This window comes from Mercenaria mercenaria, chromosome 8 (genome assembly GCF_021730395.1).
Source record: "Mercenaria mercenaria strain notata chromosome 8, MADL_Memer_1, whole genome shotgun sequence".
Lineage (NCBI taxonomy): Eukaryota > Metazoa > Mollusca > Bivalvia > Venerida > Veneridae > Mercenaria > Mercenaria mercenaria.
The window spans coordinates 8,465,316-8,702,833 of NC_069368.1; the positions used below are offsets into that span (position 1 = coordinate 8,465,316).

Sequence of the window (237,518 nt, forward strand, 5' to 3'; positions counted from 1 at the left end):
AATCTTGCCAGTTCCAGAAAGGAACCAAGATCTTATGGTGATACAAGTTGTGTGCAAGTTTGGTAAAAATCAAATCATAAATAAAGCTGCTATTGTGCAGACAAGGTCAAAATAGCGAATTTTGGTCCTTTCAGGGGCCATAATTCTGGAACCCATAATGGGATCTGGCCAGTTCAAGAAAGGAACCGAGATCTTATGGTGATACAAGCTGTGTGTGCAAGTTTGGTTAAAATAAAATCATAAATGAAACCACTATCGTGCAGACAAGAAATTGTTGACGGATGGACGCACGGATTGACGAAGGGTGATAACAAAAGCTTACCTTGTCACTATGTGACAGGTGAGCTAACAGAAGGTTTTTCTTTGATTTGACCTAGTGACCTACTCTGTGACCCCAGATGACCCATATTCAAACTCGACCTAGATTTCATCAAGGCAATCATTCTGACTTAATTTCATGAAAATCAACTGAAAAATACAGCCTCTATTGCATACACAAGGTTTTTCTTTGATTTGACCTAGTGACCTACTTTTTGACCCCAGATGACCCATTTTCGAACCCGACCTAAATTTCATCAAGCTAATCATTCTGACAAAATTTCATGAAGTTCAATTGAAAAATACAGCTTCTATCCATACACAAGGTTTTTCTTTGATTTGACCTACTTTCTGACCCATATTAGAACTCGACCTAGATTTCACCAAGGCAATCATTCTGACTTAATTTCATGAAGATCAATTAAAACAAGAGGGCCATGATGGCCCTATATCGCTCACCTGTTATCATTGCACTTGAGGACAAGAAGGTTCTCAGAAAAAATATCTAAGTCCAAAGGACGAAGAAATTTAACCAAAAAAAGAGAAAATTCTTAGGTATAGATATGTCAAAATACACCTAAAAATTGGAGGTACCATCCATGTTGTACCACAGAAAAGTGGTCTCTGTTTTTCCCTACGGCCAATAATAAAAAAGTTACTAAAATAAGCTATTTATAGTAACGTAAATGGGAAGTAATTAAAAAAAAATAAATATTGTAAGTGAACAAAAGAAGGATCTGCCAAATAAATCTGTTGACATAAATGAAATTTCAGATCAGTATCTTCAATAGATATGGAGATATACCCATTTTAATTTGAAATAAAGGGAGGTAATTTTATATAAAATCAGTCCATAGTTATCTACCCTGATTGTCTTAGTCCAACTAATAACAACTAGAACTGTCATAGGAGTGACTCATACCCCCACCATACGGTCTTGTCACAGAAGAATGGCAACCATAAGGAATCTTAAAAATACTTTTGAAGTACTTCATCCTGGGCTTCCACATATAAGTAATACTAGTATAATGCTAGTATAGTAATACTAGATCTAGTAAATATATTAAATCTCTAATATTAGAGATACACTAAAAGTGAATACAAAAAAGTGTCTTACCGACCCATGTTACCACGGAAAAATGTTTTTACCTTTTACGTAGGACTTATAATAAAAAAGTTAGAAAAATACCTAAAATATGAAAATCTAAAAATAGGATTTCTAAAAATAGACTAATTCCTGGAATTTAAGGGAAGAAACTCAGTACAAAGGTTAAAAAAAGGTTACTTCCCTTTGGCTCTAACCCCAAAGAAATGAGATATAGTGAAAGTACATCAAAATTAACATTAAATTCTAGGTAAAAGGGGACACAATTCAAGAAAAATAGTGTCAGAGTTATGCATCTTGTGTCACATGATGTGGGTGATGAGGTGGAACATCTATTTTAAGTCTGAATCAAATCCATTCAGTAGTAATTGAGATATAGTGAAAATACATCAAAATTAACCTTACATTCTAAGTAAAAAGGGGCATAATTCATGAAAAATTGGTGTCAGAGTTATGCACCTTGTGTCACATGATGTGGGTGATGAGGTGGAACATCTATTTTAAGTTTGAATCAAATCCATTTTGTAATAATTGAGATATAGTGAAAATACATCAAAATCAACCTTAAATTTAAAGTAAAAGGGGACATAATTCATAAAAAAAACTATGTCAGAGTTAAGCACCTTATGTCACATCATCTGGGTGATGAGGTGGAACAACTATTTTAAGTTTGAATCAAATCCATTTAGTAATAACTGAGATATAGTGAAAATACAACAAAATTAACCTTAAATTCTAGGTAAAAGGGGACATAATTCATGAAAACTTGGTGTCAAAGTTATGCACCTTGTGTCACATGATGTGGGTGATGAGGTGGAACATCTATTTTAAGTTTGAATCAAATCCATTCAGTAGTAACTGAGATAAAGTGAAAATACATCAAAATTAAGCTTAAATTCTAAGTAAAAGGGGACATAATTCATGAAAACTTGGTGTCAAGAGTTATGCACCTTGTGTCACATGATGTGGGTGATAAGGTGGAACATGTATTTTAAGTTTGAATCAAATCCATTTGGTAATAACTGAGTTAATAGATTTCAGGACGCGACGGGACGGGACACGACATGACAAAACTGACTCCTATATACCCCCCTCAAACATGTTTGGTGGGGGTACAATAATGAAATTTCAAATAAGTCCTATAAGTTCTTACTGATATAAATCCATTTTGATTACAATCAGGGGAGGTAATCAGATATAAAATAACTCTGGAACCTACGATTGGATCTGATTTGTCATGGAATCCAAGATTTATTGTTGTTGAAGATACTTTGGAAGTTTGTAACAAATAAAACCATAAATGGAGTCTCTATACGGCTGCAAAAGCCAAAATAGCGAATTTTGGACCTTTAAGGGGCCATAACTCTGGAACCCATGATGGAATCTGGCCAGTTGAAAAAAGGAAGCAAGATCTTGTGGTGATAAGTTTGGTTAAAATCAAACCATAAATGAAGCTGCTATTGTGCAGACAAGGTCAAAATAGCTAATTTTGGCCCTTTCAGGGGCCATAACTCTGGAACCCATTATGGGATCTGGCCGGTTCAAGAAAGGAATCGAGACCTTATGATGATACAAGTTTTGTTCAAGTTTGATTAAATTCAAATCATAAATGAAGCTGCTATTGTGCAGACAATGTCAAAATAGCTAATTCTGGCCCTTTCAGGGGCCATAACTCTGGAACCTATCAATGAATCTCGCCAGTTCAAGAAAGGAACCAAGATCTTATGGTGATACAAGTTGTGTGCAAGTTTGGTTAAAATCAAACCATAAATGAAGCTGCTATTGTGCAGACAAGGTCAAAATAGCTAATTTTGGCCCTTTCAGGGGCCATAACTCTGGAACCCATTATGGGATCTGGCCGGTTCAAGAAAGGAATCGAGACCTTATGATGATACAAGTTTTGTTCAAGTTTGATTAAATTCAAATCATAAATGAAGCTGCTATTGTGCAGACAAGGTCAAAATAGCTAATTCTGGCCCTTTCAGGGGCCATAACTCTGGAACCTATCAATGAATCTCGCCAGTTCAAGAAAGGAACCAAGATCTTATGGTGATACAAGTTGTGTGCAAGTTTGGTTAAAATCAAATCATAAATGAAGCTGCTATTGTGCAGACAAGGTCAAAATAGCTAATTCTGGCCCTTTCAGGGGCCATAACTCTGGAACCCATAATGGAATCTGGCCAGTTCAAGAAAGGAACCAAGATCTTATGGTGATACAAGTTGTGTGCCAGTTTGGTAAAAATCAAATCATAAGTAAAGCTGCTATTGTGCAGACAAGTTCAAAATAGCTAATTTTGGCCCTTTCAGGGGCCATAACTCTGGAACCCATAATGATATCTGGCCATATATATAGACTGTATGTATACAGTATAGTAACAAAAAACAAGAGGACCATGATGGTCCTTTATCGCTCACCTATCCCCACATGACCCAGTGTTGAACTGAGTATGACGTCATTATTTCTATTATTTGACACAGTGACCTAGTTTTTGAGCATATGTGACCTAGATATCATCAAGATAAAAAATTCTGACAAATTTTCATGAAGATCCATTGAAAAATATGACCTCTAGAGAGGTCACAAGGTTTTTCTATTATTTGACCTAATGACCTTGTTTTAGAAGGCACGTGACCCACTTTTAAATTTGACCTAGATCTCATCAAGGTGAACATTCTCACCAATTTTCATGAAGATCTCGTGAAAAATATGGACTCTAGAGAGGTCACAAGGTTTTTCTATTTTTCGACCTACTGACCTAGTTTTTGACCGCACATGACCCAGTTACGAACCTGAACTAGATATCATCAAGCTGAACATTCTCACCAATTTTCATGAAGATCCATTGAGAAATATGGCCTCTAGAGAGGTCAAAAGGTTTTTCTATATTTAGACCTACTGACCTAATTTTTGACCCCACGTGACCCAGTTTCGAACTTGACCTAGATATCATCAAATTGAACATTCTGACCAATATTCATGAAGATCTCATGAAAAATATGGCCTCTAGAGAGATCACAAGGTTTTTCTATTTTTAGATCTGCTGACCTAGTTTTTAACCCCACATGACCCAGTTTCAAACTGGACATAGATATCATCAAGGTTAACATTCTGACCAGTTTTCATGAAGATCCATTGAGAAATATGGCCTCTAGAGGTCACAAGGTTTTTCTATTTTTATTCTACTGACCTAGTTTTTGACCCCACATGACCCAGTTTCGAACTTGACCTAGATATCATCAAGGTGAACGTTCTGACCAATTTCCATGAAGATCCATTGAGAAATATGGCCTCTAGAGAGGTCACAAGGTTTTTCTATTTTTAGACCTACTGACCTAGTTTTTAACCCCACGTGACCCAGTTTCGAACTTGACCTAGATATCATCAAGGTGAACATTCTCACTAATACTCATGAAGATCTCATGAAAAATATGGCCTCTAGAGAGGTCACAAGGTTTTTCTATTTTTAGATCTACTGACCTAGTTTTTAACCCCACGTTACCCAGTTTCGAACTTGACCTAGATATCATCAAGGTGAACATTCTGACCAATTTTCATGAAGATCCATTGAGAAAAATGGCCTCTAGAGAGGTCAAAAGGTTTTTCTATTTTTAGACCTACTGACCTAGTTTTTGACCCCAAGTGACCCAGTTTCGAACTTGACCTAGATATCATCAAGGTGAACATTCTGACCAATATTCATGAAGATCTCATGAAAAATATGGCCTCTAGAGAGGTCACAAGGTTTTTCTATTTTTAGACCTACTGACCTAGTTTTTGACCCCACGTGACCAAGTTTCGAACTTGACCCAGATAACATCAAGGTGAACATTCTGACCAATTTTCATGAAGATCTCATGAAAAATATGGCCTCTAGAGAGGTCACAAGGTTTTTCTATTTTTAGATCTACTGACCTAGTTTTTGACCGCACGTGACCCAGTTTCGAACTTGGCCTAGATATCATCAAGATGAACATTCTGACCAACTTTCATAAAGATCCCATGAAAAATGTGACCTCTAGAGATGTCACAAGCAAAAGTTTACGCACGGACGGACGGACGACGGATACCGCGCGATCACAAAAGCTCACCTTGTCACTTCGTGACAGGTGAGCTGACAAAGTCCCATAACTATGCAGAATATTTATCTAAAAGAATGTAACATGCACCATGCACAACTAGGGTTGGTACTGATGACTTGTGTGAAGTTTCATTGAATTGTGTACAAGGGTTTGGTAGATTAGGCACACACAAGATTGCATATGCAGACTGTATGTACATAGTATGTTAACAAGAAACAAAGTCCCATAACTCTGCAATTTTTGTCGCTGAAAGAACCTAACATGCCCTGTGCACAACTACTGTTGTTACTGATCACTTGTGTGAAGTTTCATTAAATTGTGTCAAGGGGATGAGGAGAGATGGTGCGCACAAGATTGTGTCTATGTATAAAGTATAGTAACAAAAAAACAAAGTCCCATAACTCTGCAAAAATTTTTTCTAAAAGAACCTAACATGCCCATGCACAACTACTGTTGGTACTGATCACTTGTGTGAAGTTTCATTAAATTCTGTCAAGGGGATAAGGAGAGATGGTGCGCACAAGATTGCGTCTACGGACAGACAGACAGACGGACAGACAGCCTGAAACCAGTATACCCCCCCTTACAACTTTGTTGTCGGGGGGTACAATAAAATCATAAAGGAAACCACTATCGTGCAGACAAGAAATTGTTGACGCACAAAAATAGCAAATTCTGGCCCTTTAAGGGGCAATAACTCTAGAACCCATGATGGGATCTGGCCAGTTTTTGAAAGGAACCGAGATATCATGCAAATACAAGTTTTGTACAAGTTTGATCAAAATTGCTTGCAAAATGTGGTCTCCATCTTGTTCACAAGAAATTGTGGATGGACAGACGAAGTGTGATCACAAAAGCTCACCCTGTCACTATGTGACAGGTGAGCTAAAAATACAGCCTCTAACGCATACACAAGGTTTTCCTTTGATTTGACCGAGTGACCTAGATTTTGACTCCATATGACCCATATTCAAACTCAACCTACACTTCATCAAGGCAAACATTCTGACAAAATTTCATGAAGATCAATTGAAAAATACAACTTGTATTGCATACACAAGGTTTTTCTTTGATTTGACCTAGTGACCTAGTTTTTGATTTCAGATTACCCATATTCGACCTCGATCTAGACTTTATCAAGGCAATCATTCTGACCAAATTTCATAAAGATCAATTGAAAAATACAGCCTCTATCGCACACACAAGGTTTTACTTTGATCTGACCTAGTTTTTGACCCCCGATGACCCATTTTCGAATTTCGCCTAGATTTCATCAAGCTAATCATTCTGACAAAATTTCATGATGATCAGTTGAAAAATACAGCCTCTATCACATACACAAGCTAGATGTTGTCAGACAGACATCGAGCGATCACAAAAACTCACTGGAGCATTGCTCAGGTGAGCTAAAAAGGGATCTGCCAAGTAAAAAGAACACCGCAATGCAGAGCAACATACGAAACAGTCATATGACCTTTGACCCCTAAGTGACCTTGACCTTGAAGCAAGCCATCCAAAACATGCGCTCTGCATGGCGTCTCAATGTGGTGAACATCTGTGTCCTTTCTTTGAAATCCTTCAAGGGTTTCATTAGTTACAGAGCAGACACGAAATTGCTAACAGACAGACGGACAGCTGGGGTATAACATTAAAATCCTATAAAGATTAGACAGAAAATATAGTTGCTTGTAATTTTTCTAAGTGACCTGTTTTTTTTTTAATCCCTGATGACACAAGTTTGAACTTTATGCAGAAAATCAGTTTGCATTTCTATGATTGAACTTTTTCAAGGCAAATACATCAAAACTGTACCAAAATTGTGACGTTCAATACCAGTAGACTTGTTGAGCCAAAGCAATCACAACAGCTTAGGTAAGTTGATACTAAAATTCAAATCAAGCCCTTGTAAACTGTCTGGTGAACAAATTCTTATACCTCCATTTCCCACAACCTTTATGATGCATCAGCAACGTTACACAGTTTCTTATATTTAAGTAGTTTAAAATACTGCTCAGTACTAGTTACCTTCATTATCCTCTGCTATAATTTTTAAGGACGTAGTTTAAGATTTCAAGGTTCTTTTTGCAAATTTACTTAGAACAAGAGCTTGTAGAACGCAAAATGCCCCCCTTGATGCATTCAGTAATTAGACAAGGAACAGAAATTATTTGGTCAACATACAGTTCTACTGTTCAGTCAATGTGACCTTGACCTTTGACATACTGACCTCAAAATCAATAGGGGTCATCTGCTGGTCATGAACAACCTCCCAATCAACTTTCATGACCCTAGGTCTAAGCGTTCTTTAGTTATCATCCGGAAACCATTTAACTGTTCCGGGTCACTGTGAACTGGACCTACAGACTTCAAAATCAATAGGGGTCATCTGCTGGTCACTACCAACTTCCCCATCAACTTTCATGATCCTAGGCCCAGGTGTTCTTGAGCTATCATCCGGAAACTGTTTCACGTCACTGTAACCTTGACCTTTGACCTACTGATCTCAAAATCAATAGGGGTCATGTGCTGGTTATGACCAACCACCCTATCAACTTTCATGATCCTAGGCCCAAGCGTTCTTGAGTTATCATCCTGAAATGGACTGTTCTACATACAGACCGACCAACATCTGCAAAACAATACACGCCTTCTTCAAAGGGGGGCATAAAAATTGATGTTTTCTGTAACTTCTTTGTAGGTCTGCATCATGATCCAAATGGTTTGTGAATAAGCATGAATAGTTTAGAAAAATTTCGTCAACTTTGGGACATCTTTAAAGTGTCATAACCATCTATACAACAGAAGCTATCTTCTAATAGTAAATGATGAAACAAGACAAAACAGGTTTTTCTCTTTATTTTCCGGTATTTTAACAGAGCATAATTTAAGCTTTTGTTTCAGATTTTGAAGTGGAAGCAGTTCTACTGTTAGATCGGCTCCTTTTTCTTTCCTTTGCTTCTTTTAGTCTCAAAGCGAGCAATTTGGCGTACTCGGCAGCGTCTTCACGTTTCTTTGTGGAGCGTTTCCTCTTGAGAGCAAGGCGGTGACGTTTCCTCTGTAAAACAACTGGTGTGACAAGTCTCTGAATCTTGGGTGCCTTACTTCTGGCCTTCAGTTCTGAAACGGAACAAATTTAAAGATAGAAAGAACATCTGAATGTTTAATGAATAAGACAGACATGGACTTATCAATGACATTCAAAGGAAAGGAACACTCGGCCATATGATAACTCTAACAGGTCACCCTAATCACATACTTTTTCTACATTTCATCTGAAATGTGTTCTGAAGCCAGCTGTTTAATACCAGCAAGTGCCATATATGTGGGATCAATTTTTTTAAACCCTAGTTCCTGAGAATGCTTTCATTTTTGAGTCATTTACATCTATACTAAAAGTTGAATAGAAATCAATCTAATACTAAATACAAAAGCTTTAGCCGAATATTTACAAATAGAGAAATGGTCATTTGTTTGTTTGTTTTGGGTTTAACGCCGTTTTTCAACAGTATTTCAGTCATGTAACGGCGGGCAGTTAACCTAACCAGTGTTCCTGGATTCTGTACCAGTACAAACCTGTTCTCCGCAAGTAACTGCCAACTTCCCCACATGAATCAGAGGTGGAGGACGAATGATTTCAGACACAATGTCGTTTATCAAATCGTCACGGAGAACATACGCCCCGCCCGGGGATCGAACTCACGACCCCGCGATCCGTAGACCAACGCTCTACCTACTGAGCTAAGCGGGCGGACGAGAAATGGTCATAGTTCTGCCATTATAAAACTTGCCACATGAGGTAATCTCATGAACCCAAAAACGTGTGGAGAACTTGAAAACATTTGGTCAGCTATTTCCCAAGAAACATGCTTCAATGCAAAACTTTCTTGTTGTTTGTTCGGTTTAACGTCACAACAACAACAGTTACAAGTCATAAGGCAAAATTCCTACTTTTCATGTTGGAGGATTATTTCATCATAGGTGGGCAACTAGGTAGAACCACTGACGTTCTGTAATCAAACTGGACGACTTTCTCACATAAAGAATTCTACTGAACCCACTTCGGTGAGGTGCAAGTAGCCTAGAAGGTTTACTTGCCTCTGTGCATAACATTTGCGACATGGATGCCAACGAAAGAGTGACAACAAAAGCCCTATGTAAAAAATTCCAAGCTAAAACTCATTCAATGGAAAACTGTTGACATAAACTTGTATTGTGCCTTCACACAATGTTTAGCTGAAATCCAGCAATTAGTCTTAAAGGAGAAGTCCAGACAAACTTTTGTGACATATCTGTAGAGAGATACAATATAATGCAGAACAAATTAGAAATGTGTCACAGACACGGATGCCCCTGCAACATGAGAAAGGTCACAGGCATTGTACTGCTCACAAACTAAAAGGAGGACCCTTGGCCCTATTTATTTACCAAAAAAAAAAAAACTGTAGGAAAAACAGAACATTTAGTAATCTGTATATGTAGTGAAAATTGGCTTAGTTACACAAAAGACTGTGACCTTGACCTTTGAGCTAGTGAAATGGTTGTTGCACATGACAAATCGTCTACCCATGCTTATCATTTGTGTCAAATTATTTTGAAATCAGACCATCCATGTCAAAGTTATGGACTGGACAAGTAGACCACATTATCAGTATATATGTAGTGAAAATTAGCTAAGTTCAACCAAGGACTGACCTTGACCTTTGAGCTTGTGAAATGGTTGTTGCGCATGACACATCGTCTATCCATGCTTATCATTTGTGTCAAATTATTCTGAAATCGGACCATGTATGTCAAAGTTATGGCCCGGACATGAAGACCACTTATGTAGTGGAAATTGGCTCAACCAAGGACTGTGACCGTGACCTTTGAGCTAGTGAAGTCTATCCATGCTTATCATTTGTGTCAAATTATTCTGAAATCGGGCCATGCATGTCAGTCATTTTATGGTGGGGGCATAATTATAATCCACATACTATCTGTGGCTGGGAGTGGTCTTCTGACAACATATTGTCTAACATCATCTTCTTTGCCAAGATTAAACAGGCGGCGGATCTTGCTCGCTCTTTTAGGTCCGAGACGACGAGGAATAGTTTTGTCTGTAAGGCCTGGGATCTCTTGCTCTCCTGAAAATATTTATCATTTAATTTCTTAAAGTATAATTGTAAATACAAGTTTCATGTTAAGATGTTGCAACTTTTTTCCTGTATATTACAAAATTACTGTAAAAGCATATATATTTTCGCTGGGTCAAAATTTCGCGAATTTAAACTTCTGAGTATGTTCGCGAGGTTTATTATTCGCGAAATTGTAAACATGGTATCCTGCTTGAATCTGAATTATACTAATGGTGAATATTTACGCGAGGATTAATTTACAGGGCCTCGCTAATATAGCGAAAATTTCTGCTTTTGCAGTATATTGTAATAAACAATGTTGGCAAAAAGCCAGTCAATACTCTTATTGATTGGGTCTGCAGTCAATACTAGGACTGGGACGATTACTCGGTGAATCCGATCATTAATATGACTTATTATCACACTGTTTGCAAATGATAAAGTCCGTAGGTTCCTAATGAAGTCTGCTGCTGGAAGTACCTTGATACGGTCGTCAGGAAAGAAAACAGCATTTTCAATATATGGCAGCCGATTAACCGGTTTGATTCAATTTCATGCAAATGATTAACCGGTTTCAAAATCTTGAAATCGTCCCTGCCCTAGTCAATAGTGGTAAACAGGTCAATACTGTGGTCACTCAATACTGGCTTATTCAACACTTAGATTCACAGATTAGCACAGGCTGAATAATATAAAATTTTGTTCACTGAAAAGTAGAGTGGTCAACACTGGTCAATTCAATTTTGGTCCTAGGCAAGGTGTTCTGGTCAGGCTCCATTTTGGCCAATATTTAGACTGGTCAACTGCTTTTATCTTCTTCATCTATGTCTGTTTTGACTTCCTTTTCCCAACCGAAATAGCTTTGCAAAAAGCAGGACTTTTTTTAAAGTACTTAGACAATGTGACAAATCATGACCACCAAACCCTTTCATTGCAGGATGCATGCCCAGAACATAAATGGTGTTCTGTAAATATTAGTCATCATTTTATATTCGTACTTGGACCATTTCGTACTTTCCCCATTTTTTCTTAAAGATTTTGTTCCATTTTCGCTAAATTCAAGGTATTTGTTTGACCTGGAACAGACTTTTCTAAAATTCCCATGTTTTCTCCTCCATTTCCTGTTTCCGTTGGAACCCTGACGACAAATTTAGAAATAACAAACATGCCTTACCCTTCTTCACAATAGTGAGAGCAAGTACACTGAGGTTAGAGTCCACAATGCAGCCACGGACAGATTTCCTTTTTCTCTCTCCCTTCCTGCGAGGTCTGTAGCAAGAGTGACCCTTGCTCATGAGTAACTTGACACGACCATTGGTCAAAACACCCTGTTTCATCGGGAATCCTTGCTTGTCATTGCCACCGGTGATACGTAGAACATAACCCTGTTAAATTCAAAAACATCGTTTACACAAAATAATGTACATTTGCTTCTTACTCTACTTAAATCACATTTCTTACAAAGCCCTATCAACCTATTAACTACACGAGGTTCACAATGCCCCCCTCCCACCCCTCTGTCCCAAGTCACTCACCTGACTATGTAATGACAATCTGGATTGCGGAAGGCAGTAACTTTCATATCTAAAGTTTCATTCAAAAATTTGATTACTAATGTTAATCTTTTTCTACTATTTTGACCTAGTGACCTTAACTTCATGTCAAATGACCCAATTTTACAACTGTCATCCATTTCATCAAGACAAAGGTTGAAACAAGTTTGAGCCAAATTTTTACGCAGCAGACCGAAGAGGCTCGCATGCCCATTCGCGTGTCCATGACAGGGCTTTGGTGGGGTTCACAGGGGGCTTTGCCCCTGAAGCTTTTGGGCTTTAACGTATTTCAAATGCTTAGATTGCAGCAGAAAACACCATTATTGGATTTTCTAAGTCCAAAAAGAAGCATAATTTGGCCAAAATACATGTCAGAATTATGGGACTTGACCCAGTGAGGTTGGTAATTGACCTAGAAAAAGAAAAAATAAGTTTCAAAGCTATATGCCTTTAAATGACATCCATATGTACTTGCATGCAAAACTTAACCAAGGTGGGATGCCGACGCCAGGGTGAGTAGAATAGCTAGATAGGAAAATATGGACAAGTACAAAATAGCAATTGACAAAAACGGACAAGCAAGTCAAAATAAGATTTCGCCAACCCTTCAGGCCTGCTAACAGTAAAATGCAGAAACGGGTAAGGCTAAGAGGGATAACATCTATAAAGTCATCCCAACATGCCAAGTGAGTAAGGCTATGTTTCCAGTTACTCAATTTTCATTTCTGATATCTTTTGTGTATATCAACTTGTTGTTGATTAAATGTATTGTATTACCTTCCACTCATCTCCAAGGCAGTCAGCAGAAATTTCTGTAGCAATTCTTTTTTCATACAGGGGTCTCAGTCTTTTCTCATCGTCCACTTCAACCAATTTTTGACAGCCAGTAGCTGGGTAAGATATGTTGAGCTGTAAAATAAATAGCTCATTACTTATGGATCATGTAAACACCTTTGAGACCACCCCTCTGGTAAATTTTCATTTTGGAAATCATACCTGACAGAGCCGTAATATTCATAACATGTAGAATTCTTCAGAAGGGGTTAACGGGTTCCATTTGACCCGGGACCCCGGGTCCAGACCCGGGAGATTTTCAAAAGACGCTCAAAGGACCCAGCATGATACTTGCCTGTGCGTCCTTCGGGACCTGGAGGCATTTTCCTTTGATAATCCTTTCTCTTATCATTCATTTCCTTCAGTAAAACTATTTCCACGATAGACACGTGTATTCCAAAATAAACACTCGCGGTCATGCCCTCCTGCCTTTCATCTTCTGCTAAATCCCGCCCTTTCTCCTGTAGACATGCCTCGCTGATTTTTTTATCAGCAAGCTACGTCACGGTGAGTGCACATAGGTAAGAAGAATCAATGAAGTGTTGAAATTAATTGATAAAGAGTATTGATCCTGTGTACTGTCAAAAAAGGCGCCAATTATTAAATTATCGTAAGCAGCTGATTACCGAGCATGTGAAAAGTGCCCTGCAAGATTTTTTCATGCCAACTTTAAATTAGACCATTGTTTAGTGATCATACCGTAATTTCAACAAGAAACTTTACAAATTTTGATGAATTTTGAAAGCAAAAATAAGTTTAGAATGTCCGTTCACGAGTCTAATTACACCCGATGTCATATGCATATTTCCAAAATTCCTAAAAAAAACTGACTTTCAATGCAGTTTTTAATGATAAGTAGCATCATTATTTTAGGAACTATCTCTGATTTAGCTTAGTTGGCCAAGTAAACTGAGCAAAAACTACTTTCCGATGACATTCCAAAAGTGTACCAGTATCCGGATAGTACATTTTGGATACATTTTTATAGTGTTATAGCACTGTTCTGTTATTAAAAATTAAATGAAATATAGAAGAAAAACCTAATCAAAATAACATGAATTTTGATAAATATTAGTTTACAATATGAGACTATATGACCTGAAACTGACATTTTTATTATGCTGTAACATGATCTTGGGTTTATTGTTTTCTTAGGTAAAGATCTACTATTACTAAATAAAAACAAGAGGGCCATGAAGGCCCTGTATCGCTCACCTGACCTATTGACCTGAAGATCAACAAGATTAACATTCTGACCAAGTTTCATTAAGATATGGTCATAAATGTGGCCTCTAAAGTGTTAACTAGCTATTCCTTTGATTTGACCCCGTGACCTAGTTTTTGACCCGACATGATCCAGATTCGAACTTGACCTAAAGATCATCAAGATTAACATTCTGACTAAGTTTCATGAAGATACAGTCATAAATGTGGCCTCTAGAGTGTTAACAAGCTTTTCCTTTGATTTGATCCCGTGACCTAGTTTTTGACCCAACATGACCCAGATTCGAACTCGACCTAAAGATCATCAAGTTTAACATTCTGACTAAGTTTCATGAAGATACAGTCATAAATGTGGCCTCTAGAGAGTTAACAAGCTTTTCCTTTGATTTGACCCCGTGACCTAGTTTTTGACCCAACATGACCCAGATTTGAATCTGACCTAAAGATCATCAAGTTTAACATTCTGACTAAGTTTCATGAAGATATAGTCATAAATGTGGCCTCTAGAGTGTTACAAGCTTTTCCTTTGATTTAACCTAGTGACCTAGTCTTTGATCCCAGCTGACCCAGATTTAAACTTGACCTAAAGATCACCAAGATAAACATTCTGACCAAGTTTCATTAAGATACGGTCATAAATGTGGCCTCTACAGTGTTAATTAGCTTTTCCTTTGATTTGACCGGGTGACCTAGTTTTTGATCCTACATGACCCAGATTCAAAACTGACCTTAGGATCATCAAGTTTAACATTCTGACCAAGTTTCATGAAGATATAGTCATAAATGCGGCATCTACATTGTTAAAAAGCTTTTCCTTTGATTTGACCTGGTGACCTAGATTTTGACCCCAGATGACCCAATATCAAACTCGTCCAAGATTTTATTGAGGGTAACATTCTGACCAAGTTTCATTAAGATTGGGCCAAAATTCTGACCTCTAGAGTGTTAACAAGCTTTTCCTTTGATTTGACCTGGTGACCTAGTTTTTGACCCCAGATGACCCAATATCGAACTCGTCCAAGATTTTATCGAGGGTAACATTCTGACTAAGTTTCATAAAGATTGGGCCAAAAATGTGACCTCTAGAGTGTTAACAGTCAAATTGTTGACGACGGACGGACGGACGCCGGACGACGACGGACGCCGGACACAGGGTGATCACTAAAGCTCACCTTTGAGCACTTCGTGCTCAGGTGAGCTAAAAATATAGTCAATTATATGGACGTGTTGGGACAGGACTCCTGTATTTTGGAAAAGGACCCTTCAAAATTTGGGCCCAAGGGTCCTGGGACTCTTGGGTTTTCAGGTCTAGTGGAACCCCTGGGTTAAAAATACTTTCTGTAAAGGTTACCTTGTTCGGTAACATGTATTTTGTCTTACAACACACGTACTTCAATTGTCCACATTCTGTTTTGTAAAAAAATTGAAACTTCTTTTTCAAAAATATTTTTTCTCTAGATTTGTTTCCGTTGTGTGTCTAATATATTTACCTAGGTACTCCGGGAAATGAAAACTGATTAACTGATAGATATATTTTTTTAAATATTGCAGTTTTTGGTCAATTTGACAGCTCTACTTTCACTTTCATTTTTCAGCTTTTGTATTTTTTTTAAAATGTACATTGTAACACTTTCAACTCCCAGAGTACCCGGTGAAATATGTTAGACACAAAATAATCATAAAAGTAACAAGAGATCACAGAGTGATCTTGGCGCCCACCAAGTGCCATTTTTGAGTGTTCCAAATTTCAAGACTTACTGACTAGCTCAAGGTCAAATTTCATTTCCGTATACAACACTGTGCATGTGGTCCAAATTCGAAAGCTGTAGCTTGAGAAATGTAAAAGTAGGTCACTAGATCAATCTTAAGGTCAAAGTTTAATTCGGTACACAAAACTATGCAAGTGGTCCGAATTTGAAGGCTTAGCTTGAGAAATGTGTAAGTAGGTCACTAGGTCAAAATCAAGGGTCAAATTTCACTTCAGAACACAAATCTATGCATGTAGTCCAAATCTGAAGCCTGTACCTTCAAAAATGTGAAAGTAGGTCACTAGGTCAATGTCAAGGTCAAAGTTTGTTTCGGTACACAATCCTATGCAAGTGGTCTAAATTTGAGGCCTGTAGCTACAGAAATGTGAAAGTAGGTCACTAGGTCAATCTTAAGGTCAAAGTTCATTTCCGTACACAAAAATATGCATGTGGTCCAAATTTGAAGGCTGTAGCTTGAGAATGTGAAAGTAGGTCACTAGGTCAAAATCAAGGGTCAAGTTTTATTTCAGAATACAGAAACTATGCATGTGGTCCAAATTTGAAGCTTGTACCTTCAAAAATGTGAAAGTAGGTCACTAGGTCAATGTAAAGGTCAAAGTTTGTTTCGGTACATAAAACCATGCATGTGGTCCAAATTTGAAGGCTGTAGCTTGAGAAATGAGAAAGTAGGTCACTGGGTCAAAATCAAGGTCAAATTTAATTTCGGAACACAAAACTATGCATGTGGTCCAAATTTGAAGACTGTACCTTCAAAAATGTGAAAGTAGGTCACTAGGTCAAAATCAATGTCAAATTTCATTTTGAAACACGGAACTATGCATATGGTCCAAATTTGATACCTGTACCTTCAAAATGTGAAAGTAGGTCACTAGGTCAAAATCAAGGTCAAAGTTTTTTCAAGTGCACAAAACTATGCATGTGGTCCAAATTTGAAGGTTGTAGCTACAGAAATGTGAAAGTAGGTCACTAGGTCAAAATCAAGGTCAACTCATGTCAAGGTTCATCTTGCCACTCAAAAATATACATGTGGTCCAAATTTGAATGTTGTAGTTATTGACAAGAAGATTTTAAAAGCTTTTCCCTATATAAGTCTATATGAACCATGTGACCCACGGGGCGGGGCCATATTTGACCCTAGGGGGATAATTTGAACAAACTTGGTAGAGAACCACTAGATGATGCTACATTACAAGTATCAAAGCCCTAGGCTTTGTGGTTTGGACAAGAAGATTTTCAAAGTTTTTCCCTATATAAGTCTATGTAAACCATATGACCCCCAGGGTGGGGCCATATTTGACCCTAGGGGTATAATTTGAACGATCTTAGTTGAAGACCACTAGATGATGTCACATACAAAATATCAAAGCCCTAGGCCCTGTGGTTTTGGACAAGAGGTTTTTCAAAGTTTTTCCCTATATAAGTCTATATAAACCATGTGACCCCAGGGCGGGGCCATATTTGACCCCAGAGAAATAATTTGAATCATCTTGGTAGAGGACCACTAGATAATGCTTCATACCAAATATCAAAGCCCTAGGCTCTGTGGTTTTGGACAAGAAGGTTTTCAAAGTTTTTCCCTATATAAATCTATGTAAATTATAGAAATAAACAAAGGGCCATAACTCACTCATAAATTGTTGAACCAGTCTGATTTTCCGGGGGACACAACTAGGGTACCAATACATCATTCTGACAAAGTTTGGTCAAAATCCCCCCAGTAGTTTCTGAGGAGATGCGATAACGAGAAATTGTTAACGGACGGACGGACGGACGGACCACGGACGCAGAGTGATTTTAATAGCCCACCATCTGATGATGGTGGGCTAATGACAAAATACTTTTGAAAAAGAAGCTTGATATCTTCTACAAAATAGAACGTGAACAGTCGAAGTGATGTAGGACAAAATGTGCTGTTCAATAAAATATAACCCGTCTTGAAAATTTCTTCTACATATCCTGTTTTCTCATATTCTCGGGGGCCTAAGGGGTTGTTTTTATTCCCAGTAACAGATTAACCGTGTCATAAACAGCAATTGGGTGTTATTTTGTAGAAAATTCATTTGTCTTTCAGATGGAGACATAAAATGTTACTGAAATTATTCCATTTAATTATTTTGTTACTGTATTTGATACCACCTTCACCCGCAGAAATGGACCAAGAGTTTCTCGTATTCCCGTGGATTTAGATTTAACTTTTCATCACAAATAAGTTGTAGAATTTAAAACATTAAAATTACCATTGTGTTATAAAACAATATATTCTGTAGTAAATACATCAAGAAATATTACAATTAATTGTATAATCAATAATTTATGGCAAATTTGCTAACACCACCAGAAAAACAAGAAGCTGTGTTCAATAAACGCTTGATGCCCCCCGGTGGCATCCTTGTGGATACGAGGCAACCTAAGTCCAAAACGAAGTCAAGGTCAAACTGAGGTCAGGTGATGTTTGAAGATGAGGAATGGTCACAGATTACATCTGTATTAGTATCAAGTCATTCTAGCAAGGGGTATTAATGCTCGACAAAACGGTCCCATTTGGTTAACCAAGAAATGGCCCATATAAAGCAACCTAAGTCCAAAATGAGGTCAAGTTCAAGGTCAAACTGAGGTCAGGTGATGTCTGAAGATGAGGAATGTTCACAGGTTACATCTGCATTAGTATCAAGTCATTCTAGCAAGGGGTATTGATGCTAGATGAAACGGTCCCATTTGGTTAACCTCGTACGGACGGACAGGACTATCACTATATGCCTCCCGCATCAGTAGATGCCGGCGGCATAAAAATAAGGATTTTTTTGGAAAATTGAGTAAAATGCCGATAGTTTCGTCAATATGCATTCAAATCACTTGAAATTTTCAGTGTGTCCGTTTTGTACCATTCCTGTCTAGAAAATAACAAACATTAAATTATTTGACAACTTGAAGGCAAAAAACGAGAATATGAGAAACCTAGTCCAAATAATTGTACTCGAGAGTTGAATATCGTTATATTATTTTGACTTGTCGATATCCGCCTCCGAGTACAAACCAGAAAAGGTAAAGAATGTGGTAGCACTGTCCTCTTCTTTGCGTAAGTAACACCCAATGGAATCCGTTGGGCAGGAATTATGTTATAATAATGCAACGGATAAAAAAAAGAAATACATACATAGAAAGCCTGTAATTTTTCCTTTTCAATGATGTATATATTACCGAGATTTCTTGAGAAAAATTCAAACTATGGCAGTTAAAAAAAAGCCAAGGTTTAACACGAGTGTACTACATATTGGAAAATGGCCGATCATCGGTAAACGAAGCGTTTTCATTGGTCACGCCTCCGACCGCCATTACATGAAGACGATTGAAACGTTAGAGGTTTAATTTTTTTACAACAGAAATTCTTGATAAATATGTCCTGTTCTTATGTTTTTTATTTACTATTTATGATTTAAAACAACAGGTAAGCAGTTAGGGCTAAAGAAAAATCGTGACTACAGATAAATCGTAATTTCAATTGACCACAGTTTCCACCACAGTTTTGATTGTTTCTGGTTGAGACCTCTAGGTAGACAACGTAAAATATCAAAATGTAAAATCGGTCTGCCCGAGGTCTCATTATTTAGACTAATGAGAAACCCTGAGAATACGAGAAACAGGGATATTATGAACAGTTCGGTATATTGTATGATAAACCAAGGTATATGTGGCGTAAAAAACTAAAACAAAAATTCACCAGAGGGGTGGTTTCAGAAGACTTAACAAGAACCTTAACAAATCCCTATATCAAAGTTGTAATCTGACTCTGGTTAACAAATTACCCTGCATACCTAGGGTTGTATCAGGGTAAATCTCCAAAATAAACCCATACATCAAAGTTGTAATCTGAATTTTTAGATTATAAAATGGTTGTGTACGACACTGAGGTGTTAATTTTTCACATCATATGTACGGATAATTAGTTATTTGGCTTTAATTTGTACCTTCATGCTGATCCAAACGATCAGTTCGGCTTCAACCGGAAGAAAGACCGATGCCGGAAGTGAGTTTGTAAATCTCTACTTGTTATGCCAAATTAAATTATTGGAATATCTTTTATGTCTACATAACGTAAAATCAAACAAAAAATATTAAAATAAGAAACCACATAAAGTTTTACTTGACAGATTCCTGTTCTTAATATACTGAAAATCGTTATTGTTTTCATTGAGAATATATTGATCCGGGTTATTGAACGCGCGCAAAAATGCATCAAAACAAGTTGAAAAATTCAATGAATGTTTAAACAACTTCGATTATGGGAGAGGTAAGAAAGTCGTATTTGACAGTTGTCGAAAAGCATACTATTCAAAATGTACAAACATGTTTAAATATTTCAGAAACTTCCTTTTTATTGATACCTCGCGAAAACTCATTACTCATAGGTACTAGGTTTGACACCACTAAATAATTGCAGTGTCACTATTTCTTTTGGGGGCAAGGGACTGTAAATTTGAAAATTCCACAGATCTGCGCTGATAGCAGTGCGAAAAAAATCATTAAAAATCCAATTTTGAAACATTCCAGGGAAGTGTTGAGCAGATGTATTGCATATATACCACTTGCTGCTATTTTCGCTTTACATCTGGTCTCGAGGTATTTGATTTTTGTGAGAACAACAATGTGCAGCGCTCTTTACAGAAACAAACTTGACCTACTTTGAAAGCTGATTACGTTTCACACCCTATTTTTGTAAACTTAGGTCAATTATTTTTAAATGCCCCCGCCGATCATTTCATGAAGAAAAATCGGTAATGAATTGTGTGTTGTCCATATATTTGACGGAATTACCCTTCCACTGTGTTAATTTTACATTGCAATAATTTTTAATGTCTTATTCACAAAATTTATTTTGAAAATTTAGGGGTCCTATACATTTTACACTTTCACTGGTAGCGCTTTACCAAGTCGGATGCCGTACCGCGAAATTAGAATAATTCCCTTGGCGAAAGTGAAAGTCACATGCACCGGAAACATGATGGGTTTAAAAGTAAACAAGGACTAGAAAAATGATTTTCTGCTGGAAATAATACTGGAAAAGAAAAGGTTTACGAAGTTAATAGGAAATAATAGCAACATAATATTGTTTTTCTTTCCTTTATTCATTTATTCCCTTAGTACCGCGAAAATAGGTGCAAACAGGCTACTTAGCATAATTTCATCATGTGATGTTTTCAGCCTGCTGATTACGGTATCAAGTCAAAACGTCCCCTAGTCAAAACACCCCCCATTTTTGTCAAAACGTCCCCCATTCAGTTTAGAATCAGGTCAAAACACCCCCCTAATATTTTTTTTGTATTATTCTTATTTTTTTATAATTAATTCATATATTTTATTATCTTTTCAATTTGAAATTTATGGATTATGTACCGATAATACACAAAATTGATTTATTAGCACCTAAAATAATGCAGTCAACACCTATCAACTATATATGGTTGTGCTTTAATTGAGCTGTGGGCTTAATATTAATAGGTGTCATAAACTCATTAATCACCAGTAATAAGGTGTGAACATTTGTGAAGAGAAAATCTTTTCTTCTATACAATCAAAATTTGTATAGAATGAACAAAATGCTGATCAGAGTTATAACTTTATTTATAAAACATTAATAAAACATAAGAACAGTCACAACTGCATATTTACTAAGTAAAAATAACATCACACTATTCATTCACTGTTCTTCACCAAGAAGTCAAATTCACAATATCGTATATTATTATTATTATACAAGATTTGTTGAGTGCCCTTTTCATATGAAATATACGGTCCGGGCCAAGGGTGCTTTACAATTAAACATGTGACATATCACAGATATGTAGGAAAATCACAAAACATGGCATATGCAGTCATAAAACTGAAACTGAATAATTTGCTGTTCCAGTGTTCGTAGGTAACTCCAGTCTTAGTGAACCATTCTGGGATCGTAAGTCTCGTTTTGGTTGGTATACATTCAACATTTTCTTGATATATACTGGACCTTTGTTATGTAATGTTTTATAGGTAAGTGTTAGGTTTTTGAATTTGATTCTGTACTCTTCAGGTAGTCAGTGGAGATCTTTCAGGATAGGAGTAACATGGTCATAGCGGGACAATTTTGTGATGAGGCAGGCTGCTGTGTTTTGAACAAGCTGTAGTCTTTTAAGATTTGTTTTTGGTATTACATGCAGCAGCACATTACAATAGTCCATCGTGATGTTACTAGGGAGTTTACTAGACATTTTGTTGCGTCAGTTGTTAGATATTTTCTTATGAGACCAATTTGTCTGATCTGACCATAGCACGATCTGGATACCGAGTTTATGTGCTGTTCCATGTCTAATCTCATGTCAAGAATATCACAATATTAATTCAAAGTGTTCCAGCTACACAATATCAAGAAGTCCAATTCACGTTTATGCTAGTTAATGTTTTTAGCTCGACTATTCGAAGAATAGTCTAGCTATTCTACTCACCCTGGCGTCGGCGTCGGCGTCGGCGTCGGCGTCACACCTTGGTTAAGTTTTTGCATGCAAGTACATACAGCCATCAGTGAAAGGCATATAGCTTTGAAACTTATTTCTTCTTTTTCTAGGTCAATTACCAACCTCTCTGGGTCAAGTCCCATAACTCTGACATGTATTTTGAGCAAATTATGCCCCCTTTTGGACTTAGAAAATTTTGGTTAAAGTTTTACATGCAAGTTACTATCTCCAAAACTAATGCAGATATTGATTTGAAACTTCACATGTGTCTTCGGGGTTATAAAACTAGTTGATAGCAGCAAGTCCCATAACTCTGACTTTCATTTTGGCCAAATTATGCCCCCTTTTGGACTTAGAAAATTCTGGTTAAAGTTTTGCGTGCAAGTACATACAACTATTTCTAAAAGGCATATAGATTTAAAACTTATTTTTTCTTTTTCTAGATCAATTACCAACCTCACTGGGTCAAGTCCCATAACTCTGACATGTTATTTGAGCAAATTATGCCCCCTTTTAGACTTAGAAAATTTTGGTTAAAGTTTTACATGCAAGTTACTATCTCCAAAACTAATGCAGATATTGATTTGAAACTTCACATGTGTCTTCGGGGTTATAAAACTAGTTGATAGCAGCAAGTCCCATAACTCTGACTTTCATTTTGGCCAAATTATGCCCCCTTTTGGACTTAGAAAATTCTGGTTAAAGTTTTGCGTGCAAGTACATACAACTATTTCTAAAAGGCATATATATTTAGAACTTATTTTTTCTTTTTCTAGATCAATTACCAACCTCACTGGGTCAAGTCCCATAACTCTGACATGTTTTTTGAGCAAATTATGCCCCCTTTTAGACTTAGAAAATTTTGGTTAAAGTTTTACATGCAAGTTATTATCTCCAAAAATAATGCAGATATTGATTTGAAACTTCACATGTGTCTTCGGGTTATAAAACTAGTTGATAGGATCAAGTCCCATAACTCTGACTTTCATTTTGGCCAAATTATGCCCCCTTTTGGACTTAGAAAATTCTGGTTGAAGTTTTGCGTGCAAGTACATACAGCTATTACTAAAAGGCATATAGATTTGAAACTTATTTTTTCTTTTTCTAGATCAATTACTAACCTCACTGGATCAAGTCCCAAAACTCTGGCATGTATTTTGGGCAAATTATGCCCCCTTTTGGACTTTGAAAATTCTGGTTAAAGTTTTACATGCAAGTTACTATCTCCAAAACTAATGCAGATATTGAATTGAAACTTCTCATGTGCCTTCGGGGTTATAAAACTAGTTGATAGCAGCAAGTCCCATAACTGATATGCATTTTGGTCAAATTATTCCCCCTTTTGAACTTAAAACTCTTTTGATATTTAACTTTTTTGGGTAATATTTTCCTGCTTCTGGGTCAATATTTCGAATAGTCGAGCTTGGCTGTCTTACGGACAGCTCTTGTTATCACAATTATTCCTCATCCTGAACTGTAAAATTGTGGTGAGCCTTGGTTTGTAAATGGTGCTCATCTTTTTTAGCGAACTTGCAGACCTACCCCCTGTGCGGTAGCTGTAAAAGACATGAGAAACATTTATAGGAGATAGAAATCACAAATTGTGCATAAGTAACTGAAAAAAAAAATATAGTAAGAAAATGAAATGACTGAAAAGAATGTTAATACCTTTTTACACAAACTATAAATAATAATACCTTTTTACACAAAATGCCTTCGGTGACTTACTAGCATTTTAATTCTTGAAAAAGTGAAGATAATTACTTCAAATTTTAAGATTTGAAAGATAGAAGAAAGTTATTAATGAATATTTTGCTATCTTAATTTTGATTTTTGTCACTAATTATACAGGTTTCCTCATGGAACGGCCCATATTTCTTCATTATGTCATGATTTCTTTTTAATTCTGGTACTTGTAAATAAATATTTAACATTTATTTCTCATTTGTTTTTACTAATCAATTCAATTGAATATACAGAATCTGTTGATTGAATTAACACCTATTGTAATCTGTTCCTGTTATAACACATTATCTACTCTGATTGGATTAACTTGACAGTGCATTGATTACTTGTATCTTTGAATTTATTTGCTTTTCATCATGCGATTATGATCTGTATATTGTTTTATTTTTTCATTCTGACCACATTTTCAGTATTTTATAAAATAAAATAAAGATATTATTCAGTAATAAAAGGTAGTTAATCAGATTTTGGCAGAAAATTACATATTTGCCAAAAAAGTAGTTAGACAATTTGGAATATGATAAGTATTCCACAAAAGACATTTACTGAAGTCTAGTAATTCAAGAAATCAATAATAATAATAACATGAATATAACTTACCTGTGTCACAGGTTCTGTGTTGCCCGTTGCCACACGAGTCGCAGGCAATGGCATGTTGACGCGGTTTGACTTGTTCCTACACTTAATGTAAGGACACTTCATTTTTAATAGTTTAACTTTTTTCACAGTTGTGCAATATACTTTTAGATACCTGTTTACAAACAGCTTGTTTGATCCATTAACGCTTTGTCTTCATGCAGTTGTAACAATTTCATTTATAACATAACAACATTATAATTTCATTTAATTTTATTAATAAATAACAGAAACATCACTTTTACACAATATAAACATCAGATAATTTTACAACATATAACATTCTAAAACTAATGGTTTACAATATTCTAATCAAAATCTATGCATGTAAAACAATATAATGAACATTATAATGTAATAATGTTTACCAAATTAACTTGAATAATATGTATTTACATATATAATTTTTAAGGGGGGTGTTTTGACCTGGTAATTTTTGGAAGGGTGGTGTTTTGACCAGAAACGGGGGACGTTTTGACCAAAATGGGGGGTGTTTTGCCTAGGGGACGTTTTGACTTGGGGACGTTTTGACTAACATCCCTGATTACAATACAATACAATACAATACAAATTTTATTTATTGTCGGTATGGCACAATTAATCAACATTAGCTATGAATAGCTATTGACCGACTTATTCCACAGACTGACTTATTCCACGTTGTTTCTATTGTAAAAACATGTAAAATGCTGGTTACAGGACAATAAATTTTCAGGCACAAATGGCCCAAAATGCACACCTTGCGTGACCTGTACCTTATTATCTGCAAATGACTGACGTAAAACATAGGCATATTTTTAGCTCAACTATTCGAAGAATAGTCTAGCTATTCTACTCACCCTGGCGTCTGCGTCGGCGTCACACCTTGGTTAAGTTTTTGCATGCAAGAACATGCAGCCATCAATTAAAGGCATATAGCTTTGAAACTTATTTTTTCTTTTTCTAGGTCAATTACCAACCACTCTGGGTCAAGTCCCATAACTCTGACATGTATTTTGAGCAAATTATGCCCCCTTTTGGACTTAGAAAATTTTGGTTAGTTTTACATGCAAGTTATTATCTCCAAAACTAATGCAGATATTGATTTGAAACTTCACATGTGTCTTCAGGGTTATAAAACTAGTTGATAGCAGCAAGTCCTATAACTCTGACTTTCATTTTGGCCATATTATGCCCCCTTTTGGACTTAGAAAATTCTGGTTAAAGTTTTGCGTGCAAGTACATACAGCTATTTCTAAAAGGCATATAGATTTGAAACTTATTTTTTCTTTTTCTAGATCAATTACCAACCTCACTGGGTCAAGTCCCATAACTCTGACAGGTTTTTTGAGCAAATTATGCCCCCTTTTATACTTAGAAAATTTTGGTTAAAGTTTTACATGCAAGCTATTATCTCCAAAACTAATGCAGATATTGATTTGAAACTTCACATGTGTCTTTGGGGTTACAAAACTAGTTGATAGCAGCAAGTCCCATAACTCTGACCTTCATTTTGGCTAAATTATGTCCCCTTTTGGACTTAGAAAATTCTGGTTAAAGTTTTGCGTGCAAGTACATAACGCTATTACTAAAAGGCATATAGATTTGAAACTTATTTTTTCTTTTTCTAGATCAATTACCAACCTCACTGGGTCAAGTCCCATAACTCTGGCATGTATTTTGGGCAAATTATGCCCCCTTTTGGACTTTGAAAATTCTGGTTAAAGTTTTACATGCAAGTTTCTATCTTCAAAACTAATGCAGATATTGAATTGAAACTTCACATGTGCCTTCGGGGTTATAAAACTAGTTGATAGCAGCAAGTCCCATAACTGATAATTATGCATTTTGGTCAAATTAGTCCCCCTTTTGAACTTAAAACCCTTTTGATATTTAACCTTTTTGGGTAATATTTTCCTGCTTCTGGGACAATATTTCGAATAGTCGAGCTTGGCTCTTGTTAAACTTTAAAGCATGTGTCCAGACGAAAATTATGGTGGGGAGAAAAGAGTCTCATAACTTTTTCCGCAAAATTGAGCTGAATCTGGATGGATGGATGACCGTTTCCATTTCGTCTGACTTCCATTACCTCAAGTAAGGTTTTAGACCCGGCCGTTTACACGGAGCTAGGAAAATTGAAACAAGCATATATTTATTTTACACAATAATTTCTCGTATGCAGAAATAAACATAATAAATAATAGGGGTGGGCGATATACCGCGGTAGACCGGTTATTGCGATGTTTTCCCTGACGATACGATATTGCGATATGATTTTCGAATACCGGTTATTTTATAACATTAAGTAACACTAACGTAAATCAAGAAGATTCACAAAAAAATCCTTTTCTTGCCAGCACGATTCAACTTTGTTTTCATTTTTCTCCTTTCATTTCCGGTGCAGGTAGCAGACTGGTTTACAGCTATTTTACGGACCCAATTCCACATAATAAAACCAATAAGAAAATTTAGATAAATATAATTTCGTATTTGTCAGCGACTCATTAGTAATTTTTCTATCAACTAGAATTTATTATTCATACAACAGCTATACCATTTTCCTCGTTTATAATCGGTGATTTGAGCAACCTGTGTTATATGATTGTATCCGTAAACCGAATGTAGTGTCGCACAATAAACTAAATAATATTTTGACGCAGTCTACTTTCGCTTTTGAATATCCGGTAATCGGCGTCATAGCATTTTGGTTTTAAGCTTGCTCTTTGATCTGAAATTGTTTACTGGTATTTTTATTTATTGAGAGGGTCGAGCAAACACTCGTGTTGTTGATACTAGTCATTTTACTCATTTTTAATTGAATAAATTTGAAAAAAACAGTATGATTTGTCATGTTTTTGTTCATTAAATAACTGGTACAATATATCGCAGTATATTGCAATATTCACATACAATATTGCAATATATCGCAATACCAATTTTCGTGGCAATACTCACCCCTAATAAATAACCAGTTGAATATAAATGCCTTTAAACTACATCTGTCGATTTTATTTCGAAAAATTACCCAGGCCAAATACGTAACTCAGGCCCTCCTCTGGGTTTTTCATACTTGTCCCTTTTCGCCAAATTAAAAATGTTGGAGCCACTTTTGAGCCAAAGTTCTGAGCCACTTCTTTCTCTCAGTTGGCAGTCATAGTGTGCATAGGGAAATTAATAATTGTAATAGGAATAATAACAATTATGTGTATTGAATAATTGTAAAAGTAAATACAAAATAAAAAGTTCAGTTTCTAAATTTAAAGTAGAATATAACTTAAACTGTCATGAGATTTCTATAATCCATACTGTCTTTTATTTACATTATTTTCAAAACTTTCTAAACATTTAAAAGAAATTAGCAAGGATACCAATTGAGTCCATTGACATTGTGGTTTTGTTTTCACACCCATCGTTAAAATCTTGACAATTTTTAACTTATTATATTAATCTTGATTTAACTGAGGAATTAGAAAATTATCTAAAATATCAGCAAAAAGTAACAAACTTAATATGTATCTTTTGTACTAATTAAAAATTTGTCATACAACTGCATGTCACAAACATACATGTCGGTCTTTTTGTAAAAATCCAAACACGTTAAGTAAGCAGTAATTGTTGTTAATTTTGGTGAATCCTCGGCATACTTCAAATATACAAGTTGGCAGATGTTTTTATAACTGATTCATTATCAGTTCACACATATTTACGCAATTATCTTCTCAAAGTGTCACCCAATATAGCCGAAAACATCAATAGCCGAATTGACAAATACACGGCCTAGACTGTTTATCAATTTTATTTACAACCAGCGCCTAGGAAAACACGTGTATCTAGCACAAATTCTTGATCGCTTATATCATTACGGAAAAAAACATGAACGGCCCCAAAAACAGTGCGCGACACTCATTTTCGCCAAATTCTTAGAATTATCGCAATTGGCAATCGACAGCGGAGGCCCTGCGTAACTGGCCCCTGCCACTTTCATGTGGTGAAAAAATAATACTTTCACTACGTGTGAAAGTGTACTCAAAGTACTGTAAAATATTTATTCTTGAGCAAACTCACCTCAGGCATCAGTCTTTCTTCCAGTTTCGGATTAGTCCAAATAATTTGATGTTTTTGGACAGCATGATTGGAATGCCTTGCCTTCAGATGTTGTCAACTCGTCTGGGCCAGTGTTCAGTCAGGCTGTAAGCCAGATTGAGCACATCTCACCTTAAATACACCTGCCCTGTTTTTAACCTGTTTTTAACCGTTCTCCTTCTTGCTTTTTACCACTACTTTTTGCTCGTTTAACATTCTTGCTAGTTGACGCGCAAAGTCTAGGCAGGGAGACCAGGTCCCCAGTAGGGGATTGACTAAATAGAAGATAGAAAGATAGATGATAACTTTGACTGTCACTGTCTCCGTCATGTCCAAACTTATTCTGCATATTTCTGTTAGGAAATCTCCAATTAGAATCCGTTGGGAACGTTTTCTGGTACGTGTACAAAGTATTTGTAATGATTACATCTCTGATAATGAATTTATGTTAACATTAAAGCATAAACTTGCCTCGCTGACATTTTAAGAATGTATATATTTTGTGTTTTGTTTCTGCAATTTAGTGAAATCCGCAGTCTGTTGTTTATTGAAACCAGTGTCAGGGTAGATATCTCCTAGCACCTGTCACATCATATTTTCGAAGATTTAAGTCTCTTATATATGAATTTAAAATTATGGATTAAATTCAACCCATATGACATTTCTACATGAATATTAGTGTTTAATTTATTAAAGCAAGTAAGTCTGACCTGTATATTTTGACTTTTTTTAATTTTTATGCCCCCGAAGGGAGGCATATAGTTTTTGAACCGTCTGTCCGCAATTTTCGTCTCCAGTCCATATCTTTGTCATCGATGGATGGATTTTCAAATAACTTGGCATGAATGTGTACCACAGTAAAACTACGTGTCCCGCGCAAGACCCAGGTCCGTAGCTCAAAGGTCAAGGTCACACTTAGACATTAAAGGATAGTGTATTGATGGGCGTTTCCGGTCCATATCTTTGTCATCGATAGATGGATTTTCAAATAACTTGGCATGAATGTGTACCACAGTAAGACAACTTGCCGCGCGCAAGACCCAGGTCCGTAGCTCAAAGGTCAAGGTCACACTTAGACGTTAAAAGATAGTGCATTGATGGGCGTGTCCGGTCCGTATCTTTGTCATTGATGGATGGATTTTCAAATAAGTTGGCATGAATGTGTACCACAGTAAGACTACGTGTCGCGCTCAAGACCCAGGTCCGTAGCTCAAAGGTCAAGGTCACACTTAGACGTTAAAAGATAGTGCATTGATGGGCGTGTCCGCTCCATATCTTTGTCATCCATGGATGGATTTTCAAATAACTTGGCATGAATGTGTACCACAGTAAGACGACGTGTCGCACGCAAGACCCAGGTCCGTAGCTCAAAGGTCAAGGTCACACTTAGACGTTAAAGGTCATTTTTCATGATAGTGCATTGATGGGCGTGTCCGGTCCATATCTTTGTCATTCATGCATGGATTTTAAAATAACTACGCATGAATGTGTGACACAGTAAGACGACGTGTCGCGCGCAAGACCCAGTTCCGTAGGTCAAAAGTCCTAAACTCTAACATCGGCCATAACTACATATCGGGGGCATGTGTCATCCTATGGAGACAGCTCTTGTTTAAAATCTTCGTTTTCCTAACAGTAAAATGTAGATACGGGTAAGGCTAAGGGGATGACAACTATAAAATATCAGATCATAAAATAAGTCATCGCGATAAGCCAAATGAGTAAGGCTAGTTTCGGATCAGCATGAAGGTACAGCTTAAAGTACCTAACCCTTTCTTTCTTTTTCCATTAATGACTTCGGTTAAGACTGATCATTACGTCATGCAGGTGGCAATTTAAGCAGTCAGAAAAGTTGATAAAACAACTACCCAAATAATAGGATGTTTCAGGACAGCGTGATAACTTTTGACTGTCACTGTCCCGTCACGTCCAAACTTATTCTGCATATTTCTGTTAGGAAATCCCGAATAGAAATCCGTTGGGAACATTTTCTGGTACATGTACAAAGTATTTGCAATGATGACATCTCTGATATTGAATTTATGTTGACATTAAAGGATAAACTTACCTTGCTGACATTTTATGAATGTATATTATGAATGTATATTTTGTGTTTTGTTTCTGCAATTAGTGTTATCAGCAGTCTGATGTGTACTGAAACCGGTGTCAGGGTAGATATCTTCTCACACCTGTCACTTCATACTTTCGAAGATGTAAGTCTCTTATTTCAAATTATGAGTTATATTTAACTCATTTGAAGTTTTTACATGTATATTAATGTCTAATTTATGAGAGCAAGTAAGTCTGACCAGTATTATGACTTTTTTAGAGTTTTTAATGTCTTCATTTTCCTAACAGTAAAATGCAGATATGGGTAAGGCTTAGAGGGATGACAACTAAAAAATATCAGATCATAAAATAAGTCATCCCGATAAGCCAAATGAGTAAGGCTACCCATATATAATACAATATTTAAAAAGAAATAATTTTGAAGCCAAAATCGCTCTGACAGACAAATTACATGTTTAAAACGGGTAGCTGACATAACCTGCTAAAACTATGTACAAGGCTATATTACATTATATTGACATAATGGCCTTCTTAAAAAAGTCCACTGTGCTAATGGAGACAGTTGACTCAGACAGGCCATTCCAGACTGGTATTTACCTGTGTGGTGTGAGATTTAAAAAAAACCAGACCTGTTTATATCTACAGATTGCCTGTAGTTTTTATAAATTTTTATTTAAAAATATCAACTACGATTTACCAAAACAATACTATGGAAAATTGCCTTGGAGATCGGGAAATTGGCGAATTTGCAATCAAAGCGGCGCATAAAAATCCTAAGTTGCGAAATGGAAATCTCTACATATAATTTTGTTCTAAATCGTAACCTTTTAGGATTTTGACTGGTTCGGGTAATTCACCTTCGATTCAGGTCTGCGTTTAATGTAACTGTGTGAGATAACACATGTATTAAACATTTTGACACGTGGTTGCAGTTTGCATTCAATTAGCGGATTAATTATCGGGTGAGGAATAACCACTTACTGGTTTGATTTAATTACTACTGACTAAATGATTTTATTCCTTTAATTTTCAAGAAGTAAACAAATCGGCAAAACATTAAATTGCATTTTTTTAAAGTACTTTGAAATCGAAAGTAGATCGTCTGCTTTCATGTCAAACTGCAATTTTTCATGAAATGATTTTAATAAGAGGTAATGTCACCGTAAACTTTAATATCAGATACTGCCAAATGCTGCTAAACTGTCTTCGTATCATCACTATTTGTCAGCTGGAGATTGGGGTGATGTTTAGAAAAGTGAAAATTTCAGTGTATTTTGGTTTGATTAAGGGTGCGCCATTTTATACATTCCAGTATCAAAATATTCTGAAGTGAGGTCCATGTATTCAGTCAAGAAATACACAAGTTTTCATGCAATAAATTTGTCATTTTCTACATGAAACATAAGCACCGGACTCAGTTAGTTGTCTGGAATAGATGTTTTCAAAATCTTGATTGATTAAACAACGTTCTTACTACTTTAACCTTTATGTGCGCCAGAACCCATACCGTTTACCGGACCTCTATAAAGAAGGAAAAAAATCGCCGACTTGATACGAAGGTCTCTTTTGACTGGTAAATGACCCATAATTATTGATTTGAGGTCAGTACGCCAAAAGTCCAGTGCACAGTGATCAATAGTTTCTGTTCCTTGTGCAGTTACTGAAATCCATGGTGTGCCATTTTACTATTTATAAATAGTTTTGTGATATATCCAAAATTCATTTTTAGCTCTACTATTTGGAGAATAGGGGGGCTATTCTACTTGCCCCGGCGTCAGCGTCTGCGTGACCTTTCTTGGTTAAAGTTTCTTGGCAACCTTAGTTTTTCTGTCATATCTTTGTTACTATTGCTTATATCTTACTGTATCTTCACATAAACATTGTCCGGTATACAAACAATGTATGTTTAGGGGCTGAGCCCATTATACCTAAGGTCAAGGTCACCGGGGTGTTATACTTAAAGGTTATTTTTAAGGTTAAAATTTTTCGGCAACCTTTGCTTTTCTGTCATAGCTTTATTACTATTGCTTATATCTTACTGTAACTTTACATAAACATTGTCCAGTATACAAACAAAGTATGTGCATGGGTTGGGCCCATTATACCCAAGGTCAAGGTCACCAAGGTGTTATACTTGGAATTATTTTCATGTTGAATTTTTTTGAAAGCTTCGTTTATAGACATATATTTGGTACTTTAAAAGATAATGAGGTAATGTCACCATAAACTTCGTTTATAGACATATCTTTGGTACAATAAAAGATAATGACTTGAAATTAAAGATATTTCTTTATAATCATCATCTGTATGTGTGGTTACAAACCCAATAACTCTAATTGTATTTTTGACAGAATTATGCCCCTTTTGTAAAAGTTTTTTTGCAATCTTCGCTTTCTGGATATAACTTTAATGCAATATAAGATAAATAAAGACTTGAAACTTAAAATGTATCTTTATCATCATCATCTGCATGTGTGGTAACAATCCTCATAACTCTGATTTGTATTTTTGACCAAATTATGCCTCTTTCATACTTAAATTTTTTAACAAACTTTGTTTTCTGGACATAACTTTGGTACTATTATAAGATAATGACTTGAACTCAAAATATATTTCTACCATCATCATCTGCATACATGTGTGGTAACAATCCAAATAACTCTAATTTGTGTTCTTGACAGAATTATGCCCCTTGGTGTATCTTCCTTTTAAAGTAGAGGTCTCTTATTGAGACATATTCATTTTAATTTCAAATCGCCGTATAGTGGAGTGCGCTGTCTTACGGACAGCTCTTGTAATGTTTTTCAAGGGTTTGAACTACAATTTATGTTAAAAAGAAATAGCTTTTGATTCTTAAATGTTAAATGTATATGCAAGGTGTTTTGTCAGATTCTTTTCATTTTACTGTTAAAAGTGTTGAAGGTAAATGAAATGAAAAAGGACAATTTACACATAAATGGTTCAATAAAATGAGTTTCTGTAGTCTGGTGTAGTAAATTTCCTTTAAATGCCTATAGATGTACACAAGTGATTACCAACTCCTATATTGGGGACATTTTAACCTTAACCACACTTTTTTTTTTCAGCTTGACTGATGTTAAATTATATAACATTTCATCTTCTGTACAGTGAACTACGCTTCAGTTGATCAAGTAGTCCCTAAATATTGCTGTAATTTCGATCAAAGATTTTTTGATCAACTGTATCAGTCTTTTCCATCTGTTACAGACGGTGTCACATCACTGTTGTCATTGTCAGTAGTCAGTGATCAGTTTCTCTTGAAAGCTTTTTAAAAGTTTTTAGTCAATAAAAATAATGTATATTGTTAAACTGATATGACTGAAATACCACCATTCCCTTATCAATGCCTTCCCTACATAACAAGGAAATAAAAAAGAAAAAGGTAAGTACCACTACTATGGTACATTTGTAATGTTACAATTGTTAAAATTAATTTGTTCATCAGAAGTTGGATTTATAGTTTTAAATTAGTTTGATTACAAGTGGAATAAAAATGTATTTAGTAGCAGGGAAAAGGTTTCTTACTAAATGTTGCCCGTTGAAAAATTAAACAGCCAAAGGGGCCGTAATAAGGAAAGAATAGTACTGTTTTTATGCCTGTTTTCAAAGTTTTTCTCATTCTGACTGTAGGTCATTTGGTTTTCAATCAATAATTAGTAGAGAATGTTTTGTCTCACAATTGACAAAACTTCAGTTTACAGTATCATTGTATATAATGAACACTCTCACTTTCAATATTTCCTTTTATTCTGCTTAAGTTTATTCTTTGTCTTTGTACATCTGTTTAATATTTAATATATCGTATCGAAATTGCACTCGCTTTGTAAGAGGTTCTCTTTAATATTTATAACTGTGTACTTATTTTCAAAAATTCTTTTCTGACATTTTAACTTTCTTAAAAGCTAAAACTTATAATTTCAATTCAAAACTGAACTCCAAACTTAAACTTCCAACTCAGATCTCCAGAACTGAACGCTTACAATCCCAAAACTAAACTTTAAACTGAACTGATCTCTCACTGACTCACAGTACCTCTCTCGCTATAACTCATGTCACACCTCACTCATTCTTTCTTCATTCACACAGCCAATCAAAATGTACCAGTATAAATGTTTTACTTGTCAGTCATAATTATGTCTCCCACCACACAGTGGTGTGGGAGACACATTGATTTACTCCAGTCTGTGTGTGTGTCTGTCTGTCTGTCTGTCTGTCACAAACCTTGTCCGCACTCTAAGTGGAACATTTCTCATCCGATCTTCACCAAACTTTTACAAAATTTGTTTGACCATAAGACCTCAGCCAAGTTCGATATCTAGCCAAATCGGTCCAGGCTCCTCGGAATTATGGCCCTTGAATTACCGGAGTATGCTCAGGTCTTGGGAGCTGAAACGGCCAATATGCTATTAATCATTAGTAGTATAGGAGTCCCTTAGGGGCACTTTATGTGTGCTCTAAATGCAAGCTTCACTAAACTTGATCAAAATCTGTTTGACTATAAGACCTAGGCCAAGCTCGATACCTACTCAAATTGGCCCAGGCACTTTGGAATTATGGCCCTTGAATTACCGAAATATGCTCAGGTCTTGGGAGCTAAATCATTAGTAGTATAGGAGTCCCTTTGGGGCACTTTATGACGTGCGCTTTGAGTGCAAGCTTCACCAAACTTGAACAAAGTGTGTTTGACTATAAGACCTCTGCCAAGCACGATATCTAGCCAAATTGGCCCAGGCACTTTGGAATTATGGCCCTTGAATTACCGAAATGGCGTTTTTACTCTAGTCAACGGCGTTTTTGCTCTTGTCCACACTCTAAGTCCAACATTTCTCATCTAATCTTCACCAAATATGAACAAAATGTGTTTGACCATAAGACCTCGGATAAGTTGGATAATGAGCCAAATCGGTCCAGGCATTTTGGAGTACTGCCCCTTGAATTGTAGTGAGTAAACAGTATATAAAGACTGACTTGCTATTTAGATGATTAGGCAGTTGTGGGAGACATTCACTTTTCGCAAAAGCAGCTCTAGTTAATACCTACTTTGCAATGTGTCCTATGATTTGTATCTGGCCAGAGATCAAAGACAATTCATATGAAAGTGTTATCTTATTTAACAGTACCATACTAATCAGCATGATATGAGCCACGCCATAAGAAAACCAACGTAGTGCATTTGCAACCAGCATGGATCCAGACCAGCCTGCTCACCCGTGCAGTCAAGTCAGGATCCATGCTGTTCACTTTCAAAGCCTATTGCAATTAGAGAAACAGTTAGCGAACAGCATGGATCCTGACCAGACTGCGTGGATTCACAGGCTGGTCTGGATCCATGCTGGTCGCAAACGCACTATGTTGGTTTTCTCATGGCGTGGCTCATATAGACTTTCTAAAATGATTTGCATATAAACACATATAAACATAAGTTTGACTACCTGGACTCGAAGGTCTGCTAATTAGTAGTAACTAGAACATCAGAGGCAATATCATATTATATAAATAAAATAATGCTGGTAGACTGGTCTGCAATTACGTACATTCAAAATTGTAAAGATTACAGACGCAATTGAAAATTTCGTTTTAATAACTTGGTCACAATATGGCTAATTTTACAGTATCAATCTAAAAAAGCTTCCGTTATTCTTTTGAAATGTGTTTGGGGCAGATAAATCATTTTTGACATGACAGTTTTGATAGCATCAGTGCTACAGTGGGTATTCATTCTAGGATTACTAAATTATATCTGAAATCTTCTTTTTTTTTCAGAATAATGTGATGAGTCACTAGGACACAGTACTTGCTAAATGTGTACAAGAGAGCCACCATGGATGATATAGAAGAACCGGGTTTCTCTGAGAACACTCAGGGACAGTCGAGCTTCATAATAGTGCCGTCCCAGGAAGAGACACAGCAGGAATCTCAAGTTGACAAACAAATGATGAAAATTCTCAAGAATCTACCTGCTTTACAAGTTGGTTTTCAGTGTTTTTTCTGTTTCGCAGTTTTTTATATGTTATAATTTTGAGTTGACACAAATGTGTTTTTAGCTCACCAGGGCACAAAGTGCTCAAGGTGAGCTATTGTGACCGGTCATTGTCCGGCATGCGTCGTCCATCAACATTTGCCTTGTGATGTCTTTATGAAACTTGGTCAGAATGTTTAATAGTCTTGATGACCTCTAGGTCAAGTTCGAAACTTGGTCATGTGGGATCAAAAACTAAGTCTGTAGGCCAGATCAAAGGAAAAGCTTGTGAACACTCTATAGGCCATGTTGTGACTCAATCTTTATGAAACTTGGTCAGAATGTTTGTCTTGATGATCTCTAGTTACAGTTTTAATCTGGGACATGTGGGGTCAAAAACTAGGTCACATGGTCAACTCAAAAGAAAAGTTTGTAAACACCCTAAATGCAACAGTTGCAACTCAATCTATATGAAACTTGGTCAGAATGTTTGTCTTGATGATCTTAAGGTTAAATTCGAAACCGGGTCATTTGGGGTCATAAACTAGGTCAGTAGGCAATATCAACTCTGGTGAGCGATATAGGGCCATTATGGCCCTCATGTTAACTATATTTTTAGCTCACCAGAGAACAAAGTGCTCAAGGTAAGCTATTGTGACTGGTCATTGTCCGGCGGCATCCATCATGCGTCAACATTTGCCTTGTGAACACTCTAGAGGCCACATTTGTGGCCTAATCTTTATGAAACTTGGTCAGAATGTTAGTCATGATGATCTCTAGGCCAAGTTCGAAACTGGGTCATGTTCAGTCAAAAACTAGGTCAGTAGGCCAGATCAAAGGAACAGCTTGTGAACACTCTAGAGGCCACATTTGTGACCAAGTCTTAATGAAACTTGGTCAGAATGTTTGTCTTGATGATCTTTAGGTCAAGTTTCAAACTGGGTCATGTGGGATCAAAAAGCAGGTCAGTAGGCCAGATCAAGGAAAAACTTGTGAACACTCTAGAGGTCACATTTGTGACCCAATCTTAATGAAACTTGGTCAGAATGTTTGTCTTGATGATCTCTAGGTCAAGTTTGAAACTGGATCATGTGGGGTCAAAAACTAGGTCAGTAGGCCAGATCAAAGAAAAAGCTTGTGAACATTCTGGAGGCCACATTTGTGACCCAATCTTTATGAAACTTGGTCAGAATGTTTGTCTTGATGATCTCTAGGTCAAGTTTGAAACTGGATCATGTGGGGTCAAAAACTAGGTCAGTAGGCCAGATCAAAGAAAAAGCTTGTGAACATTCTGGAGGCCACATTTGTGACCCAATCTTTATGAAACTTGGTCAGAATGTTTGTCTTAATGATCTCTAGGTCAGGTTCAAAACTGGGTCATGTTGGGTCAAAAACTAGGTCAGTAGGCCAGATCAAGGAAAAACTTGTGAACACTTTAGAGGCCACATTTGTGACCCAATCTTAATGAAACTTGGTCAGAATGTTTGTCTTGATGATCTCTAGGTCAAGTTTGAAAATGGATCATGTGGGGTCAAAAACTAGGACAGTAGGCCAGATCAAAGAAAAAGCTTGTGAACATTCTGGAGGCCACATTTGTGACCCAATCTTTATGAAACTTGGTCAGAATGTTTGTCTTGATGATCTCTAGGTCAGGTTCAAAACTGGGTCATGTTTGATTAAAAACTAGGTCAGTAGGCCAGATCAAAGGAAAAGCTTGAGAACACTAGAGGCCACATTTGTGACAAAATCTGTATGAAACTTGGTCAAAATGTTTGTCTTGATAATATCTAGGTCAAGTTCAAAACTGGGTCATGTGGGGTCAGAAACTAGGTCAGTAGGCCAGATCAAAGGATAAGCTTGTGAACACTCTAGAGGCGACATTTGTGACCCAATCTGTATAAAACTTGGTCAGAATGTTTGTCTTGATGATTTCTTGGTCAAGTTCAAAACTGGGACATGTGGGGTCAAAAAGTAGGTCAGTAGGCCAGATCAAAGGAAAAGCTTGTGAACACTCTAGAAGCCAATGTTTTGACTCAGTCTTTATGAAATTTGGTCAGAATGTTTGTCTTGATGATTTCTAGGTCAGGTTCGAAACTTGGACATGTGGGGTCAAAAACTAGGTCAGTAGGCTAGATCAAAGGAAGAGCTTGTGAACACTCTAGAGGCCACATTTGTGACCAATCTGTATGAAACTTGGTCAGAATGTTTGTCTTGATGATTTCAAGGTCAAGTTCGAAACTGGGTCATGTTCAGTCAAAAACTAGGTCAGTAGGCCAGATCAAAGGAAAAGCTTGTGAACGCTCTAGATGCCACATTTGTGACCTAATCTTTATGAAATTTGGTCAGAATGTTTGTCTTGATGATCTTTAGGTCAGGTTCGAAACTGGGTCATGTGGGGTCAAAAACTAGGTCAGTAGGCCAGATCAAAGGAAAAGCTTGTGAACACTCTAGAGGCCGCATTTGTGACCCAGTCTTAATGAAACTTGGTCAGAATGTTTGTCTTGATGATCTCTAGGTCAAGTTTTAATATGGGTCTTTAAGGGTCAAAAACAAGGTCGCATGGTCAAATCAAAGGAAAAGTTTGTGAACACTCTAAAGGCTACAGTTGTGACTCAATCTTTATGAAACTTGGTCAGAATGTTTGTCTTGATAATCTCTAGGTTAAATTTGAAACTGGCTCATGTGGGGTAAAAAACTAGGTCAGTAGGCCAGATCAACTCTGGTGAGCGATATATAGGCCATCATGTCCCTCTTGTTTATTTAAAAGCTGCAAGGTTGGTACTGTTCAATAGTGTTGGGAACCAGTCAAAATTTCAATTTTCATTTAGGGGTATAGAAATTGACTGATTTTTGATTAACCATGATAAACCATGATAAGTTCAATATACATCTGTATAATAGATATGTTCAGAATTGGTCCAAAACTGCTGACATTTTAGACTTTGGACAAAATGGTACCGTATAAGCAAGAGTAGTAGACCAAACTTGTATAATGTAAGATTTAGTGTATTTTGGATAACCGTCAAGGAAGTCAGAATTTGTTAATCCCCCACCACGAGTGTTGGGGGGTTATAGGAATGGTCTCCGTCCGTCCTTCCGTAACATTTTGTGTCCGCTCTGTATCTCCTAAACCCCTTGAAGGATAATCATGAAACTTGGGTCAAATGGTCATCTCATCAAGACAATATGCAGAACCCATGAGTCAGCCATGTCGGCTCAAGCTCATGGTCACAACTCAAGGTCAAAGGTTTGAGCCTTCTATTTCGTGTCCGCTCTGTCTGTATTTCCTAAATCCTTTGAAGTATAATCATGAAACTTGGGTCAAATGATCATCTCATCAAGACGATGTGCAGAACCCATGAGTCTGCCATGTTGGCTTAAGGTCAAGGTCACAACTCAAGGTCAAAGGTTTGAGCCACTATCCATAACAGCGGCAGGGGATATAGCTGTCATTCAGACTGCCTTGTTGACGTTGAAAACTGGTTGACGAACTTGACTTGTCATTAACTTTTATATCAAAAATTTGTTAGCACAGTAATTGATTTACACACCACTACCTTTGGGTTTAAGTGTGATTTGTACATGTATTACTAGTTTATGAAATATTTTACCACTTCATTACATATTGTGAAATCTTTTAATTTCGTGGGCCGAAAATGTCATGGTTTCAACCTAAATAGCAATTTCCTGGGGAGGAACTGTGGATTCTACATTTTGTTGATTAAAAAGAAAAGGAATTATATACTTCCTTGGGGATTTAATTTCGTGGAATGACACTGCCACAAACTCCATGAAAGCTAGTCCCTCACAAAATGTTTATACAGTATGAATTAATGGAGACGTTCTTGATAATTTTATATACTCTGATTTTAGAACCCGGACAAAGGTGTCCTGTCAAGTGATACGTGCACAGATGAAGAGCATGAGAAAGGTAGGAAAAGAGAATAAAAGATACATTATTGTTTCATGCTTTTCAGTTTTCTGAGATATAACTCTATCCTAATAAAACTTCAGTGAGCTAATTGTGACGGAAATATCAGCAATATATATTTATCAACATTTTGTGCTGTCAGGAAGTGATATACATTTACCCTGCTAAATATCTGAAATGGACAGGTCTATCATTCAATTTGGGCAGTACCATTTGTTATTTGAAGGGGTGTTTGCTGAAAATTTACTGACAATAGTAAACAGTGCAGCAGACCAAGATCAGCTTGCACAAATGTGAAGGCTGATCTTGATCTGCACTGTTTGCAAAGGCAGAATCACTTGCCACCAAGGCTAAAGGGCAAAGGAATGTGGGCGAAACACTGTCATGCTTTTTCATTCTATCTTTTTAGCCTGCTAAGTAAGCTTAATTGTCAGAGCATAAGAATTCTAAGTAGAAAGAGATAGGTCCAAAGCCCAGCAAGGGTATTTGTATTCCCTGATGATTGACTGAAGACAAATTGTCTAAAAGTCATTTGCCCTCCATCTTTGATTCAGGTTCTGAAATTTGTCTTTTTTAGCTCACCTGTCACAAAGTGACAAGGTGAGCTTTTGTGATTGTGCGGTGTCCGTCCTCCGTCCGTGCGTCAGTGCGTCCGTAAACTTTTGCTTGTGACCACTCTAGAGGTCACATTTTTTGTGGGATCTTTATGAAAGTTGGTCAGAATGTTCATCTTGATGATATCTAGGTCAAGTTCGAAACTGGGTCACGTGCCATCAAAAACTAGGTCAGTAGGTCTAAAAATAGAAAAACCTTGTGACCTTTCTAGAGGCTATATATTTCACAAGATCATCATGAAAATTGGTCAGAATGTTCAACTTGATGATATCTAGGTCAAGTTTGAAACTGGGTCACGTGCCTTCAAAAACTAGGTCAGTAGGTTAAATAATAGAAAAACCTTCTGACCTCTCTAGAGGCCATATTTTTCATGGGATCTGTATGAAAGATGGTCTGAATGCTCATCTTGATGATATCTAGATCAAATTCAAAAGTGGGTCACGTGCCTTCAAAAACTAGGTCAGTAGGTCAAATAATAGAATAACCTTGTGACCTCTCTAGAGGCCATATTTTTCATGGGATCTGTATGAAAGTTGGTCTGAATGTACATCTTGATGATATCTAGGTCAAGTTCAAAACAGGGTCACGTGCAGTCAAAAACTAGGTCAGTAGGTTTAAAAATAGAAAAACCTTGTGACCTCTCTAGAGGCCATACTTGTGAATGGATCTCCATAAAAATTGGTCAGAATGTTCGTCTTGATGATATCTAGGTCAAGTTCGAAAGTGGGTCACATGCCATCAAAAAGTAGGTCAGTAGGTCAAATAATGAAAAAACGTTGTGACCTCTCTAGAGGCCATATTTTTCATGGGATCTGTATGAAAGTTGGTCTGAATGTTTATCTTGATGATATATAGGTCAAGTTTGAAACTGGGTCAACTGCGATCAAAAACTAGGTCAGTAGGTCTTGAAATAGAAAAACCTTGTGACCTGTCTAGAGGCCATACCCATGAACGGATCTTCATAAAAATTGGTCAGAATGTTTACCTTGATGATATCTAGGTCAAGTTTGAAACTGGGTCACGTGCCTTAAAAATTAGGTCAGTAGGTCAAATAATAAAAAAGCCTTGTGACCTCTCTAGAGGCCATACTTTTCATGGGATCTGTATGAAAGTTGGTCTGAATGTTCATCTTGGTGATATCTAGGGCAAGTTTGAAACTGGGTCAACTTCGGTCAAAAACTAGGTCAGTAGGTCTTAAATTAGAAAAATCTTTTGACCTCTCTAGAGGCCATATTTTTCAATGGATCTTCATGAAAATTGATCTGAATGTTCACCTTGATGATATCTAGATCAGTTTCGAAACTGGGTCATGTGCGGTCAAAAACTAGGCCAGTAGGTATAAAAATTGAAAAACGTTGTGACCTTTCTAGAGGCCATATTTTTCATGAGATCTTCATGAAAATTAGTGAGAATGTTCACCTTGATGATATCTAGATAAATTTCAAAACAGGGTCACGTACCTTCGAAAACTAGGCCAATAGGTCAAATAACAGAAAAACCTTGTGACCTCTCTAGAGACCATATTTTTCAATGGATCTTCATGAAAATTGGTCAGAATTTTTATCTTGATAATATCTAGGTCAAGTTCAAAACTGAGTCACATGAGCTCAAAAACTAGGTCACTATGTCAGATAATAGAAAAAACGACGTCATACTCAAAACTGGGTCATGTGGGAAGAGGTGAGCGATTCAGGACCATCATGGTCCTCTTGTTTTTCAAGAGGTAAATATGGTACTGGTAAAGAACCTTGGAACACTGTATAATTAGGTAAAGTGACTGTCATAATTATATAACTGAAATACTGTTAAGAAAATGCCCTACACCAAAAAAAACCCAAAAACATTTCTGTTTTATTTCAGGAAAGGTGTCGGTCCTAGTTTCAGACACAGACAGTGTTCACAAGACAGATGCTAATGTGGGTCCTTCAGACTGTATAAGGTAGGTAATGGACTTGTTACAGGAGGTTTGTAAATAGTCAAAACACCTTAAATGACTTGCTATACTGTGATATTGTAAAGTTTTGTTGGTGCAGAGTTTACGATTTCGGCAAAAACAGCAATTTCAAAAGGGCATGAAATCATAAAATTATATTCTATAAAAACTGAAGTAATTAAGTCAAATGTAAAAATGGCAAAGGAATCATAATTGAGCCGCGCCACGAGAAAAACCAACATAGTGCATTTGCAATCAGCATGGATCCAGACCAGCCTGCGCATCCGTGCAGTCCGGTCAGGATCCATACTGTTCGCTAACAGTTTCTCTAATTGCAATAGGGTTTGAAAGCGAACAGTATGGATCCTGACCAGACTGCGCAGATGCGCAGGCTGGTCTGGATCCATGCTGGTCGCAAATGCACTATGTTGGTTTTCTCATGGTGCAACTCATATATACATTTCGATGACCAGAAAAGAGTGAAAATTGCAAAACCAGACTGACTTGCCAATATCTCATTATTTTTGCTGAGGTGACACTATGCATTTTTGATCTCTGCCCATAATTGATTAGAATTTGCTAAAAGTTTTCTGATGAATTTTATGGCTTTGCCAATATGGGTAAATCTACAAACTTGAGAGTTCATAACTGTGCATAAATATTGAAAGTAATATTGAATCTGTACAGGTATTTAGTATGTGAAAATTGTCCTGTTCTGAAGTCTTTCACCTGAGATGCTCTTAAAATGAAAAAAAAAAAAAAAAGAATAAAATCCTAAAAATCCTACATAGACTTTCAGTGGTACAAGTGTGAAATTGCAACCTTTCCAAACTTTTGTTCTTTCAGTGATTCTGATTCAGAGGAAGATGTCACTGTTATACAGAAGAAGCTGTCAGGTATGAACATATGGTAGAATGAACGCCATACTTATTGAGAATAAATATATTTTTAGAAAAGTGTCGAAAAAAACTTAATTACACTATATATGTGAAAAAGTAAGGCCTAAAAAAATAGGAATGTGTTATGGGTGCCAGACCAACCCTTTATTTGTTAGATTTTAAACTGTTAATGGTTCATAAGGTCTTTGTTAATGATTACCTCCCTTTATGGATGTATGAATGTTTTATATATAAGCTGGTTTCTTTAGGACTAAGAAATGATGGCTCTGGGCCTTGTTCCTAGTTCCATAACTTGTACTTACAGTTATCCAATTATGCCCAGTTTTCAATGCTGTCATTAGATTTTAATTTTTTTTATTTAAGTCTCTTCAATGTAGATCACATATCATATGTACACATACAGAAAATATCATTAATAAGAAAATACATTGCCATTCAATCAATGAATTAAAAGATTAGAGACTATGCACAATGCAAAACAAATACAATTCATCCATTAGACTGGTCTTTTTCTTGTTGATGCAACCCTGACTTTACTGAAAGAAGATAAATTAAAAGAGAAAGTCTCTACTAGATATGTTACCTTTTTAGCTCACCAGTCACAAAGTGACAAGGTGAGTTTTTGTGATTGCGCGGCGTCCGGCGTCCATCTTGATGATATCTAGGTCAAGTTTGCAACTGGGTCACGTGCGGTCAAAAACTAGGTCAGTAGGTCTAAAAACAGAAAAACCTTGTGACCTCTCTAGAGGCCATATTTGTCAATGGATCTTCATGAAATTGGTCAGAATGTTCACCTGTATGATATCTAGGTCAAGAACGAAACTGGGTCAAGTGCGGTCAAAAACTAGGTCAGTAAGTCTAAAAATAGAAAAACCTTGTGACCTCTCTAGAGGCCATACTTTTCATGAGATCTTCATGAAAATTAGTGAGAATGTTCACCTTGATAATATCTAGGTCAAATTCGAAACTTGGTCATGTGCGGTCAAAAACTAGGTCAGTAGGTCTAGAAATAGAAAAACCTTGTGACCTAACTAGAGGCCATATTTTTCAATGAATCTTCATGAAAATTGGTCAGAATGTTCACCTTGATATCTAGGCCAAGTTCAAAACTGGGTCACATGCCTTCAAAAACTAGGTAATTAGGTCAAATAATAGAAAAAACTTGTGACCTCTCTAGAGGCCATATTTTTCAGAGGATCTTCATGAAAATTGGTCAGAATTTTTATCTTGATGATATCTAGGTCAAGTTCATGTGAGCTCAAAAACTAGGTCACTATGTCAAATAATAGAAAAAACGACGTCATACTCAAAACTGGGTCATGTGGGGACAGGTGAGCGATTCAGGACCATCAAGGTCCTCTTGTTTCTCTAATACCAGGGGAGAGAACTGATGATGATTCTCAACATGAAACAGGAAATGGCAAAAACCCGGGATCTGGCAGTGGAAGTAGTCAGAGCAATGTGTCAAGGTAAATGAAGAAGTTATTGTAAATGTGTATGTTAAAAAAAGCAAGATGTTAAGTTCAAAAACACAAAGACAATTTGTTGTGTATGCCACTTTGAACCAGTGTAATTGCATTTTTTCAAACTGCAAAGGACCTGACATCTGTTTGTCATAATAAAAAGAAGAAAAAAACGACTGCAAATCTGTGGGTTGAGCCCAGCTTGGGTGGTCAAATGAGAAAACCACCTAGCTGGCTTGTTGGAGGTCTGTGGTTCTATCAAGATGCTTTTCTGTTGATGAAATCTTTTTCATAAGGGCAACTGCCATAAAAGCTGAAATGTCATCGCATGCCCTGAACCATGTCTTTTAATTTAAACCTCAAATGAAAACAAAACACAGGTTTGTCAGATATACCAGCTACTTTAAGACATGTCCTTGTGTAAATGGAAAGCTAACAAACTTTTACAACTTGTTAAGACAAGAATGCATTTTGATTTCTTTTATTTTTCTTTAATTTCTGTTACCTGAAGTGTTGCTTGTTTTCAGCTTTCAGTCTCGAAGCCGGTCTAACCTTGGAAGTTATGATCAGTGTGAGGTGTACAAAACTCAGAGAGGTCATTTGAAAGTGGACAAATTCGACCTGTTCCCAGCATCCCAAGACATATTTGAAGAAACAGGTAAACTTTGAACAAGTGTTCCTTTCTTGATTCAGTTTTAAGGTGAACTGGAACCAAGGTTTCTGGGTTAGTTCTTGGTACATATGAATGGTCTATGGTTCATCCATCTCCCATTTTTTCTTATGAACCTTTTTATAGATATTTATCAACCTTGGTCAGAATCTTACTTACATATTACATCAGATTAGGGACTCTTGTTTACAAGTTAATAAGTTCTTGAAAACTTAAATAATTTATTATAATAAATTCTCAAAGCATCAACATATGAATAGCCACCCATTCTGTGTTTGCAATCACATCTCTTTATTATATGTTGGAAATGTATATCGAAGAAAATTAATTTGTTTTACGTGTAAAATCAAAATATCTGGGATAAACCTATCCATAAGTGAGTGCCAATTCTTACATCTTTAGTCATGCTTGGTAAATATATTGCATCAGATGTTCACTTCTATCTTTAGATCTTGCACTGAAACAAACAAACTGTCCTCAATATTGATGTAATGATTGCAGTTTTTAGCTCACCTGAGCCAAAGGCTCATGGTGAGCTATTGTGACCGCTCAATGTCCGCCGTGCGGTGTGCGTCATCCGTCGCGTGTCCGTCAATATCTAAAAAAATCTTCTTCTTGAAAACCACTGGGCAGAATTACACCAAACTTCACAGGAATGATCCTTGGGTGGCCCCCTTTCAAAATTGTTCAAAGAATTGAATTCCATGCAGAACTCTGGTTGCCATGGCAACCAAAAGGAAAAACTTTAAAAATCTTCTTGTCTAAAAGCAAAGGGCCTAGGGCTTTGATATCTGGTGTGTAGCATCATCTAGTGGTCCACTACTAAACTTGTTCAAATTATTCCCCTAGGGTCAAATATGGCCCCACCCCGGGGGTCACATGGTTTATAAAGACTTATATAGGGAAAACTTTGAAAATCTTCTTGTACAAAACTGCATGGCCTAGGGCTTTGATATTTGGTATGTAGCATCATCTGGTGGTCCTCTTCCAAAATTATTCAAATTAACCCCGTAGGGTCAAATATGGCCCCATCCGGGGGGTCACATGGTTTATATAGACTTATATAGGGAAAACTTTGAAAATCTTCTTGTACTAAACCACACAGCCTAGGGCTTTGATATTTGGTATGTAGCATCATCTAGTGGTCCTCTACCAAAATTGTTCAAATTATCCCTCTAGGGTCAAATATGGCCCCGCCCTGGGAGTCCCAAGTTTTACATAGTTATATATGAAAGAAAGTTTAAAAATCTTCTTGTCTGAAACCACAACACTTAGACCTCTGATATTTGGTTTGTAGCATTGTCTTATGGTCCTCAACCAAAATTCTTCAAATTGTACCCCTGGGGTGAAAAGAGGCCCTGCCCTGGGGGTCCTAAGTTTTATATAGACTTATATAGGAAAAAATTTGAAAACTCTTCTTGTCTGAAACCATACGACCTATGCTTTTGATATTTGTATGATGCATTGTCTAGTAGTCCTCTACCAAAATTGTTCAAATTATTCCCCTGGGGTTAAAAGAGGCCCTGCCCTGGGGTCACTTAGTTACTATGTGAGTTATATAGGAAAAAATACTTAAAAAATCATTTGATCCTATTTCCAAGACTGTTTAGTTATAATTACCTGATGACACCAAGTTATATGATGTCACTTGACTGTGACCTTGACCTACTGACCTACTTTCTTGTTTTTTAAGATACAGCCTTGAAATTTTGATGACATACACAGTTTTGCACACCAATCATAAAACTGAATTTCATTGACCATGAATGTGACCTACTGACCTTCTTAATATTTTATCATCAGTTTGATCTTTGAAACATGTAGCTCATATTACTCAGTTGAGCGATCCAGGGTCATCATGACCCTCTTGTTTAAGTTAATATGGTCACAGTGGTGCAAGTATATCATTCCTTTTCAAACCTTGCTTCTTTATTTAAAAAGAAATAGTACAGAATCCAGAGAATAGTCAAGCATTGCTGTCCTCCGACAGCTCTTGTTTTTCTTGCCATATAAAAAATGAACTGGCTTCATTCTGGCTCTGGCACATGCAGTTTATCTCTACACATATGCACACTAAACATAACTAGTTCTCTGAAGAAGTTCACATTAAAAAAGAAAGCAGCAACAAAAGAAAGCAAACACACACACACACACACACACACAAAAGATGTAGCTGTTAAATTCGAGGTATTGTCGTCACTTGATCGTCGGCATTGGTTAAATTTTTTAGTTAGGTCCTCCTTTTCTCAAAGGAACTAACACTTACACCCTTCTTATTCTGGGGCGTCAAAATAATTTTTATCTCAATCCTACAAAATAGGATTTCAGTTCAGGAAAATGACGTCCTTGATTTGGTTGATGAAACAGTAGGCTCCTAATTCACTGTCTTTGATATTTATAGGAGATCAACAAAGCCCGTCAACGCCATCCGAGCACCTTGGTAGTCTACATCTCTCACAGAAACCAATGTTAGTGCCAGAAAGTGTTGAAGAAACAATGTAAGTGAAGTAAACAATACTGCCTGTATATAATAGAGATAGACCCTAAAACTTTCAAGAACAGAAAGACATTAAATAAAATGTTGAAATTGATTTCTAAGTCCTTCAGATACTGTAAAATTGTATAATTTTGTGAGCATGAAATTTCGTGGTTTTGGTCAAAACAACAATTTTGTGGGGATATGTATTCATGGATTTCAACTTTTGAACATAAAATGAATGGGAATTTTACTTGTTCGTTGGGATTAAATTTCGTGGATTGACTCAACCACGAAATCCACGAAAATTAGTCCCCAACGAAAATTAATGATTTCACAGTAACCAGAAATGATTTTACAAATTTTAAATTTAAAAAAGCTTTGTATATATTAATAACTGTAGTTTTGATTTTAAAGTTATGATCCGCAAAGAATTACAATGCTTGCATTTGGCAAGAACTTGCAAGTAGAGATATCTGTTACCGTAGTTTACATCTTTTGCAATTACACAATTTGAGTGGAAAATTATAACTGATCTAGACTAAGTGTCATATTTTTATTTGGTTATATTTGTATGTGTTTGATTTACCCTTAAAAACTGCTTCTGGTATATTGTTGCCTTAACAAGCCAATAATAAAATGAAATAACACTTAATACTTTATGATATTGGTATGAAATACATCAGTGTTTCACCTGCGTAGAGACTGTGTACATGAATGTAATGTATGTTATACCGAAATAGAAATTACAATAGAATATGGCAATTTTTTTAAACTGTAAATTGAGGAATCTTGTAGATCTTATTAAGTAATAAACCTTGTTTATACTGTGAAATTACTAATATATGTTGCTGGGGTGGGGGGGGGAGCTAAATTTCATGGACTTCCTGTATCAGTCCATGAAATTAAATGACAACAAACAAGCAAAATAGCTTTTCTTTTATCTTTATAGTGGAAACCCATGAATTTATATCCCAGTAAAGTAGTTGTTTTGGTCAAAACCACGAAAGTTTATACCCATGTAATTAAGTTATTTCACAGTTATGGATATGAAGAGAGATAACTTGTACTGCAAAAACCTTAACTTTGGTAATGCTAACAATACAGTCATGTGGACCAGAAAGTAAAAAAAAAAACGTTATGTTTACATAGCAGCTTTAAAGTAGTTTTGGTTTTTAGCTAGGTTATTTCAGGCACTTGTGAGAAAATAATACACCTTGATACTTTCCCTACTTACTTCAGAAATGAGATTCCTCCATCACCTGGTGTGTATGGTTCCACTCCTATCATAATTCCAAGTTCACCTACACAGGAAACAGGGAACCAGAGTATACAGGAAGCTGGGGACCAGAACATAGAGAACTCAGATGAAGGAAACCAGACTGTGTTTGATATTAATGCTGCTGACACCTTGACTAGTCAACCCCAGGTCAGATACTTGCCCACAGTTTGGGTGATATTTTTCAACATGTTCATTTTCACCAAGTTTGGCATAGAATGTATATATGACACTGAAAAATGATAAAGTGAAAAAAAGTTAGATATTGGTAAAAATGCAAGAAGGCTGTTAATTTTTTGCATTGTTTAAAAAGCGTTGCAAAGGTTTACTACTTTCTGTTCAATACTAGTCACTTTCAGAGTACTCATTTTTTAATGACTTTTGAGAGGTATTATTTTTCATCTAAAATGTGAAGGTTAGTCCTTTTAAGCAATACAAAGTAATGAAACCAGTGTAGAAGTAGTATTGACAACAAGAGGTCTCTGTGGCCAAGTGGTTAAGGCAGCTGATTTGCCCCTTTAAAGCTTACCTATGTGGGTTCGAGCTTCACATGGGGCATAAAAGGTCTTACTCATCCAGCAGAAATGGGAAAGTCGCAGTTAGACCTAAAATTGTGTCAGTGTAACTTAAACCCCAACAAAAACAAAAATGAAACTAAAATAAAATCTTAACATTTACACTAACACATATCCTGTATTTATTTATTTATTTATTTATAACAGGATGACTGTCTACGGGATGGTTCAAGTGAAGGCAGTGGAAAAGATAAACAGACAGACACATCACAGGTAATTACTGCTTTATTAATAGGTAAGAAGAATATTGAGCATCCTAACATCAACATACAGTAAAATAGTGGATGCAGGTTTACCTCAGCACTACATTAATTTCGTTATATATTTTTGTCCATGCCTGCAGGTTTACCCCAGTGATGTATTCACTATGTATTTCAGGCAGTGGCTGCAGGTTTACCCCAGTAATGTATTCACTATATATTTCAGGCAATGGCTGCAGGTTTGTCGCCAGTAATGTATTACTTCACTATATATTTCAGGCTATGGCTGCAGGTTTGCCCAAAGTAATGTATTACTTCACTATATATATCAGGCTATGGCTGTAGGTTTGTCCCCAGTAATGTATTACTTCACTATATATTTCAGGCTATGGCTGCAGGTTTGTTGCCAGTAATGTATTACTTCACTATATATTTCAGGCAATGGCTGCAAGTTTCTCGCCAGTAATGTATTACTTCACTATATATTTCAGGCTATGGCTGCAGGTTTGCCCAAAGTAATGTATTACTTCACTATATATTTCAGGCAATGGCTGCAAGTTTCTCGCCAGTAATGTATTACTTCACTATATATTTCAGGCTATGGCTGCAGGTTTGCCCAAAGTAATGTATTACTTCACTATATATTAGGGATGGCAACGAATAGCAATTTTGGTATTCGAATATTCGGTCAGCCTTCCGAACGAATATTCGAATATTCGGTCATCAAATGATCACCAAATCAACTCAAAATCTTATGAATTTATCGTACCCTTAGCAGCGCTCTGCATTAGTTCTACTTTCGTTTACACCGGAAATAATTTAGACATTGACGAATTAAGACTGACTTATCGTTCTCATCGCTTGTTCATCTTTTTGAATATAAAATATTTGTTATTTGCCTCCATTTACATATAATCTATATAGGTTTTACTTATTTTTACATGTTTTTACAGAGATGTAGCCCTCCCGTAAGTAAGGTTCTCTCCACACATATTACACGTAGCCGACTTCTTATCGGATGATCGCGTGAAATACTTTAAAAAGACAGGCGGCATAGCTTGCATTTTGACAGCAGATTCACATAATACAGATAGATAGATAGATACCTTTTATTCCTCCATTATTGAAGAGCATAACATATTTACAGTATGACAACAACAAACATATAAACAAAGACAAAAATAAACAAGATAATATTAAGCATTTAAACACATACATGTAATAAATGAGTATTCTTAAATAACATGCTATTAAAATGCTTAGATAGCGAGATATCGTACATCAGGAAAAGAGTGTACGCTCAGCAATTACATTTCACTGTTAATGCAAATCTAAAGCTAAATTGGAAGAGAAGTCTTTATTATGAAATAGTGTTATCCATTATTAATGCTTATTACTGTGCGATTTCAATTCATTGATAAATAGAATATCAACAATTTTATAAGCAAAATTAAATTAATATATATCCTGGGTTGTACACAATGTATGAAAGAATGTGCCCGGTCTTGCGATTAAAATTGAAAGGAAAAAAAAAAAATATGCAAAACTCCGGAACAGAATCCAAATATAGGGACAAAACAGTTGTTTTATCAATCAGACCAAAATATAGATAGTCTAGGAATCAAAAACGAAAGTGCTAGACCACCGGCAATGTGGAGATTGATTCAATAAAAAAGTCTATATTCAATATTCATAATTAAACAGATCAGAATTGTTTCTTGGTCACGTGATAAACACATACAGTGTTTAAATAAAAAAGAGGCATATAACAAATTGTAGTCATAGTTTGCGAATGGAGAAACATGTTGTTCTATAATAACTGCACGACATGATAATCATAGATTATACGTTGTTGATATTTTACAAGTTGTACAGAACAATACAACCCACTGACAAACATTTTACAAATATCTTATACATGCATTAAGACTAACCACTAAAGACATTTGCAAACAGTCATAAATAGATAACAATATTGGCCGAGGTATACAACTGATATGTGAATTGAATAAAATGTAAAATGAACCGTATGTACCACATATGCGGAAGTGCCAAGCCGCCAAGAGAGGGTCGCATCAGACCATCTTCATGGCAGCACACTCTGTGTTGCGCAATGAGCAACACACGAGTGCCCCCTACCCCACGGCGGTGTCCACCGCAGGTGTAGGTTTCCCATGGTTGACAAAAGCAATTAAACAAATGACTTAAATGCAAAATATACATATTTCTTTTTTAAACATTATTGACAAAATGAACATGTAACTTCATAATTCGAACTTGGATCAGTAGAGCTTTTTGAAATTCAAAACATAAAATATATATTATATATATTATAGGCATGTATTATCTAGATGCGGAAACTATTTTCAGTCGTGAATATAACTCAGCCGACCAATGCGTTAATGCTCACAAAGTCGAAACTAAACGACTTTTATTTACCAAGTAAAACGAGTGTATACATAATAACATATTACGAGCGTAAAAGATATGACCTCACGAGATGCTGTAGACAACACAAATCTCGAGATTCACAAACTCCAAACTTTCCAAAATTCAATTCAAGTAACGTTACCTCTTATATTACATTAATGCCAATGAGACGGACGGCATAGCACTCAAGAGTATATTTTCGATTAAACGGGATGTAAAATTAAGACTGTGGGGGTGGGGGAGTCTTATAAAAGATATATTTTGCTTAACTTTACCCTCTGTATGATTATTGAGTAGATTGTACTATTTTTTCCACACGAAATGCATTTATTATCAAGAGGAATCCGTTTTACATAAAAATAATATTCATTACATTTGACTTGTTTACAACACTTTTCGGCATTTTTCTTTACTGAAATACATCTTGAATCGACTTTGATTGAAATCCGAGTCATTAGTTCAAGTGCTTTCTGATGATTTTTAATAATATGCGGTTCGCACCTACCAAAAACAAGGCGACTTGTAACAGATTTACATCAGTTGGGGACTAATAAAATTTCTAAAGGTAAGCAATTAGCGGTACTTACTACAGGGTGCGATGTCATCAACATAGCGATGTACAATATCGGCACGCTAATAATGAAATATACGAAGTGACACGTCTGACAGCGACGGAAGCCATTTTCGCGCGTATTTACCATGAAAGCGAATTTTGGTAAATTAGATAAACGAACATACTGGTTCTTGCATTTGGTTTTTATTTATTTATTATGATTTTATTTTTTTCCGAATATTCGAATAGTGTAACAGTATTCGAATATTCGTGTCATGAACGAATATTCGAATATTCGTTGCCATCCCTACTATATATTTCAGGCTATGGCTGTAGGTTTGTCCCCAGTAATGTATTACTTCACTATGTATTTCAGGCTATGGCTGCAGGTTTGTTGCCAGTAATGTATTACTTTACTATATATTTCAGACTATGGCTGCAGGTTTGCCCAAAGTAATGTATTACTTCACTATATATTTCAGGCTATGGCTGTGGGTTTGCCCCTCAGTAATGTATTATTTCACTATATATTTCAGGCAATGGCTGCAGGTTTGCCCCAGTAATGTATTACTTCACTATATATTTCAGGCTATGGCTGCAGGTTCGTTGCCAGTAATGTATTACTTTACTATATATTTCAAGCTATGGCTGCAGGTTTGTTGCCAATAATGCATTACTTCACTATATATTTAAGGCTATGGCTGCAGGTTTGTTGCCAGTAATGTATTACTTCATAATATATTTCAGGCAAAGGCTGCGGGTTTGCCCCCAGTAATGTATTACTTCAGTATATGTTTCAGGCAATGGTTGCAGGTTTGTCGCCAGTTATGTATTACTTCACTATATATTTCAGGCAATGACCGCAGGTTTATCCCAGTAACATAATACTTTACTATATATTCAGGCCATGGCAGCAGGTTTGCCCCATTAATGTATTGCTTCACAATATATTTCAGGCAATGGCTGCAGGTTTACCCCAGTAATGTATTACTTCACTATATTTTTCAGGCAATCGCAGCAGGTTTACCTGAGCATCCAGGAGAAGATGGAATGTCAGAATCTGTACGATTAAATCTCTCTGAAGGCACTCTGAATACTGAGAACAAGGTAGTACTTTCATGTACATTTATTGCTTCTGTATTTTTAGCTCGACTTTTCGAAGAAAAAGTAGAGCTATTGCACTCGCCCCGGCGTCGGCGTCGCCATTGGTTAAAGTTTTTGATAAAGTCAAATATCTCTATTACTATCAATGCTATTGACTTGAAACTTAAAATAGTTATTTACTATCAAAGTTTACACCAGGAGAAACAATCCCCATAACTCTGATTTGAATTTTGACAGAATTATGTCCCTTTTTAACTTAGAATTTTTGGTTAAAATTTTTGATAAAGTCAAATATCTCTGTTACTATTAAAGCTTTTGACTTGAAACTCAAAATAGTTATTTACAATCAAAGTCTGCATCAGGAGACACAATTCCCATAACTCTGATTTGAATTTTGACAGAGTTATGTCCCTTTTTAACTTGGATTTTTTTTACTGGCAAAGCTCTAATTCAGAGTCAAGCACAGAGAAAAGTCGAGCGTGCTGTCTTACGGACAGCTCTTGTTGTTATGACACCTACTTATGGGCTTGTTAAGTAAGGGGATGTATCTAATTATTAAAACTTTAACATGTCTTGACATGACAAGAAAGGAATTTTGCTAAAAATTGTAATTCCTAGAATTATTGTCCTTCCTTATTATGCCCCCCTTCAAAGAAGGAGGGGTATATTGTTTTGCAGATGTCGGTCGTCAGTCGGAATGTAGACCAATCCGTTTCCGGATGATAACTCAAGAACGCTTGGGCCTAGGATCATGAAAGTTAATAGGAAGGTTGGTCATCACCAGCAGATGACCCCTGTTAATTTTGAGGTCAGTATGTCAAAGGTCAAAGTCACAGTGACCCTGAACAGTTAAACGGTTTCCGGATGATAACTCAAGAACGCTTAGGCCTAGGGTCATGAAATTTGATAGGGAGGTTTGTCATGACCCGCAGATGACCCCTATTGATTTTGAGGTCAGTATGTCAAAGGTCAAGGTCACAGTGACCAGGAACAGTAAAATGGTTTTTGGGTAAAAAGTCAAGAACACTTGGGCCTAGTGTCAGGAAAATTGATAGAGAGGTTGGTCATGACCAGCAGATGACACCTTTTGATTTTGAGGTCATTAGGTCAAAGGTCAAGGTCACATTGGCCAGGAACAGTTTAACGGTTTCTGATTTTCTTGTCCAAAACCACAGGTCCTAGGCTTTGATATTTGGTATGTAACAAAATCTAGTTGTCCTTTACCAAGATTATTCAGATTATTTCCCTTGGGTCAAATATGGCCCCACCAAGGGGGTCATATGGTTTATATAGACTTATATAGGAAAAAAACTTTGAAAAACCTCTTGTCCAAAACCACAGGGCCTAGGGCTTTGATATTTTGTATATGACATCGCCTAGTGGTCCTCTACTAAGATTATTCAAATTATTACCCTAGGGTCAAATATGTCCCCACCCTGGGGGTAGAAAATCTTCTTGTCTAAACCACAAAGACTAGGGCTTTGATATTTGTAATGTAGCATCATCTAGTGGTTTTCTACCAAGTTTGTTCAAATTATCCCGCTTGGGTCAAATATGGCCCTGCCCAGGGGGTCACATGTTTCATATAGATTTATATAGGGAAAAACTTAGAATCTCCATGTCCATAAACTACATCATTCAAATTTGGACCACATGTATAGTTTTGAGTGGCAAGATGAACCTTGACATGAGTTGACCTTGATCTTGACCTAGTGACCTACTTTCACATTTCTGTAGCTACAGCCTTCAAATTTGGACCACATGCATAGGTTTGTGTACCGAAACAAACTTTATAATAGATTTCAGGGACGAGAATAAAAATGTTGTTTGATTGAAGGAAACACATTTAAACTGTTAATATTACAGGTTAGTCACAAGAAAAATCCTGAAACTCGGCAACAAAGACCAGAACGAGGTTTACGCCCTCTTCTATCGTCACAGAAACTGCAGGTTGCTGAGAGTTGCGGCAGTGAGAGGGAAGTTATTGTGATACCCAGTGGGTCTGGTTCCCTCATCTCACAGAAAGAAGGTTTGTACTTGTATTATAACATAGAAGAAATTGTATACTTTGAAATCATTTAATTTGTGGGCACAGAATTCCTTTGTTTTGCCAAAACTGCTGTTTTGTGTGGATGTCCTGACCTCTACAAAATCTAGATAACGTTATTGGCATAGAGAACCAGTTATCCAGTTTTAAGCTGAGATGACGATATGAACAGATGGATTTCAGCTTTTGAACATGAAATGAATGGAAGTTTTACTTATTTGTTGGGACTTACGTAAAACGATTAAAATATGTAATATTCTAATCAAATATAACAATAATTTTTACTTGGAATTTTCATGTCATAAAAATTGTTTTATCCATTTTTAAAAATATTCATTTTCAGCTGAAGAGTCTGATAATTTCTTGTTACGATTGACCCCATCAGAAACTAGTACTACCCAGGGTCAAAGGTCACAGATAGCAGCTGGGAGAGAAAGCCATCAGTTTTTGGATGAAGAGACCAGAAAAACAAAAAATTCTCAAAACAATTCAGCATTTGAAACGAAAAGAGAAGGGTCACAGGACTCAAGGTCACAAGACAGAGGTCACAGAAAAGAAGGGTCACAGAACTCAAGGTCGCAAGACAGAGGTCACAGAAAAGAAGGGTCACAGGACTCAAGGTCGCAAGACAGAGGTCACAGAAAAGAAGGGTCACAAGACTCAAGGTCACGAGATAGACTTCCAAGTTCAGGGAGTGGGTCAGGATCACAGAATAAGAAGAAATCAAAAATAGATAAACAGATTGAAAGTATGAATGACAACCCTTTGATAGAATGGAGAAATGAAAGTGATACTGGTAAATACATGTATATTGTAGTAATTATTTTAAAGACATTTTGTAGACTTTTTAGCTCACCCCGAGCATAAAGTTACTTCATTGCATAGGTTCCATAACTCTTTTTTGCGTTTTTACAAAATTATGCCACTTTTTGACATGTTTTGTATGTTAGCTGGTACCTCATTACCCACAAAGTTGAAAAGGTAAAGGTTAATTTTATTTACTTCCGCTTTGTGAAACAATGGGCATAAGCTCTGTAGAGCTTTTGAGTGACCCTATTTTAAAAACAGTTAAAACCAATTATACCTTACCCCCAGCACTTTACTGGCACCAATTTACAGCTGGGTGGGCTGAGGCAATCGTGATAGTGCCTTGCCCAAGAACACATCACAATGGTAGTAGCCAGGAATTGACCTGGATCCTTCTCCTCTGTAGGAAAGCGTCTTAGCCCTCATGACCAATTTGAATGGATTGAAACTTCACACACTTGTTCACTGTGATGATCTGACATGCACTGCACAGGTTTCATAACTCTTTTTTGCATGTATGTATATTATATTTTAGAAAGAAAACAGGAAATGAGTGTCAAGTCAACTAACAGGTTTTCAGGTATGTTACTCTCCTATGTTTGTTGATTTTTTTTCGCTTGTGATTTTTTGACATTTCAGACTCTGGATTCAATAATCATTAAATTATATTTATAAAAAGGGTGGTGGATTGGCATGCAAGGGCTCTAGCTCTAAACTGTAACCTTGTGTCAGCTGTGCCATTTCATTTGTGTATGCCTGGTTAGGTCAACCCATAAAGATTGCTGTAAAATACAATATTCCACTTTTCAATTTTTAGCTCGACTATTCAAAGAATAGTCTAGCTATTCTACTCACCCTGGCGTCGGCGTCGGCGTCACACCTTGGTTAAGTTTTTGCATGCAAGTATATACAGCTATCATTTAAAGGCATATAGCTTTGAAACTTATTTATTCTTTTTCTAGGTCAATTACCAACCTCACTAGGTCAAGTTCCATAACTCTAACATGTATTTTGAGCAAATTATGCCCCCTTTTGGACTGAGAAAATTCTGGTTAAGTTTTACATGCAAGTTACTATCTCCAAAACTAATGCAGATATTGAATTGAAACTTCACATGTGTCTTTGGGGTTATAAAACTAGTTGATAGAACCAAGTCCCATAACTCTGACCTTCATTTTGGCCAAATTATGCCCCCTTTTGTACTTAGAAAATTTTGGATAAAGTTTTGCGTGCAAGTACATACAGCTATTACTAAAAGGCATATTGATTTGAAACTTATTTTTTCTTTTTCTAGATCAATTACCTACATCACTGGGTCAAGTCCCATAACTCTGACATGTATTTTGGCCAAATTATGCCCCCTTTTGGACTTAGAAAATTCTGGTTAAAGTTTTGCGTGCAAGTACATACAGCTATTACTAAAAGGCATATTGATTTGAAACATATTTTTTCTTTTTCTAGATCAATTACCTACCTCACTGGGCCAAGTCCCATAACTCTGACATGTATTTTGAGCAAATTATGCCCCCTTTTGGACTTAGAAAATCCTGGTTAAAGTTTTACATGCAAGTTACTATCTCCAAAACTAATGCAGATATTAAATTGAAACTTCACATGTGTCTTCGGGGTTATAAAACTAGTTGATAGAATCAAGTCCCATAACTCTGACATGTATTTTGGGCAAATTATGCCCCCTTTTGGACTTAGAAAATCCTAGTTAAAGTTTTGCGTGCAAGTACATACAGCTATTACCAAAGGGCATATAGCTTTGAAACTTATTTATTCTTTTTCTAGGTCAGTTACCAACCTCACTGGGTCAAATTCCATAACTCTTAACATGTATTTTGAGCAAATTATGCCCCCTTTTGGACTTAGAAAATTCTGGTTAAAGTTTTACATGCAAGTTACTATCTCCAAAACTAATGCAGATATGGAATTGAAACTTAACATGTTTCTTCGGGGTTATTAAACTAGTTGATAGCATCAAGTCCCATAACTCTGATATGCATTTTGGTCAAATTATGTCCCGTTTCGAACTTAAAACTCTTTTGATATTTAACATTTTGGGTAATAATTTCCTGCTTCTGTGACAATATTTCGAATAGTCGAGCTTGGCTGTCTTAGGAACAGCTCTTGTTAGTTTACTTTCTTAACAATGCTGGTTTGATTCAAATTCTTGATTGGACAATTTATGATGTTTTTGGAACTTCATATTATTGTATAGCAGTTTTGTTCAATAAAATGGCGTCTTCCTTTTAAAAAGGATAAAATAGAATACATGCACCACAATTGTTTTCATGAAAATATACCTGAATATCCCTTTAATATGAGTAAAACGTAAGCTTCGAAACTATTATATGCACATTTCTGGGGTCACTTTAATGTAAATGATCTTCTTGCTGAGGTAAGTAGTAACTTGTAACACAGTTTTACTTTCAGAGTTAATGCTAGTTAATATTTATGCCGTTTAATTTCTTGAGTCACAGTATTATGAAATTAAAGCAAATATAAAAAGTCATTTCACATATTACACTGTCTACTTTATTTGATTAGTTTAATGTATGTGAACAGATGAGTTTCACCTGGCAGTACCTGGAGAAATGTCAGCTTCAGAGCCTCATGTTGCCATGGAAACTGAGAAACCGTTGTCACAAAGTGTGGATTCAAACACCCAACCACAAGCTGCTCAACAAAGGTAAAAATCTTTCTTAACCTTTACCCTGCTAAATTTCTAAAATGGACTGGTCCGTCATTCAATTTGGGCAGTTCCACTTATTATTCAAAGGGGTATTGACTGAATAGCGAATAGTGCAGGCAGATCTTGGTCTGCACTGGTAGCAAAGGCAGAATCACTTGCCGCCAGCAGGTTAAAGGTTAAAACATAGACTTTGAGGAAATTTAGTTTTCTTTACTCTAAGAGTTACGTTTTAGATCTATGAAGAAATATGCTGTGAGAACGTGTAATAATGCAGGCATGAAAATTTTGTTGTTTTGCCTAGAATAGCTAGTGGCTTTTTATGCCCCCAAAGGGAGGCATATAGTTTTTGAACCGTCTGTCGGGCCGTCGGTCTGTCAGTCTGTCCGCAATTTTCGTGTCCGGTCCATATCTTTGTCATCGATTGATGGATTTTCAAATAACTTGGCATGAATGTGTACCACAGTAAGACGACGTGTCGCGCGCAAGACCCAGGTCCGTAGCTCAAAGGTCAAGGTCACACTTAGACATTAAAGGATAGTGCATTGATGGGTGTGTCCGGTCTATATCTTTGTCATCGATAGATGGATTTTCAAATAACTTGGCATGAATGTGTACCACAGTAAGACGACGTGTCGCGCGCAAGACCCAGGTCCGTAGCTCAAAGGTCAAGGTCACACTTAGACATTAAAGGATAGTGCATTGATGGGCGTGTCCGGTCCATATCTTTGTCATCGATGGATGGATTTTCAAATAACTTGGCATGAATGTGTACCACAGTAAGACGACGTGTCGCGCGCAAGACCCAGGTCCATAGCTCAAAGGTCAAGGTCACACTTGGATATTAAAGGATAGTGCATTGATGGGCGTGTCCGGTCCATATCTTTGTCATCGATGGATGGATTTTCAAATAACTTGGCATGAATGTGTACCACAGTAAGACGACGTGTCGCGCGCAAGACCCAGGTCCGTAGCTCAAAGGTCAAGGTCACACTTAGACGTTAAAGGTCATTATTCATGATAGTGCATTGATGGGCGTGTCCAGTCCATATCTTTGTCATTCATGCATGGATTTTAAAATAACTACGCATGAATGTGTGACACAGTAAGACGATGTGTCGCTCGCAAGACCCAGCTCCTTAGGTCAAAGGTCCTAAACTCTAACATCGGCCATAGCTATTCATTCAAAGTGCCATCGGGGGCATGTGTCATCCTATGGAGACAGCTCTTGTTTCTTATACAAATTTTTGCATTACAGGTTTTAAATGAAGAGAATTAAATTTCATTTCACACCTTGGTTAAAGTTTTGCATGCAAGTACATATGGCTATCACTTAAAGGCATATAGCTTTGAAACTATTTTTTTCTTTTTCTAGGTCAATTACCAACCTCTGGGTCAAGTCCCATAACTCTGACATGTATTTTAAGCAAATTATCCCCCCTTCTGGACTTAGAAAATCCTGGTTAAAGTTTTACATGCAAGTTACTATCTCTGAAACTGATTCAGATATTGAATTGAAACTTCACGTGTCTTCGGGGTTATAAAACTAGTTGATAGCATAAAGTCCCATAACTTTGACCTGCATTTTGGCCAAATTATGCCCCCTTTTGAAGTTAAAACTTCTGGTTAAAGTTTTGCATGCAAGTTACTATCTCTAAAACTAATGCAGATACTGGATTGAAACTCTATAGATATTTTAACATTTAGGGTAATATTCTCCTGCTTCTGGGACAATAATTCGAATAGTCGAGCATTGGCTGTCTTATGGACAGCTCTTGTTGCATTGGGATTCAATTTCATTTACTGATGTAACCACAAAATCTACCAGAATTATTACTTACATATAATCATTATTTCACAGCCATTGGAAACCCGGAACCATATATAATGGAACTTTATCCTGATCCACATCGTTAGAAGAAAAAGGATTTTTTTTTGTTTGAATCTGGAATCATGTGTTTGTATATTTACTTCTGAATTGTGTTTATATTTATTTCTGAATTATATGGGAAATGTTTGAATGAAATCATACAAAAGCAACATTTTATCATCTGACAGAGGAACCACATCAGACAGTGGTGGACTGGTACCCATATCTTTAGGAGATGAGGAACCAGACAAGCTTTCTATTGGAATGATACAGTCAGAATCTGAACAAACAGAACCAGTCTTTAAGTTACAAAGTAAGTTGTATACTGTTTATATACAGTCAATATTTAACTGTGTTGGACTGGTACCAGTAACTAAAGGGTGATAAGGAACCAGACAAGCTTTTTATTTGAATGATACAGTCTAGTTGGAAATTTTTTCAAATTACTAGGTAAGTAGAGAACCAGTATTCGATAGTGTTGGACTGGTACCAGTCAAGAATCACACAAGCTTTTGGAATGACACTGTCTGATTAGTAAGTTTATCCTCCTGACCTAAAAATTGAAATAAAAACCAGTGTTAGAATGTTACTCTGCCATTGGTCAATTTACAAAATGGGCTTTGAATTAACCAATCAGATGCTGGAGTTCCTGGACTGGTCTCTAAACTGTTTATAACCTTTGACCCTGGTTTTCATTTAAGAAATGAAATTATTTTTTTCGGTGTTTATGCAAAATGAACGACAGAATAGGATCGGCAAATCCATGAATCGCGCTAGTGATTCATGTTTAATTTTCCGATCCTATTCTATCGTTCATTTTAGCATGAACACCGAAAAAAATAGTTTCATTTCTTATATTTACATTTTATTTCCTTTCCATTTGTAAACAAAATAATATTATAAATTGCACATACTTTGTGGCATTTAACATTAAAGTCAGCTTCCCGCCCATTCTGTTCACCAGACGGAACAACTGCGGCGTCATCTAAGGAACGTTCTCCCTGACTATACGCGGATGTCGTCAAAACAGCGGTCGGTTATCACTAAGCAGCGATGACGTAACTTTTGCACCTTTCATTTTGCTGTTCATACGAAAGAACATCAAAAATTTCAATGGAAAAGAATAGGATGAATGTAAATATAATTGTTTGAATGCAGGCTCACTTTGCAAATGTGACACTTGCTGTTAGCAGTTGCAAGCAGTTATATGAACAATTCTGTGGAGAATGAAAACTGAAAAATCAATTTGCTATTTTGTAGAAAAAAAATTGTCTGGTTTTAATTTTTAGCCAAAATTTTCTGTCATCTGCATCTGACTGTATTAACTTTCCAACACTGATTTAGACTTGAAAAATCCTTCATTTGTTGAAGGCATCCAGCTGACAGTTGGAAGGTTGGTGGTTCTATCCAGGTACCCACAGGTAAGCTGACAGTTGGAAGGTTGGTGGTTCTACCCAGGTACCCACAGGTGAGCTGACAGTTGGAAGGTTGGTGGTTCTACCCAGGTATCCACAGGTCCTTGAAATAATGTGCAAAGTCGCTTCAGGGGACTATCACATGCAAAGCTGAAAAGTCACGAAGTGACGTAAATAAAGTCTGTTTAATTTACCAACCACTTGTTTGTCATCACCTCTGGGTTAGGGGTATTGTAAGGCAAAAGTCTTCCAGTTGTTATATGAATTAAGTAAAAGTCTTAAATAAATCATACATGTATGTTGTTTTAGAACCCACTGTGGAGGATTTGAGCATCCTGGACGAGAGTGAAGAGGTCTTTCCGAGGAGAACTGGACGACAGAGAGGTCAGTCTAGGTTCATTCTTGAAGACAGGTAAGTGTTTCTTTCACCTAGTGAAATAATTAAATTTTGAGGGCATGAATTTTTGTGGTTTGGGCTGCAATGGGTATTTCGTGAGGATATGAATTTGTGGATTTTACAAAGTTTAAATATAAACAGAGAAGGAGTTCCATACATATCTGAGGATACAATTATGTAGCACAGCACGACTATGATAATAAGTCTCCTCTCTTATAATGATTTAACAGTACTTTCAGTGAATGTCTTCTCACATGCTGTATGTGACACTTGCCCATGCATGGATTTTAAAAAACAAAATGGTAACAAGAAATTTATGATACAGAATATATTCTGATATTTTTTGTGACACACTCTCAAAAGGGGTTATAAATTTTTGAAAATTTAAGAAATCCAAGTAGCTTTAATACTCTATCTACTAGTATGTTGCATATTTAAAAATTTTGTCCTAAATTGACAAAACATTGATTTTATGTTTGTCTATTATTTTTCCTGTTTTTTTCTTTAAATTTCATTATTTTAAAAGGAAACATTCAAGATATTTGGAAACATGTCTGAGATGGTCTGGAAATTTTACTCATTGATTATTATATAATTGTTGTCTTTGAATTTCATTCCTTTTTGATGTCTGAGATGGTCTGAAAATTATGCTCTATGGTTATTATGTAATTGCTCAGTGTCATTCAGGTTTTTCAGTGTCTTTTTTTTACAGTGATGAGGAGTATAACATTAATCCAAACACCGGTGATACAGAGAAACTAGCCGGAACTGATGTTGGCAGCACGGGAATGGACAAAAAAGAGGTTTTCATTGCTTCAAAACTTGACATGTATTTGGTAAACATTTATTACAAAGTTTAAAAATGGAAATGCAAAATATTTATCAGTAGAGTTGAACCTGTACAAATCAAATAGGCGAGTTCTACATTGCTTAATTTTTTTCTAAGACAGGAACAGAATCTTAATGTTGGACCAGATCCACCTTTTCTGTAACAAGGGTTTTCCTTCCTTTCTGTAATAGCGGCAAATGAAATTCATAGTGTACATGATTGTAAGGCACTCGAAGACTAATAGTAGGAACTCTATAGATTTTCAGAATTGCTTCATTAATAAAAATAATTCTGGTAGGGCGTTTTTCCATGTAAAATTCAGCTATTTTGGATACCAAAGGGTTCAAAATTAAATTTTGGCATTATTTGTTGATGGGGTTTAAAAAAAAATAAATGGCAGCTTATCTCAAAGGTTTTCCTTAAAACAACATTTCTATGTAAAAATTTGTAAACACCTATCTAGAAAAAATGAAAAACTGAAATTTACACAGTGAAAAATATACTTGTGGCCATAAAATTGACAATGATAAAGATGTCTTAATCCTTATCATGCTGGACACGATTCATTCTGCCTTTGCGATCAGTGAAGAGCATGATCAGCCTGCACATCCATGCAGTCTGATCATGATCTGCACTGTTTGCCATTTAGTCACTTTTTGGTCAGCACCCCTTTTTAGCTCACCTGTCATAAAGTGACAAGGTGAGCTTTTGTGATAGCGCGGTGTCCGTCGTGCGTGCGTGCGTGCGTCCGTCCGTAAACTTTTGCTTGTGACCACTCTAGAGGTCACATTTTTCATTGGATCTTTATGAAAATTGGTCAGAATGTTCATCTTGATGATATCTAGGTCAAGTTCGAAACTGGGTCACGTGCCTTCAAAAACTAGGTCAGTAGGTCTAAAAATAGAAAAACCTTGTGACCTCTCTAGAGGCCATATATTTCACAATATCTTTATGAAAATTAGTCAGAATGTTCACCTTGATGATATCTAGATCAAGTTCGAAACTGGGTCACATGCGGTCAAAAACTAGGTCAGTAGGTCTAAAAATAGAAAAACCTTGTGACCTCTCTAGAGGCCATATATTTCACAAGATCTTCATGAAAATTGGTCAGAACGTTCACCTTGATGATATCTAGGTCAAGTTCGATACTGGGTCATGTGCCGTCAAAAACTAGGTCAGTAGGTCAAATAATAGAAAAACCTTGTGACCTCTCTAAAGGCCATATTTTTCATGGGATCTGTATGAAAGTTGGTCTGAATGTTCATCTTGATGATATCAAGGCCAAGTTCGAAACTGGGTCACGTGCGGTCAAAAACTAGGTCAGTAGGTCTAAAAATAGAAAAACCTTGTGACCTCTCTAGAGGCCATATATTTCACAAGATCTTCATGAAAATTGGTCAGAATGTTCACCTTGATGATATCTAGATCAAGTTCGAAACTGGGTCACGTGCGGTCAAAAACTAGGTCAGTAGGTCTAAAAATAGAAAAACCTTGTGACCTCTCAAGAGGCCATATATTTCACAAGATCTTCATGAAAATTAGTCAGAACGTTCACCTTGATGATATCTAGGTCAAGTTCGATACTGGGTCACGTGCCATCAAAAACTAGGTCAGTAGGTCAAATAATAGAAAAACCTTGTGACTTCTCTAAAAGGCCATATTTTTCATGGGATCTGTACGAAAGTTGGTCTGAATGTTCATCTTGATGATATCTAGGCCAAGTTCGAAACTGGGTCACGTGCGGTCAAAAACTAGGTCAGTAGGTCTAAAAATAGAAAAACCTTGTGACCTCTCTAGAGGCCATATATTTCATGAGATCTTCATGAAAATTGGTCAGAATGTTCGCCTTGATGATATCTAGGTCAGGTTTGAAAGTGGGTCACGTGCCTTCAAAAACTAGGTCAGTAGGTCAAATAATAGAAAAACCTTGTTACCTCTCTAGAGGCAATATTTTTCATGGGATCTGTGTGAAAGTTGGTCTGAATGTTCATCTTGATGATATCTAGGTCAAGTTTGAAAGTGGATCACGTGCCATCAAAAACTAGGTCAGTAGGTCAAATAATAGAAAAACCTTGTGACCTCTCTAAAGGCCATATTTTTCATGGGATCTGTATGAAAATTGGTCTGAATGTTCATCTTGATGATATCTAGGTCAAGTTCGAAACAGGGTCATGTGCGGACAAAAACTAGGTCAGCAGGTCTAAAAATAGAAAAACCTTGTGACCTCTCTAGAGGCCATACTTATGAATGGATCTCCATTAAAATTGGTCAGAATGTTCACCTTGATGATATCTAGGTCAAGTTTGAAACTGGGTCACGTGCCTTAAAAAACTAGGTCAGTAGGTCAAATAATAAAAAAACCTTGTGACCTCTCTGAGGCCATACTTTTCATAGGATCTGTATGAAAGTTGGTCTGAATGTTCATCTTGATGATATCTAGGTCAAGTTTGAAACTGGGTCAACTGCGGTCAAAAACTAGGTCAGTAGGTCTCAAATTATCAAAATCTTTTGACCTCTCTAGAGACCATATTTTTTAATGGATCTTCATGAAAATTGATCTGAATGTTCACGTGCGGTCAAAAACTAGGCCAGTAGGTATAAAAATAGAAAAACCTTGTGACCTCTCTAGAGGCCATATTTTTCATGAGATCTTCATGAAAATTAGTGAGAATGTTCACCTTGATGATATCTAGGTAAAGTTCAAAACAGGGTCACGTACCTTCGAAAACTAGGTCAATAGGTCAAATAATAGAAAAACCTTGTGACCTCTGTAAAGACCATATTTTTCCATGGATCTTCATGAAAATTGGTCAGAATTTTTATCTTGATAATATCTAGGTCAAGTTCAAAACTGGGTCACATGAGCTCAAAAACTAGGTCACTTTGTCAAATAATGACGTCATACTCAAAACTGGGTCATGTGGGAAGAGGTGAGAGATTCAGGACGATCATGGTCCTCTTGTTACAGTTAATTGTATGGTCCAAATTGAAAGATGGACAAGTTCATTTTAGAAAGTTAGCTGGGTAAGGGTTAAAATTTCAAGATCCTACCACCACCTCTGAAGACCTTTAGAATGATGTATAACTTAGATCATAAAACTTTGTTTATGTTTATGTTTTAGACAGAGGAAGGCACTGACATGACCCAATCTTATGAAGCCAACTTAAATATACAGACAGATGTTAATGGTAACAAAGAACAAATATCTAGCAAAAAATCAGAGAACATTTCTTCCGCTGTATCTGTAGAAGGTCAGGGAACAACGAGAATGCGGAGACTTACTGAAAGCTCCACACAGACAGCTGATGGCAAGATGGAAGCATTCGAAAGTGTTGATATAAACGTAGCCCAGAAAGTTGCAGACTATTTACAATCTGGCATCGCTTCTCGTAGTCGATCAAACAGTACATGCACTGATCTTTCTGACCTCCCAGGTGAAGGATCAGAGAAGGGAGACAATTTGATGAAAACTCCACAACGGAAAGATAGGCCAGACAAGCTGAAAACACCAACTGCACTTAAACGGAGAGAAAGTGCTGATCAAAGAAGTCCAAAAAGTCCTCAGCAAATACAGAGCATTATAAAAACTTACTCGGATATTTTAAAAAAGAAGCATAAAGAGAAAACAAAAACTGATGATAAAATAGGTCCAAGTTCACAGAAACCCAATCCCATAGTGATTGAGGAAGACAATAAAAGGAAGATGGTTCCCAGACAGCTAAGTTCACAATCTTTGCCGGAGGAATTATTAAGAACAAAACATGGGAGACAAACACCAACTGGTAGTTTATCAGGTACTCAATCAGGTGATCAATGGATGACTGCAAGAAAACCCGACTCACAGTTGTCTGTTGAAAGTGAATCAAAATCTGATAAAATCAGTGAAGTTAACAGTCCAAAGAGAGATCTGACAAATAGTGAAACAGGTGTTACACAAGACTTAAGTAAATCTTTTAGACCACATAGTGAACTTGAGGATGTTTTACATGATAGTGAACCAGTGGTTATTTCTCAGGACAATATGATAACGGAGACAGAAATCCCAACTGAGAAATTAAGAAAAAGAAAAGGTAGCCCAAATACAAATGAGGAAGCCACAGTGAAACAATCACCTAGGAAGGTGGAAGATAAAAGTAAAGATAAGAAATCCAGTAGTGACAATGTATCTGCAACAGAGAAGTTAGTTCTGACACCATCTAAACAGAATAAAGCTAGTGCCAAAACTACACCACCATTTCTAACACTGGAAAGAGTAGATTCTCCTAAGAAGATGATTGATAGGGTTAAAGTAACAGAAGTTAGTGAAGCAGATATTCCAGTTGGAACTGAAAATGAAAATTTTGTGCGCAACAAAGACCATACTGTCTCCACACATAGAAAACAAAAAACTCTCAGTTTAAAACCTAAAGAAACATTAATTATTACCAGTGCTGACAATGAAATCTGTGATCAAAATACTGCTGTAAAGCAAAACAGTCAGAGAACTAACAGTTCAAACCCCTCTCCAAAACGTGCCACTCTACAAAGAGCGGATACAGAGGTTTTAAGTGAGACTAATCCATCAAGAAAACCTTATTACGCAAAATCATTGAGGAGCAAGAAGAAAGTGAAAAGACGACTGTCGGCTGAGAAGAGGAACATTTCCCGGCGGAGAACTGCCAGTCTAAGTCCAACAACTGTCTTGTCTGGTGCTAGTCCGCCGGTTGTTTCATCTCGGAGTAGTCAGCAGACAGTGTCCGGATCATTTGTAGCCTCCACCCAGAAATTTTCACCTAAACACAAAGGTGAAGGTCATGATGTGTATGGTTTTCATGGTACCGAGTCTCAACCGTCTCCAGAGAAGGTAAGTCAAGTATAAATGCATTTTGGTTTTGGACAGCTGGGTCATATTACAATGACTTACTCGGAATAGTGTCCTAAAATGTTAAGAGTACTCCTCTGAATGGTTGCTAAAGGAATAAAATAAATACACTTAGTAGTCTATTCTGGTACCCAGACCTGTTTAGATTTTCCATAGCGGATAGGAAACAAGATCATTTTAGGTCTGAAACTTATACCTAATATTGGCAATTATTCAATTTTCCATGACTTTGCAAAATTGTGTCGAGCTCTTTTGTAGTTGCAGAATGTTCATTTATGCAAAGTTTTATTACAATCTGTATATATTTAACAGTGATGTCAGATAGAGAAAATTTAGTGTTATAATTTCTAAATCTAAATTTCAGACTAAAAGTTGAATATAGGCCCTACATTTCTGTTGTCACAAATATTTATCACTTGACTGTTCTTTTTCTACCTGGTTTTATATAGAATAGTCTTCACATGTTCATTCCAGAACACTGCTTTAAAAAAAAAAATACCCAATTGACTCGAGTATGTGAAGAATGAGCCATAAAAGGAATATCACTATAGACTGTGTTTTATGGAAACCTAATAGGACTGTAACAAAAACTATGTAAACATTTTCACCAGCTTTAGAATACTGAGAAATAATTAGCATTTGTGGGGGACATTGTGGTGGACTAAAGTTTGTGGTTTTATGGTTGTGTCATTCCAAGACATCCAGTCCTAACAAACAAACAAATTCCCATTCATGTTATCTTCAGAATTGAAATCTACCAATTTCCATCCCATTGAATTTGTTTGTGTAAAACCCAAAACTGTATTGAATCACAAGATCTGTTTTACTTGTTTATTTAGCAAGCGTAACTAAATTTACAGCACACTGCTTGCTTGGCAAGAAAAAAAAAAACGGCCCAATTTTGCAATAAACTTAATGAAATAATAGGGTTGGTTGGGTCACCTGAAATAAGGTTAGAAATAAGGATATGCCTATTTGCACCTGAAAAAAAATGTTTGCAAATATTAAATGTATAACACTGTTTTGATGAAAGAATAACTTTGTGTTTTTACAGTCAACCAAGCCAGCCAGTACACCAGGTAAAACCCCACTCTCTACCAGAAAGAGGGCCAGACTTCAGCATAAGAAATCTGGGTTAAAGAAAGCTCGTCACGAGACAGGTAGGCCTTTGTAAACAGAAGTTTTATGATATGTCATTTTTGGCAAAGCTGAAAAAATTTCGTGATGTTTAAAGACTTTTTATGCCCCCGAAGGGAGGCATATAGTTTTTGAACTGTCGGTCTGTCAGTCTGTCGGTCTGTCCGCAATTTTCGTGTCCGGTCCATATCTTTGTCATCGATGGATGGATTTTCAAATAACTTGGCATGAATGTGTACCACAGTAAGACGACGTGTCGCGCACAAGACCCAGGTCCGCAGCTCAAAGGTCAAGGTCACACTTAGACGTTAAAGGATAGTGCATTGATGGGCGTGTCCAGCCCATATCTTTGTCATCGATGGATGGATTTTCAAATAACTTGGCATGAATGTGTACCACAGTAAGACGACGTGTCATGCGCAAGACCCAGGTTCGTAGCTCAAAGGTCAAGGTCACACTTAGACGTTAAAGGATAGTGCATTGATGGGCGTGTCCGGTCCATATCTTTGTCATCGATGGATGGATTTTCAAATAACTTGGCATGAATGTGTACCACAGTAAGACGACGTGTCACACGCAAGACCCAGGTCCGTAGCTCAAAGGTCAAGGTCACACTTAGACGTTAAAGGTCATTTTTCATGATAGTGCATTGATGGGCATGTCCGGTCCATATCTTTGTCATTCATTCATGGATTTTAAAATAACTATGCATGAATGTGTGACACAGTAAGGCGACGTGTCGTGCGCAAGACCCAGCTCCGTAGGTCAAAGGTCCTAAACTCTAACATCGGCCATAACTATTCATTCAAAGTGCCATCGGGGGCATGTGTCATCATCCTATGGAGACAGCTCTTGTTTGTATGTCTGGTTTTTGAATTTCAAACATTATTTTTTGAAATGTTTGCTTTGTACTGGTATGAACTATATGTAGAAAACGGCTACTTTGATGCTTTGTATAAAAGTTTTATTTGTAAAGTTTTATATTTGTACATAAATTATGTATGCATATGGTTGGGGCTTCCATGGCTGATTGATTCATGTCACTGACTTAAAATCGCCCCCACTGCTTAGGGTTTGAATTCTTCATACGGCTGGCTGACGAAAGTAGTTGCCAACGCTTCAGAGGGGTACCTAGGGTCTTCCTTTACCACCAAAAGTAGGGAAAAAATGCGCAAAGGATCTAAATTGTGTTGGTGTGACTCTTCATTCAACAAATACAAAAAATGTTTACCTTTGATTGATGGTACATGGGCTGCAGGCATGAATCACAGTAAAAATTTGACTTGATTTGGGTGGTAATTCCTCAGTGTAAAAATACCAAATGTACAAAACATGTTAAATCCATTGAAAAAGCATGAAATACAAAGACAATTTCTGATCCAGATGAAGACATTTCACTAGCAAACACCAGATTTTACATTTTTGCTTTTGGCTAGGTCCCAACCTGTGTTCAGCCAGTGAAATATATTCAGATCTTACACTGAAACAAAGAATAGTGCTTAAAGGAAAAACAGTTTTATTGTATTTCTTCTATTGTTACATGTATTTGTACTTTGTATGCAAGAAAAAAACTCCCTATCAATTATTGTAAGTGTGGATTGGAATATCTGGCTCTCAAGGACAACTGCTTTGGCAATAAACAGTACCCACCTGCTAGATATACATAATATTTATTCACTCATACAGCCATTGAAAGATTCTTATTATTCTTTCCATTTAAGTCTGGTTTACTTTATTCCAGATATTTTATTTTTTATCCAGAAGAGACCGAGACAAGTTCCCAGAACAAACACCATGTGACATTCCAGACCAGTCCAAGAATATCCAGCCAAAGCAGTGATACAACAGTGACTACGATTGGTTCATTGCCATCCATTCCCTCCTCTATCAGCCAATCAAGTCCAGGGAGAGATACAGTTGTGTCTCCAAGTAGTAGCTCGAGCAGACAGAGTGTAAGTGAAGAAATCAACACCAGATTGGGAGGAAAACGAATGTCGCTTGATCAGGTAACATTCTTTAGGTTGAGAAGAGTACTTTAATTGATCAGGTGACATATTTCAGGTTGAAAATGGAATGTCATTTTTATCGAGCCCGCTTGCAGAAGCGAAGACATAGTTGTCCAAATGGCTGTTTGGTGATGTGTGTGTTTGTCCATATTTGTTTGTCTGGACCATAACTTTGACATGCATGGAACAATCTTGTTTGTCTTTGGCATGAATGTTAACCTCAGTTAGAGTGTCATGCACAAACCGCAGGTTCCTATCTCAAAGGTCAAGGTCACAGTTGGAGATCAAAGGTCATGTGAGATCTTGTCCGGCCCATAACTTCAGACATGCATTGAGGAATCTTGTTTATATTTGACATGAATGTTTAATTCAATGACTCTATCTCAAAGGTCAAAGTCACAGTTAGGGGTCAAAGGGCGGGCTCGACATGTTGCCCGTGGGCATCTAGTATTAAGGTGTTAATTTTTATGTTGAAAATGGAGTGTCAGTTGATCAGCATGTGAAGTTGTGCAGCTGGAATTTGGGATACAAGTTTGTGTCGCATGTATCTCAAAAAGTATTTGGCTTTGAGTCATAACACCTTAGAGTATTGCTGTACAACATGTTATGTTGCGCCTGGTGTTCTGTTTGGGATTTCACTCAGCCAGACTGGAGTTATTGTCCTTCACTTGTGATATATATTGCGATATATACTAATGCCTTGGTGGAGAGGGTAAGACATTGGAACTGTCTGGTGAAGTGGGTAAGACTTTTGAACTGTTTGACAGAGTGGGCAAAACATTTGGACTCAGCGGCTGAGTAGGTAAGGTTACTGGCATCAGACCTTTTGAAATAATGGCTGGAGGACCATCCTGTTTTTAGCTCACCTGTCACAAAGTGACAAGGTGAGCTTTTGTGATCGCGCAGCGTCCGTCGTCCGTCCGTCAGTGCGTCCGTGCGTAAACTTTTGCTTGTGACCACTCTAGAGGTCACATTTTTCATGGGATCTTTATGAAAGTTGGTCAGAATGTTCATCTTGATGATATCTAGGTCAAGTTCGAAACTGGGTCACTTGCCGTCAAAAACTAGGTCAGTAGGTCTAAAAATAAAAAAACCTTGTGACCTCTCTAGAGGCCATATATTTCACAAGATCTTCATGAAAATTGGTCAGAATGTTCACCTTGATGATATCTAGGTCAAGTTTGAAACTGGGTCAAGTGGGGTCAAAAACTAGGTCAGTAGGTCTAAAAATAGAAAAACCTTGTGACCTCTCTAGAGGCCATATATTTAACAAGATCTTCATGAAAATTGGTCAGAACGTTTATCTTGATGATATCTAGGTCAAGTTCGAAACTGGGTCACGTGCCATCAAAAACTAGGTCAGTAGGTCAAATAATAGAAAAACCTTGTGACCTCTCTAAAGGCCATATTTTTCATGGGATCTGTATGAAAGTTGGTCTGAGTGTTCATCTTGATGATATCTAGGTCAAGTTCGAAACTGGGTCACATGGGGTCAAAAACTAGGTCAGTAGGTGTAAAAATAGAAAAACCTTGTGACCTCTCTAGAGGCCATATATTTCATGAGATCTTCATGAAAATTGGTCAGAATGTTCATCTTGATGATATATAGGTCAGTTTCGAAAGTGGGTCACGTGCCGTCAAAAACTAGGTCAGTAGGTCAAATAATAGAAAAACCTTGTGACCTCTCTAGAGGCCATATTTTTCATGGGATCTGTATGAAAGTTGGTCTGAATGTTCATCTTGATGATATCTAGGTCAAATTCGAAAGTGGGCCACAAGCCTTCAAAAACTAGGTCAGTAGGTCAAATAATAGAAAAACCTTGTGACCTCTCTAAAGGCCATATTTTTCATGGGATCTGTATGAAAATTGGTCTAAATGTTCATCTTGATGATATCTAGGTCACGTTCGAAACTGGGTCAACTGCGGTCAAAAAACTAGGTCAGTAGGTCTAAAAATAGAAAAACCTTGTGACCTCTCTAGAGGCCATACTTGTGAATGGATCTTCATGAAAATTGGTCAGAATGTTCACCTTGATGATATCTAGGTCAAGTTGGAAACTGGGTCACGTGCCTTAAAAAACTAGGTCAGTAGGTCAAATAATAAAAAAAACCTTGTGACCTCTCTAGAGGCCATACTTTTCATGGGATCTGTATGAAAGTTGGTCTGAATGTTCATCTTGATGATATCTAGGTCAAGTTTGAAACTGGGTCAACTGCGGTAAAAAACTAGGTCAGTAGGTCTAAAATTTTTTAATTTTTTGACCTCTCTAGAGGCCATATTTTTCAATGGATCTTCATGAAAATTGATCTGAATGTTCATCTTGATGATATCTAGGTCAGTTTCATAACCGGGTCACGTGCGGTCAAAACTAGGCCAGTAGGTATAAAAATAGAAAAACCTTGTGACCTCTCTAGAGGCCATATTTTTCATGAGATCTTCATGAAAATTAGTGAGAATGTTCACCTTGATGATATCTAGTTAAAGTTCAAAACAGGGTCACGTACCTTCGAAAACTAGGTCAATAGGTCAAATAATAGAAAAACCTTGTTACCTCTCTAGAGACCATATTTTTCAATGGATCTTCATGAAAATTGGTCAGAATTTTTATCTTGATAATACCTAGGTCAAGTTCAAAACTAGGTCACTATGTCAAATAAGAGAAAAAACGACGTCATACTCAAAACTGGGTCATGTGGGAAGAGGTGAGCGATTCAGGACCATCATGGTCCTCTTGTTATACACCTGAAGGGACGTATTATGTTATGACGCTGGTGTCCGTCTGTCCGTTAGCAATTTCGTGTCTGCTCTGTAACTCTTGAACCCCTTGAAGGATTTCAAGGAAACTTGACACAAATGTTCCCCACACCGAGACGACGTGCAGGGCGCATGTATTGGATGTCTTTCTTCAAGGTCAAGGTCACACTTAGGAGTCAAAGGTCATATCAGTTTGTTTCGTGTCCGCGCTGTAACTCTTGAACCCCTTGAAGGATTTCAAAGAAACTTGACTCAAATGTTCACCACACCAAGACAACATGCAGAGCGCATGTTCCGGATGACTCACTTCAAGGTCAAGGTCACACTTATGGGTCAAAAGTCATATCAGTTTGTTTCATGTCTGCTCTGTAACTCTTAAATTGCTGGAAGGATTTAAAAAACTTGGCAGAAATGTTCACCACACTGAGACGATGTGCAGAGCACATGTTCCGGATGACTTGCTGCAAGGTCAGGGTCACACTTAAGAGTCAAAGGTCATATATGACTGCTTTGTGTATATTGCTCTGCATTGCAGTGCTCTTGTTTTTATTTGGCAGATCTCTTTTTTGTTCACTTACAATAATTTTTTTTTTAATTACTTCCCTTTTATGTTACTAAAAATAGCTTATTTTGAAACTTTTTTATTATTGGCCGTAGGGAAAAACCGAGACCACTTTTCTGTGGTACAACATGGATTGTACCTCTAATTTTTAGGTGTATTTTTACATACCTGTACCTGATAAGGATTTTTTTTTTGTGGACTATGAATATTTTTTTGTGGACTTAGATTTGTTTTTTGAAGTTTTACTTTTGTTGTTCCACTCCTTTGGGCTACAAAAGTCAAGTTCTTTAAATTTTGCTCCCATCCTATGATGTAATCCTTCGGGCATATATTGCCCCACTTGGCTGAGCTCTTGTTTGTTTCTTCTACATCATAAAAATCTTGAAAATGACAAATTACGTTGCTACATTTGATATTTTGGACATGGACAAAAATTGGCCTTATTCACTGACCCTTCTGAAAAGTGAAATTGAACATACCAGCATTAGCTGATACATAATGATTTACTGGGAAAAAGTGGTAAATGAATATATGAGCCGTGCCATGGGAAAACCAACATAGTGGGTGTGCGACCAGCATGGATCCAGACCAGCCTGCGCATCCGCGCAGTCTGGTCAGGATCCATGCTGTTCGCTAATAGTTTCTCCTATTCCAATAGGCTTTAAAAGCGAACAGCATGGAGCCTGACCAGACTGCGCGGATGCGCAGGCTGGTCTGGATCCATGCTGGTCGCACACCCACTATGTTGGTTTTCCCATGGCACAGCTCATTTTAAAAGAAAAATAAAAACATATTTTCATTAAACTTTTTCGAAATTGGACCTTGCCAGAGTATTCAAATGTTAAGTTGTATGTGCTCTTTTCAGGCACTGCCAGATACATTACCCCTGACTCATAGTGAGGAAGATAACTACCAGAAGGTTACCGTGGTGATAGAGAAGGTGGAGCGAGTTTACAGGGAGATAATTACAACAAGAAAGGTGATAGGTGCACAGGGACAGGTCCTAGAAAATACTCAGGATGTGGTAAGTATGTTCATCATTTTAAGGAGAAATAATATCTTTTGATAGTGTTCCCATTCTGATAACATTCATTCAATAATTATTAGAGGCTTCCGGGAGCAAGTGGTTAAGGTCACTGACTTCAAATCACACTCCCCTCATCGACATGGGTTCAAGCCTTTCTTGGTGTATTGAATTCTTCGTGTGCGGAAGCCATCCAGCTGGCTTAAGGAAGGTTCTACCCAGGGGCTGGTTCGTGATGAAATAATGCATGGAGGGCACCTGGGGTCATACTTAACCATCGAACCTGGGTAGTTGCCATATGACCAGTAATTGTGACGGTACGACATTAAACCCAACAAAATAAGTCATTAATTATTATTTAAACATATTTTATTTACGTTTCCTCCTAACAAGTCATTCACCTGTATATTTCTGTTCATTTATTGATTTAGAAATATTATCTTTTGTAACAGAAACGTCTGGACCCAGTCATAGTTGAAGAGAACACCCACAAGAAGGTTCAGTATGTATACATACCTTCACCTTCACGTAGTGTGTCATCCTTGACCTCTGGCGACCTTGCTGATGTCAGCTCTTCTCTATCAAGGTCAAGTGTATCCAGCGGTAGTCTGGGGTCAAAAGTCGGGTCATTGTCCTCTAGCCTGGAAAATAGACATTCTGGTAGCAGCAAGCATCTCGAGACACAGACCAGCCTGGACAAATCACAACCTGATCTGAGTCATACAGAAGCTAATCAGACTGGTGCTAAAACATCCGAGTCATTAGAAGCTGTTTCTGAAAAGTCACATTCTTCTGAAATAATGGCTGGTAAGTTCCCCTATAATACACATATGAAATATAAGGCATTGTCTATTCAACAGGAAATTCACATCATGTATGGTAAAATTGGGTTTTCTTTCCAGTTTTCATTAAGCATGACCTCTTTTTATGCCCCTGAAGGGAGGCATATAGTTTTTGAACCGTCTGTCGGTCTGTCCGCAATTTTCGTGTCCGGTCCATATCTTTGTCATCGATGGATGGATTTTCAAATAACTTGGCATGAATGTGTACCACAGTAAGACGACGTGCAATGCGCAAGACCCAGGTCCGTAGCTCAAAGGTCAAGGTCACACTTAGACGTTAAAGGATAGTGCATTGATGGGCGTGTCTGGTCCATATCTTTGTCATCGATGGATGGATTTTCAAATAACTTGGCATGAATGTGTACCACAATAAGACGACATGTCACACGCAAGACCCAGGTTCGTAGCTCAAAGGTCAAGGTCACACTTAGACGTTAAAGATCATTTTTCATGATAGTGCATTGATGGGCATGTCTGGTCCATATCTTTGTCATTCATGCATGGATTTTAAAATAACTGTGACACAGTAAGACGATGTGTCGCGCGCAAGACCCAGCTCCGAAGGTCAAAGGTCCTAAACTCTAACATCGGCCATAACTATTCATTCAAAGTGCCATCGACGGCATGTGTCATCCTACGGAGACAGCTCTTGTTGATCTTTTTATGTAAGTTAGGAATAACAGCTTTTTTGTGCCCCTCAAAATTTTAGGAGCTTGGATTGGTTTTGGTCCAAATTTGTGTCCTGTATATCTCAAGAAGTATTTGACCCAGAGTCATCAAACCTCTCTGGATTGTCATTCAGCTTGTGAAGTTGTTTACCTAGGGTTTTATTAGGGTTTCACACAACCACATGAGTTATGGTCCTTGAATTAGTGAAAAATTTGCATAAAAAGGGCCATAAAGATTTTTTGGGATGTGTCTCAAAAAATATTTGATCTAGGATTATGAAACATAGGATTACTATTCATCATGTGAAGTTATGCACCTGGGATTTTGTTTGAGATTTCACTCAGCCAGTCCAGAGTAGGTCCTTGACTTAGTAAAAAGGGAATATAATTTCATGTCGCCTGCATCTCAAAACGTAATTGACTTAGATTCACAAAACATTACAGGAGTGTTATATAGCATGTGAAGTTGTGCCCCCTAGTGGTCTGATTGAAGTTTTACTCAACCAGGCCAGATTAGGGCTTTAAAGTTTGTGTTGCATATACATTGTTGTATCTTGAAAAAAATTCTGACAAAGTCATGGAACTATGCAGGAATATTTTTCAGCATGTTAAATTGTGAACCTGAGTTTAGTTTTGGTCAGTCAGTAAGACCAGAGCTATGGATCTTTACTAAGTCATAAATGTGCATTAAGGGCATAAAAGTTTGTGTCCCATGTATCTCAAAAAGTATTTGACTTAGAGCCATAAAACATTAGAGGATTGTTATTTAGCATGTGTTGTCCATGTGGTGTTCTGTTTGGGATTTCACAAAGAAACCAGAGCTTTGGTCCTTGACTTAGTAAAAACGCACATGAAGTGCTTAAAGGTTTATGTTGAAGTTACCTTGAAATATATTTTACCTAGAGTCATGATACCATGTACAGCGACAGGAAAGAGGAGCATCACTGTTCTATGAACATATATCAAGTTTAAACTAGATCTTATATGCGCATCATCATTTTTTTGATGCCCAGATTTTGATGTGTTACTGTGCTGCCTTTTAATAGCATAGAGTATTTAAATTTGTACAATTATTGACTGTTTCTGTTAAAGTTGTCATAATTTTGCAGCTCCTTCGTCAGTACCAAGACCTAGGTACCAAAGAGTTTCCTCTGCAAATACTGACAGCCAGTCTGGTTCTGTTGGAAAATTAAAAGAGCACAGCGTTAGTACAGAGGACCAGAATCTGACTGGTATCCAGTCACTTACACCTGTTAGAGGTAATGCAGGGTATCAGACACAGCAAACGCCAGCAGAGAACCAGACAAAACCAGAAACACCTGCAGTCCAGTCGGACCAGGAAGTTTCTGGTATAAAATTGTAATAAATTCTAATTTGTAAACACTGACTGCTTTCAAGAGCCAAATGAAATCAATATTTGGTCTTTATAATATGCAATGCAGTTATTATGATAGGAAATGAAACTTGTGGTCTTTAACCCTTAGCCTGCTAAATTCCTAAAATGGACAGTTCCATCATTCAGTTTGGGCAATACCATTTATTATTCGAAGGGGTGTTCACTGAAAATTTACTAACTGAATAGCGAACAGTGCAGACCATGATTAGCCTGCATGGATGTGCAGGCTGATCTTGGTCTGCACTGGTCGCAAAGGCAAAACCAATCGCCGCCAGCAGGCTAAGGGTTAAAACCAGGTGGTCTGTGGTCTTTAGCTCAGGTTTAACTTTATATATCACTCCTTAAATTGAAACTATTTCAGTAATGTGCTAGACCGTATTTAATTTATAAATGTTGTCAAATTTTTGTAACACTTCTTTAACTTAATATAACAAAATGATGCACATGAAGTTTGTTTGATAAATGCTGGATCATTTGCTGCTAATCACCGAGGGTTTGAAACCCCACTTGTTTCATGTTAGGAAGGTTTGTCTTGAGGACCACCATCATTTAAGTTGCAAAGTCATTAGAACCCAAGTAAAACAATGAAGAAAGTTGATTATCTGGAAGGTTTGAAAATGTTGGTGTATTTCAGATGTACAGACACCTTTGGGTTCGACCATCAACAAGACAAGCAGTTACCTACACAGTAGAACATCGAGTGTGGAAAGTCCCAAAACTTCAGACTCCCTCTTCTCAACAAGTTCTGATGAAAATAAGAAATCAACATCTAACCTTGGTATGAAACTTATGCTTGGAGATTCAACTTCAAATCAATATAACTTGCAAGAGGGAAGAAAAAATTATTTGTGGATGACAAAAGGTTTTTAGATGTCATAGTGAATACAATATGCTATGGTTGCCCAGACAAGAGGTGTTGGCCTACTTAAGATTGTCATCCATGGCTACTACGGTTGTTGTTGAGGAATTGACCGTGCTACCATGTGTAACAAGTCAACCAATGAAATCTGTACAAATAACTGTTTCTTTTTTCACACACCTTAGTACTGGGAACAAACAAGCACTAGGTTGACTGCATGCTAGTGTGGTGCTGAATCAGCGTATGTCAACAAATGAACATAGCCACTTCTATTCCTACATCTGTCCACCAGGTTAACAATACTCACCGTTGGATGTAGACCATGATGTTAATGGTCATAAGAAAACTCTTTAGGTTCATGTAAAATTTGTTTGAGTGTCAGTTTAATATACACTTTGATTTATAACTACATACAGTAATATTGGCAATGTTTTTATTTTTTCTCAAAATTTTGCAATCTGACACCCAAATTCAGAAAACACATCAATAATATGCTGCATTATATGTCTATGTGGCTACCTAAATATGTCTTAAGACCCTCAAAATCATGAAATAACAGTAACTCATACGTTATCTTATCTGAAGTATTTAAACAGTAACATATACATTATCTTATCTGAAGTAACAAAACAGTTTATACTGAAAAAAAATTTCAGCAGAAAACAAGAAAAAAACCTTGCAGAATGAACTTTGTTTGTGTTATAGGTAACAGTCGAACACGGAAGAAATCCATGGAAGATTCAAGTACAGATAATTCTACCAAACAGAACAGGTCCAGTGATCAAGTCAGGTAAGTGCAGATAACTCTACCAAACAGAACAGGTCCAGTGATCATGTCAGGTAAGTGCAGATAACTCTACCAAACAGAACAGGTCCAGTGATCATGTCAGGTAAGTGCAGATATCTCTGCCAAACAGAACAGGTCCAGTGATCAAGTCAGGTAAGTGCAGATATCTCTACCAAACAGAACAGGTCCAGTGATCAAGTCAGGTAAGTGCAGGTAACTCTACCAAACAGAACAGGTCCAGTGATCAAGTCAGGTAAGTGCAGATATCTCTACCAAACAGAACAGGTCCAGTGATCAAGTCAGGTAAGTGCAGATATCTCTACCAAACAGAACAGGTCCAGTGATCAAGTCAGGTAAGTGCAGATAACTCTGCCAAACAGAACAGGTCCAGTGATCAAGTCAGGTAAGTGCAGGTATCTCTGCCAAACAGAACAGGTCCAGTGATCAAGTCAGGTAAGTGCAGGTATCTCTGCCAAACAGAACAGGTCCAGTGATCATGTCAGGTAAGTGCAGGTATCTCTGCCAAACAGAACAGGGCCAGTGATCATGTCAGGTAAGTGCAGATATCTCTGCCAAACAGAACAGGTCCAGTGATCATGTCAGGTAAGTGCAGGTAACTCTACCAAACAGAACAGGTCCAGTGATCATGTCAGGTAAGTGCAGGTAACTCTACCAAACAGAACAGGTCCAGTGATCAAGTCAGGTAAGTGCAGATACCTCTACCAAACAGAACAGGTCCAGTGATCAAGTCAGGTAAGTGCAGATACCTCTACCAAACAGAACAGGTCCAGTGATCAAGTCAGGTAAGTGCAGATACCTCTACCAAACAGAACAGGTCCAGTGATCAAGTCAGGTAAGTGCAGATACCTCTACCAAACAGAACAGGTCCAGTGATCAAGTCAGGTAAGTGCAGATACCTCTGCCAAACAGAACAGGTCCAGTGATCAAGTCAGGTAAGTGCAGATATCTGTGCCAAACAGAACAGGTCCAGTGATCATGTCAGGTAAGTGCAGATATCTCTGCCAAACAGAACAGGTCCAGTGATCATGTCAGGTAAGTGCAGATATCTCTACCAAAACAGAACAGGTCCAGTGATCATGTCAGGTAAGTGCAGGTAACTCTACCAAACAGAACAGGTCCAGTGATCATGTCAGGTAAGTGCAGGTAACTCTACAAAACAGAACAGGTCCAGTGATCAAGTCAGGTAAGTGCAGGTAACTCTACAAAACAGAACAGGTCCAGTGATCATGTCAGGTAAGTGCAGATATCTCTACCAAACAGAACTGGTCCAGTGATCAAGTCAGGTAAGTGCAGGTAACTCTACCATACAGAACAGGTCCAGTGATCAAGTCAGGTAACATTCTCATTCTACATAGGTTCAACATGTCCAGTGATCAAGTCAGGTAAGTGCAGATATCTCTACCAAACAGAACAGGTCCAGTGATCATGTCAGGTAAGTGCAGATATCTCTACCAAACAGAACAGGTCCAGTGATCAAGTCAGGTAAGTGCAGATATCTCTACCAAACAGAACAGGTCCAGTGATCAAGTCCGGTAAGTGCAGATAACTCTACCAAACAGGACAGGTCCAGTGATCATGTCAGGTAAGTGCAGATATCTCTACCAAACAGAACAGGTCCAGTGATCAAGTCAGGTAAGTGCAGATATCTCTACCAAACAGAACAGGTCCAGTGATCATGTCAGGTAACATTCTCGTTCTACATAGGTTCAACATGTCCAGTGATCAAGTCAGGTAAGTGCAGATATCTCTACCAAACAGAACAGGTCCAGTGATCAAGTCAGGTACGTGCAGATATCTCTGCCAAACAGAACAGGTCCAGTGATCAAGTCTGGTAAGTGCAGATAACTCTACCAAACAGAACAGGTCCAGTGATCAAGTCAGGTAAGTGCAGGTAACTCTACCAAACAGAACAGGTCCAGTGATCATGTCAGGTAAGTGCAGATATCTCTACCATACAGAACAGGTCCAGTGATCAAGTCAGGTAACATTCTCATTCTACATAGGTTTAAAATAGTCCCTAGACAAACCTCCGATTTCTTTCTTTAAAAAAAAAACCGAAACATTTCTACTAAATAGAGGTCAGTTTTGAAATGAACTGGGCCACATTTTTCATAGAGGAATTTGAGTAATTCTCAAAAGATTTTTCACTCTTCAGCTGAAACATAATTAAACTAAACGTGCAAGAGGTTCAACCAAGGAAAGAACGGACAAACAGAAATTTTGTAATTTTGCCAGTCTATTTGGTTAAACATTCATTTGACATGCTTTGAAGTTTGTAATTGATATTTCAGCACTGAGATTCCTGACCAAGAACAACTTGTAAGTTCATCCAGTACTCCTGAGGAGCCAGGGACCATTGTAACAAGTGATGGAAAAATTGGTAAATATGAGCCGCGTCATGTGAAAACCAACATAGTGGCTTTGCGACCAGCATGGATCCAGACCAGCCTGCGCATCCGCCCAGTCTGATCAGGATCCATGCTGTTCGTTAACAGTTTCTATAATTGCAATAGGCTTTGAAAGTGAATAGCATGGAGCCTGACCAGACTGCGCGGATGTGCAGGCTGGTCTGGATCCATGCTGGTCGTACACCCACTATGTTGGTTTTCTCATGGCGCGGCTCATATATCCCTTAGTAGGTTTAGTAAAACATTAATTGTTTCAAGCTGCCAGGGGAGAAGCAACATACCAGGATTATCCATGGTTTCCAGTTAAGCAAAGATAAAAATACACATTCTGTAAGGAAGATGGCAGTGGAGCGCATGATATGGTAGAATCGGCCTTGGTACTTGAGCCTTTGATGCTCAAGCGAGCAGTGTTTCCCTTGATGCAAATTTTTTTTATAAAAGTGGAAGCTGGTGTCTTGGAATGAATTGTTCTTGCTGAAGTTACAAGTAGCTTGTTATTTCTTATTCATGAGTTTTGTTCAGGCATATAATGACTTCCGCTTTTCGAGAAGTTAACACCTGGTTCAACGAATCACGTCTTTAAATCCAGTTTGTCGAAATAAACATTGCTGTTGGTAAATGTGAAACAAAATCATTTTATGTTTAAAACAGTCTAGAGAAATGATAAAAAGTCAAAATATGAAAATGGAAATGTATTTCTTGCAGGATCAAAAGTGATGGCCAAATGGAAAGATGGCTTTTTCTATCCCGGAACCTTGAAATCAAGTGCTGATAGATATTTCAGGTAAGCTTCCTTGGTTGTGTCCTTGAATTTAATGCTAATCCTTGAAAAGTGAGGGGTCTCGACAGCCATGTGGTTAGGGTCAGTGACCTTTGAATAAGTTGCCCCTCTCCACTGTAGGTTGTAAACCTTGTTTGGGGTGTAGAAGTCTTCCCTGTTAGGGAACCATCCAGCTGGCTAAAGGAAGGTCAGTTGTTTAACCTAGGTGCCTGAAGTAATGCTAGGAGGGGCACCATGGTTCTTCTCCACCATCAAAAAGCCGGAAAGTCGCCAAATAACCTGTTATTTTCATTGTGACTTTAAACAAAAAGTGAAACTGACTAAAACCTAAAAACCTGAAAAAATACTTGTCAGCTGAGGCCCCAGTGGGGCTGCTTAAGAAGTTTATTGATAATTATGTTAACTAGACACATTTAAGTACATAAAAATGTATATTTCAGACATTCAGTCCATTTTGACGATGGGAGCAAGCTGCCTGTGAAGGCAGTGGACATTTTGCTGATCGAGAGACTGCCGCTTGGACAGAGTGTAATGGTGTTGACAGATGAGGGTGACTTTGAGAGTGGTCTGATTACCAAAATTGAGGATGATACTTACATTGTTGAAACTGACGAGGGGACTTCTCGCAGGTGCGATATTTTTCCCTACATATTTCCTACATTATTTTGATAATACAGATTTGCTTAGAAGTTATGAGTTAAAAAAAAAAAATAACACAATAAAAATATTTCTTTTTGTTGATTAGAATTAATTGAGTTCAGCCAATACTGCTGGTATTATTTGCCCCCAAAAGTCTGGTGGAGATATATTGCTTTTAGTCGGGCTGTCCCTCTGTCAAAACAAATATGGCCAATCTAACGGTATTCACCCTTCAAAAGCATTTTCATAATACCGGTACTTTGAAACAAATACTGTGAAATCATTATTATTCGTGGGGGATTTATTTTCGTGGATTTCGTGGTTCAGCTCGACCACGAAATTAAGTCTCAATGAACAAATTGTGCTCAAGTTGTGTGCATGTGGCAGTACTGACCTGCAGCTTTCGTGTAGTTTATGGAAGCTCCATCAGCAATAAACATAGGTATGCGTCGGAACAAAACCGACTTTCATTTAGACATTTACTCGTCATGCTCGTCAAAATTAAAAGTAGATACTGAAAATAGAATTTTGACATAGCGTCACGTGCCAACCGCACTATTATGCGGCTGTAATTTTAATTTTTTTGGGCCAGCTCTGCAATGTTTTACACTGGTTTTTATTTTTACTGACATGCAGTGAACTACTATTACTTCGGGGCTATTAAATATTATAAATTAATTGCTAGATTTGCGTCCAATGCATTATTATCCATTCGCATTACACCTTTCTTGGCAGGAAATAATAACACATGCTTAAGTTCAACAGCTTGTAATTTTATATGCAGACACGCATTCATTTTGAAAAAAAAAAACAACAAAAAAAAAACATTCGGATGAAAGTCTATTTTTGACACTTTTTAATTGGCGCCGACTTTTCTTATTGAATATTTCACAGTCTCATTAAATTTTACAAATTAGGGGTCGTATAATTATAGATAATGCAGTCGTTAATTAGCACATGATCACTCACTAATCTCCCGCGGCATAGATTGCAAATTCGGTAACCATGGTAGTGCTTTGACACTTGTAGGTTTCACATGTAAGAACAAAATGATATACTAGATCTTTTCCTGTGGAAATTATGAATTTTTTTTTCTTCAAAAATTGAAAATCCATGAATTTACGTTCCCACAAAACAGCCATCTTGGCCAAAACCACGAAATTTCGTGTCGACAAAATTAAATGACTTCACAGTATTTGTTGTAATGGCATGATATGTGGAAAGGAATTTTCAGACATGTCTGTTCGAAGTTGAAGTCAGTGAAATTAAAGGTCGGGATAGAGATTTCATTTGCACTCTGGATTTTATATTCTTTAACCCATTTTCAGATAATGTGACAGACATATTTATCTCATTTCAAACTTAACTATCTGTCATATTGGTTCAAAGTTTTTCAGTGAAATCAGAGGTCAGATAGGCAGTATTTCCTCTGGCTCTGTTTTTAGCTCACCTGTCACATAGTGACAAGGTGAGCTTTTGTGATCACCCTTCGTCCGTCATCTGTGCGTCCGTCCGTTCATGCGTGCGTGCGTCAACAATTTCTTGTCTGCACGATAGTGGTTTCATTTATTATTTTATTTTAACCAAACTTGCACACAACTTGTATCACCACAAGATCACGGTTCCTTTCTTGAACTGGCCAGATCCCATTACGGGTTCCAGAGTTATGGCCCCTGAAAAGGCCAAAATTAGCTAATTTGACCTTGTCTGCACAATAGCAGCTTTATTTATGATTTGGTTTTTACCGAACTGGCACACAACTTGTATCACCATAAGATCTTGGTTCCTTTCTTGAACTGGCCAGATTCCTTTATGGGTTCCAGAGTTATGACCCCTGAAATGGCCAGAATTAGCTATTTTGACCTTGTCTGCACAATACCAGCTTCATTTATTATTTAATTTTAACCAAACTTGCACACAACTTGTTTCACCATAAGATCTTGGTTCCTTTCTTGAACTTGCGAGATTCCTGTATGGGTTCCAGAGTTATGGCCCCTGAAAGGGCCAGAATTAGCTATTTTGACCTTGTCTGCACAATAGCAGCTTTGTTTATGATTTGAATTTAATCAAACTTGCACAAAACTTGTGTCACCATAAGATCTCGGTTCCTTTCTTGAACCGACCAGATCCCATAATGGGGTCCAGAGTTATGGCCCCTGAAAGGGCCAAAATTAGCTATTTTGACCTTGTCTGTACAATAGCAGCTTCATTTATGATTTGATTTTAACCAAACTTGCACACAACTTGTATCACCACAAGATCTTTCTTCCTTTCTTGAACTGGCCAGATTCCATCATAGGTTCCAGAGTTATGGCCCCTTTAAGGTCCAAAATCGGCTATTTTGGCTTTTGCAGCCATATAGAAACTTCATTTATGGTTTTATTTGATACAAACTTCCAAAATATCTTCAACAACAATAAATCTTGGATTCCATGACAAATCAGATCCAGTCGTAGGTTCCAGAGTTATTTTATATCTGATTACCTCCCCTGATTGTAATCAAAATGGATTTATATCAGTAAGTACTTACAGGACTTATTTGAAATTTCATTATTGTTATTAGTTGGACTGAGACAATCAGGGTAGATAACTATGGCCTGATTTTATGTCAAATTACCTCCCTTTATTTCAAATTAAAATGGGTATATCTCCGTAACTAATGAAGATACTGATCTGAAATTTCATTTATGCCAACAGATTTATTTTGGCAGATCCTTCTTTTGTTCACTTACAATATATATTTTTTTTAATTACTTCCCTTTTACGTAACTATAAATAGCTTATTTTAGTAACTTTTTTATTATTGGCCATAGGGAAAAACCGAGACCACTTTTCTGTGGTACAACATGGATGGTGCCTCCAATTTTAGGTGTATTTTGACATATCTATACCTTGTAAGAATTGTTTTTTCCTTTTGGTTAAATTTCTTCCCTTAGTTGTTCCTGTCCTTTGGATTTAGATATTTTTTCTGAGGACCTTCTTGTCCTCAAGTGCAATGATAACAGGTGAGCGATATAGGGCCATCATGGCCCTCTTGTTTTTTTTCAACCCCTTAGAGGATTTTCAAATAACTTGGTAAAAATGCTTCAAGTAATGAGACAAAGTGTAGACTTTTTTCAGTCATGTCTGTTGAAAACCATCTCTGCATGCTGTGGTCATGTGTTACGTAAAAATAAAACACTGCTTTCTCGTGCACCAGGGCTGTTGAGCACAAAGTGGTTCCCAGCTGTATTTCCTGTTACATCGCTCAAAATCCTGGATCATTGATCATTTTATTGATCCTATTCACCCTTTCATTTAAACAAAGCAGTAAGAGCAGACATGAGCATTTTTGAAAGGGATTAATACTAGTTTATGTTATTTGTTATCACAGGTATACCTCCGGTCAGGTGATTCTATCAGCAGACCAAGCAGCATGCGTTATATCTGACCACGGCAGTGATGTTTTAATGCAGCTACAGGCACCAGCAGGTCTACCTGTTAATGTAGGGGATGTAAGCCTTGGTAAGGTCTACATTTATAACTTATTCTGCAGTATAAAACTAACAGATACTTTCTTGTATCATCCCTGTATGAAATATTGTTACTCAGTGCACAGTGCAACAAAACTTTGCTAGTCTCTAATCAAATTTAGTTTCCTTTGCTTGTTATGTAGAGGCATTAGTCAAGATGCTCTCCTATGGAGTTGATTGCCCAAATCTTGGCCACGTCCATTGTAGTTTGACATTGGGCAAGGCTCTTTATCACTATTTCTTCAGTCAACCAAACTAAGTGGGTACCAGCAAATTGCTAGGGGTAAGGTATAATTGTTTTAACTGTTCTTAAAAATAGGGCTTATAAAAAGCTATACAGAGCTTATGTTAGTCGTTTCACAAAGTGAAAGTAAATAAAGTTTAACATTACCATTTTTAGCTCAACTACTCGAAGAATAGGGGAGCTATCCTACTCGCCCCGGCGTCGGCATAAGCGTTAGGGTGAGCGTCACACAAATGTTGAAGTTTGCGTATCACCCCAAATATTTTCAAAGTCCATTGAGATATTGCTTTCATATTTTGCATACTTGTTTACCATCATGACCCCAGTCTGTAAAAAGTAGGAGGCAACTCTATCAAACATTTTGACTGAATTATGGCCCCTTTTTCGACTTAGAATAAATGTTAAAGTTTACGTACCACCCCAAATATTTTCAAAGTCCATTGAGATATTGCTTTCATATTTTGCATACTTGTTTACCATCATGACCCTGGTCTGTAAAAAGGAGGAGGCAACTCTATCAAGCATTTTGACTGAATTATGGCCCCTTTTCAACTTAGAATAAATGTTAAAGTTTGCGTACCACCCAAAATATTTTCAAAGTCCATTGAGATATTGCTTTCATATTTTGCATACTTGTTTACCATCATGACCCCAGTCTGTAAAAAGGAGGAGGCAACTCTATCAAGTATTTTGACTGAATTATGGCCCCTTTTCAACTTAGAATATGCTTATTGTAATGTTAAAGTTTTACTCATTGCTTATATTAAATATACTATCAAGCACTGAGAATGGTCGAGCGGGCTGTCCACTGACAGCTCTTGTAGGTTAACCCGATACAACCTCAGCCTGAAAATAAAAGAAAAATATCTGTGGGCTTGTATGCCATTAGATTATATAAGCAGGTTGCTTTAGGTCAGTGGATGACCTCTTCATTTGGGATCCACAGGTCAAAGGTTATGATCTGGAGACCTCTTCATGTGGGATCCACAGGTCAAAGGTTATGATCTGGAGACTGATTCTGCATCTATAGCAAATTCACAAATTTAAAGGGGGTTATTGTATTATTTAACCTCATGTTACAAAAAATGGTGCTATTTTAACATAAATTTTCTTGAAAATTTACAGAAAATTTGCTAGATGCTCCCAGAAGGTCAGCTAAGAAGACGTCTGCTGCAGAGGTGAAGGTTGAGGATGAAGGTCAAGGTCAGAGTGGCAGAAGTCGCAAGAGAAAACTTGATACCCTCAAACCACAGGCAACAAGTACACCTACTCCTAAAGGAAAGGCAGAGAGTGTAATCTCCAAGAGAAGAAAAAGTGAGAATATTGTCAAGTTCAGTCAGATTGTTACTGCTGTGGATTTGGAAATTTTATTGATGATTTTATTTTTGCTAATATTTGGGAATAATGCCATTTGCAAGTTCAGAATAGACTTGAATATTAATATCTGCAGCATGCCCAAAAAACAAACACATTCTTAACACCATAAATAAGAGTTTCAACCATGAAGTTGTGAGATAAAACATACTGGAAAATTGCCATATCTTCACATTTTTAAAAAATATATGAACAATGCTAGGACTAGAGAACCAAGTTGAATTTTGGAAAATGCTTTTATGAAGTTGTACTGTAAATATTATTTTTACTCCTCTAATATTACAGTGTTAACAGACAGTCCAATTGCTGGTATCCAGTCATCTCCAGTCACTGGGGGAAAATCTCTGAGAAAAACTAGAATTGGTACGAAATTTTTTTAACCATTCCTTAGTAGCTTTCAAAAAGAGTCTTTACTGCTTGTGTGGTCATGTAAGGAAGCCGCCCAGCTGCTTTTTGGTGAAATATTATGCACATGAGATTTAAGTAAATAATGATTTTACTTCTATTGAACTAGAATGATATTCAAAAGTGATATTTAATCAAACTTGTTTACAAAGATGTCTGTTGGTGGTGCCTAAAAGTGGTCTTTACTCCCAGAATAAAGTCTATAGCAAATGTTTGAATTACGAATGAAACTAGAACTTTGTTAAAGCCAGTTTGTCTGCGTCAGCAGGTGGTCTCTAGTACATGTTTGACTGTTAGAGGGATGGTTAAGTATACATAGACAAATGAGTTACTTATCTAGAGGTTTCAGGTTTAAATCTCTCAAGAAGATGGCTCTCCAGTACTCTGGTTACAAACAGAGGCATTTTTGTTCACTATCACTTTGGATTGAGCCTTGTTTTGAGTCCTCTAGTTTTTAGCTCATCTGATTTTTTGAAAAAAAATGATGAGTTATTGCCATCACTTGAGCGGTTGTCGGCGTCTGCGTCGGCGTTGCCTGGTTAAGTTTTATGTTTAGGTCAGCTTTTCTCCTAAACTATTAAAGCTATTGCTTTGAAACTTGGAATACTTGTTCACCATCATAAGCTGACCCTGTATAGCAATAAACATAACTCCATCTTGCTTTTTGCAAGATTTATGGCCCCTTTTGTACTTAGAAAATATCAGATTTCTTGGTTAAGTTTTATGTTTAGGTCAACTTTTCTCCTAAACTATCAAAGCTATTGCTTTGAAACTTGGAATACTTGTTCACCATCATAAGCAGACCCTGTACATCAAGAAACATAACTCCATCTTGCTTTTTGCAAGAATTATTGCCCCTTTTGGACTTAGAAAATCAGTTTTCTTGGTTAAGTTTTATGTTTAGGTCAGCTTTTATCCTAAACTATCAAAGCTATTGCTTTAAAACTTGCAACACTTGTTCACCATCATAAGCTGACCCTGTACAGCAAGAAACATAACTCCATCCTGCTTTTTGCAAGATTTATGGCCCCTTTTGTACTTAGAAAATATCAGATTTCTTGGTTAAGTTTTATGTTTAGGTCAACTTTTTCTCTTAAACTATCAAAGCTATTGCTTTAAAACTTGCAACACTTGTTCACCATCATAAGCTGACCCTGTACAGCAAGCAACATAACTCCATCCTTCTTTTTGCAATAATTATTGCCCCTTTTGGACTTAGAAAATCATTTTCTTGGTTGAGTATTATGTTTAAGTCAACTTTTCTCATAAACTATCAAAGCTATTGCTTTAAAACTTGCAACAGTTTTTCACCATCATAAGTGGACACTGTACATCAAGAAACATAACTCTATCCTGCTTTTTGCAAGAATGATGGCCCTTTTTAGACTTAGAAAATCATGGGTAGGACAATATTTCTATTATACAAAAAAAATCAGATGAGCGTCAGCACCCGCAAGGCTGTGCTCTTGTTTAGCTCACCTGTCACAAAGTGACAAGGTGAGCTTTTGTGATCGCGCGGTGTCCGTCGTCCCTCCGTGCGTCCGTAAACTTTTGCTTGTGACCACTCTAGAGGTCACATTTTTCATGGGATCTTTATGAAAGTTAGTCAGAATGTTCATCTTGATGATATCTAGGTCAAGTTTGAAACTGGGTCACGTGCCATCAAAAACTAGGTCAGTAGGTCAAATAATAAAAAAACCTTGTGACCTCTCTAGAGGCCATATATTTCACAAGATCTTCATGAAACTTGGTCAGAATGTTCACCATGATGATATCTAGGTCAAGTTGGAAACTGGGTCACGTGCCGTCAAAAACTAGGTCAGTAGGTCTAAAAATAGAAAAACCTTGTGACCTCTCTAGAGGCCATATATTTCACAAGATCTTCATGAAAATTGGTCAGAATGTTCACCTTGATAATATCTAGGTCAAGTTCGAAACTGGGTCACGTGCCATCAAAAACTAGGTCAGTAGGTCAAATAATAGAAAAACCTTGTGACCTCTCTAGAGGCCATATTTTTCATGGGATCTGTATGAAAGTTGGTCTGAATGTTCATCTTGACGATATCTAGGTCAAGTTTGAAATAGGGTCATGTGCGGTGAAAAACTAGATCAGAAGGTCTAAAAATAGAAAAACCTTGTGACCTCTCTAGAGGCCATATATTTCATAAGATCTTCATGAAAATTGGTCAAAATGTTCACCTTGATGATATCTAGGTCAAGTTTGAAAGTGGGTCACGTGCGGTCAAAAACTAGGTCAGTAGGTCAAATAATAGAAAAACCTTGTGACCTCTCTAGAGGCCATATTTTTCATGGGATCTGTATGAAAATTGGTCTGAATGTTCATCTTGATGATATCTAGGTCAAGTTTGAATGTGGGTCACGTGCCTTCAAAAACTAGGTCAGTAGGTCAAATAATAGAAATACCTTTGTGACCTCTCTAAAGACCATATTTTTCATGGGATCTGTATGAAAATTGGTCTGAATGTTCATCTTGATGATATCTAGGTCAAGTTCGAAACAGGGTCATGTGCGGTAAAAAACTAGGTCATTAGGTGTAAAAATAGAAAAACCTTGTGACCTCTCTCCATAAAAATTGGTCAGAATGTTCACCTTGATGATATCTAGGTCAAGTTTGAAACTGGGTCATGTGCCATAAAAAACTAGGTCAGTAGGTCAAATAATAAAAAAAAACCTTGTGACCTCTCTAGAGGCCATACTTTTCATGGGATCTGTATGAAAGTTGGTCTGAATGTTCATCTTGATGATATCTAGGTCAAGTTTGAAACTGGGTCAACAGCGGTCAAAAACTAGGTCAATAGGTCTAAAATTATTAAAATCTTTTGACCTCTCTAGAGACCATATTTTTCAATGGATCTTCATGAAAATTGGTCAGAATTTTTATCTTGATAATACCTAGGTCAAGTTCAAAACTGGGTCACATGAGCTCAAAAACTAGGTCACTATGTCAAATAATAGAAAAAACGACGTCATACTCAAAACTGGGTCATGTGGGAAGAGGTGAGCGATTCAGGACCATCATGGTCCTCTTGTTTTTCATGTGATAAATCTCTCCAGCAGAAGATCAGTGGTTCTACCCAGGTACCTGCCCATGCCTGAAGTTATGCCTACAGCGGCACCTTGGGTCTTTTTGTACCACTAAAACTGGAAACTCCACATATAACCTAAACTGGGTCAGTGCAACTTAAACTATGGGAAAAAATGTCATTTTCTTAAAAACAAACTTCGAATTACTTGTAGAATGTTTCATTCTAGGTTTATTTGGAAAAGATCTAGGACCAGTGCCGACAAAGAAAATTTTTAAAAATATCTACTTCCTACTGACCAATGTAGAGAAATCCAAAGAGCAAAATGATCAGGAGAAGAAACTGATTCAGGACACATCTCTAGATACATCAACTGATGAAAGTGCTGCTGAAGGTTTGTCAATCTTTTTTCATCAAAGACGTAATGAAATCAATTGTTTGATAATTCAGTTCTAGTTATTGGCCTTATATCACTAGCCCTAAATTACTGGGTTTTATACACTACTTGGGATACTGGATTCTTTTATGTGAAGAAGCTATCCAGCTGGCTTGTGGAAAGGTGTTTATTCTATCAAGGTGTCCACCCTTACCCAATATAATGTGCGGAAGAGCACCTTGGGTTTTCTTCCACAGTTACAGCTGCCATTTCATCTAAATTTTGTTTATATGACAAAAACTTCAAGTGCCCTGACCCCCATCTCACAAACCAACCCTCACCCCCTAGAAAATGTTATTAGATTATTGCAGATTGTATACTGCAGTTTCCATTGTTGTGTTGTGTATGGCTATCACAAAGTCTAAAATACAGATGTTAGAATTTGCATCGGTATACATTTGATAATTTTTTTGAGGTTGTATATTTTAGAGGAGACGAGTGTGCCATTTGACAAAGAACACTTGAAGCGTCAAGTTGAAGCAGGTGGTGGGACAGTGCTAGACAATCTGGACGAAAACCTGGTATCTTTCACTTTTGATTTAAATAAATTTTGTAATTTTGTTGGCTAAACAAGGTCATGGTTTGGCAATAGTGGCAATTTGATGTGGATTTAAATTTATGGATTTTCAAGTTTACAGTTTCATGGAATGACACATCCACAAAATTCTCAAAAATTAAGTCCTAACAAAAACAAATGATTTCACATTCCAAGCAGTTAACCATTTTAATGCTGCTTGTTTACAGTTGAGGGGCCTCTGTGTGGCTGACTGTTCAGGTCATTGACATCAAATCACTTGCCCCTCGCATATATGAGTTTGAACCCTGCTGGTGTTTTTATGTAAGGAAGTCAGCAAGCTGGCTTATGAAATGTCAGTGGTTCTACCCAGGTGCACTTTGTATCTTCCTACACCATTAAGATCTCTCATGTAATGATTATAAGTTATTAGCTTTGTATTGAGAGACATACAAGAGATTTGCAGCAGAAATATTGTGCGACTTGAGGAGCACTGTATTACTACACTAATGATCAAATGCATATTTCTCGATGTAAAGCTGATAATCTTCATATTACATTTGTATCTGCATATAATGTTATTAATATCGTATAAATTTTATGAATTTGTTCAATAGCCTGAATAATATTGACAGTACTGTTGTCAGTAAATTACATCACACATCTGATATAAAATTTAAACATTGTATGGAAAAATATTAAAGTTTCAGGTTCCATTATAACTTAAAGGAGAATAAAAACAAGCATGTGATAATTGTTCAAATTTGTACCTGTTGATACTGAATGACACTTCCTTGTTTGACACATATTTTATTGTTTTTCCATGAAACATTGTTTGTATTGCTAAAAAGATGTTATATGTATGGATGTTATAGACGGATTTAAATTTTCAGATTTCTAAGGGAAAGAGAAGAATCATACTGTTGTCGTCAACATATCAGCGGACCATTAAATACCTGCAGTGTTTGGCATGCAGTATTCCTTGTCTGTCACATATGTGGGTCGTAGACTCTTGTACGCAGGCAAGTATATTCTTTTCTCACGGTATTTTTATGTCTCCCCCAGGAGACATATTGTTTTTGCCCTGTCCGTCCGTACGTCACACTTCATTTCCGAGCAATAACTGGAGAACCAATGACCTAGAACCTTCAAACTTCGTAAGGTTGTAGGGCTGCTGGAGTAGACGACCCCTATTGTTTTTGGGGTCACTCCATCAAAGGTCAAGGTCACAGGGGCCTGAACATTGAAAACCATTTCCGATCAATAACTAGAGAACCTCTCGACCCAGAATGTTGAAACTTCATAGGATGATTGGTCATGAAGAGTATATGACCCCTATTGATTTTGGGGTCACTCCGTCAAAGGTCAAGGTCACAGGGGCCTGAACATTGAAAACCATTTCCAATCAATAACTAGAGAACCACCTGACCCAGAATGTTGAAACTTGATAGGATGATTGGTCATAAAGAGTAGATGACCCTTATTGATTATGGGATCACTCCGTCAAAGGTCAAGGTCACAGGGGCCTGAACATTGAAAATTATTTCTGATCAATAACTAGAGAACCACTTGACCCAGAGTGTTGAAACTTCATAGGATGATTGAACATGCAAAGTAGATGACCCCTATCGAGTTTGGGGTCACTCCATTAAAGGTCAAGGTCACAGGGGCCTGAACATTGAAAACCATTTCCGGTCAGTAACTTGAGAACCACTTGACCCAGAATGTTGAAACTTAATAGGATGATTGGTCATAAAGAGTAGATGACCCCTAACGATTTTGGGGTCACTCTGTGAAAGGTCAAGGTCACAGGGGCCCGAACATTGAAAACCATTTCCGGTCAGTAACTTGAGAACCACTTGACCCAGAAAGATGAAACTTGAAAGGATGATTGGTCATGCAGAGTAGATGAACCCTAACGATTTCAGGGTCACTCTGTTAATGGTCAAGGCCACAGGGGCCTGAACATGGAAAACCATTCGTAAGGTTGTAGGGCTGCTGGAGTAGACGACCCCTATTGTTTTTGGGGTCACTCCATCAAAGGTCAAGGTCACAGGGGCCTGAACATTGAAAACCATTTCCAATCAATAACTTGAGAACCTCTCGACCCAGAATGTTGAAACTTCATAGGATGATTGTTCATGCAGAGTAAATGACCCTTATTGTTTTTGGGGTCACTCCGTTAAAGGTCAAGGTCACAGGGGCCTGAACATTGATAACCAGTTCCGATCAATAACTTGAGAACCACTTGACCCAGAATGTTGAAACTTCATAGGATGATTGAACATGCAGAGTAGATGACCTCTTTTGATTTTGGGGTCAGTCTATGTAGGTCACAGTGGCCTGTTCATGTAAAATCATTTTTTGGAAATAACTTGAGAACCACTTGACCTACAATGTTGAAACTTAATAGGATGATTGGACATGCAGAGTAGATGACCCCTATTTATTTTGAGGTCACTTGATCAAGGTCAAGGTCACAGGAGCCTGAACAGTGACTTGAGAACCACTAGGGCACGAGTGTTAAAATTTAGAGGGATGACTGGACATGCCAAGTAGATGATCCCTATGGCAGCCAACCATAGTGTCTCTTTGACTTTCGCTCCTGACCCCTATTGACTTCTTGCCTATAGGACTTTGCATTGGGGGAGACATGCGCTTTTTTACGAAAGCATTTTCTAGTTGTACCCCCCGACAACAAAGTTGTAAGGGGGGGTATACTGGTTTCAGGTTGTCTGTCTGTCTGTCCGTCTGGCCGTCTGTCCGTAGACGCAATCTTGTGCGCACCATCTCTCCTTATCCCCTTGACAGAATTTAATGAAACTTCACACAAGTGATCAGTACCAACAGTAGTTGTGCATGGGGCATGTTAGGTTCTTTTAGAAAAATTTTTTGCAGAGTTATGGGACTTCGTTTTTTTGTTACTATACTATATACATAGACACAATCTTGTGCGCACCATCTCTCCTCATCCCCTTGACACAATTTAATGAAACTTCACACAAGTGATCAGTACCAACAGTAGTTGTGCATGGGGCATGTTAGGTTCTTTTAGAAAAAAAATTTGCAGAGTTATGGGACTTTGTTATTTTGTTACTATACTATATACATAGACACAATCTTGTGCGCACCATCTCTCCTCATCCCCTTGACACAATTTAATGAAACTTCACACAAGTGATCAGTAACAACAGTAGTTGTGCATGGGGCATGTTAGGTTCTTTCAGAAAAAAAATTTGCAGAGTTATGGGACTTTTTTTTTTGTTACTATACTATATACATAGACACAATCTTGTGCGCACCATCTCTCCTCATCCCCTTGACACAATTTAATGAAACTTCACACAAGTGATCAGTAACAACAGTAGTTGTGCATGGGCATGTTAGGTTCTTTCAGCGACAAAAATTGCAGAGTTATGGGACTTTGTTTTTTTGTTAACATACTATGTACATACAGTCTGCATATGCAATCTTGTGCGTGCCTAATCTACCAAACCCTTACACACAATTTATTGAAACTTCACACAAGTGATCAGTACCAACCCTAGTTGTGCATGGTGCATGTTACATTCTTTTAGATAAATATTCTGCATAGTTATGGGACTTTGTTTTTTGTTACTATACTGTATACATACAGTCTATATACATACAGTCCACATAATTATGCAATCTTGTGTGCGTCAAATTGCAATGTACTGTGTCAGTGCATGCGGGGGGTACATTCATCACCTTTAGTGATAGCTCTAGTTTTATCTGGTCGTTGAAACACATTTCAGTTTGGTTATGAAATACACGGACATTTTACATACTTCTTATAAATCTTTTTAAAATAAAATGATGAATTGTCACCTAACAGCTATTGTTGGAAAAATTAACATTAATGTTGGATCACAATGCACATTGAACAGTTTTTCTGGGTGACGAGTGTTAAAATGTCTGTCCAGTGAAGTCAGTTGTTTCCTTATGGACTTATATTTATTTTGTGGCACAGAATTTTATGGTTTTTGCTAAAATGGATAATCTGTAGGGATATGAATTTGTTGATTTCAACTTTTGTACCCAAAATAAGTTGGAATTTTACTTGCTGGGATTTAAATTTGTGGATTGACACTTCCTCGAGATCCATGAAAATTAACTTTAAAGTTGCTGAAATACCATCATGGTTAAAATGCAGTTTGTTTAAGCCATAAATATACTTACAGGTATTGCCTGTGCAGGAAACAATAAATATACTTACAGGTATTGCCTGTGCAGGAAACAATAAATATACCTACAGGTATTGCCTGTGCAGGAAACAATAAATATACCTACAAGTATTGCCTGTGCAGGAAACAATAAATATACCTACAGGTATTGCCTGTGCATGAAACAATAAATACCTCAGCTTAGAATATGACATTTAAGAAGTTGAAATACCAGTCAATTATTTTTCCTTTATATATTTGCAGGAACGTTTGTTAGACGATAAGTCCTATGTATTACCTGCAGGGATAAGTCTAGAGAAGAGAAACGTCATGGAATGGTTTGTACAACTTACAACATTCAAAGAACTTGTATACTGTAGATCGGGAAGTTTTTGCATAGGAATTATTAATCAAATAATCAAGGCCTTTGTGTGCTTTGTTGCCTTATTTACATGTATCACTGTTCATAGTGCTGATGTGCAGGAATTGAACCACAAGGGTGTTAGCCTGAATAGTTAAATATCTAAGCATGTGACTGATGAATTGTGATAAATTAAGTTACAAACCAGAAAAAGGCCTTGATGGTTTTCATTCTTACATGCTCATTGAAATGTTTTATAAAAATTATGCTGGACTTTATTTATCTGAGTAGTAATGAAGTGGACATCATGCAGCAATTTGACTTCATAATTGACATCATAATGCTCTCTTACCAGTCTGCTCGTCAACTGTGTTTATTCAAATTATTGTAGAATATACATAGCTTGACCTTCTTTTTTGTGTAATTGGCAATTAAATTGAGCCATGTTAGAATTAGCACTTTCATGGTTAACAGTCATATTCTTGTTGTGAAAATTTGAGAAATGTGATTGTTTGTGTTTCAGCACATGATGCAGAATAATGTTCACCGATATTTTGAATTAATTAGTAGCATTTTCAATTAATATAAAGTGAAAATAAACTCAAAATGAATTTTAACACAATGTACAGTAGGGAATGCCTGCAATCTGTGTTAGGTTTTTTTCCAGATAATAGAAAGTTGTGTTAGAAGTTTAAAGTAAAAATAGTAAAAGTGATACCTCGGATTCTTTGCAATATTTATTTGGATTTGATCGGTAGATTTAAGATAATTTACTGCTGCCTCCATTGCCGGGTGGTAAAGGTCGCTTACTGCAAATCACTTGCCACTCGCCACTATAGATATGGTAGCTGCATGGGGTGTAGAATCTGAGATAGCCACCCACCTGGCGTAAAAGAAGGATGGTGGTTCTACCCAGAAGCCCAGCTGTGCTGAAGTAATGACCAGAGGGGCAACTGATCTTTCTTCTACCACCAAGGCTGAACAGTCACAAAATGACCTAAATTGGACCAGTTTGGTGTCAGTGTGACTTATAACCAAACAAAACATGTACTGCAGATACCCATATATCTAGCGCACCAGCATATAATGCATACCCCTAATTTGAGCTTAAAATTTAGGGAAACTATCCAATAAAAGTGTTTTTATTTCTTGTTGTTTTTTTTTTCAGGAGGAAGAAGAATAATGTGTTTCAAGGCATTAAGGCTGTGGTATACTCAAAGAACAAAAAATTTGTTGATTCCTGGACTCAGATACTTTCACTGTCCAAATGTCATGTGCACAAACAAGTACAATATACAGATGTGCATGTAATAGTCACAGATGGCACATGCACACCAACAATACAGCGTGGGGCAGAGAGTAATTGTATACCTCTTGTAGGTACCGAATGGGTGATACAATGCCTGGTGAACGGTAGATTAATGTCATATACAGGACATGCACAATATAGTCATGATTGCTAGGTTTAGTGGATTGTGTTGAAAGAAGGTGTATTCATTTGAGTTATTAGACCTTTGGATGTTACATGTTTCAAGGAATGTGGAATTATTCATGTTGTCAGACCAGTGGATGATACATGTTTCAGGTCATGTGGATCATATACTTTGTAGTGGGGATGATACATGTTTTAAGGAATGTGGATTTATTCTTATTGCAAGACCTGTTGATAGTATATGCTTGAAGACATATGGATTTATTCATGCTGTAAGAATTTTGGATGGTATATGTTGAAGGAATGTGGATTCATTTCATGTTTCAGGTCATGTGGATTTATTCATATACTTTGTAGTGGGGATGATACATGTTTTAAGGAATGTGGATTTATTCTTATTGCAAGACCTGTTGATAGTATATGCTTGAAGACATATGGATTTATTCATGCTGTAAGAATTTTGGATGGTATATGTTGAAGGAATGTGGATTTATTTAGATTGTAAGACCTGTAGATGTGTTCAAGGAACGTGGATTAATTCCTGTTTTAAGACATGTGGATAGTAAGATTACACTGAAGAAGTTAAAATATCAACAGACCGAATACTAAAGATACAATAAAGGAGAGAAAACAGAAATTTTGCACTTAAAAAGTGGCAAGAAATGAAGGGTTTGATCTGTAGTAAGATTGTTTTAAACTCTTGGTGTTAAAGTTTTTTTTCAAAAGGGGTAAATATTATATACTCACTTTATAACAATTTCACCATTATAGTCAATATTTTTAACATGTAAATTTCATATGGTTTTGTGACATCATTATGTGTATTGTCATGTTATAACATTCATTAACATCAATATTTAAATTTCATACCTGAGGATTTCAAATTTTCAAATTGATATCATTGCTAGTAAGGGGGGGGGGGGGGGAAGGGATCAGTATGAAACTTGGATGAGCTATTCAGGGCCACCATAGACCTCTTGTAATATCCAAGTTGTATCTCAGTAACTACTAGTGGGAATGCAGTAATTTTTCCGCTGGCTTGGGAATGGAGCTTGGGTTTTTGCATGTGGGGAAATGTGTAGTAAAACATCTATATTGGGAATTGTTAAAAAAAAAAAAAGTGCTCTTTTTTATAAAATGTTACATTTAAGAAGAAAAAAAAAGGTCTTCAGTGCATTAAAGTATTAGATTTCCTTGTGTTTCAAATGTTCAGGATACACTCTTGACTGAAAAAGTAAAAGAACTTTTAAAAAAAGTAAAAGAACTTTTAACTTCCAAAGTTTTAGCTTTGAAATTTGGGCAAAAACATGCTTTTTGCCATTGAGATTAGAGCTGAACTTAGACCCCAAATTGGCTTGAAAAAAACACAATGGAATGGATAGAAACCTCGTACGTTTGTTCACTGTGATGATCTGACATGCAGTGCATATGCTCCAAAACACTGTTTTTCGTTTTCACAAAGTTATATCCATTATTCAACTTAGCACTATTTGCTTAAGTTTTTAGCTCACCTGTCACAAAGTGACAAGGTGAGCTTTTGTGATCGCGCGGTGTCCGTCGTCCGTCAGTCCGTGCGTCCGTCCGTAAACTTTTGCTTGTGACCACTCTAGAGGTCACATTTTTCATGGGATCTTTATGAAAATTGGTCAGAATGTTCATCTTGATGATATCTAGGTCAAGTTCGAAACTGGGTCACGTGCCATCAAAAACTAGGTCAGTAGGTCTAAAAATAGAAAAACCTTGTGACCTCTCTAGAGGCCATATATTTCACAAGATCTTCATGAAAATTGGTCAGAATGTTCACCTTGATGATATCTAGGTGAAGTTCGAAACTGGGTCACGTGCCATCAAAAACTAGGTCAGTAGGTCTAAAAATAGAAAAACCTTGTGACCTCTCTAGAGGCCATATATTTCATAAGATCTTCATGAAAATTGGTCAGAACGTTCACTTTGATGATATCTAGGTCAAGTTCGAAAGTGGGTCACATGCCGTCAAAAACTAGGTCAGTAGGTCAAATAATAGAAAAACCTTGTGACCTCTCTAAAGGCCATATTTTTCATGGGATCTGTATGAAAGTTGGTCTGAACGTTCATCTTGATGATATCTAGGTCTTATTCGAAACTGGGTCACGTGCGATCAAAAACTAGGTCAGTAGGTCTAAAAATAGAAAAACCTTGTGACCTCTCTAGAGGCCATATATTTCATGAGATCTTCATGAAAATTGGTCGGAATGTTCACCTTGATGATATCTAGGTCAGGTTTGAAAGTGGGTCACGTGCCTTCAAAAACTAGGTCAGTAGGTCAAATAATAGAAAAACCTTGTGACCTCTCTAGAGGCCATATTTTTCATGGGATCTGTATGAAAGTTGGTCTGAATGTTCATCTTGATGATATCTAGGTCAAGTTCGAAACTGGGTCACGTCCCTTCAAAAACTAGGTCAGTAGGTCAAATAATAGAAAAACCTTGTGACCTCTCTAAAGGCCATATTTTTCATGGGATCTGTATGAAAATTGGTCTGAATGTTCATCTTGATGATATCTAGGTCAAGTTCGAAACAGGGTCATGTGCGGTCAAAAACTAGGTCAGTAGGTCTAAAAATAGAAAAACCTTGTGACCTCTCTAGAGGCCATACTTGTGAATGGATCTCCATAAAAATTGGTCAGAATGTTCACTTTGATGATATCTAGGTCAAATTCGAAACTGGGTCACGTGCCTTAAAAAACTAGGTGAATAGGTCAAATAATAAAAAAACCTTGCGACCTCTCTTGAGGCCATACTTTTCATGGGATCTGTATGAAAGTTGGTCTGAATGTTCGTCTTGATGATATCTAGGTCAAGTTCTAAACTGGGTCAACTGCGGTCAAAAACTAGGTCAGTAGGTCTAAAATTATTAAAATCTTTTGACCTCTCTAGAGGCCATATTTTTCAATAGATCTTCATGAAAATTAAGTGAGAATATTCACCTTGATGATATCTAGGTCAAGTTCAAAACAGGGTCACGTACCTTCCAAAACTAGGTCAAATAATAGAAAAACCTTGTGACCTCTAGAGACCATATTTTTCAATGGATTTTCATGAAAATTGGTCAGAATTTTTATCTTGATAATATCTAGGTCAGGTTCAAAACTGGGTCACATGAGCTCAAAAACTAGGTCACTATGTCAAATAATAGAAAAAACGACGTCATACTCAAAACTGGGTCATGTGGGAAGAGGTGAGCGATTCAGGACCATCATGGTCCTCTTGTTTATGTAAGCTGGGTGCTGAATAAACACTATTGAGAATGGATTGAAACTTCAAATATTTGTTCACTGTGATGATTTGATATGCGATGCACAGGTTCCATAACTCTGTTGTTCTTATTAGCATCACTCTTCAGTGGAATAGAAATAGCTATTGCTCACTGTTATTAGCCTCGACCACATACTCACATGTCCAGCTACTGGCAATCTATTCTGCAATTAATTCATTTGTAGAGAGTGCTTTCATTTCCATTTAGCTGTTGAAATCTCCTGAGATTTTATTGTTTGCATCTGGTAATGAACAAAACTTGGAAGATGACATTGTATAAAATTGGATCATTTTCATAAGTGTATCTTGAAATTGCAAGACTTGCCTATAAATTGTGTAATCTTCCTCTGACGGTTTTGTTGTGTTGAGGTTTTTAAATACTCTAGCAGTGCTGTCATCTGAAGCTCTTTGTTATTTGAGCCACTCCTTTAGAAAACCAACATAGTGGCTTTGCGACCAGCATGGATCCAGACCAGCCTGCGCATCCGCGCAGTCTGGTCAGGATCCATGCTGTTCGTTAACAGTTTCTGTAATTGCAATAGGCTTTGAAGGCGAACAGCGTGGATCCTGACCAGACTGTGCGGATGCGCAGGCTGGTCTGGATCCATGCTGGTCGCAAAGCCACTATGTTGGTTTTCTCATGGCGCGGCTAATTTATCATATTAAAATAGATTCATCAGCAGTGCCATAGTTATCATCATTTTCAGGGTTAATAATACTGTCATGGTTATCAGTATCATCATCTTCATGACTCCGACTCGCAATTGTAAGATACAGTAAAACACCGCTCGCTCGAGGTCGCAATGGGATGAGTAAAATGCTTGAGTTATCCATGGTTTCGAGCGACCCATATATTGACCAACATACGAAGAAAACTGAAGTTTGCTTTACCAGTTTTCATCGGGACCATTTGCAGAGTAAACGGTGATGCGTAATAATAACATACTTGTGACATCAAAAAAAAAACAACATATAACAAACGTTATCTATGATAAATGTAATTTATAAATGGCACATGTGAAGAAACAACTAAGACTTTTTTATCTTTATTTATCAACAAGTGCATATCAGAATTATCGTCTCAATTTTATGAAAAATCTTTACTAATTCCTTCATTTCCATGCAAACAACTGCTGATTAAAATACTAAGATCTCATAACTATCTTCTCGATCCTCAAGAAAACATGTTTTCAGTAATCGGTAATTGATCGAAATTTGATCAGTAAAACTTGTCTTCAACATTTCATCAATAATTAATCTCTTTATAAGATGAAATATACCGACAAACAAACATCTAAGATAGTTGGGGAGTAGACTATGCAATTCTCACGGTGTGTGAAAATGTTTGATTAACCGATACACTCTGACCGCCGAAGGTGTGAAATATTTTGACACCTCTGCTCGAGTTTGCCAGAAGAAACTAAGAATAAATTAATACACAGGGACCAGGTGTCATGCTCGAGCGATAGAGTTATCGATGCTCGACCCAGCCATGGTAATTTCACATAGAAAGTAGAAGGAAATCGGCCAGGACCACATGAATTGCTCGAGCGAGCCCGGGTGCTCGGGTCATCGATGCTCGAGCGAGCGGTGTTTCACTGTATTAGGATTGGGATAGTGACTTGCATTTTGTACCATGGTATATCATGATATTTTGGTTTTTGATACATTATGTACTACGATATTTTCAGATCTAAGCCTATAAATCCATATTATTCTTTTGAAGGAATATATTGCTGTTATTTTTCAAGATTTTAGCTACAGAAACTATATTAAAAGGAGGCTTTGACAACAGTGTTTGATACAAGTGATGTAAATGCAACATTTATTTTTTTGGCAAGAGTTGAAAACAATTTTGAATTTGTTATATTTAACCACATTGTAATTGGCGATGAACATGTATATGTTTTTGCCAAATAAACTTTGACTTGACTTGACTATATTTAACAATAAACACTGATAAAACCACTATGCCAGTGAATACTGCACATTCATATCAAGAAATAGAGCAGAAGTCTTCCTAATAACTTTATTATTTCTTACATCACTTCAGATAACTTCATTCCATAATTTTTATGCATCACTTCTATCATTTTTGTACTTCGTATCTAAAACTAAGCTTGTTTATATTTTGAAGTGCAGTCTAGGTGTCCATGAATGGACAGAAAGCTCAAGATTTTAATGTTTTATTTGTACTTAGTTTAACTCTGATAAGTATTTTTACAAAATTTTTCTTACTGATGTTTTGGTTTTGAAGTGGTCGGCAACTTCTGCATATGGCAAATTAGTGCTGGTTTTTAATCCCCCGCCACGAGTGTTGGAGGGTTATAGGAATGGTCTCCTTCTGTCCGTAACACTTTCGTGTCCCCTTTGTATCTCCTAAATCCCTTGAAGGATTTTCTTGAAACTTTGATCAAATGATCATCTCATCAAGGGGATATGCAGAACCCGTGTGGCAGCCCAAGGTCAAGGTCACAAATCAAGGTCAAAGGTTTGAGCCTTCCATTTTGTGTCTGCTCTATATCTCCTAAACCCCATGAAGGATTTTCATGAAGTTGGGTCAAATGATCACCTCATTAATACGATTTGCAGAACTCATCAGTCAGCCATGTCAGCCCAAGGTCAAGGTCACAGATCAAGGTCAAAAGTTTGAGCCTTCCATTTTGTGTCTGCTCTATATCTCCTAAACACCATGAAGGACTTTCATGAAGTTTGGTCAAATGATCACCTCATCAAGACGATTTGCAGAACTCTGAGTAAGCCATGTCGGCTCAAGGTCAAGGTCACAACTCGAGGTCAAACATTTGAGCCTTCCATTTTGTGTCTGCTCTGTATCTCCTAAACCCTTCGAAGGATTTTCATGAAACTTTGGTCAAATGATCACCTCATCAAGACGATGTGCAAAACTCATGAGTCAACCATGTCGGCTCAAGGTCACAACTTAAGGTCGAATGGTTTAGCTCTGTATCTCCTAAACCCCTTGAAGGATTTTCATGAAATTTTGGTCAAATGATCACCTCATCAAGACGATGTGCAGAACTCATGAGTCAGCCATGTTGGCTCAAGGTCAAGGTCACAACTTAAGGTTGAATGGTTTAGCTCTGTATCTCCTAAACCCCTTGAAGGATTTTCATGAAACTTGGGTGAAATGATCAACTAATCAAGATGTGCAGAACTCATTAGTCAGCCATGTTGGCTCAAGGTCAAGGTCACAGCTCGAGGTCAAAGGTTTGAGTCTTCCATTTTGTGTCCACTCTGTATCTTCTGAACCCCTTGAAGGAATTTCAGATTCATTGATATCGTCATACATGGACTGTTAAATATACTTAACAGCATCAATGCTTCCACCAAATACCATCAACCCTTTCACTATCCATAACAGTGGTGGGGGATATAGCTGTCTTTCAGACTGCCTTGTAATTACTGATTGGAAAAGGGCATAACGTTTCATGGTTGCTGTTAAAATGGTACTTTGGTGGGGACATTTTTTCTTTGGATTTAATTTTGTGGATTAATAGAACGGCAAAAAACCACAAAAATGACTGTAGTTCATTAATGAAGATTTCACAGTAATATAGTATTTAATATAACATATATTTGCCAATAAGGCAACTCCCTTATAAAACAGGGCCTAAAGTTTGCCCCAAAGTCGGCAGTATTTTAATGAGGCCAACTTACAAGACAAGGTCGACCTTTTTTTGAAATTCGTGTGAATTTTCATCAGAAAAATACTATAAACTTCACTTGTAACAAACGTGTTTATAATGAATTTCCAGTTTACAAATATTACCAGTTTAACCTTTCCATAGAGAATGCCTTTTAACAGAGACCACTTTTCCCAAGGTAGGTCTTTTTAGACAGGGTTATACTGTATTTGTTAACATTTAAAACTCTTCTTGCAGTGGAAACATTTTAAGATTTACAATCCAATCTTTTTTATCATGGTTTTAAATTCATACTTTCTATTCAGTCCATATAAATAAATTGTTTATACATTTTTGTGTCCCCTAAAATTTGGGAAGGGTGGCGGGACATATTGATTTGCCCTTGTCTGTATATCTGTACTTCCGATCATCCAAATTTGTGTTGTGCATATCTTAGAAAGTATTTGACCTAGAGTCATCAAACCTCACAGGATTTTTCTTCAACATGTGAAAGTTGTGCACCTGATTATAATTGGGATTTTACATTGCCAGACCAAAGTTACTGACTGAGTCAACCATTTGCATATAGTGACAAGAGAGGGGGGCATCAGTGTCCTGTGGACACACATCTAGTTCATTTTGTTTTACTATTGCATCGCCAAGTTTTAAAATACCTCAATGTTCTTTAAATATGCAAAGATGTTTTAATGCAGTGTTTAAACTTTCTCACAAGAATGTTTTGACCATTTATTGTTGATACTGTTTTGGCATTATATACGGTGAAAAAAAAATCAAAAAGAGAAAGTCTGCGAGGGAAATTAGAGGGATATTTTAATGTTATAATTATGTTCATTTTATTGAATTTGGAAATAATTGCTATTATCGAAATTGAAAATATTTGATATTGTTGAATTTGGAAATATCTGATTTTGTTAAAATTGGAAATATTTGATGTTGTCAAATTTTGAAGAAAAAAAAAATATTGTTTGATTTTAATGAGCCTAAATTACCTCAAATATTGCATTCCAGGAAAATTAGTATACCCTCAAAAATGTTAATGGTTTCATATTGTGTTTTGCTGTCATAGAGTTTATGATTTTTTTTTAACCATTTAAAAAAAAAACTAAAATTCCCTCTTGCTGCATTTGTACCTGTAATCTTGTTATACAAGTCAAAACCAGAAAATTAAAAATGGAAAGTGGAAACCACGTACAGTTTTGATAAGAAAAAAATGACGGATGATTTATAATATTTAAAAGACATCGGGAGTTTACATTTTTAGAAGGAAACAACTTTTTTTTTTTCCATTTTAGCCTATATATTGGTATATTTATTTATAATGGCATGTTTTAGAGTTTAGAGGTCATGTGATTTATGTTACACTGGAACACCGCTCGCTTGAGCTTTGTTGGCTCCAGCACCAGGGTCAGCTTGAATAATGTGTGTTGTCCTCAGCAGTTTTCTTTAAATATTTTAAGTTTGGATCGCTGGAAACACTGGATACCTTGAACATTTTGTCATTTCAAGCGAGCAGTGTTTTACTGTATATACATGTATAATGTCTCATTTTATTGACTTCAGTTTGGTTGACTGGTTTTATCAAAATTTAAGGTTTGTTTTTTCTACATATTGTAAGAAAAGGTTTTATTTTTGTAGGGAGTTTTGTACTTTTATGATATTGTAGATTGTTTTAGATTATAACTAGTCTTATTCTTGCCTCTTGATATTACTAGAGTCAAATGAAAAAGGGACTAAAAACTTACAATTTATAATTTGTTTCTGAGTGAATAGATAATGCATCTTTAAATTGTCTTTAGAAGCATGATGTCCAGTTTGGAGGCAGTATATTTGAATATGGGAGAAGTATATGTTCTCAGTGATTGTCTGTTGGAAGTCTGTATAAACTATGCATGTATTTTTATCTAAAGGTTTTGTTTTGGGATTTCTGTCAGTTAGACCAGAGTGATGGCCCTTGACTAAGTCAAAAATATGCATAAAGGGTATGCAAGTTTATGTCACATGGATCTCAAAAAATATTTGACTTGGAATCATACAAAACATTAGGTGATTGTTATATAGCATGTAAAGTTGTATGCCTAGTGTTTTGTTTAGGATTTCACTCAGCCATACCAGAGTTATGGTTCTTGACTGAGTGAAAATACACATAAAGTGCTTAAAAGTTTGTGTTGCATATATCTTTAAAAAAAATCTCAAAAAGGCATGAAACTGTGTAGGAATATTATTCAGCATGTTAATTTGTGCACCCAAGTTTATTTTTGGATCTCACTCTGTAAGACCAGAGTTAGGGCCCTTTAGTTTAGGACATAAAAGTTTGTGTGCTAAGTACCTAATAAACCTAATGGCATAAAACTTTCGTTGTTTAGTTAAGTTTTTGAGGATTGATAAATAGCATGCGAAAATGTACACCTGATGTTCTCTTTGTGACTTCACTAGGCCAGACAAGAGTTATGGTCCTTGACTTAGTGAAAAATACACATAAGATGCTTAAAAGTTTGTTTTGCATACAAAAAAATGTATATCTTAAAAAAACATTTCACCTAGAGTCAGGGAACAATACACAGTGACAGGAAATGAGAGCACCTGTGTGCTATGGACACGCATCAAGTTTTATCTTTGTATTTTAAAGAAAAGGTTGAAATTTGTCAACTTTTATAGCAGGCCTATAGATTGTAATGGTTAAATTTTAAAATATCAGATTTAATAACGAGATCTGTTACTGAAATAGTTCAGTCTTTTTATGTTTTTAAAGTCAAGAGAGTATTTTTCTTTTTTAACAATTTGCTTTCATTTTTAGCTTGAATATACAAAGTATATGGAGAGCTATCCTTCTTGCCCTTCAGTCCACATCCACACCTTCGTTAAAGTTTAGATGCACTTTCACCATTTCTGTTGTTACTTGATTCAGACTTAAAATGCTCATTCCACATCATCACTCATATCATATGACTCAAGATCCTTAACTCTGGTACAAATATTTTATGAATTATGCCCCCTTTTTACATAGAATTTCAAATTTAAATTGCTGTTTGCTTTTGCTCTATCTTTGATATTGCTAAATGGATTTGGTTCAAACTTAAATATTGTTGTTCAGCATCATTAGCCACTCACATAGTGCATTACTCTCACAGAAACATTCCATAATTATATCCCTTTAAAGGCGTACGCTAGAATTCCCTGTATATGAAATGGGCGAAAATTTTCCCAATAACAGAATTTTTTCAAACTTTGGATATTGAAGGACAATCATTTAAGAAACCAAAAATGCAATAAAAATCATAGGTGACCGGATTTGAAAAAGAGTTATCTGCCCTTGAAAACGTCATTTTTGGGGGAAATGCCGTTTTCAAGGGCAGATAACTCTTTTTCGATACGGGTGACCTATGATTTTTATTGCATTTTTTGGTTTCTTAGATGATTGTCCTTCAATATCCAAAATTTGAAGAAATTCTGTTATTGGGAAAATTTTCGCACCAAATTCTAGCATACGTCCTTAAGTTGATGTTTTGATACACTTTCAGTCTCTGTTATTAATTGATATATTTTACTTGGACCTGAACTATTGTCTAGTATCATCATCCACATTTTAGTCATTAAACACTCGAGTGATAGTGCCAGTTTGCTCAGATGTGCACTATTTCACTATCCAGCATCAAAATAGTCATGCATGCTGTCACCTGTGACAGCTCTTGTTAATGTTTGTTCGTGCATGTAGGAGATTAAACAACAGTTATTTGCAGTAAAAAAAATTAAGTCAAGATGATCAGTGGGCGACTTTTCAGCCAAGTGATTTATGTTGCAGTCTTTTGATCACTTGCCACTGCGGGCTGGCAGGGCTTTCACGGTTCATGGTTCATTGACTCTGGATCGCTTTTCCCTCGTTACTATACACTGACAGGGCTTCAGTGGCAAGAGTAGTTAATGTGGCACCTTGCCCCTCACTGCTGTGGGCTGGTAGTCTTACTTTGGTTGTAGACATTTTTTTTTCAGGTTAGGAAACTTTTTAACTTTGATTTAAGTCACGCTGGCACAGTTTTGCTCACAGGCAACCATCAAGCTTTACCTTGAAATTAGGCATACCCAGGCACTTCAGTAGAATAGTACCGCCAACTTTCTACAAGCCGGCTTCCTCACATGGAAGAATTTTTAGTGGGATTTCCAACAAACAGCTGTAAGGGGCAATGGACATAGGCCACTAGGCAACAGATCACCAAATTGTCACGTGTTTCCACAAATGTGGCGTATTTTTTATTCATTTACATTAAAAGATGAAGATTGTGTTCATTTTATGAAAAATTTCTTGCATAATAATATGGCATAGAAAATCTAAATTTCATAGTGTTTGTGAAATCTTGATCAGTACCGCATATGATTAGTTATATGCTTACTCATTTTTTGAGGGTTTTTAAATGATCAAATTTAATTTTGTTAATACTGTTTCTTAGTTTAGTTTTTGAGAATTATAAAAGTTGGAGATAAATTTTATGAAAGAAATAATTATTAGTTTGTTTTTTATTTGCTTGTCTCGATTTTGTAATTGGAATTACTGGTTATGTCGTCCGTTTATGAGTTATTTGTTCAAACAACACCCGAGAGAACACTGACACTGTCCAGACGTAGATCAGAGAGACACTATAGGCAGCTTACAGGTATAACAGTTACGGTTATACTGAGTTATCTCCCCTCAAATGAAATTTTAGACTGGTCTCCAAACTCAGAAGTGTTGGACATATAGAATATGATTTAAAGGATGTATGGCTGAATTCATTAGATGAGAACCATTATCCCTCCGGAGTATTCTTATAGCTCTCTGAAACTTTTAGCCCACAGGATGATTGGTAAAAAGCTAAAGCTGTGGTTGCTGGCTCTATAGCTGCACCTTTTCTCCGCTTTTTTTGAAGAGAATACTTGTAGGCAGGTTTGTCTTCCTGTTAGGTGTGGAGGGAGATCTGTAGGACAACAGATATAAGAAAGAGATGGGCCAAAAGATAAAAATGCAATCCTGTCATGTTCATGTATATATTTATTTATCAATGCAAAAATGCATAAATAATGATAATAACAAATTACAATTATGAATAGTGACCAATATTACAAATAAAATTTTAGGCCCAAGACAAAAACGTTACCTCAGGCACAGTAAGATACTAGCTGTACAGAAAACAAATGCACTTTTCGGATATAGAGTGCTAGCACAGAATACAGTACACTTAACATCATTAAAAATGCAAGTTGTTTAGAAAAAAATGTACCCTACCGTAAGTTGTTTAGAAATGCTTTATTGCCTAACCATTTTACTGTTCATAATGGTACATAAAATTCTCGTTCAGAAATATGAACATTTCAAATTATCAAACAATGGATTTCATTTAATCTTTGATGGTAAATAATTTGGAATTATTTCTCTTTTACATGCCATCAATTTTCAATTTTATATAAACTTTGCATTTTTCCATGCTGTTAAGTATATATTCATTAATACTTAAAGCCGTAAGAGCAACTCACAGCACCTGTCTCAGGTCCCCCTTGATCCAATCTTTCCCAAAACAAAACAACTACGACAATACTGTATTTTCAGATAAATGTACATGACAAAATATTTCATCAAAATTAGAAACAAGTTTTAATCTTGAGAGTTCCCTTAGAAATAATTAAAATAGAATTTTCATGAAGAATAATTCTAGCGAAAAGTAAAAACTGCTAAATTAGCATTTATGATTTTACTGTATATAATTAAGCTAATACAACAGTCTCGTCACCAAGGGCTAAAAACATCAAAGAGTCACATTACACAGTTTGACTTCTTTTCAACAGGCACATTAAAATAACAACAAGCTTACATGAAGCAATTATTTGTTTCAGGTTGTGGACCAATATTGACAATCAGCAAAAACTTTGTATGCAATTTCTGCTTACTTTGTATTTTAAGCATTGAGCTATATTTAACTTTGAAGAATGTTGGCTCACCTAACCAGAATTTGTAATCGAATGGAATGTGTCGAGTGTCATTAGGGGTCCACTACCTTCAATTGTGGTCAAAAATCTTAAAGCCCATCAGTAAAGCTCGGAAGGCAAAGCATGCATCTATAAAATGAGCAGTTGCTAGTTTGCTCTCAAGGATGAGTAGAATTCCTCTGTAGTGTTAGACAAGAAATAATTTGTCTTCCACTTATAGTGATTAATGTGGGGGAAGTTGTCTTTCACTTGCCGAGGATAACTTGGTAATGTCACAGAGTCTAAGAACACCATTTGCATTAACTGACACCCATAATAAGAAATACAGTCAGTTCCACTTATTTGCATATCAGTCATTTTAATATTTTGGATATTTGCATGCAAGTAATAAGAGCTGTCACTATCAGTGACAAATGACACCCCCTCCCCCCACAAGCATTTATGCCATGTAATTTTAAAATCCCTTCATCAATGGCAGAGTTATGGACCAGACCAGAAACAGACCATGTTAAACTTTAACCACTAAGTGTGACCTTGACCTTAGAGCTAGGGGTCTGGATCTTGCGCAATACACATCTCATTATGGGGAACATTTAGGCCAAGTAATTTCAAAATCACTTGATGAATGGCAGTTATGAACCAGACCTAAAACAGACCCTGTTAACTTTTGACTTCTAAGTCTGACCTTGACTTTGGAGTTAGGGGTCTGGGTCTTGCGCATGACTTATCAACTCATTATGGTAAATATTTATGCAAAGTTATTTTAAAATCCCTTCATGGATGACAGAATTATGGACCGGACACGAAAAACAGACCCTGTTAACCTTTGACGTTTAAGTTTGACCTTGACCTCGGAGCTAGGGGTCTGAGTCTTGCGCATGACACATCATCTCATTATGATGAAGATTTATGCCAAGTTATTTCAAAATCCCTTATGGATGGCAGAGTTATGGACCAGACACAAAACACACCCTGTTTTAACCATTGACCTATAAGTGTGACTTTGACCTTGGAGCTAGGGGTCTTGCGCATGACATGTCGTCTCATTATGGTGAACATTTATGCCAAGTTATTTCAAAATCTCTTTATGGATGACAGAGTTACAGCCCGGACAAGAATTTACACGGATGCACACACGGACGGACAGTGCGATTTTAATATGCCCACCTTCAGGGGCATAAAAACACTGAATGATCCCAAAATAATTAATTTTAAAGTTTCTGGTTATTTCCAAAAGGTTTTCATTGGACCTAAGACCTGTTTCACTTAGTTGCATAAACAATCTGCTGACTACCACATTCTTTCACTGCTGAGTGTAATAAACAGGTTTAAAGACACTGAAACGCAGCCGAAAAATCGTGTTTTAGCCCATACCAAACAAAACAGAAAAGAAGACGCCAGTTTCCCTATTTTGTGCTGAGTGCTAAGCAGTCCAGTCACTGGTTATATTTTCTATGTCTTTGGTATGATGTAGCCAGGGACCTCACACACTCAGAGGCGGCACTATAGGCTAACAAGGCTGTACTGAGAAGTAATCATACTATATATATAATGTTAATCAAATTATGGATATCAATAGAAGGGTTACAAGAAAATATTTTCCTTACGCAATATGTTACAGTTAAAATATCAGCTGCACTTTTGAAAAGCCTTTAACGAGATTCACGTTTAAGCTACATAGACAATATTCTGCCATGGCAACTAAGCTCTGATTAAATAAATCTCATTATAGAGTTAAGAATTTGTTAGAAAATTTTCTGGGGAATTTTGCGTGAATTTTCTATGTAAAATGTTAAATAAATCTAATAACAAATCGTAACACAAAACCTTAATCACATTTTACACCTCCAAATATGATTACAACAGAAATAGTTTATCTTTGTTATTGTCTTTGATTATATTAAAAGTAACATGTTCAAATTCCCTTTGTTAAATAAAAAACAACAACAAAGTCATAAAATCGGTTTTCTTGTTTTTGCAAAATATTCTTGTAAAATAAATGAAATGAGCAAAGTGGGATAAAATATGTTATTTTGATGAAATCTGGTGACATGCTCTTTAAACAAAAGTGATCTTTAGTTACTTTAACTCATGGCAGAAAATGACTCGACAGCAACAATACCAGGTTAAAATGACTTGAGTACATTTTGATTTTGCAAGACCAAGTACTATTACAGTATTACGTAAAAGATGGAACTGACTTCAAATCATAATAAAAGAAAATAAAAAAGGACATTATTAAAGTAATAATAAGATTGTCTACATTGAATAAATATCCCCTGCAATTTTCATACACTTTAAGAGAAATAACTTCATTCTGTTGGCATAATATTTTGTGTTTTTGGCAAAAACAGCTATTTAGCGGAGACAGAATTTTTGCATTTCATGTTAAAAACATGCAGGGTATATGGCAATTTCAGTAGTTCAATGGGACTTAATTTTGTTGATTGGCCCAACCACAATGTCTACAAAAATAGTCCCTCATGAATATAACTGAATTTACAGTATCTTCTGCTGGACAGCAGTTCTGTAAAATCATTAATAATGGGGGGTGGGGGACTCATTTTTGTGGTGTTTTTTTTTATACTTCAAATGAAATTAAACAAATTCTGATTAATATTCCTCTCACAAACTCACTTTTCCACGAAACAACCCTTTTGATCAAAATCACGAAATTTTATGCCAACCAAATTCAACTTTTTCGAAGTATTTATCTCAACCCTTTGTCTAAATATATATTTTAACATTATGACTAAGTTTGGTATACATTTCGACATTTGTATTTTGGTTCAAATAAATTAGAGAAGATAAGGGAGAGGTAGAAAAATGATCTTCAATGCCTACATCAAGTAACAGAAAGTCTAAATAAGTCCATATATACAATATAATTACATATAGGAATGATAGATGTCCATAGGACTCTTATGACAGTATATACAATGTTACTTAAATCATACATAATATAGCAAAACACAGAGAAAAATAAATTTGTACAGTCAAACAATACAGAAAAGTTAATTATAAACAAGAAAGTCTGCAAATAAAATAAGCTTTTCCTTCCCTTTTAAGTGTTTTTTGTTTTCTTAATGACTAGAAATTGTAAATATTTATGCAGATTATACAAGTCTTTGAGTAGACACTACATTATGGCAGAAGTTTCCGCTCAGATCAATTATTTTCAAGTACTGCAGAATTACTTCAATTACAGAACACTTGAAAAGATATTCCTAGGTGCAAAAGCTCAAGTCATTTCTCTTAATGAAGTTGTATTCATTCAGAAAACTTTATTGGCAAATTAAAACAATACAATAAACAGAATTTGGCAGCAAATTGATTTTTAATTTCAAGTAGCTGAATTGTTTGCAGGTTTTCATTCAATTTCAAACTGAAAAGATAGAATGTAAATTGTTCAATGAATTTTCTTTGGGATGAATGAAAACTAAAATGAAAAGCAATAAATTTATTACGATGCATAAAATTCATTTGAATATACTGTAAAATCGTTAATATTCATTGGGGATTAATTTTTGTGGATTTAATGGTTGTGAAGGTTTGTGAAATAAAATCGCAGTAAATAAAATTCCTGTTGAATTTTTTTCTTGAAAAAGATAAAATCCACAATGTCATATCCCTATGAAAAAGCCACTTACTGAAAAAAAAAAAAAATAAAAAAAATACAAACTTCCTACCCATGAAATTAAATGATTTCACACTAGATGAAATTAGAAGAAGATACTGAAATTAATTTAACATGTAATACAATCTTCATGCATGTTGATCCTTTTCATAGTCACTTTCAACTACATTAAACCACTTAAGTTGCATAGCAATAAGACATTAATGTTTACTTAAGAAAGAGACAGAAGTGCGGATTTCAGTACAAAACTATCAAGGGACAAAAAGTTCAACATTTTACAAGGATGTGTGTGTATCTTTGTTGTTTTTATAGGTTCAAGCATTTACCCATAGAAAAAACTCCTCTAGGAGTACTCCCAATAGACACCTATAGCTGTTACTAGATTTTTTTCTTCTCAGTAATGCAAGATGTAAAATACCCTACAATGGACCTCAATTTAACGTCACATCCAAAAGACGATTTCTGTTGCATGAGTAGAGATTCCCTATCACAACCCTGGTTTTGTTGTCTGTCGACTACCCAGTTACATTCTTCCTTTATCTGGAAACAGCAAAACTGCTGTCTCGAAATACAGTCAGAAATTTTGTGCGGCCAAAAAAATCTCTTCTACAAGGGTTTGATCCAAAAGTAATGTCACTGGAGCCATAAAAATGTGTATAAAAAAAAATTCTTCCCAAGTACCTGAATCTTTGTGCAATAGTTTTGGAAAATATCATAAAAATAGATGCTTATATATCAAGAAATCGACATGCACAGAAGGTATGGTAACGAAGATCGCCACACGTCACTGCCGACGTCAGAAATTGATATGATTCTCAAAGAGCAGTATCAAGCCTTACCACTCCGTAACGAGCTTAAACCAGCAAGGATGTCACTAAAGATTTCACAATCGACTACTAAAAGATGCAACTACACATCATTATATAATTTCATATGAGTAGGTAAGTTGTTTTGATGTCAACTGGTGTATTCTTTTTGTTGTTTTTACTGTTTATGAAAGAAAAGCTATTTTTGCGTGCGGCGAAATGTTATCAAGGGTGGACTTTGAAGTTCTATATATTCGAAATGAAACAACCCAGGAATATAATATTTTATTCATGTAATCATAACTGAAATAGTTTAATTTATATTATAATACAACAATGTATAAGGCGCAATGGACGAAGTGACGTTACTTCTGGATCAACCCTCGTACTTAAGTTTGTTTCTAAGTATGGGCCAGCACTACACATTTTTAGATATTTACAAGTTTTGGGGGAAAAGTTTGGGTCGATGACAGAAAGGGATTATCCTATTAGATAGCTACTTACATCAATCTTCAATCTTGAATACAGAATATAAGTGTATTCTTTTTTGTCGACCGAAATAACATACATAAACAGGTTAAATTGCCCCAAAAAATGATATCCGTAACATTAAAACTGTTCCTTATTAATGCAAGAACTTTACACATGCATCATAAATAAGAAATCTTTAATGAATAAATTCTCTTTTATCTGTCAACTTTTAAATTCAAATTTAAAACATTAAATCCTGTCCAGTTACCGTATTTACTTGCCTGTAAGACCAAGTGTCTTCTAATGCGTTACTTCATCTAATAAGTGAGTCAATATCATGACAGAAAGTGTTTATAAAAGAGTGCAAAATACTGACTGGAGATTTTGAAGTAATTCATAGAAGGATCATCTTCTAGGCAAATAAATACGGTAGATAAAACCTTTTATTTTAAGTATTCTATCAACACTTCAAAAAGTGCTTACAATTTTAATCCTACAATAAACCCTTGGATACTTTCACAATGCACTAAAATTTATAAAAGAGTGCAAAATACTGCAGATTTTGAAGTAATTTATAGAAGGATCATCTTACAGGCGAATAAATATGGTAGATAAAACCTTTTATTTCAAGTATTCTTTCAACACTTTAGAAATTGCTTACAATTTTAATCATACAATAAACACTTGGATACCTCCACAATGCACTAAAAATTTATTTCAGTAAAATGTATTCTACCATTCTGCTGTCTTGCAATAAAAGTCAACAATAGGAAGAGTGTAATATATCTTAAAGCAGAATTATTCACATCCCATAAAACTGCAGCAATTTAAGACAAAATACATCAATCTGCCAATCCCCAACTAAAGTATGACATTTTAACTTCTGAAGGGTCAGTGCTAAACATGTTAAAGATATTGACTTAAAGATCTTCCACACAAAAAATCAATGTCTTAAAATACACCAGAACAAAGTTCATGCCAAAAATATCATGAGCCTCTGATTTATGTAAATAAATGTAAAGAAATAGCAGATTTATGTAAATACAGCTTTAAATCACACCAATTTAACAAACACATTCATGAGAAAATCAAGAAGTTTTTTTCCATTTGCATTGAAAAAAAGTAAACTATTTAAATTGCGGAAGATTCATTTACTATAAAATGCCTGAATAAAAAACCCATTTCAAAAGAACACATTTCTTTACTTACTTTGAAGTAACTAAGAATGGAGGGCTTCTGCTGAGTGTTTGTCTTTATTTTTTATTCCCCTACTTCAATAATATAGTAACAATAAGAAAAGTTCATAACCTTTAAATGTATCAATAATTACTGCAAAATATCTATCTAAAACAAGAGGACCATGATGGTCCTGAATCGCTCACCTCTTCCCACATGATCCAGTTTTGAGTAAGACGTCGTTTTTTCTAATATTTGACATACTGACCTAGTTTTTGAGCTCATGTGACCCAGTTTTGAACTTGACCTAGATATTATAAAGATAAAAATTCTGACCAATTTTCATGAAGATCCATTGAAAAATATGGTCTCTAGAGAGGTCACAACGTTTTTCTATTATTTGACCTATTGACCTAGTTGTTTAAGGCACGTGACCCAGTTTCAAACTTGACCTAGATATCATCAAGGTGAACATTCTGACCAATTTTCATTAAGATCCATTCAAGGGTATGGCCTCTAGAGAGGTCACAAGGTTTTTCTATTTCAAGACCTACTGACCTAGTTTTTGATCGCAGTTGACCCAGTTTCAAACTTGACTTAGATATCATCAAGATAAACATTCAGACCAACTTTCATACAGATCCCATGAAAAATATGGCCTTTAGAGAGGTCACAACGTTTTTTCATTATTTGACCTACTGACCTACTTTTTGAAGGCACGTGACCCACTTTCGAACTTGAGTTAGATATCATCAAGGTGAACATTCTGACCAATTTTTATGAATATCCATTCACAAGTATGGCCTCTAGAGAGGTCACAAGGTTTTTCTATTTTTAGACCTACTGACCTAGTTTTTGACCGCACATGACCCTGTTTCGAATTTGACCTAGATATCATCAAGATGAACATTCAGACCAACTTTCATGAAGATCCATTGAAAAATATGGCCTTTAGAGAGGTCACAAGGTTTTTCTATTATTTGACCTACTGACCTAGTTTTTGACGGCACATGACCCACTTTCAAATTTGACCTAGATATCAACAAGATGAACATTCAGACCAACTTTCATACAGATCCCATGGAAAATATGGCCTCTAGTTAGGTCACAAGGTTTCTCTATTATTTGACCTACTGACCTAGTTTTTGATGGCACGTGACCCACTTTCGAACTTGACTTAGATATCATCAAGGTGAACATTCTGACAAATTTTCATGAAGATTTCATGAAATATATGCCCTCTAGAGAGGTCACAAGGTTTTTCTATTTTTAGACCTACTGACCTAGTTTTTGACCGCACGTGACCCAGTTTCGAACTTGACCTAGATATCATCAAGATGACCATTCAGACCAACTTTCACACAGATCCCATGAAAAATATGGCCTTTAGAGAGGTCACAAGGTTTTTCTATTATTTGACCTACTGACCTAGTTTTTGATGGCACGTGACCCAGTTTCGAACTTGACCTAGATATCATCAAGGTGAATGTTCTGACCAATTTTCATGAAGATCTTGTGAAATATATGGCCTCTAGTAAGGTCACAAGGTTTTTCTATTTTTAGACCTACTGACCTAGTTTTTGATGGCACGTGACCCAGTTTCGAACTTGACCTAGAAATCATCAAGATGAACATTCAGACCAACTTTCATACAGATCCCATGAAAAATATGGCCTTTAGAGAGGTCACAAGGTTTTTCTATTATTTGACCTACTGACCTAGTTTTTGAAGGCACGTGACCCAGTTTCGAATTTGACCTAGATATCATCAAGGTGAACGTTCTGACCAACTTTCATGAAGATCTTGTGAAATATATGGCCTCTAGAGAGGTCACAAGGTTTTTCTATTTTTAGACCTACTGACCTAGTTTTTGACCGCACGTGACCCAGTTTCGAACTTGACCTAGATATCATCAAGATGAACATTCTGACCAATTTTCATGAAGATCCATTGAAAATTATGGCCTCTAGAGAGGTCACAAGGTTTTTTCTATTTTTAGACCTACTGACCTAGTTTTTGACGGCACGTGACCCAGTTTCGAACTTGACCTAGATATCATCAAGATGAACATTCTGACCAACTTTCATAAAGATCCCATGAAAAATGTGACCTCTAGAGTGGTCACAAGCAAAAGTTTACGGACGGACGGACGGACGCACGGACGACGGACACCGCGCGATCACAAAAGCTCACCTTGTCACTTTGTGACAGGTGAGCTAAAAATGCCGTCAAATCGTTTAAATTTTTCACAATGTCAGTTTCTTTTCTAAGGTTTCAACAGAAAGTGAACTAACCATGAGCAAATTTACATCTACGAACTATAGTATCATAAAAATTTTGATGGAATAGAAATAAAAGTGACTTGTTCAAACTTTTCAGGCAATTTTTTTTTCTCTCAGAAATTAATAAAATGTGGATGCTAAGAAAGTGACCGAAGGTACAAACTTACTTTATTATGTCATAATCTTATAGTTTCAAGTACACACAAATGGTGCTGTTTTTAATTTTTGTTAAAATTGGTGACTTGTACTGTTATTATTTCAGGTTCAGGTGCTATGGTACTTCTGATGTTATTTTCAAAATAACTCTCATAATGTCTCAGGCACATGTATATTCTACTGTTTATATTTTCTATTAGTTTTTCAGGTAAGGGACTTGTTATATCATCTGTTATTATTTCATTAATTAAAATTCTATTTTCAGGTGCATGTTTTACATTTTGTCCATTCTGTTTCAGGTGATGACATCTACTGTTTTTATTTCAGAAATTTTGTTGTTTGTTCAGGCTCTGCCTTGCCCTATTTCTATTTCAGTACTTTTGTAATTGGTGCATGTGCAGATAAATTCTATTGTTATCATTTCATTAATTTTGTTACGATTTCACTGACTTTATTATTAACCACTTACTTTTATTATTTCATGTGCTCACTGACCTAACTTTCTGTCACAATTCATATAAAAACAAGAGGACCATGATGGTCCTGAATCGCTCACCTCTTCCCACATGACCCAGTTTTGAGTATGACGTCGTTTTTTCTATTATTTGACATAGTGACCTAGTTTTTGAGCTCATGTGACCCAGTTTTGAACTTGACCTAGATATTATCCAGATAAAAATTCTGACCAATTTTCAAGAAGATCCATTGAAAAATATGGTCTCTAGAGAGGTCACAAGGTTTTTCTATTATTTGACCTATAATTGACCTAGTTTTCGAAGGTACGTGACCCTGTTTTGAATTTTACCTAGATATCATCAAGGTGAACATTCTCACTAATTTTCATGAAGATCTCATGAAAAATATGGCCTCTAGAGAGGTCACAAGGTTTTTCTATTTTTATACCTACTGGCCTAGTTTTTGATCGCATGTGACCCAGTTTCGAAACTGACCTAGACATCATCAAGGTGAACATTCAGATCAATTTTCATGAAGATCCATTGAAAAATATGGCCTCTAGAGAGGTCAAAAGATTTTAATAATTTTAGACCATCTGACCTAGTTTTTGACCGCAGCTGACCCAGTTTCAAACTTGACCTAGATATCATCAAGATGAACATTCAGACCAACTTTCATACAGATCCCATGAAAAGTATGGCCTCTAGAGAGGTCACAAGGTTTTTTTATTATTTGACCTACTGGACTAGTTTTTTAAGGCATGTGACCCAGTTTCAAACTTGACCTAGATATCATCAAGTTGAACATTCTGACCAATTTTTATGAAGATCCATTCACAAGTATGGCCTCTAGAGAGGTCACAAGGTTTTTCTATTTTTAGACCTACTGACCTAGTTTTTGACCGCACATGACCCTGTTTCGAACTTGACCTAGATATCATCAAGATGAACATTCAGACCAACTTTCATACAGATCCCATGAAAAATATGGCCTTAAGAGAGGTCACAAGGTTTTTTCTATTATTTGACCTACTGACCTAGTTTTTGATGGCACGTGACCCACTTTCAAAACTGACCTAGATATCATCAAGATGAACATTCAAACCAACTTTCATACAGATCCCATGAAAAATATGGCCTATAGAGAGGTCACAAGGTTTTTCTATTATTTGACCTACTGACCTAGTTTTTCAAGGCACGTGACCCAGTTTCGAACTTGACCTAGATATCATCAAGGTGAACATTCTGACCAATTTTCATGAAGATCTCATGAAATATATGGCCCCTAGAGAGGTCACAAGGTTTTTCTATTTTTAGACCTACTGACCTAGTTTTTGACCGCACGTGACCCAGTTTCGAACTTGACCTAGATATCATCAAGATGAACATTCAGACCAACTTTCATACAGATCCCATGAAAAATGTGGCCTTTAGAGAGGTCACAAGGTTTTTCTATTATTTGACCTACTGACCTAGTTTTTCAAGGCACATGACCCGGTTTCAAACTTGACCTAGATATCATCAAGGTGAACGTTCTGACCAATTTTCATGAAGATCTTGTGAAATATATGGCCTCTAGAGAGGTCACAAGGTTTTTCTATTTTTAGACCTACTGACCTAGTTTTTGAGGGCATGTGACCCAGTTGCGAACTTGACCTAGATATCATCAAGGTGAACATTCTGACCAATTTTCATGAAGATCTTGTGAAATATATGGCCTCTAGAGGGGTCACAAGGTTTTTCTATTTTTAGACCTACTGACCTAGTTTTTGAAGGCACGTGACCCAGTTTCGAACTTGACCTAGATATCATCAAGATGAACATTCTGACCAACTTTCATAAAGATCCCATGAAAAATGTGACCTCTAGAGTGGTCACAAGCAAAAGTTTACGGACGCACGGACGGACGACGGACGACGGACACCGCACGGTCACAAAAGCTCACCTTGTCACTTTGTGACAGGTGAGCTTAAAATGTACATAAAGTATATCCGGCATAACATAAGACATTAAAATAAAAGCTCATATAAAATGCACAGCGTAAGTAATATTATAAAATGAGTATTTTTCTGGCCACAACTTTAACATCAGTTTAAAGTCAGAAAATGCTGACTGACAGTTAAATAAATCACTAACATTATTTAAGTTCCTATAAAAACAATAAATTCTTCACTTGTAAAAGAAATCTTAAACAGAAAATATTTGTGCTATGTTTAAAACAAGCTTCTGAATCATTACTGAAACTCTTTAACACAATGTTCTTAAGGTGGCATAAAACACCTTATGAAATTTTATCACCTTAATTAAACATTTGTGACTGTTTAGATATACAGTCAAACTTTGTTTGCTCAGACTCAAGATAATTTGTGCACAGACACAAAAATACACAAACCACTGAAGAATTCCGTGAATAAAATTTCAGAAAGTGTCATATGCCACCTTAATTAATATATATACATTAACTGGAAACTGTATCACTAACATTATATCTTAAAATTTATGAAATATGTTCATTCTTTCAATACTGTGTTCAAGCAGCAAAAAATAAGATGAACAAAAAAAAAAAGTACTGCTTTAACATTCACTAACAATTAAATGTAACATTGCTTAAGGCATCACTAACATTGAAGGTATATCTGCTAAACACTTTCCATTGTATGGCATCTTCAACATCACCTAACCAGATCCAAAAAGACAGCTAAAATACTTCTCACACAGTAGCGTTAAAATCATGAAAAGGTTAAGAAAGTATGGTCAAAAATGATGATTTATTAGTACAAAATGAAACCCTTTAAATCAGATGTATGTTAAAATCTTTTAAATGTTTTGGATACTATATCCTGGAAAGTCATGGCCCAAACCCATCAGTTTCCAAGTCTTAAAATCAAAACTTAAACCTTATATTTGCAAAAATACATACTGCCATAAGTTCTTTTAAAATGCATTTCCAGCATTTTGAAGTTTAAATCTATATTTCAGACTTAAATCCTTGATAGATACGAGCCCTGAAAACTTTATTTTTATACTTAATATCACTATTATTATACCCAGTACTGGCTTTTACGTAAAACTGGTGGGCTTGTAGAGCTGCAATGTTGTAAAAGTTCCGGATCATTTGTGATCCATTCTATCATATCACCCATACTACTTATTGACTGTCGACCTTCCTCGTCTATGCCGCCCACTGCTCCCTCCACTTCATTGTCTATTAGCGGAGTAACTTTACACGTCGGAACAGTGCTACTAATCTCAGTTCGTGTTATATCTGGTGAACGCGGAATACTCAAGTCATGTGACATTTCACGTAATGGGTCATGTGAAAGCATCGGGGTTATGACGTCTGCCTCCTCAGAAGCAGCATGGCTTACACCGGGAATGTTATGCGTATTTTCATATTCAACTACAGAGTGACTATCGTCCGATACTCCACTGTCTTGTTCTTGTGGTTTTATCTGAATATGTGGCTGTTCTATTTGATACGGACCACTGATATGAGGCCGTAACCTTGGAGATTTTTTAGTTGATGGAGCATAGTCTCTTTTTCTCCGCCCTCTCCATACTAAATAAACAATAATTAGAGTGATGATAATGATTAACAATAATGGAATGGACACTGCTAAAATGATAACATGATTTTGTTTTAATCGACTAGGCTCAACAGATCCTTCATTAATGGGAGAGTCAACTCCCTTTTGAGAATCAATAGACTGTGTCACTGGTTTTGCAGTGACTTGTTCATTTTTGGAAGTTTCTGACACAGGTATTACTGGAGTGTTTCCAGAAGGTTCAAGGTCAATGTAAAACACACCTTCTGCTGGTTGAACATTAAATGCAGTCAGTGTGTATGTAAAATTGTCCTGCCTAGTGTCATGCACGCTATTAATATCACTCTCATAGTAAACTTTCATGTAAACAACATCTTCATGACTAAACTCGTTTACAGCGTTAAATCCAGAAGTATCTCTGAATTTTTCATGGTAAATTTGTCGTTTTGAAAATGTCTTTTTCTTCAAAATTTTACCAAAGTAAGGTCCATTCTTTATACTATATTTAGGATTATCACCAGTTCTCTCCGCAAGTTTTGCCGCATCCAAATTCAGTGACGTCAAGGCAACCTTCTCACTTCGCGAGGACAACAAAGGTCCTGTAACAACTAAAGGTTTCACTTTTATGTGAATTTTTCCAATATATTTATGCAAGTCCAATCCTAGAGTACCCGAGCGATACTGATACGTTATCTTAGATAGAGAAATGTAGTCGGAACTCGCTGTTAAATCCATTTGCTTGTACACAACTCTATTGTCATTAATATCTTTCTGACTAAAGTAATCCACATTTTTACTATTCACATATATTTTTCCATAATATGGCTGACCATGAAGTACATAATACACATTTTCAATTAATCCATTTGTGGTGATATTTAAATTTTCTTGTGTAATATAAACTGTTGAGTCGGACTGTAAGATTTCAACTGTTTCATTTCTTGTTATATTTACAAATAATTTTGTGACAACAATTTCAAATGATTTATAAAATCGCTTATGTGAGCCATCGGACACGCTGAACTGAAAAGCTCCGGAATCTTTGTAATACTTGTGTTTAAATACAACACGATTATTATTTATATCCTGTTGAGTAAAATTTTCAATTTGTTTATTTTCGTCTTCTATAAAAGCTACATGCCCATTGTCAGCTTCTCGTATAATTTCGTACATGATATAAGCTGGTGCTGTGTCCTTATCAACAGTATTGAGAACAGACTGGTTTATAACTGCTGTAAAACCTTGTATAATCTGTAGACTGGGATTAGTTGTTACCAGTCTAAATGGTTCATCATTGACAGGCTGTACAGTAACATTGAGAACCAGTCCAAAAGTATTTTCGTCATCATACCCCCCTTGTACATTCTTATCTTGAATTCTTAAATGCAGTGTCAGATTAAAAGAGTCAAAAACAGTGTCTGAGTCATCATGTTTATAAATCAATTCATGTGCATTAACACTTCTTTGGCTGAACTGAACCCCATTCTCTAGCTCTGAGCCACGATATAACAACTTTCCATGTAGAGGAGCATCTTTCAAGCTGAATTTTAATCTCACACGTTTGTCAAGTCTCTCGAGATTTCGTACAAATTCTGTGACATCTAAATTATTTTTAGCAACAATCATTTCCCCGCCTTCATCGACCCGGATTGGTGACGTCCTTATCAGTTGATTCTTGTTTTCTGCATTTAGATTCCCATATGATACCATGATTTTGAATATTTCTGATGCCAGTGGCTCTGCATATAAAGTATTTACTTTAAATTCAAAGCTGTCATTTTGTATCCAGCCATTCAGTCTGTCAGAGTGCTTGTAGAATATTTGTGAATTATTTATCTCCCCTTGATTAAATGAATTCACTTCCATTGCTCTTCCATCTACCATAGTAACCACAGATCCATGCCTAGGCCTGGATGTTAGAGTGTATATGATTGGCTTAGTCTGCTGCACATCATTGGTCGATGTGAATAAATGCTTCATTGTGATTGGCTGAACTGTGTTTGGATATGCATTCAGCAGGGTGTTAGTTTGGAGTTCAAGGACTAACTGTCTAGCTTCCACATGAAACACACTCAAAGGACTTTTATTGTGGCCGCCATCACTCACTTGAAAGGAAAACTCACCAGTGTTGCCACCTGAAAAAGATTTTCAAAAATATTTCTTTTTCAAAATAAACTGAAAAACATTACAAATACCAAAATATCACCAAATTCTTTAAAAGTACGGAAATCCTTAATTTTTGTTTTACATGAACAGATAAGATCATTTGTCATCCTAAGATTCAGCAACTATTCAGGGACATCCCTGAAAAACATAATGCCACCTTCTGTTAGAGCCAAATAATTGTACATGTATATGAAATGTCAATATGTGACAATTTGAGTAAAGTTTAGTCTCAAATTTTAGTCTTCAGAGCTTTTTTCAGAATCTGTCTCACTAGGGAAAACAAGGAGCTGTGTTCAATAAACGCTTGATGCCCCCGGTGGCTCGCAACCTAAGTCCAAAACGAGGTAAAGTTCAAAGTCAAGGTCAAACTGAGGTCAGGTGATGTCTGAAGATGAAGAATAGTCAAAGGTTACATCTGCATTAGTATCAAGTCATTCTAGTTAGGGGTATTGATGCTAGACGAAACGGTCCCATTTGGTTAACCTCGTATGGACGGACGAACGGACAGGACAATCACTATATGCCTCCCGCATCAGTAGATGCCGGGGACATAAAAACAGGAAATATGGGAGTGGTGGTCTAGGGGTTAAAATGCTGGCTGCTAAACTTCAAGGTTATTCCCTAAAGCTTCACTGGGGTCATGAATGCACCTGTTTATATGACATCTGTACTGCATTTTTCAGGCAGTAAATTAGTAAGTGATTCAAAGAAGATTAGGGCTTTTATCATATCAAGCTTAAAATTAGTATGAACTAAGTAAATGGTCCTGTTTTGTTGAGCTTAAAGTTACATCAACACAATTTTGAGCATGAAGACCGAGATACCTCTCTGGAGAATTTTTAGGCAAAGGTAGGTTTCGAGGTGGAACCAACGAGCTTCCCACAGCATACCAGAAAGCTTACTTATATGAAAGTCAGTATGTGTGTGTTCTGGTTTAATGTCTTTTTCAACAATTTTTCAGTCATATAAACGACAGTGTCTACTTGTAGCAGTGAGCACAATGCCCAACTCTATAGTGCTGCCTCACTGGAATATCACGTCATAGACACATGACATAATACCCCACCCAGTCACATCATACTGACACCGAGCTGACCAGTCCTACACTATCCCCTTAATGCTGAGCGCCAAGCGAGGAAGCTACTAGTACCATTTTTTGTGTCTTTGGTTTGACGCGGCCAGGGATGAACCCACGACCTCCCGCACTCGAAGCAAAAGCTCTACCACTAGGCTACCGAGGCAGTATTGAAAGACAATAAGTTCGAACCCACAGTAGTAAGGGACAAAAGATTCAGTCAGAGATGTTGACCACTACCGGTTGTTGATTACTACCACAGAAGCCCTTAAATTACCGATTTTTTTTTTCAGTTACAGGGAAAAATCAAACCTATGATGCAATACATAATTATCAAACTACATTTCTCAAATTTTCTCAATCGAAACACATGTATCACTTACCTTCATGAACAAAGACAATCTGACCATCATCAATCCAGGACTGTCTGAAGCTACCTATTGCCTTGAATGTGTTGTTAAGGTGGGAGATATGACCATTGGTTGGTGCAGAAATAACATAAATCAAATCTTTAGCAGGGGTGTCAGGATCACGTGCACACAGACTGTCAGGGGTGATCTGGGTCATTGAACTCTTCCATACTGTCAGTCCTTTGTTCTTCACTATAACTGGAGCCTCATCATTGATTCCTTCGATTGTGACAAACATTGTCTTCACCTCGCTCTCCTTCGAGCCATCACCCAAAGTAGCGCTCAGAGACACTGCGTCTGATTTACTTTCGCTATCATCATGTATATAATAAACGTTCCTTTGATTTATATCTTCAGATGTAAAAACATCTATTTCTTCTCCACGACCATTAGCAATTTTTCCATGTTTTGGAGGCTCATGTATTGTGAACTCTACAACTGGCTGATCAGAAAATTTGTCCTCTACAGTCAGTAAATCTGAGGTCAATTCTTTCTTTCCGCCTTCAATTACAGTAAAGTTCTTGACTTCAAAGGGTAAAGTATATGGTTCAATTTTTATCAGAAATTCAAGTCCTCGCAATGCTTCGTAACCGTTGGAAACCTCAAATATGAAATGATCAGTTGTAGCACTAGTGTTCTCTAGTTCATATTTCACCCGATGATTATTTATATCAAGCTGTGTGAAAGTCGTCTCTCCGTCCACAGTAAGAAGTGTACTGCCCCGAAACAAGCGACCTTGTTTTGGCATAACTAAAATTAGATATTCAATATTTTCTGGAGTGACATCCGGATGTTTAATCAACAGATGTTTTTCTTCTATGACATTCTTTTCTAAGATATTGAGAACCTCTAGCGCTCCATTATTAATGACCCGTGGTGGCAACTGTACTGATTCCAGCTCAATTTGAATAGAAAATCTTCCATGTGTTTCCGCTTTCCCTGTTATAACAGTGAACTTGAAACTGTCCTCAACATCTGAACCACCGTCATGTTTATAAAACAATTTACTTCCCTTCAAATTTTCAAGACTGAACTCATTCACTTTGCCACCGTCGATTTCTAAATGTCCGTGACTTGGTTCTCCTGTAAGAACAAATCTGATATACCTATCTTCAATGTTAATGTTTGTTTCTATACTAAGATTCGTGGATGATATGATAACTTTACTGTTACTTCTCACAACTACTCCAGCATTTTTTACAATTTCGACAAATGGATCACCAGCCTGGATTTCGAACAAACAAACTACATTAAACTGCCCATCGGTAACATAAATAGCTGCACGGTCATTTTCCGAACCTTCATGTCTAAACATTATTTCTTTGTTTATTATATCTTTTTGTTTGAACTGGTCGATACGAGTTTTAGTTTTGGCATGTATAATTTCTCCGTTTGGAATACCTCTACGAGAATACTGAAGTTCTTTGGTATCATAGTCAATATCGGGATCAGTATATGCCAAATCATCAATAGTTATTAGTTTTTCACTGTTTTTAACAACTTTAAACACTTTATCAACAAGTCTTTTCGGTGGGTTATCATTTCTCATTAACATTTTAATTTCAAAAGTACCAGTGAATTCTGGGATATTCTGAGTCAGACTGGTTCTCTGTATATCTGGTACAGCAGTAAATATGAAAGAGTCTTCAGCATGCTCAGAATCATCATGTTTGTAAACCAGTCTGAGATCTTTTATATCACTGCTTGTAAACTCCTTGATATCCTTCAAAATTACTGCTGATGATCTTGGATCAACTAACTGAAGAGTTCCATGCTGAGGTGGTGTTATAACAGCAAATTCAAAGTCCCGAAATTCATTCGTTTGAATGAATAAACAGTGTCTGTCTATAGCTTTCTGACCACCTTCAATGACCTCAGTTAAACCATTATTAGTAAATCGTACATCACTTTTCATTGGAATATATTCAATCCATAAGCGAACATTTTTTGGCGAAGTGCCAACTGTCTGCACCCTAAGATCGGTAAAGTCTGAAACTTTTTCAAAAGAGTTGCTTTTTAATTTGTAATATAAATTTCCTGTATTTATATCATACTGTGAAAATGTTTCCTCTCTTTTAAGTTGTTTTGCTTCTGCAAAATCTATATGTCCTCTGAGTCTAGAATCCATTTTAAAAAAGTCGCCATGAATCGGTGCCCTAATGATCGTAAATATTATCTTTGCATCATTCAAATGGGGATTATTTGTGACTGCCCTTAAATTGTCGGCTGATAACACTCTAAATGTTTTATGTAATAGTTGTAGTTCGTTATTTGCTTGGACTTCAATGTAAACTTGTTCAAACTGAATTCTGAAGAAGTAGTACGGTGTGGTGTAACTTTTTGCTTTCACAGTAAAACTGAACTGATCGGAAGACGAAGGTTCTGTAGTAAACGTATGTCTGTATCGAACATGTCCACTATCAATGTGCCGCTGTGCAAATGTGCTAACTTCCTTCCATTCTCCATTAGCATACTGCTGCCTCTCTAGAACACCATAACGTGGAGGACGTAAAATATCGTACCTTATTTCTAACTCCTGTGTCGGAACATTGCTGACAGTGGTCAAATTTGCACTCGATATGACAGCAAAAGATCCCTGGGGAAGAACCAAGCCCTTGTTTCTCTGGACAGTCAACTGGAGCTGAACTGTATGTATGGTAAGTTGGACCGGATCACTGGATGCCTTTCCATCCGTTAACTTCAAACTTACAAACGAATCTCCAGATCCCAGGTGAAGGAACCAGATTTGTCTATCATTTATCTCCGCTTGTGTAAATTCTGTAGCTGGTACCCCACTTTGTCCGGATCTTTCAAAATAGCCTTGTCTTGGGGCATCTGTTACTAAGTATGTCAGTTCATTAGCAGGACTATCCGGATCTGCAGCATAAAACATTTCATCTGTTATTTTAATTTTTGTATTTTCAATAATTTTCAAAACTCCTCCACTGGCTAAAACTATTTTTGGTGGATCATTGGTAGGCTTGATGTTTATCGGTAAAATGAATGCATATCTCTGCTGCAACCGTTCTGGTATACCATCTTCATCAGACCTACTACTGGTGAATATTTCCAGTCCCATAGAAACCTCGTCATATACATGCTCTGATCCGAGGTGAATATATCTCACTTTGTGACGTAACAAATCAAGATAAGTAAATACGTCATTGTTCCTTCGCTGGCCTAAGTCAACTTCTATTTCTCCATGTTTTGGCTTTTTAACAACATATATCATTATACCAGATTCACGAATTTTAAATTTTTTGAAGTCGTAAACAATTTCTATATTATCACTTGTAATTACAACCGACATTCCTTCATCAACAATCACCGGATTTACCGAAAGAAGCTGGAATTCATCACGACTTGAATCAGAATGAGGCGTCATTTCACCAATCGCGCAATCACCGGACACACAAATCTCTGCTTTATCACATTCAGCCCCAATTAACCTACTTGCATGTATATCATGTATATTATACACTCGTGAATTTATCACAATGTTTCTAATGCATCCAATCATTCCGCCTTTCAGCGAATTTTCTCCTTTAAGAGATTCGAGTCGCTCGTTAATTACTATGGCACGTCCAACATGATTAACTCCCCCTATAAAGATTAATCCTCCATAAATAGCACCGCTTTTATCACCAAATGCCTGCGATTTGTGAACACCATCCACTGACAGTTCTATCATATATGAAGTTACACTTAAATCCACTTGATGCCAATTATTGTCAATTAACATGTCGGAAATTACAGACATCGTCTCCTTCCCTTTACAAACTGTTAGTTGCAGTTTACCATTTACAAGTTCTAAAGCTATAAAACTTTTGTGCGTGGAATGTCGATTAAAACTGAATACTAACAATGCTGACGTTGACTCTGTTTGAAAAAGAAATGAAACTGTCCTATCATTTGTTGGATGTAAATGAGAGAAAGATATAAAAGATGTTTCCGATTTCAACGAAGTAGGACTGTCTCTTGGAGCATCGAATAGACTATCAATATCAAACGACACGTCTACTACATAATTTGGATCTCTTAGCTCCCTTGCTTTTGAAATCAGATCTATACCATTTAATTTTACTTTGCTGAAAGTTCCTCTGAAGTGTTTCAATTCTTCATCAAATTTATTATTTGTGAGAGGGTCTATTCCACCTAGAAATATGCCAGAATCGATATTTAGTTCTCTATGACTTCCTTGTATTCTCCGCCTAGTTGTTGTTGTTCCATCTATCACCATGGAGATGACATCATCTGATCTTGTGACCTTGACCTCATGCCATTCAAGGTCATCATATCTATGGCGGCCAAGGTCAAGGATGGTGTCTTCACTTCCATAATTAATCTGTAATAGAAATTTTGGACACTTGGTAAAAGCCAACTTATAGAAAACATTTTTCTTAATTTTAAAAATTCCTAGCAAAAGCTATGCAGTTTTAGCAAAATTTGTTCAAAGTCTGTTTTTGGCGACTCACAAAATTTTCTGGCTGCTGTGAGAGTGCCTCATCTATCCTTAGTAGCACTATAATTGAAAAGAACAGACCTAATAATTCAGCAATCGACCTTCAACAACAAGAAAGCTGTATGACTAATGGACATCCTTGCAAGAAAGACTCAAGACTATGAAGGCCTTCATGGGGCATAAGACTTAAAATCCCAAACCTTTTAAAGAGATAAAGTTTTAACTACCACAAAACTGAACGAGAAATTACCACACCATTTTTAATTTATCTGATGACTGATTTTTTCTTTTAAATCGTTAAAAGTACCATTTCTTTTAACAAAAACCCACATGCACTTTACATCCATTCTTTATAATATATATGGTACAATACAATTGGGCACTTTAAAAGCACTGCAGATAAAAATACAAAAGTCCCAATAAATCTCTAAATCTCATAAATATTTAAGAGAAAGAAAGCTGCAGACAGCAATCTTGATGTGGCAATATCTAAATCTAAACTTTCATGAAAATCAGGATTTTTCTCCGAAAAAAAAAAGAGCTTGATTGTTGAGGGCGAAATTTTATGTGCACTGTAATAAATAAGAATAAGGCAGTGTTTGATGTTAATACTGATATGATATGAAATATAAGCCTGGAAAACGTTCTCATCTTAATATTCACCCATAATGCAACACAATAAATCCTACCTACGGTTTTCATGGCTGAGGCAAAATCAAATATATCAGTTTCTCATTCTTTTTCCCCCAATTAAATATTTAAACACATTTTTTTTTATATAAGAGTTTGAAAAGTGGAGCGGGTGAGCAGGACAAAGGATAAGTCTATCAGGCATTCATACAAATGATTTTAGAATGGTAGATTAATAATAGAAATGTGAAACATAATTATGAGCTTCAAACCAGACCTGCTGTTCCAAATCACATTATTTATGCAATAATGCACTGGTTCAGCATTCTACTTGTTAACTGCACATAGCAAGATTTTTCTTTATCGAAGATGCCATCTTTGATGATTGAAGTGATGTTACAATGGACAATGTTATCAGGATTTTAGAGAAATGATGCCTGACTCTGTTACTGTACCTCACTCATGTTTTATTGGCACAACTATAGGTCATATGGCTTCTTTCCAGCTTTGTTGGTGGAGGAAGACCCAATGTTCCCTTCCATGCATTTAGGTATTTGAACCAGAGGCATGACCTTGAATACAGATCCTGGTGCTAAACCTGTAATGAGTGATTCCGAAATTCCTCCAGGTAATGTGTTAAAGTAAAAGTAAGTAAGTAATCCTTGTCTACTATTTTATATAGTTAGATTAATTACTGACCATCCAGGACTGTTTTAACTCTGCAATTCAGATTTTGCTGGCATATGCTGAATATATATAAGAAAGGAAATCACCTTTAATTGAAGTGTCCCAGCATGCAGTTGTAAGAGGAAGTAGTCGGCGCCACCTGTCAGCAGGAGAAGTACTCCATACGGTCTGGAGGCTTTAAATCGCAGCTCAAGATCTGTCTCACGGAATGCATCGTCAAGAGGGATATGCATGTAACTCTCGCCATAAAATGATACTGAAATAAATAAAAAGTTTCTTGACTTTTTAAAATCACTGTTTTCACTTATTTAGCGACATACGGTACCCATAAGGTATTTTTTTAAGCTGTTCGCACAAGGAACCAACAGTAACAAGTCTATTAATACACACTGCCAGTCAATAGTCATAAGTATTCTATGATAAAATTCAGCCATTTTTGGAAATCCATCATTTTACATATTTAGAATTTAACCATTTTTTAGATTTCTGCCATTTTTACGTTTTTAAAATTCAGCCACACCTCATAGCTGATTTTACTTTTGAAGATAATAAATTTGGGTGATGCTCTTTGCAAATGCTAGTCAAAAGTAACGCAATTGCAATTATTACTCAACTAACAGTTTCAACACCAAACAAATACTATCGTTTTCTTTATTCATGTGCATAAAAAGTAGTCCTACCTACAATCTTCTATCAGATCTATTGACTCTGCGCCTTTGACAACTTAAAGACATCATTATAACCTACATTTTTCGAACTGTTTGTCAGTGGAAAGCCTTTACAATTAGGCACACTTCCACACTGGATAACTGAAGTACTGAATAGCCAGTCTCAGAAGTGTTTGCAATTGTCAAATATTGAAATTCTTGTGCAAAGAATGAGTTTTTCCTCTAGATGTGACGTTTTTGTAGTATGATTTCAATAGACTTTACTTAAACCTTCAAATATACACTTACAACCTGAAATAAGAACTATTTTATAAAACAGCATATTTATTTTAGCCATACTTCAAGTATTGTTGAGCAGGTGTACAAGATGAAAAGAAAAAAAGATTGTTAATAAAGATTCCTACAAAATAACTTATCATGCTGGATCTTCTATTCCCATAAGGGATTCACACACATAATTCATTTTTAATGTATCTCTTTTGCTCTGAATAGATTTACAATGCAAAAGCTTTGGGTTTAACTGAGTATCAATTGTGAAATGAATATTGATTGTAAATCATTACAAATCCAGGTCTAGTCATACTTTAGTAATCATTCAATAGTTATCTGTAGTAAAAATCAGCTCTTCATTGAAGTTTAAACATAGAATAACAGAAAAAAATAGTAACAAAGTTTCAGCAAGGCAAATAAGCCATTCAAATGCTTTTTTTTTTCAAAGCATTATTGACAAAGTAATAATCTGTAACAAGTTTCAAGATTGGTCATTAAACTGTAACACAAGACTGACAATTTATCTCTGTCCATGCAATATAAGACAGAACAACTTATCTCTGTCCCTGTGACCTGGTATCAATCATGTGACCTGTATGGTGTAGGATTACACACCAGAGGTCGGAGGTCAGTGACAGGCTCATCAATCATACACCAGACTGAATCAATCAACACACAGGGCATGGGCAGCCGCACAGAATAGTCATTTCCTTTCCTGTCATATAAATCTGGAACAACCACAAGACCAGAAGAAAGCAAGGCCAGAAGTTTTGTTCAAGTTCAGGGTCTTGTACTTTTGTAAATAGTATTCTGGCAAAATATTTCTCAAGGAATCATAGAAAATGCAGCTGGAGCAATGTTCCACTCGATAAAAAAAATGATATTGGTGATGAACATCATTTTCTCATGAATTGCAGATATTTTGCTATGTCAGGAAACAGTATATGAATCAAGGTCAAATATTGTTAATAAAATTCTCTGCTGATCAAGTAATTCAGACTAAATCAAAATGTTTTGAAAGAAATAATGCTCACATTATCTAATACCCAGAAAAGATGGCCATGATGACCTGAGTTACATCTCTTGTGTGTGTTGTAAGTGGTGGGAAGAGTGGTGTAGATCATTATGGAGTAGGTGGTTTGAGGAATGATGACATAGGCTACTAAGAGACAATATTAAACAAAAAGATCTACATACATATTGTGGAAAGCGACCATACCCCTGATGGACACAGAATAATTTGTATTATCTAAAGGGTCACCAAAGTAATATTTATGTAAAATCATTTTAAAATGTGACCATGACCACAGCCATGTTTTTTGATGATTCAAAATAGTTTGAACTATCCTGTCATAGGGTCACACAAGGACTATTTGTATGAAATAATTATAAAACCTTTGAAATAATTTAACACTCACACCTGAGTGACCACATCATGTTGAGTTAACCCTTACCCTGCTACATTTCTATAATGAACTTGTCCATCTTTTAATTTGGACAGTACCATTAACTGTTAAAGTGATGCATACCAAAAAGATACTGACTAAATGATGAACAGTGCAGATTTTGATTAGACTGCACAGATGTGCAGGCTGATCATGATCTGCACTGGTCGCAATGGCAGAATCAAATCGTGTCCAGCATGATAAGGTTTAAATATCTGAGTAATTATTGTATAAAAATGTCCATACTTGCGGGGGTCACCTGAGGTAGAATCACCATTCTTCCTAGCCTGGAGCCAGGGGCAATAAAATATGTCAATATAGAAACAACCTGCTTTAGTTACTTCCACTGTTAATGAAACTTATACGCGAGAAATATGAAAGACCGGAGCCAGTCTACTCTCTTGGGTAAGCCAGGTAACATCCCTGGCAGGGTTTTGAACCGACAGCAGTGAAGGCATTGCTGATGCCTCCTGCTCATTTATCTTATAAACAAATCAGCAAAAAAACTTCAAGGCCTTTGTGTACATGATTGATTAACCATATGTGTACAATAAAGTGGAGGAAAATCAACTAAACTGAATTCCATTAAGTATTTCCCACAGACAGACATCTTGAAACAGTAGACAATTAGTCTATCACATATTGAAACAGTAAACAATTAGGACTATAACATCTTGCAACAGTAAATAATTAGGACTATCACCTGTTCTGTTACATTTTCTTTTGTTATTCAATTATATTCTCTATCTTTGCTATCCAATTATCAACTGGTCATACAGTCTTTGGTTTGCAAATTCTGTGACAGCATTTTTTGGGAGGGATTCTTTAACTTTGCAAGAACAGTTTTAGGATTTTTTTTAACCTCAAATCTTTTTAACTTCATGGTGAAATGTGGGATGGTAGGCCCATGAAAATAACCTGCCCACTGCAATTTCAAGCAAACTTTATTCTATGACAAAACTGCTTTTATGCTTAGTAAGTTGTAAATTTCTAAATGTTTTAAACAAGTCTCATATAAACAAACAAAACCAAACTAGAAGATGCTTTTGTAGAAAAGCACATGTCTCCCCCAAAGCATAGTCATATAGGCAAGAAGGACAGGGAGTGAAAGTCAAAGAAGTACTGATGGCTGGCTGCAATAGGGATCATCTACTTGGAATGTCCAATCATACCACTAAGTTTCAACATTCTGGGCCTAGTGGTTCTCAAGTTATGAATTGGAAACGGTTTCCCATGTTCAATCCCCTGTGACCTTGACCTTTGATTGAGTGACCCAAAAATCAGTAGGGGTCATCTACTCTGCATGTCCAATCATTCTATTAAGTTTCAACATTCTGGGTCAAGTGGTTCTCAGGTTATTGACTGAAAAGAATTTTCTATGTTCCGCCCCCTGTGACCTTGACCTTTAATGGAGTGACCTTAAAAACAATACGGGACATCTACTCTGTTAGTCCTATCACCTATGAAATTTTAAGGTTCTAGGTCAAGAAGTTCTCAAGTTATTGACTGGAAAGGGATTTCCATGTTCTGTCCACTGCGACCTTGACCTTTAATAAAGTGACCCCAAAATCAATAGGGGTAATCTACTCTGCATGTCCAATCATCCTATGGAGTTTCAACATTCTGGGTCATGTGGTTCTCAAGTTATTGATTGGAAATGGTTTTGCATGTTCAGGCCCCTGTGACCTTGACCTTATCAGAGTGACACCAAAATCACTAGGGGTCATCTACTCTGCATGATCAATCATCCTGTGAAGTTTAAACATTCTGGGTCAGGTGGTTCTCAAGATACTGACCGGAAATGGTTTTCCATGTTCAGGCCCCTGTGACCTTGACCCTTAATAGAGTGACCCCAAAACCAATAGGGGTCATCTACTCTGCATGTCCAATCATCCTATTAAGTTTCAACCATCTGGGTCAAGTTGTTCTCCAGTTATTTATCAGAAATGATTTTCCATGTTCAGGCCCGTGACCTTAACCTTATCAGAGTGACCCCAAAATCAATAGGGGTAATCTACTCTGCATGATCAACCATCCTATGGAGTTTCAACATTCTGGGTCAAGTGGTTCTCAAGTTATTGATTGGAAATGGTTTTGCATGTTCAGGCCCCTGTGACCTTGATCTTTTTCAGAGTGACCTCAAAATCACTAGGGGTCATCTACTCTGCATGAATAATCATCCAATGAAGTTTCAGCGTTCTGGGTCAAGTGGCTCTCAAGATATTGATCAGAAATGGTTTTGCATGTTCAGGCCCCTGTGACCTTGACCTTTATTAGAGTGACCCCATAATCAATAGGGGTCATCTACTCTGCATGGTCAATCATCCTATGAAGTTTCAACATTCTGGGTCAAGTGGTTCTCAAGTTATTGATCGGAAATGGTTTTTCATTTTCAGGCCCCTGTGACCTTGACCTTTGATGGAGTGACCCAAAAAACTATAGGGGTCGTCTACTCCATAAGCCCTACCATCCTATGAAGTTTGAAGGTTCTAGGTCAAATGATTCTCCAGTTATTGATCGGAAATGAAGTGTGATGGATGGAAGGACAGACAGACGGACAGGGCAAAAACGATATGTCTCCCCCAGTGGGTGGGGGTAGACATAACTTACATATTCAAAATTCTTGAGAAAGTCAAACAACACATTTTCTATTTAGAAATTAAAAACTTACACTAAGATGAAAGAAACAATTTTCAAAAAGTATAAAAATTCCAATTACCAGTCCTTGAAATTTGTTTTAACGCTGAATAATATCATTATTTTATACAATGAGTCTGACAAAACAACCTGTTACATAACAGATGAACCAAACATTAATATTTTAATAAAATGTATCTGTTGTTTGAATAATGAAACACTTGTAATATGTGTTTATGATTCTTTCTTGTCTCAAACATGTGCCTAAAACTGCTGATGCAGCGCTTTCTGTAATATGACAATTTCAAGACAGCCTGTTTAAAATTGTGAGATGCAATTATGCTCTCCAGTTTCGGTGGTTAATCAAATTGGTAAAACATGCTACATGGAAAGAAAACCCACAGTTTCAAATCCGAGATCAAATCAATAATCTCCCACACAAAACTGATGCAGAATTTACTGAAAATATGGAATCAAATCAAATGTCTAACACTATTCTTGCATGCTTTGGATATAGGCAATATATATATTAAAATCAAATTGTCCTCCCATCTCACCTTACTCCAGCCAGCTGGATATACTCTGGACCCTCCCCCCCCCCCACCCCACCCCCACCCCCATCCTCACCTCCACACCCAACTGTCCAAGTTTTATAAAGAGCAGTTAATAGGGACAGTTATTATTCATAAAACTTTGATGAACAAATAAGGTCCTTATTCCTTAAAACAGTTGCACATGCCCATACATTCCAACCTCTCCCAAAGTGAGAGCACCCTGCAATTTTGCATTAAAAATGCTTCCTGTTAAATGAGGCTAATAATCAGAATAATACTTAGTAAGTCCCCATATTCGAGAAACTACTTTTGAAAAAGTGCATGCCCCACATACTGCTTTAACAGAGAAGTGGTAACTGATAATGTAATATCTGGGTAAATGTTTGATCAAATTTTTTAAAACGTATATGACACACACCAAACAGGGAAAAAACCCTACTGATCTTTGACTTTAGTGTGACCTTGATGTTTGAGCTAGGGATCTGTGTGTTGGGCATGACATTAAAAAGTTCTATCTCTGTATGTATTAAAGATACAAGAGCCCAGCCATGATGGCCCTAGATCGTTCCTCCGAGTTACACCGCGTGCTTGGACAGTTTTGGTAGGCACACTAACACTTTTGAGAGTTTTCTACATATTATATTAACTAATAGAAATATTACTGTAGATAAAAAGTTCACAAAACATAATAAATAATTATGAAAACACTTAAAAATTTCTTTCTTTATTAATTACTAATTAAAGAAAGCCATTTCTAAAGTTTGAAAATTTAAAAGAAATCTGGAAGTGTGCAGCTTTAATCTATGCAAGCGGATTTACTTGTACCTTCATGTAAATGACTCCTCTTTCTTCCCTAACAGTTCTTCAACATGAAAACTGACTACTTATCTGATCAAATATAAATAAAAAACAGAAACAGGATCTGGTCACTGAACTGGTATCTGAGTGATAGCAGAATTAACTTCTTGCATTGCATGATAACAATACAATGTTCTTTTTTTCTCTCTAAATGTAAATCATTATGTGCTATTTCTCTCCCAGTGTTGAAAATCTGACAGATTCTATCATAGTCTCATTATACACTGGAAACTCTGAAATCCTGACCCTGTACAGACCAGTTTTTCAGAAGATTCCAATTATCTAATTCCTTGTAACAAAATTATGTTTAATAGGTGATATACTATACAAACTTATTCAATTGATGTACACTGAAATTCTAGTATCAAATTTCAAGTATTAAAGTTTCCAGTATTAAGAATTTCCAGTATTCAAAGTTTCAGTATCCAATTTCTATATTCAGAAATTTTAAGTGTTCCAGTATTCAAAGCTTCCAGTATTTCGAATTTCATAATCAGAGTCTCTTTCTTCCCTAACAGTTCTTCAACATGAAAACTGACTACTTATCTGATCAAATATAAATAAAAAACAGAAACAGGATCTGGTCACTGAACTGGTATCTGAGTGATAGCAGAATTAACTTCTCTGATTTAATTACTAATTAAAGAAAGCCATTTCTAAAGTTTGAAAATTTAAAAGAAATCTGGAAGTGTGCAGCTTTAATCTATGCAAGCGGATTTACTTGTACCTTCATGTAAATGACTCCTCTTTCTTCCCTAACAGTTCTTCAACATGAAAACTGACTACTTATCTGATCAAATATAAATAAAAAACAGAAACAGGATCTGGTCACTGAACTGGTATCTGAGTGATAGCAGAATTAACTTCTTGCATTGCATGATAACAATACAATGTTCTTTTTTTCTCTCTAAATGTAAATCATTATGTGCTATTTCTCTCCCAGTGTTGAAAATCTGACAGATTCTATCATAGTCTCATTATACACTGGAAACTCTGAAATCCTGACCCTGTACAGACCAAAGTTTTTCAGAAGATTCCAATTATCTAATTCCTTGTAACAAAATTATGTTTAATAGGTGATATATCTATACAAACTTATTCAATTTGATGTACACTGAATTTCTAGTATTCAAAGTTTCAAGTATTAAGAGTTTCCAGTATTAAGAATTTCCAGTATTCAAAGTTTCAAGTATCCAGAGTTTCTAGTATTCAGAATTTTAAGTGTTTCCAGTATTCAAAGCTTCCAGTATTCAGAATTTTCAATATTCAGAGTCTCTTTCTTCCCTAACAGTTCTTCAACATGAAAACTGACTACTTATCTGATCAAATATAAATAAAAAACAGAAACAGGATCTGGTCACTGAACTGGTATCTGAGTGATAGCAGAATTAACTTCTCTGATTTAATTACTAATTAAAGAAAGCCATTTCTAAAGTTTGAAAATTTAAAAGAAATCTGGAAGTGTGCAGCTTTAATCTATGCAAGCGGATTTACTTGTACCTTCATGTAAATGACTCCTCTTTCTTCCCTAACAGTTCTTCAACATGAAAACTGACTACTTATCTGATCAAATATAAATAAAAAACAGAAACAGGATCTGGTCACTGAACTGGTATCTGAGTGATAGCAGAATTAACTTCTTGATTGCATGATAACAATACAATGTTCTTTTTTTCTCTCTAAATGTAAATCATTATGTGCTATTTCTCTCCCAGTGTTGAAAATCTGACAGATTCTATCATAGTCTCATTATACACTGGAAACTGAAATCCTGACCCTGTACAGACCAAAGTTTTTCAGAAGATTCCAATTATCTAATTCCTTGTAACAAAATTATGTTTAATAGGTGATATATCTATACAAACTTATTCAATTTGATGTACACTGAATTTCTAGTATTCAAAGTTTCAAGTATTAAGAGTTTCCAGTATTAAGAATTTCCAGTATTCAAAGTTTCAAGTATCCAGAGTTTCTAGTATTCAGAATTTTAAGTGTTTCCAGTATTCAAAGCTTCCAGTATTCAGAATTTTCAATATTCAGAGTTTTTAGTATTCTGAGCTTCCTTCAAGTATCAACAGCTTCCAGTTTTCAGAATTTCTAGTATTCAGAGCGTCCAGTATGCATTATAAGTTTAAAGTATTCAGAATTTCCAGTATACAGAATTTCCAGTACCAAAGTTTCCAGTATTCCGTTTTTAGCACATGCAAAATGATGTTACATCATAAAGCGAAGACTCAAGTGCACCACTAGTAACTAACGACTCAGAGCTGGAGGATGTATGACTTCAGACAGGTTGTTTTTCTGTTAAATACTTATGCAGAACATATTAAGTTCATTAGGAATCAAACCACCAACCTCAGAGCTGCCCCACCTAGCTTCATCAAGTATTCAAAATTCTAACACGATCCAATTCATTTTCCTATTAAACAAAGAAGGCTGAAAACAGTGAATTATTATACAACAAATCACTGTTCTGACGTCACAATTATTACGCCATGGTGTCAAACGGCATAGCAGCGCGCTTGAAAAGAAACCAGTTGAAAACGGGCAAATATTTAATGAATGTCGTCAAGGATGTACTTAAAAATCCTTGGTAATGTGTTAGAATTGAAATAATATATCTCATTTAGTGATTTGCTCTTGAATAAATCATTGTTTGTCGTTCAGATGAGTATTATTATATCACTCGGGCTGCGCCCTCGTGATATAATTCCTTCGCATCTGAACTCCAAACAATGATTTATTCAACGACAAATCACTGGATGAGATATATTATTTCTTAAATGAAGCATAATATCAGATCTGTCATTGAATGTCATGTGTTTTGAAAACTCTATGGGACTGAACTGACATGAATAAGGCTACCTGAAGCCTATGAAACAATAAGCTGATCAAAAACAAAACTCCTCTCTTCTATTCATTTTGTCAATTTTTGTAATATTCTGGTTCTACGGCCAAACAACATCTCTAATACTATTAGGGGCCTCCATGGCCAAGTGATTTAGGGTCCTCCATTGCCGAGTGATTTAGGGGCCTCCACGGCAGTGATAACGGGGCCTCCATGGCCGGGTGATAAAGGGGCCTCCATGGCCGAGTGATTTAGGGGCCTCCATGGCAAAGTGATAAAGGGGCCTCCTTGGCCAAGTGATAAAGGGGCGTTCTTGGTCAAGTGATTAAGTAGCCTCTCTGGCTGAATTATTACAGTCGCTGACTTAAAATTACTTTCCAGTAACCGCTGGTTTGAAACCCGACTTGGGATATAGAATTCTTTCATGTGAGGAAGCCATCCAACTTGCTTATGAAAGGTCAGTGGTTCTACACTTGTGCCCAGAAGTGCCTGAATAATGCCAGAAGAGGCGCCTGGGGTATTTGTTCACCATCAAAAGCTGAAAAGTCACCGTATATGATATAAAATTGTGTTGATTTGGTTTAAAACACCACAAAACAAAACAAAATTTTTATCATTAAAACATTCAACTCTTTCCGAGGATCTGGCCTGATACCATTAGCTCAGTTAGGTAGAGCACCGGACTGAAAAAAGAGGTTTCCATCTTGAGGAGGTGAATGTTCTTCCTGACAATGTGATAATTAGACAATGACTATGAATCCATTGGTCCTCCACTAAGTCATGTGGAGAAGCTGTCAGTTACTCATAAAGAACAAGTAAGAACTTGAACAGAACCGAAGAACACTGGTTAAGTTAACTGTAACTAAAATACTGTTTAAAGATAATGCTAAACAGAATCAAATAAACATAACAAAACAGTCTCCCAAAGACAATAAAAAACTGTAATTTGTCCCAAGAAAAAAACTAACTTTTCTTGGTCAATATGACACACTGTTATATATATACATTCTCGATCATCTGTATCTAGGGGGATGTTTTAATGGCAAGAAAATCACTCGTATTGATCTGCGCTGGGAAAACTGCCATCTATATTAGATCAACTCTAATATTATCTTATACAACCAACAACAGCAGAATATTGTGCCTTCCGGAATTCAATTCCCAACAATCATTTATAGAAACATGCTCCGGCTGTTACCTTGCAACAAGGTCAGTCACCATTTGCAATTATGGTGTATATATATAATAAGTACAATGACAGATTATTACCGACTTTCCCGGAATTTCAAGTAAATAGAGCTGCTGCATTGTCAATAATTACGTATATGCAGTAAATCCCATACATAATAAGCGTCTGCTAAACATTGTTCCACAAAAATATTAATACACATGGTTTAGAGTCAATATAATATTCATACAAGTATGATTGGATCTGTTTCGAAGAAGGGGATAAAGAAAGTCCATTCACAGTTTTGGTCCAGACGATATTATCTGAACCTACAAAAAAGAATTTAGTGCAGAGCACAAGAAACACGACTCTTATATTTTCTATATTATCTCCCTTTTTCATAAAATCACTTGAAGGAATTTAAAGGAACATCCCCTAATGTTAGGTAACAATGTTGAACCTCACAAATCAGCTATCTACAATAGTGTGTGATAGGTTTTGAAATAATCCTGCAAAAGGGCCAACCTTTCCCTGAAATACTGTGAACATATCAGGTTTGAATCTCATTACAATAGTTTGCTTCTGTAATGACAATCTAACAAGTACTTTCTAGGTGTTTATTTCTTTATTTGTCTGTTTGCCATTCAGTTAAAATAACTTGGGTACCTTGCTTCTCTATCAGTTCTGACCTGTTCTTCACAAGTAACTAACACCTTCTCAACATAACTCAGATGTGGAGGGTGAATAACATCAGAAATACTGTCAAAGAATGTAACTTTTTAGATGTCGAGATACATAGTCTTGTAAGCAAAATGACTGCTTGAGAACTCTTTGCTATTAAGTGTTCATAGTAGACTCGTAGACTTGTAATCAAAACTGATTATCATTGAAAAATGCGCTATTTTGAACACCGTTCTTGCTACATAATATCCTATACAAAAGATTTTTCAATAACTAATGTCTGGAGACCAGCAAGCAGGTCAGCAATCAATAGTTTCACATCCAATTTTCAATGCGGAATATTTTCAAAGACTGCCACATGAAAAATGGAGGCATTCTAATGCATGTTATGCAACCACCTTAAAATCAATACGGAATCAATAGCGATGAATTTCAGAATCACGTTTTCTTGGTCTTACAGCGAACATTTGAAAATGACAAATTCTCTATATATGTCCTCTTTTCTGATACAATAAATTCCCCGGAAATATCTGTTGAAACCATGTTCTAAATATAGAATGTAATTAACTTACTATAAAAGGAAACATTGTCTACAATGTCTACAATGCATCTACACTCAAGAGCAATATTGTGCAGCAGTATTTACAGAACCAGCAGGTCGAGCAATTACTACACACTCCATATTCACCTTACTTCAGTCCTTGTGGTTTAAGTCATTGTGGTTTGTCCATTTTTCCTTTCCTGGAAAAAATTGTGGTGGAGCCTCGCTTCCATTCTAGAAGCGCCCTTGGTAGCACTAGCACAGTATATCAGTGTGTTCATAATATACCAAGGACAGACTACTCTCCTTGGTAGCACTAGCACAGCATATCAGTGTGTTCATAATATACCAAGGACAGACTACTCTCCTTGGTAGCACTAGCACAGCATATCAGTGTGTTCATAATATACCAAGGACAGACTACTCTCCTTGGTAGCACTAGCACAGTATATCAGTGTGTTCATAATATACCAAGGACAGACTACGTACTCTCCTTGGTAGCAGTGTGTTCATAATATACCAAGGACAGATACTCTGCTGCTTTCAGATTATGAAGAGCCTGGATGGAAAACTGCATTAAGGGTAAAACAGTGTTTCCAGATCTTTTCATACACATCTTTTCCCAAAACAAATGGGACTCAAATCAAACAAACAAATAAGCTAAATACTTTATTCCCAATATATTCAGTCTCTCTTATAACTTTAGACAGTAAGTTACAGCATCAGCCAGCATTAGAGCCAGCCTGTACCCCATCAATGTCAGTAATACACACAGTTTTGATCTTATCATCTTAAAGACCTGTCACATAATAACATATTCCTGTAGGGTTTTTGTAACCTTCAGACTGTTATCATTTTTGGATAATAGAGAAAAAAAGAGTTTGAAAAGTGCAAAAAGTAAAATAATTAACAGTACATGTGTAAAACCATGCCTGTCAAAATTTGGAGTTTTTACGTGCTTTTTTTTTTCTGTTTATAAGAAGTTTTTCATGTAAGCTTTTCGCCTTTTTTTCTGTTCACAAAAAAAACCCCTCTTTTTACAACATAGTTCATGTAAACACTCTAAAATGAATTTCACAAAACGTGATCCAGTTTGGGTGTGGGTTATAAACAGAGGATTTCAGAACTGATGATGTCAATGACAGAGTTCTCAATGGGGCTTATAATTCATCATTAACAACACCAGATAAACAATTACTGTTGTTTTTACATGTGATAACAATTAGATAAGACATTTCTTGCCAAAGCCACAGGGTCTGAGTAGCAGGTGAAAAATGATACAAGCTATAGTTTGATACCAGCAACAGAAATATTCTATCTGGCTCTTCATAACATTAAAGCTGCACATCTCCAGATTTATGTCAAATTTTTCAAAATTTAGAAAAAAAGGTCAGTTTCTTTATTTATTGCATTGGGAATTTGCAGGTAGATGCAACCACAAAATCCATGAAAATAAGTCCCCCACAGATATTAATGATTTCTTAGTATTAAAGTGTTGTTTGTTTTTTTTTGTAATCAATAAATAATGCCTAATACTTGCATTTCCTTGAAAATACTACCATAAAAATGCAAAACTTGACATACGTAAAATAAAATAAAAAAGTTATATTTTCTTCTTTCTGCCAAGTTTCATAATCATCCTGATACAATGTTCACAAACTTTGAGCACATTATCACACAAAGCCACACATTAATAGTTACAAACATAAAACAATTATTTTGGTATGTGCCATATGTTGATGAGGTAAATAAACTTTTTCAAAAGTTTTCATTTTTGTCAATATCTACCTATTTTCTTGACAGGTTGCTATTACAAGTAGTTTTTTTCATGTACTTCATTTTTTTTTATACAATCTAGCAAAAATAAAACATTATTTTGAAGAAAAGCATATCAGAAAAGAGATTTCCATGCTACTTACTAGCTTGCGACTTATATGACAAAAAAAAAAAACATAATTTTTTTCTTTTTCATAATGAAAAAACTTGTTAGATACAAGATGATATTGATATTTTGCCTGTTCCTTGCCAATGAATCATATTAAGTGAAGATGATACTTCATCAGAAAATGAATTGAATTCGGTGATAGTTAATGATTTGCAATAAATCACAGAGACCCTCTATGTATCATTGGATCAGATGGTATTCATAGAACTGTATCTATGCAATTTTGGAAATGGGAAAATACAGCTGAAGATCACAAAGGGTAAAATCAAAGAAAAACATGACTGCAGATTGGGTAATGCATGTGATGAATATATTTTTGATATAATATTTGAAAAGATGTTCTCTTTCTTTCCTTTGTTGGGTTTAGAGCCACACCAACACAATCTAGAAAATATGGAGACTTTTTCAGCTTTTAATGGAGGAGGAAGATCCTGCATATTTTCAAATATAGGTGGGCATCTGGGTAAGAACCTCCAACCTTCGGTAAGTCTGCTGGATAACTTCCTCATATGAAGAATTCTACAACCTTAAAAAACTACAAGCTGATTCAAAATACTCATACAGTTCTATAATGATTAACTAAAACAGCTTTCCAAATAGAAAATATACATAATTATATTTATATTTCCTTTTATTATACAGTCAGATCCATAAAGGGGGGTTATAAAAACAATGGGGTTCAATTTTGTCCCTCCAATCCATTACAGTTAGAGATAACAGGAAATAACAAGAAATTAATGTTTTGTGTTCATAACAACAATGTTGCAGACAATTTATCATGGCCAAAATTTATGACCCTTCAGCACTATCTCCAACAGCACAAAAGCTTAGAAGAAACATACAAATATAGCTAAAGTCTATCAAGTGAGGTGAAAATTACCAAATCTTTAGTTAAGTAACTGGCCTTAGACTCTGGCACAGTGTTCCAATCAAAGTCTAGACTAATCTGTAGCGGGAATTGACTATATCCATATAATGATGAATGCTAAGTAGAGAAATTAATCAAATTCCTAGATAATGCTACAAAAACTATATTCAGCCGGGAGGTGCTATATTGTATGTTTTGACATGTCTTCATGCATCAGTGAGAGCTACGGACTGCCAGTCTAGTCAAGCTATGTTTTAAATCTCTTGACAAGACAAAATATTTCATCAGAGGTTCACATGTTTCCCCTGGACCGCACTCCAGGGCCACACAGAGTCCAAAAAACGTTAAACTGTTTAGTGTCCATAAATTCATCTCCCCCAGTCACATACCTGCTTTTCTCCTGTAGTGTCTATAGCGGATATAATATCTTAATTTTTATTTAAGATACTTTAAGATACTTTATCAATGAAACTAACCACAGGTTTTACTTAGGGACCAAGGTTGACCTCTAGTATGCAAAAATGGGGAAAATGATTTTACCATGTTTCATTTTTTTAAAATCTACATCTGACTGATTGTGGAGAAGTTGTCAAGTACATGTTGAGAAACATAATACGCCAAGGAAGTGCTGAACATTATGTTTCTGTTATACTGCTAAATAATGGATGGTGTAGGCAGTGATTTTTTTTGCGCCAATTTGACTTCAAAATTCGGCCTCTTCCCAATTGACAAAAATGGTCAAAATTCCCAAAAAATGCTTAAAAATTCCCCAAAAATTTCTTGTGAAAGTTGAACAAAAACAATGCAAATAATCATAAAAATTCCGACTCTAATTATGGTTTATTCGCAGAATTTTGTTGCCAATTCGAAGTGCGTTGTTTACATAAAACGGGTTACGGCATAGTACGGCATTTAGTATGACTTTCATCACGGTCACTAAATGCTTTTTCATGCATCAAAATGAGTCGGAAAAAAAATTGTTAGAAAATTACCTAAATTATCGAAAAATGTCGCATAATTTCAAATATTATCATAAGAAAATAAAACTTAAACACGCCATCGGTACTCCGGACATTAGAACATCTTTTGATAAAGTTAAAGAGAAATCAAATTCAAATCAAACGTCAGAAAAGCAAAGTGATCTGTCCAAGAAATCCGAGTCCCAACAAAATGACCCTCAGAAATTAACAGATTCAAGCTCATGGTGACCCTAAGCTATCTGAGCTATCAGATCCTGTGTCCTTTGACATCAGAAAATAACCTTTCTGTCCTGTCTGTTCAACCTCAGTGCTCTCAGCTGGATGTAACCTTTTCCATCATTTCATTATATACTTTCCAAAATGATTTTTTTATTAAGTTTTGTTAATTTTTCCCAATTTTGAAGTTAATCGCGCTAAAAATTCCCAATTTAAAAGGCATGGGTTGTTGCCAAAAAAAGTAAAAAAATCACTGATAGGACAAAACAATCATACTTCCCTATTTATTTAATCGGTCTAATAAAGCAGCCTTGCCATTGGTCAATTTCAAACTGTGCTCAGAAACAACCAATCAGATGCTGTAATTTTCAGACTGGTTCCCTATACATGTATCTACTTTATTATCTTGAACCAGAGGTTTTCCTCCCTCTAGAAATACTGCAACTAGTCAACTTTCTGTGAGATTTATTCTGCGACAGTGTGAAGCTATATATGGAACTCGGGATTAAATGGGAATGCCGAAACGCCCACACTCTCATTTGTCTTAACAGTTACCTAATGCTAAGTGACATTGTCTGAGAAAATCTGTATATTATGAAGTAAATCTGCAATCTCCTGATAGACTGCTACATACATGACAATCATTATTGTAGTGGATTCCTCTATAGCTTAGTTGTAATAAGTGGAAGGACATGGGCTCAAACCCCATCAGAGGCTGTACTCAATAATTATGACCAAAAAAAATCTAATTGCAGTCCCATATAGGGTGCTTTGCTTCTTGCATGTGCAACAACCTATGGCGTAGATTCTGAAATTGGATCATATGACAGAAGTCTCCAGGATCGGTAACTAGTCACAACTATAAATAAACTTATACTAACATAATATTATATATTCTTGGGATTTTTAAAAGTTTCTTCTAGTAAAAGAAGGCATTCCCTTAAAATGATTCATTTTTTTCCCATTTCTAAATTTCCCATTTCCCAAACGACTGTAGATTTCTAGAGATTTTTTATTTCTTTTCAAAACTTTTGTGTGAAATTGCTTTAATTTGTACAATCAGTATTAAGCAAGGAAATAACAAAGTTTTATCATCCTTTTGATTAATAATATTCAAGTGCAGCTTTCTGTGTAAAATGTCATAATATTTTTTTATGTAAAACAATGCCATACACTTTCAAAGTGAGGGTCAACTCGTTAATTAAAGAAAGTTTTAATATACATGCAGCATAAATGTCAGGACAGTGTTTTTTGGCAAAAGTTAAAAGGAAAAGTGAAAATTAACACGAGATGGTCTGGATGAAAATTGGTGCAAAAAGCTGTATACAGATTTATAATGAATTATAATGCATTTCATGATTTGTATAAATTTCAGGTGGAAAACGTTACCTAAACTGATTAATGATTGATTCTGGTTAACTATGTTTATTTTTTTTTTTCCGAGACATATTACCTTTATTTCAGGTCAAAGATTTTAAATTCAAATTAATTTGTGCAGAAGTGTTTCTCTATGATATTAAACTGCCAGTCCAAAGTAAAAAAAAAACAACAACACATTACATGGACTGCAGTCTTTGAAATTGTTCAGGATAGGGCCGGGAACAAGAGAAGAAAAAGTCCTATTTCATTCCATTGACAACATTTTCAGGAGACTACTCAAAGCCTTTAGAACACTTTCTCGTCACATGAAAAGAATAAACCCCAAGGTCTACAAATATAATTAAATTTCTTTTTTTTTCAGTCCAAAAATAGTTAAAGCCAAAGGAAACATCGCAATGGCCAATTTATGTCACTGAAATTCGATTTTGTTCCTTTCGGCACTCTCTATAATTAAAATAGATTTCATTTTCTCCCTTTGATGCAACACATCACCTATTTCTATTTTATTTTACTGCTTTACACTTTTACCCCACCAGCTTCCATGCTATTAGTACTTATGTACTAAATCTGGTCAACAAACAAAGTTAAGAGTTGTTCTAAAATAGATCACATTTCTGTCATCCTTCAATGACGCAACTGGCTATATATATCAGTTACAGAATTGCGATGTACTTCACAGTCAGCACATTTCCACAGCAACCGTCTGATCAATACAAACACAGAGAAACACCAGTCTCCAATTAAATAATGCTTAAAATCAAATTTGCCGGCAGCAATCTCTACAGCTCAAACACACAAAAGCAAACATACTGCCCGTTTCTGCTCTGACCAAATGTAATTAATTAATATTACTTGTAATTAATGATCATTACATGTAATTAATGATTATTACTTGTAATTAATGAATATCACTTGTAAAGAAGTAACAGAGCTTGATATCCCTCAAATAAACAAGAGGGCCAAATTGGCCTTACATCACTCACCTAAAATTCACTATTTCACCTTAAATATACACACTGTACCATGAATGGTAACAACTGTGTTAGTATATAGAACATAAAACATGTCAAGCGTCCCCATTTGAACAAATATGAGATAATACAAGAATACTGTATGAAAGATTCACCAGACCAAGTCATTTTAAGATATTTCTATTAATATAGCTCTAGAGTTCCCATAAAGGTGCCCTAATTTGAGGAATTTAACAGAAGATTTTATAGGATGCTACACACCAAGTTTGATGAACATTCATCAAGCACTTCATGAGAAGAGGTCATTTAATGTCTTTTTTTTTCAATTTTTAGCTCTGGCCAGCCCCTAAATGACACAATGTGCTAACATTGAAAAAGTTCCAAGAGGACCTTGTAACGATGCTATGTAGACTAAGTTTGATGTACATCCATCTAGCACTTCATGAGAAGAAGTCTTTTAAAAGTTTCTTTCTATTTAGCTCTAGCAGGCCCCTGAAAGACACCATGCACCACCACTGAAAAAAACTTAAGAAAAGACATAAACATAAAAACTGATTTTCAGCATTATTAAGGCTTTGTCGAAATTTGTAAGTTTCAAACGGTCATAACTCAAATGCAAACATGAAAAAGAAGCCTTAAGAGCCTTAAGTTGAAAACCATCTTTGTATCCACAACTCTTCTATAAAGCCATAATTCTTGTATTTTTCTGACTTCTGCCAACTAAAACAGCCACTGTACTTAACTTTATAAATAACTTCATAAATAATTACAAAGAAGCAACAATGAAAAACTACTGGAAATTTCTCCCAGTGTTACAGAATCCATTAACCAGAATATAACATTATTATCTCAAACTGTACCTCTAACATTTGAATACTTGCCAGAAAAAGCACAGTCTTTACTTAAGAAGCATGAAAGATAAAACAAACATTGATAATATATCAATACTACATAATACTTTATAAAGGGCATGTTTCGTCTAGGGCTCATTAGGTCTACATTATTTTGTCTTATATCTGTCTGTTTTGATTTTTCTATTCAAATCTTGGCTTCATTGTTTCTTTGTATTTTGGAAAATATGATATAATAAGATTAATAAATCGAATCAATTATGGGCCAAATTGTTGCACTTGTGCAAATAAAATCCTTCTGGCAAATTTGGAACTATTTCAGACATAACAGCTGTGAAATTATTTAAAGGTCCATTACTAAAACCCGAACGAGTATTATATGAAAACCAGAGTTTGTAGCTGAGACTTCCTATTTACTGAAAATATGGCTCACTGCATCAGATCTGACCAAATAGTCATGAATATGTTCAAGAATAACTAACAAATAAACAAAAGATGTTGCCTATGTCAAACCGAAAGTATGTTTTCCGACTGCTTACGAACCCGTCGAGCATCTTCGAATTTTTTCGGAAGAATCCTCCGAAACGAGGCTATAATTTATAAATAGATGCAAAATATATTATATGCCCAAACGATAACGTGACTTTTACAAACTCAGCACGTGGAATTCAACAATTTTGTAACTCACAAAACCTTCATGAAAATCATTCTTATAATTCAGGTAATAAACAGCTATACTACAAGTTTGCGGAAGGACAATTCAGGCCCTTCCCGAATAAAAGTATTTTTACAACTTCGTCTGCAAACGTTTTCAGTTAATCTCTTTTCAGTATAATTTTAAGAATATAAATGAATAACTGTCTTACACTGCCGAAACAAAATGTGATTGAAATTTACCTAAATACACTGATTTATGTACATATGGCTACATTAAGATAAGATTTTAGACATTAAACAAATTGTCTTGGCCTAATATATCACTGTCAATTTTAAACATAAATTTTGTACATTTCATATTTTTCGTGCAAGTTGTGTATAATTACAATCATGGAAATACAGTTATTTTGCTGCGCGTCCTTAAACGGATATTCATTTGAAACAATTTTAAAATCACCTGATCCCGAAGAATTTTCGACCGATTACGGAAAAACGAAAAACATGAAAGTAGGACAAAATGACCCCCCATGTCAGTCTAAGAAAATACAGAAACAATCATTTGTTTCTCTGTTCTTGTGTTGATTTCAAGGGAATATTGCACGGCTATTATAATGTTTAGTACTATATTACAAAATGTGTAGGTTTTTTTTTAAGATTTATGTCTGTTCGTTTGTCTTTATTTTGCACCTTTAATTTCGTGCACATCAAATTTCGTGCTTTTGGCCAAACTGTCTACTTCCTGGGGACGTGAATTCATGAATTTCAAATTTTGAAGATCGTAACAATGAATAGTACTTTTACTTGTTGTTTGTAATTTAATTTCATCAACTGAAGAAAGTATGAAATCCATGAAAATTAGATCCCACGAAATTCATGATTTCACAGTATGAACTACAGACAATTTAACATTAGAGAATACAACACTCGATGAAATATTTAGTCTGTCATTTTCATAAACTAACTTCTTTCTTAATCAATTATTAAAAGAAGATCATTACATGAAGGCTAGTAATAAATGATGCAATTAACAAAACATATATATATATGTCTGCGGGGGGGGGGGGGCTGGAAGGAAATGTTGTATCACTTAATAAGAAGGCCATGATGGTGCTAGATGCCACTCACTTGAAAAATACTGCTTGCTTCAACAGTTTTAGATGATGGTTATGCAAGAAAAATGTCAATGAAACTTTTATGAAATAGTGCTAATTTTTACTGACAGGAATACTAATAAAAGTTTCTATTCAATAAATATGGATGGATAATCATAATGTGTGTATGTGTGTGTTTGTTCAAGGTGGGTGGGGGAAGGAGGGGTAAGAGGTTGGCGGAATGATGACATATATATAGGATACTGAGAGACAATATCAAACAATAAGATTGTTAAAGTTTCCACAACATACAAATAGGGAATAGTGACCACACCCTCTGGCAGCCATGTTTTTTTGGAATCACAATTATTTGAACAATCTTGATAGAGGGTTAATTTGGCCTGCCTGCAGTTTCAAACAAGAAGAATTTTACATATCAAAATAAACTGAATAATCTTGGTACAGGGTCACGTAAGGTCTGTTTGTGTTGTTAGAAGATCTTTCTATTTTTAGTTCTAACAGGTAACAGCCCCTATGTGCAACCAAGAGGGACTGTTTTGAAGGAAGACCACCAAAGGAACATCCAGACCAAGTTTCATCAACTTAAACCACACAGTTTCAGAGGAGATTTCATCTGAAGAAAAGTGTGGACTGATGGACGGACGACCACAATACCTCACGGGTTGTTTCTGAATACTGGACCAACTGTTTCCTTCCCATTATTTTTGCCAAAAAAGTTTTATTCAGCTATTTTTATGGCAAAAATCTAATACGTAATTTCACAAAAAAAATTGCCTAGTTCCACCGAAAGAAAGGAAGTCGTTCAATAACAGGACTTATACACACAGAAAGATTTTTGCAGACCTATCTACTCTGTAATTTTAATTCTATTCATTTAATCAGATACAAATAATAAATTTTTTAGGCCCAAGGTAATGTCAAATTCAACATTCACAGGAACTTTGATTTTTATCAATTTTATATTGGAGTACACACCCTTTCTGAATGAATTTTTTTTAAGCAATTTCAAATAAAGAGTGCTACATGTACACCACACCACTCAATCTTGTGTTTATACAGGCCCAAAAAATAACCAACTATACTAATTAAAGATTTATTAACTTTAATTATAATCACATGACCTCATTTGGGGTATTGTGACTCACTGCCACATTCCTCCAATTAGAAATTATGCAAATTAATTACCTAAACACTTACCAGTTGCCAGAAACAAAGGGCAAAAATTTACATTATCATCTAAACACCCACTAAGCGACTTTTGCATTTTATCTTAATTACATTCAACTGTTAGGATTTCTGATACAATCTAGCTATTATGTGTGAATAATTTATATTGTAGGCCATTGCAACTGCTGTGACATACAATGTAATTCTCTCGGTTCATACCATACTCCTTCTATTTAAAACACATATCAGCATTTTATTTCCTTCTCTGGATGGTCCCATAAACGGACCTGTTCCCAATCACTAAAACTGCCAAAAGTGCCAATGTGTTTTTTTTTTGCTGTTTTTTTTACCCAAATTTTATGCTTATGCTACTTATTTTTACTTTCTTTACCTCATTACTAAACATTTCCAAATTTCACTGATACTGACGAAAAAATTTAAAAATGCTGCATATGTTCTATAGTAATAAACTCTCAAAAATATTTTTAAGACTTAATAGAGATTAAAACATTTAGAAAAATCTGAACATAAAACCCTTTTTATAGCCAATCAGACTAAACATTCCTGAAATTAATGTTTGTTTATTATTTCAATATCTTTGAAAAAAATCCTTTTAAGTTTTTTATGTCTAGAAATAAAAGCAGTCCAGAAATTAAATGGCAAGTACTTTATGTACAAAGGACTACAAAAGTTCAAAAAGACAAACAGAGAAACATTCCAAATTCAAAATGAGACTCTTGATTCCCCTTTCACAGATGTGCAAGCTAGCTTTATAAAATGTTAAACTACTCTAAGTTACAACAATGTACATAGCCAAATAAGGTCCAAAAGATTGAACATGATTTCAACAAGAATGCAAGTAAAATTGTATATCCAAATAAGACCATAGAGACCATGATGGTTAGTAAATGTTCAAAGTTTCAAAACCATGTATCAAACAGTTTAGACAAAATGTGGAATGATAAGCAAATCTAAACTAATGTCAAAAAGGGCTATAGCTGAGCTAAAGTCCTTGTCCTACTTATGTAGTCTTGCCTAATATGGAGACTATGATGGTATTAAAACAAGTGTTCAAAGTTTCAAAGCCATATCTCAAACAGATTGGACAAAATATGGACTGGTACGAAAGACTTACCGGCAACTGATTTCCAAGATCAAAAAAGGGCCAAAATTCGGCCTAATATCTTTGACATAGTTACATACCCTTGAATACAGATCTATGGAGATTATGATGATAAACAAGTGTTCAAAGTCAAATTCAAATAGTTTTGATAAAACGTGCACTTGTACGGAAATTGAACCAATTTACAAGTCCATAAAGGGCAGTAATTCAGCCAAAATACTTGACACCTTTGAAAAAGTTCCAATATTTATGTTATCTTGCCTAATGGTAGAGACTAATATAATAAACAAGTGTTCAAAGTTTCAAAGTCACATGTCAAATAGTTTTTACAATACATGGACTTGTACGAAATCTGAAACAATTTCCAAGTCCTAAAAGGGCCATAATTTAGTCAAAATACTTGACAGAGTTATGTACTCTTGCCTACAGGTAGATACTGTTATAGTAAATAAGAATTGCAAGTTTGAAGTAAATATCTTTGATGGTATACAAGATATTACCATTTCATTAAAACTTTAACCAACGCTGACGACGATGTGAGTAGTATAGCATTCCATATTCTTCGAATAGTCAAGCTAAAAATCAGCCAGGAAAAAGTCTTCAATCACCCGCATTCATAGGCACTTCAATTGGAAACTTCACGGTACAGCAGAGATATTTCCAGGCCACCATAATAATGTAATAATGTAAAAGAACAATGCATGTATCAATTAATCAATCGATTGCACATGCTCAAGACCTAATGTGTTTTAGTTGTAACACTGCACAGTTAAGTCTCAGGTTGCTCTTGTATTACACTGATGAGCTCTACTCACACTATGCATCAGTCAATACAGAAATTAAATGTGTTGTTTGTGCGCAAAATACATCAAAATCAATATACTTTGGCTGTAAATAAAATGAGAAATGATGTCAAATACCAGTACAGTATCGTCACTAGTAAGTCGCCTGAGCATGTACACCAACTGTCAAACCAGTATTTTTATACCAGCCTTCGGAGGGCCAAAATTTTATTTTTTTTAATGGCGATATTTTTTGCAGGTGATCTTTCATAGTTTAACACATGGAAATAAGATTGACGGTCTTTAGTATTAGGTGGTCTCTGTTCACAGTTGATTGTTTAGCATAGGCTTGATAATATTATTTGAGCCGTGTCATGAGAAAACCAACATAGTGGCTTTGCAGCCAGCATGGATCCAGACCAGCCTGCGCAGTCTGGTCAGGATCCATGCTGTTCGCTTTCAAAGCCTATTGCAATTAGAGAAACCGTTAGCAAACAGCATGGATCCTGACCAGACTGCGCGGATGCTGGTCGCAAAGCCATTATGTTGGTTTTCCCATGGCGCGGCTCATTTGTTTGTTTTTCGGTTTAGCGTTGTTTTTTTTTCAGTACAAAAATATTCAGGTTATGAGTTATATAAAGTTGGGCAGTTAACCTAATCTTTATCTCCTGGATTTTTTACCAGTTCTAACATGTTCTCTGCAAGTAGCTGTCAACTTCTTCCTATATCAACCAGAGATGGAGGATGAATGATTTCAGACACAATATATTCTATTAAAATTTCACCAAGAACATAATTATGTCTCACCCAGGGATAGAACTCACACGTTCACAACCCCACAGACAAATAACTGCACTCTTCCTACTGATGTAAATGGACTGGTGTTGACTGGAAATGATTCTGGCACAATTAAATATAGGCGGCAGCTCTGCAGTTCTGCCACTAGAGAACAAAACAATATTCAAATACATGTCCTTGTTGGACACTGAACTTCGGCATCAAAATTTTCTAATTTCATGACATTAGGATGTCAGGAATTAGAACTTCCTTCACAAACTCAATAAACTTTAGTGTAAGAGCCAAACACTTCCCTAATCTAAGTCAACAGAACCTTTGAAAGGTTTTAGGCCTGAAGTCATTGGTAAAAGACAAACAAGACAACTGTCCTCACAGGCTCACACCACTGCATAATGGAATTTTAAGAAAACACTACATATCAGCTGGAGTCCATACATGTCCCTACCATCACTCCAGACGAAATTGGCCCCTGGCCATCCTGGAGAGAGGCATTTTGTGCACAATGCCTCTCATGGGATTGTTTTCCTATAACAATTGACTGGTGAAAAGGGGAGACAATCAAAATCCCCTTCATCAAAATCCCCTACACTGAAAAATGACAGGGTGTTACAAAATCCCCTTCATACTCATAATCCCCTCTGTGATTTTTACTTATTTCATCAAGTTCAAATACAACTATATACAATTTAAAAGTCTATTGCACAAAGCACGTAAATACAATGCCTTTAGCAAACATAATATAATTTGGAGCACTGATATCTATACATCTATAATGAAAATCACAGAAGGGATTATGATACCCCCTGCAAAAGTATGAAGGGGATTTTGTAACACCCAGTCATTTTTCAGTGGAGGGGATTTTGATCAAGGGGATTTTGATATACACTCGGTGAAAAGATAACTAAAAAAAGATATGCCCTGATGAATAAGAAACAATAATACTCAATTATTGTGTCTTTTTATCAGATACATGACATTGTATAGTCATTAAATAACAAATCATTTCTATTCATTTCCAATAAATAAAGTTTCAAGTTTATTTTGTGATCTTTCAAGTGGGGATTTTTAATAACAGAGAGAAGGTGTTGGGAGAATAAGGACAAATTTTGGCAAAACAAAACATGAAACAACAGCCCTAGCTGGAGTTTAACCTCAACTTCTACCATTGTATACATTAAATGTACATGTATACATTTTGTTGTTTGTAGTACAAGATAACATTCAACATATTTCAGGAAATTAGTTCTTCAATGAGAGAAATTAAAGAATAAGAAAGAGGTGTTGACATATTTATTGTGCTTGTATACAGAAGTCTGGGTAAAATTTCTGATGGTTAAATTTTCAACCTGATCTATCTTTAAAAAGCAATTTATATCACAATTATAAATTGCATGAAAATTTGCAATATTTTACTAACATCAAGTCTAAGAAAGTGGTGTATTTACAGATAATCTATAAACTTTCAGGTTTTCAATTTACAGATTATGGTTATGAAAACTGCTGAAATTATATATATCTGTCCCCAAAATTGCAACTTGAAATGAATGCTAGACACTTTGACCTCAAGACATTTCAACCACAGGACACTTTGACTTTGACCCAAAAATTGAAATTCCTTGGACAATTCGACCCCTAAGACATTTTGTCCCAACGGAAATATTCATCTGTTTCGATCCCATATTACTATGATTTTTTTTCTGAGGGTTATTTTTAATTTCAAAACATGCATTTTGAAAGTTTTTTGACAAAAATGTATTTTACTATGATATAATTTTAAGAAAAAGATATAAATATTTGATTTAATCATATTGTATTACTCTTTGATACGAAGTTATTACAATAACAATGCCAACATACATAATCAAAGGGCAAAAGGGTCGGACAACAAGTTCTGACAACATCAGCAGACCTGGGGTCAATTACTTTAAAATGTAATTAATTAAATTACAATTACATTGAGAAATGTCCAATTAAATAACAATTACCATTACATGAAATTTAGTGATGTATTTAATTAAATTACAATTACAATGCAAAATGTAATTAATTACATTCAATTACAATACCAAATGTGGTGCTTCTTACATGAACACTGTAGCAAAGTTCTTTACTTTGTACTACATTTACATGATAATTCACCTGTAAACTGATTTCAATTATTTCAAAATTAGAGTTAAGCTCAAAGTAAAATGTGTGTTTGCAGGAGAACATCACTCAGTCTTTAATATTATTGCAAAAGGAGCTAAAAGTCAGCCCTAATTAATAGTTAATACATTGTCAAGCAGAATTCGGTTAGAGAAGATGCATGTAAAGTCAGGTATTTCTCCGAGATCTGAATTTCTCTCAAGTTTATGTGATCATGGTTCTGCAATATGTTTCAAATTTAACTAATATAGTTCAGTATTTAATCATTTACATTTTAAACATATATTTAAAGTTTTTATCCTTGACACATGTTATCCAAAGGACCACATTGAAAATAAGTTGTAAAACATTCATGAGCCATCCTAGAATAACTATGTCACTAAAACTGTAGAATACTCATAATGTCTACAATAATAATCATTTTTTTATCTTGTTAGAACTGTGGTGTCAAATGCTGTGTTGTTTGTATCATTTAATACAACGAATTTTATCACAGATAAAAAATGATTAAAATTAAATGCTAAGCATTTCAATCTTTTCTCTGATAAAAGTCTAAATAATAATTATGCAAATAACAATTTCAAATCATAATTTGATCATTTTCTCCAAAAACATTGTGACAAACATCATCAAAGATTACCAGTTGGTTCTAATAAAACAATTATATCAGAACAAAGGAGCTATGTCCAAGGGATTAACACCTACCATAATATTCAGTTGTTATTTTTCACAGCTATGAAATGCAAATTAGCATGTTAAAGTGAAGTGTCACTGGTAATAAACAGATATATACTATTTGTTCAACAAACTGGATTAGCATGTGCCATGTAATTGGAAAATAATTGAAATGTAATTGTCAATTACACCCTAAAACTGCTCTGTAATTGATTAAATTACAATTACATGTAATTGATAAATGACCCAATTACAAATTACATTCAATTACTCAGGAAATGTAATTTAATTGCAATTAATTACAATCCCCAGGTCTGAACATCAGAGACTGTCCTTCCCTTATAAATAATGATACCCAAGATATTATGGAGAACCTGTGTAAATATAATTTTGATGGTAATCAATTTACTTATAAATGTAGTACTTAATAAATCCTCATTTATGTCACATTTTTTATTTGAAATAAAAGGGTTAAGGTAAAAAACACCACTTTTAAATAAGTTAACCTTTCTTATTTAATTATGATAATTGGGACTGTGTGTAATGTTAAATCATGAAGAATTTTCCATGCATATCACTGAATGGGGTCATAATATCCAGAGTTGGGGTCAAATTGTTACAAGGGGTTGAAATTGTTACTGTTTAATTTATGCATACCATAAGTAAACAAATTAGACAGTGGCTCTGATAATCAACATGAATATTGTAAATGATATCTGTGGAGAGGAAACTATTATTTATCATTTGCTTTGCATGTCAGAAACTTAAAATTAAGAAACTTTGGGAATTTCCTGGCTGGGTTGAAGACTTTAACAGCATGTCACCACTTTCTGTCAACAACATTCATTTTACTAGCTTTTATTTCAAATGGATGAAATTCGTTTTGGCATCAACTGTAAATTTTCATTTAACAAAATAAATACATTAAATAAATATTAAGGAATTATTTATCCCACCCACTCACCAGAAGCCACCGAACCAATTAACCACAGAAATCCAGTAACAGTCCAAAATCCCTTAAGAATATTCATTGCAACCGTTAGAATTGCATAAATGTCACGGATAAAGAAGTAAAAAATCCATCTTTAGACAGATATAGCTGTTCTCTATCATGTCTTTTGTTTATCAACATTTTCTCAGCATCTGTCAATTTTGCAGACTACTGCACAAGTTTGCTGGCTACCATTAAAAAGAACCGAAAGCGGCATAAATACCAACAAGTACCAACAGTCATCTTTTTATTCTGGCACCGATCATACAATTATATATTAAATGTATCGTAGCAGTACACATATCACAAAGAAACTATCACAGATAAAATGTTTTAGCTACTACAGATGAAACTCCAAACATTCATCACAAAAATACAAACTACGTAGAAGCAGTGCTAATAACTTATGTACCTCCGCATGATGCAATTTTAGACTGGAAAAGTTGCCACATAATATTAGAAAGAATAGAAAAATGTATGTTTTTAAAAAGGAAACAAAATCTTATCTGTCTTTTTTTGCCTACTGCCGTCGATGTTGTAGGGAAGGACAGCCTAGGTCAGCAATCATTTGCGTGGAGTTGCTTGTAATGTGGTAATCCCCCTTGACGAACCGAGCGGCACGGCGCTGCACAGTTTCTAGTTGCCTGATGCAAACCTGGGTATGTGGATCCCATACGGTTGAGGCATACTCTAAGATTGGGCGGACGAGTGACTTTTTTTGAGCATTTTTGTGTTTTACATGCCATGCCTTTTGCTTTCCATTATGTGTGTTAGAGATTCACCTGGCGGGGATTAATTACTTTTATTTACACTGTCCTGTGTCTTTGGAACATGGTTAGGGTAAGAGTGAGGTTGGGGGCGCACCATAAACTGGTTTAAGCTCCCCAGTGGTATTTTTGCCACTGACCCTTCCAAGGCAGTGCCCCACTGTGTTCCTTTATTTGTCCGTGTGCGTGCGTGCGTGCGTGCATGCGTGTGTTTGTGTGTGCGTGTGTGCGTGTGTGTGTGTTTTGGAACATGGCATTCCCTGTTTGATATCTGTCCTTGTTTTTTTTGTAGGCCATTGTTTTCGTCTGTATTGGGCAACTAGTGATGTTCCTTCTAAGGAATGCAAGGCTGTTGTTGGCTTTCTTTGTAGATGCTTCCACATGGGGCTTCCAGGAGAGGTCCTCTGATAGTGTCGTACTTAGGTACCTCCCTGTCTTGGCTACAGTGATGGTATGGCCATGAATGGTATATGGCGACTGAATGGAAGTCTTCTTCCTCGTGATGTGAAGTACTTCACATTTGGATGGGTTGAAGTTCATCTGCCAGTCCTGTTCCCACTGCTGTAGTTGATCCAGAACCTCTTATAGTATTGCGACATCCTCAATAGATTTTATCTTCCTGTAGAGGAGACTGTCATCAGCAAATAGACGGCTAGTTGATCTTACTCTATCAGGTAGGTCGTTAATGTACAAGACGAACAGGAAAGGACCTAGTACAGTGCCTTGGGGGACCCTGGAGGTCACGGGTGATGAGGGGGACATATGGCCATGTGTTAGAGATTCACCTGGCGGGGATTAATTACTTTTATTTACACTGTCCTGTGTCTTTGGAACATGGTTAGGGTAAGAGTGAGGTTGGGGGCGCACCATAAACTGATTTAAGCTACCCAGTGGTATTTTTGCCACTAGCCATTCCAAGGCGGTGCCAAAGTGTGTTCCTTTATTTGTCCGTGTGCATGCGCGTGTGTGTGTGGGTTTTGGAACACGGCATTTCCTGTTTGGTATCTGTCCTTGTTGTTTTTTTTGTAGGCCATTGCTTTCGTCTGTATTGGGCAACTAGTGATGTTCCTTCTAAGGAATGCAAGGCTGTTGTTGGCTTTCTTTGTAGATGCTTCCACATTGGGCTTCCAGGAGAGGGCCTCTGATAGTGTCGTACTTAGGTACCTCCCTGTCTTGGCTACAGTGAGGGTATGGCCATGAATGGTATATGGCGGCTGGATGGGAGTCTTCTTCCTCGTGATGTGAAGTACTTCACATTTGGATGGGTTGAAGTTCATCTGCCAGTCCTGTTCCCACTGCTGTAGTTGATCCAGATCCTCTTGTAGTATTTCGACATCCTCAATAGATTTTATCTTCCTGTAAAGGAGACTGTCATCAGCAAATAGACGGCTAGTTGATCTTACTCTATCAGGTAGGTCGTTAATGTACAAGAGGAACAGGAGAGGACCTAGTACAGTGCCTTGAGGGCCCATGGAGGTCACGGGTGATGAGGGGGACATATGGCCTTCAACCAGGACTTGTTGGCTTCTTTCTGACAGGAAACTTGTCATCCAGTTAAGCTGCAATAAGCACTGTACCATGAATGCTGTAGTGATGAAGTTTGTAGATGAGTCTCTTGTGGGGCACTTTATCGAATGCCTTACTTAAATCGAGTAGGACAGTGTCTATTTGGTCACCTGCATCCAGTCCAGAGGCGAAATCATGAAGGGTGAGTATCAGCTGTGACTCGCAAGATCTTCTCTTGCGGAATCCATGTTGTTGGTCTGCCAGTATTTTATGCCGGTGCTAATTAATTACAAGATTAAACATGTTAACTTATCTAAAGCGGTATTTTATACCTTAACCCTTTTATTTCAAATAAAAAAAATGTGACATAAATAGGGATTTATTACTACATTTATAAATAAATAGATTACCATCAAAATGATATTTTCACAGGTTCTCCACAACATCTTGGGTATCATCAACGAGGTTTGCGGTGTTACATGTTCTATGAAACAGAAAGAAACATCAGATTTTATATTTTGTAAAAAGTTTCAAAAAAAACTTTAACATTTTTGTACTAAGATTTGTTCTGTGATACTTTTTATGTCAGTTAATATGATCAAAGTTCTGCGATACATGTAATTTTAAACTTAACTGGTGACAATTGCTGAGTAAAATACAACAGTAGCACTTTGCTTACTAATAACTCCTATTTTGGATCCTTGACACTCTATCAAAAGGACCCCATTGGAAATAAGTTGTAAAACTTTTATGGGCCACCCTGCGATATATATGTCACAAAATTTTTAAAATTTGTAAAATCAATTTTTTAATATACTGAACAGCAAAAGAAACTATCCATATTTATAACTAGGGTATATTATTTTCAAAAACTTTAATTTATAAATCACTTGTGTTTTTCATATCACATTACACTTGAAGAACTTCACGTGTAAAATTTAAAAAAAATCAATCAACCGTGAAGTCAGTTGTCCCACAACAGCCGTTTTGCATGAAATTCATGTGCGCCAGTAATTAACAATGTTCTTTGTGAAATTTTATTGTCATTGGAAATATTGATAACTGGCTAACTCGAAAAACAGCATAAAGTTACAAAAATATTGTTGGTTGCACCGCACGACTGAATCAAATTTAGCGCGAGCGCCCAATTGGGTTGTTACAATGCAACTGACGTGCTGAAGATATAGCCTTTCAAACGGCTATTGTGGGACTACTGACTTCATGGTTGATTGATTTTTAAAAATTTATCACGTGAAGATCTTCAAGTGTAATTTTGGTATAAAGGAACAATTCAAAATTGAAAAATTATTTTTTTTATTTCAAAATATACCAGTTATACATCTGGATAGTTTTTTTTTGCTGTTCAGTATAGTTATATCAATCAAACCAAGCCTGCAACATTTTCATTTTTGTCGTGTTGAGCGACCTGTTGAGTTACCACTTTTTCTTTTTTGTTTGTAGCCTGTGATATCTTCTGATTATAATTATAGAGATTGTAAACAATAGAATAGAATATTTTATTAAGCCAATCAAGAGTCATATATAATGACATGTATAATCACAATTGTAAAACATACAGGGAGAATATAATTGACAAAAATAGAAATAAGGAAATGAACTGTGATATTAAATTTGTGTGGATATAATACTACATTATTTGTGTAAAAATGATATTATTGTTTTATCTGTAACTTATTGTATGACATATATCATCACGAATACATCGAATCAAATCAAACCAAAATAAAGATCAGAAAAGGGTGTTTTTGACTGAAAACATTTTTACTAACAAAACCCCAAACTTGTCATTAATCCTTTCATTGTTCCCGGAAATGGTTCAAAGTTTGAAAAAAAATTCAAGAAATGTATCATTAGCGGAATACTGTAAAGACTAGTATGCACGGATATAAATATATGCCAGAACGACTGACCGAGAGATAAGCGTCTTTTCTGTTCTGCAAGCTCTTCACTTTGGTTCTGGTGTTTAGGCTCAGAACCAGTCCAGAAAACAAAGTATGGCCGACGTTTTGGATTTGGAAGGCGGAGAAGCCGAGTTTGAGATAGATGAAGTCGGTGATGGTACTGTATTTCTAAAGCATTTGTAATAAATAAATTTTTCTTCGCTACAGGCATAATTCAATGCTTTAATTTCTGATCCACATTGAAAGAATTTGATTTAATCACTAGATTTCGCGACATAAAGGGGACGCTGACGATGTCTTATAAGTTTCTGTTGTTTAATTATGTACCTAGTTTGTTGCAGATATGTTGCATGTTATTAGCCGCTACCTGTTCTAGGGTTAACCCAGTCATGTACTAGGTGGGGACCAGTATCAGGACAGGAATAGTTTCCAAACTTGCTTATTAAGCATTACATATGATACAAATTAAAATAAAAATAACTTGGTTGCCTTCAGTTTTGGTAGAAATATTTCCCCTTTTCAGATTTTTGTGACGCATATTTTTTGAAGTCCAAAAACATATGTTTTAATGCTAAGTTTAAAACACAAAAAGGTTCAATGGCTTTCTAATGCTCTAAATAATTGCGCTAGTACATGAATGTATAGATTTTACGGTGCTTTCACTTACAACATTGTAGAAAAATGTTAGTTGTAAAAAAAGTGTTCATACATCTGCACTAGAAACAAATTATTCACCCTAAATATATAGAATAAAGGTATTGGCGCACAAGTTTGGAGCAATAGAAAGCCATTGAACCCTTTTCCTTTTTAAACATTGCATTAAAAACTATTTTTTGGGCTTCAAAAATTATGCATCATAAGAATCTGAAAAAAGGGAAGTAGTTCTAACAAAACTGAAGGCAACAAAGTTATTTCTATCTGAACATGTATCATATGTTATGCTTAATAAATGGACCAGTTTTGAAAGAATTATCTTCATTATTTTTCAAGAAATATTAGTTTATATATCGAAAGCCCGATCGGGCAATGTTACCAGCCTGGTAAATGTCGTTCAATGATTCCCTCCACTATCAGGGCATGAACATTGCGCTTCGGCATTATTTTGTTTACATTTGGGGCTCAAGTGGGGTGAAAAAATGAGAATGGGGGAGGGGAACCACAATCGGGTTCGACTTCAATGCTTTCCTGTGCATATCAAAATTCAGATTTCATGAGGAAAATAAAAAGATTTTTCTGGCTTGGAGAAACAGCTCTGAGCTGATATTCAGCTGTAAACCTAGCAAAAACTTACTGTTCTATACCTTCTAAGGATCTTCTGATAAATAGATTTTATTTACATATGGGTGGTTTTCAAAATAATGAAGCTTTTTCTTCTCTCTCACCTTACTTTAATTCAGTTCAGTTTTAGAATGTGTTTTGGAGCAAAATATATCCAAATCAATGTACTCAATAAATGTGTGCAATTTTATCTTGATGGCTCAAGCAGTTTTAAAGTTATATTAAATTATATAGCTAATTCTGTCCCCTGTGCACCCAAAAAAGTGTGACATTTTGTATGAAGTATAGTTTTCAACTGAGCTTTACTTTTTAAAACCATGATTTATTGTTACAGCTTTGGCTTTTTAATGTAACTTAAACTCTGCACATTTAAATAAAATACTTCTTTTCATTACCTACATCTTATTGTTACCAATATTTCACATCTTGTGATGGAACCCTTTTCACGAAAAATAGTGAAAAAAATACTAAATTTAAATGTTGAACACTACAATTTCATAACCCTATTACTTTTCTAAAGTCTTAATGTTTTTCTAAGATCTTTATCCTTTCAGCTGTGAAGACACAGTATGATTTTTTTCTTTAATAAATCGACTTTCTCAGAAACTTGATGAATGTCTATACACCTAAAAATGTCCCCTATGCACCTTTTCAGTTGTTAAGTGTCAGATTTCTTTTATTCTTTAAATAAAATGGGATTTTACTTTATTTTCCTTGAAAGGGAGTTACAACAGATACAAAAGCAGCCTTCAACTTCACATATTACCGACTGTTAAACATTCACAAGGCCAAAAGTGATGTCCCCTGTGCACCCTTTTTTTTGACATATATCAATTATCATAGCATTACTGTAATTTGTGGTGGCATTTCTATATTCTTAGCAGTGTGTATGCAAAATTTAGGCATTACTTGATAATTTAGCATTATATAAGAAACCCTGGACAATTAAAAATTCATTGTTTGCATTTTTTTCCGAAGTTGCCAATTTTCAAGTTTAAAAGTGGAAATATCAAGTTTATTGCTTCTTAAGCTCTTAAGTTTACCTAAATATGTAAATGTTCACTAGTAAATATTATGTAGTTAAAAGAATTTTACTTACCATGAACATATTCTATGAATAAATATTTTGATACAATTTGTCCCCTGTGCACCCTTTTTAGTAACATTATAAAGTATGTATGAATTTTACTATTCCATTTTATCATGCATGGTATTTTGTCATTTTTCTAATATGAATAAGCAGTTCATGTAAATTAAATCATTTCAATTTGTTAGTTATGTAAAAAGTCACTTATTTTTCATTTAAAGCATTACATTTTGTTGAATTTTCATGTTTTTGTAGTGAAAATTTTCAATTTTGTAGTTATTTTGTGGAATAAACTATTTTTTGATAGTATTTGTCTAAAGTTTATTACCAGTAGTCTTTTTATGAATAGAAAACTAATAATGGATGAATATTACACTGATCTTCAGTATGTGTCCCCTGTGCATCTTTAAAATAACTCAATTTTGAGTAGACAATTCTAGAAATTAGAATTACTGGACATTCTTGAAATTTGGCATGTGGTTTATAAACATGCAACATGTCAGAAAAAAGTTGGTTTTATAATTATATGATAGTTATTTTGCATTCAGCAACAACTTTTCTAGGTAAAGTTTTATTTTCATGTCAAATTTGTGCAGAAAGGGTGATTTTAAAAACCAATGTCCACAAACATATGTTTAAATAAGTTTCAAACCATACACATACACCCATTACTTATCATTTATGTTGAAAAAATTACTGTTATACATATTTCCTTGTCATAAAACCATGCAACATTTATCACCCACCTTACTGGAAATTCACTGAACTTTCGAATTAAAGGCTGAAATATTTTCTGATTGGCATTTCTCAACACTTCCCCAAAGTTATTTCCTTGAAATTTGAAGTATTTGCTATAATAAAAAATAGGTGACCACCATAAGAAATAAGTTTGAATTTTCAACCCCTATGTCACACATTTGCTTCATTATTTTGAAAACCACCCATATTCATATTTCAAAAGAACATAGTTTTCACATTCCATAATATATTAATAATCTATTTTGATTACCACTCTGCCATCTATTTGACTTTCTTAAAATGATGATGTTAATTTCAATTGAGCATCCATCTTTGCAGTCAGATCGCCAATTATTTAAATTAAATGATTGGAAATGGCAAAAGGAAAAAGCAACTGACTGCATACGCCCAGTTAAGAGGGCATGCATATAGAATGACACATTTATTTGACCTGTTACCTTTTATTATTTATAGTAAAAAGCTTGGGCTTTTCACATTCATTAATTGTTATGCCTCTTTTTCGACTAAACAATTTTTGGTTTTACGTCTCTGTAACCACTTCAGGGAATGGATTGAAAGTTCATACATTTGCTTACTTTGATAATCTGATTTGCACTACAAAGGTTCCCTAACTCTGTTTTTTTTCCCATAAAGTTACGCCCCCTTTGTTGACTTTTTGTAGTCATTCATAAAATTAACTTTTTCAGTAACAAGTCTTTTGAATTGTTGAGCATTTCTGTCCTCTTGTTTTGCAGCTCTTGTTTTCTTCAAAATTAGGAACAGGTAATTATCTTTAGAAGCGAACTATTTTGGGGCTTTTAGGAATCAAAATAAAGTTGTTCTGAGTAAACGAGACAAAACCTGGGTAAAATAATCAGGTGATGTGATGTATGTTATAACAGTGAAAAGTAGTAGTATTTTATTTTCATTCCAGAGGGACTTCAGAAATTGAAAGAAAAGGCCAAAAAGAGGAAAGGAAGAGGTTTTGGTTCAGGTGAGTTAATTGGTAGTAATTATTTGATTGTCATTGTTGATATATACTTCACATGGGAAAACTTACAGTAACAAAAAATGTTTTAAACCAGAAATATTTCTATTTACAAATTGAAGTAGAAAATTCAGAAGTATATATATACAATGTACGACTTCACGAGTTTCGTCCTTTAAACGGGTTTAGTTTAAACGTATCTTATTTCAAACTTTTAACTTTTAGCCTGCTGGTGGCAAGTGATTTTGCCTTTGCGACTAGTGAAGACCATGGTCTGCACTGTTTGCTGTTCAGTCAGTAAATTTTCAGTGAAAATTAGTGTACTGCCCAGATTGAATGATGGATCAGTCCATTTTAGAAAAATAGAAGGGTAAAGGTTATATAGGTGTGTACAACATAGAAAACAGATTTGATATGGTCATATAAAAAACTTTTTATGGTTAATTGATCAAAAAAAAAATATGGTATTAAGGTAGGAAATATGTTCTTTTCTATAAAAAAAAAAATCATGGAGATGTCATAAAAAGTGAATGCTGCTATAAATCAAATGTTGCTATAAATCAGACTTCTCGTGAATAAATTTTAACCAGTGCTACAGATCATCCCTAAAATTTGCATCTGATAGAAAAAAAAATTTCAAGGTGAATAAAATGTTAGGGTCGGAGCTTAATTTAAACAAGGGTATTTTTTCCTCGCCTAAAGAAAATTCAAAGGAAAAGAGTATCTCCAACTTTTAAATAGGGACTAGATTAATGAAATGTATAATATTTCCTGATATCTCTATATTAAAAAGTTACCTTTATCATTTTCAGAATTCGTAATAAGTAATTAATTATGCCCCCCTTCAAGAAGGAGGGGTATATTGTTTTGCAGATGTCTGTCACTCAGTCTGTCTGTCGGTCAGTCGGTATGTAGATCAATCCATTTCCAGATGATAACTCAATAACGCTTGGGCCTAGGATCATGAAAATTGATAGGAAGGTTGGCCATCACCAGCAGATGACCCCTATTGATTTTAAGGTCAGTAGGTCATAGGTCAAGGTTACAGTGACCCGGAACATTTAAACCGTTTCCAGACAATAACTTGAGAACGCTTGGGCCTAGGATCATGAAACTTGATAGGGAGGTTGGTCATGACTTGTAGATGACCCATATAGATTTTGAGGTCTGTAGGCTAAAGGTCAAGGTCACATTGACCCGGAACAGTTAAACCCTTTCCGGACCATACCTTGAGGATGCATGGGCCTAGGATCAGTAAACTTAATAGGGAGATTGATCATGACCAGCAGATGACCTCTGTTGATTTTGAGGTCAATAGGTCAAAGGTCAATGTCACATTGAACCAGAACAGTAGAACTTCAGTTTACAGTGAGCAAGTAATTTTTGTTCCTTGTGCAATTACTGAATGCATCAAGGGGGGCATTTCGTGTTCGACGAGCTCTTGTTTTAACATACATGTGTAAAACTTGATATACTGGACTGATATTACATTTTATCATTTTGTAATGATTTTCAAAAACTTCAAATACCTTTTGAAAACGGTTAGTAAAAAAACTTTTCCTCTTTCATTTCAGAAGGAACAACCCGCAGTGGAGTGGAAGATTATGAAGCAATGGACGTTGAAGCAACATCAGAAGATGGTGGACCAGGTCCCCAAAGATGTAAGTACAGGAAAATATGTATATGAAGACCATTGTTGGGAGAACCAGATGGTCATTATTGGCAGGTGGTCATTATTGGCAGGTTGTCATTATTGGCAGGTAGTCATTATTAGTCCCCTACTGGTTGAAAACCAGTTTTGGGGACTATAGGAATGCTCTTTTCCGTCATTCCGTCATTCCGTCCGTCCGCAATTTCGTGTCCGGTTCATAACTCTGTCATCCATGAAGGGATTTTAATATTACTTGGCACAAATGTTCCCCATGATGAGACGACGTGTCATGCGCAAAACCCAGACCCCTAGCTCAAAGGTCAAGGTCACAATAGGAGGTCAAAGGTCAACAGGGCTTTTTTCCTGTCCGGTCCACAACTCTCCCATCCTTGAAGGGATTTTAGTATTACTTGGCACAAATGTTCCCCATGATGAGATGATGTGTCGTGCGCAAATCCCGGACCACTAGCTCAAAGGTCAAGGTCACAATTGGAGGTCAAAGGTCAACAGGGCTTTTTTCCTGTCCGGTCCATAACTCTCCCATCCATGAAGAGATTTTAATATCACTTGGCACAAATGTTCCCCATGAGGAGACAACGTGTCATGCGCAAAACCTGGACCCCTAGCTTAAAGGTCAAGGTCACAATTGGAGGTCAAAGGTCAACAAGGCTTTTTTCCTGTCCGGTCCATAACTCTCCCATCTATGAAGGGATTTTAATATTACTTGGCACAAATGTACCTCATAATAAAAGGATGTGTCATGCACAACTTTCAGACCCCTAGCTCAAAGGTCAAGGTCACACTTAGCAGTCAAATGTTAACATAGCATGAACAGGGTCTGTTTCGTGTCCGGTCCATAACTCTGACATTCATTAAGGGATTTTAATATTACTTAGCACAAGTGTTCCCCATGATGAGACGACGTGTCATGCGCAAATCCCGGACCCCTAGCTCAAAGGTCAAGGTCACAATTGGGGGTCAAAGGTCAACAGAGTTTTTTTCCTGTCTCGTCCATAACTCTGCCATCCATGAAGGGATTTTAATATTACTTGGCACAAATGTTTCCCATGATGGGACGACATGTCATGCGCAACACCCAGTACCCTAGCTTAAAGGTCAAGGTCACACTTTGAGATCAAAGGTCAAGAGGATTTTTTTCCTGTCCGGTCTATAACTTTGTCATGCAAAGCAGGATTTAGATATCAGTTGGCACAAATATTCCCCTGGATGAGACAACATGTCATGCGCAAGAACCAGGTCCCTAGGTCTAAGGTCAAGGTCATATTTAGAGGTCAGAGGTCAAATTCAAGAATGACTTTGTACGGAACATTTCTTCTTCATGCATGGAGGGATTTTGATGTAACTTGGACCAAATGTTCACCACCATGAGGCACCCTTGTTTTTAGAATTACGTCCCTTTGTTGTTACTATAAATAGATTTTATTGTAACTTTTTTATTACTGGCGGTAGAGAAAAATCGAGACCACTTTTCTGTGGTACAGCATGCATGTTACATCCAATTTTTAGGTGTATTTTGACCTGTCTCTACCTTGTAAAGAGTTTCTTGTGGACTTATATTATTATTATTATTATTTTTTTTTTTTTTTTTTTTTTTTTTAAAGATTAATTTCCCTTTGTTGTTACTATAAATAACTTACATGATAACATTTTTATAATCAGCCAAAAAAATTCAATATGAAAACAACTGTGGGTTTTTATATATGCACATTTTAATCCAAGTGTGTTGTTATAATGTTATAACATATTGTATATGTAGTACAATATTGTTTATACATCATTGACAGATATCAGTTCATTATGTTATACTGCAGTAGAAAAAATTAGGTGCCTTCCAGTAGGGGACTTTGTATTGCATGGCAATACTTCATTCACTTGTTGTTATTGGCAGGAAGTCATTATTGGCAGGTGATCATTATTGGCAGGTAGTCATTATTGTTCTTTACAGGTACTCATTATTGGCAGGTAGTCATTATTGGAATCTGGTTTAATGCCGTTTTTAGCTCGACTATTCGAAGAATAGGGGAGCTATCCTACTCGCCTCGGCGTTGGCGTTAGTGTGAGCGTCACACAAATGTTAAAGTTTGCGTACCACCCCAAATATTTTCAAAGTCCATTGAGATATTGCTTTCATATTTTGCATACTTGTTAACCATCATGACCCTAGTCTGTAAACAGGAGCAGACAACTCTATCAAGCATTTTGACTGAATTATGGCCCCTTTTCAACTTAGAATATGCTTATTGTAATGTTAAAGTTTGCGTACCACCCCAAATATTGTCAGAGTCCATTGAGATATTGCTTTGATATTTTTCATACTTGTTTACCATGACCCCAGTCTGTAAAAAGGAGGAGGCAACTCTATCAAGCATTTTGACTGAATTATGGCCCCTTTTCGACTTAGAATATGCTTATTGTAATGTTAAAAGTTTTACTCATAGCTTATATTATACTTTCAAGCTCTGAGAATAGTCGAGCTCTGTCAGCTGACAGCTCTTGTTATGCTCCCACTTTAGTGGGGGGCATATAGATTTGCCCTTGTCCGTCCGTCCTTCTGAGAATGTTGTCGTGCCTAGCTCCAAAAGTATTTGATGTAGAGTCACAAAACTTTACAGGAATGTTGGTCAGCATGTGTAGTTGTGCACCTGGGATTTCGCATCTGGATTCATTCAGTCATGGAGTTATGGCCCCTGACTTTGTAAAAATTGGTCATTTTAGTGACCTAGAGTCACCAAAGTTTACAGGAATATTGGTCAGCATGTGCAGTTGTGCACCTGGGGTTTCGCGTCCGTATTCGTTCAGTCGTGTAGTAGTTATGGCCCCTGACTTAGTTAAAAAATTGGTCATTTTAATGTTGTGTCACACGTAGCTCAAAAAGTATTTGACCTAGAGTCACCAAAGTTTACAGGAATGTTGGCCAGCATGTGCAGTTGTGCACCTGGGGTTTTGCGTCCTGATTCATTCAGTCATGTAGGAGTTATGGCCCCTGACTTGTCATGTAGTTGGGGCATCTGTGTCCCAGGGACACATTTCTAGTTTAACATTATTTCAGTTATGTAAGGGCAGGCAGTTAACCTAACCAGTGTTCCTGGATTCTGTACCAGCACAACAATGAAGGATGGGTTTTGTTAATCATAATGTTTTGAATGTTCAGAATGTTTCAGCCATTAAGGCTGGGTTTTGTTTATCATAATGTTTTGAATGTTTCAGCCAATGAAGAATAGGTTTTGTTTATCAGAATGTTTTGAATATTTCAGCCGTTGAAGAATGCATCAAAAAGGATTTATCCCCTTTATCAAATCATTTTGACTCTTTCAACAACTAAAGGATTTATCCTGTTTATCAGAATGTTTTGATTGTTTCAGCCACTGAAGGATGGATTCTATTTATCAAAATGATTTGTTTGTTTCAGCCATTGAAGGATGAATCCTATTTATCAGAATATTTGATTGTTTCAGCCATTGAAGGATGGATCCTGTTTATCAGAATGTTTTGAGTGTTTCAGCCATCAAGGGATGGATCTTGTTTATCAGAATGTTTTGATGTTTCAGCCATCAAAGGATGGATCCTGTTTATCAGAATGTTTTGATTGTTTCAGCCATCAAGGGATGGATCCTGTTTATCAGAATGGTTTTATTGTTTCAGCCATCAAGGGATGGATCCTGTTTTTCCGAATGTTTTGATGTTTCAGCCATCGAAGGATGGATTCTGTTTATCAGAATGTTTTGATTGTTTCAGCCATCAAAGGATGGATCCTGTTTATCAGAATGTTTTTATTGTTTCAGCCATCGAAGGATGGATCCTGTTTATCAGAATGTTTTGATTGTTGCAGCCATCCAGGGATGGATCCTGTTTATCACAAGGTTTTGTTTGTTTCAGCCATCGAGGGTTGAATCCTGTTTATCAGAATGTTTTGATTGTTTCAGCCATCGAAGGATGGATTCTGTTTATCAGAATGTTTTGATTGTTTCAGCCATCGAAGGATGGATTCTGTTTATCCAATGTTTGATTGTTCAGCCATCGAGGGTATGATCCTGTTTATCACAATTTGTTTTGTAGCCATCATTAATGTTATCAATTATTGTCAGCCATCGAAGGATGGATTCTGTTTATCAGAATGTTTTCATTGTTTCAGCCATCGAAGGATGGATTCTGTTTATCAGAAAGTTTTCATTGTTTCAGCTATCGAAGGATGAATTCTGTTTATCAGAATGTTTTCATTGATTCAGCCATCGAAGGATGGATTCTGTTTATCAGAATGTTTTGATTGTTTCAGCAATCGAAGGATGGATCCTGTTTATCAGAATGTTTTTATTGTTCCAGCCATTGAAGGATGGATTCTGTTTATCAGAATGTTTTGATTGTTTCAGCCATTGAAGGATGGATCCTGTTTATCACTGGTGTTCATGAAGAGGCACAAGAAGATGATGTTTATGACAAGTTTGCAGATCATGGGGAAATAAAGAATCTACATCTCAATCTGGACAGACGAACAGGTTTCTTAAAGGTAAGATCAGAGGGCTTTTAGGATAGATTTGAAGGTAAATTTTTTATGAAGGTGGAGGTGTGTGTTAGGGATGGGGGTGTTTGGGAGGGATTCACAGCCTGGGCAGTTAAGATGGTTGGCTTTGAATCAGTTGCTCCTTATCTCTAATAATTATGTCTCCCACCACACCGTGGTGTGGGAGACATATTGATTTACTCCAGTCTGTGTATCTGTCTGTCTGTCTGTCACAAAGCTTGTCCGCACTCTAAGTTGAACATTTCTCATCCGATTTTCACCAAACTTCAACAAAATGTGTCTGCCAATAAGTGCTCGGCCAAGTTCGATAACTAGCCAAATCGGCCTAGGCACTTCGGAATTATGGCCCTTGAATTACCAAAAACACTCAGATTTCTTGTGCAGCTGTTGATTAAGAAAACAGTATATAAAGACTGACTTACTATTTAGATGATAAGGCAGTTGTGGGAGACATGGGCTTTTCTCAAAAGCATCTCTAGTTGAGACATTGCTAGCAATTTAGAATTCTTGAGATGTTCGCTGTTCAATTTAAGGGTAAGGCATATAATGTCTATGCCAGTTTGACAGATACAATATGTCAGAACTAAGTGCCATGTATGGGGAAGTTATTTATTTGAAATCGGTTGTCTGTACTGGTACATAATCTATGAGCACTGGTTTTGTTACCTGACAGTTTTATAAAACTAAAATACTGATAAAAACCTGACATTAAACCAATATCAAGCCAATAAACAAAACAGTAGAATTGTGTTGAAAAGACAAATAATTAGGGGATAATGTGATAAGTAGTTTCTGTTCTTCCTCCAGCAGTAGTAGTGACTACAGTTTCCTAAGGTTCAAGATTCTCTAGTTTTGGATATCTTGGAATGTGTATGACAGTTGTACCAAAACTTATGTACAATTTTATTTTTTGGCTTCTGCAATATTCCCAGTTTAATAGCTTACAGTATGTAATAATTCTATCAACCATATCCAAAACACTCCCAAGGTGCAGAGTCCATATTCATCAACGTTCTATGCATAGAAGTTGGACTTCAAAATGCTGAATTTTTAGCTCGCCTATTCGAAGAATAGGGGAGCTATCCTACTCGCCCGTAGGCATCGGTGTGAGCGTTAGCGTGAGCGTGACACAAATGTTAAAGTTTGCGTACCACCCCAAATATTTTCAAGTCAGTTGAGATATTGCTTTCATATTTTGCATACTTGTTTACCATCATGACCCCAGTCTGTAAAAAGGAGGAGGCAACTCTATCAAGCATTTTGACTGAATTATGGCCCCTTTTCGACTTAGAATAAATGTTAAAGTTTGCGTACCACCTCAAATATTTTCAAAGTCCATTGAGATATTGCTTTCATATTTTGCATACTTGTTTACCATCATCAAAATCTTCAAAATTTTCTAAAAATAAACCAGAAGGCCTGGAGCTTAGATATTTGACACGTAGCATTGCCTAGTGGACCTCTACAAAATTTGTTCAAATCATGTCCCCCGGGGTCAAAATTGACCCTGACCCAGGGGTCACTTGATTTTACATAGAAAATCTTCAAAAAATTTCTAAAAATAAACCAGAAGGCCTAGATCTTACATATTTGACATGTAGCATTGCCTAGTAGACTTCTACGAAATTTATTCAAATCATGACCCCGGGGATCAAATTGACCCCGCCTCAAGGGGTTACTTGATTGTACATAGAAAAATCTTTAAAATTTTCTAAAAATAAACCAGAAGGCCTAGAGCTTAGATATTTGGTATGTAACATTGCCTAGTAGACTTCTACAAACTTTGTGCAAATCATGACTCCCGGGGTAAAATTGGCCCCACCCCAGGGATTACTTGATTTTACATAGGAAAATCTTCAAAAATTTTCTAAAAATAAACCAGAAGGCCTAGAGCTTTGATATTTCACATGTAGCATTGCCTAGTAGACCTCTACAAAATTTGTTCAAATCATGACCCCCGGTGTCAAATTGACCCCGCCCCATGGGGTTACTTGATTGTACATAGAAAAATCTTTAAAAGTTTCTAAAAATAAACCAGAAGGCCTAGAGCTTAGATATTTGACTTGTAGCATTGCCTAGTGGACCTCTACAAAATTTGTTCAAATCATGACTCCCGGGGTCAGAATTGACCCTGCCCCAGTGGTCACTTGATTTTACATTGGAAAATCTTCAAAAAATTTCTAAAAATAAACCAGAAGGCCTATGTCTTAGATATTTGACATGTAGCATTGCCTAGTAGACTTCTACAAAATTTGTTCAAACATAACCCCTGGGGTCAAATTGACTCTGCCCCAATGCCCATAGGGTTACTTGATTGTACATAGAAAATTCTTCAAAAATTTCTAAAAATAAACCAGAAGGCCTAGAGCTTAGATATGTCAAATGTAGCATTGCCTAGGGGACCTCTTCAAAATTTATTCAAATCTTGACCCCCCAGGGTCAAATTGACCCAGGCCCAGGGGTTACTTGATACATAGGGAAATCTTCATAAATTTGCTAAAAATAAACCAGAAGGCCTAGATCTTAGATATTTGATATGTAACATTGCCTAGTAGACTTCTACAAACTTTGTTCAAATCATGACCCCCGGGGTAAAATTGGCCCCACCCCAGGGGTTGATTGTACATTGGAAAATCTTCTAAAAAATTTCTAAAAATCATCATTTAGACATTTGAAACATGTAGCACATATTACTCTGGTGAGCGATCCAGGGTCATCATGACCCTCTTGTGTTATTTAACCTTTGTTATAGGTTTTAATACATTAAATTGTTTTGTTCAGGGATATAGGCTGGTAGAGTACAAGAAGTTAAAAATTTGAAATTGTGTTATACAGGGTTATGCACTGTTAGAGTATGAGACATTTAAAGAGGCACAGAGTGCCATGGATACTCTCAATGGAAGTGAAATCCTCGGACAGAAAATCAGCGTCGACTGGGCTTTTGTGAGAGGAGCACGAAAAACTAAGTAAGATATTTAAGAAACTTCTTTTTTGTAGCTTCATCATCCTTACCTTTGGAGGGAAGACAGTTCTGATTTCTTGACATAGTAGTGAGGTTGAAATTTAAAGAAGTGAACATTTCAGTAAACTACCGAGAATATTCAAAAACATTTAGTTGCTCAGTATACATGATTCTAAACCTAACACCTTCATAGATGCTTATAAAGAATAAAACTTAGAAACATACATGTACCCATAGTCCTGTATGAGTATGAACTCTCAATCCATTTACATAAATATTAGATTAATTACTATTGTTATAAAACTAAACAAGGATTAGTGCAATGCTAGACTGTGTATCTTTTCATGAAATAGCTTTCATTGAATGAATGAACGTAGGGATATCCATTGCACTGTACATAAGTTTTTTTTCCAGATAAGTTCAAGCTAATTTAAGTAATAATTCAAGTTCAGTGGTCAGTATCAGGTGAGCGACTTGGAGCCATCATGGACATTTCATCCTTAGGTGATACTGATATCTCAAAATTTTCTACTGATGTATGATTATTATGTCTCCCCATAATTTGGGGAGACATTGTTTTTGCCCTGTCCATCCATCTGTCCGTCACACTTCATTTCCGATCAATAACTCGAAAACCATTTGATCTAGAACCTTCAAACTTCATAGGGTGGCAGGGCTTATGGAGTAGATGACCCTATTATTTTTGGGATTACTAGATCAGAGGTCAAGGTCACGGGCCTGAACTTTGAAAACCGTTTCTGATCAATAACTGGAGAACTACTTGACCCAGAATGTTGAAACTTCATCGGATGATTGGACATGTAGAGTAGATGACCCCTATTGATTTTTGGGTCACTCGATCAAAGGTCAAGGTCACATGGGCCTGAACATGGAAACTGTTTCCAATTCATAACTTGAGAACCACTAGGCTCAGAATGTTGAAACTTAGTGGGATGATTGGACATGCCAAGTAGATGATCCCTATTGCAGCCAACCATCAGTGTCTCTTTGACTTTCACTCCTGTCCCTGTTGACTTCTTGCCTATTAGACTATGCATTGGGGGAGACATGTGCTTTTCTACAAAAGCACCCTCTAGTTATAGACTTTCATCTTAGCCATATTTTCAGTTCATTGATACCAAGATATATAATAACATCTATTCAAGAGATCTGCATTTAGTATTTACATCTTTTCCCATTTCAGGAGCCGGAGAGAAGAGAGGAATAGACGAAGATGATTTGCTCATTATTATCAGTGTTTGGTGTACATGTCATTTATGGGAGAAGCAAATTATCGCTTCATTTCCAGGAACTTTTCATTTTAACAGAAATGACTTTTTTTGGTAGAAATGTCTACCACTGTGGTCAACACAGAGTGGCTGAAAGAATATTATGTGAATTTAAGAAAAAATTTATTTTAGACTGGAATTTATTTCAGTAGTTTTTCTCTCTGTAGAATATCTTCAGTACATACAAAAATTTTAAGTCTGATTTCAAGAAACATGTGAATCTTTGTAAAAAAAGGTATTTTAATGAATTCAGTACATACAAAAATTTTAAGTCTGATTTCAAGAAACATGTGAATCATTGTAAAAAAGGTATTTTAATGAAATCAAGTTTTCATGTTACAAAATTGCGGTTTGTATAGATTTTCATTTGTTTCGATAACTTGAGTAGACTTAGCAAAATAAGACCTCTTTTCTTGAAGCATGCCAGGTTTAATTTGCCAACTTTTGATTTACTTTTAGCTCAGCTTTTTAAGATATTGTGTAATTTGAAATAGTTTTATTATAACGTAAAAGGAAAGAAAACCAAGATGAAAGTAATCATATTTCAGATGAAATTAAATTTTTCTGTGATGTTATTTACTAGGGCAAGAAAGTTAATAATAACAATGATTCAGAGAATGTAAATAAGAACTCTTATTGAGGAGCTGGCATGTACAAGACCTGTACTTTCAGAGGTTAATATTTAATCTCCCGCCACGAGTGGTGAGGGGTTATGGGAATGGCGTCCGTCCGTCTGTAAAAATTGTATCAACTCCATTAACTAAAAGCCTTGAAGGGTTTTCATGAAACTTTGGTCAAATGATCACCTTATCAAGACAATGTGCAGAACTCCTGAGTCAGCCATGTCGGCTCAAGATCAAGGTGACAACTCAAGGTCAAAGGTTTGAGCCTTCCATTTTGTGTCCGCTCTGTATCTCCTAAACCCCTTGAAGGATTTTCATGAAACTTGGGTCAAATGATCACCTCATCAAAAGGATGTGCAGAACTTATTAGTCAGCCATGTTGGCTCAAGGTCAAGGTCACAACTCAAGGTCAAAGGTTTGAGGACTATAAAATATACTTAAGAATGTCAGTTTTCCCAACCAATCTCATCTCAGTATCCATAACAGCATTGGGGGATATAGCTGTCTTTCAGACTGCCTTGTTCTGCTTAATTATTTTTTATAAATTGACTACAGTTTGTTTTGTGAACGTTCACTCAAATGTCTGCTAATAAAAGTTCTGAAGACTCGTCACTATGATGCAATACTAAAGGTTTTCAGAATTTTACAGTATTACGCAATATTAACAAAGGTAACTCAGATTTTTAAAGGTTTTAATGATAATACTGTAGAGTTAGTTTCAGACATAAAACTTAATGAATCTGGCCACTATATTGTATTTAATTTTTATTTTTCACAGTTGACATGAGGCAAGCCTCCTTATGTATTTTTCTCATACCACAGAAAAAGTACAAATACAAAATACTTGTAGTTGTACTACCCTCCTCATTAGTACATATTTCTCATTGTATATAGAATGCAGTTGTGTTAATACTACATCAGTAATAAAAGTCATTAATGTATTTAAGTCTTTCCATTGTGATTGCTGGTGGGTTTGGCTTGGACTGTATAAATCATTAGCTTTGATTAACTGTGTTCAATATTCTTCTAGATTCTATATCACAACTTAACCTTACACTTTGGCTGTATTTTCTCATTATCAAACCTTGTGAGGGGCCTCCGTGGCCGAGTGGTTAGAGATTTGACTTCAAACCATTTGCCCCTCATCGATGTGGGTTCGAAACCTCAGTTGGGGCGTAGAATTCTTCACGTGAGGAAGCCATCCAGCTGGCTTGCGGAAGGTCGGTGGTTCTACCCAGGTGCCCGCTCGTGATGAAATTGTGCACGGAGGGGCACCTGGGGTCTTCCTCCACCATTAAAGCTGGAAAGTCGCCATATGACCTAAATTGTGTTGGTGCGACGTTAAACCCAACAAAATAAATAAATAAACAAACCTTGTGAATTACTGTGGAAAGCACAACTGTAAAGTCACAGGGGACTGAACATAGAAAACTCTTTCCAATCAATAACTTGAAAACCACTTGACCCAGAATGTTGAAACTTAATAGGATAATTGGACATGCAGAGTAAATGACCCCAAATGATTTTGGGGTCACTTGATCAAAGGTCAAGGTCACAGCAGCCCGAACATGGAAAACCGTAATAACTTGTGCTCTGGTGTACTAAAAACAAGAGACAGCCTTGGCATCTTGATGTAGTTGGTGTCACTGTGTGGCGGCTGTATAATATGTCCCTGTACTTTAATTCAGTGTTATATTTCATGATAAGATTATGAAGTCTGTTCACTATATCTGTTTATTATGACACAAGTCCACTTAACCCTTACACTGTTAAATTTCTATAATGAACTTGTACATCTTTCAGTTTGGACAGTAACATTGTTACAAGAGGGCCATGATGGCCCTGTATCGCTCACCTGTTATCATTGCACTTGAGGACAAGAAGGTCCTCAGTAAAAATATTTAAGTCCAAAAGACAGGAACAACAAAGGGAAGAAATTTAACCAAAAAGAAAAAACAATTCTTATAAGGTACAGATATGTCAAAATGCACCTAAAAATTGGAGGTACCATCCATGTTGTACCACAGAAAAGTGGTCTCGGTTTTTCCCTACGGCCAATAATAAAAAAGTTACTAAAAATAAGCTATTTATAGTAACGTAAAAGGGAAGTAATTAAGAAAAAATATTGAAAGTGAACAAAAGAAGGCTCTGCCAAATAAATCTGTTGACATAAATGAAATTTCAGATCAGTATCTTCATTAGTTACAGAGATATACCCATTTTAATTTGAAATAAAGGGAGGTAATTTGACATAAAATCAGTCCATAGTTATCTACCCTGATTGTCAGTCCAACTAATGACAATAATGAAATTTCAAATAAGTACTTACTGATATAAATCCATTTTTATTAGCTCACCTGTCACAAAGTGACAAGGTGAGCTTTTGTGATCGCGCGGTGTCCGTCGTCTGACCGTGCGTGCGTCCGTAAACTTTTGCTTGTGACCCCTCTAGAGGTCACATTTTTCATGGGATCTTTATGAAAGTTGGTCAGAATGTTCATCTTGATGTATCTAGGTCAAGTTCGAAACTGGGTCACTGGCCATCAAAAACTAGGTCAGTAGGTCTAAAAATAGAAAAACCTTGTGACCTCTCTAGAGGCCATATATTTCAAAAGATCTTCATGAGAATTGGTCAGAATGTTCATCTTAATGATTTCTAGGTCAAGTTCGAAACTGGGTCACGTGCCGTCAAAAACTAGGTCAGTAGGTCGAAAAATAGAAAAACCTTGTGACCTCTCTAGAGGCCATATTTTTCACAAGATCTTCATGAAAATTGGTCAGAACGTTTACCTTGATGATATCTAGGTCAAGTTTGAAACTGGGTCACGTGCCGTCAAAAACTAGGTCAATAGGTCAAATAATAGAAAAACCTTGTGACCTCTCTAAAGGCCATATTTTTCATGGGATCTATATGAAAGTTGGTCTGAATGTTCATCTTGATGATATCTAGGTCAAGTTCGAAACTGGGTCACGTGTGGTCAAAAACTAGGTCAGTAGGTCTAAAAATAGAAAAACCTTATGTAGAGATAGGCCCTAAAATTTTCAATGATAATATTACATTAAATAAAGTCTAGAAAGTAATTTCCAAGTCCTTGAAATAACCAAAAATGATTTCACAAATGTGGAGTTTATGATAGTTTTGTTATTATCAATAACAGAAGTTTTAATTTTTAATTTAAAGTTGTGATCCACAAAGAATGACAACTCTTGCCTTAGGCTAGTACTTATAAGTAGAGATCTATTGGTTTACTTCCCTTGCAATTACACAATTGAGTGGAAAATGAAAACTGTTTTAAACACAATATCATACTTTTTTGCACAACAAAATCATTAAGGATTTATTTATTTGTGTTTGATTTACCCCTTAAGACATGGTTCCTATGATTCTGTCAACTTACATATGGTAAAAAATTAACTTTTAACAAGCCAATAATAAAACGAAGTACCAGTAGGTAAATAATAGTGCAGATAATACAGTTTTGCTTGTATCAAAATGTCACAATAGATCCACTTTTGTAATACAGAACACCTGGTAGGATTAGTAAAGGTGCAATTATATTGATCTCTATTTCCTATGCCTACCTTATGACCTCTCTAGAGGCCATATATTTCATGAGATCTTCATGAAAATTGGTCAGAATGTTCACCTTGATGATATCTAGGTCAAGTTCGAAAGTGGGTCACTTGCCATCAAAAACTAGGTCAGTAGGTCAAATAATAGAAAAACCTTGTGACCTCTCTAGAGGCCATATTTTTCATGGGATCTGTATGAAAGTTGGTCTGAATGTTCATCTTGATGATATTTAGGTCAAGTTCGAAAGTGGATCAAGTGCCTTCAAAAACTAGGTCAGTAGGTCAAATAATAGAAAAACCCTGTGACCTCTCTAGAGGCCATATTTTCCATGGGATCTGTATGAAAGTTGGTCTGAATGTTCATCTTGATGATATCTAGGTCAAGTTCGAAAGTGGGTCATGTGCCGTCTAGAACTAGGTCAGTAGGTCAAATAATAGAAAAACCTTGTGACCTATCTACAGGCCATATTTTTCAGGGGATCTGTATGAAAATTGGTCTGAGTGTTCATCTTGATGAGGTCAAGTTCGAAACAGGGTCATGTGCGGTCAAAAACTAGGTCAGTAGGTCTAAAATTATTAAAATCTTTTGACCTCTCTAGAGGCCATATTTTTCAATGGATCTTCATGAAAATTGATCTGAATGTTAACCTTGATGATATCTAGTTCAGTTTCAAACTGGGTCACATGCGGTCAAAACTAGGCCAGTAGGTATAAAAATAGAAAAAAGCTGTGACCTCTCTAGAGGCCATATGTTTCATGAGATCTTCATGAAAATTAGTGAGAATGTTCACCTTGATGATATCTAGGTCAAGTTCGAAAACAGGGTCACGTACCTTCGAAAACTAGGTCAATAATAGAAAAACCTTGTGACCTCTCTAGAGACCATATTTTTCAATGGATCTTCATGAAAATTGGTCAGAATTTTTATCTTGATAATATCTAGGTCAGATTCAAAACTGGGTCACATGAGCTCAAAAACTAGGTCACTATGTCAAATAATAGAAAAAACGACGTCATACTCAAAACTGGGTCATGTGGGAAGAGGTGAGCGATTCAGGACCATCATGGTCCTCTTGTTACAATCAGGGGAGGTAATCAGATATAAAATAACTCTGGAACCTACGATTGGATCTGATTTGTCATGGAATATAAGATTTATTGTTGTTGAAGATATTTTGGAAGTTTGTATCAAATAAAACCATAAATGAAGTCTCTATATGGCTGCAAAAGCCAAAATAGCCAATTTTGGACCTTTAAGGGGCCATTACTCTGGAACCCATGATGGAATTAGGCCAGTTCAAGAAAGGAACCAAGACCTTGTGGTGATACAAGTTGTGTGCAAGTTTGGTTAAAATCAATTCATAAATGAACCTGCTTTTGTGCAGACAAGTTCAAAATAGCTAATTTTGGTCCTTTCAGGGGCCATAACTCTGGAACCCATTATGGGATCTAGCCCGTTCAAGAAAGGAACTGAGATCTTATAGTGACACAGGTTTTGTGCAAGTTTGATTAAATTCAAATTATAAATGAAGCTGCTATTGTGCAGACAAGGTCAAAATAGCTAATTTTGGCCCTTTAAGGGGCCATAACTCTAGAACCCATAAAGGAATCTCGCCAGTTCAAGAAAGGAACCAAGATCTTATGGTGATACAAGTTATGTGCAAGTTTGGTTAAAATAAAATCATAAATGAAGCTGCTATTGTGCAGACAAGGTCAAAATAGCTAATTCTGGCCCTTTCAGGGGCCATAACTCTGGAACCCATAATGGAATCTGGCCAGTTCAAGAAAGGAACCAAGATCTTATGGTGATACAAGTTGTGTGCAAGTTTGGTAAAAATCAAATCACAAATAAAGCTGCTATTGTGCAGACAAGGTCAAAATAGCTAATTTTGGCCCTTTTAGGGGCCATAACTCTGAAACCCATAATGGCATCTGGCCAGTTCAGGAAAGGAACCGAGATCTTAAGGTGATACAAGTTGTGTGCAAGTTTGGATAAAATAAAATCATAAATGAAACCACTATCGTGCAGACAAGAAATTGTTGACGCATGCACGAGACGCATGGACGCACAGACGACGGGTGATCACAAAAGCTCACCTTGTCACTATGTGACAGGTGAGCTAATAAGGGGTGCATACCGAAAATATACTGACTGAATAGGGAACAGTGCAGATCTTGATAAGACTGAATGGATGTGCAGGCTGATCATGGTCTACACTGGTCTCAAAGGCAGAATCAATCGTGTTCAGCATGATAAGGGTTTTAAAGCCAGTAACAGGGGACATGAGAGGTTTCAATACTTGGGGTCTCAGGACTAATTATTAAATGTCTTCTCATCTTATTTTATAAACTGTACATTTCAAGACTACACGATCTACAGGTCTTCAAAACAGATGGCCAGAAAAAGTCACAAACATAGAACTATGGAAGCATACCAGCCAGACTGCAATAGCTGACAAAGAAGGGAAAATGGCAGTGGATTGGGCACATCCTATGACGACCATCTAAAAACATCACAAAACAAGCAATGGACTGGAATCTGCAAGGCAAGAAGAAAAGGGGACAGCCGACAACCACCTGGAGACAAACTCTAGATGCTGAGTTGAGATCAAGCCAAATAACAAGGGGAGAGGCAAAGAGATCAGCCCAGGACAGAGACAGATGGAGGACTGTTGCAGAGACCCTATGCCCCTCCAGGGGTAACGGGAATAGGTCAGGTCACTTTTCAAGAAGTAACAGTGCTTTAGGAAGTGGCCAAACAAAAACTAATAGGTATCTTAAATCAGGTCCCATGATACTAAAAAATGGTTTTAACTTTTTAAAGCCAAACATTGTTTTCATTGTAAATTCAGTAGGATTAATAAGTAAAGGTACTCTGTCATCTACATTTATATCAAAGTTGCAAAAAATACATTAATAATACTGTAGTTATAGGTAAGATAAGAGATAAAAATAAATGTAACAAAATCAAAGTTTATAAGTAGGTGCCTTATGAAAGCTTAAGAATTGCACTGAAAACAACAGGTCAGAATAACTTTTGGTAGATAATGTTTTTGATAAAATAGTCAGACATTTAAAAAATACACTTTCAAAATTATAAATCTCATCTGGCAGAAAAGAAAAAGTAAATGTCACAAAAAGCGAATCATCACATGAATTTTGCTCTTCTTTTTGCAAGAGACAGTAATTGCTTAAGCTGTGTACTGGGCTGAAACTCACTCATTTGACTGGTCAAAAGTACTGCATGTGATAGGACTAAAAACAAGAGCTGTTACAGTAGACAGTGCACTCAACTATTTCGATGCTTGATAGTGAAACTGGGCACAGCGAGGAAACTGGAGCTGTCACTGGAGTGTTTGATGACTCGAATGGTGGATGGAGATATTGCACAATAGCTTTAGTCTGTGTCAAAAATATTAAGTAATAAGAGAGGTAAAGATAAATTGTATCAAAACACAATATAAGTATAATTTTAAGCAAAAAGGGGGCATAATTCATACAATATTGGTGCAAGAATTATGCACCTGGTATCATAAAAATTATGATGTTGGTGATGATGTGGAACAACTACTGTATGAATCAAATGCATTTCGTAATAACTTAGATATAGTGAAACTGCATCAAAATTAACCTTAAATTCTAAGTAAAAGGGGGCATAATTCATGAAAAATTGGTGCCAGAGTTATGCACCTTGTGTCATATGATGTGGATGATAAGGTGTAACAACTATTTTAAGTTTGAATCAAATCCATTAAGTAATAACTTAAGATAGAGCGAAAGTGTACCAAAACTTAAACCTGAAATTCTAAGTAAAAGGGGGAATAATTAACTAAATATTGGTACCAGTATTACAGGCCTTGTGTCATATGATGTGGGAGATGGTGTGGAACAACTACTTTCAGTTTGAATCAAATCCATCTAGGAATAATTGAGATAGTAAGAAAGTGCAACAAAACTTTAACCTGAAATTCTAAGTAAAAAGGGGGGATAATTCATGAAATATTGGTGAGAGAGTTATGGCCATATGATGTGGGTGACGATGAGGAATAACTCTTTTAAGTTCAAATCCATCAAGTAATAATTATTACAAAGATAAGGAGAAAGAGAAAGTGTAAAAAATAAAGACGCCAACACCAGGGTGATTAGGATAGCTCTCCATATACTTTATATAGTCGTGCTAAAAATGATATTGCCACACTGTTGTTTTTGCTAACAAATTTTCACATAACATTGTGGTTATATGGTATAACAACTGTAGATTTTTTGGGGGGCAAATATATATTTTGTTGAAAAACACAAGTGGTATGTAATATTTTATCATATGCCCACATTTTTAACTTTATGCACTGAATTTTGAAGCTATTATATTATCAAGTTTAGCACTTTTTTTCTTTTGAGACCTAGCTGATGTTTCCATCTCAAGTCCCGTCTCTGTGAAATCCTCCCCAAAATCTTTTTTCTTTCGTTTTCTTGTTGACCGTGTTTCACTTGTAGCGTTTAATGTTGTATCATTGGTTTCAAAACTTTGATTATCTTGGATTTCTTTTACATCACTATCATTATGTCCATCACTTTCATCATCATACTCTACATGATAGACCGCACCTCTTTTTCGTTTTCGTCTAGAACTCGCACTACCTGTTTCTGATGATTCAAAATATTTTGAAGTAATTCCACTGGTTCTCTCATTTTCTCTTTCCTCGTCGCTGTATGTAATTGTCCTTTCTGTTTCAAAATCACTACCCATATCTCCATCATCATCATCATACAACTGTCTACTGACGTGTTTTCTTGGCACAGACTTTCTACCCTTTTTACTTGACCTCGACTCCGGGGAAGGCAGACCATCTCTGGAATCTGGGTCAATCTCATTGTCACTTGGTACATAGTTACTGTAGCTTTCCCGTGCACGGTCAGAGATTGTACTGAGAAAGTTAACAGCATCTTCTTCCATAACCTCAGTAGATTCATCAAGACCATGTTTTACCTTTTTATGACGGTTCAAGTTACCTGAAAAAGAAATGAAAACTTTTCACCACAACAAAAAGATACAAGTTGTACTTAAATGAAAAACTTCCAGTAATTACTGTAAAATCATTTAATTTAGTGGGCATGAAATTTCATAGTTTTGGTCAAAATATGCAATTTCATGGGGATATGAATTCAAGGATTTCAACTTTTGAACATAAATGAATGGGAATTTTACTTGTTCGTTGGGATTAGATATCGTGGATTAACTCAACCATGAAAATTAGTCCCGCACGAATATTAATGATTTCACAATATATGTAGATTTAAGCGATAAACAGCACTACATCTTCTTTGCACATAATATATTTGATTGACATATACTTCTGACATACTGATTAAAAAAGGCATCAATGAATCAGGAGTAAAATGGTCCAGGACACAAGCGTCAGTGAAATATTTCATCGCTTACAAATTCTGACATCCTACTTATGCCCAAACAATACGCTAAATCTAGTATATCTGCCACTCTTAACTATAAATGTGCATGTAAAGTGATGTCTAACTAGACAGAATGTTGACAATTAACCACTACTGGGCATTGAATTCAAACTTACTTATGTCATTGTTCAAAATCAAAAAAAAGTTTAGCTTTTCATCTTATTTTGGCCAGAACTGATACATTTTATTTTCATCATGATTAATAAATTATCAGGCATTTTCTGTACTGATCAATCAACGCGGAAATTTGGAATAAACACCTGAAAAATAATTTTATTCTGATTAACAATAATTATTTTTCTTTGAAAAATTATTCCATAATAGGAAAATGTACTTTGGGATGTATTGAACATAATTATACCTTGACTGAATCATAAAAGGCAAGTTCTAACACCACCCAAAAGAAAAATATACTGGTATACCTTTGAGTGTAAAGGAGGACTGACAGATAGAGCAGGAATATGGTTTACTGTCACTGTGTATGTGCATATGGCCTTGTAGATTATGCTGCCGGCCAAACTGCTTCCCTGGAATATATTAAACATTGCATGACTGATACAGCACTGTAGATTATGTTACCGACCAAACTGCTTCCCTGGAATATATTAAACTTTTTATTTTATACCTGATGCGGCCCTTAGGTTATGCTGCGAACTGAACTGCTTCCCTGGAATATATTGGACATTGTGTAACTGATACGGCCCTGTAAATTATGCTGCAAACTAAATTGCTTCCCTGGAATACTGTAAACCTAGAAACGTTCGTGAACACTATATTTCGACGATGTATTTGTTTGTATCACATTTTTGCTTAAATTACTTGTTCTGTGATATAAGTATATGATATAAATAATTTCTACATTGTTAAAAATCTCAGTTGATGAAACAATCAGGATAAACTTTGATACATATTTTTAATTGCAAATACATTTACCACTGTCCAACACCTGACCGATTTTTTGATAGATACATTTTACCTGTGACATCATTTCGATTTTTACCTGTCAATCAAGATTAAGAACTTCTGCGTTCTTTATATGTCAAAAGCTTATTGGATTTATATAACAGAGTAAGAAAACTATGTTACTTATGTCTAAGAGAAACTTTCTTTTTTTCATAATTATATACACATGCTGTGATGCATACCAGTACATCGGGTATATCGAGTAGAAGTTACGAAACTGACTCACAGTGAAAACTACAAACTTTTGCATTTTCATGGTAGCTGGCTGTTTCGCGGCTACACAACTTCGCGGATACACATCAACCGCGAAAGTCACTAACTTAAATAGCGCGAAACCATTTCTAGGTTTACAGTATATCAAACACTGTACAACTGATGTGGCGAACCCATTCCCTGGAATAAATTTGATATTGTATAACTGATATTGCCTTGTAGATTATGCTGCAAACTAAACTGCTTTCCAGGAATATAGTTTTCAGTTTCAGTTTTATTTTATTTATTCCATAAGGCTATTAGCCCATCATGGCACAACAAGCATACATACAGATATGACGAACAGTGAAAACATATATATAATTACATACGCTTCAATGTGGAGAAGGTCTGACAAATATTTTTTGCAACCTTTTCATTTAACATAAATGATTTAGATTATGTTAATACAATATTTCTTTTAATGTATCAACTACACTTGTATATAAAATAATGATATAGTAGACACATTCATTCTGATAAAATTTCAGGAATTACACAATCTATAAATTCTGCATTTCTTAGTGAGAATTGACAGTTATGCAGTTGCATAACATTTATATTGTCAAACGATAAACACATTAATATACATATGCACACACAAAAATACTAACTGTGGCTAAGCCACCGATCTTACCGAAACAAAAAGTAAGAAAGGCTACTTATTTTAACATCAATATACTATATCCACAAATTTATCAATCTTACAAAAACATACATGCAAGACAGATACCATGGATAAATTTCTTCAAAACACATAAAGTAAAGATAAGGAAGTAGCCTCAGAATGACTGACTTAAAGATTGTTATTTTCTTTTATACAAAAACGTGATAGTAGTGAAATCTTTTTCATGTCTAAAAACATTTATTCACGTGTACCATATAACCTGTCGTTTCTTCTTTGAAATGCTTTATATACATAAATTCCTAGTTTTCTTATATATATGGTATTCTCTAGCGTTAACAACTCAATAAATTTGAACATATTTGGATGTTTCCAATATCTTTTATGTATGTAAAGTTTTCTTAAATCAGAGTACATTGAACATTCAAGTATGAAATGATATTCATCTTCTAGCTTATTACATATTACACATTTTCTATCAATCACTGGGATTCTTACTGGTCTTGCCCATCGACCTGCTTCTATTTGTAACCTATGAGATGACACTCTTAATCTTACAAAAGACTGACAAAGTTTATTAACCGTGAAATAATCTAAATAATCTTGAAATTTAAAATTTGCAATAGTTCTATAAAATAATGCTCGAGTCGATTCTTGTAACCTTTCATGCCAATTCTGTACAAAATTATCTTTTAGTCTTTGCTTAACTATTTCTAAAAACATATCAGCATTACCTATGCTTTGTTGCAGCCAAACTTCGTAAAAGCCAAGAGAACATAAAAGTCCTTTTAATTGAGAACACCAGTTCTGTCTTCCTGGGTTAGTTTCAAAATCATTTTTCAATACCTGATAAATTCTACTTATATACTTGTTCTCTTTACTACCTAAGATTTTTATCCAGTATTTAATAACATTAAATAAGTGTCTACAGTGTAAGGATATTCTACCTAGTTTTCCATATATAAAATCATTCTGTGTTGTTTTTTTAACACCTAAGACTTTTTTACAATATTGCATATGTACACGTTCCATGGATTGACTAGAACTAAAACCCATAACTTCACTTCCATAATTCAGTATTGGGGCAATTAAAGTATCAAATAAATCCATCTTATGTCTAGGTTTAATATACGTAAATTTATATAGGTATTTCTCTAAACTAAAAATTGCTTTCTGCGCTTGTCCTGCTAACGTTGTTTGCGCAGTGCTAAAAGAGCCTCCACATGTAAAAACAATACCTAGATATGTAAATTTCGTAACAATTTCAATTAAGTTTCCGTTATAATAAAACGCCAGATCCCTGGCCAATCTACCACCCCTTTTGAATATCATCACTTTAGTTTTGGATACATTTACTTTTAATTTCCAAGTATTACAATAATCATTTAACAAATGTATACATTGTTGCAATTCTTCAGCAGAATTGGCGAAAATGGCAATGTCATCGGCGTACAAAAGCAGAAAAAGTTTAAACATATGAATATCAAGACCCTCAATACCACTATGTATAAATGTTTCTTCCAGATCATTCAGCAGCATAGAAAAAAGAAAGGGAGATAAGCACTCCCCCTGTCTGACACCGAGTGAACATGTAAACTCTTCGCTCAAGTTGTTCAAGTATTTTACCTTTGACTTCACACAATCATACATCGATTGAATTATATTTAAAATGTTTCCACGTAATCCTAATCTAATAAGTTTGTACCAGAGATTTTCTCTAACAACATAATCAAATGCTTTACTATAATCAACAAATAGACAGAAAAGTTGCTTCCCTTGATTTAAAAAATTGGAAATTAAACCATTTAATACAAATATATCAAACACTGTACAACTGATGTGGCGAACCCATTCCCTGGAATAAATTGGATATTGTATAACTGATATTGCCTTGTAGACTATGCTGCAAACTAAACTGCTTTCCAGGAATATATCAAACACTGTACAACTGATGTGGCCCTTAGATTATGCTGCAAACAAAAATGCTTCCCTGGAATATTTTGAACACTGTATGACTGATGTGGCCCTTAGATTATGCTGCAAACAAAATTGCTTCCCTGGAATGTTTTGGACACTGTGTAACTGATATTGCCTGGTAGATTATGCTGAAAACTAAACTGCTTTGCTGGAATATATTATACACTATGACTGATGTGGCCCTGCATATTATGCCACAAACTAAACTAAATTGCTTCCCTGGAATGTATTGTAAATTAGTAACTGGTGTTGCCCTGTAAATAATGTTGTCTATTAAACAGTTTCCTAAGATTTATTAAAAATTATATGCTCGGTGTGGCCTTGTAGATTTTTCTAGCCACACTGCATTGCCTCAAATATGTTTAACCCTGGTATGTCCGAGGTGACCATGTACATTTTGCAGCTGACAAAACTGCTTTTATGAAATATATACAACAATGGATGGCATGTAGCCCTGAACATTATGCTGCTCACTAAACTGCTTCCTTTAGATATACAAAATGCTGAATAACTGAGTTTGCCCTGCAGATTATGACTCCAACCAAACTGCTTCCACTGTATGGTCGATAAGGCCCTTTGGATTATGCTTCCAACTAAATGGCTTGCTTTAAATAACTTAGATGTTTTATACTCGGTTAGTTACTAAATCTACACAAAGAGAATTCTTCTGCTATGGGAGGATTCCGCTCCTCATGGGTTCCAGTTAAGAGAGGTTCCACTGTATATCTACATGCACCAAAACTTTGTTGACATAAAATGTTTGACTGTTCAAAAATGTTTTCCAAGACAATATATAAGATAAAAGTCCATGAAAATCGTGATTATTATTACCCCCAGAGTCAGTATAAATATAATGTACAAACATTACATACCACATATGTTACATTTATATGGTTTAGTATCTGAATGAACCACCATATGAGCCTTGAGAGTCTGCGGCTGTGTGAAGGTTTTACCGCACACTTCACATCTGTACGCTCTCTGGGCATTATGGATCAACATATGACGCTGCATGTTTGCTTTCTGGTTAAACGATCTGCCACAGTCAGGACAAACATATGGACGAAGACCCGTATGAGTAAATTGGTGCGACTTCAGATGATGCTCCTGAAAATAAAGTAAAAAGCATATAATTAAAAGTTTAAGAGTATATCATCAAAGCAAAGAAATATTTGGTAAACAAACAACATCTTAACCAAAAATCTACTTGTCCATCACTTATGACTCGATACTTAAAATATTCTCAAAAAGTTGTCCCCCTTTAAAAAGAAATAAAATAAACAATTTCTGAAAACTATGTTCAACCTAGTTATGTGAAATTTCAGCACTTGGATATTATTGCAAATGCATTAAAACCATGATATGAAATAGTTATTTGAAAGTGGTGAGTTTTTAAAGGCAATGAACTGTCCGAAAGGGCAGTCCCTTTATGCAGTCTTTTCCGGAATTCAATGTATATATCAGTAAACTGACAACTGTTTTGTAAATCAAAATACCTTTTTTATTGCTGTTCAATTTTCATGCATAACAACCCTTTCTTTCTATGATTTGGTTTTGTTTGATTTTTTTCTCAAAATATGGGGCCAACCATTAAATATGCCAATGCCTTTTCCTCTAAGTATCAAAATAATCATATTTTGTCATAAATCTGGAGGCCAGTCACTGGTGATACCCAAATACTGTGAAATTATTGATATGCATATGGACTAATTTTTGCTGAATTAGTGGTTGCGTCAGTCCATAAAACTGAATGCCAACAAACAAGCTTTTATTCTCCATTCATATCCCAGTGACATAGCGAGGGTTGAGCCCAATACTGCCGTAACTCCTATTACATAAAGAAGGAGTTATGCCAGTATTGCGCTCAACCCTCAAATTATTAGTCATTTTGGCGAAACCACAAAATTTTATAACTACAAAATTAAATGAATTCACTGTCATCATAATATCATCTCTTTATGTTTACACTGTACAGTTTCAAATACCTTCATAAAATCCATTCCACATTCTGTACAGATGTAAGGCCTTGAACCAGCATGTGACATCATGTGATCTCTCAGCTGACTTGGGAACCGAAAAATACGATCACAATGTTTACACTGCAAATCACCGCAATGACTAAATGCGACCATGTGCTCCTGCAATTCATTCCATGTGTCAAATTCCTTATCACAGTCTGTGCACTTCTCAGATCCAGACATGTGCTTGTCCTTAAAAAGAAAAAAAGAAATTTCATATTAAGGTGGTCGCAAAACCAATACTTCCATTATTTGTACATTTGTAAATATATACATGTCCCTACAAAATTCCTAATGTATGCTTAAAATTGTCCAATAAATCTGATGGAAAGCCCGCCCGATTAGCTAAATATGGAGAGCGCAGATCTACACATGGTTTGGTCCTGAGTTTGATCCCTGGGCAGGGCACATGTTTTCTATGACAATTTTGATAAAAGACATTGTGTCTGAAATCATTCTTCCTCTGATTCATGTGGGGAAATTGGCAGTTAATTCAGAGAAACAGGTCTGTACTGGTATAGAATCCAGGAACACTGGTTAGGTTAAGTGCCCGCCGTTATATAACTGAAATAGTGTTAAAAAACAATGTTAAACCCAAAACAAACAAACAAATTCAATGGAGCTTTTCACTACTGTACAGGTAAATCTACATGCTTGAAACTTCAAACTCAGCTTTACCAGAACATGTTGAGCGACTACATCTCAATTTGTGAAAAATGCGCAATGTTCAGAATTTCTACATTTCAAATGCTTAAAAAGAACTGAATCCTACAAGCACGTGTACACGCTCAATGCATCCTCCATATTGATAAGCAATTCAAACTATCTGGACCACTCTTCAGATACTAAGGTAGCAAGGATACAAATAGAAATAAGACAAAACTAACAAAGGCATACAAAAACTAAACATTTCTATACATAGATATCAATCTCTTACCAAGTGTTAAAGGCCTATGTGGCAGAGTGGTAAGGTCACAAACTTTAAATCACTTGCCTCTCACCTCTATGGGTTTGAGCCCTGCTATGGCTGCCATATGAGGAAGAAATCCAGCTGGTTAACGAAATGTTAGTGGCTCTACTCCGGTACCTGCTCCTGTCTGAAATATTTCCCAGAGGGGCACCTGGGGTTTAACCTCCATTAAAAGTTGAAAAGTCGAGATACTATACTCTTACTGTGTAAAAGTGAATTAAAACTTGACAAAAAAACTCTAAGTTACCTTATGTAGTCGTAGTTCACTGGGGAAGGCAAAACCTCGATTACAGATGTCACAAATGTATGGTTTGCTGCCCATATGCACAGTCTCATGTCTCTTCAAGTGACTGATTTGTGTAAACCCTTTATCACACAGAGTACAAACATAAGGTTTTACATTGTCATGTGTCAACATATGTGTGTTTAGGTGACTCAGCTGTTTGAAGTATTTCTCACAAACAAGACACAAATGAGGCTTTATATCACCATGATCTAGAATATGGGCGACTAAGTTATGCTTTGTTGTGTATGACTTTGGGCATATTTTGCACAGCCATCGTTTATTCTCCCCATGACCAATATACTGATTATCGTCAATTTTAATATTTATGTCAAGTCTGTCGATATTGGTATTTGCTGTGGCACTGTCCTCGCTGGAATGCCACTTCTCCCTTCTAAGTTTAGACATGATTGATGTTCTTTCGGATGAAATTTGATCTTCATTATTTACCTGTGTAGACTTGTTTCCAGGTGGTTCAACTGGATTTATGATAGAAATAAGTCCACCCTCTGCTGCTTTGGAATTTACTATTTTTGGAATAAGTTTTGCTCGGCTCCCTATACTCATTATTGAGATCATAATAACGGTGGCTGTTGAAGTCTGTGTTGTTGTCATTAACGCTTTTGCTGTTGAATCATTGAAACTTGGAGATGTTAGAGCAAATGGATTTGAAGGATCACTCCGACCACCTTTCTTTGCAGTTGGAGTATTTTCAATTGTTTCATTTGTTTTTTTCATACTTGTGAATTTTCTAAGCATTGCACCATACTGGTTTTCATCTGACTTTTTCTGAATAATTTCCGATTCAAAAATTTCATCACTTGTCAAGCTGTCCTCATTTCTGTCTGCAATATCCTCTTCAACATCTTTTTCACCATTTTCAGAACCAGCATCAAGCCCACGAATGTTTCTTGTACGTTCAGAAGAGCCTAGAACACTGGCTCGTATTTCAGCAATACTCGGCTCAGTATATCTGACTACAGGTTTTATAACAACTTCACTACTAACCGTGGTGGTTTCACTATCAACATAGGCCAGAGATTTTGTTACAGTGTTTGTACTATAAGCACAAACCTCCTTCACTGACGATTCAGATAACAGTGTGTCCTTTTGAAAACCTGACCAGCTTGGCTGAGTAAACTGACCTGATGTGGATATGGATACAGAGGATGTAGGTGAAACATACATGCTTTGTGAGGCTGATGCAGACATAGCAGGTTCATCCACTGGTTCGGTCTTGATTTCTTTCGGATAATTATATACAAAGTCTTCTATCAATCTCTCTTCAACATCAACTGGTTCTATCATGATCTGTCTAACTGACTTCACAATTGCATCTATATCATGTCCTAATTTGCCTTTCAATAAAAACTGGATCTTAGGTCCTGCAGATATTGTTCTTGTAGTTTGTTCATCAGCTAAAGAACTCTCTACTTTGTTCAAGTTAACGTTAAGATCATCCTTTTTATCAGTTGTGTCTGATTGACCATTTGTGGAAATTATGGATATAAAATCTTTACTATCTCTTGTGTTTGACTGTTCATTAGCTGTGGAATTTAAGGTTATATTAGACACAACATTCTGCTCAAGGGTTCCAGAACTAGCCTGCTGCTCTGAACTGCTGAACTGTGTGCTATAGTTTGAGGTCTCACCAACAGATTCAGTCATGTGATGGCTCAAGGTCTTTGGATATGACCTCTGACCTGCAGTCTCTACATTTGTAAGACGACTTATGTTTAATTGTTCTAAAAGGAGTGACTTTTCCAAGACTGGTACACATGTCTGGTTGGTAGTATTTATTTCAATAGGTGCAGCTCCAACTGGTGTTGTGAAAACTGTAGTGAAACTGTGTGAAAAATCAGAATAGGTTGTAGAACCAGCAATTATAAATTTATTTGAATCATCTTCCTTTTTGATAAATGATTTGAAACTTGGCAACTCTGCTTTAATAGTACTCTGTGTATTTTGCCCTGTCGATTGATGCACTTGCATTTGTCCAAGGCCGTCATTCCTGAGATAAGGAAAGTTTTCCAAAATGTTGCCAGAGGAACAGTTGAACTCATCTGTGTCATCAAGGGCAGACAACTGACCTCTGTATTGAGTTCTTGCTTTATTATCTTCATTCATTTTGACATACTCTGCTATTCATATGGCAACAATCTGAAGTTATCAGAAAATGGAAATAAAAACTTGAAAATGTCAGCATGTTTTAAGGCAGTAAGAAAAGGAAATACGTATAAAAAGGTGTACCGTCTAAATAGCTCAATGGCAATGTCCGCTTTGAGTGTGGATCCCTGGTCATGCAATACCAATAACATGAAAAATGGTATTGGTAGCTCCCTTGCTTGACATCTAAAGAGCATTCAAAATGTTAGCCTAATTCATCAGGTGCTCAGGTTTAACCCATGGTAAAGAACAATATTTTCTATTGTTGAACATTTTAAATAAAACATCGCCTATCAAAAAATTCCTTGATATCTCTATGATACAAACAATCAAGTGGACAAATGATACAGACAGACTGGGAATCAAACCAGAGACCTGTCACACTTCTATCTATCTATCTTACGTTAATGTCAAACACCTCACGGGGACGTAGACATTTGGCGCATCAAACCCCAAAGAATATTAAAAGACTGAACTGTAAAAGCAAGGAAAAATAGCTTGGTTAAAAGTAAAAGTTTAAAAGCAGCTATCAGGCAGTTTAAGGTGAGACATGTTCAATACAGCAAATGGCTGCATTGAACTGCTCAAGGGTTGGGAGGTGGACAACAGCAGGAGAGAGATAATTCCAGTGATACACTGTTCTGGGGAAGAAAGAATACTTTAAGTAATCTGTAGTTGCCATGAATATCTTGTAACTGAGTGAATGGAAGTGATGTGTTGGGTGAGTGAAGGGAACTAAGAAGCCTTCTTTGGGGATGGCAACTAATTCATGGTGGACTTTGTACATAAGGGAAAGTCTACTATCAATACGTCTGAGACCAAGGCGGTGAAGTTTGAGGGATTGTAACATGTCTGTTACACTGGAGGTTTGATGGTAGTCAGCCTTAATCCAGTGAGCTGTCCGTCTCTGGACAGCCTCTATTTGGTCTATGAGGGTCTGAGTATAAGGTGACCAGTACTGACCACACTTGAGAGCCATATTCCAGCATGGGTCTAACGAGCGCCTGGTAAACTATGGACTTGATGGGTTCAGATTTGACCTTGATGTTTCTGCCCAGAAACCCTAACATTTGATATGCTTTCTTTCTTGACCTGTTGATATGGGCGTCCCATGAAGATTATTCAATATATCCATGTCAAAGTATTTGGCCGAGGTGACTGATTCGTGTAGGACTCCATGGAGGTAGTACTGGGTGGGAATAGGATGTTTCCTTCTTTTGACGTGGATAGTTTGACATTTGGAGGGGTTAAATTCCATATCCCACTACATCTCCCACTCTTCTAACATTCTGAGGTCATTTTGGAGGGTAGACGTAACTGATTCTTTTGCAAATGACAGTGTGAGATAGACTTCTGTATCATCTTAATATTTTGTGGGAGGTTATTTATATAAGCGACCAAAGACGGACCCATGGGGAACACCGGATGGGACTGGGATGGCATCTGAACTGATGCGATTCAGGACAACTGATTGGATATGCTTGCTAAGAACAATCAACCATGTTAATTCCTCTATAAGCAAGCCTAGGTAATTATAAATATTTATTTAAAACTTTCCTAAATTTATGTGACAGTTAAGTCAGCATTTTTGCCCTGGATTATTGAACGTCATGTTTTTGTTAAATGCAATGACAATCAAAACTGCACTGTCAAACTCGAATCATAAATATGAAAATCAATGAAACATTCCGGATAGAGTGAAGAAAACATGTCGGCGAAAAGTTCATAAATTAAAATGTGTTCTCATAAGAACATTGAGTCTGGAGAGTGTATGGAGAATGTTGAAAGTGAGTTTGAAATAAAAACACACTACCAGCTAAACGATAATTGCGTTCTTGGCATAATTCTGTGTTTATTTTCGTTCTTCTTCCAGATAGAAAGAGGAGAAACACGGAAACTATGTCGCGTAGGAATATAGTTAATGCTGACCAAAATTCAAAATGTTTCAGGAAATTGTTCTGATATTATGTGTAAAGAATTATTAATGGATAATTTATTGACTTCATTGCTGATTTTCCTGTAAAACTTGAATGTTAAATTTGCACAAAATTTGCGTACTATATTCTTGAGCGCAAGTTTGTGATTTTGCGGTAATTACAAATTATTCAACCCAACGATTTTTTGGTGAAAGTAACATAATCTAGTGAAAAGTCCCTGCTTTTCGGCAGAAAAATGTAAATTTTGAGGACATGACATATCTTTTAAAAAGTGTGGCTATTTTTTTCAGATATCACCAATAGTATGGTATCCACTTTGTGTGTGTGTGGGGGGGGGGGGGGGGGGGGGGGGGGGCGCATTGGGCTCATGTCGGGAGGTCGATCACTGTCGCGCATCGGTCAAACTCTCAAACATAGTGTTACTCTCCTCGATCACTGTCGCGCATCGGTCAAACTCTCAGATACAGTGTTACTCTCCTTATTGGTACAGTAATCCTGCGCGGAGGTTGGTCGCGCATACCACAGATGTGAAAATGATACTCACTAGTGGTTATATATATATATATATATATATATATATATATATATATAGAGAGAGAGAGAGAGAGAGAGAGAGAGAGAGAGAGAGAGAGAGACACCATCAATTGTTTTCCTACAGGCCCGAAATATATGTATATCTAATCACATTTTTTTTTCAAGAGCTATCTTAGTTCCACCAAAATATCGGACGAAAAACGTATGTATAATAATACTTTATTTGAGTAATTTTCGTGTGAATGAGATGACCCCCTGCTTACATCGTTTGCATGGCGGGAGAAACTAATTTGATAAACTTTCTTTTTCAATAAGCATAAAATGTAGCAAATATTGTCAAAACGTGTAATAATATACTGTAAATGCAGTAAAAATCAATTAAAAAAACCACTTCTTGTACGTGTTTGTTTACATCAACTGATCAATGAGGATGGACAAACGTTACCTTGTTCCCAGGTATACGATTTCTTTATTCCCAGTAAGTTCCCTGTACTTTTTTGATCTGGTGGTCTCTGACCTAGTATAGTGACTTTTGCGTGTTTGATATGCACGGAATGTCTGTTTTTTCTTCGCAGTTACCACGGTTATCGCGTCATTTCTGTAGTCAAATCGTCGCATTATTTCCACTATGCCGTAACTAGGTTTTTGATAGTTTTGGGAAGCGACGTTTAAAGATTTGTGCGTCAATGACTGCCTTGTTTATGTCAGTTCTACAAAGCCACAAATTCACTATCATACAGAGGTTATAGGACATACCTAATGATACTAAAATCTCAATTTTGCCATAATATGGACTTAAGATCGATACTCTGGAATTTAGGCGACGGAATGCACATATCTTCGTCCAAGTTTATTTTAGCAGTAACAGTTTATCTTTCAAAGGATTTTGACCATCAAAAACAGCATACCAGCCCAAGAGAGACGGCGTTCCGTACCGCTGCGTTGTATAATGAAATCGAGTCCTTCTGTGACTTAGATGGGGCAACAAGCAAACACTTCTTTTGTTGTGTTTGACATTTTATTATTTATGGACTGTATAAAAAGACATTTTACAAGGTGAACACATAAATCAACACAATAATTATTGGAAAAATCAAATTCTTTTTTTAAGATTTGCATTAAAAATTTGATTTTTATCAATATCAATTGCTTAATAAAAATACATTTATCGTATATGATTATGATAATTTATTTTGTTGTAGTTACTGAACAAACATACAGGTCGATAATCTGGATTCGTATTCGTTAAAATATATTTAAAATTAGGCTTAAGGATCCACACAATATTACCGCCATGAATTTTCTTATTAATGCATCTGTACTGCGAAATATAAGTCAGTTTTGTCATTGGTCAACTCAAAATCACCCAGTCAGATGCTAGATTCTAGAATTACTAACATTGGGATAAGAGTGCCTTTTATGGATACTTTAGACCTGACACAATCATCTGGAGGAATCGCCTGTATGGGTTACCGCCCAACTTACCAAATAGCGACACGTTCGCTCGCAAGCAAAAACACTATTAAAACTTTCAACTGTAAAAGGTACATGTGTGTATTTAACGCACTGTATTAATAAAATCAAATTCAAAAGAAATCTTAAGAGTATCTTGAGTCTAGGTCTAAACTTCACATGAAGTCAATTGATGAATACACGTCCATGTAGATTATCAAATCTGCTAACGCAACACTAGGTATTTTGCCAATATATACTGGTTCATCCTAAAGTTATTCGATGTTTAAAGGTATACTAGATCCAAAATTCATATTTGAAAACAATAACACATATTACATATAGTTTATGTAAACATACAATTAACATGCTTATATGTATCAACAGTACTATGCATTAGGTTAAAAAATAGTTAACACTGTATAGATGTATAGCTGAATACAGTATAAATATGTACTACCACTAAAAAAACTGGAAGTTCTTTTAAACAATTGACTGTTACTGCATGACAATTTATTATGAATGTAGCTCTACATACGCCATTAATTTATATATTTAGTAAAGTTGAAAATATTTGATGAAGATTTTCTACATTTTAGGTAAATATCTAAATATAAGAGGTATATGAGCCGCGCCATGGGAAAACCAACATAGTGGGTGTGCGACCAGCATGGATCCAGACCAGCCTGCGCATCCGCGCAGTCTGGTCAGGCTCCATGCTGTTCGCTTTTAAAGCCTATTGGAATTGGAGAAACTGTTAGCGAACAGCATGGATCCTGACCAGACTGCGCGGATGCGCAGGCTGGTCTGGATCCATGCTGGTCGCACACCCACTATGTTGGTTTTCCCATGGCACGGCTCATATATCTTTAAGGGAGTAAATGCTATTGGAAAAACTCGACAAAATTAAAAGAACGAATGATTTTTGTTCCATAAAGACAAATACACATATCGCTTATATTAACGAGCGATTTCATTACAATAAACAAAAGGTGCAGATAATGACTTTCGCACAACAAATGTGGTCAAATTCCAGATAAGACATTATACTTGTTCTTCTTTAAGTATGGCAAGTCAACTGACATATTTCGTGTTAGTAACGATTTTTCGAAAATTCGCTCATTAAACGAAATTCGCTCATTTATAGATTCAGATTAGTTTACAAGTATTTTTGTGATATCTTTTTAAAGAAAAAAATGATGAGGTTGTTATATTAATAAAATTGTATTAAGAGGCTGTTTGAATTTTACTGAAATTTTGACGTATAGTTTTCAAAATATTTTTCTAAAATTTCGCCAGTTTTCAAAAATATGCATTCAGTAATTTCACAGATATCAGCTAAATATCATAAGTGTTGCATTAAAAGAGTACGTTTAGCAAATCCAATTAGCTTTTTGATATTCTGGGACATTTTTATGAAGGTTAAACCACGAGACCTTCTCTGAACTCCAGTCCTGATTTATGAAATACTGCAGCTTCTGTTTTATCGCTGATCTAGATCCATCCGTACAGATGCTACTATCTTCTTTCGAGGTTGAAAATCTCACGCGGTAAAACATTGGAGTTGTGTTGAACAAATGCTCATGCCGAGGCAGAGTTTGTTGGGCGCTCTTTAGCCGCATTGGAACAGTTATTGGTAGACGCTCGGGTAGATCTCTGAAATGTAAGAGAACGCCATAAACTATAGAACATTTTATATCAATCTCTCTTTCTTACTTGTTTATTTTCAGTTTAATATAGTTTTAGCCTTTTATATGAGAAAGCTTTCAAAACATATATTACTCTATTCCCATAGACTCTGACCGTTACTTGCACCATCGTATGATATCTTTGAGACTGTGGTCAGATCCCATTCTCAGCAAGTTTAGAACCCGACTTTCGGATCAGGAGTCCTACGCCCAGCCTCTGCATTACTGTGACGTTTTCATTCTTTTATTTCAGTCACCAAGCGGTTAGTTCAGCCAGGGGACGGACCAGATTCCAATATTTTTACTTCTTGCTCACGTAAAACAATTTATCAAATACGGTACCCAATTTTGCCACATGCTATGTAACAAGAAGCGAGTGTCCTGCCGTCAGTAGGTCTAACTCACATTTTTGTTACTTCCTTCTGCCAAACACTATTTTCTTGGTCCTTTCCTTTTACGTCAGTATCCTTATTGCTGCGGCACAGCAGTTTCATGTTGTCCAGGTATTTCTTATATTTTTTCAACCGTTCTATCTCTTCCTTCTTCGTTGTTTCTTCAACAAAGTCATCTCGTCTGCTCTCCAGGAAGTTTCGTCTGATTTTCGCTGTACCTGTTGTAAAAAAAACATCATCATCATCATCATCATCATCATAACAATCATAATAATGTTAGCTTTGTGAAAAAGCTGGTCTGCGGCCCGTTTATTATTATTTCGTAATATAACCAAGATTGCAAGATATGTAACAACGTTGGATCATTGTTGCATTAAAACAAGACAAACCGCATATTTCCTTGCGTGCTACACACAAGTATTGAAAGTCATTCGGCTGGAAAGGGGTTTGTACCTTGGTGGATGAGAATAGATTGGGGAAGGGGCTGTACCTTGGCGGATTAAAATAGATTGAGAATGGGGGTTGTACCTTGACGGATGACAATGGGTTGAGAGGTGCTTTTGTACCTTGACGGATAGGAATAGATTGAGTAGGGGCTGTACCTTGACGGAAGAGAATAGATTCAGGAGCGGGGTTATACATGAGAATGGGTGAAGGGGAGTTTAACATTGATGAATGAGGGGTGGGGGTTAAACCTCTGATGGATGAGAATCGGTTAAGGGATGGAGGTGATGAGAATGGTTTAAGGGGGTTGAACCTCACCTCATATGGATCAGAATTGTTGGGGTGAGGGGAGGGGGTGGGGGTGGTGAACCTCTTATGGATAAGATTGAATGGGTTGAGGGTGTTTGAATCTCATATAGATGAGAATGGGTTGAGGGGGTTTGAACCTCTAATTGACGGGAAGTGCTTACCTTGTCGTCGTTCGGGTTGTGTAAGTTCTTTCCTGACTTGACAAGAGTCTAACCGAGGTAAGCGGCTCATGGGTGGTGCTGACAGGATCTACGGATAGGGTAAAATCAAAATAATAATCAGAATTTGTGACAAGGGATCATGGACGTTATTGTCCGAACTTGGAACTTTTTAGGCTAAAATTTTGTCTCACAAAAATCAGTAAAACGTAGCTGCTGTGAAGGCGACCAGTGGTACTAACTTACTGCCATATTAATTTTGCAAGATACCCCAATAAATTACCTAGATTATTGTGCAGAAGGATGTTAACTGTAACGCTTTTGAAACTATTCAGAAAATTCTTGTTACTTTTTTTTACCAGTATCTAAGAGTTATTTCCACTCATGCACCTGTCAATATTTTGCCCGCCCGGGGGAGCGGCGGGCATACACGGGACTTTAGACAGAAGGCCATTCCCGACAGGCGGGAATTAGACAAACATTTGATGTACCAACAAGGCTCTAGGGTGGGATTTAGACAAAAAAGGTTGTCTCTAGGGTGGGGATTTAGACAACAATTTTTTTGAAATGTCAAATTCCCCCGGGTCAGCCCGCCGCCCCCCTGGGCGGGCAAAATATTGACAGGTGCATCACTTTATCATTTTTCAGTTTCATATATAAATTCTATACCAGACTGTTGAAATGAATATGTTGAAAAAGTCACAACATCTGTAAGCGACTAGCTTTAATACATATTCCTTGGAAGTCTAAAATATGCAAGTTATATGCAAGCTATCCACTGTTTGCATATGATATAATTTTTCAACATTTAAAGCTAAGTTGCAATGTTACATTAAATTATTTATTCTTCAGTTGGCCGTGAAAACAACTTTCTACATCCGAATTTGTTACTTTTGAATTTTAAATATATTCCAAATCGAATAAAAACACGTGAAGATACAGACGCAGGAGCATTTTAATAATTTTAATGAAGTATACGCAGAAATGTTATGTTCCGTACTTTATGACCCCGTTCATAGTTCAGAAACAGCACCCACGTGCAAAACGTGCATATCATAATCCTGGATTCCTACTTCATAATTGTTCTTTTACACAGGAATACATGAAAACTGCATTTTTGTTGTAATTACATGTAAATTAAAATCACAAAAATCTTACCTTCATTCTCCGCTGCCTAATACCAGGCGTTGCCATTTTTAATCCTATTTACTTTCTAATAATTATTAAAAAGAAAATGTTTTATTAATGATTTTTTTCGCTACATTCTCCAGAAGAATGGGAATTTCTTTTCTGCAAATATAAGAAAACAAATCTAACTTTAGGACTACCAGACCATGAATATGTGCCACACAGGAAAATTTTTATGGTTTAATATTGGTATTAATCCTGTAAAACGACATGTAATATTCAACAAACTGTGAAATGGCCATTCGAGTCTTTCAATGACGGATCAGGTGATATATTTGAAAATTATTTATTCGATAAATGATTTTCAGTATATCAATAGGCTTGTAAACAAATCGTTTATCAGTGCACGCCCGTGGTGTCTTATCGTAAATTAATATTTTTCTTAGATTTCTTGATATGTGACATTACGGATCGAATGACCGATCGACCGCCTTCTTTATTCGCTTATAACCGTATTTAAAATGTATATAGAGGATATTTGTTTGTTTTTCGTGAATATGGAATATATCTCACTGAGAAGTGTGAACATTTTCTCACTTCAGGTGAGATATATTCCATATTCACGAAAAACAAACAAATTTTCTTTTTATTTTATGCTCAATTACGTTTAGGTGTGCATTTTCAGGCGCGTAGCTAGGGCATTTTTCATAGTACGCAGACGTAATGGGGGTGTGGGTCGGTGTATCCTCCCCTTGATTATTTATCAATGTGAGAATGGCAAATGGTGCATTTTAGCGTGTATTTGAAGCAAAAACATTGCACAAAAACCTTATTCTTTGTATATATAAAATGTTTTATTTTACTAGGTTTGTGCGTAATATTGCACATGCAATCTGTTGTTTAATAGTGATCCATGTTCTATATGTGCAAGTATTAGTTCAAAACAAATGGTTAGTGTTGACACACTTTAAACAAATCATTGTGATTGGATATATCATTCAAGAGATATGTCTGTAAGTATAAATAAGATAGTTGTTACAAGGAATTTGCCATAACTCTAAACTGAATACTAGACTAGTCAACAAAGACATGCTAAGTTTCATGATACTGTACAAATGTACCAAATCTGAAACTGATACCTTGCATAGGGAACGCATTCCGGTATAGCGGCGTCTTCATTACGTCAACTTCGTTATAGGTATTTCCCTTATCTTTTTTTTTAAAGGTCCAATACTAAGGAAAGTGAACATTTTAATTTCTTTTAAAAAGCACAGAAACTATTTCATTTTATTGGAAAATGAAAGTTGGTATGTAGAAATTCGAAATAAATCGCAGTATATGTACAATTATTTTTCTATGAAGTATGAAGAAAGTTAAAAAGACCTGGGGGTCATTCTGTCGATTCATTGAAATTTTATAATACAATAATTTGCTTGATTCCAAAGTCCTCTGTAAAATTTTGACATGCAATCTTCATTATTACTGTCTGTCAGAATCTACTGCATGCTATGAAGAAATTGCCAACTCACTTTCCCTTAGTAATGGACCTTTAAAACTAAAACAGTATTCTGTAAAATGTTTCTTACCTTTTAAATTATTTCGCGGTTTCGCCATCTAATCTCGCGCTTCGCGCTTCATGCATCGCTTTCTCTAACGATATGAGAAGCGCGAGATAGCGATGGCGAATGGAGAGATCGCGAAACTTTAACAATTTCGCGCTTTGCTATCGTGATTTCGCGTGTGTGAAATTCTCGATTTCACTCTTTGTCATCGTGATCTTGTGCTTTGCCATCATGACTTCGCGCTTTCCCATCATGATCCCGCGCCTCGAAGTTTTACCAGCAATATCGAATAATAAAAAATGTTAAAAACGTAGCGTGCTTGTTGATATATCTCAAAAGTATTACACTGAAATCTTGATTGGATATTTTTTAGAATGTTGTTTAAGGACTTCTGAAATATATTGCATATAATTTAGTTACCTATAAGGCCATTGGAAAAACTGTACTCACCAATTATAAAGAAAGAACATATTTATCTCATTGTGAATTGGTTGTCAGATACTCCAATATCGTATGACTTGTACCGGTGTCAAACCTTGGCAATACGCGTAGGATTTAACTAGGTGTAATTATTTGATTTCTATAATATTTTATTTTATACAACATTGGGACCATGGAATAATTGATAATTTCATACATTTAATTAAGTATAATTACAAGATATATCTATGATATCTGAAAATAACGTAATAATTATTATGCGTGACAAATTACGTCTGCAGTGTTATACAAATTGTCTATCCAAAAGCGTTTAGCCTTAAAAATGTCTTTGCCGATTTCTAAACCAACAGTTTATCAATTTCTGACATTATATTATAATTTTAGTATAGAAATTTGACTTTTTAAACCGTTAGCACAGACGGCGTATGAATGTAATATTTCACATGGTCAGGATTATTACAAAATAAGCAATCAAATAGTAGGATAATGACTGTACCTAAATTGTTATAAAACTACAAAGACAATTATTGGTGAATTTCAATGCACGTTAAATCAACTAATTATATAAACAAGTCTGCTATTACTTCAGTTTACTGTAGATCTACTTCAAACAAAATATGAAGTAAGCAATGACTGCGTATTAAGCAATCTCCGCTGTATGATATAGACTTCTTGTTGCAACCAAATAAATAAGCCAGCTTGCCAGATTTTCACTACGCAGCTGCGGCTCTGCGTAAAAGCAGCTACGCGCCTGGTTTTGCAACAGTTTTTAATCTCAGCGCGGGGAACAGACGCGCGTAAACAGACATGACGTCAGACATGTTGTGACGTTAGAAAGACGCACACAACATAAAGTTTCATTTTATTTTATTTTTTGCTGCATAACGTTATGAAATTTTCATTAAGTAAAATAATTTGAATCGAGAAATATAGATTTACTATAAAGAACAAAGTGCGACTAGATCTACAATTTTCATCATGTTTTAAGCAAATAATTTAAAATTCATACACAATGTATGAGGGGGCGGAGCTATATCTCTCACAGTGTGAAAATATCTGAGATTTCATATTTTCACAGTGTGAGTGATGAGATATAAAAATATTTAACTGATAGAATACAGTATTTCATTAGTTAGCATAAGATAAATACTTTGAGTTTGTTACCTGCAACGATATATAAACATGTAATTAGATAGAGGATATTTGTTTGTTTCACTTTAAGATAGAAATGTCCTTCACGAGTGAACACCAGATGCAGTATTTTCACGAATGGCATAGCCACGCGTAAAAATGTAAGATATGGTGTTCATGAGTGAAAGATATTTTGATCTTACATGTAGGTATAAAACAAACACAGTTTCATTTAATTTCATGTTTTGACTGAATTTACCCATTTTATAGTTTCCAACCAGTGAAAATTATATTTCATATTTTTATTGTGAAAATACCAGATATAGTTCAATCTAATATTTCGATAATTCACTCGTAAAAACATGTAAAAAGTTTGGCTAGATATGAGGCTGAAGTGTTTGAAGTAGTTTTAAAGAAACAAAAAAAACCTTTCAAATTATTGTAATGTATACGCACTGAATGATTATGAAAAAAACATGGTTCACTTCTGTAATCGTTCTTTTTTTATGTTTGAAGCTTTGTAAATATGCATGCATACACATATAAAAAAAAGAATTGCATACAATAAAAAAAAAAAGAATTCGTTGTCGGCAGGATTCGAACCTGCGCGGGAAGATCCCAATGGATTTCTAGTCCATCGCCTTAACCACTCGGCCACGACAACTTCCGTGTGGAACTGTATCGCAAATATTGTATATATTTACAAATTCCGGAACGCTGGCAAGTCCTTCATATATTTTGAAACATCAGCTTTACTTATAGACAAACAATTATCATTGAAACGTTATTCTTGCACTTCCATTGGAATTGATTTCTCATTTGACTGCGTAATCATATATCATAAATCTATATATCCTTTGAAAATTGTGAAACGAATAAACCGTTCGTACTTTATCGTTGTCATCCATATAGTTAAGAGTCCAAACTCACATTGCTTACAAGTAAATAAGTAAGAAAGTAAGCTTACAAATGGATTTGTTTCTTTGTAAATAAATAATAAATAAGAGATAAGAAAAAAATATAATTTCCATTCACTACTGACTCCTTTTCTTCACCGCAAAAAATAAATGAGCCGCGCCATGGGAAAACCAACATAGTGGGTTTGCGACCAGCATGGATCCAGAACAGCCTGCGCATCGCTTTCAAAGCCTATAGTTATCAGAGAAACTGTTAGCGAACAGCATGCGCAGTCTGGTCTGGATCCATGCTGGTCGCAAACCCACTATGTTGGTTTTCTCATGGCACGGCTCAAATGAATAAAAAAACTAAAAAAAAAACAACAACAAACAAACCAACACGCACACACGCACGGACACACACACAAATCTTGTTTCATGTTTGGGCGTTTAAAATGCATTCATACACGGGAAATAAACAATAAAAGAATTGGACATGCGCAGACAAAAGGCATATTTTATATATTGCACAATCATTGCAAGAGACCTTAAAAACTCTATAAATAAAGAAATAATATAACGGCCGGTTAGCTCAACTGGATTAGAGCATCACTCCTCTAAAGTGCAGGTTGTGGGTTCGAGTCCCACACCGGCCCATTATTTTAAACATACTTTCTCTATTAAACGAAGAAGTAATAAAGTCTAAATCAAATCTACTCAAATGACTCATTTCTACAGAAATGATAATGCGTATTAGTATATAAGTCGGGCAGCGCCCTTGTGATACAATTCCTTCGCATCTAAATCTCAAACGTTATTTTTATTCAACAACAAATTGCTGTTTGGGATATATTATAAAAGTCATAGCTTGGCCTGGTCATGCTGAGCGTATAAAAACTCCGTTTTCGTGTCCATCAATTGTGTCGTTCAAATCTCAAAGAAGTATTTGACCTATAGAGTCATCAAACCTCCAAAGATTGTTATTCAGCATGTGAAGTTGAGTGTGCATCTGGTGTTTTAATTATATAGGATTTCACACAGACAGACCAGACTTATGGTTCTTGACTTCGTTATAAATATGCATACAGTGACAGTGAGTGGGGGCACTGTTCAGTGTCTTATGGGCACACATCTAGTTCTATATACAAGCTTGGGTTGAGTTCTGGGTGTCGTTGGTGATGTGAAGGAGCTGTGTGAAATTTCTACTGGTTTCCAAGAATTTACCAATCTGACCCAACAGTCTATCTATAAATGCAACCAACCAACTTTAGGGGAAAAGTCAGGATTTTAGCGCAATTTACAATAACTCGTATCAAGAACTGGAAAATTAAGAACTTGCGAGTGTAGGACAAAGTCCCCCTTCTCAGTCAAAATTCTCCTTTGATTAACTTAAATATTAAATAAAAATCAACAGGATTTTAAAAGTAGTTATTCAAAAATTAATAGTTATCAATTGCTAAACAGATGAAGTGAAAACTTGGATAACTTTAGAAAAGTACTCGATACTCTTTGAGATCCTTTTAATTGTTGTTTACCAGACCAGCGAAGAAATCAACTTAAACCAACGTCATTTTCAGGTCACTCTCATCCTTTAAAGAAGCATTGAAAGTATGCTTTAATATAAAAAGTTGTAGTAATAGTAAAAGGTCATGTGTTTTCTATTTTTGGTCATTTTTGAATGAACGCGTTTTCTTAACTATTATTTTTTTCTATCCCTGGTCCGAAATATTGGCATAGTCTAGCTCCCACATTACATTATATTTCAATTTTTAAAGTTATGAATGTAGCCAGTCTCTGTGTCCTGGCTGCATCTAAACGTATATAAAATGAATTAGTTTTGCAGGGATTTGGACATGCACAGTGATGAAATGGCATTGCATATTATTGCATCATCATTTCGAGGGATATTTAAAATGCAACTATTTTAATATTTAACATAGTACACAGTCATTGCGATGGACCTTTAAAACTCTCAAAATATTTAAGCAATATAACGACCGGTTAGCTCAACTGGAAAAGAGCATCACTCTACGAAAGTGCAGGTTGTGGGTTCAAGTCCCACACCGGCCCATGATGTGTATTTCTTTTTTATTTTTGCCTTACGTTAAAATAGGAAAAGGCAGTCAACGGTCGTATGTAAACTGGCTAAATCAAATCTACTCCGAAATATGGGTTCGGGAAAAACGCAACGACCCATTATTTTCAAGCATAAATTACCTTAGCACAAGTTAGCATCAAACAGTGATTTAAACGGAAATCCATCGGTAAATACGGGTTTATATCAGAAAAGAGATAAGTAAAAAGATATTTTTCCTTTCCTACTGACACCTTTCTTTAAAAAGAAAAAAAAAATCTGAGCGTTGCCAAAAATCTTTTTTCCGTATGATGATGTTTGGGCGTATAAAATACAAGTGAACAATAAAGCCATTGGACATGCGCAAACAAAAGGCATATTTGATATATTGCACAATCATTGCGAAAAACCTTTAAGACTTTAAAAATATTCAATTAATTATATCGGCCGGTTAGCTCAACTGGATTAGAGCATCACTCCTCTAAAGTGCAGGTTGTGGGTTCGAGTCCCACACCGGCCCATTATTTTAAACATATATATCTCAGCACTTTTTAAAGGCTCATAATGCCTTTGTTTAAAATATGGCTGCCACATTGTTCGTAATTAACATAAAATATGTTAATTTCTTGTTAAATCCTCTTTATGATAACTGTTTTTCTAAAATTTTTGCAAAGGTTTGAAAATCGATGAATATAGTAGAAGTTTTTATTGAATCTGTTGTCTTTGGTTATCTCCCTTTGTAGCTATAACTGTGCAGTATTAAAAGTAACGCATTTCTAATTATATATTTTTTCATATACATCTATTTGCACAGCTGCATTATCACTTTTAACATAACGTTTAAAGCCTTGTGGAACTTAGCGATGTAACTTAAAACACATTAATTTTGTCAATTTCAGCCAGTGCCGCTACAAACAGCTGCTTGCAAACGTATTTGTTTCTTTGCAAAAACGTAAACTAGTAAACGTATATGAAATGAAGAATTAAATAAAAGTATAATTTAGAGATATTTTGACGTGCGCAGTAATGAAACGACATACATTATTTTACAACCATTTCGAGAGATCTAAAAAAATCTAAAAATGTTTCAATGATATAACTATTACGTTTTTTTTTCCATCCCTGGTCCGAAATACTGCCTTGATTTAGTTCATTATATTATTATAAGTTTTATTTTTAAAGTTATGTATGTAGCCAGTCTCTATCTTAGCTATAGCCAATAACATGATAATCATTCATACTATCGGTTTTCTGAGAAAATCTCTAAAATAAATTGGCATTTGTCCGGGGCACAAGAAGTTAAAAAAGTCTGAAATTTTGATCATCAGTTCTACTAAGTCTTCTACAGTTACTGTCAGTATTTTACCACAGTCAAAACCAGTTAATGAAAATTACTGACATTCAATTGATATACCATTCTCATCCATCAGAGGTTCGTCACAGTCCCCAACACGAGAAACCCATGATATAACCTTGGTATACAAGAATGGGGACATGCCTGCGTCAGGATTTCCAAATTACATCATAAATTAATGGACTCACTAGAGAGATATGTTTATAAACCAGTCTTAACTATGCTGTACAAACGGAACCACCGAGATGTGCACGTCGTGGAGAGGGCACATATATCGCTTTCTGGGTCACGCTTGACCTAGTTAGCATTACATCTACATCTACATCGTTACAACCAACAATCGATTTCCGATTATGACTGGTCGGCGCTGTCAGAGAAACAGTTGTTAAAGAAATTTAGTATATTACAGTATTAAAAGTAAAAGATAAAAGGACAGTATGCTACAGTTAAAATAGGACAGAATGGAAGAATTACATAGTGACCGCCGCCAGCCTCTCTGTAAAGATACTGAGGCTGGGGCTAGCTTTGACTGATGTGGGGAGGGAGTTCCAGAGACGGATGGTTCTAGGGAAATAAGAGTTAGCAAAGTATTGAGTGCTGGAATAAGGGATCAAGTAGTTCAGGTTTCTAATGGGGGACAAGTAACCTTGGTCAATAGCAACGGTCTGGGTCCTTACTTTGTAAAACAAAAGTAATGAACAGTTTAACCTACGGTACTGGAGAGTTTTCCATTCTAAGGATTTCAACATTTCAGTTACACTGCTTGTATAGTTGTAATCATTCATAACATACCTAGCTGCTGACCTTTGGACTCGTTCAAGTTTATGGGTGACTAACATCGGTGGAGTGGCTGTAAAAGGGGTACATCTCGTCGAGCTACAGCTGTTGACTATGCATCCTACTTTAGATTCGCACCTTTACGTTTTCAGCCTATAACTATGTAGTTCCCGGCTGTTATGACACTATACGTTATGAAAACTTTTTACAATTTTTCATTCTTGTTTCTGTTGCCCGTAACCGGGGTCATATATAATACTGACTGATTGAAAACAGAGACTGGCTCACCTAGTTCCAGTCGGTGACGAGTTGGACTATGGCTCACCTACTCTGGCATTTGCTACAACAAAATTATAGTCTATTTCTCAACTTTTTTACATACAAAACGTCATTTTGGACATGTGTAGTCTGCATGATTTAAGCCTACTTGCAGGAAACAATCAATATTTCATCATGTAGGTCTTTACACAAAAAAATGATTAATCAATGAAAATATGACAACATTTTTATTGCATTTTTAACACCAACTACATAAACAGGATTTTAATCTCCTAAGATATTACATACATTGAGCAAATTTGTATAAACATATGATTTTAATTTACAAATATTTGGCACTGTTATTGCAGTGTTTGTTATATACACAAAATAACAAAAACATGATACAGAGGTTCTGACAGAATGAGATGTTGCCAACTCAACAAATATTTGCAAGTGGAATGTTACACATTTTTACATGAATATGTTTGACACAGCCATTTTTACATAAATATGTACGAAGTACATGATTAAGCATTCATTAAAACTTAATGACAAACTGGAAAGACTACGTGGAAAAGTGAGCAATGTTGTTTTGACAAAAAGGCACCAGCTCTATCGCACATTTTCATTCACCGTTTCAATTCGTGATAAATCATTTAAAAGAGACGTTAGAATATTTCTAGTTGCATAGTTACAAAATATTTCATCTCCAATGTTTCTGAGACTTTTGCCACAAGCCCTGCACGTGACCTCATCTCCCATGATTCTAAGTATTCGTCCACAAAGCATCAAACAGTCTGAATTAATGTTATCATTTGGCACTTGTGTATCAACAGGTAAAATTTCATTTCCATCCTCAATTGTTTCTACCTTTTCACCTGTTTCTTCAGAATTTGTTTCAAAATCTGAGACGTGTATTTCTAATCCGGATTCTGTGTCTGTCATATCCAACTTCAGATCATGAACATGTTCTTGTAATATTTGTTTAAACTCTGTTTGTTTTTCATCGCTCTTGTCTTCCATGCTGCAGAACCTGTAAACACACAAAACCCTAATAAATTCCTTTGTGAAGGAAAATGCATCGAAATTTGCAGTCTTATTTCTTTGAAGGATTGTCTGTACAAAGGAGTCTGAAATTCTATCAATAAGACTCCAGATGTTTGTCTTTAAATACTCCCTATATACTGATCTAAACGTGTTTATTTTATAAATATATATGGGGTGTTTTAAAGAGACATATCTAGAGTCTTACTGTTAGAATTTTAGATTCCTGTGGTCTGTAACAGTGTACAAATATTATAGACACATTCTACATACAAATTTAACTAAGAAGGGAAGGAAATGAATTTCAATTTGGTTCTCATAATTTAGTAAAAAGTAACGATACTCTGATAGATCTGAAACTCGGGCTGGGCTTTGGGGCAGGGTGGGGTGGGATAGGGTGGCAGGAGAGGTAACTAGACGCGGACTGGGACTTGGTCCGTGCCAGAAACTCTCACTTGAAGTATTGGTAAGCAAGCTGAATATAGCAAAAGACAAAACATTTTCAACTAGATGGATGACAAAAGCAAGCTACCCACATTGCCCCTTCAAAATAATTCTCCTCCCTCAAGAATATTATCGGATATTTGTCGGAAATGTTCTCCAGTTTAAAAGAATATACAGGGATATTGATAAATATATTGACAACAAATCAACTTGCCTTTAATTTCCGTTTTCTGGCAGATCCTCCGATTAGATTGCTGAAATTTACTGGTTTCGCTATTTTGTGTGTGGCTTTCTGGACTTTACATTTACGTCACAACTATCAACCAATGGGAGATGGAATGTAAATTCGCAATATACCGTAAATAGTAACAAGGATTACCCTGCGTTCTAAAACTAATGCAAGGGGAACATTTCAGCTAACATTTTGAATTAGAATAGTTTTGTCTTGGGATGTTCGAGACCATTTTATTCTATGAAGATCGTTGTAAATACTTTTTTGTGATATAAGTCTTACAAGAAATACAAATATATCCGAAAATAATGTAAAATACAGCGACAGTAAATGAAACGTTTGAAATGGTCCCTTAATTGTTACTAAAATTAGTACACGGAAATTGTCAGATGTTTGTATAATATCAACTGCTTGTGAGAATTCGTCGCCATTTTGAACAACAAAAGAGAAAACAGACTGAATTTTTAGACCGCCTCGGGTCAGTTTTTTTGTTTTAGTAAGGTCCCCATGAATGAAAGATGACAACAACAAGCCCAACGTACGGTGGAATTAAAACAATTGCTGGGAATGGCGGTTTTCATAACAACTCAAACAATTTGTTCGCTGAAATTCACAAACACTGGGGACTCTTACCAGGAAACCAAGGGCTAAACAACATCAACCAGGAAACACAGACGACAGGATCTATGCTATCGCCGTTGGAAAATGTTAGGAAACAAGCAGAAATAATTGCCGCAGATGTAGTTGTGAACTTTGATGTAGAGAATGAAAAGAAATGTCCTGACAGGTTTTGTAAAACTATGAGAAAAACTGTGAAAGAAGTTTCAGATAGACATGATATAGCTTTAAAATCAATGGTGAACAAACTGAACCTTGATGACAGTAATATGTTTCACACTTTTGTAAATGTTGCTGATGAAATATTTGAAGATGGACAAATAAATTGGGGAAGAGTTATTGTCGTTTACGCGTTTGCTGCCAGACTCAATGCCTACTTTAGAAAGGGAAATCCGGCTTACGAAGAAAAAATATCTTTATATGTTGGCAAATATGTAGGAAACAAACTTGGGCGATGGATTTTAGACAATGGTGGATGGGTAAGTTTCTGAATGGGTGCGACACCTTATGTACCAGTCACTTTATGTAACAGACACTTTATGTACCACTTTGACACTTAGTGTACCACCTATATATTATATAGTAATTGTATCTCATAGTGTAGCACTGTGAATATGTGATAATTACCTGTGAAAACAACTTTGATTTAATCAGCTCAAGGCCATAGAACGTTGTTGACATTTTGGGAAAGAATTAAATTTTAATACAATTTACCTTATTTATGAAAATTAACTTTTAAATTTATTAAAAAACATTTCAAGTAACATAAAATGTAACATTTTCATATAATTAATACAAAAATGATCAGCCACTATGTATCATATATGTGGTACATAAGGTGTCCAAAGTGGTACATAAAGTGCTGGTACATAAAGTGTCTGGTACATAAAGTGACACATTCAGTTGAATAATCACACAGTAACTTGCCTGTTGGGTATAATTCTCGCTTCTGAAGTTTCATAAATTTGTTAAACATTTTGGCATATTTCAACAACAATTTACTCTGTTGTTCTTGGAATCATTATTCATCATTTACAATATTGGCAAACTTTAAATAGCCCTTAAAGGTGTATTTAATTAATTATTATGCAATATCTGGATTTTGAAAATTTAGCTGGGGTTACTATAAATACTGGTACATTATGCCATTATACCATTCTCAAAATTTGCAAAGACCCAGAGCCAGGAACTGTAGGACTATTAGACTAAGACTATGTGTAGTTTATGAATTTGAGTATTATCCTGTTTAAGGATTTTTAAAAAGTCTTTAAGTGTTAAGAAATAGGAGGGCACAACACACAGACCTATAGATGTTTAATTTTTAAATGCTGGTGTCTCCTTCTGACAGCCATCTTTGTATTAAAACTTAAATTTTATATTTCCAGGATGCGTTTGCCGATTTCTTCTCAGACGAGAATGCAGTAGAGGACAAGATTTGGAAAGGACTTTTATTTACAGCAACACTTGGAGGGCTTGGTGCATTAGCAGCAGTTATGGCGCGATAACCACAAATAGTGCAATCTCCATATCATTGTGGAAGAGTAGAATCAACTATTATCCATAAATACATTCGTTCCTTGTTAAAATGGTTTTGAGAAACTTCTTCGGTGGAAATTTGTTTAGGCAAACAGAAATTATTATTTTTAGTGTTCATTTTAATGAATAATTTTTCTTTATGATCAGTTTACTTCAGTCCTGTAATATGCCTTACTATGAAAAAAGAATCACTTGTGAAAATCCTGAATTATAAAGCCTTTTAGAGCTAAACCCACACTTATGTGTTTCTTAATCTTTCCTTTTGAAAATGAGAAGAAATAAACCTTTATTTATACATTTTGACCTTTTGATTTTTTTGTTTCATGTCAGTTATGAGTATTAAGTTAAACTTTATTTCAGTTAGTAATGTAGTAAATTACTGTAATGGTTCATTTTACTGTTCCAAGTTCATCTCATTGGCCATCTGTTAATCACCAATCTGAAATCTGGCAGTTGAGGTTAATGATATTATAATCTCTATGAAATTGAGGTTATTGGTATATAACTTCTGTGAAATTGAGGTTACTGGTATTATAACCTCTATGAAATTGAGGTTATTTCGCTTAGAGGTTCTTTATCTACATTTATAAAACACTTCTTTTCATCTATTCTAAAGATGGTAAATTATGCTCATTTACGCAATATATCCTTTGGGTAAATCTTTGTTGATTAGAATTTCTAGTTTTAAGTTATTATCTAATAGATATTTATAAGACTAAGCTACCAAGGTAATTGAAAAAAGTTGTGATATCAAAAGTTAGACTTTAGGTATGTATAAGAATAAGCCATCAAGGTAATTGAAAAATGTCGTGATATCAAATTCAAAAGTTAGACTTAGTCATATAAACCATATAAATGAATGCAATGAAGTTTATACCAAATTCTGTTGCATATTTGTGCTTGATAATTATTGTCAAACAAGTTAGCTGCCACAATACACATGGTACATGGGCTTTGTCTTTAATGCAGAAAATTTTACTTTTAAACAAGAGTACTGGTCATAATATTGAAATGTTTATAGGTGAAATAGATATGTGCTCCAATAGCGCTTTTAATGTCACAGTTTTCATCATAATTTTGTATACAGGTACACATACTGGCAAAAAGGTTTCTTAAAATGTATACTTGAATATTTTTGCAAGTAGAATTTGACTTCTTTCTGTTATTTTTCTTTATAAACTTGAGTTGTAAATTTCTATTTTTCACCAATTATTACCCCCGGATAGTGTATTTTACTGGATGTTAATACATGTCATTTCTACATTTTGTTTTTATTTGCTTTGTGTATATATCAAATCAGGGTGCCAGATAGTGTTATTGAATGGTTAAATAAGATACCTAGATCCAGAGAGACATAAATACTTACATAAAGATTTAAAAGTGCCATAGTCTGTTTGTTAATACAAGGGGCATGCCTTCAGATAAACCTTAAATTCAACAGCAATATTATATCATAAATCAGTCTTTAAGTATTTATGTTAATGTTTTATGAGTGCAATATGAAATCAGCTTATTTTCTTACATAATAGTTTGCATCATATTTCTACTACATGTATGTTACGCTTAAGGAGCTTTTCCCATGTAGTTCTTGGACAACTTGTGTATGGAAAGAACTGGAAACACTACCAAACCTTTCATGATAGTAAGAGGTAACTAATAGGGTCTGAACACGTGTTTTTGCTGTATCCGCACCCGCAGGTGGTGCTCTTGTTAATACATAAAAGTGCTTGAAACTCCGATTCACTGTTTTACAATTATATTTAAAGAAAGTTGTTCTTAAATTTTGAAAAATTTAACATTAATCTGGAGGTATGTTTCTTTAAAGACCCACTACAGAATAACAGTAATCTTATGTGCTTCCATGATTGGTATTGAAACATTGTTGATAGACTTTTCTTCTTCTTTTTTTTTCACCGAAAATGGGTTTAAAAGGAAAACGTTATGAATTTCATGACATTGTTAATCAAATATACACATTTATCTGGTACGCTGTTTGAAATCAGTGTTGTTTTCCTGTATTTTTCTACTATTGCTAGATTTTCTGTCAGACTTATTACATTCATTTAAACTTTTCTTTCAGTAAAATACTGCACTGTAATTTTGAAGCATTTTTTTTATTTCAAAGACTCAAAAGTTAAGCAAAATTTGATTCTGGAAACATGATTTACTTCCATCACTTTAGGACTTTTTAATAATTTTTGACATTTTTATCCCCCCGAAAAAAAAGAAATGGATAGAAAGAAATAAAATCTGGTGCGATTTGTTGTTAAGTTAATGTTGTTGTGGTTCAACAATATTATTCCATGAAACTGTAATGATGAATACTTTACTAGTCGGTTTGAAAATTATTGTTTACGCAGAAATGATACAAAAATTAAACATTAAATATTTATTGATGTATTAATTCAGTTAATGACAAATACAAGATACTGATTTACATTGTATTCTTGCTTGGAAATTTGATATTTTGTTGTCTGGTCAGTGTATGTTTATATTTGTTTTAAAAAGAGGAAAAATTGAAAATAAAATCTTCTATTCTATAGATATTTGTTGTTGACTGCTTAACTACATTGAAATTTAACTTCTGTGAAATTGTTAGCTTTTATGAGGACTAATTTTCTTAGATTTCTTCGTTTCCCCAGTCCGCATAATTCCTGCCGTAGTTTTCCTTTCATGTTATGTTTGAAATTCAGAATACATAGAGGATATTACATGAGTGTCTTTTCATATTGAATTTATTAAACGAGTTGAATAAAGTGATAATATGCGAGGCTTTGCAGAGCATTTTATATATTTTATTCAACAAGTTGAATAAATTTAATGTGCGAAGTCACAAATGTAACATTCTTTTTATCACGTTAGCTTTTCCTGTCGAAACATAAAAAACGACTTTCTTTAACTATTATAAACAAGTCAATTTGACCAACGTCTCGTATACTGTAAACGACGTTGACGTCAAAGCTTTATTGCACTAGTGTCTGATAAGTGTATTATCATTTTAAGCTCGACTATACGAAGTATAAGGAGAGCTATCGTACTCGACCCGGCGTCAGCGTCTTTCCGCGTCCCTCCTTGGGTTAAAGTTTTTTTACACTTTCTCTTTGTCAACGTATCTCTGTAATTACTTGATGGATTTGGATCAAACTTGAAATACTTAATCCTCATCATCATCCACATCATCTGACATAAGGGCATAACTCTGGCACCAATATTTCATGAATTATCCCCCTTTTCACTTAGATTTTCAGGTTAAAGTTTTGATGCACTTTCACTCTATCTCTGTTATTACTGAATGGATTTGATTCAAACTTAAAATAGTTGTTCAACATTCTAACTCGATCCGATTCATTTTCCTATTAAACAAAGAAGGCAGAAAACAGTGAATTATTATACATACAAATCACTGTTCTATGTCATCATCATGGGTTCAAATAGGCATAGCGCGCGCTGGAAGAACCGATGAAACGGGCACAATATTTAATGAATGTCATCATAGGAAGTATTTAAAAATCCTTGGTAACGTGTTAGAACAAAATATATATCTCATTAGCGATTTGCTCATGAATAAATCATTCTTGTCGTGCAGATGCTATATATTCACATGGCTGGCCCTTGTTATTGAATTCCTTCGCACTGACTTCCAAACAATGATTTATTCAACGACAAATCACTGGATGAGATATATTATTTCTTAATCATCACCCACATCATATGACACAAGGTGCATAACTCTGGCACCATTTTTAGCTCATCTGATTTTTGAAAAAAATGATGAGTTATTGTCACACTTTGAGCGGTTGTCGGCATCGGCGTCGGCGTTGGCCTGGTTAAGTTTATGTTTAGTCGCTTTTCTCCTAAACTATCAAAGCTATTGCTTTGAAACTTGGATACTTGTTCACCATCTAGTGACCCTGTATAGCAAGAACATAACTCCATCTTGCTTTTGCAAGATTATGGCCCCATTTTGGTACTTAAATATCAGATTCTTGTTAAGTTTTGTTTAGGTCAACTTTTCTCCTAAACATCAAAGCTATTGCTTTGAAACTAGGAATACTTGTCACCATCTAAGTCAGGCCCTGTACATCAAGAAACTAACTCATCTTGCTTTTTGCAAGAATTATTGCCCCTTTTGGACTTAGAAAATCATTTTCTTGTTAAGTTTTTGTTTAGGTCAGCTTTTATCCAAACTATCAAAGCTTTTGCTTATTAAAACTTGCAACACTTTGTTCACCATCATAAGCTGACCTGTACAGTGAAACATGAACTCCATTCTGCTTTTGTGCAAGATTTTGGCCCATTTGATTTAGAAAATATCAGATTTCTTGTTAAGTTTTGTTTAGGTCACTTTTTCTTTTAAACTCAAAGCTATTGCTTTGAAACTTGCAACACTTGTTCACGCATCATAAGCTGACCTGTAAGCAAGCAACATAACTCATCCTGCTTTTTGCAATAACTTATTGCCCCTTTTGGACTTAGAAAATCCTTTTCTTGTTGAGTAATTAGTTTAGTTGACTTCTCATAAACTATCAAAGCTATTGCTTTAAAAATTGCACGTTTTTCACCATCATAAGTGGACACTGTACATCAAGAAACATAACTCTTCCTGCTTTTTGTAAGAATGATGGCCCATTTTATACTTTAGAAAATCGTGGTAGGACAATATTTCTATTAGACAAAAAAATCAGATGAGCGTCAGCACCCGCAAGGCGGTGCTCTTGTTTCATGAATGATTCCCTCTTTTTACTTAGAATTCAGGTTAAAGTTTTGGTGCACTTTCACTACCTCTGTTTTACTGAAGGATTGATTCAAACTTAATAGGTGTTCAGCATCATCACCCACATTCCATTTGACTCAAGATGCATAACTCTGGCACAATTTTTCATGATTATTCCCCTTTTACTTAGAATTTCAGGTAAAGTTTATGCACTTGTCACTCTATCTGTTATACTGAATGGATCTGGATCAAACTAAACAAATGTTCAACATCATTACCCTATCAATGACACAAGATGCATAACTCTGGGACCATTTTTTATGAATTATTTCCCCTTTTTACTTAGAATTTTAGGTTAAAGTTTTGATGCACTTTCACTCTGTCTCTGTTATTAGCCCACCATCATCAGATGGTGGGCTATTCAAATCACTCTGCGTCCGTGGTCCGTCGTCCTTCCGTCCGTCCGTCCGTCCGTCAGTCTGTCCGTCCTTCCGTCCGTTAACAATTTCTCGTTATCGCATCTCCTCAGAAACTACCTGGGGGATTTTGACCAAACTTTGTCAGAATGATGTATTGGTACCCTAGTTGTGTCCCCCTGAAAATCAGACTGGTTCAACAATTTTTTAGTAAGTTATGGCCCTTTGTTTATTTCTATAATTTACATAGATTTATATAGGGAAAAACTTTGAAAATCTTCTTGTCCAAAACCACAGAGCCTAGGGCTTTGATATTTGGTATGAAGCATCATCTAGTGGTCCTCTACCAAGATGATTCAAAATATTTCCTTGGGGTCTAATATGGCCCCGCCCCGGGGGTCACATGGTTTATATAGACTTATATAGGGAAAAACTTTGAAAAACCTCTTGTTCAAAACCACAGGGCCTAGGGCTTTGATATTTTGTATATGACATCATCTAGTGGTCTTCTACTAAGATTGTTCAAATTATCCCCCTAGGGTCAAATATGGCTCCGCCCCGGGGGTCACATGGTTTACATAGACTTACATAGGGAAAAAACGTTGAAAATCTTCTTGTCCAAACCACAAAGCCTAGGGCTTTGGCATTTGTAATGTAGCATGATCTAGTGGTTCTCTACCAAGTTTGTTCAAATTATCCCCCTAGGGTCAAATATGGCCCCGCCCTGGGGGGTCACATGGTTCATATAGACTTATATAGGGAAAAGATTTTAAAATCTTCTTGTCAATAACCTACAACATTCAAATTTGGACCACATGTATGGTTTTGAGTGGCAAGATGAACCTTGACATGAGTTGTTCTTGATTTTGACCTAGTGACCTACTTTCACATTTCTGTAGCTACAGCCTTCAAATTTGGACCACTTGCATAGTTTTGTGCACTGAAAAAAACTTTGACCTTGACTTTGACCTAGTGACCTACTTTCACATTTTTGAAGGTACAGGCTTCAAATTTGGACCACATGCATAGTTTTGTGTTCTGAATTGGAATTTGACCTTGATTTTGCCCTACTGACCTAATTTCACATTTCTCAAGCTACAGCCTTCAAATTTGGACCACATGCATAGTTTTGTGTACCGAAACAAACTTTGACCTTTACATTGACCTAGTGACCTACTTTCACATTTTTGAAGGTACAGGCTTCAAATTTGGAACACATGCATAGTTCTGTGTTCCGAAATAAATTTGACCTTGATTTTGACCTTGTGACCTACTTTCACATTTTTGAAGGTACAGGCTTTAAATTTGGACCACATGCATAAATTTGTGTTCTGAAGTGTTATTTGACCTTGATTTTGACCTAGTGACCTACTTTCACATTTTGTCCTTGAAATTGATCTAGTGACCTACTTTCACATTTCTCAAGCTACAGCTTTCGAATTTGGACCACATGCAAAGTGTTGTGTACGGAAATGAAATTTGACCTTGAGCTAGTCAGTAAGTCTTGAAATTTGGAACACTCAAAAATGGCACATTGGTGGGCGCCAAGATCACTCTGTGATCTCTTGTTACTGAATGGATTTGATTCAAACTTAAAATAAATGTTCAACATCATCACCCACACCATATGACACAAGGTGCATAACTCTGGCACCAATATTTAATGAATTACGCCCCTTTTTGCTTAGGATATACTTAGGATATACTTATATAGTATTTCGATACATTTTTAGCCCACCATCTGATGATGGTGGGCTATTAAAACCACTCTGCGTCCGTGTCTGTCCGTCCGTCCGTCCTAACAATTTCTCGTTATCGCATCTCCTCAGAAACTACTGGGGGGATTTTGACCAAACTTTGTCAGAATGATGTATTGGTACCCTAGTTCTGTCACCCTGAAAATCAGACTGGTTCAACAATTTATAAGTGAGTTATGGCCATTTGTTTAATTCTATAAATTACATAGATTTATAAAGGGAAAAACTTCGAAAACCTTCTTGTCCAAAACCACAGAGCCTAGGGCTTTGATATTTGGTATGAAGCATCATCTAGTGGTCCTCTACCAAGATGACTCAAATTATTTCCCTGGGGTCAAATATGGCCCCGCCCTTGGGGTCACATGGATTATATAGACTTATATAGGGAAAAGCTTTGAAAAACCTCTTGTCCAAAACCACAGGGCCTAGGGTTATGATATTTTGTATGTGACATCATCTAGTGGTCTTCAACTAAGATTGTTCAAATTATACCCCTAGGGTCAAATATGGTCACGCCCTGGGGGTCATATTGTTTACATAGACTTATATAGGGAAAAACTTTGAAAATCTTCCTGTCCAAACCACAAAGCCTAGGGCTTTGATACTTGTAATGTAGCATGATCTAGTGGTTCTCTACCAAGTTTGTTCAAATTATCCCCCTAGGGTCAAATATGGCCCCGCCCCGGGGGTCACATGGTTCATATAGACATATAGGGAAAAGCGTTTAAAATGTTCTTGTCAATAACTACAACATTCAAATTTGGACCACATGTGTATTTTTGAGTGGCAAGATGAACCTTGACATGAGTTGACCTTGATTTTGACCTAGTGAACTTCTTTCACATTTCTGTAGCTACAGCCTTCAAATTTGGACCACATGCATAGTTTTATGCACTGGAAAAAACTTTGACCTTGATTTTGACCAAGTGACCTACTTTCACATTTTTGAAGGTACAGGCGTCAAATTTGGACCATATGCATAGTTCCGTGTTTCAAAATGAAATTTGACATTGATTTTGACCTAGTGACCTACTTTCACATTTCTCAAGCTACAGCCTTCAAATTTGGACCACATGCATAATTTTGTGTACCGAAAAAAACTTTGACCTTGACATTGACCTAGTGTCCTACTTTCACATTTTTGAAGGTACAGGCTTCAAATTTGGACCACATGCATAGTTTTGTGTTCCGAAATGAAATTTGACCTTGATTTTGACCCAGTGACCTACTTTCACATTTCTCAAGCTACAGCCTTCAAATTTGGACCACATGCATGGTTTTATGTACCGAAACAAACTTTGACCTTTACATTGACCTAGTGACCTACTTTCACATTTTTGAAGGTACAGGCTTCAAATTTGGACCACATGCATAGTTTTGTATTCCGAAATAAAATTTGACCTTGATTTTGACCTAGTGACCTACTTTCAAATTTCTCAAGCTACAGCCTTCAAATTTGGACCACTTGCATAGTTTTGTGTACTGAATTAAACTTTGACCTTAAGATTGACCTAGTGACCTACTTTCAAATTTCTCAAGCTACAGTCAGCAAACTTGATGCACATGCATAGTTTTGTGTACAGAGAACTTTGTCCTTGAAATTGATCTAGTGACCTACATTCACATTTCTCAAGCTACAGCTTTCGAATTTGGACCACATGCACAGTGTTGTGTACGGAAATGAAATTTGACCTTGAGCTAGTCAATAAGTCTTGAAATTTGGACCACATGCATAGTTTTGTGCACTGGAAAAAACTTTGACCTTGATTTTGACCTAGTGACCTACTTTCACATTTTTGAAGGTACAGGCGTCAAATTTGGACCATATGCATAGTTCCGTGTTTCAAAATGAAATTTGACATTGATTTTGACCTAGTGACCTACTTTCACATTTCTCAAGCTACAGCCTTCAAATTTGGACCACATGCATAGTTTTGTGTACCGAAAAAAACTTTGACCTTGACATTGACCTAGTGTCCTACTTTCACATTTTTGAAGGTACAGGCTTCAAATTTGGACCACATGCATAGTTTTGTGTTCCGAAATAAAATTTGACCTTGATTTTGACCCAGTGACCTACTTTCACATTTCTCAAGCTACAGCCTTCAAATTTGGACCACATGCATGGTTTTATGTACCGAAACAAACTTTGACCTTTACATTGACCTAGTGACCTACTTTCACATTTTTGAAGGTACAGGCTTCAAATTTGGACCACATGCATAATTTTGTATTCCGAAATAAAATTTGACCTTGATTTTGACCTAGTGACCTACTTTCAAATTTCTCAAGCTACAGCCTTCAAATTTGGACCACTTGCATAGTTTTGTGTACCGAATTAAACTTTGACCTTAAGATTGACCTAGTGACCTACTTTCAAATTTCTCAAGCTACAGTCAGCAAACTTGATGCACATGCATAGTTTTGTGTACAGAGAACTTTGTCCTTGAAATTGATCTAGTGACCTACATTCACATTTCTCAAGCTACAGCTTTCGAATTTGGACCACATGCACAGTGTTGTGTACGGAAATGAAATTTGACCTTGAGCTAGTCAATAAGTCTTGAAATTTGGAACACTCAAAAATGGCACATTGGTGGGCGCCAAGATCACTCTGTGATCTCTTGTATCTTTACCTCCCTTATTACTTTAAGTTGATATTTTTGACATAGACTCAGGCTATTGTGCAATATCATCATCCACAAATGGAGTCATTAAACACTCCAGTGACAGCTCTAGTTTCCTCAGATGTGCCCAGTTTCACTATTCAGCATCGAAATAGTCGAGCGCGCTGTCTCCTGTGACAGCTTTTGTTATGTAATGGCTTTATTACACTCCCGCGGCGTCAAACGTGATAAATGAATTTTGTCCGTATGACAGAAACCATAAAATTTTTCTGTCATAAAAGTATCATGTCTTTTGTTGTGTGTTTTTAGTAGACACTGGCATATCCTGAACAGACTTAGTGGTGTCTGTCTCAAGAAGAAATGGTTTTGGTTGAGTCTTGGTAACAGACTTCTTAGTAAAGTGTTATGGATTTCAGGCCATCCTAAAAAAGTATTTGTTTGAAGTTATCCGAACGACTCACTGAAATTTCTACCACCCAATTTTTTGGGGTTGTCCCAGATTTTAAGTTTGTTATTTCCAGCTGAAGGTGGAGGAATATTGTTCTGGCGTTTTCTGCCGGCATGTTCGTTCGTCTGCACATCCACATGTAGAAAATTGAAAATGCTTCTAATTCAAAAAGAATTTAAGCTGGAATCACCAAATCTCACATAATTATTAATTAGCACATGTCAAAAAGTATTTTTTCCCTTGACCCAGTAAAAGCAAGAGTTTTCACATTGATTTGTTAAAAAAAAGGAAAATACTTTTAATCCAAGCCTCACATACTGATTAATTAGCACATGGCCTTTGCTCTCATATAGTATTATCCCACTTTACCCGGTATAAGCAGAGTTTTTCCCCTTGATCTGGTTAAAACTGGAATTTTTGACTGTATCTATGTAACATATTGAGGGATCTTCATGAAACTACACAAATACAGGTCACTAAAGGGTAGTGGTGCATGGGCTACTTGGTTAAGATTTCTTCATTAACCAGAGTTATTGCCCATTTATTATTTTACAATCCATTAATTCCCACATAGCAAAGTAATCCATTGATGGATATTCATGAAATTTTACCCGAATGTAGGGTTATGATGCATGCATATCCTTCATCAGGATCTCTTCAGTAGCTGCAGAGTTATTGCCCTTTAATTGTTTTGAAATTCATAAATTCCCACATAAGAAAGTAATCCATTGATGGATCTTCATGAAACTTTCAGATCACTATAGAGCTGAGTTTTTCCATTTGATTTTGTAAAAAATAGAACCAGCAAACCTATGCACGGTCGTTTTGTGCATAACTTGTGTTAATCTGGAAATAAAATATCTTTCAAAATATACTCCCCTCAATCACAAAACCACTTTAACTCCACGAGGGATATAAATTCACTTTCTCTTGGAAATTGGTGAAAACGAACACAGAAAAAAACCCCCGAAGCTCCTGCGGTCGCTGATCCTTTGGCTCTTGCGTTACCGATCAGTTCGGTCATAAATCGCCTTATATCGGTCTCCCATCATCTGTAGCACAAACATGTTACATGAATGTATCAGTGATTTCACGGAATTTGTAATATTGTATGTATATAAGAGAAGTACTGGGAATAAAGCTTTTTCTGAGTGACGGCATTGTTTACCTGCTATTTGAGAAAAGTGCTTAGATTTGCTGAAAAACAAATAGCAGCCAGTATTCTGCAATGTTCAAAGCTAGATAGATAGCTTCTTTATTTACTCCATTAAGGAGAGCTATCAAAAATATGATACATATAATACAATACAATATAAAATACTTGAATGCAACAGATTATTCACATGTACAGTCATAACATTTCAACATGAATAACACAATTTTCAGAGCATTTATATATACAATTGAATAATGAACATGATGTGTTACTTAATACATAGGCCAACTCATTTGATCGAAATACAATACGTTTTGAAATAATTTTTTATAATATTATTAACATCATTATATATTACTTGTAACATCAAGTGGTTGAAAAGTCCTTTCTTAATACACCTTATACCGAAACAAAATGAAAGATGTATTAGAGGACAGCACTTTATAAATTATATCTGCCCCAGACTAATGCAGCATTCAGAATGAAGGAAAGTTTCCAGTCTTAATTGTTATCACAGTACACATCTCTTCGAGTTCATGTGGTAACAAATCTTAATCAAATTACTGAAAGTATAGAAAGGCTGGCTACCACAAAACACTGAATGAAAACTGTGCGGGAAGATGTTTGCAAAATCTTAGATATTATGGGTTTTCCATATCAAACTTAGGCGAGCATAGGGTATTGTTGTGATGAACCATCTTGATTAACTTGTGCATCCAAGTTAAAGTTCAATCGAGAAACCTAGTTTATCGGACGTAAACATTGGTTCAAGAGAGTAAACTATAGTTTACGCCCGTTATCCTTTGTGTTCGCTCGAAAATTTATGTTAGTACTCGATAATCCTAGTTTTTCGACCAAGAATGTAATCAGTGGATAATTTGATTGCCGAGAACCATTGTTTACGGACGTGAATCTATGTTTACGACCATGAACTTAAGTTTACGAGCGTGAACCTTAGTTTACGAACGTGAACCTAGGTTTACGTTCGAAAAACTTGGTTTCTCGAACAAAACTAGGATTTTTGGTCATTATTCTATGTTCACGAGTGTGAACCTATGTTAACGGTCTTAAACCCATGTTCACGGTCGTTAACCTAAGTTCTCGATCGTTAACATAATTTTTATCATTATGTTCACGTTCGAAAACTATGGTTTACACTCGTGAACCCTGGTTTACCCCCGTAAACATAGTTCACGCCCGTGAATTCAATGGAAAAACCTAGATGAAACCTGGGTTCACGGGCGTGTTTTTGCTCGAAAATATGGGTAAGTATTAAAAAAAAAACCTGGTTTTACGTTCGAAAACACTAGTTTATCTATTGTTAATCCTAGTTTTTCGACCGTGAACCTGGGTTTACGTTATTATTGGACAATTGGCGTGCCATAACCGTTTATATATGTTTCTAAAGTATAGGTTAATAAATGGAAGAGCGGTGCCTTTGAGTGATAATGGCCCTGGCAAGGTGATAATAGCACGAGGGCTTTAGCCCGAGGGCTATTATCTTCTTACAGGGCCATTATCACTCAAAGGCACCGCTCTCCCATGTATTTACCTATAATATAGTAAGAAATGTATTTTTGTGTCATTTCTATGGGTAGGCTACTTGCATCTTCTGGAACAATAAATTTCAGCTTTTCAGTTTCTATATTATTTGTATAAGAGTCTATTTACTGTATAAAATCAAATACCTGGATAGTTGTACTTTCTTGCTTATTCCATAATTTAAGGATAAAAATACGATATTTCACGAAGAATGCACGATGTTACGCTCAAGATGATTAAATAAAACGGAAATATTCGCTGTTTTACCTCCACGAAACGCGATGACGTCATTTCTGTTTACGGACGTTACTTTCCCGCGCTAACGCCAGGGCCATTATCGATAATTGCCCCGGGGCTTATTATGATGTATAGGTTTATATATGGGAGAGCGGTGCCTTTGAGTGATAATGACCCTGGCAAGGTGATATTAGCCCGAGGGCTTTAGCCCGAGGGCTTTTATCTTCTTCCAGGGCCATTATCACTCAAAGGCACCGCTCTCCCATGTATTTACCTGTTTATTACATGTTTACCTATAATATAGTAAGAAATGTTTTTTGTGTCATTTTTTATGGGTACTTGCATCTTCTGGCACAATAAATTTCAGCTTTTCAGTTTCTATATTATTTGTAGATCTAGGTCTATAAGAGTCTATTTACTGTATAAAATCAAATACCTGGATAGTTGTCCTTTCTTGCTTATTGCATAATTTAGGGATAAAAATACGTTATTTTACGAAGAATACACGATGTTACGCTCAAGATGATAAAATAAAACGGAAATATTCGCTGTTTTACCTCCATGAAACGCCATGACGTCATTTCTGTTTACGGACGTTAATTTCCCGCGCTAACGCCAGGGCCATTATCGATAATGGCCCCGAGGCATATTATGATAATGTGATAATGCATGACGCAATGCGATAATGGGAGAATTTTCAACACAATTTGTCTTTTATAGTATCATGTAATAAATGTGATAAGCTGACGCATGCGATATGGGATATTTTTGACAATTGGGTTTTATAGTCTCATGTATATAGGTAATAATGGGAGAGCGTGCCTTGAGTGATAATGCCTGGCAAGGTGATAATGCGGGGCTTAGCGTGGTATTATTTCTCTGGCCTATCATCAAAGGCACGCTCTCCATGTATTACTGTTTTTTGGTTCTATAATATAGTAAAATTTTTTTTTTTTTTGTGTCATTTTTAGGTACTGCATTTGCACAATAATTTCGTTTTCATTTTTATTATTGTAAAGAGTCTATTACTGTATAAATCAAACTGGATGACTTCTGCTTATGCATATTAGGTAAAACGAAATTTTACGGAGATACACTAGTTACGCTCAGATAAAATAAAACGGAAATTCGTGTTTACTCCGAACGCCATGACGTATTCTTTACAGACGTTATTTCCGCGATAACGCCAGGCATTTCGATATGGCCGGGTTTTGTATGATAATGCATGACGCAAGCGATAATGGAGAATTTTCAAAACAATTGTTACTATTTATAGTACTCTGTATAGGGGTAATAAACATGAGGCTATATCAGATAAATAAAGTAACAACACACATCCATATCGATATGCAATCCCACCCCTCAACACACACTCATGTGAACTGATCATGGGCGATTTTCTTGTCGGTATGAGGGAAATTTTGGGCTCGAACCCCGCTATAAACCGGACTGTTAATGATTATTGTCTAGTCATGTTCCTTCCCAAATACGAAGGTTAAGAAAATTGACGTACCCGTAATAATGTACATCTTTTTTGAAGAGTATTCAGTGCGTACCATGAGATTACTTGAACTAATTTTTCAGGAGGGCGTAGGTTCAAGCCCCACTAGGACCAAACTTTGTTCATTATATTTCTTTTTTCAAGTAAGATAAACTGTTTTTTTTTTTGTTTTGTTTTATTATTGTTTTTTTATTATTTTTTTTTCAAGACTTATTATCATTGATCTGTCGTACAAAAGCCGAAATGTTTTATTTGATTAGCCATTTTTTGCTGTTTAAAATTAATTTAACCTGAAGGATGAATGTTTAGACATCTTTGAAAAAACTTAGTTATATTTGTAAAAGTTCTTGATTTTGCATTTATTCTTTAGTTTACAAAGTTTGGAAGAAATGTAGGTAGTTAGGTTTTACTTCAGCCCTATGGCTCTTTATGAATGCAGAGAGCA

General features: G+C 36.0%; 7 protein-coding genes and 3 non-coding genes across 13 annotated transcripts; 5 read left to right on the forward strand and 5 right to left on the reverse strand.

Annotated features, from left to right (window-relative positions):
• Positions 1-8,344: 8,344 nt before the first annotated feature.
• LOC123523099 (40S ribosomal protein S6-like) lies at positions 8,345-20,104 on the reverse strand. Its single transcript, XM_045300728.2, has 5 exons — positions 19,963-20,104; positions 12,948-13,079; positions 11,792-12,002; positions 10,477-10,626; positions 8,345-8,620 (listed from the first exon to the last, which is right to left on the reverse strand). The coding sequence occupies exons 1-5, from the start codon at positions 19,966-19,968 to the stop codon at positions 8,388-8,390; spliced, it is 732 nt and encodes a 243-aa protein (XP_045156663.1). The 5' UTR covers positions 19,969-20,104; the 3' UTR covers positions 8,345-8,387.
• An 84-nt stretch (positions 20,105-20,188) lies between these two features.
• LOC123523096 (TP53-binding protein 1-like) lies at positions 20,189-112,869 on the forward strand. 4 transcript variants are annotated; one of them, XR_008371970.1, is made up of 38 exons: positions 20,190-20,285; positions 36,781-36,985; positions 40,850-40,907; positions 43,383-43,461; positions 44,302-44,351; positions 45,733-45,823; positions 46,345-46,475; positions 48,889-48,985; positions 50,206-50,392; positions 50,965-51,030; positions 55,009-55,107; positions 56,971-57,133; positions 57,495-57,947; positions 58,494-58,538; positions 60,530-60,653; positions 62,712-62,836; positions 64,248-64,350; positions 65,048-65,171; positions 68,287-70,008; positions 71,081-71,186; positions 72,925-73,169; positions 77,352-77,510; positions 77,963-78,317; positions 80,130-80,369; positions 81,051-81,194; positions 81,981-82,065; positions 84,375-84,463; positions 85,197-85,275; positions 85,713-85,901; positions 89,285-89,415; positions 90,793-90,981; positions 91,327-91,404; positions 94,720-94,884; positions 95,356-95,447; positions 96,334-96,462; positions 99,889-99,962; positions 101,154-101,570; positions 101,745-112,869. XR_008371970.1 is itself a non-coding variant. In XM_053549340.1 (37 exons), the coding sequence occupies exons 2-37, from the start codon at positions 36,839-36,841 to the stop codon at positions 101,446-101,448; spliced, it is 6,675 nt and encodes a 2,224-aa protein (XP_053405315.1). In that variant the 5' UTR covers positions 20,189-20,285; positions 36,781-36,838; the 3' UTR covers positions 101,449-112,869. The 4 variants fall into 4 exon arrangements, 3 of the variants coding, with proteins under 3 accessions (XP_053405315.1, XP_053405314.1, XP_053405316.1); XM_053549340.1 differs by having other exon boundaries at positions 20,189-20,285; positions 65,048-65,138; positions 101,154-112,869; XM_053549339.1 differs by having other exon boundaries at positions 101,154-112,869.
• A 508-nt stretch (positions 112,870-113,377) lies between these two features.
• Positions 113,378-164,775, reverse strand: LOC123523095 (chondroitin sulfate proteoglycan 4-like). Its single transcript, XM_045300723.2, has 4 exons — positions 164,590-164,775; positions 136,372-136,541; positions 130,480-134,851; positions 113,378-128,990 (listed from the first exon to the last, which is right to left on the reverse strand). The coding sequence occupies exons 1-4, from the start codon at positions 164,654-164,656 to the stop codon at positions 126,352-126,354; spliced, it is 7,248 nt and encodes a 2,415-aa protein (XP_045156658.2). The 5' UTR covers positions 164,657-164,775; the 3' UTR covers positions 113,378-126,351.
• A 4,054-nt stretch (positions 164,776-168,829) lies between these two features.
• LOC123523094 (RNA-binding protein 8A-like) lies at positions 168,830-184,908 on the forward strand. The gene is made up of 6 exons (XM_053549342.1): positions 168,830-168,968; positions 172,849-172,908; positions 174,477-174,563; positions 178,942-179,078; positions 181,929-182,059; positions 183,260-184,908. The coding sequence occupies exons 1-6, from the start codon at positions 168,905-168,907 to the stop codon at positions 183,291-183,293; spliced, it is 513 nt and encodes a 170-aa protein (XP_053405317.1). The 5' UTR covers positions 168,830-168,904; the 3' UTR covers positions 183,294-184,908.
• A 5,508-nt stretch (positions 184,909-190,416) lies between these two features.
• On the reverse strand, positions 190,417-204,170 carry LOC123523092 (uncharacterized). The gene is made up of 6 exons (XM_045300721.2): positions 204,077-204,170; positions 200,062-202,257; positions 198,812-199,036; positions 197,699-197,933; positions 193,432-193,536; positions 190,417-192,550 (listed from the first exon to the last, which is right to left on the reverse strand). The coding sequence occupies exons 2-6, from the start codon at positions 202,222-202,224 to the stop codon at positions 191,880-191,882; spliced, it is 3,399 nt and encodes a 1,132-aa protein (XP_045156656.2). The 5' UTR covers positions 202,225-202,257; positions 204,077-204,170; the 3' UTR covers positions 190,417-191,879.
• Positions 204,171-206,519: 2,349 nt separating this feature from the next.
• LOC123565877 (uncharacterized) lies at positions 206,520-210,611 on the reverse strand. Its single transcript, XM_045359648.2, has 4 exons — positions 210,336-210,611; positions 209,181-209,268; positions 208,280-208,484; positions 206,520-207,842 (listed from the first exon to the last, which is right to left on the reverse strand). Exons 1-4 carry the CDS (start codon positions 210,369-210,371, stop codon positions 207,560-207,562), a joined length of 612 nt encoding a protein of 203 aa, XP_045215583.2. The 5' UTR covers positions 210,372-210,611; the 3' UTR covers positions 206,520-207,559.
• Positions 210,612-214,021: 3,410 nt separating this feature from the next.
• On the reverse strand, positions 214,022-214,103 carry Trnas-aga (transfer RNA serine (anticodon AGA)). The gene has a single exon. It is a non-coding gene; the product is annotated as a tRNA-Ser (tRNA).
• An 813-nt stretch (positions 214,104-214,916) lies between these two features.
• Positions 214,917-214,991, forward strand: Trnar-ucu (transfer RNA arginine (anticodon UCU)). Its single transcript has one exon. It is a non-coding gene; the product is annotated as a tRNA-Arg (tRNA).
• A 1,863-nt stretch (positions 214,992-216,854) lies between these two features.
• Trnar-ucu (transfer RNA arginine (anticodon UCU)) lies at positions 216,855-216,929 on the forward strand. Its single transcript has one exon. It is a non-coding gene; the product is annotated as a tRNA-Arg (tRNA).
• A 3,989-nt stretch (positions 216,930-220,918) lies between these two features.
• On the forward strand, positions 220,919-225,217 carry LOC123523091 (bcl-2-like protein 1). Its single transcript, XM_045300720.2, has 2 exons — positions 220,919-221,618; positions 222,525-225,217. Exons 1-2 carry the CDS (start codon positions 221,040-221,042, stop codon positions 222,642-222,644), a joined length of 699 nt encoding a protein of 232 aa, XP_045156655.1. The 5' UTR covers positions 220,919-221,039; the 3' UTR covers positions 222,645-225,217.
• The last annotated feature ends 12,301 nt before the right edge of the window (positions 225,218-237,518 follow it).

Coding starts and splice junctions, on each gene's coding strand:
- LOC123523099 (XM_045300728.2), bottom strand. Junction 10,627..11,791: donor TCTCACTATTGTGAAGAAGG/GTAAGGCATGTT, acceptor AAATATTTTCAG/GAGAGCAAGAGATCCCAGGC. Junction 8,621..10,476: donor ACCACTCCCAGCCACAGATA/GTATGTGGATTA, acceptor GTTCCGTTTCAG/AACTGAAGGCCAGAAGTAAG.
- LOC123523096 (XM_053549339.1), top strand. CDS start 36,839: ATGGATGATATAGAAGAACCGGGTTTCTCTGAGAACACTCAGGGACAG. Junction 48,986..50,205: donor GAAAGTGTTGAAGAAACAAT/GTAAGTGAAGTA, acceptor TACTTACTTCAG/AAATGAGATTCCTCCATCAC. Junction 73,170..77,351: donor AACGAATGTCGCTTGATCAG/GTAACATTCTTT, acceptor TGCTCTTTTCAG/GCACTGCCAGATACATTACC.
- LOC123523095 (XM_045300723.2), bottom strand. CDS start 164,656: ATGAATATTCTTAAGGGATTTTGGACTGTTACTGGATTTCTGTGGTTA. Junction 134,852..136,371: donor CTGGGACACTTCAATTAAAG/GTGATTTCCTTT, acceptor TTTCTATTACAG/ATTAATTATGGAAGTGAAGA. Junction 128,991..130,479: donor GATTGTCTTTGTTCATGAAG/GTAAGTGATACA, acceptor AATCTTTTTCAG/GTGGCAACACTGGTGAGTTT.
- LOC123523094 (XM_053549342.1), top strand. CDS start 168,905: ATGGCCGACGTTTTGGATTTGGAAGGCGGAGAAGCCGAGTTTGAGATA. Junction 172,909..174,476: donor AGGAAGAGGTTTTGGTTCAG/GTGAGTTAATTG, acceptor CTTTCATTTCAG/AAGGAACAACCCGCAGTGGA. Junction 179,079..181,928: donor GACGAACAGGTTTCTTAAAG/GTAAGATCAGAG, acceptor TGTGTTATACAG/GGTTATGCACTGTTAGAGTA.
- LOC123523092 (XM_045300721.2), bottom strand. CDS start 202,224: ATGAATGAAGATAATAAAGCAAGAACTCAATACAGAGGTCAGTTGTCT. Junction 193,537..197,698: donor ATATAAATGTAACATATGTG/GTATGTAATGTT, acceptor AATATATTCCAG/GGAAGCAGTTTGGCCGGCAG. Junction 192,551..193,431: donor GTCCTCCTTTACACTCAAAG/GTATACCAGTAT, acceptor TTTCTTTTTCAG/GTAACTTGAACCGTCATAAA.
- LOC123565877 (XM_045359648.2), bottom strand. CDS start 210,371: ATGGCAACGCCTGGTATTAGGCAGCGGAGAATGAAG. Junction 209,269..210,335: donor TTAGGCAGCGGAGAATGAAG/GTAAGATTTTTG, acceptor CCCTATCCGTAG/ATCCTGTCAGCACCACCCAT. Junction 207,843..208,279: donor CAGAAGGAAGTAACAAAAAT/GTGAGTTAGACC, acceptor CTTACATTTCAG/AGATCTACCCGAGCGTCTAC.
- LOC123523091 (XM_045300720.2), top strand. CDS start 221,040: ATGACAACAACAAGCCCAACGTACGGTGGAATTAAAACAATTGCTGGG. Junction 221,619..222,524: donor TTTTAGACAATGGTGGATGG/GTAAGTTTCTGA, acceptor TTATATTTCCAG/GATGCGTTTGCCGATTTCTT.